The 241,023-nt window shown below is 48.8% G+C and overlaps 5 protein-coding genes and 1 long non-coding RNA gene across 17 annotated transcripts; 2 read left to right on the forward strand and 4 right to left on the reverse strand.

Annotated features, from left to right (window-relative positions):
- Positions 1 to 72,576: 72,576 nt before the first annotated feature.
- On the reverse strand, positions 72,577 to 80,195 carry LOC122463880. Its single transcript, XR_006287586.1, has 3 exons — positions 79,950 to 80,195; positions 78,606 to 78,840; positions 72,577 to 75,423 (listed from the first exon to the last, which is right to left on the reverse strand). It is a non-coding gene; the product is annotated as an uncharacterized LOC122463880 (long non-coding RNA).
- An 18,956-nt stretch (positions 80,196 to 99,151) lies between these two features.
- On the reverse strand, positions 99,152 to 113,561 carry DOK2 (docking protein 2). The gene is made up of 5 exons (XM_007066309.4): positions 113,004 to 113,561; positions 108,029 to 108,325; positions 107,368 to 107,464; positions 101,288 to 101,469; positions 99,152 to 100,533 (listed from the first exon to the last, which is right to left on the reverse strand). Exons 1-5 carry the CDS (start codon positions 113,064 to 113,066, stop codon positions 99,589 to 99,591), a joined length of 1,584 nt encoding a protein of 527 aa, XP_007066371.2. The 5' UTR covers positions 113,067 to 113,561; the 3' UTR covers positions 99,152 to 99,588.
- Positions 113,562 to 117,434: 3,873 nt separating this feature from the next.
- LOC102936908 (kazal-type serine protease inhibitor domain-containing protein 1-like) lies at positions 117,435 to 124,190 on the reverse strand. 2 transcript variants are annotated; one of them, XM_043536323.1, is made up of 3 exons: positions 123,410 to 124,190; positions 121,556 to 121,716; positions 117,435 to 120,291 (listed from the first exon to the last, which is right to left on the reverse strand). In XM_043536323.1, exons 1-3 carry the CDS (start codon positions 123,540 to 123,542, stop codon positions 120,256 to 120,258), a joined length of 330 nt encoding a protein of 109 aa, XP_043392258.1. In that variant the 5' UTR covers positions 123,543 to 124,190; the 3' UTR covers positions 117,435 to 120,255. The 2 variants fall into 2 exon arrangements, with proteins under 2 accessions (XP_043392258.1, XP_043392257.1); XM_043536322.1 differs by lacking the exon at positions 117,435 to 120,291 and having other exon boundaries at positions 121,110 to 121,716.
- Positions 124,191 to 129,636: 5,446 nt separating this feature from the next.
- On the forward strand, positions 129,637 to 206,208 carry XPO7 (exportin 7). 5 transcript variants are annotated; one of them, XM_037886434.2, is made up of 29 exons: positions 129,641 to 129,790; positions 134,624 to 134,792; positions 160,764 to 160,910; positions 163,020 to 163,113; positions 166,067 to 166,233; positions 169,490 to 169,582; positions 173,581 to 173,685; positions 176,089 to 176,254; positions 177,292 to 177,365; positions 179,459 to 179,578; positions 180,750 to 180,896; positions 182,173 to 182,345; positions 182,974 to 183,167; positions 184,284 to 184,389; positions 185,722 to 185,857; positions 187,289 to 187,362; positions 188,463 to 188,543; positions 189,525 to 189,588; positions 190,896 to 191,004; positions 191,489 to 191,595; positions 192,086 to 192,174; positions 193,110 to 193,217; positions 196,164 to 196,246; positions 196,951 to 197,165; positions 198,968 to 199,106; positions 200,640 to 200,800; positions 202,997 to 203,095; positions 203,469 to 203,596; positions 204,626 to 206,208. In XM_037886434.2, exons 1-29 carry the CDS (start codon positions 129,759 to 129,761, stop codon positions 204,717 to 204,719), a joined length of 3,474 nt encoding a protein of 1,157 aa, XP_037742362.1. In that variant the 5' UTR covers positions 129,641 to 129,758; the 3' UTR covers positions 204,720 to 206,208. The 5 variants fall into 5 exon arrangements, with proteins under 5 accessions (XP_043392493.1, XP_043392492.1, XP_037742364.1 ...); XM_037886435.2 differs by having other exon boundaries at positions 129,642 to 129,790; positions 169,490 to 169,555; XM_043536557.1 differs by lacking the exon at positions 134,624 to 134,792 and having other exon boundaries at positions 129,639 to 129,790.
- A 715-nt stretch (positions 206,209 to 206,923) lies between these two features.
- Positions 206,924 to 213,297, reverse strand: PBDC1 (polysaccharide biosynthesis domain containing 1). Of its 2 annotated transcripts, XM_043536565.1 has the most exons (7): positions 213,160 to 213,297; positions 211,256 to 211,321; positions 209,908 to 209,967; positions 208,519 to 208,659; positions 207,617 to 207,728; positions 207,167 to 207,275; positions 206,924 to 207,132 (listed from the first exon to the last, which is right to left on the reverse strand). In XM_043536565.1, the coding sequence occupies exons 1-7, from the start codon at positions 213,223 to 213,225 to the stop codon at positions 207,108 to 207,110; spliced, it is 579 nt and encodes a 192-aa protein (XP_043392500.1). In that variant the 5' UTR covers positions 213,226 to 213,297; the 3' UTR covers positions 206,924 to 207,107. The 2 variants fall into 2 exon arrangements, with proteins under 2 accessions (XP_043392500.1, XP_007066369.3); XM_007066307.4 differs by having other exon boundaries at positions 206,924 to 207,275; positions 213,160 to 213,295.
- Positions 207,625 to 224,301, forward strand: NPM2 (nucleophosmin/nucleoplasmin 2). 6 transcript variants are annotated; one of them, XM_043536559.1, is made up of 12 exons: positions 207,625 to 207,636; positions 215,455 to 215,459; positions 215,720 to 215,770; positions 217,270 to 217,348; positions 218,708 to 218,793; positions 219,787 to 219,906; positions 220,709 to 220,802; positions 221,427 to 221,560; positions 222,314 to 222,342; positions 222,840 to 222,876; positions 223,509 to 223,580; positions 224,214 to 224,301. In XM_043536559.1, the coding sequence occupies exons 4-11, from the start codon at positions 217,285 to 217,287 to the stop codon at positions 223,551 to 223,553; spliced, it is 609 nt and encodes a 202-aa protein (XP_043392494.1). In that variant the 5' UTR covers positions 207,625 to 207,636; positions 215,455 to 215,459; positions 215,720 to 215,770; positions 217,270 to 217,284; the 3' UTR covers positions 223,554 to 223,580; positions 224,214 to 224,301. The 6 variants fall into 6 exon arrangements, with proteins under 6 accessions (XP_043392494.1, XP_043392495.1, XP_043392496.1 ...); XM_043536560.1 differs by lacking the exon at positions 215,455 to 215,459 and having other exon boundaries at positions 215,710 to 215,770; XM_043536561.1 differs by lacking the exons at positions 207,625 to 207,636; positions 215,455 to 215,459 and having other exon boundaries at positions 215,710 to 215,770; positions 217,265 to 217,348.
- Positions 224,302 to 241,023: the final 16,722 nt, after the last annotated feature.

Genomic DNA, 241,023 nt, shown 5'->3' on the forward strand with positions numbered 1-241,023 from the left:
CTGGCCACATGTGCCTCTCTAACAGGGTTTACTCACCAGTAGAGCGCCTCCTCCTGGCTGCTTTGGGAATAACAGCATCTAGGTCCAACATCCCTCTCTTGATGGTTGCTCACACTACACCCTCTCTGTCCAGGACTCAGTACTACTTCTTCATGACTTGACCCTCCAGCCAGATCACGGTAAAGTCCTCCCTTTCTGGGGTATCAGAGTCCCACCTGATTAGCTAGCCTCATCTGCTCCTGACTGTCTTAAAGTCCAGTACTAGGTCCTGTGCCACTTTCCTAGCAGCTGGCAGGGGAACCCAGGCCTACCGCCTTCTCCTGGTCCCAGTCCAGGGACCCTATGTCTCACAGTTATGGTCTCTTTGCTCCCAGACCCTGTTGCTATTTCCCACCTTTCTCCTTTATTGTCTACCCCCTAGATTTACCAGCCCAAACACCCTCTTCCCAGGGAGTAACTACAGACTACTTCCCCTGTAGCCTTCTTCTAGTCTCAGCTTGCTGGCTTTATACAAGATCAGCCTTCCCCTGCCCAACTGGTCTTCATCTTCAGTCAGCCTTTCAATCCCCTCCCCCCCCCCCCCCCCCCCCCCCCGCCAGCTCTCCCCAAGGTGCAGCCTATCAGGTGAATTGACTCACTCAACCTGCTCTGTCTTGTGTGGGCTGGACACCCCCATCACAGTATCCCATCCCCTTCTAGTGGGCATGGCACTATAGGATAACAGCCTGCTATAGCTACTAGGTAATGGAATTACTCCTTTAGCACAAGTTCTAGAGAGATCTGTTGTGAAGGAGCAGATCCTAGTTCAACCCTTGCAGTCATGGTGGGGGCCTTATACTCTCACTGTCTCCTACAGGTTCCTTAACTCTTGCTACCCCAATGGCAATTTCAAGCCTTGCTCGTTCAGTGGAAGGGGAGAACAGAGGGAAGGGAAAGGGGGGGAGGGTTGCAGGTGGTACCTGCACATAGCTGTGCCAATCAACATTTCAGCAAATAACCTTCTCCCCACACTCAGCCTATGATCAGACTTTTAAGGCCCCTTTTAGATGTCTAAAGCCATTTTCTGATCCCCTGCCATGAGCTGCCCCACAGGTCCACAGCAATATCCCCGAATCCCTTGATTATCTTTATTGCCTCTAGCTTCCTCCCAAAGGCTTCTCTGCCACGTCAGCAGGAATATTTATATCATCCCTTTCTGTGGGCACAATATCTTGCCTGGCTGATATTAGCAGCCTGTTTCCCCCTGGCTTCATGTTACCTATCATTTTGGTCTCTTCCTTGTCTAGCTGGGCAAGTCCAATCTCCATCCCTTTTCCTGCTTAAACTAGATTTAAGAGTCCAGTAATATCATCACCCCCCTCCTGGCCCCCTCTCCTCGCAGTTACAAAGCACAGCATCTAGCTGGTCTCCACTGCGTGAAGCAGGGCAATATTCTCTCTGACAGATGAGGGCACCCTCATAATATGCTGACCCTTTGGTGGGGCTTTTCACATCAGGCTCTCAGAGTGCTTTCTGAGCAATTATTTATACCTACCATCTGAGTGATGTGAATGCCTGTGTTAGATGTGGGGACACTGAGGCTCAGAGAGGTGAAGTGACTTGCCCTAGGCCACACAGTGAGACAGCAGCAGAGCTCAGTATAGAACCCAGGTGTCCTGATTCCCAGGAGCCAGTTCTAACAACCAGACCACACTCCCCTCCCAGAGCTAGACAAAAAATCCAGAACTCCTGGCTCCCAGTCTCCTGCTCAGTCACACGTCTCCCTCAGACTTAGGAACAGAATCTCAACTCTAGCCCCTAGACAGTAATGACCCCCATCCAGCCTCCCTCATCAGGCACAGCTAGTCCAGAAGCTGGACCAGCCACAGCATGCCCCCCCTGCTCTTTCACTTAGAAACCTAGTGCTCCTTTCCATCCCTTTGGATGCCCCTTCCAGCATCTCCTGATCAGACTTGGGGTATATCCGCACCTGGCACTGGCCTGCTTGATGTTGGAGTCCTGCAGTTGCCACACAGACCAAGTTCTTAGGAGCCACAAATCCTTTGATCTGACTAATTCTGCAATGGCTGGGAAGTGCCCTTTCCTCCCCAGTAACTAACACTGGGGTGTCACTGCACAGAACGGGCTGCCGTGACCTCCCCTGGCCAGGTCCAGCATGGGGGTGTGCTTGCTCAGGTCAGGAGCCAGCACTGACCTCATGCTCCTCCGCAGCAGGCTATCCATTCAGGAGTGCTGCTGGACAGAGACAACAGCAGGAGCGGCTGTGGGGAGCCTGGCAGGAGCATCTGGAAGGGCCAGGGGGAGCAGCAGAGGTGACGGGGAGAGGTTGCAGAGCCAGAGAGATGGTGACCCAGATTAGTGGCTCTAGCCATCTGCTTTTCCCTTGCCTGTGATTTACCGCTTTCATTTTCCTTGGCAGTGGGAGCTGAGCTTAATTAAAGATATTTTTATGTGCATTAATAATGTTTGCAGTTATGCAAGCTAAAACAGTGGGGTGAAGGAAATCAGAACCAGTGCTTCAGGGTAGAAGTTCATCATCTGTGGAGGAATTCTTCTTCCCCAGCCCCCATGCGTGGCATCACACAATTGTTCAGGTGCTCCATGGGGAGAGAGGGGCTTTGCCTTCCTCTGCAGCCCCAGAGACGGGATCGGATGCAGGGTTGGCTGGACGGATGGCCTGAGGTGTTATGGCCTGTGTGAGGCCAGGTCTTTGTTCCACACCAGGAGTGCACGGTGATGGGGAGGGGAGAGCACACTCCGCTCAGGTGAGAAGGCAGACAAAGGGGAGAGAGGCCAAGAGCGCTGCAGGAGCAGCTTGCTGTGAAGGGGAGTGAGATTAAACCAGGCATGGAGAGCAAGATTGTGGCTTGAAGAATGCACCTCCATTTCAGTGTAAGGACACCCCTTCCAGCCCCACAAGCTCCTTTGGCATCGCCTAGGGAGAGCTTCATCCGGAGCCAGAACAGAGCAAAGCACCGGTCCTCCATGTCACACCTGCGGCAAGAGCCGATCCTGCCTCTGCTCTCATCCGGAGGAGATTGCAGTCAAGTCTCACTGTCTCACCCCGGAAGCAGGCCTCTGCTATGCAACAGCAGGGCCTGGCCTAGCCAGCTGTGCCAGGCACGCCTAGCCAGCTGTGCCAGGCACTCCCAGCCAGTGCTTACAGTAGATTGAAACAGGATGGGAGAGCGCCGATAGCATCAGCCCAGCAGGACAGATAGCTGTGGGGGAGCGATGCTCATCCCAGCCAGAGAGGAGAGCAGGAACCTCCCTTCTGCTTTTAAGGAAGGGGGGAAATGCACTCCCCCCGTCCCTACTTTACCTCCAGTCCCCACCACATTCCCAAATTACTACCCCCTCCTGAGATTGCTTCTCTAAGTAATGGGACACAGGGGGTGTCACTTCTCCTCCCTCTGACTGCCTCTGGCTCAGAAAACACCATGGGAGGGGTCGTCACCTGCCCCCACCCCCGCTGCAGGTGTAACCCGGCCGCATGAGCCGGCAGCCCCCTGTATTTCTCAGAAGGTTTGGATCTAATTTAAACCCTGTTAGTGCTGGATTCCCTGTGCACTGGGGCAGGTTGGGTTACAGAGCTCCTCGCCATACCAAATCCAATGAGGCAGCTGGGATTTAATGAAGGCAATAAATCCAGACACACAATAACCCGTGTGTGCTACATGCTCCCAGGTGGGGCCCTGGTGCTACATCCTCAGCTGGTGTAAATTGGCATAGCTCCACTGGAGCCAATGGGGCTACTACAGCTGAGGATGCACCGTCCCTTGCCCTTCATGCTTCAGGGCTTAGACCAACTTGTAATTGATGGGGGTTAGGAAATAACTTTCCTTATGGACAGGTTATCCCATAACTGCGCATTGCACTTTCTTCACAATTAGCAGATGCCGACGACCCCTGTCAGAGACAGGATCATTGACTAAATGCACCCCCTAGTCTGATCCAGTCTGGCAAAGCTTATGTTTCTTTGGAGGGGAAATGCAAGCAGAAACTCTCCCATTCTGAGAGCTCATTTGGTTCTTCATTAGAGATGGGCCCAGATCTGAACACCTTCTGCCTTTGGCATGGCTGGAAGCCTCACACAGCCATTCTTTGACGGGCAGAAACAAAGCCTTGGATCCATTTCCACCAGCCCAATCTTGGGGTAATTGAGATCTGCGCATCCAACGCTGTTATTACTTTCCATCAGATTCACCCTGTGGGGTGCGCCCCTCATTAGCTCTTCTCTCTGGACAGAGGGCTGGGGCAGCCTCTCAGTTACACTGGGGTAGAACAGGAGTAACCCAGAGCAAAGGAGCCTTGTATTGAGCTCTTCCGTCCATGTTTTCCCCGGGAAAGAACAAGGCAGAAATCTCCCATTTCCATCAGCACCAAGCGGCTCATAGATCCAAATGCTGCAGAACTTTGGGGACATGTACTTTGCAGCTCAGGGATATCCTAATAGAACCAAACCCCCTTCACTTCCAAACTCATGGGGCAGAAACCAAGCTCCAGATCAAGCCCGTCTTTCATTGTCATTCATCCCTAGTGTCTCTGAGAAACTTGACTGAAAAACTGGGTGACAGTAATAACAACAACGGGGAGGAACCTCTCTCGGATGCAGATGCTGCAGTATCAGAGGCAAGATTCCCCTAGGCAAGCCATTTCAAGCAGAACAAACACTTCCGTCTTCCAGGAGCCCCATTGTCTCGCAGACATAATGCAAAAAGAGTTCATTCGTTTTTTATTTAAGGTACAAATATTAATAATAAGTGGCATTGGAGGCTTGGAAACACTGCAGCCTCGGGCGATGTCCTCGCTCACACACCACACACCCGCTCATGTACTGTCCGTGCACACAGGGGAAGTGAGATGCACACTTAGCGTTAAAAGTCACCGCATAGGAAAAAAGCAAAGCTAGCCTCCGCCCACAGAGGATTCAGTAGCCTCTGTCCAACTAGCAGGATTAGCCCATTTTTTCTAGGTTGCTTCAGAATGGCAACGCTCCAAATTCCTGAATAAATAGGGCACGCCGGAACGCCTGACTCACAGAATGATCAGCTGCCAAGCCTATGGGTCTGGATAGTGAAACATCTGTAAGAGATGGGCACCGGCTAGAAAAAGTAAAGGGGTGATAAGGGTGAGCCCCAGAGCTTTAGGGGCACCTGGCATTGGCCACTGTCAGAAGACAGGTTTCAGAGTAGCAGCAGTGTTAGTCTGTATCCCCAAAAAGAAAAGGAGGACTTGTGGCACCTTAGAGACTAACAAATTTATTTGAGCATGAGCTTTCGTGAGCTACAGCTCACTTCATTGGATGCAACTGTAGCTCACCAAAGCTTATGCTCAAATAAATTTGTTAGTCTCTAAGGTGCCACAAGTCCTCCTGTTCTTTTTGTCTGAAGACAGGTTACTCGGCTAGATGGATCTTTGGTCTGACCTTGTCTGGCGTTCTTCTGTTCTTGGGATCTGGCTTTAGAACCACACCTAGCAAACCCACGGGGACAGCTGTGCCTCAAAATGAGAAGCAGGGGACTGATCCAAAGTCCACGGAGATCAGGAAGAGTCTTTGCATTGACTCCAGTGGGTTTAGATCGGGGCCTAGTTACACACACACTAAAGACGCTATTAGAAACGATCAGCCAGTCTCTGCTGTACCAGAGGGGCCAGTCAAGGGAATGTGAGGCTGCTCCTGCTTTGGAGATCCTTATGAGAGCATGCGCTGTAAAGTCTGTGCTATAAAGGCACTGCAATGGCTGCTCCCACATGGAGCTACTCCAGAAATTCCCCAAGATAACTGTACTTAGCAACTTCCCTTCCACCTTCCAGCTGGTGATCTCAAAGTGTTTGGCTGCAAGCCCTCCGGGAGGGCAGTCAGCATCATTATGCTCATTTTAGAAATGGGAAACTGAGGCACTGAGCGATTACAGGCCAGGTGCTTAGCTGGTCCAATTGACTTCAATGGAGCAATACCCATTCACACCATGGGGGGGGATCAGGCCTCCTGATTCCAACAGAGCAGCACTGATTTACACCAGCTGGGAATCTGGCCCTTAATCTCTCTGTGCCTCAGTTTTCCCAATTTGGTTGCCTGGCCTAAGATCCTCTGGGCCTGAATTTCAGAGGGGCCGAGCACCCATAGGTCACTATGGCTTCAATTGAAGATGGTAGCGCTCAGCACCTCTGCCAGTCAGGCCCCAGCCATACTCAGCTTGGCACCCACATACTGAAGGACCCCAAAGGAATGGACCCTGTCTGCATGGGGGTGAAACCCAGAACAGCTAGTGCTGGGGCAAAGACTGTTCAGTCCCTAGGAGGTGGGTAAATCAAGTGTCTTTCATTCTAGTCCCTGCCTGCTGTGACGGCTCTCCAAGACGGATAGACTGAGCACTTCATTGCAGAGTACTCTGAATGACCACGAAGCCATTGATATCACCCAGCAGCCAACCAGGTCAAAGTCTATTAACTGGTGCCGTAAATCTATCTTCTCCCCATTAAGCCCATCCCTAGAAGGGAATATGCGGCTTCATCTCAGGCTGCCTGCCACAGTCCCATGCTTCGGCAGCTCCCTCTCCTTCCAAGCTTCCCCAAATGTGACAGTATTTCATCCGCTCTGCCACTCGAGGGGCAATAATGCAAAGCATCTTCGAGCTGCCTCCTTTGTATCAGGCTAAGTAATTCACGTCAACAGACAGCCACTGTCCTCCACAGCAGGATCCCTGCTCATCCAGGCAGCCACTCCGTCTCCGACCTGCTGAGCTAAGCAAATAGCTGGAGCCCCCCATCGATGGCTGATGACATCCCATGAATTTCAGCACTACCTGGATCAGCTGAGTCCACAGCTGAATTTAGTGCTTGAGAGATCAAGGGACTATAATATTGGCTAGAGTAAGGCCCAGGGGACACAAGAGCAGTGCCAGCTTTTCCCACGTAGCTCTGATACGCCTCAGTTCTGACCTGCCGTCCCCCTGCTACTAGTGACCTCTCGAGGTCCCTTCCAGCTCGACATTTCTAGGATTCTGTTATTCCAGTTCCCTATGCACAATATACATCCATTTCTGACAATGCCTTGCAACCCTGACCTGCAGCCCCCCTGCTGCTCCACTCCTGAGCTCCCCGCACACCTCTCTGACAACGTCCCTCAAGCCTGCTCTGCAGCCCTGCTGGCTACCCCAGCCCGGGGCTCACACATCAGCTCATTTCCTAGTACCTGGGGCTGGCTGAGCTGCGCTCTAGTCTCTTCTGCTGCAACCCCTGCAGCGATGTGTCAGAGGGTTCAATGTGTTGCTTTGTTTCAGAGCTGTATCACCCCCCTGTCCGTACGCTAATCACCAAGAGCTGGAGCTGCCCATCCTGGCTCTGGCAGCCCTGCACTTAGGGCAAAGTGTGAGACATCTCCCCCATGCCAGGCCACGGAACAAGCCCCTCAGCCGTTACCTCATGGGCCAGCTTGCTGTGGGCGTCAGGGCAAAAGGGCATGTGGGTCAAGTGCTTTCAGTCTTCCAGGTCAGGTTAACAAGCACCAGGGGATGGTCTGGAGAGCATACTAACGAAGAAGCTGATCTGACTGCTGAGGAGAGTTATTGCTGGACGCTGAGATCTCCAGTCAGCCTTTTCCTCACACGCTGTGAACAACACAGGGTCCCCAAGGCATTTCCTCTCCTGGCGGGGGACGGCTCAGAGACATGCTGCTGAACTGTCCCCATCAGTGCAGGCTATGGTTCCCCAGGTGCGGGCTGTGAGCCATCAGCACCAGCGAAAGCAGGGCTCTTTCCTGGAGCTCTGTTGGGCAGTGTCTAGGCACCACTCGGTTTCTGAGATCTCTCAGGCACGGGCTCTGTTTGCTTGGGTCTTACTCGGGGTGGGGTGGGGGAACCCATAAGGACGGAGCATTAAAGACATAAACCAATATCTTCTCCCAACACCAAGCAGTAAGAGGAGCGGGGTGCATGGAATTTGACTTTCCAAACCAAGAATGAAGACCCACTAGAAAGACATATATGCTCATATTGTCTTCAGTGGCTCCAAACCCCAGGGCACATCAGGAAAGAGAGAGAGCACATGCAAAAAACAGGCCAGTTTTCAAACAGAGAGACTGTGGCAGGAGTGAGACCTAGTGGTTAGAGCAGATTATTCGTCAGGACACCTGGGTTGTATGCTGAACTCTAGGAGGGAGCAAGGACTAGCAGTTAGATCCAAGGGGCTGGAAATCAGGACTCCTCTGTTTTATTCTGAACTAAGAAAGACACAATGTGTCTCATGGACAATATTAATGGCAGTGTCATTTTCAGGCTGTGAGGCTGCATTCTGTTGGGCAATGACAGGCCGACGTGCACAACGAAAAGCAGGCTGCCCTCTCTAGGGCTTTGTCTCCCTCCCGCTACTCTCTTCACCCACTGATCAACACACCCAGCCCTGTGCCCATTCAGCATGAGCGGAGCACCCCCTGGGAGGGCACTAGCTCTTTAAGGACACAGTATCTTCAACTAAAACTTCCTGGCTGACAGGTTCCTGGGCCTCTTCTGTAAGTGTGCAATGCTTGCTTGGAGTGATTCCCCCAGGGACCCTGGTAACTCCAGACTCCTTTGTTGTCTCCCCCCCACACACACACACTCCCCCCTCCATTCAGCCTCCCACAATTGTGTACAGAACCCAGGAGTCCTGGCTCCCAATCCCCCTATTCTAACCCCTGGACAAACACTCCCTCCTAAAGGTCTGAATAGAACCTAGGAGCCCTAACCAGTCAACCACACTCCCCTCCCACAGTTGCAGATGGGACAGAGTCCGCAATCAGGATTAAGGGCTGCCTCATGCTGGGGACTGTAGAAGCACATAAGAAGACACAGTCCCTGCCCCAAAGGGTGAGCAGAGAGGGACAGAATCAGGTCTATACAACACCCTCTCCATAGAGGTACATTCAAGCATAAGAGGGTCAGTCTGTGCATCGGTAAGGGTCCGGACCAAACTCTTGGGTCCAGACCTCTCCTACACATGTGGCTGGCTTGCTCCTTGTTCAAACCTCATGGACAATGGGGGAGAGCGTTCAGTTACAAAGCTTCAGCTAGCAAGAGAGAGAGAGAAAAAAAAAGACAGACAAAAATATTACAAGCCCATGGAGCTGCTGAGCTGAGCGTTCCAGGAGCAATGCATTAAAGACTGGAGTTGGCCAAGGAATAAATCAGCCTAGCAAACACTAATCTCCCCTCTCAAGGGGGTGCAGGGCGTGTACCCACCACGGTGCTTCACTGTTGCCTTCAGAAGTCAGCAGCCCCCACTGTCCCCAGGGCCCCAGCCATCCCCTCCTTCGCCCCTGCCTCCCTGCGCTGCCTTCATCTCCTATCTAAAGCCAAGCACTCAAGAGGATGGTGGATTAGATTAGAAAAGCCAGAGCCGGCAGAGACAAATTGGAAGTGCCCAGCTCCGAAGGCAGGCTGTCCCCCGGCTCCTTCGGCGCATACTAAATCTTCATTTAGCCAGCCGCCCACGCCAATTAACTCGGGGCCTCTAGTTAGAGGCTTGGCATTGATTGGCTTGTCCCCCAGGAGCCTGAGCAGCAATCATGGGCCTGTGTCCAATTCCATTGCTCCCTGCTCGGAAGCCGGGAGAGTGGAGGCTGGGAAGAGATTTGGGCAGGGGGGGTGTCAAGCTGGGGTTCTCCAGACAGTGGTGCGGGAAAAGACCAGGCTATGAAGGAAACCTGAGGTGGGAAGCAAAACTTCATCCCATTCATCTCTCTCCATTTTCACCTCTGGTTGCCTTTTCCATGACACCAAAGGGCACAATTATATGCGGACCCTGGCTGCCTGCCCAGGACACCTCCCCACTCCATTGCATTTGCCAGCCCAGCCTATTAGAAGGGGACGCAGAAGGGCAGAAATTCAGAATTTTTAAAGCGACCGTGTGCTTCTAAAACCCTGCAATGCTGTTCTGCTGCTGGCTATTTTTCTCGTTTCAGGGCTTTAAACAGAACACACTGTACACCTCGAGATCCCCTCTCTACATACCCAAGGATATCACATGCATGGGATCCTTTGGCTCACATCTACAACCCTTCAGCTATAACTCAGACAGAGCAGCTCTCACAACGCCATGTTCATTTGCTCATAGAGTTTAAAGCCAGAAGAGACCATTCTGGTCATCTAGTCTGCCCTCCTGCACAGCACAGGCCAGAGAATCATAGAAATGGAGGGCTGGAAGGGCCTGGAGAAGAATTTCACCCAGTGATTCCTGCATCTAGCCCCTCACTTCTGGCTCAGCTAAAGAATTTCTCTTAGAAAGTGATATCCAACCTCAACGTAAAGATGCCAAGTGATGGATCCACAACCCTTGGTATAAGTTGCTCCAATGATTAATTGTCCTCACTGTTAAAAATGTACACCTTATTTCCAGTCTGGCTTCAGCTCATTCTGCCTCTGCTACATTAAAGAGCTCTTCTATTACCTGAAATCTCCTTTTCGATATAGGTATGTCTAGACAGCGATCAGGTCACCTCCTAACCTTCTGATGGATAAACTGAATAGATTGAGCTTCTCTAGTCTCACACAGTAAGGCTGGTTTTCCAGACCTCAGATCATTCTTGTAGCTCTTACCTGAGCCACTCTTCCCATTACCATGTCTTCAGTTCAGTGGAAGAAAACAGGGCATGCTCCAGAAGGTTCCTTGGACAGTAGGATCCAGTGTAGTACGCTGTCTAAGTGCACTGTGTCTGCGGCGTAGGGGCTGACCCACAAAGAGGACAACAACCTGCTACTGTTAAGTAGTAATGGAGTTATTCTTTTAGCTCAGTGATAGAAGCCCATCTCTTTAATGCTGAAAGTGCCAGGTTCAATCCCCGCTGATGATCCTAGAAGCAGATTGTTACACAAGCTGAGTGTGTTTGATTGCATCTCTTTGTGATGCTATTTGCGGTTACCCAAGATGTCTGGGGTGAATCGCTATCCCTTGTTCACACCAGGGAAACACTTGCTGGCAATGTAGGTGTTCTGCTCCAGGCTCTGTGAGCCTCACTCTTTCCCAATGGAAGCTAGAAGTTTACACAATCCACTTTGTTACACACCAGTGCCCAATCCCCTATCTTCTGGGCACCTGCAGTGTACACCGATCTGCTGCTTCTGTGGAAGCAGTGCACCTCAGGCAAATGATTTCACCTCACTTCAATACTCTCCTTAGCACAAGGCACTTAGACAGGTTCATAGTAAAACCAAAATGAAGTTTATTTAACAGAGCTTGAGGTAAAGGTTCAATATAACCAAGTATAAGGATTTGGAAATGTAAGATGCAAATCTATAGCCTATACTTACTAACAAGTGACTTTCCTATCCAATAAGTTATTTCATACCCAAGGTTAGTCCTTGCAGCCCAAGTCCAGTCCAAAGAGCTGGGACCCACTTTTCATGAGACATCCCAGCTGACAGTCTTCTCCTGTAATGCATATCTCCATGTCCTCTTTTTTCTCTTAGACAGTTGCAGACTATTGTCCTTCGACCCAGGGGTCCCTTGTTCAGAGAGTTTTCTTAAGGTTCTTTGTCTTTGCAAATGCTGAAGCCTGCAGCTGTCAGGTAAAAACAGATTGGCTCATTCGAGAGATGTCCATTGTTCTCATGTCGATTGGGTCACCCCCTTCAGGGGACAGGTTTCACTCCCATAGCTCTAAAATTGTTTCTCATACAAACATCACACCATAGCCACAACCATCAGCTAGTTCTTGGCTTTCGGCAGAGACAGGCGACACACTTCGATGAAACACTGAGAAGACAGTTGGACAGAGGGGTAATGGGCCTGCCTGTGTCACACTCTTCTGCTACCAAAGGTTACATGCAGATCCCATCCTCTGTGAAGGGGACCACTGTGTGATTATTACCAACATAATTCTCCTGCGAGACTGAAGAGTTTCTGGACCTGGTTGTGAAATAAAAATAAAGGTTTAATGTGTGGCTAGTGCAAGATATTAGGTAAAGCAAAGGTCAGGAGAAAAGAATGGTCTCATTTTGCTAGGTATGGCCTTCTGCACATGCATTGAGAGCGGCTCCCGGTTCCGGTCTCCCTCTGGGGACACCCAAATCTGGGCAAATCAAAGCCAACACAAACTAAGGGCCTGATCCAATTTCCACTCAGTGGAGAGGTTCCCAGGCAGCACTCTCACTGAAGTCAGGCACTCTGCCTGGGTATGGAGATCAGCATATGCCCCATTTAAAATAACTTCAAGCTCTCCAGGTGAATGACATGTCAGATTATGTCAAAATGACCACGGAAGCTGACATTCGAGCCTTGTCCTTCCACCTGGGGTGACACAGATACCCCAAGGGAGAGATATTTGATAGTGGTATGACTGGTGTGGAGGAAGTACATAAGGAAGTGTCATTTACTTCTTCTCTTAACACAAGGAGTCACACCAAATGAAATGAATAGGCAGCAGGTTTAAAACAAACAAAAGGAAGTATTTCTTCACACAACGCCCAGTCAGTCTGTGGAACTCTTGGCCAGAGGATGTTGTGAAGGCCAAGACTGTAACAGAATTAAAAAAAGAATTAAAGAATTAAATAAAAAAAAAAAGAGCTAGATAAATTCATGGAGGATAGGTCCCATCAATAGCTATTAGCCAGGGTGAGCAGGGATGGTGTCCCTAGCCTCTGTTTGCCAGAAGCTGGAGTGGGTGACAGGGGACGCATCACTTGATGACCTGCTCCGTTCATTCCCTCTGAGGCACCTGGCACTGGCCACTGTCGGAAGACAGGATCCTGGGCTAGATGGACCTGTGGTGTGACCCAGTGTAGCCGTTCTCTCTATTCTGCAAAAAAAAAAAAAAAAAAAAAAAAAAAAAAGAGGCTACTATGTAGGATGGATGGAGGGATCGATCTACATTTGTTAGGCAATCCCAAGATCTTCCAGCGGCCATTCCACATCCATGCTATTAGCCATAGTGTTGCACCTATGTTTATACAAGGAGGGGCCTAGAAGACACGTCAGAGCAGGTTCAGTTCCCCAGTGCTACATGTGTGCACGAATGTTGTCAGTCAGCAAGGAAGGGTGTGGGCTGAGCTGAGCTCTGCTGGGAGGGCAGGCTGCAGGGAGAAGCAGCTGTAAATGTGGATCCAATTGGCTTGCTCTGGGTAATATTTCCTGATTATTTCACTGCAGCATGCTGAGGCTGCGGAGTAATCGAATTAGGCAAATATTATGGGGAAGAAAATGGGCAGATAAGTAGCTTAAAGTGATCAAAATGACCTGAAGGTAGCCGTGCAAATGGTCTGTATAATATCTTGTAATAACCCTGTCCAGGCAGCTGCTCGGAGGCTGGATTCCAGTAACAAGGTGTCGGATTAGAATAACTGTCTGCAGGAGGCTAGAGAAGAGGCTGCAAAAATTAGGATGGAGCGGCTCCCCAAGGAGGGAAGGCACGCTGGGCCAGGAGGGAAGGCCTCGCAGAACATGAGGGAGAGGAGCTTGATGATTCTGGGGCATAGCTCCAGTCAGTCCTTGGTCTGTACTTTTCCCACATGGTTTTTATTCTTCATGTTTCCCGTGCACGTTCTGGACTCACTCCCCAGCCGGCAGGTCCTTACAGCCCTGCAGGTGGCTCAGCTGAGAATCCTTGCCTTAGTCCAAAGGGAAAGGGCCATCTCAACCTGTAAACCGCTTATATGGCTCACTTAATACAAAGGCAGAATTGCCAGAGCTGGTGCTGGAGCCTTCTCCTCTGCAGCTGCCGCCTCCCACTCTGTCTCCACCTCAGTGACTCACCGTCCCCTTTTCCAATCACCTCAGCGCGCATCTCTTTAATTTCCTTATTGCCTCTTAATTCCTTTGTCCCTCTGCGTCTTTCAAGCTCTGTTGGATAGCGCTGTTCTGATCACCCTGGCAGAGACTCTGCAGTGTAGGACAAAAGGGAGTGGGGAAGAGATATCAGGGAACTGGCTATGGCTTCCCAATTCCTTCCAAGCCCCAGTCCCAGCACAGCTTAGAGCAGCCTCAGGCTGCTCTAACCTATTCCATCTGGCACTGGTCCCCTTGACAGGAGATATGGCCTGAAGCTTTTTACCAGCTCTCTCTGGGGATGAGTGTCTAAGAGCCAGGGAATGTCCCACATTCTGCAGGAAACGAGGGTGGGCAGCATAACCTGCACATGCGGGAAGAGAAGCACCCCTGTCCCAGAGGGCAAGTCACTATTAACTCCAACGGGCCATGCTGCTCTCACAACTGCTTGTGGCCGGCTGGCTGCATCATGAAAAGGCCTGTCCTCTGCCCCTCACCGCCACCTTCTCCTCTGCCACCTCGCAGCTCTGCTGCTCTCCTGCCGTCTCCATGGGCGCACGAGAGAGACTCAGACTGGACAGAAGACACTTCATTCCCTTCTCTGAACAAGCCGGATAAATCACTGGGACAAAGACTCAGACAAGGGCAGGCGGGATCGATATGGGACAGCACAGTTACAGAGCCAGGAGAAAACACGAAACATACACAATAGCTGGGAGGGACGGGGAGACTGACATCGGCAGAGCTGGGGAGGGGAAGCCCCAGAGTTCATGCTGTGGGGCATCAGCAGAACTATCGGAGCTGGGACAGCCCAGGGTTGGGACAGCATCGGGGGGGGGCAGTGGATCAGAATTGAGGTGCATCAGCAGAGCTGTGTGGGTGGCCGGAGCCCAGGGTTGGGATAGAAAGGATGGTGCTGGGGCAGGATTGAGGTACGTCTGCAAAAATGGGAAAGGGAGCCCAGTCCTCAAATAGCAGGGAAGCCATGGGGCATGACTGAAAGGCACCAGCAGAGCTTTGCATGGTAGGGAACCCTGGACTGGAATAACTGGAGGGGCTGCAGCCCAAGATGAAGGGATCTTCGGAAGAGCTCTGGTGGGAAGCCCAGGAAAGGAAGAGGCTGGTGGTGGGAACTGCAGGGCTGTACATAAGGATGTTATAGATGTAGAGGAGAGCAGCCCAAAGACCAGTCTCAGTCGACTCTGAATAAGGCTGTCCCCCAATTCCAGGGTGAACTCAGGGCTGTCTGTTTAAAATGCACATGCATCCTTTTCCACCCTGCCTGTCCCTTTCGACAGGGCAGGGAGCTGGGGGAAGGGAAAGGGATACGATAAAAATAATTCTTCTCCAGGCATTGACCAATGAAACAAGATTGAGCTGTCAATCTGGCTGTATTTCCCCTGGGAGGCTGACAGCATTAACGCCTTAGCAGGCTGAGGAAAGTGAAACCTCTTTGGGACACCAGCAATTGCCAGTGGAAATAAAGGGTATTTTCAAAACATTGCAAGAGATCAAGAGAAAACCACCCTGCCATTCCCTCCCTTGCACCCCAACCCCCCCCCCCCCCCCCGCAACTCAGTACAGCTGGGGAAGGGCAAGCAGAGGGCCCTGTAGCTGTACAGGGGAGTGGTAGCAGTTCTGCGTGGAAGTCATTATACTACACACAGAACTGGTCGAGAACTTTCCCATCAGAAAACGCTAATTTGTTGACATCAGAACTGTCCAAGAAAGAAGATCAGATCTGACAAGTTTCCCGTTTCAAAAACATTTTGAAACAAGAGTTTTGAAATTGCCAATACACCCCATTTTCACATGTTGAAAATAAACTTATATGGGCCAAAATGACTTTTTGTTTTGAAATTTAAGTTCATTTATAGTTTTTTTAAAATCTCAAAATTTTTCAAAGGTCAACATTGAAATAAAATGTTTCAAAATTATCTAAAGACACATTTTGCCTGACCCCCATCTGAATGTTTTCTTTTTTGGACTTTCAGTTCGCAAAAATTTTTCAGGATTTCAACCTGATTCAGGACAGGAAGACTATATCCTGCCCAGCTCTAACAACAAAGTTTTCTGTCATCCATCCACTGTGGGTTCCTCCATGACACATAATGTAGCAAGAACCAGGAATCTGAAGTGGCTCCAGCCACTGTTATGATTATTGTAACTAGATTAGGACCGTCTTGTTCTAGGTGCTGTATGTATACATCACAAGATACAATCCCTTCCCCGAAAAGCTAATATATGATTAGACGAGAGAAAAGGGAAATATCTTAAAGGTTTACTTCTGTATTTGGCAATGGTGTGACCACTACATGAGAATGATTAAAGGACTGGAAAACCTGCCTTACCACGATTGAGCTCCTGGAGTCCATCTACTTAGCATAACAGAGAAAAGGTTAAGGGGTGACTTGATCACAGTCTGTAAGTACCTACATGAGGAACAAATATTTGATAATGGATTCTTCAGTCTAGCAGAGGAAGATATAATCAGGGCTGACGGCTAGAAGTTGAAACTAGATAAATTTAGACTAGAATAAGGTGTGAGTTTTTAACAGTGAGAATAATTAACCGCGTACCAACTTACCAAGGGTTGTGGTGGATCCTCCATCACTGGCAATATTTAAATCAAGACTGGGATGTTTTCCTAGAGGATCTGCTCTAGTTCAAACAGGAATTAATTCAGGAACGACCTATGATCTGGGTTACACAAGAGGTCAGACTAGATGATCCCAATGGTCCTTTCTGGCTTTAAAACCTATCATTATTTTACAAACGGAGCACCAAGACACAAAATCTGTGGCAGAGCCAGGAACTGACCCAGATATCTTGAGTTCCAGCCTCTTAAATCATGAGCCCATATTAGCCTCAACAACCCCACTGCCAGGACACACATCATAGATGTTCCGATTTCAGAACAGCTAGGCCTATCCTGCCAGGGCAGCATGCCACCCTTGGGTGGCCAGTGACAATCTTCACAGAGATCAGGGCATGCGTCCTGCAGCCCAAGCCGTGGATGCTGGGTGAGCAGACCTTTCTCGCTGCATGGAATAGTGGCCTAGGTGATGGTAAACGAGGATGAGTCTTGTAGCTAGTTGGAAGCTGTGGGTGAAATGACTGAGCACCCTAGGTGCCCTTCCAGTATCAACAGGTAACCCACCTCCTACCCAAAAACACAAGGAGGGTGGTATTTAACGCCTGCAAAAACTCAGCCCAGAGGGAGCTGCCCTGAAGTGTGGCGTCATTCAGAGAGAGCAAGGAGGGGATGCCAAAGAGGAGGTTAATAAAGTGGGCATTGGCGAAGAGAAGAGTTGCTCATCTGTACCCAGGGGCTCTCTCCCCCTTTGCTGGTGGCTCCTTGTCCTTTCCCCTGCCCTCCCACTCCAAAGATGAGGCACATGGCATTCTCTGGCATTCTGGCACACCAACGATTCCAGGTCGCAGTTGCTCATACAGCTGCAGGCAGTGCTCATCTTTCTGGGAGAGGGAGAGTAGAAGGGGAAGGGGTGGGCAAGAAGAAGAGAGCGAGCGCACGCAGGGGCAGCTAGTATCTGCAGACTCAGATTCACCCGATACCGTTCCAGTTTGTCCAATCTAAAGAGGAGATGGGGGAGAGAGGCAGGGAATGAATGAGAGAGGCAGCAGGCAGGTGTGACTGGGCAGCATCAGGGCCCACCTGCACCTTGAAACTCAGAGTCATCCGGAGAAGGGTGTGTCAAGGAGAGGAGCATTCGAAGGTGGATCCCAGCACCATCCCCGGATGGACTGCCAGCTAACAGAGCTGTGGCAGGGGGCAGTCGGGACTGACCACTACCTCCCGCAGTGGGAATTTAACACCGCTGCTGACCTCAGCAAGCCATGCAGAGCCAGTCCTCTTTGCTCAGAGCTCTGGGTGACTCGTAGCAGACCTCTGGTAGTTTCCAGGCACAGGAGAGGGGAGACCGGTCTCTTATCACAGGGTCACATTGTTAGACTTCTAACCCACTCAGAGCTAACCTCTGCCCCGCCTGGGATGCCTTTGGGTAATGAGGCTGCTTCCTGCGCCGAGGCTGTGAGCAGACAGCTTGCACAGCATGGGGAATTTGCTTTTACTTCAGACCTCAGGCTGACCCCAGGCCTTGGCAATTTATTCCTTCTTCCTCATCTACTTTTTGAGCAGAGAGAGTAAAGGAAATCTAAGTTTGCTGCAGCTGGACCAGCACCTCTCACCTTCTATCCAAGCCAACAACTGCTCCAGAGGCCTGCCATCCTATTCCCTTACGAGGAAGAGGATATTGAAATGTATGTGACATTCAAGAAAGGGTTAATGTGCAGTGCGAAACGGAGTCCCACCCTCTGGGTGAGATCAGCCAATAAGAGCCTGCTCTGATGAGGTAATACTTGTAACATGATACCCTGCAGGGGTTTCTGTGCAACCAGAATGAATAAGTTCATGGAGGATAGGTCCATCAATGGCTATTAGCCAAGATGGTCAGGGATGCAACCGCATGCTCTGGGTGTCCCTACACCTCTGACTGTGAGAAGCTGGGAGTGGATGACAGGAGATGGATTACTCGATAACTGCCCTGTTCTGTTCATTCCCTCTGGGGCACCTGGCATTGGCCACTGTCGGAAGATAGGATTCTGGGCTGGATGGACCATTGGTCTGACCCAGTCTGGCTGCTCTTACATTCTTAGGATTCTTGTGCTCCCACCATGTGCACTGAACTCAATGGAATTAATTGTGTGTGCTCATCATGGTCTGGTGCCTTAACTATAAGACCATCCCTTTCTTGAGTCAGGATGCAACAATCACGTATTAACGTTCCATGTAAAACATAAAGCCATGCCACCTGTGAGTCACTACTTGCATCTCCTTGGGCTTTTCACAGCATCTATCATCCCACACTCACCCTGCTTGGTTGGTAAGTTGTCAGTGTCTGACTTGGTCTGGCCTTGGAACATCCTCTTGCCTTTTCTTGGGTGCCTGTAACTGATGGAGCAGAGCCATCCTGCCAGCTGTGAGCTGGCAGGATCGTATCAAGAGGTAAATCCACCAGGAATTTGGCAGAACAGCTGCTTAGCTGATTGCCCTGTCTCTACCAGGCTTGCAGACATTCAGCAGCCTAGAGCTTTCAGTGCATCGTGCTGGCCATGGCGCAGTGTTGGAGGGGAGTCTGACACTGCCACCAGCTAACAAATGAAAAGCAAATAATTTTTAATGCTCTCTCTCATTCCTTGAGGAGGCCCCTGATTGTTCCTGGGAGGAAGCCTTCAGTTCTCAGAAGCCATTCTCTTTCACGCATCAGAGAGGAGCACCACATCTCCTGGGTGCTTCAGCCCAGACTCACTTTCTTCTTCATTCTATTTTATTAATAAGCAGACACAATCTGGTGCCTCCAAGACACTCACTGTCATTCCCGCAAAAAGTCATTCCCCTCTCACGGTATGTTCATCTCTTGGTCCCTTCAAGAGGCTATTTTCTTTCTTTTTTCAGAGACATGCAAACAGCTCACCTCCAATAACGATTGCCTGAGTTTCATCTCCTTCTCCACTCATGGCAGGGCTGGGAGCAGACCAAGGGCTGCCTCAAAAGGATGTGTTATTGAACGGAGTTTGTTTTCCACCACTTGGATTGATCACAAAGGGTTCACTGCAAGCACTCAATGTTCACAACACCAGCTGAGTTGCTGGATTGCAATTGGTCATACTAGTCACATGGTCTCCTTTCGGTTGTCCGATTGGATTAAGGTAACTTCTTTTGCCATTGCTTGAGTATGTAAAATTGCTTTCTCCTGTGTGTTGCTATTCCTTTCCTTGAGGATCTACTCTAGTCACTGCTTGCTCCTTCCACCAAAGCTGACTCAGCAAAACAAGGAATTAGCAGTATTTGAGTCATGCCCCTACTCACCCAACTCTGCAAATGCAGTTCTTTACTGTGGCACTCCCTGTTCCGTGCAAAAAGCGACTGCAGGAGGAAAGGCAGCACCACAGTTCAGGGCAACTGCATCTGTATTTCCCCCTCTGTGCTCCAGCAAGGGCAACCATGCTAGGGTTCTGGTTCCTCAGCTATCATCTCTCTTGGGTGGAGACACGCACCTCTCTCTTTCTCCTGGCGAGCGTACTTCCAGGCTACACAGTTCCCTGACTATACGGTGTTATTCCTGGCAAAAGACAGTCTGCTTTGCCTCACTCCTCAGGGATGGTAAACAATGTAACATCACAGTTAAGTTACCACACTGCTCTTTCTACGCAAGCATTTAGTCTTACAGTACAAGAATTGCAGAAAAAGCATATCAAAAACCAATAGAAGAATCTGTAGACACGGTCATACGCTTACCAGAGATCACCCCAACTCCAGAAAGAGATCTGACTAGTGAACAGTTCTTCAACCCTGTGATCCTAAGTACCCCTGCATTCACACCCAACACACTATTGTAATAATTGTAGAATTGTACAATGATCTTCATAAAAATATGCCTTGTGAGTCTCATTTGAAGACTAATAACTAACCCCCCACCAGTCTGGATCGCACCCCAAAGTGCTGTCACAAACCCCCTCCCGGGGTTTTCCTCTGGTTAGAAGTTTATAAGAGCCTTAGCTCAGAATATGAACCCTTGGTCTTATGGGGCCTCAGTTGGCCAAAGTCCTTCCAACATTTCCTTAAGGATTGCAGACCCTTGGACCAAAGGTCCTGTCCATTTCCTGGATCAGAACAAAGACCCTGAATCAGTTTAAACTCAGGCTATTTATCGAAAAGTCCTTTCTTTGACTGCTGGTCTCTAGAGAATCCAGTTTGTGCCGGTATATGTGGTGCCTTCATGAGGTGGGACCTCTTTGGAGGTGTTACAACTTGAGTGAATGTGCCTAGTCATCCCTGTGCAATACCCAGTGTACAGTCTAGACTAATCAGTAGCTCTGTCAGCAGCATGTGGGGTGTTGACACAGGGGTACATTCTGTCACAATCCCACACTGTTCTTAGTTCCTGGAGGGCTGTGGTCAGTCTCCCCCACAGAACAACATACAGTCCCTGGCCCGCAGTGACACACAAGCTTAATACAGTAAGATCTGCCAAAGATATTGCAGGAAAGTGCCATGTCTGCCACAGGGAGAAAGAGACACGCCACGCAAGACTCTCCAGACAACATCAGATCCAGCTCCAGTATCAGGGCCAGGGAATTGGGCCCTGGGCATTTAGCAGAGTTAGATTGGTCTAGGGAGTCGCTGACTCAAGAGGGATTCAGCTCATACACCTCCCCAGCTGGTAAGTTTGAGAGCCCAGAACATTATAAGACTGGGCAAGTTTACTGTAGGAGTCAGGGAGGGAGTGGGCGGAGAAGGAAATTAAAGCAACCTAGTGGCATCCTAATGTCATTAGACGGCTGATTACGTTTGGATATTGCCTTTCAGCTCCCCCATTCTTAAGTTAATGCCTTTAAATCAGCTCAGTTCAATTGCTGCCATCCACTTCCAGACTGGTGCTCTGCAGAGGGCATTCCAGCCAAGGGCTTTAATTTCCGAAGTCTGGCTCATGGAAATCCAGGTGTATTAGGTCTCTACATGTGCATCCCCTTCATTCTACACTGCCAAGAGTCCCTGTGCTTGCTGTTCTGGCAGTAAATTTTAGTCCAGGATTCTCCCCTTCACCCCAGACTTTCACTGATCCAAACCCTCCTACGTACAGGCATGTGACAGTCAAAAATAGAGCTGGCCAGGAAATTGTTTTCCAGCCGCATGAGAATTTGAGATTTTGAACATTCTCCTCATCTCTAATCAGAACAAAGAGTCAAAATCCCAAAAAATTTTGCAAACTAAAAATAAAAAAAAACGACAATTTGGATTGGGTCAGTTGAACCATTTAATTTCCATCATGATGTTTAGTTTAGATTTCAACTTTTTTTATTATATATATGTTTTCACTATAAATTAACATAAAATTTCAAAACAATGTTATTTCAATCCAAAAAATGAACTTTTCATTTCAAAAATGGAACAATTTTAAAACTGGTTTTCCAAAATTTTTTCAAAACAGAAATTGGTTGAAACTGACCCCTTCCCGTGAAAAGGGTCAGTTTTGTTAAATCAGCATTTTCTGACCAAAGAACATTTTGTCAAAACCTTCCTGATCAGCTCTCAAAAACCCAATTTTCTGCCTATAAATGGTTTCAACTGTTCTTGTCTACTAGCCATTGACTCAAGCCTTTGCTCTGCTTGCAAGCCCCTCCATGCTGTTTCCTACACCACCCCCAAAACATGGGGCAAACTCCCCATCAAAATTCTTGAAACTGCCACCTTATCTTCTTTAAACCCTTGCTTAAAACCTACCTCTGCTGCAATGTCTATGAATCACTCCCATCTCTCATTGGTCAGGTAAGTGATGAGCTGCAACTTCTGCTTTTCCACTAAACTCTGTTCATTTAGTTGTAATCTAATCCTTCCAACCCACTCCTGCCCTCATTTGCGTGTCTGACATTTTGGTCATAAGCTCTCTAGGACAGGGTCTGCCTACTTTGTTATGTGTCTGTACACCACCTCGCACCATGGAGCCCTGATCCTTCATTGCACTTCCTATGTGCAGCAATCTTAACAATAACAAATAGCCATCCAAAAATAAAGTCATTTTGTGCAACTGAATTTATTTCCCTTCAAGAAAAAGAGAGTGCCCAAAAAAAAACCCAACAAAAAACCATAAATCAAATATAGTCTGTGATGTTTGGGAAAGAAGCTCTTGAAGGAAATTGACTTTGACATTCTAATAAATGTCAATTTCAGACAGGGGCTAAGTTTGAAGATGAATCCTCAAACTTTAATTGGAGACATGATGCTCCCATTACCCAGGACAGAAATCCTGCCTCCCTGCTTCAGATATTGCTATTGATAAAATTATTCTTTTATGCCTCTAATTGATTAGAATGTCGCCGTGCCTGGTAGAATTTGTTCAAGGAGATTGAGATGAGGCTTCTGAGTTAACCTGAGACAACGACACAGTCAGGGGAACGTGCTGAGACTGAGGTTTGCTTGTGGAGGGGCACAGCTCTTGCGAAACTGAGGGCAGGCGGAGAAGAGTAGGGACTACAGATGGGGAGGCAGGGGAGAGATGGGGTGTTTAGAGGCTTAATTTCAAACCCCAATTTCTGCTGGCTAAGAGCTCCTGAGGTGGTCTAGCACAGACGATGTGTGAGAAAACCGGAGGCGTGGGTTTGTGTATTTGGGTGTGAGATCATGTGGGGGGGAGCGTGCATGGGAAGTGGGGTATGTTGTGCCACATTTACCAAGGGGCTCCAAGAAGCCCCACACCAATGCCTTTTCCTTCCGCCTCCCCTCTAACACAAGATATGCAAGCACCTCCCCATCCACTCAAATGGCCCATCCTCACAAATATGGAGCCCCTGGCCTCCTCCAGGCTCCCCCTTTCCTAGCACCTCCCCATGCAAGTCTAACTTCCAATGGCACAACGTATACTTAAAGAACTCAAGGCCTGCATGTCCTCCATCCACTGTCCCTCAGGCAGCTGGGGCTGGGGGAGGTGCTGCACATTGGAGCCCGGGAGATGGGTCTGCAAGGCGGAGCCACCAGCGCACCTCAGGAACCCTTTGAACATCACAGCCAAACACCAGGCAGCCCGGGCCACCTGACAAGCGCTAGCAGCTACTTTGGGGGGTTCTCTTACTCTCAGCCATTGAAATTTTAATTAGAGCCGTCTGTTTTCTTGGCCAGGGAGGCTGAGACTGCCAGGAAGATGCAGTGATGAGCAGGGGGAGGGAAAGGGGCATCACAAAATTAGCTGATAGGCATCTCCCTACCTGCTTTTAAATATCCCACTGGATTTAGCAGACAGATTTCAGAGCCTCTCACCGAGAGCTGACAAGGCCTTGACAACACTGGCAAGCAGCGATTAGCTCCGCTAGGCTGGGGAAGGGGGCACTTTCTGGAGGTGCCCTCACAGTGGCCCTTTAGCGTGCCTGCCATCTACCATGCAACATAGCACAGCTTCCAGTTCCCCCTGGGTGCAATGGGTGGGGAGTTTCTATTTTCCTGGCTCAGCCCAGCCCTGGGATATCAGTGGGGCTGCCTTCCTGCCTGCTCTGTTCCCCCAGGCCCAGCTCAGCCCTGCTCCCCCATCAGTGTAGCTCACCCTTGTTCTGCACCATGATGGGGGCTCTCCACTCCCCCGCCTCCCCCCTCTGCTACATTCCCCCAGCTCAGCCCTGCAGGGTTAATTCCCTCCTGATACACAGGATGGGGAACATGGACTTGCCCATCAGAGCTGCCTGGACAGCAGAATGCAGCCTCTGGAAGCTGAGTGGAGAGTGATTACTTGTCTGCTCTGATGGACTGTTTTAAGGTGTATGTTTACACCAAGAAACCTGCCCAGCTCCCTTGGGAGCCCTATGAGGCCCTTTGAACTCACAACCTCAAACTCCAAGGTTATTTCCACATGGCCTCACTTCCTAAATCATCTTGCTGATTTCAGGAAAGGGTTCCTATGGGGCTAACGAGCAGCATGACAGCTCTGGGTCCACACCAGCTCAGTCTCTAGAAATGTCCAGATAGATTATTTCACTGGTGTTTTTATTCATGAACAAGCTGGTCTACAGAGCATCCGCTGGAAGGGGACCTGCCTCTCAACTCAGTGCTAGGACTCCCCTCTGCTTAGCATTACATCAGACACACGTACATCAGGCCACCTCACAGAAAAATTCCAGCAGCAGCAGTTTGACTGGAACTTATCACTTGCATTATTGTAACACCTTCAGACCCCAAATGAGATCAGGTCTCCACCATGCCAGGTGCTGTACAGACACAGTGAGAGATGGTCCCTGCCCCAGGAGCTCAGTCTTAGGGCCCAATTCTGCAAAAAAAAAAAAAAAAACACCACAAAAAACAAAAAAACAAAAACCACACACATGCACCTGCTTCCTATGAAGTCAAGGGGACCACTCGTACAGTGCGTAAGTCTTTGCCAGATCAGGGCGTAAATAGACATGGACCAATTAATTGGTGATTAGAGGCTTGTTTACACACAAAAGTGTTATGGCTGTGACTAGACCTGGCTAGTTATACCAGTACATGGCCTGGAGAGCAGATGCAGTCATATTGTTAGAAGGGGGCCTTATACTGGTAGAGCTATTCCTGTACAGAAAGAGGAATAAGCTATACTGGTGTAAGGCACCTTTACACTAGTAGAACTAGGACTATACTGGGCTTATCCCAATACAATATTACTAATTAAAAAAAAAATCTCACTTCTAACCAAAATAGTTAGACCAAGATAAAAGCTTTTTGTGGCTCAGGCCTAAGATTAAGAGACTTGCCGAAGGCCACATAGGGAACATGTGGCAGAGCCAGGAACTGAATCCAGAGCACCCAAGTTCTGGGCCTTAGCCATGAGACAATCTCTGCCCCTTTGCCACAGGGCACTGAACACTTACTGCACTGCTCATCCAGCTAATCTCTAGGCATTTCTAGGACACCCTTGTGGATAACTGACATAGGTGGGGCTGTCCCAGCTTTGCTTCTACAGGTAAGATACCCAGGGCATTATGTGGCTGATCCACTGTAGTGCTGAGCTCCCACTAATCCCACAAGTGAGGGTGCTTGGCACCTTGCAGATTCAAGTGAATACTAGACAAAGGAGCAGAGAAGGGCTAAAAGTGCCAGCAGTTTATGTCTTGCATTAGGTCAGCCAGTCAGCTGGAAGTGCTGGTGCAGCCAATGCCCCTTCCCCTCTCTCACTGGCAGTGTCCTGACAACAAATAAGAACATGGGAATTGGTGCCAACTTTCATCCAGAGGGTCCTGGGTCCCAGTGCCCAGCACTGCCATTGGGGAATCTCAGAAAAAAGGTTTTAACAAATACAATCCCTTTCTTCTCCCCCTTTCTGAAAACAGGAAAGAAGAAACCCCAGCCAGACACAAGTCGGAGAGGCCACCCATCTTGCTAGCTGTGCTAGGCATTAGGAGGGGAAAATGGGCATTATTACTGCTGGCTAATGGTCCATATTTTGTTTACACTTCCCACTTTCTCCTCTAATAGCTGCTCCTGGGCTCCCTGTCATTTTTTTCCTTTCACTGCTATTGCTGGCAATTACTCCAGAGTATTTGCATTTAATGATAAAGCCAGGGCACTGCTTGCTGGGCATTTTGAATAGATGTCACAAGACTGGAGCACTAATAGAAATGCTGCTCCCTGTATCGGGCAGAGCGAGTGAGGGAAGAGACAAGGGAAAAAAGGAGGGAGGGAGAGAAGACAGTGCCGCAGAACAGAGAGACAGAATCCCCTGCACCCTAGTTCACCCCTTTGCAGCTGCTACTTTGCCCCGATCGGTTTTCTGGCTGCTTGGATGATCCCTCTCCTTCACTCCACTGCATTCTGCCCCTCTGTGTCTGTTGAGCAGCTTCTTCCCTTCCCCTGCGAGAGGATGCTGAGTGAGTGCAGGGGAACAGAGCAGCAGGGTGAGAAACCAGCCCTGAGAATCAGCTGTGCTGAGGATCAAGCCAGTCAAGTAATGGAAGGAGCGTTCGGACAAGCAGGGCTGGTGTTAGTCATGAGTGGGTCAGTGATCCCCAAAGATCCTGTGACACTGGGACCCTTGGTTTCCCCCCCTCTGACGCTTCCCAGAGTACCCAGGGCTGTGAGGCACCTCGCCACCACCTGCCCTTATTGGGAAGGCTCCTGGTCTGTGCCTGCTGGGGGTCAGCTCCCTAACCCCACCAGCTACTGGTAACACAAGTGCTCCCCTCTCAGCCCAACTAGGCTCTGCTGTCCCTCTGCAGGTCAGCAACAGGCACACTCCAACCATTGAGCCCCACCACTCATCCCCCAGGAGTGTCCAGCCCCTGCTCTGCTGGACTCTCACAGCATTCACAGAATAGAGCACACCAGCTCCCCACAGAATAGAGCACACCAGCTTACCAGTTTCACCTCAGGATCACTGCTCTGCTTAACAAACAGTGCTCAAGTGAGTCAGGTTATTTAACAAAGAACAGAGATCCGAGAAGGAGCAAGGAGAATTAATGGATATGAATAGTTACAGTGACAACAAAACACCACATTTCCTAGTGCCTAAACTTACTTAAGTTACAGTCATGTCACAGAGAAAAGCTCACCCAAATTCCTTCCTTACAGACGGGCTCTTGGCTCATCCAAATTTCTTCCAGGGTATCACAGCCAGGATCAGCTATGATCTTCCATTCATGAGACAAACCATGTGGTCCTTTTGCCTCCTATACAGAAGGATACCCCATGTCTCTCTGCAACCCCACATATATCAGCTCAGTCTGATCTTTATTCAGAAATGCCCTTTCCCCTGTCTGATTGTTCATCCCTGGGGCCTCCCTCTTTTGTATTAGCCTGCAATCTTTTGTATTAGCATCTGGCTCTACATACAGATTGGCTTACCTGGTGTGAGACACCATGCACAATACACACTTGACCAGGCAAAGGAGATAACTGTCTCCTATCCCCTGTCTCAGACTGTCCAAGGCTAGTCACCTCCCGGTGAGCTGCTTTGAACTTCTAGGCTTTAAGACCATAATTGACAGTATAAATACAATATTACCCGTACATACATTTCACAAGGGCTGAGTTGACCAGGGTGCAGCAGTCTGTTGATAGAGACATTACATGGCACTCTTTGTCACACTATTATGTAGACATCAGACCCAGTGGTCCCTGTAAATTTACCCCTTCAGCCCTCTGCTAGTTGGCATTAAGGCAGCCCTGGGTCAAACCCAACCCCCCTTACAACACACTCGATTGCAGAGCACAAGGCTGATTCCCTGTGTGGCTCAGATAGGGATACCCCAGCCAAAATTGACTCCCTCTTCCAATCCAACAGACTCTGGATTGAGGCTGGATTTCTGGAGCTCTCTTCAGCCTCTTTGCCTGCTGTTATGGAATCACTTTCCAGCTGTAGGGTGATAACATCTGCTGCCAATCCCACCCAGGGCTGGCCCTATCAGGCATGGCCTGGGGGCTGTTTGCTGCAGGGTCACACCTCTCAAGGAAGAGCACAGCTTCTGGGGACAAAATGTGCTTGCATAACCTGCCCCTTGCCCAGTTTGGAGAGGATGCATGGTTCAGTGAACAGGCCTTTCCCAGGACGCTTGGGTTCCATCCCCAGCTCTGCCACCATCTTGTTGAGTGCCTCAGTTCAACTCCCCCATGCCTCAGTTTCCCCCTCTGTAAAACAGGGCTAATGATACATCCTCCCTTTGGGAATCTATAGATAAACAGTTCCTATGTAAGTGCTAGGTATCCTTAGCCTCTGTAGTTTGTCTTGCCAGAGAAAGGTCCCTGTGCCCTCTATGATGACTAGGAGACACTCTCCCCTGAAGGACTGCACAGCACTTTGTGCAAACAGCACCAAAAACAAGCAAAATGAGATTTTGCTGCAAAGCAACGCACCAGAGAAGCAAAGATCCATCCATCTGCAACCGGAACCAGGTCCTCTGCTGTGTGGGGAGAGCCACCCCTCTTGCTTAACAGATGTTCGGCGCTTTCGAGCGCTGCCTTGATCTCCACTAGCTCACCTGGCTCTTTATCTGCAGCCGGCTCATTGCCTCCATGTGGGGAACTCAGGTGAAACTTCATTAACAAGTGCAGAAGTAAGGAGGCGGCCTGTCTCAGATCCCTCTGCCCCCTGCCTGCTCTGGGCCCAGAGGCTCAGACAAGACAGCATGTGCAATTAGCCAGAGGCGGCTGACAGTGGGGCCCTTCACTCAGGGCTGCTGTGACCCCACATGGTCCCTCTGCATCCAGAAACCAGGCTCATTCAGACCATGATACACATGTGCAGCGGGAGATGCATGGCCGGGTGTGGCATCCGAACACAGACGCACGTCACACATTTGCCATTCTCAGCCGCACTGTCTCCCTGTTCCAGTTCAGCTCCCAGAGCACTCAAGGCAAATAGACTCACTGGCCTGCTAGGCCATTCAGTTAATCTCCCGGGGGCCAACGCCAGCTTGTTTGGTCTCATCTAATCTGTTGCTCCAAAACGCCTGTCAGCACAGAGCATCTAGGTACTGCACTGCTATTGTTAGCAGTCCTACAGTAGGAAGTAGGGCCACAGCCAGGCTCAGGGCCCTTTGTGCTCCAGGAATAGCCAGTGACAGTTCCTGCCCCCGAAGAGTTTACACTCTAAATAGACAATGGAAGGATTATTTTGCCCTGTTGTACAGAAGGGGAACTGAGGCACAAGAGATTAAGTGACTTGCCCAAGGTCACACAGGGAGTCTGGGGTAGAGCCAGGAATTAAAACCAGGTCTCCTGAATGCCAGCCCAGCATTTTAGGCACCACACCATCCTGCCTCCTCTTTTCTACTTTGCATTTTCTAGCGTTTTGCCAAGTCTGTTTCGTCAAGTGTCCTATAGAGGGCTCCCACTGCTTCCCTGGGGAGATGATTCACCGTCAGCTGCCCAGCAAACAAATGTGGGTTTGCTGAGCCATGTTCCGAGTTGCAACCATTCTCAAAGATACAAATCCAGTTCCCGGGGGCAAATCCTAATGTCAGTGTGGTCAGGGCAGAACTGCCTGTAACCGCATCGCAGTCGGGATTCCCCCCATGCAAGTAACTGATAATTCACTACACGAAGGGACAGTGCAGTCCCCACCCATGCCTCTTCTCCTTACCAAGAGTGGGGACAGAAAGGTAACAGGCTGCTCGTTGTGCTGCTTCAGGTACGTCATCTAAACACCCTGTGCCAGACCCCCAGCTGCAGTAAATGCACTGACACTGATGTCACACCAGAGAAGTAGGCTTTGTTGGGCTACTGGGTCATTGCCATTGGCAACTGTGGGAATAGGTCCACATTTGGTGATGAAACACCATTGGATCACCTTGGCTCAGTGCCCCCAAAGCCACCTTTCTTGGTCACAGAATCATGTGCCCTTACCCTGGTCAACTACTTTGGAGGGTCATGCCCAGAAGGTCTAGCAGCGATGGGGCCCCAGCCTCCCCTGCACTAGGACAGAGCCAAGCAGGAGACTCGCCAATAAGGTGAATGACTATTGGCGACATTTTCTGAAAGGAGAAGTGAAACTCCTGGGCAATGGAAAGGCAGAAGCTCGGGGAGCTGATCAGTAACTGATTTTTAGTGGGTGCTCACAGGCTTGAAAGCCAAAAGAGAGACTGGACTCTACTCACCCCAACTCTGGCAATGCACTGGAACAGCATCTGGAATTCATCCACTCAGCTCTGACCCAGTCCTTGGAGAACACCACCACCTTTGTGTGCTACTGAGAACACACGAAGAGGCAGCAAATCCCACCACGTATGCTCAGATTATCTGGGGGCTTGGGTGAGGTGTCCAAATTCAGGGGAGACGTACTGTCAATTTCACCTCCAGCAGAGCCAGCTCTTAATGCCGCTCTGCGAGCAGTTGCTCCAGGTGAGGAACCCAGGGGTCCCAGCTGTCTTTCCAGCAGGGCAGTGCTCATTATTAATTATTTGTTATTAATTAGTGTATGAGGTGCTCTGGCTTCATTGGCACCAGCTTGTCTGGGGAAAATGAGTACATTGCTCTAAACTGAAATAATCTAATGCTTAGGTAGTGTTTGAAATAATTACATAGCAACTAGGTGAGCTCAGATTTCCTAAAGCTCTTTTGTTCACCCAAGTGCATAATCCCAAATGTACCGAGTAATAGATATGGCAAACACGTACACGTGCACGCACACAAACATGGTCTCCTTGTCATCCAGATACACACACAGACGTCACTCAAATGCCCTCCAGAAAACACATACAAATGCCCTCACAGCAGCATACTCACCCCTACACGGACACCCTCGTGCATGTACACACCCCCAAGCGTAGGGAGATACTTCACACACGGATATAGGCTTGCTCGTACTGCACCAGACATTTTCACACACAGGTGAATACCCGCATGTGCGCACACCTCAATACTCACTTGCACACATATGTACACCCTTCCACACTCTGGCACGTATGCCCTGTGCCATACAGATACCTCAGACACCTGCACAAACCTTCTTCCGCAGACATCGACATGTGCATGTGCACTCATCCACGTACACACAGACCACCCAAACACACTACAGCTTTTACACAAATACTCATGCATATGCACAAATACACACAAACCCTTCATCACACACATCCTCTATGTATACACACCCCTCCTCACACACAAGCCTGACATCATACACATCCCCACATGCACACACAAATTCTTGTGCACACAAGCACACCCCCTTCCATACCTGCCAGGAGAACTCTGACCACCAGCTGAGCCATCTGTCTGTTAGTAAAGTGAAGCCGTGCTCTCCTCACCTTCCCTTCCTGCTCCTTCTCCTCATGCTCCTTTTTCAGGCTCAGTTTTCCTTTCCCTCCTTTTAAAGGGCTAGGAGCCAGGCCCTTGCTGCCGGATACGCTGAGTGGTGCACCCTGACACCCTGTCCAGCGGTGACCTTGCCAAGGAGCTGGGCCTTATGTGAGCAAGCATTCCGCATGGTGCCTGTAGTGTACACACTAGTGGTTGTTTGCAGGGAAGGAGGTGTTGGGGGTGCACGCTCAACTGCTCTGGCTGCCTTTGGTCTGTCTTTCTGTCCCTCTTCTCTGCTTGCTCTGGAAACCCAGGTAGATCGGTTTCAAATCCCTAGGGCCCAAGAGTCAGCCTAAGCTCCCCCCGCCCCCTGCTCTTTAAGGGGAGAAAACCTCAGGGCAATGCTCAAGACACTCGCTTTGCATCACCCCTCACAGATGCAGAGACAGCCTGAACCAGGAGGCCAGCTTGAGGCAGGGAGAGGCTGACTTTCATCTGGAGACTGAAGAGACCTTGGGACCTTTGCCCTTGACATTCATGCAGTAGGAATGTTCCCAGCCCAGCCTGTCAGGCTTTCAGCTAATGCATTAGCCTGGGATTTGGGAGCCCTGGAGTCAAGTCCTGTGTTCTGCAACCTGTGTTAACTTGGGCAAGTTGCTTAGAAATCAGCATAAGTTAGGAGCCTAAATGCCTTTGAGGGTCTATCCTCAGTTCCCACTGCCCTCCCTCTCTGGGGTATTGTGAGGATAGATGCATTAAAGATTGTGAGGTGCCAAGATGCTATGGCAATGTGGGGCGGTGCAGGGGGGCTATACCTATCACAAATAGGAAGAGGGTCAGGGAACCCAATGCAAAGTGGGGTTTCAGTGCTGACACTGGGGGAGATCAAGGGCAGAGGGCCAGATCCTCAGCTGGTGTAAATCAGCATAACTCCATTGTTGTTATATGGAAGTTTGCACTAGCTTAGCATCTAGCTCCGACTCCTTATCAGTGATCATTAGTTACACAGAGCTGCAGCTGTACACGAAGCTTGGCAGCAGATACATCAGGCGAAATCCTTGTCCTGCAGAGCTCAGGGTAAAGGCATCAGCAGGCACAATACAGGTTACCAAAAGTGACAGCTGGGCATCTGCGCTGCTGGGCCTTGGAGAAGGAAGGGTGGCGGAGGTCTCCGGAATATTCTGTGTTTCATACTTTGAACCTCTGAGCTACCCCCTTCAAAGGAAGGGAGGAAGGAAGGAAAGGGAATTCTGTTCTGTCTCCACAGAGGCAGAAGTTTCTGAAAAGCGCCAGAATTAATTTCTGGAACCACCCTAGAGATGTTTTATTTCTACTCCAATATGAATCCAGCCAGTAGACTTGTCACATGGCCTTACACTAACCAAAGAGGAAGCATGGTCTAGTGGTTAGACAAGGGCTCTGGGAATCAGGACACTGGAGTTCTATATCCCGCTGTGGAAAGGTTTAGGGGTTAGAGCAGAGGGCTGGATGCCTGGGTCCTACTCCCTTCTCAGGAAGGGAATATGAGCTAGTGGTTAGAGAAGACTGGGGGTCAGGATGCTTGGGGTGTATTCCCATTTAACTCACTGCTTGACTTCATGCAAGTTACTCCCTCAGTCAGTGCCTCAATTTCCCCAGCTAGAATCTGGGGCTAGTGATCCTCACCTCCCATTCATTCATGTTTACAAAGTGCTTTGAGATCCTGGGATGAAGAGGGCTAAACAAAAAACCAAGGATGATCGGTATTCACGTTTGGATCTTTCTGTGGTACTCATCAGCATCAAGGACTGAGAAGTCTAATGGGAGTACCACAATGTGACAAGCAATTCACCTGCTGGAGTCTGGTGTGTGTGACATTGTCCCGGGATGGGATACCCTCTGCAACACGACTCCACCCCTTCCCTCCCACAGGTACCGCCTCTGCCCCAGCTTCCCAGTCAGAGGCCAGATCTCAGCCACCACCTGCTCCCACAAGTAACAAGTTGTTCTCACCTCACCCTTGGAATCTTGAAGGCAGCTAGTGGCACGCTTGGTATTCCGAGAGCAGAGCTCACACAGAAGAAAAATTGATCCTGCTGGATCAGGGAGGATGAAATTCTCCACAGCCGCTGCCTTCTTAGCAAGAGATGGGAAATAATTCAGAAATCACTGGCTAGCCCCTTACGCGCCCTTGAAGACTCATCCCCAGCAGCTGTGGCACGGGAATCACGCTGACTGGCTAGGATGCCGGGAGGAGGATTAACAGATCCCTGTCCGTTAAGGTTGATAACGCTGAGCTTGTTACTTGGAGGTAAAGAGCCCTTACCAGGGGCACTGGAACAATGGGTACAGTGGGGGTGCTGAGACCCATTGACCCAAACTGTAAACGCTGTATATGATGGGAACCACTTCAAGCCAGGGGGTGCAGTAGCACCCCCAGCACTCCTAGTTCCAGCACCTATGGCCCTTGTAGGCCCCAGCTCCAGAGAACCTCCGATACCCGAGTTGGGGGGAGCATGGCTGTGGGGGGCATCCAGAGAAGAGGGGAGGTGGGGAAAGATGCCCAGCAAATAGGAATGCAGCTGATTAGAGTCTAGGGAAACTAGACGGAACCACTGACTGATCAGCTGAGTTCTCTGGCTAGGTTAGTGAGCAGAACTTTTCTGCCTGCTTTTCAGGCCATGCACTGAGTAGGAAATAGCATCCTTGCAGCAAGCAGGCTTCGCTGCGCTGGCATGGCCCATGGTTTGTTGCAATCTACCATTACATTAACCCCTGCTCAATATGTTAAGCTAAACCAACGGGGCTGTTTCCAAGTGCAGACCAGGCTCAGGGACAGAGAGCAGGGAGCTGGAAGGTGAGGGTTAGGTAAGTTCCCAGAGTAGAAATACTTCCCAGAGCTTTGTATAACTGTGAAGCATTAACATGCTTTTGCCTCTGGCATCCTGGGCAATGTAGCCAAGGTCATCAACAGGTATGAGTTTGCTAGGGCTCAGTCCATTCCTTTGCACACTAGCTAGGATTGTCAAAGGAGCCTGAAAGTTCAGTGCCCAGATCCCAGTGAACTTCAGTGTGATGTGAGCACCCGTGACAGGGTTGGGACTCACCGTGGCGCCTTCCGCTGGCACATCTGGGAATTAGCTCTGTCCGTTGCAGGGCACCCTCCATCGGTGGTGTCCCATCCATCTCTCACCCTGCTGGCATCTGAACCCGCATTGCTCCTCGCTCAGCAGCATCCTCTTCAGGACACTGCCCTCCCGCAGTGCCCCCAAGTCCACACTCGCCCCCTTCCAGGGGGGGGTGAACAGCAGTCTTCCCGGTTCGCTCCTGCCGCAGCAGCCAACCACAACCCCTCGAGTCTCGCCCCTCTGTTCAAGGGCCGGTTGCAGTCTGTCACGGCCACCCTTCCACAGCCAGGTGCTGTGCAAGGAGGAAGTGGGGGACCCAGGCCCACCCACTGCTCTGGGTCCCAACCCAGGGACCCTCTAGCAGCAGCCTCCCTGCCCTCCTTCTCTCCCCTTGTCTAACTGTCCCTGGGCCACTTCTCCTCCGGCCCTTCCTATCAGGGCCCACAGTCTGGCAGGTATTGAGCCAGAGCCCTTCTGTGCTCCCCCAAGCCTGCCCAGCACAGCTCCATCCAACACCTGGGACAGACTACCTGCGCCCTTCCTGGACAGCCTTTATATAGGGCCTAGCCTAGCCCTGATTGGCTGGCTGTAATACCAGCCCTGACTGGCTCTCTAACAGGCCCTCCCTGATTGGCTGCCGCCTTGCGCAGCCCCTCTGCCCTGCTGTAGCCCAATCTGGCATGGGGGTGGGGCACTGCCCCACCACAGCGCCTAAGTGCCTTTGAACATCCCAGCCTCTGGGCTCTGTCAGTTCCCGTTGCTAGTCGAGTTGTGTCATGGGGACCCAGGGCCGGAGTCGCAGGGGTTGCTGCAGGGCAGGACTGAGGTGCATCAGCACAGCTTGGGGTGGGGAGCCACTGCAGGAGTAGCAGAGGGTTCTGCAAGCTGGGACTGAGGTGCGTGGGCAGAGCCGCAGCTGGGGGGTCCAGAAGTGAAATAGCCTTGGCAGCTGCAGGACAGCTTGGGGTGCTGCAGGCCACAACTGAGGTGCATCAGCAGAGACAGCTAGGGGACTCCAGGACTGGAATAGCAGGACAAGACCGGGGTGCATGGACAGAGCTTCTGGAATAGCTTGCGCAGCGCTTGCCCGGGATGTGCCCAACTCTGATCAGCAGTATCCAGTGTTCATGAAGACTAACACGAGGCAATTCCCATACATGAAAAACTTCATTAGGTTGAATACACCTAACAGTAACTTAAGGGTAAAAATCCTTCTGAGAACACTGCTGTTAGGAGAATAATACCCACTATAAGGGGAGGAAATTCGAAGTTAAACTCACAATAAACTCAAACATTTGGAAGAAAGAAACAGCCTCTAGATAAATCCAAGACACCTCATTTTAATTGTCTGCCACTTTCCATTCTCTGGCTAGTGTCTGGCAAAAAGAATGTTAGACACATTTTCTAACTGACGAGCAATGCTTGTCTTAATTCACAAATAGCTTCTCTGACTAATTGCAACATAGATGGAAAATTTCTCCTTTCCCCATTGGCAAGACATGTAGAGAGTGCGGTCACATTGTGACCTCTATTTTCGCAAGGAAAAAGGCTAGAGATATAAGGCCACATTTACAAAGGTATTTAGGTACCTAAAGATGCAGATAGCTGCTTAGTGGGATTGACGAAAGCACCTAAACCAGTTACATACCTAATTCTCATTGAAGCCAACAAGAGTTAGGCACCTAATTTGCTTAAACCTGTTTGTAAATGCCACTAAGTCCTTTCCGCGGTCTTTAGCTTTCTAAATACATCAGGCACTAAACTGTAAGTTGGTCCTGGGTCCAGCCAGCTGAACAACTGCACCAACATGACCCTCGTGTGGACAGCAGAACTGGTCAAAAACTAGTTGATGAAAAATGGCTCTTTGACCAAAATGAAAATTGTCATGGAAAACTGTTCATTTTGGTTGAAATGTTTTAGCTTTCAGCAAAAACCCAAGGAACCAAAAATTGATTTTATTTGGGGGTGGGGAGAGGGATTAGTGTTTTCTGTACAAAAGTTTGGGGGTTGGTTTTCAAAACATGGTTACTTTTTGAACTGAACACCAAAAGTTTTTACCAAAGATCATTTGTAAACATTTTTTTTTAAAATTGGTATGGTTTGGTTTTGAATTGTTCTATTGTTGAAAAAAAAAGTCAAGGGAAAGAAAAATAAAATTCCCCACCAAAAATTAGCTGGCATTTTTTCGACTGGCTTTAGCAGACAGTCAAACCTGCTAAAAGCCATAATTTGCTCTGGTTCAACTTCCCTTGGCTTCAATCAGTGCAGCCTTAACTGTGGAGTTGCTACCATCACTCCATAGGGTCTGTTAATGCTTCCTGGAGTTTGGGAGGTGTATCTATGTACCTGCAATTGCTTTGAGTTTTGTTCACAATATATGAGGCGGATCTACTGCAGTTTGATGGCATATTATGCCTTCCATCAATAGTCCCCTTGAGCCAAAGAAGCTCTGCTTTCATTTTAGATGCTCCAATAGGTGACCCACATTTCAAAAGAGCTCAGGACAATGGGTGCTGTTGGGTGCTGCTGAGCAGTTTGGAAAATTTAGCCCTGATTGTGAGCGCTGAGCCTTTGAAAATCGGGCCCTGGGCTCCTTTGGTATAGTCGGCCCATGGAGGAGAATGAGCACTTCCATGGTCTTTAATGGACTGGACAGAAGACTATTGTCACGACTAGCTAGCTCAGCACTAAAATAATCAGGCGAATCAGCCAAGCATCTATCCCACCTTCTTCAGATCCCACCAGCCTGGGGCCAGCCAGCTCTGTAGTCATCAAATGCAGCATGACCTTGCGCTTGGCAAGCTGAAAGGGGATGTGAGTTCCTTCCAGGCCCAGCCCCCTCGCGGCACCCCCAAACAAAGCTCCCCATTTAGCAAGCTCGGACTGGAATGATAGGCACTGGGCTCATAGCAGCAGGACATGGACACTGCGCTTGGGGTGACACCCAGTGACGTGCTCAGAAGGAAAAGATTAACCTCGGAGCTCCTTCTCAGAGCACTGGCAACTCCAGCTGTCCAGAGAAATCAGGGCTGGCTCCTGGAAGACCTACATCAGATCTGAGCAGATCTTTTTGCTGGAGGACACGTTCATGCAGGAGTAACAAGAATCCCCATGCAAACAACTGGGCATGGCGGACAGGGACCTTAAGGCAGCTTTTGACTTTGTAACTGGAAACACGGACTCCCTCCTCTCCAGGGGATGGGTGTCCCAGGCTGTCTCTTTAGATTGATTCGGGCTGTTCTTTCACCAGCACAACACAAGGGCCGGGTGAGCGCGAGGGTGAGTGAGTGTGTGGGGGTGGCGTATGTAGAGGAATGGGGGTGAAAGTACATGTGCATAAATCTGTGTGTTTCACTGAATATATGCACATGTTCATACATCAGTGGGTGTGCCCGTGAGTCTGGGCATCTACGTTAGCGTGTGTGTGTGTGTTAGAGTCAGTGTGGGCTGGGGGAATCCAGGAGTGCATGCATGTATGCAAACATGGGGGGTGTCTGGGTGTGCCGGGGGAGTGCTGAGTGTGGGCATAGACAGGAGTGAGTGTGTACGGGAAAGCAAGCGAGGGGTGTAATGTTTGTGTGTAGGTGGGGGGACACATGTGAAACTGAGTGCTAGGGGGTTCGTGTGTGAGTGTGTAAAAGCGTGAATGAGGGGCATGGCTTCGTGTGGGGCATTGTGTGAGCGTGTGGACACGTATGAAGGCTTATGTCTGATGGGGGGGTTGTGAGTGTGGGGAGACAGCTTGTGTGATGCTGGGGATACACACGCACACATCTGCGAGCTGAATTTGAACAAACAGGCTAAGCACTTTCCCAAACACACTGGTGGGGCAGGGGGAAAAAGAGCTGAAGACAGATAGGCTCCGTCAGAGAATGACGACTTGCAAACTCCAGCCCAGCCCCTTTAACTGCCTAACACCAGCAGGACCCCAACAGGACCAGCTGATAAGCAGAAGCAGAACTCCACTTATTTATACGTATTCAACGACGGAATCCAAAGGCTAGCGTGATGGATGGGGGTGGCTGGCAGCAGGCAGGAGACACCTTACCAGCTGTCAGAGCAAAGAGCCCTCTTGCGCATTACAAACAGTTACAGCTTGTCTGTACAACCACTGGCCCGAGTTTGCCTCCCCAGCCCAACGCCTATGCCTCCTCGCCCCGCACCCACCACCGAAAGATGGGAACAGGCACTGCCATGGCACTGAGGGTAGAAGGCGGCGGCGGGGCTGAGGAGACTCCTGCACCCTGGACATACTCCAGGCTGTAATAATCTTTCCATGTGACTCAGAGCAGCTGAGAGTAGGCAAGGCACATCAGGCAATCAGGCACCACATCGCACCAAGCCAGAGGGTCAGGGCAGGGCTGAGCTGAACAACACGGCGATGGAGAAATAATAAATCACAACAGGGAAAGGGAGAAAGGAGATGCTTGCTGAGCAGCAGTGGAGAACCAGTGAGGTGGAGGCTGCAGAGGAGAAGGCTCATGCCCCAACCAATTAGCAGCAACAGTGTCCTTGGGTTAAAACAGACTCTTCGCCCACACAGGGTCACTGGAGGCAGGGGAAGAGCCAGCACAATCTCAGGCAGCATTTTAACAGTTCAGAAGTGTTTTATTGCAATTGCCCTCAGATCAGCCAATATGTGTATCCTCGCATACATATACATGGGGGCTAGGTCATCAGTGGATGTCCATCGGTGTAGCTCCATTGACTTCAGTTCACACCAGCTCAGGATCTGGCCCATATAGCAAATTTGTGCATTTTACTAAACATGTTTCAGTGGTGGGAATCAGTGGCCTCTCGACTGCAAAAGTTTCCCAGGGTCACATCAGTTCGAATTAGAAGAGGAAGCTTGGCACAGGACAGGAAGGAGGGTCCCTGTGGTTCAGGTATGGGGCTAGGACGCAGAAGAACTGGGGTCAGTTTCCAGCTCTGTCACTGACCCTTCATGTAATGTGGATAAGTCTCTGTGCCTCAGTTTCCCTCTGTAAAATGAGGATAATAATCCTGCTTTTCTCCCACATTTTTGTCTCATCTACGTAGACTGTAAAATCTTCTGGGCAGGGACTGTCTCTTCCTATGTATGTACAACACCTCCTAGCGCAACGGGGCCCCGATCTCAGCTGTGGCCTATAGGTGCTTGCAAATAATAATAGACCCCCAAAAGTGTTCCCTCATTCCCCATCTAGGCTCCATGTCACTCGCTCTGCCATCCCTCTCTCTCATAAGAACATAAGAACGGCCACACTGGGCCAAACCAAAGGTCCGTCCAGCCCTGTATCCTGTCTGCCGACAGTGGCCAATGCCAGGTGCCCCAGAGGGAGTGAACCGAACAGGTCATCATCAAGTGATCCATCCCCTGTAGCCCATTCCCAGCCTCTGACAAACAGAGGCTCCTCCTCGCATGCAATTCTTCTCTCGCATTTGCCTGAACCACCCGCTCCCCTTGTCTCCCATCTTTAGGGTAGTTTTTGCAGGATCTGTCGGTGCCGCCTTAGCCCTGAGTTACACGAACCCTTCCCAGGAATCCTGCAACTGATTGTTTAAGGTTCATTCCAATGCCAGGCAGCTACCAAAAGCCCCGCGTTGCCCTCTGATCCCTTCTCTTTCATGTTTAGAAGAAAGAGCTGGGGCAGCAGGTGGGTCGGGGTGTTACTTCTGCTCAGCTTTGGTAAAGGCCTGAGATTCGCACAAAGACTCCCAGAGTCAAGATCTCCCGTTTCCTCCCTTAAGGCAGCAACAGCACCACCACTTGGTCACCTCTGGGGCCTTCCGGCCACGGCTCTCCGAGCCCGCCACGGAACTGAGCCCCGCCACGAGAGCCAGGTGACAGTTTTCACGTGAAATGAGTTTTTTTTTTTCTTCAGTGAAAAATGCAGATTCAGCAACACTGAAATGTTTTGTGAATTCATGCCAGTGTCAGCAAACTGGGTCAGCCACAAAAGTAAAACAAAAAATTAACACACTTGGGGCGGCAGGGAAACGAAACATTGCCATTTCTTAGCTTGAAATGACTTTTTGTGTCAAAATTGCCTTTCACTGTATTTTTAACAAATCAAAAATGTTCAAAATCTAAATGAAATGTTTCATTTTGCCCCAAATTAATTCTTTTTCCAACTGTTTGATTCACCAGAGATTTCAAATAATTTTGTTTTCATTTCAACCTGAAACAGGAAATGGGACTGAGGTTCTAGGCTACTGTCCTAATCTGGACCATCCTTCGTCTCTTTCTCCAGTCTACTGACCTATCCACTAAACCATCCTTTCTAATCCCCTTGGTAGCTAATCAACCTACCTGTCTATCATCTCTCCATCTACTTATTTGCCAACTTACCCATCGGCCTACCTATTTCTAACACGCCTTTTGCCATAGCAACAGAATGGCAAGGAAATGCAAAGCAATGGGAGAGTCAGCGCTCCTTGTGGCCGACACCACGTCCCGAGGGAAGGGAAGAGGAGATGAAGGAAGGTGGAGAGGAGTGAACAGGGAAGGAGAACTTTAAAAGTTCCTCAATAACCAGAGACAGAATGAGGCAAGAAACCAAAAGGAGAGGACATGTTCAAGGGCAAACACATCCCAGCATCTGGAACAGATACTCTCAGAAACACAAATGCAGCAACAGTACATAAAAAGAGGGTGTGTGTGCCCATACACCTCTCTTTCTTTCATGTGGGTGGAAAGATATGCTTTGAGGGCAGGCAGCAGCTCCCAGGCGAAGTGGAAAGCCTGATGCTTCTCCTTGCAGCTCTGCCATTTGGCCACAAAGTGGGATGAAGGGACCTGAGTTCAGAGAGGCTGTGGAAGCCAGGCAGCACAGAAAGGCTGACTCCTTTCGCTCTCTCTGTCTCACATGCCGTCATGGAAAAGGCCTATAGAATGTCACAGAAAATGGTCTCCCTGCCATATGGGTTTGGAGGCATCCTATAGAACTTAATGAACCATCCTTTCCTTGCTAATCAAATTCTACAAGATGGTCCAAGCAATCTGTAGACAGGGGCTCACCTCTCGACTGAAATACATCTGGTCTGATTCTCAGAGATACTCAGGTCACTTTACACCACTCCGGCTGTGTAAAAAGGCCTTAAAATGAGCATAAAGTACATCAACAGTCACCTTCAGTCCCCCTTTACGCTGCCAGTGTGGGGTGAAGTGGCCTTAGCATCCATGAGACTATGCCCATAGGATTTCTAATGCACCCTCTTGGTTTCATCCCTGTTACATTTTATGGGGATTTCCCATATGGGGCTTGCTCTCTATTTCAGAAAGGCAGGGACTAGACAGAGTTAAAAGAGTTGTCAAAGGCTAAGGCCAGAAGGAACTGGTGCCACCGTCTAGAAGCACCTCCTGCATAGGGCAGGTTCTGGCATGCCATCCGCTTTGCGTGGGCAATTTAGGGAGCTGTAATTGCAGTTGGATCTACCACAGAGTCTGAAGGGGATGTTCCTCAGGGGGACTAGCTCATTCTCCCCTCGGCAAGGACAACAACTGAGCCACAGAACAGGAAACGTGCATTCTCTGTTTAAAGCCAGAGAGGCTGGCAGGCTCAGGAAGTCGCTGGAAGAGGCAGTAGCAGAGTGGCCTGCCCCTTTAAGGGCCAGAGGCAGCGACAGAGGCACAGGTGTTCCCTATAAAGAGTCTGGCTGTGATTAAGGAGAGGGAATCAGGAGCAGCAGGGATGTCCCTGAGAGGGGAGGTAGTTGGAGGGCTGGACAGCTTGCAGAGGTGGGCCCAACATTTGTCCTTTTTTGCCATGCATCACCCAGCCTCCCTCCCCATTGTGGCCCTGTCCACGGTACTGAACGATGAAGCTGGGCCAAGCCCTGTTCCAGACCCAGGCTTTATTTCATGCAACTCTCTCCAGCCATAGGTTCTATTCCCATCTGTTTTCAAGACACCCAACAGTGCTGGGTCACCCAGTCCACGTCAGATATTCCACGGTTGTAACAATACACGGATTCAAGCCCGCACCTCTACCTGGGAGACTTGGGAGATCTTAGAAGAGCTGTTTTCCCCAGAACCATGCACTGTTAAGGCCACAGTTCTGATGGCTCAGCAGATGAAGAGCCCTTCTCCCCCAACACACTGGGGAACTAGCAGAGAGACCTGCTGCTGCAAATAAAATAGCATCCAAGCTCAGAATCAGGAGAGGAGGGGAGGGTGTAGCGATGCACAGGTGGACGGGTATGGCCGTGTGTACACTTGGGGAGGGGAGCTGGGGGAGACGCATGGGTGGACAGGTGAGGCTTAGGGGCAGGGGTACAGAGAGAGAGAGCAGAAGTGGAAGGCATGGCAGCCATCTATCTTCCCACGTTTAGCATGCACTAAGTTTCAGAGGGAAGAACAGCTCATGTTGGTGACAGGTTTATGCAAGATGAGTTATATAAGCCGCGCAGAACCGGAGACAGCAGCAATGAGAGGCTTGTGAAATCTTGCACTGATCTGTGTCGGTGCCCTAATCACAGGCGACACCTGGGCTCTGCGGCTGGTTTGAGATGATAATATTAATGTGAGTAAGCATCAAGCAGAGGACGTGCGTTTCAAAGGGGGGATTACACTCCTCCTGGCAAAAAGGAAACAGCCCTAATCTTTGCTTTGCCACTTTGTGGAGGATCCTGGGGGTTGTGTAGGGAAAGCCCTGCAGAAGTGGCTTCAGGTGGCTTGTTGTTTGTGCAGCAGTGGCCTGGAAGTAGTCAGCACCGTACATGCACCCGTGTGTGCATGAACAAGGCTATACGCATACGTACCCAAGCAGGAACACATTTCCATACATCTGCACACGTGAGCCCATTTGTACATGCATGCACACATAAACAGACTTCTGTACCCACACACACACACACACGAATATGCATCTCCATATACACATGCACATACACTGATGAACACAAGCATACATTTACACACCCTCATACACATGTGCACACAGGCTCATGAACACATCCATATACGTACACGTGACTATATATTCTCACAGGCCTGCATGAACACATCTATTCCCATACACAGCCTCTGACTTACATAGATGTTGATACACACACGTATGAATACATCTATATGGACACACAGCCACCCAGAAAGGCCCCTCCACACTCACTCAATCACATCTGTATGTACGCACCCATCCATGCACTTAGACACTCATGAACATGAACCCATAAACCCCCACCTCAAACTACCCCTATACATCGATTCACAGCTACACCGCATGGTGGTGAAGACCGAGTGATAGATGCAAGCACAAACACACCCCTACACTCTCAGGCACACATCTATACACACACACACACACACACACACAGAGCTGAAAGCTGCTCTAAATTCCAGTCAAGCACCAATGGGGGTAGAGGGGGAAATCTGTCCTCAGAATAATTAAAGCAAACAGCTGACTTTGAGGGTCCCATTGCCTGCTGCTCTTTTATCCCAGTCCCTGATTTCTTTCATTTCACCTCCCCTAACCTACCCTCATTCTACTTCTCAGGCAATGCCCAAGAAAACCACAGTCCCCAGCACACTGGCCTTGGAACAGTGATGCAAAGCTGGCTCCCTCTGGGGTCAGACAGGTCAGGGCCTGGTGGAGACTTGAGCTGCAAAGAAAGACTGTGGGATTGAAACTTCCTTTATAATTCAGGCAGCTCGCTCCTTTCTCTGGGAGCGGCTGCCAACCCAGAGTTTATTCGCGTGCAATCTGTTCTCAGCTGGGACGCTGGGGAAGGGGGAAGCCAGCAGATACAAACAAACAACCGTAAGGGCTGGGATGCTGCAGATCAGGAGGCAGGTTTGCATCGCCGGGAGGGGAGGGAGATAGCAGGGGCTGAGAGAGAGAAAAGAAAACACCACTTGCTCAGATGAAAAACAGCTCTTTGAGGTCACATTTTTCTTATTTATTCCTCCCCGCATGGCTCACAGCCAATGCTCAACCGCTGGCGCTTCTGGCCCAGGTGGATTCCATAGGAAAGTCACCCCACCGCCGTGACAATTCTGGCCTTGACATGCTGCCCCACTCGAAGAAAGGAGGAAAAATCAGAGGAGAACCAGTTATTATTAACACATATATTCCAGTAGTGTCGAGAGGCCTTGGTCAGGCCAGGATCTCCTTGTGCTAGGCGCTTGTCACTGGGTGACTGGCACTTTAAGGGGATGTATCAGCTGAGACTGATCAGCTAGGTATCACACGATTCTAACAGCCAGCAAGTAGACCAGATAGGGAGAAAGATGCAGGGAATAGGAAGATGCGGGGGGCACTCCATGGGTAAATCTATACTGCAAGACCTACGGCATGGCCGGGGTTGGCCCGGGTCAGCTGACTCAGACTCGTGGGACTCAGGCTGTGGGGCTAAAAAATGGTAGGGTAGATGTTCGGGCTGGGGCTGGAGCCCCTGCCCAGGCCCTGCAACCCCGCAAGGAGGGAGGGTTTCAGAGCCCAGTCTCCAGCCCAAGCCTGAATATTTACACCACAATTAAATAGCCTCTTAGTCCGAGCCCCTCGAGCGACAGCCGCGGGCACCTAATTGCAGCCTAGGCATACCCTTTGAGCCTTGGGGAAGTTACTGGGGGTCTCCGGGTCAAGTCAGAGGGAGAAGATTTGCAGCCCTTCCTGGGCTGAGGTGACAGTGCTGTGCAAACATGTAGTAAATGACTGATCCTGCCCCCAAAAGCTCAGTCTGTCTCCCCTTGTTCCAATCTATGCACTGCCCACTGCTCTTCAATTAACTGATTTCCCCTGGCTGGCACTTTGAGTCCCCATTCACACCTGTGAAGAGTGGCTGTGAAATGCTGCCATTCTGATCTGGCAGGGCTTGATGCACAGGTGCAAGTGAAAAGCAGGAGAGAAGCCGGTCCTTCCACTGCTTGGGCCAGCCGACAAAATGTGGGCATTGCTACAGTACTTCAAGGCACCCTGCACCAACATGACACTGAACAGCCCAGCAGGGCCCACAGGAGCACTTCCAAATGTGCCTTTGTTAGCAAGCACATGTGCTGTTGAGTTATAACGTCCCCTGGAGAAACAGACACAGAGTGGTATCTGCCATGCACATCACACACCCCCGCCACTTCAGAGCAGTCTGCAGCCCGTAGGTTTCAGCCTTGCCCTCAGGAGGCATGAGATGCGGTCCCCGGGTGTTGGCATTTCTGTAAGCCATAGCAATGAAAGGCCCAGGGAAGAAAAATCACATGGAGAGGTTCCCTGGCCACAAGTAGGAAGGGTCTGCTGTGCAGAGGCCAGAGAGAGCACTGCAGACAGAAGAGGTTAGAAGAGACTAAGGAAAGTGCTTCCCTGCAGGGTGGGCATGCGGGCGTGTTTGGGATCAATAACCCAGGAGGTAGAGAGTGCATTGACTATGAAATTTGCTGATGACAATAAGCTGGGGGAAGCATTGAGGGAGCAGCCAGCACAAAGGAGAAAGGGTCATAAAATTCAGGCAGAGCCAGCACAGGAGGTGGGTAAGAGGCAGTGGATAATGGGACTTTGGGGGACAGAAAATAGACGATGGCTGCAGTAATGCTCAGTAGGCTACAGCATGTTCCGAAGGGCTTGAGGGGAGAGCTGGGAGAAAGGCACTTAGTGGCTAGGACAGGCAATCAAATCCTTGGTAATGGATATGAAAATAGAGAGAAGGGACGCCAGCCCTTTATGAGAGGCCAGAGAATGCGACCCCGCTGGGGATGCTAGCCAGGGATCAGACGCACTACTGGTTTTCTGGGAAAGAGAAGTCACAGAGGGAGCTTATCATGGAAATGAGCATGTCCTTCTATAGCCCTTATATCCTGTAGGATCCCAAGGGGCTGTATGGATCAAGGGCCAATTCAAAGCTGGCCTAAGCCCACTGAATCCTACTGGTTGTATCTCTACGGGGATCACAGCAGAAATCCCGCAGTGAAAATAGCTGCCTCTGGGACCGGAGATGGCAACTGTTTAACTGCTGCCCTGTATTTGGTTGAAACTGCAGGAGCAAGGGGGGTTAAGGAAGCAGAAAGTGTTGCCCAGTAGCAAATTCAGAGGGGACTAAAGAGGAGAATTATTTGAGATGATGTCAATCGAACACGACAGAAGGGTTAGGTTCTTAAGCCATAGAAGGGCTGTGTGTCTGTATGGGGACGGGATGGTATTCAGATAGTAGTATACAGCCAGCTGTGGACACTGACTCTATTTTCAAAGAGAGACATCAGATCAGATCTGATTCTAAACAGAACTGAGACCCATCAAAAACCCAGTGCCATAACAGGCTCTAATCCTAAAGATTCAGAAAGGGACTGGATAGTTATGTGGTATCAGGGGTATCCAGTTATCATAACTAGTGACACTGAACATGTTGGAAGGGATATTAAACCTTGGGCTTCAAGGCCAAGCTGATCTCCGACTATTAGAGATCAGGAGAATTATGTGGGGGCAGATTGTGCCTCATCGACTATTGCAGGGTTCTTACACCTTCCTCTGATACATCTGGTGCTGGGTGCTGACAGAGACAAGATCCTGGGATAGGTGGTCACTGGGTCTCACCCAGTCTGGCAAGTCCTATGTTGCTAACTGCCCTCCCTTGTTGGCGATCAGAGACCCAGGACTGAATGGAGACCGACTGCCTCTCTCGCCCCTGTAGGTGTTCTCTCTAGGTCAGGGTGGGAGCAGCGTGTGTGGGGGAAGCTTGCCCTGGTGCTGCCTGGATAGAGGTCTGCAATCTGCAGGGCTGTCAATACAGCCCTGCTCTCAGGCATAAAGTTCACACACACCAGCAGCAGCCTTTGTCAACAGCACAGTCTCCCCCAGGGGTAACCAGGAACCGGAGACAGGTGTGCAGCCCTTGAGCGGGTTCGGTGCCTCCCGCACGCTGCTAGAATCACAGCCATCCCGCTGATTAGGGGCATCATGCACTCGGAAGCCTCCTAATCTCCTGCACTGCATTCAAGCTCATTCTCCCCATCTGCGACGCGCGCTCAGGTTTATGCTAATCCCGCCCGCCAGCCGCTCTGTCGGTGTGTACAGAGGGATTGTGTGTCAGACGCACCGAGGATCATTCAAGCGACGGCAAGGAGAGCAGCCACCAGGTGTGAGCAACAGGCTTAGTGCCACCCGGCTCCGCTGATCCCCTGAGGAGGAGAAGGAGCACGCAGGAAACCCACCTCTGCTCTCACGGCACATGGCGAGATCTACAAACGTGGGTGGAGACGGAGGCTAGCACGAACACCTCAGGGCCCAAACTCGCGGCAGCTGTGATGTTTCTGGAGAAAAACAAATGCAGCCAGAATCCCCCACCCCTCCAGTGAGGCCACCCCCTGCCCAGGGCTGAGGGACTCAGCAAAAGATGGGCCGTGTTTCTGATGTCTCACAGGGTCCCTCTAGGGAAGCATCATTCTCTATTACCCAGAATCCCCTGGGCCTTGCCCAGCCCCAGCATTGCATTCTCTGTTACCCAGAAGTCCTCAAGTTCCTACCCAGCCCAAAGCCACGTTCTCAGTTTGTACAGCACCTAGTACGGTAGGGTCCTGGTCAGTGACTAGTGTTCCTGGGTGCTATGGTAATACAATAATAATTAACAGCACCCAGAATCCAACTGGGCCCTTTTGGCACCAGCACCATACTCTGTTACCCAGAATCCCCTCGGCCCTCGCTCAGCTCCAGCCCCATATCCTCTGTTACACACAAGAACTATCTGATGTCTCCTAGGCCCCGCTATATACAGAGGGAGGAGATGGGATGCTGAAAGCAGAGAGAGCAAGAACTGCATTTATATCATCCCTGGCCTGCCCTGCAGGCTGCTGTATCTGCCATGGTCCCCTGGGCACTTGGGATCTCACCCCACAGTTCGGCCTCAGGAACCGCTGTGTAAATCCAGAAAGCAGCTTAAGAACGACAGTGCCAGGGCTCCAGATTCATCTCCCTGGGGTCAAGGGCAGGGGGGAGGGAGACTGAGCAAAAGTCACTTGAACGATAATTGCACGTAGTGTTGGCAGAGGAGAGTTTGAAGTGGTCCCTGAATCTCGCCAGCAATCACTTAGCAAAAGCAACCCAGTTGGACATGATCCGGCAGGGCACAAGACAATGGTGTGTATGTGAGGGGTGGAAACATCATGTGGGGGGAGGGGAGGGAACGGCAGACCACGAGCCAGAGCCACTGCTGGTGTAAATTAGCCTTGCTCCACTGAAATCTCTGGGCCCTATCTGAGAGGAAAGGTGGGGCAGAGTCACACAGGGCCTTAGGAAGGAGAGTTTCCATTTCCTATGTCAGGAACAGAAGAACCAAGGGAGGGATGTAGAGGGGACAGGGATGTGGTTTGAGCTATAGGCAGTTGCATTTTGAATGGACAGGAGGGAAGCAGGATGGAAGGTGTCAGGGCAGCAAGAACAGACGGTCCCCAGGGATGCTCCAGCTACAATGTTGCACACAGCACAGGCAGAAGGGGCCCCTGAGGGCTACAAGGGGTCAGAAGCCATTGATAGGTTAGTACTTAGCCATGCTTAGATGCAACCCTAGAGCCCAAAAGGTCAAGCCAGCCCTGTTCCACTCCATAAATCCAGCAGAGTGCTTGCTAAGAGGACAGTTTTGCTTCACCTCCATTATTACTTCCTTACGCATAAATACACTGTATTGATAAAGCCATGAATCAAACTTCCCGACTGGGTCAGCAGGAAAAAGGAACTGCTGTCAGCTCTCATTCTGAGCAGGGGCCCAGGCATTAGCGCTCCAGCATGGGCTCTTAAAGGGACAGGCTGATGCCGCCCCACTCTGATTACAAGGGACTTTTTGTCCCTCTCTCAGCCCATTCTCCCTCCCCCTCTTGCCTCAGGAGCCAATCCCTTTTCCATACCCCCAATTCCATCCCCCTCCTACTCCTTTTCCCTTCACCCCTTATTCCCTCTCTCCCTTTTCTCCATCTCAATCCTCTCACTCCACCGCATCTCCCCCTCCCTCTCCCACCCCATTACCGTCTCCCCCACATGTCCCTTCTTGCCTCATTTCCCCTCCTCGCCCCCCTTTCACCCATTGTCAGAGCAGTTCTCAGTGTCCGTCACCCTCCCCAGTGCAGAGACCTTCCCCTACCATCTCAGGCCTTCATCATTCAGGGGCTCATTCAAACGCGCTATCCTCTCCGGTCAGATTCCTCTGGGAGACAGCACATGGGTTAAAAAGGTCACTAGGGCTGCCACAGACTCAGCCTCCCCTCCCACCCGCAGCTCACTGTCCATCGCCTCCCGAATTAGCTTGGCACACTGACATTCTCCCTCTTTCAGTGCACTGCCCAGTGAAATAAAGGTAAAAAAATCACCGCACTGACACAGCGGGGGGAAACTCCAATGCGCCGGGGGGCAAGTTCTGGGAGTAGGGGGGGGAAATGGAGGTGACATGAGTGATTACCCCATTAAAGCTGGGAAAGGGGAGGGATTCTTACCCAGTGGAGCCAGGCCCTGATTGGAATCTCCACGTTTTGCACATTCCCCTGCAGCCCTCAGGCTGCTCTGCAGGGAAGGATTTCACGCCTACATTGAATTTTCTGATTCCCTGCTTGCCCTGCTCTCTCCATCCCTCCCAATGCTCCGTACCCAAGATGGTATCATCCTGCTCGGAAAGCCGTGTCTGGCGCATGTCCCCTCCCTGACCTCTTGGATTCAATGGGTTTTATTAGCAGAAAAAGCAAATTATTGCCTGGTGAAACCAAGGGAATTTGAAACCTTCTTCAGCCACAGCACTGAGGCAATGGATAAGCTCCCCCAGCACCACTCCCATGGCACACCAGAGCAGAGCATGGTGGGGATTGCAGGACTGAAATAGCAGGGGTGGAGATTCAAAAGCTGTGCCAGAGGATCCCAGCACTGAGTACATCAGTTTGAAATTCAGGTGAATTGCTAGAGCTGGGGGTCCCAGGACTGAAGTAGCAGGGACGGGGGGAATTGAGGGGGTGAGAACAGAGTTGTGCAAAGGGGAGCCCAGGGCTGGAATAGCAGGGAGGGCTGCCGGCTGAGACGGAAGGACTTTTGCAGAGTTGTTTGAGTGGAGTCTCAGGGGACCCGCAGGGTGAGACTGAGAGGCACTGCTAGAGCGCGTTGGGGGACCCAGGAGTGAAGTAGCGAGAGTGTCGCAGGTGAGGCGTCAGAGGCGTTGGCAAAGGTAGGGTACAAGCACGGAAGTAGCAGGCAGAGCGCTAGACCAGGATTGAAATGCATTAGTAGTACCAGGGGTCGGGGAAGCTAAAACAGTGCTTGCATAAAGTACTAAATTCACTGACGAATGTATAGAGAAAGGAATATATTGATTGTTCCCTGTCTGCTGGGAAAGAAACAGGCATTTGGCCACCCCGCATAAGGCCAGGTAGAAACATATGAGCTAGCCCTTCCACTGCAGAGGCTGACCAGCACCATGTCACCAGGTGACCAGCTCTGTCCATCAGTTAGTCCACATGAACTCTCACTCACCTAATGTGATTCCAGCTTGACTGGGTTGTGAGAACTGGTCGCTGGAGGGACATCTACACTGCATTAAAAGGCCAGCAGCATGGGTGCAGCTGGCCTGGGTCAGCTGACTCAGGCTCACGAGGCTCCTGCTGCAGGGCTATAAAACCGCAGCATAAATATTTGGGCTGGGGCTGGAGCCTGGGCTCTGAGACCCCATGAGGGGGGTGGGTCTCAGAGCCTGGACTCCAGCCTGAGCCCGCACATCTACACTGCAGTTCTATAGCCCTTCAACCCAGCCCTGGGAGCCCAAGTCAGCTGACCCAAGCTCTGAGACTCAGTGCCACAGGTTTTTTATTGCAGTGTAGACATACCCTAGGGAGTCAGGAGCCCTGGCTTCTAACCCATGACTCTGCCACTGATGCACTGCATAACCTTGGGCAACCCCCTTCCCAGGCTGCAGTTTCCCCATTTGTGCAAGGATTTGATACCGCCCCACTTTGTTAAAAGGTTTTTGGGATACTTGGTTGATAGTGGAATGTGCCAAGTGATACTAGCACTGGACTCCCCACCACTCCTGCTTCCCAGGGGATGTTGTTGAGTCCTGGGCTCCCGTCACTCTGCGTTCCACTGCTGTTTGGATGCCCCTTGCCTCCCTCCAGCTGCTGTTGATTAGGAATCAGGATGCGTTCACACTTTCCGCCAGCTGCTACCTCTACAGTACGGTGCATTACTCGCTCTGATTGATTATTCTTTGGCCTTTTTTTCCTCCCCCTTTTTTTGCCTCCATGATGGAGTGGCCAATTTCCCCCAGAACTCCACGCTGCACTCTCTGGCTCCTGTTCTCCTTGGCGGGTCATGACCATTAATACTGAGGGATTCACAGGCTGGAAACGAAAGCGAGGGAGAGAGATGAGCAGCTAATGATGAGTGCAAATTCAAAACACAAACCAAGCGGCGCTTCTACCCTCCCCCGCTTGACAATGACACGCTGTGAGTATGTCCAAAACCAGACAGCATGCAGACAGAGCAGAGCAGTGCTGGATTTATCTATTCCTGGAGCATTGTGGCTGCTGGGGCTGAGGGAAGTTATGAATTGTACTATGGAGACAAGTTTCATTATAATTATTTGGATTACAGTAGCGCCCGGGGAACTCATCCAAGATCAGGGCCCCATTCTTCTAGGCACTGCACAGATATAGAGCAAAAGATGGTCCCTGCCCCAAAGAGCTTCTAAAGAGACAAAGGAAGGGCAATTGAGGCACAGAGCAGGACAGTGACTTGCCAAACTAATGAAAGATTGTTTGGATTGCTGTAACGATATCTATCTATATATATGGATCAGTAATTGGATTGCCCATCAAACGAGATTGGAGCCTTGGAACTGTAACTGAAGAAGCATGCTAACTTCAAAAGCAGGGGTCATTGTGTTCAATGATGGAAAATCCACAGACCCAGTCTGCGTTTAGTCAACAGAGGAAAAACCCGTGCTGTGATGGAGACACTAGCCAGGTTGGTTTCTGGGGAAGACAAGAAGCTACAAGAGTGGATCCAGGAAGCGATCCTGTATCCCTGAACTGTTTTGGATTCTAACAGGGTGGAATACTGAATAAATGGACAGAGATCCCCAGAATTACACTAGGTAACCTTGAGGAACTTTTGGAAATAAAGCAGATTACTACACCTCTCAACACTTTGCATTTACAAACTTGGACTTATTTGGAAATGTATTTTATCTGCTTTAACCTCTCAATAACTCATTTCTTTTTCTTAGCTAATAAACCTTTAGTTAGTTTACTAGAGAAATTTGCTTCAGCGTTCTCTTTGATGAGGTCCAGAGTATCAATTTGACCTGGGGTAAGTGACCAATCCTTTGGGACTAGAAGTAACCCAATGCGAGATGATTTTTTTGGCTTAATAACCTTTCATCACAAAATCCAGTTTGTCTGGGTGGCAAGATTGGCTGGAGAGCCTAAGGGGACTGTTTGTAAAACTAACATAATGATCCAGGGGTGCACATGTGTTACTGGCATGGTGAGATCTAATTATAGAACATACCACCAGTCTGGGGTGCCTGCCCTGTTTTCTGACAGTCTGCCCTGAGATTGGCACTCTCAGTTGTGAGCTATTCTAGACAGTGCAACACACCCGAATTAGAAAACTCTTTTGCTGCTCTTCCTAAAATCTATTTACATGCTTATCTGGCCCCCAACACTGTATTATCTGACCACCTCACACTCTGTGAGGTATTTATCTCCCCCACACCCCGTGACGCCAGGCAGGGGTATTCTCCCCATTTTACATATGGAAAACTGAGGCCCAGATCCACAAAAGGACAGAGGCTCCTAACTTCCGTTGACTTACCTCAATAACTCACCCAGGGTGGTGGAGCAGGGAATCGAACCAGGTTTGCTGTGTCCCAGGCAAGCACCAAGCCACTGGGCCATCCTTCCTCACCTTGGCAGCTGAGCCCCTAAGATCACCACAAGGGACCCCAGGGACCTGGGAGAACACACACCTCTGCCCATAGCAGTTGCCTTTACACCTTACACACCACCTCACTTCAGAAGCAAGGCCCAAACCTGCCCCATAACTGGCTCCCTGACCTGCCATCTCCTACCAGCTTAGTCTATGGGTCTCCTCCCTTCTCCTGACCCTAGGAAATTGAGTGATGGTGGAAGATGCAGAAAGTGCCGTCTATACAGGACCGCAGTGAACAAATGATTAAAGAATCACTCCTGAGGACAATGTAGCTCTGGGCAAGGACTGTTACGAAGCCAGGCTGTGGACAGCCCCCTTATTGCTCTACCCCAAACCCACACCGCTCTCCCGGCTCTGAGCCATCCCCTCGATCATCTCTGAGGTTCACCTTTGTGAGGAGAGGAAGCGGGGAATTTATGGCAGGAGAGCCAGCTGCTGGGGGAAAGGGCTCCCCCACTGCAATCTTTTAAACAGCGGTAACCGCTTCTGCTATCTTTTAATGCACCACTATTTCTTCGAGATTACGCTCAGTTGCTGCTCACCCCATTATCACTCAAATGTATTTTTTATGGGACTGCAACAAAGACAGGTCATTCCCATCACGGGGCGGTGGCAGCATGGGCCCTGCCCACAGCCCCTGGAATCCAGAGTCTGTCAAGGAGGTGTGAAGTCATGGGAGAGGAAGCAAGGGGACCAGCCAACAGAACAGCCTTTCAGCAAAAATCCGCGAAGGGAAATCATGAGTTCTACGGGGGAGCCAAGCAATTCTGGGTCATTGCTGACCCAAAGCCTTCTGCTTCCCCCCACCCCCAACATCTGTCTAGGTTCTTCTGTGGCACACCACCATGGTCTGCCTCCAACTTCTCCTTTTCCTCTCACATTCATTCCTCTTCTCTCTTTTTCCGGTCTTGTTCTTTCATCGTCACCTCTCTGCCTCTCCCTCATCTCCAGTGCCCCGTTCTCTCTCTTCTCATTCTGCCCTTGCAGTCGGAAGTTCTGCCTTTCCTTCTCTCACTCCTTCCTTCCCACCCCTCCTCTCTCTTTCTCTCTCATTCATGCTCCGTCTCTTCTCTTTCAGTTCCCCACTCTCTCTGACCCTTCTTCCCTTACTCTTTCATCTCCTCTCCCTCTCTCTGCCATTGGCCCTCTCGAGCACTTTCATAACTCCACCCAGGCACCACCGGAGGGGACAGCAGGAGGCCCTATGCATGCTGCCAGTGCCATCTTGTCTCTCTTCCCTTGTGACATGGGCTATGGTCCTTACAGCCAGCCACCTGCGCAGCTCCTTTCGCTAGTAATGCAATAGGGCCCGGTGCAAGCTTTCTCCGCTGACATGTCCCACCCCACTTCCCACAGCAGGCTGGAAGCAGACATGCTCTTGGTTGTTTCCATCCTTGCGGATGCTTGTCCCCCTCTTCGAAAGACAGAAGCAGACAGAGAAAAGCAGGGAGTGCTATGGGTCAAAACTAAGATGGGGGGCAGCCAGGACAGGACTGCAGGGAGTTAGGACAGGGGCGTGTTTGGCAGAGTCATGCATCTGAAGGGCTGCAACTGGAATAACAAGGGGCGTGATATGGCAGGATGGAGGTGCATGTGGGAACCCAGGGCTGGAGGAGAAGGGGTGGAGCTACAGAGGGGGCATTTGCAGAGTTGCTTCCAAGGGGCCAGGACTGGAATAACAGGCTGGAACTGAGGGGCATGAGGAGAAGGGGTGTGGGAAGACCAGTACTGGGATAGCAGGGGGTGCCCCGGAGCAGGATTGTGGGGCACAAGCAGAGAAGTCAAGGGGAAGTTTGTACAGCACCAGCCTGGCTCTAGCCCACACTATCCATCCTTATATTCAGCTGGAAAGATGGGAGGGGCCCTGACAAGACAAAAATCACATCTGCCACTTACCCCTGTGACTTGGGCACATTGATTCACCTGGCCCCTGCCCAGCTGGAGCGGAAGGAAAGAGGTGGCTGGAAGGGCAGAATGGGTTATGATCATGGCCTGTGTCCCCTCCTGTGGATCATGGCAGAAGGGTCTGCTGGGGAAGAGGCCTGTGACAGGGGATTCCATTATCTCTGGAGACAGCTCCCGGTCCCTCTCTCCAGCCAGCATGATGGAGCTACAAGAAAACGCACCAGGGAAACAAAAGATAAAAAGCAGCCACAGCAGCAAGGGCTAAATAAAGACACGTGGCTCTGCAGATTTACCAGGCTGCTAGGGGAGCAATCGGCAGTCAGAATTGCCTGGCTCAACGATGACAAAGGGAGAGGACTGCAGACAGGTACTGGCTGGGCGCTCATCTGCCTGTCACACAGGGAAGGAGTTGAGTCTATTAGTGCCGGGGTGTTTTGCACTGTGTCTCTGGCCACGTCAGCACGTGTGCAATGGCGGGGAGGGGAAGGAGAGCGTTGGGCGAGTTTATTCCCCACCGAGCATCAATCGAGCGCTTGTCTGAGGCATCTCCCAGCGCCAAAACAAGACAAGTGCCTTTGATCTGAAATCAATGGAGGGTGGCATGTCTGAGGTGACGGATCATCACTCAGGGACTTGCCTCGTCATGGGTCACAGGAGAGAAGCATCCTTCTCTCCCCTGCCCTGACAGTCGGCACTGGCAAATGGCTTCCCAGCCCCATCCCGGGGGAAAGCGACAGGGTTACAGGATCTGGTGCTTATCCGCGAGGGGCAGAGGTGGCTTTGAAAAGGAAATGCAGTGCCAGTGAGAAGTGCCCTGGAGAGGGAAGCCTTTGTTCGGTGAAGGACAGCACCAGGGCCTGTTCTCCCTTCCCTGCTCCACCAACATGCCTCGCTCACCCTGGGGACCCCTGAGACCTGGGTTTCTGGTCCCTGCTCCGCCACAGCCTCCCGGCAGGACCTTTCTCAGCCCTGTACCTTACTCCTCATCCGGGGATAACAACGCTTCCCAGGGGGTGGCGGACGTGATTGTGAGGGGCTCAGATACATGGGCTGAGAGGGGAGTTAGTTCAGCGCCCACGGCCCAGCCAGTCCGCAGTCTCTCTGCTGATGCTGCTGGCAACGTAAGCCAGTTAGTGCCAATTATGCTGGGGGGTTTTGTGGCACGGGATCCTGTCCGAGGGGAGCTAGACTGAGGCCTGCTTAACAGGATTAAAAACAAAGGACTGGGCAGTTATATGGATAACAAGAACAGCCAGGGTTACAGCAGTAAGGGTTTAAAAAACCTGCGAGACAGAACCTTCAGGGAGGCAGCTGGCCGATATTGGTGGAGCTGTGCTGAATTACTCCAGCTGAAGACCTGACTCTGTGGATGGGGTATAACCCTCATGCTTCACGATAGGTGCCAGCCACTAAGGGGAGCTAGGAAGAAACTTCCCCAATGGGCAGGTTATCCTACCACTGCTTCTGCACCTTCCTCTGAAGCAGCTGGCACTGGCCCTGCTGGAGACATGACTAGAGGGACATCTACTCGGACCCAGTGTGGCACTCCCCTTGCCCAGCATTAGTGTCCATCACACCAGGCCCCATTGTGCTGGGTGGCATACAGACAACCAACAAGGACATGGCTGAATAGCTTAGAATCTACACACACACGGCAGGCAGCAATCAGCAGACAAGGTTCCATCGGTCCACCCCACACAGGCCAAGCAGTTACAGGATGGTGGCTGGATCCCCTTGCAGGTTGCTCTCCTACCAGCACAGGTCACAGCGGACATGGCTGCATCCTCGTACAGATCCCCACCTTCCACAGATCTCAGCCACCCACCAAGCAGGACTACAGGTGCTTTACCGCTCCGGCCAGCAGGCCAAGACCTTGCACAGCCCTGATAGCGACTACTCCTGCCCAGTACCAACCTGGGTTGGATTCATGCGAGCAACCTAGAAGCTAGGGGTCCTATGTTTCAATTGCACTCCCTGACACCCCCCCCCCCGAAGCTATCCCCGCCCCCATGCTTTGAGCATTTGTCAAGGAGAAGCCCCATCTCTTCAGACCTCGCTCACCCACTTGAGGCAAAACATGACATTTTTTGCACAGAAAATAGACAGTCATGGTCACAGATTTTAATTAAAAATTAACCGTTGCCAGCGACTCCTGGACAAAATTAAGTCACCAGGTATCAGCTCTGCTGACAGGGACTGTAATTAAGAGCTGGATATTCCTCCTCCTGCAGCCCCCACCTGGACCCTGGCAGAAAGCAAAAGTTCTCTGTGGAATGTTAATGCCCCCACCAGAGCAGCTGGGACCCACAGCCTGAGGGAATCAAATACCGGGCACAGGTTCATGTGCTAAACCCAAGTAGTTACCTGTGGAAGTTTACAAGATCCCAGCATCTCTCTGGGACACGCACTGGGCAGCTGTTGCAGGAATACAGTACCTGGAGGATCTTTATGCTGGTAGAGTATCTTCACCTACTTCAGTCTTGCATTCGTGGTCATTTCAACTCAAGGGCATCACTAAGGGGGTTTGAATAGCTCAGATGAACACTCTCCCCCTATTCAGGCACCTTGAGGGCTTATCAAACCAAGGGCATTCAAACCCATGTCACAGAGAAGGCAAGGGACTTGCCCGACAGCACAGCTGGAGATATCACTTATCACAGACTATCAGGGTTGGAGGGGACCTCAGGAGGTCATCTAGTCCCACCCCCTGCTCAAAGCAGGACCAATCCCCAGCTAAATCATCCCAGCCAGGGCTTTGTCAAGCCTGACCTTAAAAACCTCAAAGGAAGGAGATTCCACCACCTCCCTAGGTAACCCATTCCAGTGTTTCACCACCCTCCTAGTGAAAAAGTTTTTCCTAATATCCAACCTAAACCTCCACACTGCAACTTGAGACCATTACTCCTCGTTCTGTCATCTGCCACCATGGAGAACAGTCTAGAGCCATCCTCTTTGGAACCCCCTTTCAGGTAGCTGAAGACAGCTATCAAATCCCCCCCCTCCTTCATTCTTCTCTTATCAGACTAAATAATCCTAGTTCCCTCAGCCTCTTCTCGTAAGTCATGTGCCCCAGCCCCCTGAATCATTTTTGTTGCCCTCTGCTGGACTCTCTTCAATTTTTCCACATCCTTCAAGGAGACTTAGGTCTCCTGACTCCTAATCCAATGCCTGAGCTCCTGGACCACACGGCAACCCACCTGCACTGTCTCACCCATGGCCAGAGCTGTGTTGGAGGGGCTCAGGAAATGGGGAGCCGAGGGCTAGAATGGCGGGGGTAGCAGGTCAGGAGTTAGCACAGATGGCTTGTGGGGAGGGGGTTGTCCAGGACTGGAATAGCGGTCAAGGGCATGTTTGAAGACACCAGCAGCTTGAGAGGATTGTTTGAACCACACCTCCCACAGTAGAGTAGCCCTACTGGAGTTGGGATCGCAATTATGACAGCCGTCCCACCAACCGCCTAATCCCAATTCCTAGGGATTCATTAATTCAGCTGGGCCTGGAGGCCAGCTCTTCCCACTTGGCATGGTTTGGGGCAGCAGTGGATCATTGCTGCTGGACAGAGGCCAGCCCATTTCCCCAATCCTGTCCTATCGCCCACAGTACCACGAGTCAGCCTGGAAAGGTGCGGGCTTTGCTTCTTGTGGGAAGTTCCCCTCAGCCTGGAAATGTCGGCGCGCACAATCCCATGACTTACTGCCAGAGCCTGCCTCTCCGTATCTTCACCCTCATGCACATGGGGCCCTGACACAGGGCTCAGTTAGCAACTGTTCCCTTCATTACACCAGCTAGAATGTCAAAGACCAACCAAGCCGCCTAAAGGGCAGCGCCTGCTGCTGCAACCCTGGCTTTTTGCTTCTCTGAAACCCCAGCACAACTGACAGCTTGGACAATGGGAATCGCGGGTGAAATGAAGCCGAGGCTAAAAAGAGTTTGATGCATCTGCACCGGGCCACTATCCCCGGGGAAAAGGTTAAATAGAGAGAGAAGGGGCAGATGGCATCCATGAGTGTTTAGCAGGGCCAGTGAGGGAGGGAGCAATGGCAAGTCTGTGAGAGACTCCCGAGCCTCGACAGCGGCCACCTTATAGAAAAGCCTTACAGAATTTAATAGAGACCCAGTCCCTCTCTAGAGATCTTTGGATCATCCTAGACACGTGAATAAAGAATCCTACCACTGCTCTAGATTTCTATAGGCTGCTCCAACAGAACCCCTATGGACAGGATCTCATTCTCGTCTGAGTTCTCCAGGATTTGCGAGTTATTTCTGTAGCTTTTGACACAGGAGCTGCGTCTTCCCACATGGTTGTGCAATGCCTAGCAGAACGGGGCCCCAGCTGCCACCACAACACAGCCTAATAAATCTAGAACCTTATCACGTTTATGTAGGACTCCGTTGGTTCCCATCTTACTACACTCCCTGAGACTTTCCCATAAGGGTCTAGCCTTGATGTACAAATAGCTCTTACACCTATGCTGGGAAGCCTCATCATGAAACCACAATGCCAGTGTCAGCTGAAACCCCTTATTAAGTAGCATGCCCCCACTACAGTAATTACTCCTATTTATAGCCAAGTATTTGCAGCTCACCCTCGATAAAACTACAGTCTACTCCACCTCCCTGTTACAGTCACTGAACGGAGAACAGCTGCTCGTTATACCCCCACAAAGATTCACTGGCCCTGATTTGAGCCACGTGGTTTAAACAGGCTCAAGAATTTCCTCTCCCCCTCCCCAGACTTTCCCCGACTTCATCGTAGGCTAAAACATGCGGCATTCTTGTGATGATGCTGCCAGGCCACACAGCGTTGTGATCACAACCACTCCACATGCGAGGGGTTCGAAAGCAGGGCTTGGGGCCGGCCTGTGCAAGAGGCTGCCTTGTCTTGGGATTAAAGAACGAGGGAGCCTGGGTTCAGTTCCCAGCTCTGCCACTGACTCCCTGGGTGACCTTGGGCAAGTCACTTTGAGTGGGGATTTTGGAAAAGCTCAGGTGAAGCACAACTCCACTCCCAGGGAAAGCCTCGAAAATTCCACCCTTAATCTCTGAGCTCCCATCTCTAAAACGGGGATAATGCGGCCTCCTCTATCTAGGCTGTAAATGTGAGTGCCGGGGACTGTCCCTTGTCACGCGTTCTTACAGCACCCAGGGGGGATGTCTGTGCCCAGATCTGAATTCCCCCAAAGCAGCCCATCCCTGCAAGCGTGAGAGTCAGCGACCGACATTACAAACAGTAGCAGTCTGGTATCTGCAATGGCTCAGTGCATCAAGAAGGATGCTCTGTGGGTAGCTGGACCCATCACCCAAAGACATGGATACAGTTTTCAGCCTACACACCAGCCATTTGGGAAGCAATGGCAGCATTTGAAAGAGGAAACAGCTTCTGGCCATATTAACACCCATCCACGTCATTTGAATTGTTAAGGAAACAGAGAGGCACTTTGGGCTCCTGGCTTTTCCGTAACTGTGCATGCGAAAGTGCTTGCAAATGGCTCAGGCCCACACAACCCCCCTGGCCGCAGCCAGAGCAAGGAGGAAAATCCCTTGCATTCTCTTTGCACAATCAGCCCAGTCCTGAAATAAAAGGGAACAAAGACGGAATGATCCTGCTCAAACACAACTTCACTGGGGAGTAACAATGCCCTGGAGTCACTGGGAGCCTTGCCTGAGCGGTGACTGGCTGAGGAGCTCAAGCTTTTACCCTTAGGCTATAAAATTCTTGGGTCAAGAAGATCTTCCCTTCTTATTTGTCTGTGAATTATGGTGCACCGCAACGGCGCCCTGCACATAATCCTGTAGCTTCAGTTAGTGGCATGTCCTTCATAGGAAGGGTGTCTTCAAAATACTGACAGACTTAATGTGTGGAAAGATTGAAAAAGGCAAAGGAATTGCCGAGAGAGAGAGAGGGATTCATAGCTATCAGCACCGCCACCTCACTGACCTCCTCCAATTCCCTTCCTAAAACTCCTTTGCTGGGATGCCTGCAAGAACCCTGACAATGGTTACGCAGCTGGTGTGCTGGGACCATTGCCCATTATGCTGACCTGTACTGTCTCATTCTATCTAGGGTAACTATCTGGCCTTCCTCACGGTAGTATCTGAGCCCCTCACCGGCTTTAAAGCGTGTATCCTCACAACCCCCCTGTGCGGTAGGGCTGTGCTACTGTCCCCTTTCAACAGGCACAGACAGACGAAATGACTTTCCCAAGCTCACACCGGAGGCCTCTAGTAAAGCCCAGCATTGAACCCAGGTTGCCCGAGTCCCATACAGCATCTGAACACTGGACCGCCCTTCCTTTGCATCATTTCCTTCCTGCTCCCCCATCTGTCTGTAGCCTTCTGTTGCCACTTGGTCTTTGACCACCCGCTCTGTAGGGACCATCCGTTGTTCTCTTTGTACAGCTCTTAGCACAATGGGGGCCTGGTCCGTGCTGCAGGCTCCGAGGCCCTACTGCAATACAAATAACAAACAACAACAACTGCAGATGCCAGAACTTAGATCTGGATTTCAAAACCACCCCCCCACCCCCCCACCCCCCAGGAGACAGGGATGTTTGGATCAGGCTCATCTCTCATTCTCAGACGAGATTTGGAAAAAGTTTGAGGTGGAAGAGTGGGTTGGTTCAGTCAGTTGGAACTGTAGAGAAGGCTCTTGCACCAGCCATGGGAAGATCACATATGTGTAGGTGGCATGTGCAAAGGCAGCAAGTGGATGGAACAAAGGGACAGCAGCCGCCCCAGGAATAGCATTCATTGGAAGGGCAGGGACTAATCGTCTAGCTCTTTTGCACAAGCTCACGGAAGGCATAAACAAGATGCTCACAGATTGTGCAATCATGGGCTAATCAGGAGAGCCCCCACTCCACTAATCAGTCTCTGTGATTGCCCTTTCGCCTTGCCAGGAAGCGTGATGGGGAGAGACAGCTGCTGCTGCCACTCTACCTCCCTGCAGTTCTCACGTAGCCACCTGTGTGCAGCGGCAGTCAGATGCTGGTTTCTCCGCGGGATTTGAACCCAGGACCGGGAAGAAGGAATCAACTGTTTAAGCAATTGCTGGTTCAAGGTCAGAGAGGTGATGCTGATTGTGAAAGCCCGCAAACTTCCCTCCACCCCAGACAGGCTCGAATCTCATTCCACCGCTCAGCTTGGGAACTGTGTAGCTGGCACATTGCTGGGGATATTTATAGCTGGATGGGACACAGCAGTAGAATGTGTGCCTTGGGAGGCAGCCCTACATTGGCCCCAGAGAGAGGGACTGGATGTTCTTCTGGGTCCTTTCTATCCCATACGCCTCCAATTCTTAGAGGCACCCATGCACCCACATTCCAACGCAGAGATCCACCCTAGCACAGACAGCCACAAAAAACAGAACATCCTCCTACACAGCGGTCATCTGCTCCCTAAATTATGGGACAACTCAGGCCATGTGTGTGTCACAACATGGCTGAGCCATCAAGAACCAGGCAGAGACCAGACTCGCGTTGCCAGTCGCCCTACCAGGACTGGAAGAACCCAGAGGTGAGCAAATGTCCGGAGCAGTCACCATTTGCTATCCCAGTCCCATCCCCTCCCGGCTGCAGTTTGGATGCCTCCGCTGATGGGAGTCAATGCACTTTACCTGATTTCAGCGACTCTAGCCTGCCTATCTCCCCAATCACTTGTTGATGCATGAGAAGAACATTAGTGCAAGTGCTTTTCTTTTTTAATATAAATATGTGATCATTGCCTATTATGCCAAGCGAGCTGAAAACCCTGCACAATAATTACAACTAATTGCTCCTCCTCTCTGGAAAGTGTCTCTCTCCCGTCTGATGGCTGGAGACAGTTTCTCTGATGATACCCAATTGCCAATCTATTCAGACTGACGTTTTGACAGTGCCCGCAAAATCAAAAATAGACAAGATAAAGACCAGAGACCTGCTCTCCCCTCCCCTCCCCTCCCACTGAGATACATACTCCACATCTGATACTGCAGCGGCCATAGCCACTTCGGAGACATTCAAGAGGTTGCCGTTGGTGTTCCTGTACCTGCTGGTGCCGAGAGTCCTTGCCTCATGCACACAGCCCACACCTCAGGATGGGGTCATCAGAGGTGAAGCCTTAGGGCAGGGACTCTCTCATTGTGCACAGTAGGGCCCCAGTGTCAGCAGGGGGGTCTAGATTCTACCACTGCTTCTTTTCCCCTGTTCCGTCCATACAGGGTGGAGACTGAGCGGCCAATAGCAAGACACAAGACTCCCCTGAGACCCCGCACACACTCCAGTCTGAGCTACAGGAGAGACTGGCAATAAGCTGAAGGCACGTGCTGGGCAGCATTGTCCAGGAGGCAGCATCACCTAATCGTCTGAGAACAATGCAGGGCATCGGGGACTCCTGAGTTCTAGTCCTGCTGCTTAACACTGATGCCAAGTGGCTTTGCCTCAGTTTCCCTATCTAGAGTATGGAAATGATCTTTACCTACCTCACAGGGAGAATTAAATGGCTGAAATGCTAAGTGGCTACTGAAATGGGACTGGGATTCTGAAGGCCTGGTTTTTATTCCAGGCTCTGCCATATAACCTTGGGCAAGTCAATGCTCTGTGCCTCAGTTTCCCCATCTGTAAAAGATAGGGAGTGTTGCCCACCAACCTCACTGTGGGAGAAGAGGAGTTGTGTGGTGAGACTGGAGTAATTAGTGTTTGTAAAACTCTGAGAACCCCAGTTAAAGGCACCACCGAAGTAGTAATGATTTAGGCAATAGCCATCATTTCCAAGAGCAGCTCCCACCCGGGTAGGTGAAGAGAAGCACATGCTTCTGAGCCCAAGGGGAGGTGCTCCTGTTAGCCCCCCAACAAGAAGCAAACCCCTTTATGAGAGCATCTCCTCACAGAGGCACTTTGGGATACTCATGAAGCATCAGTTCTCGAACCTCCCCCAGCCCCAGTCGCTCCCTTGCTAAAAGCTAATAGGAAAAGGGAGATTAAAGATTTCTCATCATTTTTCCTGGAAGAAAAAACCCAAACACTTCAGAGAATTGCAGCATTTCCTGACCGTACCTAAAGCATTCTCCTGAGCCAGCTGGCTGGTAGCCTGCTTCTAGCTCAGAGCTGTCCGTCGGTGCACACAGAACCCTTTCCAGAGGGCGCAGAAATCCAGTTCTGGTTCTTTTCTTTCCAGGATCCACACCCAAAGGCCTTGCCTTCGGGGCATGGATGTCAGTTCCAGTCCTTCTGCCCGGTCCTAAGTTCAGGGCAGAAATCCACTGATGAAATGGCTGACCTGGTTGCAGTTAAAATGCACACCCTTTTGCACACTCACGCACGTTCCCTTGCCCACTGATCACCAAGGCTTTCTTTTCCCTTGTATGTACTACTGACCAAGAAGGGGAAAATGCAGTGCACGTGCACCAGGGATGAAGTCTTTGGAGTAACACCTGTGACCAAGTTGATGCTACGAGTTGCATGTCACTCCCAGCTCTGAGCCATCCCTTCATACTAGCTGCAGACCCCAGCACTTCCCCAAATTCTCCCTCCCCACCCTCCAGCACACGGGTTCACTTAGCCAGTTTGCCTAGACTTCCTCCAAACCCTGGTCACATCCCCTCCGATGCTGACTGAAGCAGCAAAAAAACAACCCTCAGTCTGATTTACTGGGTTATCCAAGTGGGATTAATGAAAGGTGGTGGCTGGTCCTATTTCCCTATCAAGAATCTTCCATGGCCTTTATCCATGTAATATCTGAGCACCCCACAATCTTTCTAGTGTACTTCTCTATTATCCCCATTGTACACATAGAAAACTGAGGCACAGAGAGGCTAAGGGATTTACCCAAGTTCACACAGGGAGTCAGTGGCAGAGACAATACTCAAGCCCTGATTTCCTGAGTCCCAGTCCACTTACTAGACCACCCCTTCAATCTGGAAGTAGTGGTTTGGGTGCGGGGGACACAGAGGGATGGATGAAAGGTAACAAAGGCAAAGACACCTGCGTCTTGTAGCAATTCCTCTAGCACATGACAGTGGATTCCCACCTCCTTCAGGAGCAAGAAATGGTGGGTCTCTGTCAGCTACACAATACGGTGTCTTGTCTTTGTAAATAATACTTGGAATCTCTCTCGTGACTTCCATCCAAGCATCTCAGAGAGATGTGTATGGTTAAGGCACAAGACTGAGTCTGAAGGCCTGGATTCTATTCCCACAGTCCTGCCGTGCGTCCTGCGAAAGCCCTGAAGGGCCAGATTTTCCAAAGAGCTCCACACCCAGGACCTCGCAAGCTGAAGCCAATGGGGTTTCATGGGGCATAAATAAATGCAGGATTGGGCCCTGAGCCTCTCTGTGTCTCTACTTCCTCACCCGTACAACGGGGCCACTGAATTCAGCAGGACATTCATGAAGCTCGATTCACTATTTGCAAAGTGCTTTGAGATCCTCAGATGGAAGGGGTTGGAGAAGAGCCGACCATCAGCACTTAGATTCTAGAGTGATGGGCCCTCTGGAAAAAACCTAAGATCAATAATGGGACTGGTTCAACCTCACAATACGCCTGTGACTTAAGTGTCCCTGTGGGGAAACTGAGGCACAAGGCGCATCAGTGCCTTGCCTCCAAGGTTCCACAGCAAGTCAGTGGCAGAGGCAGAATTGACCTCAGGGGTCACGCTGTGCTAACCACTAGAACCCACGGCTCACACTGCTACACCAGGGCCCATTCCCATCACTGCCGGGAGGTCCCTTGCTGCCATGGAAAAGACCCAGGTCTGATTTTTCACTCGCTGCCTGAGAGATCTGAGAGCACGTCTAAGGGGGAATTTACTGGGGGGAGGGATAGCTCAGTGGTTTGAGCATTGGCCTGCTAAACCCAGGGTTGTGAGTTCAATCCTTGAGGGGGCCATTTAGGGATCTGGGGCAAAAATTGGGGATTGGTCCTGCTTTGAGCAGGGGGTTGGACTAGATGACCTCCTGAGGTCCCTTCCAAGCCTGATATTCTATGATTCTATGGCACAACCTTTCCCCTGGAAGGTGGGGGAGCCACGCATTGCTCTACAGTGACCCCTGCCATCAGGATCCCCACACACTGCTGCTCAACAAGAGTCCATCCCAGCCCTGGGGATGTTGCCGGGGAACTCATAGTGATCCCATAAAGCCAGCAAGAAACCCAGCCCACTGCCTCCCTTGCCCTTAGCAAATTGCACCAGGAGAGGAACAGATTCTTACCAGGCAAGTTTGAGCAGCCCTTGCAATGGCATAGCAGGGCCCTTCCACCACTCACGCGTCTCACTGCATCTCCGCTCCCCTCTTCCTCCTGTCCCTGCCCTCCAGTCCCCTGCAAGAGCTCCCTGATTAGGCTGCAGCATGATGCATTAATCATTCCCATTGCATGTTGAGCCATCTGGCTGATATTGGCCCTCCTGCCACACCACAGAGGATTGTTAACACAAAGCATATGCTTTGTTAGAAATTAATAATAATTTTAGGCTCTCACCAGCTGCTGGTAATTGGCTCCCCTTTCACACAGATAACTAAGAGCAGCAGGGTGGAAACTCAGCCTCTTCCTGGCTCCCTTTCTAATGAGATGAGTGCGCAGCCCTGGGAAGGAGGCCGTTCTATAGAGGGAAGTATGATAGAGGCAGGGTAATAGGTTTTTAATAACTGTATACATGCATCCAGCGCGCCGACGGGCGAGAGGAGCAGGGTGACGGGAGAAGCTTGCAGGCCGGCAGTGTGCAGGGGAATTTTAATACTGAATTAATATATCTGCTTCCACCACCCCTAGCCCATGTTTATCTGCTCGGCTGCCACCTATAGAGAGAGGAGAGTCCAGGGGAGCAGCAGCAGAAGGGATGGGAAGATAAATGGCATGGACGCAGGTTTAAAATCCCCAATTGTTTTTGAAAGGATACAGGGCAGATTCCGTGTCTGCTAGTTGTCAGGGACAACTTTCTCCCCACCTTTCTCCCAAACCTCTACGTGCAAAGCATTAATACCAGCAGCATTGCACAGGGGGCTATACACAGGGGCAGCTGGTGGTTCAGGAGACACGTGCATTGCTCTGCAACCTCTCTAGGAGTTCAGTGAAAGCCTGAATCGCGGCTGAGATCTCCCCCTCCGCACGTGGCAAACCCTGACATGAGCCTGTGCTTGCTGAATAGCCAGGTTTGGTCCTATTTGTGCTGGCTCAGAGGCTCCATTTCGCAAAGGGTGACCCGCAAAGTGCAAAGGTTACCTTTATTCCCATTGCGTTGCAAGATCCGCCTTTGCTTAGCCCTGCCAGCACTTGTAAACGCAATTCCCCTTTTGTATGCACGGTTGTCTGTTTCACATGTGCGAAAAGGCCCACTCACCAGTACAAACACAGCCTTTCCAGGCACCATTCTGGCAGCATCTGAGAGCGCTGATCCATCACAGTACGGTTAAAAACTGAATACAGGAAAAAATCAGCTCCTCCTTTTACTCCCTGCCCCTGTCAAGTCCTGAGCCCATGGATCCATGTTGCTACTGCAAGAATCAAAAAGCCTGATTCTCCCCTCACACCAGCGTAAATCTGGAGTAGCCCCATTGAAGAGAATAACAGTGGTGTAGAACCAGCGAGAAGAGGAGAATCACACAACGACCCCAGTGCCAACCTGCCACATCCCACTCAGCTAAAAGGGACAGCTCCCTTAGTTGTAATTGACTTTAAGGGAAAGGCTTTAAGGAGTGAGGATTTTGCTGCCCCTCTCACAATGAGGCACTCAAAGTCTCATTCGTACTGATTTGGAAATCACCCTGGTATCAACTGCCATGGCTTGACAGTCCTGCTGACATCACAGTGACGGATGCATTCGAAATAACTAGCTAGATAGCTAGACCCACACGCAGCTGGGGCACACCCATCATTTCACGCCATTGCTTTGGTTACTTGCATTATCATTAAAGGAAACACAGAACCGTGATTGGGGTCGGAAATGGACCCGTTTTAGAAGACTCATTTACGATGTAATTACTGCTGTCAGATGAACACTGAGGATATATTTTTACTTTTCCTGGCTTACACATCATGGTCTAGGCAGGTGGGTGTAAATGGAGGCTGTTAGAGATATTTATATTCCATTGCTGACAAGTTCTGAACACGGGGGAACTATACACTGTATTATTTTTGTAAAAACAGTGCACATTGAGCAAATGGAAACATACCCAGCGTATCTGCCGCAACAGAGCCACCCACGAGCCAGGTTTTCAAAAGAGCTCAGGCTGCCTTTTAGGCACCTCAAGGAGGGCCAGTGTTCCCAGTGGGTTCAGCACCCACCATTATGTCCCAGCAGCGCTCTACCCCGGTATAGCTGTAAACAGTTACTGGGTAACCGTGCCAATAGATGGTGCTCAAAAATAGATAGCGTCGTTTCTGTGGTCTGCAGGACCAACCAAAAGCAGGTTGTAAATGGCTCTCTCTGGAGGCTCTTTACCTCGATTCTTAACTATGCGCAGAAGCCTTTTGAAAAGCTGGCCAGATGTTTCTGAGTGGCACGGAGAGATGCTGACATTTAGACGGTTGGGGATTACCTCTTCAGGACACCTGGATTTTGCACAATAATCGCACTCGTTTAGCTCCTTGCTTCCACGACACTCTAGTGTACAAAATTTTCACAGCACCCTACGGAATCCCTTACACTCCCATTTCACAGATGGAGAAACTGAGACACAGAGGAGCTGACTTGACCAAGGATCATGAACAGAACCCAGGGACCCTGACTCCTGAACTTCATCTCTAACAGATATGACACTGTTTCCCCGAGCCTGCTTAGCAGAGATTACAGAATAAGCCTCCCATGCCATGCAAGCAAGATAGCTCTGGGGGCAGCCTCTTTTAAAATTGTACCACAAGGATCCATCCTGGACTGGCAGGGGTGGTGGGCTAGTGGGCCTCTTCCCTCTCTGATTTGTGTGTGTCTGGAGCCATCTGTGCTAGGCTGGGGTGCTGAGCTCACTGAAGAACCATTCCGTCAAAGGAGCCTCCGGCGAAGGGTAGCTTTGCTGGCACCAGCACCGTGCATTTGAGAGAGTTTTGCTGCAGTTCACACTCCCGGGGATAAGTCAATGTCAGCGGCTCGTGCTGGCTCTTCCTTTAGCATTGCACTCTCAGTTTATCACTCAGCCGCCAACACTCACGCACACTGGGTGAAAACTTGATAGCGTTTCATCCTGGGAGCAGAACAGGAAGCAAAACCCCATCTGGGAGGACAGTGACCTTCAGAGACAGCCCAGGAGTAGGGGGCTCTGGGACCCCAGCGTCTTACCCACAGAGGCCACGAAGCCAATGGGAATCAGTGACGTCCATGGGAGACAAGGGGGCTAATGTCCTGGATAAGGATTTCAGGACTGGGCCTAGTGTTTCTTTGTCACTTGCTCCAGGAGAAGCATGACATTGCCTTTGGCATCGCTAGTTTGCAAAGACATGGGTGAAGCCACAAGCAATGCCTGGACTTTTCCGTGTCTCCCAAGCCAACAGCATGAACGGGGTTGGGCAGGAGGCAGGACAGCTTCAGATGGTATAAAAATATCTTGGCCAAAACTGGGATCTTCTGCAAAGTAAGAGAATCACAGAAATCAAGAGAATGGAGAAGATCTTGGAGGGATCTAATCAATGTAGGATTGATCTTCACAGTGTGTTCCCTACGGGTTCGTCCAGTCCAGAGTCGAACAGACCTCACAGCAAATCTTTCCTGTTATTCAAGCCTACGTTTTCCTCCACTTAATTCCATCCCATTATGGTGGGTTATACCCAGGAGGCCAACCCTGTACAATCCCCTCCTTGTTGGTGTATACACCACTCTAAATGCTTGTAGGCGGTTATTGTATTTCCCCCCTTCGTCATCATTAGGGTCAGGCTTATACCTTTAATGGTATTTCCATAATGAAAGTGTAGGAGGTTTGTGCAATATCCAGAGAGCTGAAATACTCTCCCGGGCTCCATCCAGTGCTGCTTTAATACAGCTTATTGTTATTTGATCCTTCGTCAAATATTCAGCCCGAGAACAACTCAAAAGAAATTCCAGACTAACAGATCGGTGAAATATGGAAACAATTAGCTGAGAACTCCCATTATCCCCAAATGATGTTAAATCAGGGCAAGACCACCGACACTGCAGTCAATCGCCATTCCTGCGCCCTCTTATGCTTAAGATGTACTGGACCAGAACCAGGAAGAACGTGGCTTCTTGGAACGGGTGTAACATACTGCAGACCAAAATTCTGCTTTCCTTCCTCGGGCACATATTCCCACTGACTGCAGTGAGAGTAAGGCAAGCAAGATGCGCCTCTCATTCTGAGCATTTCGTTGAGGTCCCCCTACAGATTCTTGCATTCCTAGGGCAGACTGCGCTCTCGGTTACGCCTGGAGGAACCCCACTGAAGTCAGTAGAGCTATCTCAGATCTACAATAGTGCAACAGAGATCCGAGTCTGGCCCCTGCCTTGCAGCGATGCTGTGCACTGTCAGGGAGCTGGGGTTCTGATCTCTGACATGGCTGCAAGTAAGGAATAGCTTTGGCAAATCCCGGGGAGCCACAGCAGCGTAAGACAGGGTGTGCGTGAAGGCAGAAGCAAGCTCACAGTGCGTTCCACCCTCAAAGGTGGCTGCAATTCAGCAGTGAGTAAAGCAATCCCTTTATCTATTGCAGACTGTAAGCCTTGAAGAGTTTCGGTCTGTTCAGGTATGTTATTGCTTTTCATTATCCCCACCTCAGGCTTCTGAAGAAGAGGAGCCTAAGACACAAGCTCAGATTCTGCTTTTACACTGGCGCCAGCCTGGAGCGACTCCACTAGAAACATACGGTAATAAATGACGGGTTCCCCCACTGGGTCACACTGGGAACATTTAGCAGATTCCCTGGGAAAAAAGAATAGCTGATTCCTAGTATTTTTCCTTCCTTTCTCGTCTTGTTGAAAGATAAAAATGTGTTTTTTCAGCTTGAGCTGCTCTGCCACTCCAAGCCAATAGAGAAAGCACGGGGGGAAACTTGCAGTAGACAGGGTCAGAGTCCAAATGGACAACAGTCTCTGCCAACGGGGCTGGAGGGTCTTTTCCTTGAAACAAACCTCGGGAAGAGGAGCAAAAGGACAGGCGTGAAGCAGCAGCTGCCGGTAGGACACCAGAGGATGGTTTGGAAATGGAAGAGTATGGAATCACTCAGGGATATTCACGAGCACACCAGTAGCCAGGGAAGCGGAGGCCTGCGTCAGGCAGGGTTGCCAACTCTTGCAATTTTATCTCACCATACTTGGTACTTTTCTTAAAGTCACGTGATTGCATGAAACTGTCTGCCCCCAAAAGGAGGTTTATAGCCCTTTACGATCATGGGAGCAGTATGTCTCCATGGCATCAGGGAGCGAGCCTCCCACCCCAGGCCCACAGACTCGTGCTAGCCGGGCTTGTGTCGGCCTGCGAAAAATAGCTGCGGAGACACGGTGGCTCAGGCTGGAGCTCAGGGGCTCAAGCCGAGGCGGGGCATACGCTGGAGCGCGCAGCTCCATCCAGAGCCGCACCTTCTACACAGGTTTCAGAGTAGCAGCCGTGTTAGTCTGTATCCGCAAAAAGAGCAGGAGGACTTGGGGCACCTTAGAGACTAACCAGTTTATTTGAGCATAAGCTTTCGTGATGAAGTGAGCTGTAGCTCACGAAAGCTTATGCTCAAATAAATGGGTTAGTCTCTAAGGTGCCACAAGTCCTCCTTTTCTTTTTGCAAATACAGACTAACACGGCTGCTACTCTGAAACCCCTTTACGGCATCACCATTGGAGCAAATGCCCCAAGACACCAAAATCACGAATCCTTCTTGAAAATCTTGGCCTTAGCTCTGATAACTTGGGGGTTCAGGATGCAGCTAGTCATTCAGTCCTTGCAGGTTTTTGGGAGCTGAAGATTAGGCCACAGAGTCATCAGGAAGGTAATTTCCCCATCGACCGCAATGAATACTTTACACTTCTTGAGCGCCCTCCAAGGATCTCAGAGCAATTTGCAGGCGTTAACTAATTACATTTCACACACTCCCTGGGAGGATGGGAAGGGACCACATCGCCCACTGCTGAGGTGGAGCACAGCAGCTGTTTAACAGAGCACAGCAACACTGCAGGGGAAGAAGCAAAGAAGAATCCCATATCCCATTAAAACTGCAGGGGGAAAATTTGAGTCGCAGTATAACCCTCCTCAGTGGAATCTGGCCAGGACAAGAGCACTAACGCCACCTCTGGTTTATGTCTCTCATGAAAAGGGAACAATTCCACCCCACCCACCCCCACAGAACACCATGCTGGGGGAACTAATTCGATACTGGCCCAGAGAACAGATCTTAAATAGGTTCCTAGTCACATCCTTGCTAAGTTCTAACCCTGCTTAGCTAATAGGAGCTGCTAGGACTCACAGCACATCTTCAGGGATCAGACGCATCTGAACTAGATTGTAAGGGCTGAGCAGTATCATCCTTTGCACCCAGCCCAGCACCCGACAAGTAAGCTACAAATGAAAAACAAAACTTCCCTGCACATTTTTCGACTTATACATCAAAGCATGGGGGGTGGGGGAGGGACTGTAGTCTTCCCACAGCGTGATTGGCCTGTGGGACTTGCTAACCACAAGATATCATTGAGGCTAAGAGCTTGGTAGGACTGAAGAAAGGATTAAATGCTTGTAAGGATAATAAGATCACCTGCAACTACATCATTGGTGATACACATTTATAAAGGACATAAACCTTCCTGCTTCAGGGCAAGAGGCAGCCACTGACTGGCAGAGGTCAGAAAGAAATTGCCCCTCTGGCCAGGTTATTCCAGAACTGTCTATTAGGTGAGGTTTCTTCACGATTCGTCTGAAGCAGCTGGGGCTGGCCACTCTCAGAGACAGGATTCTGGATTAGATGGAGTCCTGCTCTGATCCAGTCTGGTAGCTCCTATGTCTGTGTGCTTGTGTACCTCTAACCAGGGCTTGGGAGAGGAGCTCATTCCTGCATTTGGGTGCAACTCCTTGTTTTAGCTGACCTGCTTGTAGCAAGCGTGGAGGGATTTCCTAACTTCTTCCAGAATCAATGCATATGGCAAAAGGCATCTTAGCAACAGCAACCAGACTTGTTTCTTTAACCCCAATACCGCTGGATGTCTCGCACCACTAATTCCCTTTGCTTGTGCCCTTCATACAGAGGGATGTGGCACCGGATCCCCTGGTTATCCCCCGCCCTGCTGCAGCCTCGCTGATTAACAACCGTTCTATTTCCAGTGCTGACCTCACTCCCCTTAATTGATTCCCAAAGAGCTGATTGCATGGATTACCAGCTATCCACATATCAATCAGAGCACTACTTAATGTTCTCTCATCAGTCCTGGGCCCCGATCTTATCCGACTTCAGCTCCACTGATTGGTAACCGTGGGGCTCCGGCAATCAGGAGGTATAGATCTTCAGGAGAGCAGAGCTCCTTTCACATTGTCAGAGGAATGTCGGTCTCCCTTTCCAGGGGAGAGCAGGAGGTTATGAATTGGGGAGAGCATTCTAAGGGGTGCTGTAAAGCTTCCTTTACCCTTGCCAATCACTACGGTACAGTCTGCCTACATGGCTCAGAAACACCTGGTGGAAGGGAAGAAAGATGGGAGGGAAAGCGACACCAGGAAGAATCAATCTGGCCATCTAGCAGAGTCTGCCAAGGCCACCTGTCTCAGGATCGCAAGGTCTGCCAAGCCATCGCAAGTCATCCTGCTGGCAAGTTGCTGGGAAGAGGATGGGATTCTCAGGAGCCCACATGCTTCTTAAAGGGATACAGCCAGCCCAAGCTGGGACCTTCCCTTGTCTCCTGCTGTGAAAATACAGTGACCCAGAGGCAGGGCCCACCATCCCTATCTGAGTTGCAGCAGGGCTGGGGATAACTCCAGAGTGACCAGGACCATTCCTTTTAAATTACAGGTGCAAAGAGAGCTGTTAGCTCCCATCTAATCTAGTCCAGGCCCCATCTCCTGGAGGGCCAGCGCAGGATTGTTAGCTCCGACCAGTTTCAAATGATCTAAAGGATGAGTCTGCCACCTCATTTCTTGTACACTAACATCTAGCTACCCCAATCAAGGTCAGGATCCTGCTGTGACACATAGCACGAGATGGTCCTGCCCCAAAGAGCTCACAGTGTAACTAGACAAGACAAAGGATTATTAGCCCCACTCTACAGATAGGAAACTGAGGAACAGAGATGAGAAGAGTCTTGCTTAAGGTCAAACAGGGAATAGCATCCAGGTCTGCTAAGTCCTTCCCCCGTGTCTTATCCACTCAGTTTTACCCTCTAGAAATGTCTGTAATGCAAACTATGCTACTCCTTGGAGAAACAATGCAGATGAATTTCCAAGCCCAGCCAGCTCCTCACCTCAGGCACCCATCTAAAGAGCGAGCAAAGACCCCTAATGAGCTATGGCAGCAGATGAGAGAGAGTGAAGAACTCTCCATCCGCAGGATGAATAGCGGATGCTGGGGAAGGTGCCTACATTACCCTACGTCCCCAAGTCTTTACAGCAGCTGCCCCCAGATAAATAGGTGTTTGTCAGGGACGGAATAATCACACCTCCCAGAGGCTGCTAAGTGACTGGAGGAGGCTGAGGGATCAATGAGGGATGAAGGAAATATGGCTGAGGACGCAGCCTCCTTTCCAAGGAAACACTTGTCTGGTTTTTTTTATGGACCTTTGGTAATTGCCAATTAATTTAACCGAAGCCGCTGTAAAGCAGGGATAGGAAATCAGGAAGCACCTGCGCAGGAGGCTGAGCCCTGGATTAGCATGTTGTGGAAGCTTAGACTGGGCACTGCCAGTCTGGTTGGCAGGAGACTGGCTCTGCCCGGGAAGGAGAATTCACCCCATACAGAGGGGCAGCATGAGGACCGTGCTCCATTTCCTACCCCCAAGAGCTTCAGAGGGACGTACAAGATGCATGGGCCTGGTGCAAGGGGCATCTCGCCAGGAGAGAGCTCTGCAGCCCCCTGGAACGTGGGGAAATGCCCGGTCGGCACGTCCAAAGTTTTGCTTTTGTGGTTAGTCTCAGAACTGGTGCCATCATTAACTCTCACCCCAAGCAGCACCTCGCTCCCACTCCAGTGGGAGAGGGAAACCCCTCAGAGAAAGAGCCGTAGGCCACACAGAGACGTCAGGTATACTGTTATTTAGACAGACTCCAGTCTGCCTCATCCCAGCACACCTTCTTCCATCCCATCACCCCTCCTCCTTCCATCCCATCACCCCTCAGACCACCACATCAGTCCATCTCCACGCTGTCCCTTTTCCTGTCTTCCCATCCATCCTGTTACTTCTCCATATTTTTCTGGGCTCATAAGTGGCCTCCCTCAGGAGGCAGTCCTCTAGCAAACAGCACTTGGTGGCCCAGGGAGGTACAGAGAGGTCAAGGCGCCAGCTTTTCGCTTCAGAGAGGCCCAGTGTCAAACATGATCAGCTTCATGAACCTCTCCACAGCAGGGGAGGCCCACTTCACAAAGCCTGGACCCAATGTGCCACAATGAGCAGTTCCTGGGCGAAGCTCCAGTAGCACCCCGACATCCTGCTGATGGGTGGTCTAGAAATAAACAAGAAAAACAGACTGGATAGAAAGAAGAGCTGGGTGAGGGGGACTGCAGGCTGGGACAGAGGGGCCTCAGCAGAGCGGGAAGGGTGAAGACCGATTGCCCAGGATTTGCGTGCACCAAAGGAGCTGTCTGGGAGGAGCCCAGTGTTAGAGAAAACTTATTCCTTCACTCTCCCACTTCCCTGGTCCTTCTCGCATGAACAAAGAGCAACAATGTCCAAAGGTGCAAACAATTCAATGTTTATTGGGGTGAACTTCCAGCAAGCTTAAATCCAAGTTCCTTTTTCCTTATTTTCCAATCCCAAACTTACTTCCTGTTTGCCCCTAATTTATATAGTAATATTCTTAGCTATACCTTAACAAATCATTCTACTGAAATTTAACTAACCAATCCTAACATATTGTAACATGATTAGCTAACCAATTGTATCCCACCACCGTAATTAGTTTACACCCAGCAAAATTAATTATACAGCAGACAGAAACAATCACAGAACCAGGCAGAGACCATGCCAATAAACAATAGCAAAGTGGGAACTCTAATGACAAAACAATACAGAAGTGAGGATTTCACAACTACATCTATAAAGACATAAGGGTTTCCCAGCTGTGTCTATTGATAAGTGAGGTCTGCTGTAGCTCACGAAAGCTTATGCTCAAATAAATTGGTTAGTCTCTAAGGTGCCACAAGTACTCCTTTTCTTTTTGCGAATTCAGACTAACACGGCTGTTACTCTGCAACCTGTCTTACCAGACAGAAAACTATCAACCTAAATTTCCTTTTACATCTTCTAGGCTCTTCCCTTTCTCTGGAGGCGATAGATGGGATCACCTTCAGGCGATAGATGGGATCACCTTCCTAACAGCCCCTGATTGACTAGTTTGAAATGTGAGGAGGTGACCGGTCGCTTCCCAGCTTATGGCTGCCTCTGCTGCTTAGCCAAAGGCCTTAGCCTAAGAACAGGGCCTCAGACTGTCACAGTGAGAGAAGGCCCATCCACAGATTCTCTCTCATATACCTCTATTACTAGCTAAATGATAAACATATACCTACATTCTTAGAGTCTAGGCCTTTACAGACAGGCCTGAATATCTATATCCTAACACCCAGAATTAAAGTAGCTGCAGGATTGAGGTTGATCAGCAGCTACACATGGGAGGCACTGGGCCGGATTGGCCGGAAGTGCCACAAATCCAGAAGGTGAGCCATGCTCCAAGCCCTATGGCAGGCCACGGCTTGGGCACCGAGCCTGGGCATTTGCTGAATGGCAGAACTCCCATGCAGGCCTCCCCGGAGCACCGGGAGCTGCTGTGCCTTCCCGAACAAGGCTGTGATTGAGCTGCTGCCCTCGCCTTCCCGAGCGCCATCATCAGCACTGAATCCCAACAGGAACTCATTAAGACGTATCTATTAAAGGGTGCAGCAAGCAGAAAATGCCTCCCCCCAGGTTTCCCGGCCCCAAAGAGCTGCCTCTAATAGGTTTGTGTGTTGCTGTCAGACAGTTTGTCAGAGCACAGATGAGTTTGCTTGGGCTTCACAGGCTGCTGGGGGGCGGGGAGTTGCTGTATATCACAAGAGCTACTGCACGGTAGCCTCATGGGCTCTTTGATCCATCCCCGCTCTACTCCCGCTCGTTCACTGACTCTGCCACTCCCCTTCCTCCTGTCTCTCTTCTCCTGTCTCTCATTCATTCCTTCTCCCCGCCCCCAGATCTCTCTTCCTCCATCTGCCACCCTTGGTTGCCCGTTCCCCTGCTCATGCTGACAGCATGGTCCCCCGGGAGAGGGAAGGGGCCAGCAAGATGGAAGCGCACACATGTGTGTTCCTCAGGGCCTGTTCCCACTGCAGGATGAAGCCAATGACTGGTTTCCTGCAGCAGAAGAGCCCAGGCCCTGGAGTGCATCATGGCTAGGAATCCTTCGGGAGAGTTCAATACCAAGTCACTTGGATACAAATATAGGAGCTTCCCTAGAGTGCTGCGTCTTCTGATCGGCATCTAGGACTGGGTCCTTAGGAACAGGGAAGCTGTCTACTTCCCTCTTATATGGGATGCATGTTAGAAGTCAGGGAGAAGGCCCTACACTGAGATGAATGGGGCTACAGGAACTTGCTAAGGGGTAAGTTTAACATAGGGCTGCTCTGGCGGTTTGGGTGCTAGTCTGGGCTGTAGGAGCTCTGGGATAAAGTCCCTGTTCTACTGCAAACATCCTATGTGACTACCCTGAGGGGTGCCAGATGAGTGACGTAGGTAGATAGCTTGTAGGGAGTAATATCTGAGAGGGGTGCTCTCTCTTCTTTCTTTGGTGGGGTTGCACTAGGGGTGAATTTGGTGCTTAAGGGAGTCTAAGAAATGCTTGTGCCACCATAACTTCTATCCAGATACTTTCTGAGCAGGTGCTATTAAAAGGCCCTTGCACTTACCAAACACAGGCCCTCTTCAACGTTGCCCTGATTTCCCTTCACACTAGCTGACCTCGTGCAAAGGGACCATGGGGCAGGCATTGCCCCGCCCCACCCCACCCCCAGGGATACCCCTACTGCAGCAGGGCAGCTATGCTCAGGCCCACAGCTGGCTCTGCAGCACCCCCAGGTCCAGGACATACCCGAGTGGGCTCAGCGCTGTCCTCACCACCACAGACCCTGAGTAGGGGAGGCAAAGCTACCTCCCCTCTGAAGGCAGCCATGGGGTTGAGCAGATGGGGTACTAGCCTGAGAGTCAAAAGACCTGGGTTCTATTGGTGGATCTGCTCTTGTTCTGTGTGACCCTGCACAAGGCGCTTCCCCTCCATGTCCTTCGATGGACAATGCTAGAGATACGCGAATGATTGCCATTAGAACCACCAATGCTTTGGAGCTTTTCCACCCTTCCCTTCCCCCAGGAGAGTAGGAGGGATTCTTTCCAGGCCAGAGCCCTCTTGCAAGATTCCCAGCACTTCCCCAATTAGCAGAGTCTGGGCTGGGCTGGGCTGGTGCTAGGAGCTGGGCTTGCCCCATACAGACCTTACAGAGGGCAGAGAGGAGGAAGCCAAGTTGCAGAGCCCCAGGGTTTAGCAGGGAAGCGCACAGGTGGCATACGTTTTTGTTGTCAGTTTCTCCTGTTCACCCCCACCCCCACCCCCACGCCAAACTGGTGGAAAGGACGCGATCATGGGGCAGAATGCAGAGTGCCTACCTGCAGAGGCTTCCCCTTGAGATCCCTCGGTTACACTTGGATAAGCTTCCCAGGAGCAAACCTTGTTCCACAGAACCAGCTCTGCTCTCACCGGAGTCCCCGGGGTGAAGGGAGATGAGGGCAGGTCCCAAAAGCTGCGGACACCACTCAAAGTACAGGCCTCCTGGGTTCTACTCCAGATTGTGCTTCTAACTTGGAGCAGTTGCACTGCTGCTCATTGCCTCGGTTTCCCCATCTGTAAAAGGAAAGGATCATGACACTTGCGCAGCCCCTGGGGATGGTGTGAAACTTGACTTGTGCGTGAAGCACTTGACGATCCATTGAGGGAAGGGCACAGAGAAGGGGCGGCACTGGCATTTGTCACTTCCAGCCCCAGTGGAGAGCCCCTTCTCTGTGCCCTTTGCAGGTCAGCCATTGCAGGTCAGCATAGAGAAGCCCCTTCTCTCTGGAGAAGCCCCTTCTCTCTGGTGCTGACCTGCAATGGGCTCAGAGTGCATCTCTGGGAGGAGGTGTCATAGACTCAGTTTAAGGCCAGAAGGGACCAGCTTGTCTGATCTCCTGTAGATCACAGGCCATTCAATTTCACGCATTTACCCCTGTACCGAGACCAATAATGTGTGTTTGGTTACAGCAGCTCTCCACAAAAGCACCGAGTCTTGATATGAAGACAAGATCTGGATAATCCACCAGCTCCCTCGGTAGCTTGTCCCAATGGCTCATCATCCTCACTGTTAAAAATGTGTGCCTTGCTTCCAGTTGGAACGTGGCTGGCTTTAGCCTCCAGCCATTGATTTCTGTTCTGCCTTACTCTGCTCCATTAAAGAGCCCTACGAAAGCTGCTATTTTCTTCCCAGGAAGGTACTTGCGCACTGTAATCAAGTCACCAGTCAATCTTCCTTTGGATAGGCTATACAGATCAAGCTCTTTGAGTCTCTCACTCTATGGCATTTTCTCCAGCCCTCGAATCATTCCATGGCTCTTTCCTGCACCTTCTCCAATTTTTCAACATCCCTTTGAAAACATGGACACCACAATTCCAGTCTCGGTCTCACCAGTGCTGTATATGGATGCAAAATGACCTCCCTCCTGCTATCCGCTCCTCCTCTCTTTATACATCCAAGACCTGCATCAGCCCTTTTTGCTGTAGCATCGCATTGGATGCTCATTTAGTTGCTAGTCCACTATGACCCCTGGATCCTTTCCAGACTCACTGCTTCCCAGTATACAGTCCCCAGAGCTGTAGGTATGGCCTGTGTTTCTTGTTCCGAGATGTGCTGTTCTGCTTTGCATATGTCGCTATTAAAACACAGTTTGTATGACAGCCCTGTCCTAATCATTACTTACCGCTTCACGCGGTCTGCACATCTTATCAGCAGCAATTTTATGTTTACTTCCAGATCATTGAAGAAAATGTCGCATGACCTCTGGTCTGGTCTCAATCCCTGGGGCAGCCCAGGGCTATCCAGATAACCTGGGCTGGATTTCTGTGCCCACCTGAAATGGGCTTAGGTTGCCAGAGGAGAACCTGGACTGGATGGGTGTAGGGGAAGCATGATATCTGGAAGAAAGCTACTGATCAGCAGATCCACCAACCAGTTCTCCCCTCCCAGTGGGTTAATGTGCACCAGAAGAGAACAATTAACCTCAGATGCTGCACCTGGAGGGGAGCCAGGGCTAGAGAGGGCCTAATAGCCAATAAAGCCCAGCTGTGGGATAGAACTAGGCTCTTATGAGAAAGGAAATGCAGGGAGAGCTCTGCAATGATTCTGAAGCTGCAAAGGGAGTTGGCTAGGGACAAGGAGGATATCCAGGGGGAGAGTAAGCCCTGGGGAGTGGGCAAGAGACTGAGAAGGGTGAAGTAGCCATGGGGAACAGAGGAACTTCCAGCAGTAAACCAGAGACAGGCCAGGGGACAGAGAGGTGGGATGGGGGGAGCCCAGGGAAATAGCAACATGGACTGGGAATGAGCACACCTAGGTTGCTAGTCCGAGGGTCCTGGGGCTGGAACCCAGAGCAACTCCTGGGAAAGTGGGCCTGGAGATACGGAGTGGAAGGCTGTCTGAGACAGCACTGGACAGCTTGTCTGGTGTGGCTTTGTCACCCTGGAAGGTGGGGATTGCTATCTAGTGACCTGGGCAGAGGGCTGGGTCATGAAGAGGGAGTACCCCGAGCCCCAGAGAGAGGAGGAGGGAGACCCACAGCATGAGCCACCGCCGGAGAGGAGCGCTGTGGGGTGAGAGCTTAGCCCCAAGGAGGCAACCAGCAGTGGGTGGACCCCTTCACACCCACTCTCAGTCTGGTGCATGTCTTGCCCTCTGTCCCTTCCACCTGGGAAGGGAGGGGGCTTTAGGGGCAGCCTGCAATGGGACCCAAAGAGAGAATCCAGGCCCTTCCACTTAGGTCACGTTTCTGAATGGTGTGCTCCTCTTTCCCCCCATGACATAAATTGTGTGGTATTTTAGGGGCTTGTCATTTAGCACCTATAATGCTTCCTTGGTAACAGCATTACGGCCTCCGTGGCAGGCCGCTAAGGCAGTTTGCAGCTGCACCATGGCGCCTAGGATTCGGCCGCCGGGCGGGGCGCATGCAGTAAAGGAGGAGATTCCTAATGCGAGGAGACAGTAATGAAAAGAGTGGCTGCCATGATGAGGTAGCTGGACTGCCAGAGGGGAAGGGGAACGTGCTAATACCTAGCCCCTCGTGCCTGGCAGGTGACAGGGAGACGACAGCTCCCAGTGCTTTCTCAAAGCCTCCTGCCCAGGGCATGTTGCCTGAGGAACCACTTCTCCCCCAAACCCCATCCTGAGGACTTGGCCCTCTTGCTGCCTCCTAGCACCATGCCCTGCTCCCCCAGCTCAGCCCTGGCCTGCAACATTACAGGAGACCCCCTGCCCTGTGCTTTCCACGTTACAGGAGTGCTGTGCAGGGATGCTGCTGGCTGCACTGTGTCCTTGTCCTACCATACTGCACAATAGGAAGGAATAACATCAGCAGAGCCCCTGGGGATTCGTCCACCGAAGGGACGTTCCTCCGTGTTTGTTTACTGCCCTCTGCCTTGAGGGCCCTTGCCAAAGGAAGTGACCCTTACAGCTTAGAACAAATCTCTATTTTGATTAGCTGAGCTCCTAAATGATTTATAATCAGCATAATACAATAACAGAGAACTCCCTAATCAGATTAAGCCTCTCTGCTCTGTCTGGGGCTTGGGTTTTAATCTCTTCCTTTTCTCTGCCATTGATTTTATATTCAGGTTCCCATTCCCTCCCAGCCCCTTGCTGAGGCCTCAATTAAACAGCTCTCTGGCCAGCAGGTACCCCCTACCTGGCTTTATCCCTTGCACTGCATGGGAGCGGGCCAGATGCTAACCTGGAGTTTAATTGAGTGGTGAAGGTGGCTCCGGTTGCTTCCTACCAGCTGAAGCAGCAATGCACTGAAATATAAACCTTCTTGCTTCAGATCATAAGGCAACCTCGAACTGAGGGGTTGGAAGGGAACTTCCCCTGATTTGCAGTCCCCCGCTATCCCCTCGTAGCCCCTGCCTCCCCGCACTCTGCCAGTGCATTGTAATCCTCGCCCACAGCCTCACTACTATCCAGACCTGGGTCCCCCACACCCACTACAGCATCCCTTGCCCTTCTTTCTATGTAACCCATGTAAAGTCACAGCAACAAGGGATGAGGTTCTGCAGGGACTAAAACCTGGGTCGACAGGCTGGCCAACCCTTTCACACTGCTACATGGCAGCCACGATGGGGCCTTCTGCGTTATCACACGGATAAGCATCACCGGAAGTACCGCCTTGGAAGGCTGGACTGACAGCTTCCCTTGTGGCCCCTGATTGGTCCAGGTGCCCTATTTAAGCCCAGGAGGAGTTCCAGAAAATGTCTATGCAACAAGGTGGATTACCCTGCCAGCTGTAGTGATGGGCCTGCCTCTTCGCTCACTCTAAGACCTCTGACTGTTGGCTCTGACTCCTTGTTCCTGACTCCGGCTCTGACCTTCAGTGCTGTTCCTGGCTGCCACTGCTCTGACAATTAGGCATGACTTTTCCATGGCTCAGTTGTGGCACAAGGTCTCTTTTCAGGCATGTGCACATCTGGCTGGCCTGTTAGCATTATTATTATTATTTATTTATTTGCGCTATTGTAGTGTCCAGGGCCCCGTTGTGTTAAGCACTGAACACAGAACAAATATATGGTCTCTGCCCCAAAGAACTTGCAAGCTAAGATGAGACATTGGGTGGATACAGACAGACAGGGGAGTCCACGCAAACAAAGAGACAATATTAGTCAGCGTGATATGCAGCGGCATGTGTGCATCTGCACGTGTAGCTAATTTATTATTCAAAACATATGCAAATTTCTTCAGACACTTCCCACACCCTCTCCCTCTTGGAGAAATTTACCCCAAGACAAGGCAGTAGCACAAGACCCCTATGCATGGCTGAAACCCTACTTATACACTCTGCCGGAATCTAAGCAGTTCATAGGTCCTGCCCTGGCTCCTCCACAAGGGCTGGGGGAGGTGGAGGAATCTCACCATCTGGGAATTTATCGCAATCAGCTTGCTGTGAATATTTAAAATGTGGACTGCCGTGTTGGTTAGTTGCATGTCACATGGCATCTTTTTTTCTGTCCTCCGACTGGAGGATTTAGGTAGCTAAGCAACAGCATGCAAATAGTGAATTTTGAATAGGACAATCGAATGAACAAATTTGCTTTGGGTGAATTCAAAATTTGCTTTGGGTGAATATCGAGGGCTTAAAATGTGCTGTTCAGGAGGATTCTATCCACGAATGCCCAAGGACTTGCACATTTGGTGACTTCTTGAGGTCCCTTCAACCCTTACATATGTATGATTCTATATAATTACTGTCTGTTCTACGGGTTTTATCCTGCCGCCTATCACAGTGGTATCTGAGCACCTTCCATGTAAAATCAGGCGTAACAGCAATGTCCCTAGTCAAGTTTGTTGACCTTTTAGCACTTCCCCCTTTTTGGGGGTAGAAATACCTCTGCTTGGGGTATTTTTTGTGGTTTGGTTGAATGGTTTATTATAAACTTCAGTGGGTTTATTAAATGTATTTGTTGTTTGGGAGTGAGGGTGGGGGGTAGATGGTGAGGGTGTTTGGGAGTGAGGGTGGGGGGTGTCAGTGGGGTGAATTGCTACGGTGGAAAGCTTTTCCAAAGAGGAAGGTTTCAATTCAAACAAATAGCTGGAGAACTTGTTCTCCACCATTTATGCAGATGCTCTTGGGTGACATGGAAAATTTGCCCTTCCCTGGGGACCCTGATTCCTGCATCAGGACCTACACTTGGGCCTGACTTCCAGTTACACTAAGGCTCTCAGGTAGAAATGGTGCCTTGAGGGTCCCTCCGGCCATTGTAGAGCCCTGAAGTTGCTTCAGCTAGCACTGAGATCCCAGCAAACGGCAGAATGTGGCGACGGCAAAGGTAATTTACAGCTCTGCTCCCCACTCCCCACCCCTTTACCCTCCATCCCTGCCCCAAGCAGAAGCACAGAATCACTGGGACTCAGATCCTTCATTTCTTATTTATTCTAGGGCCACTCCCAAAGAGGAGATTAGAGTGACAGGGAGTATCAATGCAATCAGCTGTTGACAGATCCCACAGAGCAACTATAGAAACAGTGAGCTGGGCCCATCGCCCGGGGAACTAGCGCTGACAGCTATCTCTTTGTGGCATAAATATACGGCTTTCACTCTGGCTCAGTCATGCTCTTAAATAATTAAGCCAAGGAGTTGTGACTTAAGCATGAAATACTTTTTTATAACAAAGAAGCCGTGCAGCTGGTTTTAAGTTGGGACTTTGCTTGGGCGGATTACACAGGAGCTACGCTTGCAGACAATATTTTGCTCGCTTTCTTTGGGGGGAAGAGAACAACTTATGCATCAACCACACAGGTGGGGCGGAGGCTGGGGGAAATGGAATCACAGCACTGTTTAATCTATATTGTATACAGATATGCTATCCACATGTGCTCACTCATACGTAGCTTGTACAAGCATGGAGCTTAGAACCCCAGTCTCCAGATTCCCACTTCTGAGCTCTAGTCCCAGCTCTGCCACCGAGCTGCTGTGTGACCTTGGGCTTCTCTTTTCCCCTCAAACCCTTCTGTCTTGTCTACATAGATTGTAAGCTCTTTGGAGCAGGAGCTGCCCCTTACAGCACCCACCATAGCAGACCACTGACTTTACCTGGGCCCTCAAGGTATCACTGTAACATAAGAAGAAAGTTTGTAGCTGTGGCCCCAAGTTGGTAGAGCTCACTGCAGGATCAGGCCGCACGTGACAATTTGCATAGCCGGGTGCTAAACCTTTCCAGTCCTTCACCTGGACTCGATCCACCAATCCATTTCCCTTTTTCTAACACTCCAAACCCAGAAGCAGCTTCAGACACCTGCCTTTTTTCCTTCTTTTTCCCACCCACCAGAGCAAACTTTTTCCTCTTCCTTCAAGTTGTGGAATTTTCCCAAAAGAACATTACCCTGACCTGAACCTTAGAGCAGGTAAGAAAAGGATTTTCCACCTTAGCATCCCCTCGCCTGGACCACCCACCCCATCTCCATAAGCTTCAGTCCCAGACCGGTGACAGTTTTCCTCGGCACACAAATGCCCTGGCTTTGACGTCTTCGGGTCAAACCCTGAAGTCAGTTTGCACCACCAGAGGATCTGATCTTTGAGATATCAGGGCTAAAGACAGGAGTCCTATCCCGATGGAAAAGAAAGATTCCCAGCTCCCAGTGGGATCCAGCTTCTAGCCCTGGGGGGGGACTCAAGATAAGACTATAAAACGGTGACATATTTAGGAACTGAAAAGCAAAGGACATAACTGACGGGTCTAATTAGCAGCTTCTCCTCCGGCCCCTATTTCCACCTCAAAATTGTCAGCATCCCGTCTGTCTTGCAATAAGAGCACACATGGTCAGGAAAGTTCCATCTCTGTCTATCACTTTGCGAGAGGGGACTGGATCCAGGAGCAAAATCCAGGAGTGAGTCCAGGCCCCAGTTCCTATTTTGGGACAGCAGAGGCACTGGATATGGGAGTCTCTGGGCTGCATTCCTGTCGGAAATCACAGGCCTTGGTAAAACGTCACCTGTGGTTGACCTAACGCAGCTGGACTCCTCCCACATCAGGTTCTGTACAAAGAGTTTAAATCGGGTTTTTTTTAAATTGCTGGTTTGTCCACTCTGCTTTTTTTCCCCCTGAACCCGGCCAAGGGGACATCCGACTTTGCTGGCATAGAGGGTGCTGGAGGACATGAGGTGACCATCTGGGGAGATGTGCACGGGGAAGATGACATGGCTCAGAGGCCTGGAGACTCCCTGCTTTCTCCTGCATGGCTAATGCTGCCGGCAGAGGACAATCAATGGGCCTTCTCTCTCTGAGGCACTCAGCCAATTCCTGCAAGGGCACCCTGACCTGTTCTGCTCTGCTCTCCTCTGCTCTGCAGGGATGCTGTAGCCAGCACAGCTGACGAGACCACAACTGGCTGCCAGGCTGTAGTTTCCTTCCGACAGGCAGACTGGCAGCTGGACATGTAGGCTTGTCTCAGAACGTGCTTCAGGGTCTAACCCATTTCCCTGCTGCCGGGCCACCAGGGCACCCGCCGCTGTGTCCTCTAGCCACAGGAGATGGCGCCAAGCAACAGGAAAGATAAGAGCGTTGTAGGTCTCCTGCTGCATGTCACAGTAAGCTCTCCGCACCAGGGGCTGTCTGTGTTCTGCGTGTGCGCGTGTCTAGCACAACAGGGTCCCGATCCCAGTCAGGCGCTCCTAGGAGCTACCGCCGTGCAAATACATAATAATAATAATTTATTCCAAAGCAGGCAGCCTCTCCCATCACTCAGTGCCTAACTTGTAGCCTCTATTGTTATTGCTGTACTGGTCCCATCCAGACCATGGCCAGTGCCCCTCAATCCTGGTCCGCAGCCCACCCTGCCATTCCAACCCTTGGCCCCTACACAACTCTGATGACTAAATCAAACCTGGCTTGTTGCCCCCCCCTCATATTCCACACCCAGCACCCACATATATACACACCGCCAGCTCTCCCTATGGATTTGTGACAAACAGCGGGGCGGGAGGGCATGCAGGCATATCCATGTAAGTGGAACAAATGAGCATGTGAGTGTGAAAAGGTCTGTGTGTGGCAATTATGGGTATGTCAGGGTGTGGCGAGTGTGCGAGCACTTGGAGAAGGTGTGGGACTGAGTGTACAAGGTGTGAGCAGATGTGCAAAATTGGCTAAGCAAGCAAAAGCCAAGATTCCATCCAGCTCCGTGTAGTTACCGCTGCTCTGTTTGATTAGTGGATTCCCACTGGCTCTGTTAATAGCCTAGCTGGCATTGTACAAATCTCATTAGGCCCACAGGATCTGTATGGCTTTGGACCAAGCAAAGTCCGGAAGGTGTTTCCATTTCTTTTGTTAATGAAGAAAAACAACAGTGGAAACTCTCAGAGGAGAAGCGCAGTTTGTACATTACACTTGCCAGGAATACGCTGGGGAGAGACGACAAGCCCGTGAGATGGGCAAAGAGAGGGCTGTGCTAATAGCAATTAATAATAAATAGCCATCATAATTAATACAAAGTGATAATAGAATATACTTGGGAGATTAATTAATTACTGATTAATGGTTAATAGCACAACAGCATCACCATCCCTGCCGCCTAGTCTTACAAACTGAGGGTCATTCCTGTTGTTAATTTGTACTGCAGGGACCCCGGATGCTGTTGTGGTAGGTGCCATACCAACACAGAACAAAGATAGTCCCTGCCCCAAGGAGCTTACACTACAAGACAACCAATGGACTGGGGTGGCATTGTTCCACATGGAAAGCAGTGGCCACAGCACCCCAGTTGCCTAACCATTGTCTTCCTTTTCCAGTGAAGCTGCCCACAAGGAAGTTAGTTATGAGGGTGACAGCAGACGGACTTCACAATTGAGCTGTCTCTCTGTTAGCAAACAGACTGAGCCCAGCCACTCAGTCTACACGGGTCACCTGCTCTCAGTTTTCACTCCCAGCCTGCTGCTGGATTTGAACAGGTGACTGCCCTTCCCCAGACCCTCCACACCACCATGCTGGTTTTTTCCTATGGCTTGCTGGAGCCAGGATCTCCCCTTGCTTCGCATCCCACCACCTGCTATCCCTGGGTGAGAGAGCAGAGCTCTTGCTTTATAACCCAAATAATATGTCTTCTGGCCAGGACTCCGCAGGCAGAACCAATGTGGTAATTAACACAGATTATTCCTTGTCGCCATAGAAACAGGACCATGGCGGGGGAGAGTGCGTCAGAAGAAAGAGCACTTCCAAAATTCAGGCCCCGGCCCCTCCTCAGCCTTGACACAAGCACCCCTGATGACTCTAAGCCGCCTTCCCAAAATGATGAGAGCCTGGTCGCCGTGTCTCCTGTTGCCGAGTGACTCACGGAACACGAAGGCTGTATGGAGCATCTGTGTTATTCTGCGGTGCTTAGACACCACAGTGACAGGGCATCTTGGAGATACCTTAGACGGCTAGATGGCCTAATTGATAGGTGCTAGATGGCAGGGAGATATATACTTTGCTTAGAGCTGGGGACTGCGACGTAGGGCCTCAGGGTTCTACCCTAGCACAGAGGCTGATTCCATGTGTAAACTTGGCTGAGATTTCTTTTACTTAGGTTGTAAGCTCTGGGTAAGGAACTGTCTTCTTGTTTGGTTTGCACAGCACCTAGCACAATGGTGTCCTGGTCCCAACTGGGGTGCCTAGGTGCTATTGCACTGCAAATAATAAATCATCCACTAATAGGCTGGTTTGAAAATGCTGGCTGCAGCCTCTTTGCCTCAGTTTCTCCATCTGTAAACTGGGGGCAGCTGTAGAGACCAAGTGCTTTGAGAGTCCTCAAGGCACACTACTAGAGAAGGACAAAGGATGATCACTCTCTGCCTCTGCTAAGGCTCCCTGGTACATGTCAAGCATTTAACCTGCCCATGGGGGATCCTAGGCAGGAGAAATTAGAGATAGCATCTGTTTATTCTGTTGCCAATGTCTGAGTTAAGGAGCCTAATTGCCATTGTCTGTGAGTTTGTTAGTGCATTAATCCACAAGGTGAATTATTCCATCCAGCAGATGCTGCATCACTTAAGTGAAGTCCACATCTGGGGTGAAATCCTGACCCCATTGAAATCAGTGGGAGATTTGCCTTTGACTCCATGGGGCACAGAGTGGAACTAAAGTGGCAGAGTCTAAGTCAGTTTTAAATTCCCTTCCCTGCGTTCTGATCGCTAACAACAGCTGACATACTACCCCTGGCAGAAAGAGTTTGATTCTCCTCTTGCTTTCGCCACATTTTCACCTTGCACCTCGCAGAGTCCTTTACACCGGTGAAAAATGACTGTCAAGTCCTGATCTACCAATGGTGGAGTTTCATATCTGCTGCACACTGGTGTAAATTACTGCCCTGTACGCAAGGCAGTGGAGAATTAGGCCCATTGATTTCAGTGGAGTTATGCTGGTGTAAACCAGGGTTAAGTGGGAGCAAAATCTGGCCCATACGTCTAAATTTACTCTTCATCGGTGACCCTGCAGTTTGTTCCGAGGGGCCAATGCAGCTAGAAGTGTCAGTTTGACTCCCAGTTCTCTGACACCAGCCTGTTAGGATTGTTGGGGTTTCCCACACAGCAGGGGAAGGCCTCTAAATCCTGTAAAAAAGTTCTGTTTTCATTGCCCCCTTTACAGCCCCCACCCAAACATTTCTCTGATTATTAGCCTGGATACAACTTTTCCTTTAAATAAAATAAAACTGGGGTCTAAACTAACCATACTCCTACAGCCCTGTACACATTCAGACATTAACCCAGTGAACCCTCACAACCCTTATAGCTCTGTCTAGACTAGAAGTGTGACTGTGTTTTGATTGATTGCTGGTGAACTCTAGTTCCAAAGGACCTTCGTAAATGCGGAGTTAGACATTCCACAAAGATTAGCTCCTGCACGCACAAGTCACAGAGCATCTAGACTAGCATTTACAATCACGCAGCTAACTCGAGTTAGCCACCAATTAACTGGAGTTACGGGAGGACCCCAGAACCCAGTCTAGACAAACCTAGGTGCTGCAGTAAAGAGGATAGCAGATAATTGGCAGGTGGAGAAACAGAGGCACAATGGGGGTTCGGGGATGTGCCTAAGGTACCACAGCAAATGGGGGGCAGGGAGTAGTACTCGAGCTCCTGGGCATATTTCCCCAGACCAAGCTGCTTCTCGACCTGTGTGGCAGGATCATAATTAATGAGCGGTGTCCCCATGCAGAGCGAGAGAGTGACACATGCCTCTCGTGCTACTGCAGCTAAAACTCACACTGAGTCCCTGGCAATCCGTAGGCAGCTGCTCCACCAGCTGAGTCAAAAAGGCAAGGAGGAGCTGGTCTCAACTGGATGTCGTTCTCTGCGCAACTCGCACGTACCACAAAGGGCGCAGGGGCTTGATCGCATTCTCTGGGCGCACCCGGACCAAAGGAAGCACGGACTAGCCTCCTTCTGGCTGGCGAGCCTGGCACTTGCTGGCTCCACCCTGCAGCTGGCAAGAGAACTTGAGGGGACAAAGTGCTGGGCACTGACCTGTTCTGGGGATGAGCTCTTGGGGGTACGCATATTGGATGGTGGATGGGGTGTAAACTCCTGCCATGGGAATGTGCTGAGCTGCATGGAGAAGAAGCAGTGGAAGAATTATCACAGAGAAACGGGCATGCGTGTTGGACTGAACACGGTATCTTCTCCGTGCTCTGTGCTGCTCCTGTCTGTGTGTGTGGTAGGGTCTTCTCTATCCACTGGCTACAAGGGAAAGGCCTCATTCATACCAACCCCAGCCTGCTCTCCGCTCCTCCTATCTCTGTGGGGACCTTTTATGCCCCACGGGTCCCTCAGTGCCTGCTGCATGTATGGGAGGAAGCCCTGGCTGCTCTCCAGTCCCTTCCATAACCCATCGTTATTTTTGAGTATTTAGTAATATGAATATTCTCCATATCCCTATAAAAGACCAAGAAAGGGGGCCCTCTTCTGCAGAAGGAAACCAGGCCAACCTGGAGGGGTTGGAGAGGACTTCCAGGCAACAAGATCCTGTTGCCTGCAGAGAAAGCCTGACCTCAGGCAACTTATTACTCTTCCCCAGTTCCCCTGCATGCATCCTTGAGGCCAGATTTGCAAGAGCTCAGCTCCTACTTAGGCACCAAACCGGGTGGCCAGATTTTCACAAGAGTCCAGCACGTTGGGTGCAGGTTGAGCACTGACCTCTTTGAACATTTGATCCGAAGTGTCACATTGGAAGCTGCTGGGTGCAGGTTGGAAAAGTTGGCCTTTGTTTTGATACCTAAACAGGAGCCGGACTCCTTTGAAACTCTGGCCCTTAATAAAAATCAAGAAGGTGCATTTCCCTGTTCTGATCTGGCCAGAGCCACCCAGGTTTCTGCTCCACAAGAGCATGATTGCTGGGGCTATATTTGTTTTCCAGCCCATTCGATCCAGCTGTGGATAGATTGATATGAAGCTTTAATCAGTGTAATACATAAAGCACTTAATTTGCCTTATTAAAACTCTGCACTCTGGATTCTCAGGATCTCGGAAATTAACTTGAGCACCTCAAAGTTTATTTGATTGAAAGAGATTATAAATAATTCATGCCTTTTTTAAAGTCCTGGCTAGGGGATGGGGAAGGGTTCCCCCAAGGATATGCATTTCGGTTTCATTACTACCCACTGGCTGATATCGACTTTGGCGGATTCTTGTGATTCACTGGCTGGGCTCCCTTTAATTATTGTTGACTGAGCCCACTTGCTTATGAGGCAGCGTGGTCTAGCAGTTGGAATGGAACGATGGGCATCAAAAGCGATTGAAGGCTCTGACACCAAACACGCTGTGGGCACATCCCTTGTCCATCTCTGTGCCTTCGGTTACTCTTGCGGGCACCAGATCAGGATTCAGGAGACTGGGGTTCCATTTCCTGCTCTGCTACAGACTTCCTGCATCACCGGGGGCAAGTCACTGCATCTCTCTGGGCCTCCATTTCCCCATCTGTAGAGCAGGGGTGATAATCCATCCTTTGTCACCTTTACAGTGTGAGCTCTCGGGGGGCAGGGCTGTCTCTCTGTGTCTGTACCACACCTAGCACAATGGGGCCCTGATCTTCCCTGAGACCTCTAAGTGCTAATGGAATACAAATAATTTTTTAAATGTTTCTCCTCTCTGTGCCTCAGCTTTCCCCCAAGTCAAATGGGGATAATGTTACTCAGCCTCCTTCGTGAAGTATTTTGAGATCCACCACTGAGTGCCAAGCATGATTAATTACTCCCTCCCCTCTGGGAGAAGGCACCAGCTGCTCAGAGACTCAACTTCAGATCTTCTCTGCTCGGAAGATACCGGTTCCTACCGTTCTCCAAACTCCATGGCTACTGTCCTTCCTCATCTCCTCTTTCCACTTTGGGTTTTTCAACCCAAGCGGCCACAACAGTAAAAATGCTGCAACTCAGCCAGCCTGACTCACTGGGTCCCTGACACAGTGTAGGCCAAGGAGATTCTCTGATTCTATGATTCTAATGGACTCCGTAGGGCTGGACAAAGTATTGAGTGATCAGCATTCAGCACCACGGCCAGCTCACAGAGACTGCAGCCTCTACCTGAGGGTGATGATACTGAATTTCCTTGTGTGGTGGGGGTCAAGAAGAATCACTCATTAGTGTCTGGAAAGCCTTTGTGATCCTCAGATGGAAGGAGCTATAGAAATACAATGAATTATTACTCACCTACCAGGTCTTGGCTCCTCCATGTCCTGTCCTTATAGAGAATAGTCTTGGTTGATAGAAGCTGGTAGTTGAACTTCTCCAAGCCAGCCGAGCCTCTCACTCTTTCATCCAGTCGTACCACCATACAGGAGCGATCCTGCTAGATAATGGGCCAAAAATCCCTTTAGAAAGCTAAGGTGGCCGTCAGAGGCTGAAAGGGGGAGACTGCCCCCTAGAGTCCATTGGCGGGAACTTCAGGCCCTACACATGGGATCCTGCTGTTTCTATTATGATGAGAAATTGAATTTGGAACTGGTGGGGAGAGATAAGAAAATGTGTAACAAAGGTGCGGAGAGTGAATGTGAGCACTCGGAGCCCAGGGAACAGAATGGAAAGTTAGGGACCTGCTGATTTCTATAATTTCACCAAATAAACAAAAGAACCTTTGAGTGGGGATAAGTGGCGGTAAATGGGCATGCTGCTGTGAGGGGCAGCAGGCAGCGTGAAGAGCTGGGGTCAGGGGTCTCGAGTGAAGAGGGAAGGGACTGAGGACACAGCTTCCCTAGTTCTTTGGAGACCTCAAAGGAGGAACATCAGTGAAACCCACTGAATGCATCCGATGAAGTGAGCTGTAGCTCATGAAAGCTTGTGCTCAAATAAATCTGTTAGTCTCTAAGGTGCCACAAGTCCTCCTTTTCTTTTGCTTTAACCTCTGAGGATCTGGGCCTGAGCTCCCCAGGAAGGGACTATCTCTTACCATCTTCGTGTTCAGCCCTGGGACAATGGGACCCAAATCTTAGATGAGGCTTCCAGGTGCTGCTGCCACACAACCAATGACGAAGGCTGAATCCCCTTTGCCAGCTCCAGGGCAATCCCAGTTCAGATCATTTTCCCTGACATGAATGGCTTCTGGCTACCACTCTAGTCCGAGATGAGATTAGAGACAGACCATGAAGCAAACCCAAGCATGTTACTGCTCCTTTAATTGGTTAAAAACAAAAGCCACCCCCCACCCCCAAAAAATTTTCAACTTGAATGTAAAGAAAAAAAATTGTTTTCCCCAAAGCCCCTTGAAGTTGTGGCACTTGGATGGAGGCAGGGTCTCCTGCTGCGCTGCTCATCCACCTGTGAAGCAAGCCACGACAATAACCATGACAATAAAGCAGAGGGTTTCATTTATAATTCAGAGGCAGGTGGAAAGTGGTTTAAAAAAAACCGGCTGAGACAGTAAAAATTGTGGCTCTTTATGCGAATGTGCTCGCAACAAGAGGTCTCCATGTAACGAGCGTGACCTTCAGCAGAACCGGTATCCCCAGCCGCCATCACGGGCCCCGTTAGAGGCATCTGCTCATGAGAACAGACCCATTTCCAACCAGCATGTTAAAAATACTCTGCTGTGATCTCTCGGGGCCTGACCTGAAAGCCCTTGAAGTCAAAGGGGAAAAAAAGATGAAGTCAATGAAGCAATGCTGATTTACACCAACTGAGGATGGGGCCTCTAATGCAGAGGTAGTGTGGCCCAATGGCTAGGGCTGGTAATTCAGAGAGCCTGATTCATATTCCTCACTTTGCCACTGACCTGCTGCATGACCTTGGGCCAGTCACTTGAACCAAGATCCTCAAAGGTATTTAAGCACTTAACTCCTGCTGATTTCAGTGGGAGTTCGCTGCCTAAATTCCAGTGTGGGTCTGGGCCATCCTGTCTCTCTGCTTTTATTTCCTCCTCCACTTTTTGTCTGTTTAGATTGCAAGCTCTTCATGGACTGGCTCTTGCTATGTGTATGTACAGCATCTAGCGCAATGGAGCCCTGATCCCAGCTGGTGCCTCTGGGCATGACTGGAATAGAAAGCATAACAGTGGGAGTCTTTCAATAGACTTTGGATCAAACAGGCCCTTAGTCAAATGATATAGAAAGCTAATGTTGTTTGCAGTGGCGTTGTAGCCATGTTGGTTCCAGGAAATGAGAGAGACAAGGTAGGTGAGGTAATATCTTCTCCAGACCTGCAGAAGAGCTCTGTGTAAGCTCAAAAGTTTGTCCCTTCCACCAGCAGAAGTTGGTCCAATAAAAGATATTACCTCCCCCACCTTGTCTCTTTCATACAAGCTTTTGGTGTCCCTAGCCTCTGTTTGCCAGAAGCTGGGAATGGGCGACAGGGGATGGATCACTTGTTGATTCCCTGTTCTGTTCATTCCCTCTGAGGCACCTGACATTGGCCACTGTCGGAAAGACAGGATCCTGGGCTAGATGGACCTTTGGTCTGACCCAGTCTGGCCGTTCTTATGTTCTAAATCTTTTTGGGCTGAGCTAAGCATTGACTATGGTAAGGAGATGAGAAAGAGCTGTAGGGTAGAAATACCCCAGAGGGAGAGGAGTTATTTAGGGCCAGGGGGAAGGAAGGAGAATGTTATTAGGGGCCATGGGAGAGGGAAAAGTTAGACTGACTATCCGGGAAAACCTCTTGCCCATGAGATCAGCTGTGATAACTGAGCCTACAAATTTGCACTAATTGTGAGCTCAGTGGGTGAAAAGTGAGTGAAAGTTCATGGAATGTCACAACAACCTAGAGTGACAAATGTTGATGGGGAAAGTTGCAAAGCGAGACAGAGTGAATTAGTCCAAACAAAAAGGCCTCCTGCTATAATTCAAGGACAGTGTTGCTCAGATCATCCCTGGTAAACGAGAACCGTGTGAGACCGAAAATCAGTGTTTTGGAAGAAAGACCTATTGGTGGTGGACAAAATAATGAGACGATGGCTGTTCCACCCACTATTCCCTTCTGGGGTTCTTAAACTTTTTGGGTGGGGGGGAATACAGAACAGCAGACGGAGGCTACTGCTACACTGGGTGAAGGGGAAGGAGTGAGCTTCACCATCCTGGCTGCTACCCCCACTGTCTCCTGGGACCCTGCACCTTCTTCATCCTAATCCTGAGAGATTTCCTGACCAGATCAGGCCAGAGAGAGGGATCCAGATGACATCTCCACCTCCACTAGCTCCAGCTAAAACCTGAGCACCCCCTGGGAGGACTGGACACTTATCGTCTTTGATACCATCTAAGAGATTGTCAAACAACGGGTAGGGGGGTTTCTTTCTAAAAACTCTCTCCGGCTACAGAGGAAGTTAAAATGTTGTTAAAATGAAAGCCTGATTCATTTCAAATGCTCTCGCTTTGCAATGCATGCTTCATTCATTTCCAATGCTTTCACTCTTTCCCTTCTTTTCTACCTCTTTAATAAAAGATTGATGTGATGCTTAATGGTGTGTTTGCCATTGTGCTAAGCAGGCCAAGGTCTCTCTATACAAAACGCTGAAACCTTTTTAAAAACTGTTTAATGTTGGGCAGTGAGTGGGTTATGTTAACACCTTTGGCTCTTTGAGCCCATATATTCCACCTAAATTAAGACAACAGATCTCTCAGGCTGTGGGGTCTTCTTCCCAAGAAAGGTACTTAAAGCTAGAACATACTGTAGGGGTCACAGGGAGATGGACTGGGTGATCATTCTATCTAACCCAGGGGTTCTCAAAGCCGGCCCGCCGCTTGTTCAGGGAAAGCCCCTGGCGGGCCGGACCGGTTTGTTTACCTGCCGCGTCCGCAGGTTCGGCCGATCGCGGCTCCCAGTGGCCGCGGTTCGCCGCTCCAGGCCAATGGGGGCTGCGGGAAGGGCGGCCAGCACGTCCCTTGGCCCGCGCCACTTCCCGCAGCCCCCATTGGCCAGGCACAGCAAACCGCGGCCAGTGGGAGCCGCGATCGGCCAAACCTGCGGACGCGGCAGGTAAACAAACTGGTTCGGGCCGTCAGGGGCTTTCCCTGAACAAGCGGCGGGCCGGCTTTGAGAACCACTGATCTAACCTATGCTAGGTATTTGTAAAGGCCTCTAAATGCCGCTTGGATAGGCAGATCTTAATGGTCTCTCCCTTTGCTGACCTACCGTGAAACAATGAGTACTAGTGATGTCAATGGAGCTGAACTGATTTACACCAGCTGAGGATCTGGCCTCACTAATGTAATGGTTGGGTTTGTTCCCATAGAAAACTGGAGTTACACCAGTCCCACTTCAGCCCAAGAGAGAGAGTGACCCTGTGGACTGAGAGGTGGGAACTCCTGCCTTTGAAGGCTCTGCCCCTGAGTCAGTGTCTGACCATGGGCAAGCCATGGCTCGTCTCTGTGCCTCAGTTTCCCCATCAGTATAATGGAGATAATAAAACTGACCTTGGTCCCAGATTGAGGGTGAATTAGTTAAGGTATGTGCAGTGCAAAGTGCTACACACATTCCGAATACCATTTGTGCATTTTTCTAACAGTATCTGTAAACTGCACAAGAGCTGGACTCCCCAGATGCCTGTGCCCCCTGGCCTGCAGCCAGCCGGGCTGAAGCACATCACAAAACCTTGGAAAGGGAAGGTTTGGTTGAATAATGGATCAAAACAGACAAACAAACCAAAACTTTAGTAGGAAAAAACAAAAAGAAAATTGTAAAGGATCAGAAAACAAAGCTGAATTAAAAACACAAACAATGGAGTGTAAATAGGAAGGCAGGTGTCCCCCGGGAGCACACAATGCAATCAGCTCTGAGCGCTGTTGACTTAAAAACCATTGTTTTGTCATTAATTTATTTGGGGGAGGGGGAGGCAGCAACTGTGCTTAGCTCAGAAGGGGTGCAGATGGGAGCTTAAGGTAATGGGCTGGAGAGGGGTCTGGGGGTCAGGACTCCTGGGTTCCATTTCGACTTTGGGGAGGAGAGATTGAGGTCTAGTGGTTAGAGCAGGGAGTGTCTGGGAGTCAGAACTCCTGGGTGCCAGTCCCAGCTCTGAGAGCAGTGTGTTGTCTAGTGGTCAGAGCTTCCAGGTCAGTGATGAAACCTCACTCTTCAGCAACGTTTCGTTAACTCTTTGGTTGCTGGTACACACCCAGCTCCCAATAAAAATGAGCATGTGTGTGCTATACAGAGAGACCACAGGCTCCAGTGGGTGGAAGACTCTAATAAGGCTGGGGAGCTTTTCTGTTGACGCACCCTGTTAGCAGGTGTTAGAAACCTGCACAATCGTGCTGTGTCACGGTGCCAGGCGCACCTTGTTACTTCCACCAGTATAGAGGAGAGTGGGTGTGACCTTCTGCTCAGAGCATACCAGGGTAAGATGCAGTGAGGTCCTGCAGGGACCTATAGGACTAGCTGGGCTTGAGGGGACATCTCTGTGCAAGGTTTATGTTGGGTTGCAATTTGAGATCGCCATAAAGCCAAACCCTGGAAGTGGGCACATCTGACCTTAGCCAGGGTGTGACATCTCTGTCTGGTTGCTTGGCATTGGCAGGTCTCAGATGGAGCTTTTGGGGAAAATCAGCAGTGTCTGGGTACATTCCTGCTCCCTTTCTGTTTGTTTCCTGGCAAGCTCCCATTCCCTTGCTCTCTTCTGGTCCCCCCCGCCCCCATAGGGCCCTGCACTAGACGAGGTTTTCACCCCTCGGTCCTACTTCTGTCTCTATCACAGTTTCCCCCTACTGATCAGCCTGTTATGGAGACGGGGTCAGACCCGGGGCTCTAGCCTGCAGCAGGCCATCTCCACTGCCCACATCCCAGGCCTTGGGTCACACCTGCACTGAGCTGCATTGGCTGCTGACCACTAATGCTCTTCTCACCCACAGACCCATCACCATTGACCCGTGCTGCCCCTTTAAACGGAACAGAAATATCCATTCCAATCAGGTTTCACGGATCCCCCCCCCCTTTCTTTTCTCGTGTATGTTCTTTTTCAGAACCTCATGTTTAATCATGTTATCCGAAACCCTGCTGCAGAGGGAGTTTCAGCCTGGTTCCCCTTCCCAATGGCGCTAGAGCATCGTACCATGGGCCAACACTGCCCTCCAGCGGGAGAGAAGCAGGATGGCTGCCCACAGGCTGCCACTCAGAAATAAACCAACAGTTTAGAAGCTCCTGGCCGAGGTGGGTTGAAGACGGAGGGATCAGCACCAAAGCCGGTGCAGGTTTGCTTTGCCTGGCTCTCCCCTTTCAGAGGCAGTGAGGCAGTGGACTGTGGGCATGCACCCTCCAGGGAGTGGGGCAGTGGGAATGCACCCCCGGGGCAGCTGGCTATTGGGTGCACAGTTGTAATGTCACAGGTGAATTATGCCTTGCACCACCTGGGCCGACGACCCGCCAGAGCAGCCCTACTGCTGCCACTGGATCTGCCCCCTCCCCAGCTGTCAGTGAACTGGCAGAGTGGGCCCAGCTGGCCCCACCTGAGTCAGGGTCCCAGCCCAGCTGCCCTGCCTGTGTCAATGGCAGGTGTGAGATCTGCTCTTGAAATTGCTCCACAGAGACCAATATCACACCTGCCCCTCTCCAGCTTGGCCAGTGTCACCCGTGGGCTATCCTGCCCGAGCCACTGTCTCAGCTTGATGTCCCACTTCTTCGGCCAATGTCACACCTGAATCTCCTGCTTGGCCCTACGCTTTCATCTCCTCCCGTGAGCTCACTAGGACACAACACAGGTCACAGGAAGATGGGATCAGGTGTGCTGGGGGAGGGGAGGGAATGTTCATAGATTCACAAGGGCCCCTTAGATCATCTCTGAGCTCTGCGATACCACAGGCCATTACATTTCACCCAGTTATCCCTGTATTGATCCCCCTAACTCGTGTTGGACTAAAGCATAGCTTCCAGAACGGCATCCAGTCTGGATCTGATGGCAGGAAGAAACAGAGGATCCACCCTGGTAATGCTGGGCCAGAGAAACTGATGTAATGGGGAAAGAAGCCGTATGCAACTCCAGCAGCCGGTTTAAATGCCGTTTTTAATAGAGATGCCCAGGAATATCTTCTCAGGAGTGGAGAGTAACCCAGGCCCTTTGGGGCAGCATTATTAGTACTATATATATAAACTGCCATCACCGTACTGAGTGCCGTACGCAATATACAGCAATGCATGACCCTTGCCCTAAATCTATACAGTCTAGGCTAGGGGAGAGGGCACTTGGATTCTATCATGCCCCCCTGCTGGACAGCCAGGCCCGAACAGGCTTTCAGTCACTAGTGAGATGAGTTCGACAGACTCAGCTTTTACCCTAAGGGACAGCTGAAGAGAAAAGGCTCTTGGAAATGTCCACGCCGGCCATCTCTGGGGCTAGAGAGATGGCGCAACCCGGGGCCAAGTGGAATGGCAGCACAGAAAGTCCTTTCTCTTGTTCTCTCTCCTCTTCCCTTTCCTCCCTTTTACTGCACATTCTTCTTCTTGTTCATGAACCTCAGGGCCACATTGTCATATTCGGTTTCCCCAATCCAGTCGCCCCCTTGCCCAGAGAGCGAGTTCAGGGTGGGCATGACCATCTTGGGCACAGAGTAGTCATCCCGCTGGGGGTTGTAGGGGTACTCGTGACCCACTGGGTCCTCTGCAGTGGCCTGCAGCTTCCAGGCCTCCCCTTTGACCTCCTCGGGCTCATCGTACACAGTGTGGGCAGACAGGCCCTCAGGCTCATCATAAATGTGCTCTGGCTTGGTCTGAGTGGGTGGCTGTCTCCGCTTCCTCATGCCCGCTTCATCGATGCTGTCATACAGCGGGTACGGGACCTCTGGCTCCACAAAGCCGCAGAGAAAGCTGCCAAACTCTGTGGCCATCAGGGACTTGGCGATGGTGTCGAAGGGCACAGCATATTCGGACTCAGGTGTCTCTTTTGCCTGAGCCGCCACCTTCCTGGCCGGCTGCAGGCTCTTGGCTCTGTCCTGCGGGTTCAGTCGGAGGGAGTCACGTGGCTCCGCATAGGGCAACTCGCAGTCAGCAGGGGAGATGAAGCTGCTTGTGGGCTCCCCGGACAGGGGGAAGCTGGCGGTGGGCTTCACTGATTTGCCTTTGGCTGGCTTCCCCTCCAAGCTGGACTCCAGGGAGAGGCATTTGGTGCTGGCCCTGTGGTGCAGCAGGGACCCTCCAGTTGAGACCCTCCCCTCACCATCCCTGGGTCGGCTCACGGTCCTAACAGGAACGGGAACCCTGACGGCATCGTCAGCAGGGCCGACCCACCGTGGCTCATCTGCCCCAAGGCCCCTCTGCACGTTGATGGCTGACTCAATGACCTGGAAGATCTCGTTGCCCTGCGTGGTCTCAAACTCAAAGTTGCCTTCTCCAGAGGCGCATCTTCGACCGGCCTCGAAGGAGAAGGTCACCTGGCAGGGGTGCAAAGCCAAGCAGAGTCATATCCCCAGCACTGTGTGGGTACAGCAGCCCCCGCCACATTGAGGATAACAACATACTACAGCTGCCAACTAACTCTCCTTGCTCTCACGTGCGGAATCCCTGTGCTAGGGATCTGAAGGCTCTAGGATCACACCCAGCTGATGACTCATACTGAGGGCCATTATACCTACTCCCTACAGGGCAGTATTTGTGCCCCATGGATAATTTTCTCACCTGGCTATCTGAGGTATTTGTTCCCAAGAAAACTCTCCTTGCCTGCCTTGACGCGACCTATGCAAGAGGGACAAGGGTGTCCTGACACAAAAGGGGGCTCAGTCTCCCTGCAGGAGCTCTGGCTTGTGCAAGGGTGATGTCACAGCTACTGCAGTCCCTGCCTCCCCCCAGCAGGATAGTACACATGTTTTATCTTGGAGAAGCTCACAAACTACCCCACTTTTAGCAGGGTGCTGTCTGTGGGGGGAGCTTCCAGCTCCCAGTAGGTGAGGCTCTAGTGAGCCGGGCAGGAGCACAGGCTGTAAGAAGCGCTCACCTCCCAGTTACTGGCAGAAGGGGCTACAACAAATGGCATGTGAGTGCCAGCTGACAGCTACTCCAGGCCCAGCCATTCTGACAGGAGTACGCTTGACTTTTAACAGACTTCCTGCTTAGCTTCCTGATCTGATAGCCCCCATCCCCACCCTGCACCTCAAAGGAGCTGTTCCCTCCCTCTGGGTCTGTGATTACCTTATCACGTCCAAATCTCCGCAGGAACTTATAAGGCCAGGTATAGCGCACGCTCCCCGTCTGCAGGTCCTGAAGCTCCAGGGCCTCATCCTCAGCTCGGAGGATGAAGCTGCCCCAGAGGTGGCAGCGCTCAGAGGCCTCCGTGACCCTCACTGTCACTTGGAACTCCTTAGTGGCCGCGGCTGCAAAGGAACATGTGCTAGAGGTGATCCTGCTGGCCATGCTGCAGCTCTCGGCCCTTCCGTACGGCACCTCGTGAATTTTGCATGAATACACGAGCTCCCCAGGTCCCCCTCACACTGTCAGCCCTGCTGCTGGGAGCCTGCGGCTCAACAGCACATACCCAGGCAGGCCTGTCGTCTGTTAATGTAGCAACGCAGAGGTGGGGGGAGTGCAGCTACCACCAGGCCTGGCTGTGTCCTACATAACCAGTGTGGAGCAGGACATGCCACAGACAGAGCTGCTGGGCTCTCACCTGATGAGAGGGAACCAGCATGGCCCACGTCCATATAGGCCAGTGGCACCATCATCCACTGGTTAGACTGGGGATGATGTCATGTGGATTGGTAGGTGGCTTACCCCACAGGGGGTGGAGGGCAGGTGAGAGGCTGAAGACCAGGGAATCTCCAGCCTTCTTGAGAGCTGATGGGTATTAGTGAGGTGCTGCCAGGAGCTGCCCTCAGACTGAGGGAGGCTTTCGGACCCATTCCTCTGCCTCTGGCTCATCCCCGGGGCTCCTCAAAACACTCCTAAAAGGCAAATGCTTTTCCCTTGGGATGCACAGCAGAAATGTCCCAGAAACATCCTTCCCCGCCCCGCCAGGGGGGAGGCCCAGAGAACCCCCAAAGCCCCTGGATTCCCCTGCAAGATCTTCACATGCAGAGTCACACGTGCGCTCCCCGTCCCAGACGCAGGCTCACGGCCGCACACAGACAGACACGCTAATGCAGACAGCCTCTCTCGCACATAAACCCACTTCCCCCATTTCAAGCCGCCCAAGCTGAACGCTATAGTGCACTCGCCTATCAGCTCCCTGCAGTTTGCTTGCCTGGCAGCACTGCTCTGCCCCACGGCTGTGGATTGGAGACAGGACTGGCATTTCAGTGGGAGATCAGCTGACTCGATTCCTCATTTCCTGTAGCACCCAGGACCCTGGGATGTTGGTAAAGGGCTTTCCAAGAGCCCTTTGTTAAAAGATCAACAGTGCATCAGTGAGGGGATGTGCCCCCAGTCGGAGAAGCAGGCCTGCTATCTCTGAACTCCCCCATGCAGCACGCCCACGGACGTAAATTCCCCTCTCTGCCCCCTGCTGCCCCCACTTCTCCCCAGCCCCGCAGTGTGACACAGCTGGCACAATGCAAGGTGAACTTTCCTCGAGATGAGCCCACCACATCCTTCCTGTTCCTGTCAGGGCTCCCTCAGCTCAGCAAGTGGGGCCGAGAGATGCAAATGCTCCCGCTGCCACGCCGCATCCCCCTCCTGCTCGGCGCAGGTGCTGTAACACCCGCGAGGCCTCACCGGGGCCCTCGTGTCCCCCAGCTCTGCCGGAGGCGGAACATGGAGCGTGTCACGTCAGCCGCCTTAAAAGGCCACGGGGCTGGGATCTGCAAGGGCTGTGCCCAGCCCTGCGCTCACCGAGAGCTTCCGGCAGCCACCGTGGGAGCCAAACTCTGATCCAAACGCACCTCAGATTCACACTGTGCTATCAGCCACGCAACGTAGCCACATGGATGGCAGACTTCCAAAAAGCCCACGGTGCTGTGATAAGGGGTGAGGGTAACTCAGGAAAGGACGCTCCCTCTGGGTCAGTGCCCTATGCCCTTGTGTGATGACAGGGGGTGCCATGTGGCAGAGAACAATGTAGGTGACAAAGCAGAGGGCACTCTCCCCTTGCAGTCAGTTGTGAGCTGGCCAATCTGTCTGGACCGCACTCAACACCTGAGCATAGGATCTGCTAGAGAGGAGGAGGGCGGATTCTCCCCTCCCCCTGGCGCTTTGTGCCATCATTCACAGCTGGGCACAGTGGGTGCCACCCTGGAATCCTCCACTCACGCCAGAGCTCGCATTTGGCACTCACTTTGCCCGAGTGTAAATGACTCCACCCGGTGAAAGGCAGAGGAGAAGCAGACCCATCCTCCATCTTTCAGAGGAACACAAACCCCAGGTCCTGAGCCCAGGGTACTTCCCCCAAGAACAGGGATGTTCTAACCCAGTGTCCTGTCCAAATTCCAGCTTGGCCAATTATATCCTCCATCTCCCTACGTGCTCCCTACACTTTCAACTGGATCCTGCTTCTTCTCCCCTTCCTGTCCTAAGCTGCCGGGTCGGGTTCCTGGGCCTCTATTTACCAGCTGTCAGGTTCCACCCTGGAGGCAGGAGCATTTCAGAGGGGAGTCAAGCGGGTCTTAGGTGAGCGGTTTGCAAAGAGCTTTGTGAGGGAAATCCTAGGCATGATATTTATTCTTATTACCAGGCCAGCTCCACACTGAGAATGGAGGTCAGCCTCTCCCCAGAGCCATGTCAGATGCTGGCAGCCTTGGGACACGACTTGCGCCCCCACTCCATATTAAACAGCCCTCTGTAGCCAGGGCACGGTCCTGACAGGTGCATTCAAAAGCAACCCAGCAGGCTACAGATCTCCCCCCAGCCCTGCCAAACAAGCAAGACCATTCCCACTTCCCTAGCACCCCACTTGCCCCGAGTTCAGCTCAGGGCAGGCCTCTCTCCTGCAGTAGTTTGCCAAGTGCTATGTAGCCCAGCACAATCTCCCTGTGGCTTATCCGCTCCCTGCAACGTGGCCCTTGGCCCTCTCTGAGAGAGGGAGGTGAGTGTGTTGCCTTCTCACGGGCTGATAGCATAGCAGAGGGACAGGCTATCCCATTCTCCTTTAGAGGGTGGATAAAAAGCAGTGACTCACCATCTGAAGAAACCTGAGACAGGCACAGGCTGGAGATGAGATCAAGGGAGAGGTGCAGGCTGGATCAAGACACTGGGCCAGACTCACCCCTGAATTTACATCAGTCATGGATTTGGCCCTTTGCTCTCAATTCTCTGCCAATGCTGCTGTTTAATCCAGCAGACAAAAGGCGTGTGTGTGTGTGAGAGAGAGAGAGAGAAAAAGAGAGAGAGTGACTGTGCTTGCTCACACGTGCGTGCATAAATGTGTGTGCCCATGCAAGTGAGTTTGTGTGTGCGTTTGTATGTGCGAATCCCAAAGTATTTATTTCCAGGTGGGAAGGTGTACAAATGTGCAACTGTGTGCATACACACAAGCATGTGAGTTAGCAAGTGTGCTTGGCATGCCTCTAGGTTCAGCCTGTAAGCCAAGACATGAGCAATGTCCTGGAGTGGGGGTGATTTTCCTTTGCCAGCCCACCCTATGGGTCCCTGTAAGGCAGGGACTGTGCTCTGGGAGGATTAGTCTCTGCTCCTTCCCCAGCAGCCCCTGGGGCCCTTCCACTTCCCTGAAAGGATCCCAGGTCCATTACTCAGGCTGCCTTTGACCTGGAGAGGTTGCTACGTTGATGATTGAGCAGGATGTTTGCAATAGGCTGACGTCTGTGGGTCGGTTGGTAAACTGAGCCCGAGCCAAGTGTGTGTGACACTCCTGCTGTGTTTGTGGGCACCGGCTCTGTCGGGTCCCCACATGCCTTCCAGCAGCACTCAAGAGATGGAGGCAGAGGGAGACAGTGCCCCTTCTGGCCACTGCATTTCACCCCTTTCCCTATATAAACATTCCCATTCAGAACACTTTGCCCTCAGACAGGCCCTTTCCTCTGAGGATCCCCGAGCTCTGTGCAGTGCTGACTCAGTCACATTACCCTCATTGCTCAGATGTGGAAAGTGAGGCACAGAGAAGTGACTGATCCAAGGTCACCCTGCAAGCCAGCGGCATAGCCAGAGCCTCAATTTCCCTTTTTATGTGGCTGCCAGCTGTCTCGTTCCCCCACCCCACGCTCCTCTCCCTTCACTTAAACCACCTAGCCCAGCTGCGCTACTTGGCACGCAGGGTTGAGAGCCTGTTCCCATGGCCTCGAGGGAGTGGGCACATGGGCTCTGTGCCTTCAGTCACTCCTCAGACCAGGAGTGCAGGGCTGAGGGGGTCTCATGGGAAATGGTGCAAGATCGACAAGGGTTCTAAGCGCTCTGGACAGTTGCGAGCGGCCGGTTATCAGCACAAAGCACAGTTCTACCAAACCACAAAGCAGGAAGCGCACAAGGGCTATTTATGAAGCTGATTTTCCATCACACTTCTTGCAAAGAGCAGGGCTGCGCTGTTGAGGCAGCCATGTTCCGATTCAAAATTAGCAGCATCGCTTAACTGGAGCGTGGGCTAAGGCTCCAGGTTTAATCTTTAACTTAGCGCAGTGGGGTCCTGGTGTGCGACTAGGGCTCCTAAGCACTAAGGCAACACAAATAATAAGAGCCAAGTGAATACTGACAAGGTCCTCCTCTGAGCTCACCATTAGACTCCCTTCCTTCCTACCTGGTTACAGTTTCCCTGGCCCGGGTAAATCCTGGGACTGTGTTCTGAGAACCATGCTACGGATTCTCTGAACATGGTTGTAATGTGGCTTCGAATGTGGACACAACCCTGATGTGCTGCAACTAGGTCTGCAACAGTTTCAGGTGCGTTCCCAGTTCGCTGAAGGGCACTTGGGCCCAGAGGCTGGCTGCAGGCTTCTGGTGTCTAATGAAGTTCCCCCAAGTGAAGAGTGTCACAAGCAAAAGCTTGATGCCCAAGGGAAGGGGGTGAAGAAGGAGGCAGAAACAGGTTAGGAGACCCCAGAGAACAAGGGTCTCCCAAGAGACCAAACACATCACAGGGAGTGAGACTTGGGAAGCATTGTTATATTAAGCCTCATCATTATGTCGATTTGCCGCTTTGTTACAAGCCAGTGGCATGTTGGTGGTAACGTGAATGAGGTGATCGCTGATGGTCCCTGGATCACTCGGCTGCTGGTTCTAGCCCCCATTGGGTCAGCTACTCAAGCAGCAGGAAGTTGATACTCCCTGAGAGCTGGTCAGCAGTGGATTCTACTTAGAAATGGGACCTGGTGGGTTTGAAGGGCAAAATGCACCAAAGTGTGCACTGGGGGGCAAGTCTAGATGCCAATAGCCTGGGAACCGAGGGATTAATGCGGCGCGATGCAATTGAGTCTGGCAGTATGCCGGGGAAAGCAAGGAACAAAGATGCATACAGCTGCCAAACTGGGGCTGTTGGCAAGAGATAATAGGCTTCAAGGGGCTGATCCAAAGCTCTTAGAAATCAATGAGAATCTTTCTATTGACTTCAATGGGCTTTGGCTCAAGGCCCCAGGGCTCTGGGATATTAAGCTTCCGTCTGAGTGTCCCCCAAAGCAAGTACGGAGCTGGCAGGCAAAGGAGAGGGCATGTCTCTCTTTGCAAAGATGAAGCATGGTCCTACATTTCCCAGCAGCCCCAGCGAGAGCTATCGAGAGGTCTGCTCTTCTGTAAGCGCCCAGCAGGGCTCTGGGATCACAGCTGAGTCACACTTGACAGTGGTTTCGGGTTCCGCCAGGGCAAGGTGTTATTACTCCATCCACCCTCCCACACCCCTCCCCACCCCTTCCCTCACTTCCTCTCAGAAAGAAGAAAATAAACCACTTGAATCACTCTGCTGGGGGGTTCATCTCTGCTGTGCCCTGCCTCTGCCCCTGCTGTGCCCACTCCACTCATCCGGCTGGCTGGCTGGCTTTCGCCACACATTGCCTGTCTCTCTGCGGACATACATATTCATCCTTATACCCACACCATGCACATTCAATGATCGGTCTATCCAATTTCTCTCTCTCTCTCTCTCTCACACACACACACGCACGCACGCACACCCCCCCCCCCCCAATGCTGCATCTATTTACCTGCATGTTCACAGTGGCTCTGTCCATGTCTCTAGGTGTCTCATCTCCTAGCCTGTGGGTTCTATGGAGTTGAACAGACAGGTCCAGTCTCCGGTGCCTGCTGACCCAGCACCTTCTGCCAGAACTAGTTGCACTTCCAACACACACACGCACACGTACACACACACGCAGAGCCAGGGTCTCTCGTTCCCACCCTACCTTTGGCCCTGGAGCTGTACAGAGAGTTCTCCTCCATGGATAGCGAGATCGGGTGGCTGTCCTTGCCCACTGCTGCCTTCCGTTCATCCCTGCTCCTCTGGAACCCACAGGGAAGAGCAATGGGTGAGTTTGGGGCAGCCCAGGTCTAGCCACGCAGATTTGGGCCCCTGTGGTGTCTCCTCCCCAGCACTGAGATCCAGATGCCAGAGCTGATGGAGAGGGCATCCCCCTTCTTGCAACCTCATCTCCCAGTGCCTGGGGCTCTTTGTTGAGCTGCCAAGGCTCCTCCCGCTCCCCAGACCAACAGGGGCTTGGAGACCCTGTGAAGGACACAGGGGACACCAGAGCTGGCCTGAGAGAGCACCCTGAGGACTCTGAGCAACACCTCAGCGAAGGCCAAAGCTCAGTACTAATGGGCAAAGCTGGGCCATCCATTCTCCCTGGCCCCCTCCAACACCCACCTCCATGGAAACCCCAGCTCTTGGAGCTCCTGATCTCCCCGGGGCCCCCTGTTCCCTAGATCCTTGGTGCCCTAGCTTTCCAAGTCCCCCACCCACTGAACACCTCCCTCCAGATCCTTGGCATCCTCCTCACTCCTAAGGACCCCTCTACATGCCCCTATCGCTCCCCACCACCACAGAGAGCACGCTGCCACTCTCACCGCAAAGGCCAGATCGCAGAGGGTGAGGACCCAGCTGGCCACTTCGGTGCTTTCAGCTGCCAGCAGGTAGCGCTTGTCCGTGGTCTCCAGGATGAAAGGGACAGTCTCCTTGGGGCTGCTGGTGTCCCCATTAGCCTCAGCCACATGCACACAGTTACTCAACTTGATGAGCTTCTTGCCACTCTCAGCCTTCTTGGGCTTCTCGGAAGTGGGAGGCCCGGAGCCCTCGAAGAGCTCCAGGTGGGCGCAGGAGCAGGAGCTCTCCTGGTACAGCATTGCCCAGAACTTCCTCCATTTCTGACCAGGGGGAAGGAAGCCAAAGGAACAGAAACATGGGGGTGTTAGTCAACTCCGCCTTTGGGTTCCTAGGAAGTTTCACTTCCTGACTCTCATGCTCTAGCCCAAGGCTGCAATGTCTGGGCTGGAAATGGTCTCCCGGGGACAGCTGGTTTGTTTTACATGAAAAACTAAAGCTATTTGCACATCTTTATGGCAAAAAAACAGCTGTGTTTTTACATCAAGACAGACTTGCGCCATGGACTATTTTCACTGCAATAAGAGGTGTGTTTGCATTGATAGCTGGCTCGATGCAAACCCTAGGGGAGACAAGCCCCCCACAGTTCATGCCTTGGTGCGACTACTGGAGTTTAACCGTGTATCCACATACCAGGGTTTAAGCTCACCTAGCCACTTCACAGTAAAAACCACAGTGCCTTCTCTCCACTAGGGTTTACCAATGCAAACACACCTCTTATTGCAGGGATGACATGATCCATGTCTCCACCCTGGAGTGTTGTTTTAAAAAGGACCACGAGGGTAACAATTTCAAAAACACCTGTGCCTTAGGAGTCCAACTCCACTGCAAATCAACAGGATCTGGGCTCCTTTAGATCCAGATCCTCAAAATCATTTAGACACTTAACTCCTGCTCTGTGCCCTAGAGGCTTCTGAAAATTTTCCCTTAAGTGTTTACTTTTAATTAGCTCCTGTAAACATCCCAGACAACCCACAAAGGCACTGAGGCTCAGGGTGCATCTACACTGCTCGTGGCAGTGAGCCTCCCAGCCCTTGTTGACAGATTTGGGCTTGCGCACTTCACACTATCACACTAAAAATACCTAGGTCGAGGCTGCAGAAGTCTGAAGCCTAGGGAGGGGGGTTGGCTGCAGAGCCCAAGCTCCAGCCCAAGCCACAACTTCAAAGTGCTGTCTTCTGTCTACACAGCTATTTTTAGCACTGAACCACAAGCCCTGCGAGCCTGAGTCTGTTGACCTGGGCTTGAGGGCTCGCTTCGGTGGGTGGCTGCTGGCTGTGTAGATGTGCCTCAAAGGGCTGGTCTAAACACACACACGCTGGACAAGAAACACCAACACTGATTTTCATTCAGACCTTTCATTATGTTGGTGCAGGTTACGTTCACTTGAACAGCCAGAGGCTCCACAAAGTCTACTAGAGACTTCACTAGTGCTCTTGATTTTATGTGGAAGGAGCTCAGATACTGCAGTGATAGGCAGCAGGATAAAAATGATAGATAGATAGATAGATAGATAGATAGATAGATAGATAGATAGATAGATACTCTTAACCTGGACTCAGAGCGGCTATACAGATATCTATGTATACATGCCCTGAAATGGCTCTGTCAGAAATACTGTTGCCAAGTTGACCAGCTGAGCTGCTGCCAAGACAGCAGTTTCACCTCGCAAATGATGTCTTTGTGGCAGCTTCTTCGCTTAGGGGCCAATTGATGCCTAAGTGTATGATCTAAAGGTTCCTGAAGTGAAATGGACTCTTGCCATTGACTACCGTGGGCTTTGGATCAGGCCCTAGACTGTTTCCGATTCTGCAAAAGCAGGCAGACGTCACTGCATCAGGGACAGACTTGCGTCATGTTTTTGAAGCTAGCTCGACAACCAGAACAGCTAGAGACTTCCTTTGTGTTACAGAATGAAAGTTTAGATTCTGGAGAATAAGTAGGCAGAAGGAAATACGGTCCAGTTTACCTCCCCACTCTGCACCAGCTGAATCAAAGCCCTTGCTTTAACGGAGGAGAACCTGACCTTTCCGTGTACATGGCTCGAGAGTGGTGTCAAGGGCAATCTACAACCTGCATATGCCGTGCACCAAACAGCTTCCCCATCTGCCCGCACTGATCTCCGCAGTGTGGCCACAGGCTATTTGGTTGGGTTAAACTTTCATCGGGGAACAGCTGCCACAGGTCAAAGATGCTGGTTATCTGGTGTCCTGCCTGCTCTCCTCTAATGCGTTACAACACGCACCCATCTTCCTTGGGAGCGGAGGGGAGGCCAGGACGCTCTGTCTAGCCCAGCATTGGGAGTGGGGGGCGTTTCGCTGGGTGGGCAGTGAGCTACTGACAGTGACAGAAATAGCAAGGGCTGCAAACATTCATTTGGTTATCTGCTAAGAGGATATGCTCCATCTGCGCTCAAGGCCTGTGAGCCAGGCTCTCGCACACAGATCACACATGAGGCACTGACATTTGCAGACGGGGGTGGAGGAGTGTTTACTATTCAATTTCACATGTACGTCTAGCGCTGGTGAATGGAATCTGCTGCTTAGCCACGAAACTGAAGCCACAGCTAGGCAACCTTCCCCACCCTGGCCTAGAGCTGTTGCCAATTTTGGCTGGACGTATTCCTGGAGGTTTCATTACATGACATAATCTTTAATTAAAGATTCATCTTTAATTCCTGGAGACAGTCCTGGAGGGCTGGCAACACTAGGGAGCCACTTGGAAATAGCAGAGGAACTCCAGCCCCCTTTAGGCTGCCCACTGCCAGAGGGCTAGTCAGCACCATGCTTGTTTTTTGCAATGCAGACTCTTGAGGGCAGGGATCTGGACTGAGATCCTCCCTCCCTGGTGCCTGCAGGCAGCACACAGAAATGCCTTTTGGTTACCACCAGCACTGGCTACGTTGATCAGCTGACCGACAGGAGAAAGAGCCTGTTTCTGTGAACAACCCCTTGAGTCCTCCTGTCTCTGAATGTGGTACAGAGGCCTGACTCCCTTCTCCTTCACACTGGGGTAAATCAGGAGTAACTCAGTAGTTACACCAGTGCAAGAAAAAGGGGAAGCTGAGGTTTCTAACCGTGCTGCAAATGTGCGATTCCAAAGAAAAGGTCTGGGGGAAACAATCACCTCTCGCTGTTCACCGTGGGCTAGACACTCAGCTGAGCTTAGGCCAATTGACATCCACTGATGATCTGGCCTATGTCTTTCTTTGAAAGCTAGACCTGGCCCCAGGAGCCAATGCCTGCACCCAGTTCTGAACTTCCCAGAGTCTAGGGGGATGTTGGACCCAGGAGTCCAGTTAGGGTCCATCTCTATTAACAGTGCACCTCCTGCATCCCAGGACTCATGCCCAGGTATCTAAGGATACGTCTACCCTGCAATAAAAGACTACGGCATGACTGCAGCTGGCTCAGGTCAGCAGACTCGGGCTGCAGGGCTCAGACTTCAGAGCTACAAAATTGCAGTATTGAGTTTCCTGTGCGACCCTATGGCGGGTAGGGTCTCAGACCTTGAGCTCCAGCCCAAGCCCAGATGTGGACACTGCTTTTAGCCCCACAAGTCCAAGTCAGCTGACCGCAGCTCTGAGACTCAGTGCAGTGGGGGGTGGGGGTGGCGGGGTTTACGGCAGTGTGCACATACCTTTGGGGGGTCTCCCCGGGGATGTGCACAGGGAAATCATTGTGAGTTTCCCCTGACAGCTCAGCTCCCGCAGGAGATGGCAGGCAGTGCTCTGGGGTTTGAACTCCCATTTTGGTCTGGCTGCAGGATTTCCAGAGGAACCTTTCCACAAACTAATATGCACTGCAAGCAGGTGAAAGCTAGCGGTGCAGACTTCTGCTTTCAGGGGAGTTCTTTGCAACCTGAGCCCCGCCGGGATCCTTGCAACTGGATCATCTTGAGACCTGCCCAGAAGTACGAAAGCTCCTAAAATGCTGCACAGAAGCAGGGGAACAGAGCCAGGGTCAGGGGAGATCTGAGAGGGGGGTGCCCCGGCAGCAGAGAAAGTGGGTGTGAGCAGGGATGCTGAGCACAGGGGAGGTCCTGTGACACCGTAGATCAGAACTGAGCTGAGGAAGCAGGGGTCTCCTGCAACGCAGGAGCAAGCGGGGAGCGCGGTGTTGGGGCGGGGGAACTCCTGCTGCAGTTGCAAAACAGCGGTGTTGTTTTTTTAAAGCCCAGCCCATGTTTATGCCAATCACTGTGAGGCCCCTGGCAAGTTGCCTATGTCAGTGCCGTGAAGGCAAATCCCTGCTGCCCTCCCCTTCCCCATCCCCAGAGTAGATTGTCCCCGTCTCTGTACTGTGAGTCTCAGGCCCTATCTGCCTTGAGCCATGGGACAACAAGTCAGAGACTTCAGCTTCTGCCTACGCTCTCGTCTGGAGGGATGTGACTCATTCCTGGGAGTCACTGGGCATGATGAGGGCTTCCTACAAGAGGGAGGAAGTTCTGGTGAGCTGCAGCTTGTGCCCAGTTGAGTCACCAGGGCAGCAGATGGGTAGCAGAAGGGGGGATGCTGGAGGGGCGCGTCACAGTAGGTTCAGTGGGGTGAAACTGGGCAAGAGACTGTTTAGGCAGAACATCCAGGGGGTTCTTAATGGGGCGGAGAGTGTGAAGCGGGGCCTCGTCTCCCCAGAGAGTCCCATGCGTGGGGCATTTAAACCCCTAGGAAACCAGTCTGGCTCTGTGACCCTACTGCCGTTCCCAGCCCGGGTACAGCACAGCGACAGGGCCCCGCCAGGGATGAGGGGCCAGCCCTGCAAACTGTCCCACTTTGCAATAAGGCAAGATGGCGAATTAGAGGCACAGAGGCAGGCGCTGTCTGAGTCCAGGATGGAGGAAGCCCAGAGCCCAGGCAGCACATGGGAGTCCCCAGCCAAGAGCAGCTAGAAGCTTCAGTAAGCAGCCTCCAGCCCTGGCAAAGATGCCCAGGTCGGTCCTTACCTTCCCGAAGGTTTGCTGCTGCTGGAGGTACAGTAACCCCTGTTTCACAACCACCTCGTCCATCTTCTAGCAAGGAGCATCCTCTCGCTCTGCCCCGCTGTCACACGCACTTTTCTGTCCGGGCCCTCCCCTCTATCTCCCTCGATCTTTCACACCTCCCACCTCTCACCCATGCTTAACACCTCTCCCTCAACTGGCCCACTCCCCACTTCTAGGTCCGGCTCCCGGCCCTTCAGTTTAACTCTTTCCCGCCGCAGACGCCCGCCCGCTTCTGCCTTCAGGGTTGGGTTTGCTCCCTATCTCACTTCATGAGCATGTGACGTGTGGTCGGGGTTTGTTTTTTTTTTTTTCCTAAACATATACGTTTCACACTTCAGCTTCCTGTATTTGCGATCTTACCAGAAAGGGCAGCTACAGACGCTGTTGTTGAGTGCTGCTGTGTCCACAGACAGACTGCATGCTAACACACTGACATACATTCAGACTGTACACACAAACACAGAGATACACACACTGACAAGGGAGACTGTACACACTGACACCAGAAGACACACACACACTGAGGTTGTATACACTGACACACAGAAGCACACACTGATACATCGTGGCTGTACATATTGACACACAGAGATACACACACTGACACACACACACACTGCACGCAGAGACACACACACTCACACACCGAGGCTGTATGCGTTGACACACAGGGGCTCACACACACTGACACACAGAGATACACACACTGACACCCAGAGACTGAAAACACTGACACACAGGGACACACACATTGTCACACTGAGGCTGTACGCACTGACACACAGAGATGCTTACACACATACCGATTGTACTCCCTCATCCACAGGCTGTACATGCACACACATGCACAAATTGTACACACAGACGCTCTTGAGTCTTTCGCTCTTTACACCACCACAACAATCTGAAGACACCCCAGGGGGCTTAGCTGGATCCCAGATAGCTGTATTTACTAACTATACACAAACACACCAGGCCTAGCAACACAGTATGGGTTACAACAGCACCACGACACTGGTTGATTTCTGGCAGTTTCTGAAATACAGAGCTCAGTGAGCATCGCTAGAGGGCTCACAAACTATTTAAAGGAATACTACCCAATTCCTACACACTCCACAAAGACACCAATTATACACTTTTGTTTTGACTTTATTATCACCCTCCTTCTATTCAGAAAAGGCACAGGCAACGGGTCAGAACCCGCTCCTCCCACCCAACTCCACTATTCTTGGACAGACTCTGGGCTCTTGTCGTACCACTCTATATCCCAACATGCCCTGGGATCTGCAGGCCCATCTGGATTAGAGAGGGGCTCATTTGAAGCCAGAAGGTTTGTTTAATCCATTCTAAAGTCAGGGTCCAGCTGCCCCAGGTACATTCAGTTTGTGAGAAGCCCCAAATCACAGAGGTGTGGGGCTCTTGGGGGATGGGTTTTCTGGGGATTTGTGCTCTCTCTCTCTTTCTCGCTCTCTCTGTTGCTTGCATTGGCTCTCTGCACCTGCTTCATGCTTTACTTATGAGCTTTAAAGAAACAGCCACCTTGTCCCTGATGCCAGCACCTCAGAGCAGGTAAATGAGGTGGTTCCAGGGAAATGGGGCAACAGGCGGTCATGCAAAGCAGGAGAAAGCAAATGTCCTGGCGCCAAGAGACACTGGCTTCACTGCCTGGGGGCTGGACGCCTGTCTTTAACCACAGAGCAGGGCCAGTCGAGCAGTGGCAGGCTCAGCTCCTGCGCCTGCTGGCAGCGTAACCTGTCTTTGATATTGAGGGACAGTGGAAACAGGTCGCTTACATTTGATGCAATGGAACGTGATTTAACTTGGCGCTGTGTGCTACTGCTTTGGGCTTCCCGGGCTCACACAGTGTGGGTGAGGGGATCCCACACCCTCAGACAATGGGGCTGGGACACACTCGTTACAAGAGAGAACCTAGGGGAGAAAGTGCACACATTAACTCACTGCATGGCTTCCCTGCCCCCTGCTGGCAATCGGGGCTGGCTTGGCCCCTCTGGAGAAGTAAGGGAGGGTCTGAGCGGAAGCAGGTGGCATGTGCTTTGCATGAACTAGGCACCCTTTCTACCTGCAAGTGTAAGTCTACATCTGTTGGAGCACCCTCCAGTGGCCATTTCATCCCCCCTTGTTCTCTATGTGACCGGCAATAATAATAATAATAATAATGGCAGTCTCTTGTATTTGAGTATGCCTGCGCCTGGAAATCAGTTTCCACCTGTAGGGTTCAGGAAACGCGTCAAGGCAAGTCAGTGTCTACGTTCCCTCCTGCTGTCGGGCACGATGGAGCGATGACATTCTGTTGCACATTCTGCTTGTTTCGTAGCAGAGTACCAAGCTCGCCTGCCATGGCCCGTATCCTCCTAGGTCATAAAGTCCAGCCTGGCAGACTGTATGATGCTCCTTGTAGCAGTGTTTTGGGTAGCCAGTCTTCTTACTGCCTTTTTCAAATGCACTGCATGGAACTTTCTTAGGCAGTCGATTGTTCCAACCTAAGTCATTTTCCTCCGTGCTAGCATGGCTGCCAGCCATAGTACTTCATTGCTGGTGATTTTGTCGGGCCATTTGATTCCCATTATGATGCAGAGGTGGTGTTGTGGCAGGCAGTTACGGTTTTGGATACGGCGACAATAAAGGGGACAGGTCTCTAACGAGACTGACAATAATGCTGGATTATGTTATATAGCATCTTTCACCCGTAAGTAACACATTGCAAACAAGATGTCCAAGAATCACTTGGCCCACCCCCCTCCCACTGAAACACAGCCACCCCTGGGGCAGGAGGCAGCAGCTGTGTAGCAGCAACATGGCATCATTACACAGCAATTTAGGACAGCAAGTGAAGAAGAATCCCAAACCCAGTTGAACCGCCAGGGGATTTAAGGAGGCAGAATAGAATAACAGATTTGGCCAGGACACCAGGGTTAATGCAAAAGGCCAGATTGTGATTTCAGTTACACCAGTGTAAATCTGGAATGGCTCCATCGACTTCGGTGGAGCTATTCTGTATTTGCCCTGGTGTAACTGGGATCAAAGTCTGGCTCCGTGACTCTTAGGGAAAGTGCCATGGGATCTTTAACAGCCGTGACTGCTCAGGACTTCCATCTGAAGATGCCCCAATGATTATTCCATGCAGCCCCCATGCACACAGCTTTGTTTCTGCAAACAAATTCCAGAGGCGCTATATTTTACAGGGACAAGAAAACTGACACTGAAATAACTCCGCTTGGAGACAGCATGCTGAGGGCACTTTGGTTTATTTAGAGAGATGCTCAGAGATGCTTTTTCTCTTTCCATTGTTTCATTGGTATGTCGAGCAGCCTATGAATAGGATCCATACTTCACCAGATGGCTCGTCCAGACATATCAGAGCCCTGACATTCCAGGTGTCTGTGGACTATCCGACCTGCATCCCTTCCCTGGCATATTGAGAATCCTAGGAATATCCAAGCAGAATCTCCCCATGTTGGGCATCTGGGGGACTGAAGATTTGAAGATTAGCAGATTACACAGCCAGATGCTATCTGAGCTGTGTGCTTTTGCTGGCAGAGTGGGCTCATCCCTTGTCATTGCATTGGCACATTAGGCATATGGTGAATGTATCTGGTTCCGTGTTGCTTCAGCCACACTGGGGGCATCTGTAATATTTCTGAGCCACATTGATTCTCTGGGAGCATCGGAAGCTGGGAAGTGGTCCACATTCCCTCAGCATCTGGATGGATACCCAGGGACTATCAGACCGGAACCACCTCATCAGTGTATTGATAAATCCCAAGAATATCTGATCTATACTCCCTTCAGTGGGACACAGGGCATTCTGATGGGATTAGTCCCTATTTGCAAGTGGATGCCAAGCTGCTGGGGTTAATATCTCTTTAACTCCAGCAGCCTGTCCCAGTGCAAGCCAAGGGAAGGGGTGCTGGACGAGGAATGTTATCGCCATCTTGGCAGCTCCTTTGCATCACCCTTATTGTTACAGTATAAGGCATGTAGCCACTTTCAGCCAAGCAGGCAGCCTGAATACTGAACATTCCAATTTGCTATCTGCCGGGGTGGAGGGAAGGATTTGCACTGGGGACCTCATGCTTCTTTGGCGTATTTCATTTTAACTTGAAATCACAGATCGGGCTGCAGGATGAGAGACCACCACCATCAGGCCTGAATCCCCAAGCTCAGTTCCAGAACCAGATATGAATCTGAGCTTTCCCCAAATCTGGGGACATGTGAATCCTGTGGCCCCATGGGGTCCATTGCAGCCTTCAGATCCAGATCCATACACAAATGTCTCTAACGTTTGGGCAGGTTTGGCTCAAGGGTAGCTGTTTGGGCCCATTTCTAGTTAAGATAAATGAAATTAAACAGATTGTATTTTATTATTTCAATCACTTTATTGCTAATAATAATTATAATAATTTTTGCTTGATGGTAGAGACCACAATGTCCTCGGTGCTGTCCACACCTACAGAAAAATATAATCCCTGCTGAAATGGGGCACTGGCACTTGAAGGTCATGTGAAAGGCCAGTTACTCTGTTCCAGGTGTTTGGAATAACAGAAGTAGCCACTGGGTGAGAGGAAAAGGGTGGGAGGGGGAAAGTAAGTGGCCATCCCAGACCACTGTCCCTTTAAGCCCAGCTGTGGGTCACACACAACTGCTCCTGTCCTGCCTGAGAGGTCCCGAATTGGGATGAAGGGCTGGGGAAAGAGGAGATGGCACCTGGGATGGGGAAGTGTTAGCCAGAGATTCCAATGAGTTCAGATCAGTGCAAGGGTCTTTGCAATGGACATTTCAGATCTGGGGCTCTTTGGGGGGTACCAAGCTGTAACTCACACTAACACACCCTCTTCCCCAAGAACGTGGAAGGGGCCATGATTGCCCACGAAGTACCTGTGTGGGAGCACCTTGTGCTAGTCCTAATATTATACAGGGGATTTACTGCAAAGACCTTTGGCAAGCGAGCATTCACATGCTCTCGCAGTTAGAGCAGAGAACTGGAACCCAGGACTCCTGGGTTCATAGAAGAGACCTACGCAGGATTCTTCCCTACTGCCTGTTTTCTAGAGTTTAGTCCTAAATGTCCCAAGTGATGGAGCTCCCAGACCACCTGACGGATCTCACCATCAGGAAGGCTGTCCTGATATTCCCTTTCCTAGTACCATTACTTGCATTCCAAGCTCTTTGTGGCAGGGGCTGTCTCTTTGCTATATATTTGTACAGCGCCTAGCACAAAGGGGCTGTGGGCTCTCAGGCTACTGCAATACAAATAATAACTGTGATCCCGTTCCTCCTAGTTAATCCCCTGCATCCCCATAAATAACCCTCCTCCTTTCTGGGAGTTCACAGCCTTCCAATATTGTCAGGCTGTTACCATGTCCCCTTTCAGTGATTGCTTAGCTAAACCAGATGGATTTAGCTCTTTTAATCTTTGCTTACCTCCTTGATCATCCTTGTCATTCTTCTCTGAACTCCTTCCAGTCTGTCGATGTGCGTCTGGGAACGTGGTGCCCAGAACTGAACACAATATTCCAGATGTGGTTACCCTGGAGACATCAGACGCCAGAACTTTCAGTAAGTCTCAGCATCCACAGCTGGGTCCAGGTTTTCAGAAGACCTTCAGCACCTGCTTAAGCACCTAATTAAAGGGCAAGCTTCTCTGACAATGAAACCTGGCCCACAGAGAGGGATTATTGCCTCTCTGCTCATGACTGCATGACCTTGGGCAAGTCACTTTTTTGCCCTCCCTATAACTCAGTTTCCCCATCTGTAAAATGAAGATAATGATGTGCTCCTGTGAGGCTGAATCAGCTGATGTTTGCAAACATAGAAGGCAAAGTGTTATCGTTGCAAGAAACCACAGGAGATCACATTCCACCACCAGCTGGACATAACTAGGAATGAAATTATTTGGAATCATTTAAAATATACATGAGACCCAGGCTCTTCTCTACCCGGAAACAGGCTGTTATTTATACCCTCGCTGCAGATAGGATATAAACTGTTACAGGTCTCATAGGAAGCATCTTTCACAGCTAATCATTTTCTTTCTTTGAGTGCTTGCAAACCAGATATAGCCTCCTTTCAACTAGGTGCTCCACTCTCCAGTCTCCACTCTCCACTCTCCCTCGCTCCCACCCCCATCCCTTCGACCCTCTGCATCCTCTGGCAAGAGGAGCGCCCAGGCTGCATTGGGATCCTGCATCTGCTGGGACAGGCTTGGGTACAGTCCTGCTTCTGATGCACTGCAGGGGGGTGCAGAGAACCTGTGCTCCTCCCTAAGGTTCCCCCGAAATGCATCCAGCTCCAATCTTCTCCTCCTGGCTAGGTTAGAGGGAAATCATGCCAACTGTGCTCCCCAGCACTGCACACACATCATTTTTCTTTCCCCTACAACTCAGCCCTTACCACCCCTGGAGCACTGTAGGATCTTTACAACTGTAACCTCAGCAGCACCCCCCTGTTCCCCAGCGGAATGTGGGGCGTTAAAATGCAGGCCCTGAGTGACATTTACCTGGGTACCGAAGATGAGAGAAAGCCTGTGCTTCTCTTTAGCATAGCCCTCGTGCTGGCCCTTTGCACAGCAGGGACTAAGTGGGACTGAAGTGATGCCCAGGCTTTGTGCTAGCCCCTCTTCACTCCTCTATGGAAGGGTTATGAGTGTGAACGCCCGATCCTCCCTTCCTGTGAGAGCACCACATTGCGCAGTAGCGAGCCAGAGCTCTCCAGAGGACAGGTGGTTACTGCAGCGTTCAGTAGCAGTAAGGCCATCTAGTCAATGTCCATTTGGCTCCTTCAGTAGAACGGCCCCTTTGACCCCTTGGAACACCACTGCCTGAATGAAGGGTATGGGGTTAGAGCATGCTAGGTAGGGGCACTTCCTAACCCTCAAGAGTCCATTCACCCATTCCCCAGGCAAGCCAGTGGCAGGAGAGTCAGCTTCAGAGCTTCTTGCCCATATCCTAATGTCCCTCATGAGAGACCTGGCCCATGGCTGTTAGGATCACAGAATCCAGGGCATCTTAGCACCAGCCAGAGGAAGCCGGAAAAGCCCTGCCCTTCAGGCTCATCTGCTTCCCCTCTCCTGTCGTTGCCCATTCTGATTTCTGCAGCAGGGTTGGTCAGCCGTGGGGAGGGATGGCACCACGTTAGTAATATTCACAGTAATCCTCCTCTTCCTTGCTGGCTGTGGGAGCCTCTTCTCCTGGGTTCACTGGGGAGCTAAACAGGGCAGGGGGAGCAGCTTCTGCAGCAGGACACAGAGGGCGGGAGGGCGGGATAAAGGAAAGGGAGAGGCAGGATCAGTGAGAGGGATAAGAGAAGCCCAGCTGGGCTCTGTAGCAATTGTTCCAGTTTCTGTCCCTGCCCATAGTTTAGCATCTTGGGAGGGTGTTTCTGACCCAGGCCTTTCCCCACTGAATGCCACGCAGCAGACATGAGACTGGCCTCTGCCTCTGGCTCACAGGGGAACTCTGCAGACTGTCTGCACGTGGGCTGGCACACCCTGAATCTCTCTCTCCCTCCACCTCTCTTTCTCTGGAATGGGTGGGACAGGGACCCAGCCTCAGATCTTATCATTTCACCTCAGTTTCCCCTAAAAATGGGGACAGACCCAAGGATTTCATTGCAAAAGGCCTCCTTTCCTCCCTCCCAACCTCCCTTTCTCCCTCTTTCTGTCCCCCTTCCCTTCATCCCCAATTGCCTTCATCTCCCTTCCCCCTCCTCCTTTCTCCTGGTGTCTACCCCTCCCTTCTCCAGCAACTCTGCCAGTGTAACACAGTGTTTTCCAGTGAATATATCAAATCTCCAGACTGAATCCCGTCTGATGGTTACATGGATGCAACTCAGTTGAAGTCAGCAGGGCTGCACGGGTGTAACTGAGGGCAGCCTAAACCTGCCCTGGCATATGAAGCCGTGACAACCAACATTTCATTGCAGCCAGGGCTGCCTTTGATTCTTTGGGTCAAGGATGGAGTTTGGGCCGTTCAGGAGGCCTCATACTGAGAGCGCGAGACTGTTTCTTTCGTCTCTTGTTTCCTTGCACACACACAGAGAGGGCAGGGATACAGGGCACTTGCACTGGCGACAAGAAGAGTAGCTTTGGCAGTGGCATTGCCCAGCTTGTTGTGTGCAGTGCAGAAGTAGGTGCCTCCATCCGCCTTCCTCACCCCTTCAATCTGCAGCCAGCTGGACAGCTCGTATTTCAAAGGGCCACCGCTGGACTGAGAGCAGGAAGAGAATTAGGGCAAATGAGTCCCACGGTCGATCACCAAGCTGGGCCATTCAGGAAAATGCACACACCCTAAGGACCTCCAGATCTCACTGAGCATGGAGGAGACTCACCGAGATGGAGATAAGTGTGTGATGCACCTGGGCAGAGGTGCATGTCAGGGTCACTCACCATGGCCGTGCTGATTTGGGATCATTCACCTGTATTTAGCTGCCTCCACCTGGGTGGAGCGAAGCTGGGGGACCCCTTGCCTAGGCGGAGCTGTGATGGTGTCACTCACTTGGATGGAGATGTGAGGATCATCTCCAGGTAGAGCGAATTCTTCTTCATCCTTCCTCCATTCCACGAGGGCCATGGGGTAGGCAAAGACCTCACACATGAAGATCACATCATAGCCAGACACATTCACCTGGTCTTGGGGATGGTGCTTGATCTGGGGAACTGCACAGAATCCAGACAAAAGGCCGAGGATTTTAGAAGCTCAGGAGGTCAGAACCTAACCCTCTTCTATCACCAGACAGAAATGAACCTCCCCTAACCAGAATCATAAAGGCTGCTGCAGGGAGCATGGCAGAGATTTAAACAATGAAAGCATCTTATTCAGCAGCAGTTATTCCTATCCTATCTAGCCACTCCCTCTGCCAGGTCAGTCTACATGGGTAGGAGATAACACAAGTCACCTTATATTGTAATGAGTGCAGCAATGAACCACGTCTGCTGCCTGATCCCAGCCCACCTTATCAGAGGAAACAGACAATGTGAGAAATACACTGAATTGTTGATTTTAGGTGTCATTGATGGGTCTGAGCCACAGAGTTCAGATTCGGATCCACGTTGGAGTTTCCCAGAAATCTGGGAGCGATCAAATCTTCAGTTTGGCTTTTGGCCCATCTCTAGCCATTAATAATAATCACTACCATTAGCTTGCATTTCTCTAGAGCTCTTCGTCCTAAAGGATCCCTGTGCTACACACAACTCTTACACACAGGAGTAGCCTCAGGGAAGTCAGTGGGAAAATTTGCATGAGTAAGGGCTACAGTTCGTGTGAGTAAGGGTTGAGCGATTGGGCCTTCTGTCCCTAACCTCCACATATGATATATACAATACTTATAAAGAAAAGGCGTACTTGTGGCACCCTTTTCTTTTTGCGAATACAGACTAACACGGCTGCTACTCTGAAACCACACAATACGTATGGAACAAATACACATGTGGCACATACATAACCACATTTTAACGTGCCATATCCCCACCTGGGGTAAATCATTACCGCTCCATTGACTTATCTCAGCTGAGGATTTGACCCCATGTACTTATGTGTTCTCTACTTATGGTACACCCAGATATACACAGTACATACATTCACATATGGTACATACATATAGTACTAATACAATATACCTATGGTACATGCACATATACAATAACATGGTACATAAGACGCTGTGTACATATATCCATATGGTACTTGCATACAATATATATATACAAACAATACATATGGGACATATATAGGGTACACAGACGTGGTACATACATAAATCATAACTGCAGTGCAGCTATCTGTGGATGGGGTGGTAAATGGATGTGTTCGATGTACATGTACACAGGCACCTGAATATTCTCTCTGCCCAAACTCCTTTCATTATAAATCAGCACCGGAAGGAATCCGGCTCTGGCTTTTAAGGCACACCTGGGAGGGGGTTGGGGGGCTCGCTCACAGGGGAGCCCAGTGCACAAGGAAACCCAGTTTGCAGGACAGCTCTGAAAGCCCTTTAGGACACTCAAGTCCCCTGACCTCTTGTGCGGATTGATCAAGGAAGGAGGTGCAAGGGTTTGCTGGCAGAAGGAGAGATTGAGAGGCTCCACCTGCTCAATAACAGCCTTGCTGAGAGGCCCAGAATGCTAAAGACATCCCTGAAAGGCCCTTCCAGCCATCCAAGCTGTCCAATGATAGACGCTTGGCCGATGGAATCTGGCCATGGCTTGGAGGATTAGATACCTCCTGTGCCATTCTTCACCTCACCCCGGGTATGCTGGAAAAGTGACTGCATCCCTCGTCTATCCCTGGGCCACCTTCCCCTCCCGGTCTCTCCCCAAGCAGCAGAGGGCAAACAAGGAGGCGGACCGTTACCTGCTTGGCAGGGCCCATCACTTGTGATGCTGAGGTTCCACCTGTCTCTCTCATGCACGGCCTCCTGGAACTTGCAGATGTTCTGGTAGGTGATGTGATTGGAGCCACACATGGCCCTCTGGGACCTGCACATGCATTGCAGCTCGGGGATCCCCCCATAGCCTAGCCCCTGGATGTCCAGCTGGCACTCCAGGTTCTCCCCGCACCGACCATAGAAGGTGTCACTGCCATCCAGGTCGCAGGGCTGCCCCTTGGCATTCCCACACTCCAGGCAGCCGCCGCAGTGGTCACGCACCAAGCCGGCTGGGCAGGCTGTGGCTCTGGGGCACAGCTCTGGCACACACTGGCACTGCCCTTCCGCCTCCTCTTCTGCTCACGTGAATCCGTAGGGATGTGGCAAGCAGGAGGCTCCATGGAAGGACCAAGCCAGACCCATCACCAGCAGCAGCAACATCCTCCAGACTTTCTCTGGGAGCCTCTTCTTCCCTGCAAGGAACAGGGCATCACATCTCCTCTGACCCACTTGGCGGCGTGAGGTGGGTGCAGATAGAGCCCCACGTCCAGATCCTCTGCTTTCCACTCAGAACCAAACACTAATAACTCCAGCAGCATGAGCTGCCCTCCTCTCCCCGCCCTCTTCTCACACCCCTGTGGCAGGCAGGCTCTGGTTTCAATCAACGGCCAGGACAGAGCAAGAGGAAAGAGGATGTCTTTGGAGGGATCCAATCCAGCCCTGGCTAGGCTCCTCCGGAGACCATCTGTGTCCCACAGATGCTTCCTATTAAGAGTTATATTGCAAAGGGAGATAAATGCAAAAGAAGCTTGCCTTGTCTTTGTAGCTGGCTGGATGGGTTTGTGAGGAGGAAGCACGTGGAGAGGCCTGCTTTCTCCTCGGTCTCTCCTCCTCTCCCGTACTTTGCATTTATCTTTTTGCTCTTTCATCCTCACTTTTATCCTGTCATCCTCTTTATCGATATATGGCAATAAAAGCTATAGATAGATAAAGCTCCTTGTAGAGTTTGTCTGGGTTTTTTAGCCATCCTATAGATTTCTATAGCAGGGACAGAATTCGCTATTCAGTCCTAGCGGAGGGATTCACCTATAGAAAGGTGATCTATTCAGTTCTATAGGGCTTTTCCCTAAGGGTTGTCTGTAAGGGTGCGCCTACCCTTGGAGCTGGGGGCGAAATTCCCAGCCTAAGGAGACATGCGCATGCTAGCTCTGATTCAGCTAGCACACTGAAAAGAGAGTGTAGCCAACGGGGGATGATTGGCGGAATGGGCTAGCTGCCCCAAGTACGTGCCTGTGGGCTGGGCTGGGGATGTACTTGGGGCAGCTAAGCCATCCTGCCGCCCATGCTGCCATGGCTACACTGTGTTTTTAGCGTTCTAGCTGGATGAGAGCTCACACAAGCGAATCGCACCCCCAGCACCAAGTGTAGCCAGACCCTAAAAGGATTGCCGCATTCTCCTGTGAGCTCCCAAACCTGACAAGTCTGCTACCTGTCTCATTCTGGTATAAATCAGGAACGGTGCCATTGGGAGCAAGGGAGTTACACTGGTGTAAGGGAGATCAGACTAGGCCTCAGCTCTTGCATTAGTGACAGAGGAGTGTGGTTGGTGAAGTATTGGGGTATTTTAAAGGAGCAGTGGGGTTTTCTTTTTCTGTCTCCTCCCTTTATCTTTCCTCCTCTCACCCCTCTTCTCTTTCCTTCGGATCCCTTCCCTCTCCCTCACACTCCCTATAGCCTGATTGTGATTCACTACCACACTGATTAGTACCTTACTCCATAAGCAGTGTCACTGGCTCCATAGGGGCTATTCCTGGCACAAGGTATTATTCTCTGTGCATAAGGGCAACCTGGTTCCTTTCTTTTCTCCAACCTCCCTTCCTCATTGATTCTTCCTTTCTCAGCTGTCCCTACTTTGCTGAGATCTCCCCCTGCCCCAGGAGACTCCACAGTCCATCTTGTCTTCGCAGATGCTAAGCCCAAGGTTGATCCATTGTATGCAGCTGCAGACCGATCCTGGGCTTTCCACCTCCAAACACAATCCCTGCAGGAAAGGGAGAAAAATCCTCCCTCCGCTTGTATTGATCTCTGCTGATCAGTTGTGCAGGTGGCACCCTCAGAGATAGCAGGTGTGACTGTGACAGCTTGCCTGACAGAGTCTAACAAGCAGCTGTTCTTCCTTTCCCGGAGGCAGCACTGTGTGTTCAGCCCCTGGCCTCCATTCTAGCTTTTGTATGGAATGGGACTTGATAATTGAGGCCAGACTCCTTCCTGCTGAGCTGCTCAGGTCAGAGGGGAAATTTACTTGCCCTTCACTTTGCTTTGACTTTCCCAGATTCCTTTTCAAGTTCCTGCTGGCCCCAGATGATGGTCATTTGGGCAGTATGAGTGATCATAGAGCTCTTGCAAGAAGGAAAGACAGCTGGATGTGGGGATGCTCTGTTCTTTGGAGAATTTTCCAGGAAGAAAGTGTAGGGAAAGGAGATAAAAAATTGGTGGAAGGGAACTACTCTCTCTGTCAGTTGAGTTAAGGATTGTAGGCACAGGCAGGCTGGGAGGTACAGAATTTAAAAGTGCTGAGATCTTTCAACGCTGGCGGGCTATGTTCAGAGCTAGGAAGACTTCTGGGGCTGGCAAGAATGCAAACGGTCAGAGTTTCTTGTTAGGGGTACCACAGACCGCATGTCAGATCTACAAACTCTGATGATCAAAGTCTTCATTTCACCTTCGCCCACGTACACCATATACCTATGCTCACTGCTTCCAAGCTCCCATTCTGCCCACGCATGCCCCTGTAAACTTGACATGAGACAGAAAAGAGATACCAAGAAGGAAATTAAAATAGAGACGCAACTACTGCTGTCTACCTGCAGAGTGCCTGCCGCAATGGGTCTATAAATGCCATGCAATGAAGAACAAATACAAAGCATTTCAAACCTAAAAAAAAAACAGCCAGGCACATAAAGCACATGGCCACATAGCAAAATCATGCCACAGCCCAGCAACAAAAGGACTGACGTTCAACTCATTAGAGGGAGGGCGAAACGGAAAAGGGAGGAGATGCACTTATGAAAGTGGCATAAAACAAAGAAGGGGTGAAAGACTGATCCTTTGCTGTACCTCTGAGTTGTGTATATGGCATCTGGATACTGTGTTGATGGGCTAGGAAGATAGATAGATCGATAGATAGATAGACAGATAAATAGTTAGGTAGATAGATAGCTGAATAATCTGTTCCCAGGATAAGAGACTAGGATTTGTTTTGTTTGCCTTTTGCTTTAAAAATCTGAGACTTAGCTAAAGCTGCATGCGGCTGAGTTGCGGGCTACAGGGCCATAGTATAGGGTAAAGCCAACATTTCCAGTAGTGGCCTCTGATCCGGAATGCCCAACCTGAGATACCTCCTGGACTTCCAGTCCTGGACTCCAGTTCTGATGAGTGCCAACAGCTCTGACTCAAATGATTGTGGGGTGTAAATGCCCAGCTCCCCTACAGCTCAGACCCAAGATGTCTCGGATTAGGCACCCAAAATTAATCACCTAAAATTAGAGGCTCCGTGTGAAAATCTGGCTGCAAGCAGCCACTCTCCAACATCTTCCCTGAGCTCCTTTTCCCAGTGAGTCCTGTGCTGACACCATGGACTTCTGCACTCTTGAACATGGTCGCCTGGAAGTTCCCGATGTTAAATCATTTATCAGGAGCCATATAATTCTCTATCTATTGTTGCATCTTGGTTACTGCATGAGACAATGCATCTCTTCAAAAGTACAAAGGTTGGTTTAAAAGTAATATAATATATATATATATAGCAATAACCCAAATACGATTAATAAATTTAACAATACAATTTAGATATTAGCAGCCAAGCATTCATCACTCATTAAAAGTTATACAGTGAGTTAGTTGTGGAAAGCAACTATATGAATGAGTGAAGATTGTCCGGCAGTAATTGAGAAATTAGGATAGGTTGTCCATTAGAAAATACAATCCATCCAGGAATTATTTCCATCCACCACTATCATCTGTTCCTTCCCCAGGTGAGAATGTTGACTGAATAATACAAACATCTTGCATCATAGCCGATATTCAATCGGGAACCATGAGGGGGCACCAAAGTTTGCATCATCCCTGTCTGTGGAGTCATGATTTGGTTGAAACTAGCGAATGTGTGTATGTTGGGGAAAGGGGAAATGGGGAGGAGAATAGGGCAAATTAAAAAGTAAAAATCCCCTTTTTTTCCATGCATGCAGTCTCTGGTGCTGACAAGAATCCTGAAACGCTTGGCATGGTAATGCCATGTGCTTAATTGAATAGACATAGAGATGGTGTCAGCCAGGCTCGGCTCACAACCAGCATGGCAGAGTCTCTTGGATTTATAGTGACTTCATAAACAAAACAGCCAGCTGATCACAGCTGATTTTAGGTAGAGGAACGGTGCTAAGGGGTGTAGATGTATGGTACTATATAAATAAACAGCAACCAACAAAACGACAATAATAATAGAGATTTTTCCATATAAACCAATATGCAGTTTGGATTGGAAATTGCCAGTCACAATTAAGATGTCTCATCAGAGCTGTGTATAGCCCCAGGACAGAAAAAACAGCTGGGTCCTGCAAGTCAGGGTAGAGGAGCAATGTCGTGCTGGATAGCAAGGGGGAGAGGAGTTGTACTGTAGGGCTTGGTAAAGTGCATTAAACAAACTGGGGTAAGAAGGACTGGAATGGTGGGAGGGGAGGTACAGATCAGGGCACAAATACCTCAGTGTTGCTGAGTGAAGGGCCAAGGGAAGAGAATAGTACATAGGTGAGGACTAAGGTACATTACAAGAGCTGTGTATGTGAGGAGGGTGTCTCAGCACTGGGTTGGGGGGGCAGTGCAGTGCATGGTCAGATACTGTGGTATGGCAGTGCCCCAGAAACACACACCTGATGGGGAGTGCAGGACACAGCCAGATGCAGTACCAGGGCAGTGCCCCCAGCACGGGGCTAGTTGGGGATGCAATGCACTGTCAGATGCAGTAGAAGGGCAGTGCCCGGCCACAATGCAGGCAGGGGAAGGGGCATGACAGGGCCAGGTGCAGTAGCAGGGCAGTGCCCCCAGCACAGGGCTAGCTGGGGGTGCAGTGCATGGTCAGATGCAATGATAGGACAGTGCCCCCAGCACGGGGCTACTGGGGGATACAGTGAACAGTCAGATGCAGTGGTAGGCCAGTGCCTGGGCACAAGGCAGGCAGGGGAAGGGGCAGGGCAGTGCCCCCAGCACAGGGCTAGCTGGGGGTGCAGTGCACAGTCAGATGCAGTGGAAGGACAGTGCCCCCAGCACAGGGCTAGCTGGGGTGCAGTGCACGGTCAGATGCAGTGCAAGGGCAGTGCTCCCAGCACAGGGCTAGCTGGGGGTGCAGTGCACGGTCAGATGCAATGATAGGACAGTGCCCCCAGCACGGGGCTACTTGGGGATGCAGTGCACAGTCAGATGCAGTGGTAGGCCAGTGCCTGGGCACAAGGCAGGCAGGGGAAGGGGCAGGGCAGTGCCCCCAGCACAGGGCTAGCTGGGGGTGCAGTGTACAGTCAGATGCAGTGGAAGAACAGTGCCCCCAGCACAGGGCTAGCTGGGGGTGCAGTGCACAGTCAGATGCAGTGAAAGGACAGTGCCCCCAGCACAGGGCTAGTTGGGGATGCAGTGCACAGTCAGATGCAGTAGAAGGGCAGTGCCCCAGCACAGGGCTAGTTGGGATGCAGTGCATGGTCAGATGCAGTGAAGGGCAGTGCCCCCAGCACGGGGCTACTGGGGGATGCAGTGCACGGTCAGATGCAGTGAAGGCCAGTGCCCCCAGCACAGGACTACTGGGGGATGCAGTGCATGGTCAGATGCAATAGAAGGGCAGTGCCTCGGCACAAGGCAGGCAGAGGAAAGGGCAGGACAGGGCCAGGTGCAATGGAAGGACATTGCCCCCAGCACAGGGCTAGCTGGGGGTGCAGTGCACGGCCAGATGCAGTGGCAGGACAGTGCCCCCGGCCCGGGGCAAGCGGAGGATACAGGGCAGGCTGCCCCTTTGGCTCACAGCCCGGTCCCGGCCTGTTGCTCCGGCGCTGCCTTTGCAGTGCGCGGCCCCTTTAAGAGCCATGTAAACAAAGCCTAGTCCCCCCCCCGCGCCGGCTCCGCTCCTCTCTGAGCCGCCGACGTTCCTGCGTCGCTTACGCCGCCGCAGCGGCTGCGCCATTCTCTAAACCCCGCCGCCCCAGCGCTGGCGGCGGGGTCCAGTACGCAAAGTGCGGGAGCGGGAAGGTGCAGCGCGCAGGCGCGGCGGCCCGGCCGCGGGGGGGAGGAGAGAGGAGCATGAATGGAGCAAAATGGCGGATCATGTGCAGGTGAGGGGAGAGCGCGCGCGGGGCGGGGGGCGCGCGAGGGGGCCGCCGGCGGGGCGGCCCTGGCGAGCTGCTGGGGCTGAGGGGCCCGGGGAGGCGGGGGCTGCACGGCAGCGGGCACCTCCCGGGGGGTGGCTCGGATCTGGGGGCGCGGGGCCCCGCTGCGGGCGGAGGGGCCCCCCCACCCCGAGGCGCGGCGCCCCCCAGCCTGAGGCGGCGGTGCCAGCGCCCCCAGCCTGGCTTACGGGCTGCCCAGGAGACTGAGCACCTCCCCCCCCCCCTCCCCAGGCCCGGGCCGCCTCCTGCTAGGGCAGCTCCCCCCTCTGGTAAAGGGGAGGGGGCCGCTTCCCCCCCTTCCCCCGGGCTGGGGCACCTGGAAGTCAAGGGGGGCATGGACCCCCCCCCCCCCCGACACTGAGCGTTGCTCGAGCATTGATTGCCCCCCCCACGCACGCACACACACCCACCCCCACACACGTGCCCTGTGCAGGCTGGTGGGAGCCAGGAGTGAGGCCTTGCAGACCAAGGGTACCGGGCGCTGCGGGAGCATAAGTGCACAGACTGCACCCCCCGGCAGCAGCTGGTGAGGGGCCCGGGCTGCATTATGTTCCCTGCATGCAGCCTCCGCTCGCTGTTTGGTTTCCCAGGTGCCAGCCGTTAGCAGCAGCCCAAGGGCGGTGGGCAACAGGCCGCGGTGGGCAGCAGCCTCGGAGGGAGCCTGTCACCAGCAACGCTGGTGGGCGAGAAGGGGAATTTGGGGCACGGTTGCCCAGGATTGGAGCCCTCAATCTGCCATCAGCTGCCGCAACTGGGCACTTTGCTCCAGGAAATAATGCCTGAAAGCACTCTAGAGTCAGCGTTAGCTAGAGTAGCTGGTCACTCTTAGTGTCAGAGGGCTTTGAAGTCTTCCTGGGTTATTTTATAGGCAGAGAAGACTGGAAACTTTTTCCTGTACTCTGCTAAGCCCTTCTGGTGTTCACCCTCTTTCTGGTTAAAAGTAGTAAGGGTCTGCCAACCCCAAAGTGAGAACAGCTAAGGGAGCTTCAAAATGGACATGGCAGAAGTCTTGGCTTTGGGTCTGACACCATGGCCTGGATTATTGGTCTCCCATAAAATGTCTGCTGATATGAAGTTCATATGGTTTGAAAATGAGGTGATAAATACATGTTAGTCGGATTTTGGGCCTTATTGCCAGGAACCATGGGGTGAAATTAAGATAGGTAAAATGTAACTTGAATATCAGAAAGAAACTTTCTGCCTTTGGTATACACCATATGGTGGCATAGTCTCACAAGGGAAGCAGTGGAAATACCTTCATTTGTATGTTGTATAGATCGGATGAGTCTCTGAGATGTGTCAGCAGTGGAGAACAATGGCCAGGGTTGGAGGAGGTGACCTAATAGTTAACTTTCCATCTTGAACTTCAGTGATACTTTATTGAAGAGCATAGCAGTGACTGGTGGTGGTAGTGTTAACTAACAGTTCAAGGTTTTTTTAACTAGATGGTATTGGTGATCTTTTTCTGAAGGCTTTCAAAGCAAGCTTTAAAGTGGCTATTAAACATTTTATTAAGAGATATTAAGAGATAAGAGAGGTAAACAACTATTGCCTATGACTAATTACACCATAAGGTATTAAAAATGAAAGCTTCAAAATTCCATTTCACAAGATGTGTGTTCTTCAGTTTTGTAATTTCTCTGTGCTTGGACATCTTCAAATCAATGTTTGGTCAGTTTCACGTTTATGTAAGAGTCAGTTTCTTTTTCAGGGTCTTTCTTTTGCTTTGGTTATATTTCAAACAGTGAATGGGAACTGGTTTTTATTTAAAAACAACTGTTTGTTGGATTCAAAATAAAAGTTTGTAGAGATACGTTTAGAGATTTTACAAAATTTAATCTCCACAAACTTTTATTTTGAATCCAACAAGCAGTTGTTTTTAAATAAACAGTTCCCATTCACTGTTTGAAATATAAACAAAGCAAAAGAGAGACCCTGAAAAAGAAACTGACTCTTACATAAAACTGACAAGTCAAACAGTGAATGGAAACTGTTTATTTAAAAACAACTGTTTGTTGGATTCAAAATAAGTTTGTGAAGATGGATTTAGAGATCTTACAAAATTTAACCTCTGAGCCAAGTCTAAGCTGATAGTGCCCTGTTATCAATTTACACAGCCACACTTTCATGAAGGTTTCAGAGTAGCAGCCATGTTGGTCTGTATTTGCAAAAAGAAAAGGAGTACTTGTGGCACCTTAGAGACTAACAAATTTATTTGAGCATAAGCTTTCGTGAGCTCCGATGAAGTGAGCTGTAGCTCACGAAAGCTTATGCTCAAATAAATTTGTTAGTCTCTCAGGTGCCACAAGTACTCCTTTACTTTCATGAAGAACATTGTAAAGGACTTGCCCTAGAATTAGAAATATTGTAGCACAAATGGTAGAATGGAGGAAATAATGTTTTCCCATAATAGTGATTGAATTTGTGATTATATGCATATTAGAGTTAAAAAAAAAAGTTTTGATAGTTACTTATTCGTGTAACTTTTAAATAAATATATTCTGCATCTGGTACCTCAGTGAACCACAAGGGTGAGTAGTTTATTAACTCAGAATGTAACCCATGTAATTCTCAGGTTGACTAGTGGGGTTGAAATAATCTTATCAAATCCAGCCTAGATAATCTGTTGGGGATTGCTGTGTTACTAAACAATTTACATGCCATAACGATACTGGAGAATGGCTGTATTCTTTGGTTTGTCATTAGTGACATATCAGCTTCGCAATTTAACCTGTGACTTTACGGATAGACCACAGAATCTGGTGACACAGTATCTCTTGCTGTTCTTGTCATTTTAAAACAGGCTTTTTCTTTTTTAAATATTGGGTCAAGCAAATGGAATTGGGGCCGGAAGAACCTAATTAATATTGCTAGCTTCAAATGCACTAGTTAAACTTTAACACAAGAAGCTTGAAGATGTTCCACTCCAATGGAGATTTATTTGCAAGTACTGTTAACCTGTCACCAAACTACAGGAGACTTATCAGAAGGCATAAGTGCAACTCTTTACTACTAGTGCTAATGGACAAGTTACATATCTGTAACTGGATGATTTTTTTTTTTCATGTTTTGTGTGTGTCTTTATTTTGCTTTGGGGCAAAAAAGTATAGCTACCTCTGAAGAGGCTCTTCCTTCAAAGCTGCCTCAGGATTTCTAGTTTTTTCTGGCTGGGGGAAAATCACTGATTAGATGAGTGGATTCAATTCCTGTTTGTTATAGTGCTTTTTAAAAAAAACAAAAAAAACCCCCAACACACTATTTCTAATGCTGATCCAGTTGTTTGGATATTTTGTGAGTAGGCTGTGTGAGCTCTGTTATAAACTATGCTTGTTTAAAAGACTGGAACACCCTTGATACAGGAAGACATTGAATATAAGTTTGGATTAGTGAGACCATTTTCTTTGTAGCATATAACTTGAGACTTGATTCTGTTTTGGATAATAGAGTGTTTCAGATAACTGATATATGGATGATATAGTATAGAAGACTAGCAGCAGAGAGGCCATATTTTGTCAAACTTCCAGTCCAGTTGTTAAATATTGACTCCCCAGAGTTTCTGTCATTAGAACTTGCATGTTAATACTTAACAAAGTGCAAAAGTGTAGATTTATTTATAATTATGAGTTATTGAGTTTACAATATGATGCAAGTTGATGAAAGTGGAAGCAGAGTTGAGTTCTTTGAGACCACAGCTGAAGGACTGTAGCATCATGTTCTGTAGGTTTTTTTTTAAAAATGGAACTCTGTGAATGTAGAAAATGCCACTTCTTTTCTGTCTGCAATCCACATAGTCAAAGCCAGTTGAGATAGTTTTCTGCTGGACAGCTCTTCAGGATTACTGTGCAGGGTCTAGGAATGAAAAGGACTGTAATAATGGTACAGTAGCAGAGAATTCTGTATCGTGTGTGGCTGTGGAAAGCTGTGCAGTCTTAGAGGACTGGTATAGATGCTCTTCCCTTCCTGCCTTCGATTGAGTTAATGTTTCTACCTGCTCTTTTCAGTCTGCAAGTGTCATTCCAACTCCAATATATGCGATGGAAACAGGAGATGAAGAGATATCATTAGAAATAACTTTGTGGGGAAAGTAGTGATGAGTCTTGTTTCTTTTTCCTTAGAAACAGATTTGCTGTATTTCTCTTTTTTAGATCTGGGATCTGATGTCCTATTGTAATCTAAAATGGGTAAATTTATTGGGAGATACCTGATGAGTTAGAATATGCCTTTTGGGGAAATGTTGATGTAGGCAAGGGTAACAACTGCTTCTCTGGCTTTGTGTACTGAGTTGTACCTGAAGAGTCCCCTGGACCTGAAGATAAGACCTAATTACATCAGTGAAAAATCATTGCCTCACTTTATCAGTGATCATATTATCTTTACGTGCTCTGGGTAACCCGACTTGTAGGTTTATAGTGCAAGATCTTTTGCTCTTGAAATGTAACAGGTCAGGTTCTATAGGGGTAGCTTCATAGGCACAGTAAGTGGTCTGTCTCTTACTGTGATAGATAGAACAGAGAACTTAACTGACCGCTTGCATATGAAAAACCTGGGGTCAAGTGATATGGGCAAAAGTAAAGGGATGTTAGCCATCTGATTGTAACTTCTAATTAAACTGGCAGCAGTTAATTCAAATCAGCAAACTTCCAGACTTGGAAGAAGCCTATATTTGTGCTGTAAGATGGATTCAGATGTGGAGCTAGGTCCTTGAAGTGCATTGGTGGGAAGCAAATGAAGAGGCAGGATGAAATACTTTCATTGTAAATTAATGCCCTCTCACCTCAGAGCTGTTGTATTGGGAAAATGTGATGGAGACCTTCTGATAACATCTGTCGTTTGGATGAATGGAGGCGCAGAGTTAAGAAGGGAAAACTTGAGACTGAAATCAAGAAAAATGACTGTTTCCCATAAAAATATGGCATATAGTGCGCACAACCTGAAGTATGAAATTGGAGTGAGTATTTTAAAAAAACACCTGTGTCCATGCATGCTAATAGCCTCTTATGTGTGATTCTTAAAGTACTGCCTATTGTATTTTTTAATGAATGTCTTGCAGGGCCAATCCCCTGGCACTCTCAAACCCTAATAGCTCCTGAAATTTGTTAGTGTATTTCTGTATTCCAAAAGGACGTTGTCTTGGATCAAACACAAAATCATTTGGCTCTGGGACACATTTTGCCCCAAAGGAAACTAGGAGACTAGATGTGTATTTCCTATTTGCTATCTGTATAACTTCATGTTTGCTTGGTAAAAGAATCGCAATTTAGCCCACTGCCCAACTATAATTTTGCTTAAATACTGGTGGGGTTTTTTCTGTGTGTTTATAGTCCATGCTTTTACCTTCAGCGTGTCATTGGGCTGTCTGACCGCTCTTGTGAAGGACTTATCCCAGAATAGTCTGAGATCTGCTCAAGAACCAGGGGAAAAATACACAAGCAACTTAAAATAGTGTTACCACCTTTTCTTCTGGAAATTAGATTTTTATTTTACTGTCCAGCCACTGAGCAACAGAATTACTGGATAACTTTGTGACAAGTGGATCAGAGTGGCATTTTAAATGGAACCCAAGAATTCATGGATTTAGGTACATAACTTGTTGGTGCTGTGATTGTCATTATTTCAATGTCAAAATTCTGAAAGTAAAACAAGGGGAAGCTTAAGCTCCAGCTCCTTTTGAGCTTGGGGGACCAAATCACTAGCAATTGGTTAGCTGTTTCCATTCTACCTCTTAGCCTGCTCGGGTGGCTTGTTTTATAGAATGTGCTACTCTCCTAGGAAGCAGGTAAAACACCTTTTGTAAGAGACAGCGGATCTCAGAGGCACTATATATAAAGGCATGTACTCACTCTATGCTCTGTTCAGATGATTATGTCATGAAACAGTTATCTCTGAAAGGAGAGTGGAGGAAAATGTGTTGGCTGCTTCAAGTTTTTCACACTCATTAGTAACGTGTTGAGAAGAGAGGAATTTGGTGAAATCCTCTCCCCACCAAAATCAGTGGGAGATTATACCATTGATTTCAATGGGTTCAGAATCTTGCCCTCAGTTCCTAGGTAGGAATACAGTCTATAATTCATCTAAAGATTTCAAAGCACTTTATAGAATTAAGTCTTGCCTCCTCCCTGTGACATTGAGACCCATATTACAGAGGAAAAAAGGCATAGTGGAGTCAAATGTAAAGGTCATGCAATGAGTGAGTGTCAGAGCTGAGACTAGGGCTGTGTCTACACTGCCACTTTCAGCACTAAAACTTTAGTCGTCCAGGGGTGTGAAAAAAGAGAGCTCTTCCCCGGCAATAAAGCGTGTCTACGCTGCCCGTGTCACAGCACTGCTGCAGCTGCGCTGTAATGTGAGCAGTGTAGACATATCCTAGAACTCAAGAGTCTGAACTCCTAGCCCCCTGTTCTAACAGACTGTTGCCTCCAATATCCAACACTAACACAATTAGGGAAGTATTAAAAGAACACTGAACCCTCTGTAATACAGCAAATCACTTCGTTTACTGTTCATGTTGTCCTGTTGCCCTTGGTTTTGGGCAGTGTGTCACTATGAACTGCAGTTGGTCTAATGCTCAGACCAATTATAGCAAAGTACAAAAAAGTCCTGTTTTTACTGGCAGATTTAAGAGGTAAAATGTAGCTTGTTTTGATTCAGCTGTGTGATTCAAGGAGACACTTATAAATCATCTGTGATGCTCTTTGAGACGGAATCGTTCGTGTGACTTAGTTGCCTGCATTTCCTTTTTCAGCTCTATAGAAGGGAATACTTAACCTTAGAGCTTTGAATTTGGCCGTGTAAGTTGTGGGCAGGGGCTGTTCAATCCTCCAAACGCAGCTTAGCCAGTACAAGTCTATAGCATCTATACAGTTCTCACTGTACCTCAAGCTTGACCTCCAACAGGCTCTCTGCGTTTTCCCCATGCCATCTAACTGTGGCACTGTTAGATTTTTCTATTTGTCTAAATTACATCATGGTTTTGTGCTATGAGGGAAATGATTCCTGAAGAATTGCATAATTGTGACCCAAATCAGACTTAAATAAGATCTTTAGAGGAGCTGCAGCCTAGCAGGGCCATTGCATAAAGTACTAAGTGAATCCAGCAAATGTGGCTGTCCAGTGCAACCATAAATATGTGCTCCCTGTACTAGCATTCACTGAAACATACAAAGTGAACCCATATACTATAATGGTGCCACATAAATGGTTATGGTAGTACCTACTGCATTCTGAGGTTTGGTTGTGTTGAATGGACATTTAATGTGCAATTACAGGTGCTTTCTGGCTACGTTTTTGTTTGCTAATGCTCACCATGTTCTTGATTGCCTACTGGGGTTAAGCGAGCTTGTTATGGAGAAAATATTACTTATAATATTTTGACATTAGGAGTTGGAGTATAGTACAAGGATAACTCCACCTGCTGTGTCTGTTGGCTTGTATTATTCTGAGTGCATGTGGTACTCATGGAGGAATTCTGCATCACTGCGCATGTGCAGAATTCATGGCCCCCCGCAGACTTCTTTGCTTCCTCACAGAAAAATGACTTCTGGCAGGGAAGCAAAAGGAAGCCACAGGAGTGGTCATGCACCCTTCCCCAGCAGTGCAGGCAGGTCAGTTTGGGTGCCCAGAGCAGCCAGACATAAATCTCTGGCAGGGGGGCGCTGGGCAGTCGTGAGTGCGTGTGAGAGAGAGATTGTCCCTCTTGCTCGCTATTGTGGCATGTTTGGTGTGGAGGGGCAGGACTTTGGGGTGTTTCTGAGGAGGTAGGCATGGGGCAGGCTCTGTCCCCTCAGGCAGAGCAGAATGTAGCAGTCTGCCTACTTAGTGAATTGTTCCCATTGTTCTTAGTGAATTCCCCCAGGAGTATAAAACAGGTGTAAAAATATTAAGGCTCCTTTACATTGCCAGAGTGGTGTAAAGGAGCCTTATTGTAAAGAGCAGTGTGGCTTTATAAATACTTATGGTGCTTCAGTGATTAGAACTGGTCTACATTTTTTAACTGAAAAAAATTCCTATCAAAATGTGTTCCATGAACTGTTTGCTACTCACCTTTCTGGAGATGGTCAGTACTCAACATAAATTGTGAGTTTGAGTCCCCAGCCTCACTTGCTTTTTGGTCGTGTATCATGTAACAAGGAGCGTATGGCTGCATATATTTGTAGACTAATAACTAGAAGTAAAGGATCAATACTAGCTGCATTACTATTAGATAGAGGGGAGTTGGGGATTTCCTCCAATGCTCCCCAATCCCATTCTCAATCCACTGTAATTGAAACCAGTGTGATTATATTGCTTTATTTTGACAAATAAAATATGCATAATTTTAAAATACTGTACGCAGAATTTTTAATTTTTGGCGCAAAATTCTCCCAGGAGTAATATGGTGAGAGATCCTCAGATTTGCATGAAGGTAGGTGATAGATAAGAATTCTGCTTGTTGTTTCTTCCCACCCCACTTAAGTGTACACTAGTTCCTAGAACTTTTGGTGAAAGGTAGTTAGTAACCACCCACTTAGAAAGCATCTCTGCTAAGGTCAAGACTGCACCTTGATATGGAAGCAAACATAATATCTGAAGTCTGTTCTGTGCTCCCTATAACTAATATGGTAATTTTGTGAAATATTGTGGGGCAGTGTTTGTCCCTTCGTTATCAGAACCAGGGCATCAGCCTCACATTCAAATAATCTGTTTCAAAACATGAATCTTTCACATGAATTGACAGTGAACTTGATTTTGGGTGAAGTTGAACATCCTCAAGTCCCATTGTCCCCAGTGGGAACTGAAGGTGCCCAGCACCTTGTTGGAGGCATTCAGTACCTTTCAGGATTGGGCCCAACACAATCTTTTTTTCCTATGGTAGATTTTGAAAGCCAAAAGCATTTTGGGAAGTAAAGGTAGGGTTCTGAATCTGCTCTTTAAGGCACTCAGACCCTTCACTGTGCTGTGATGGCGTATATAGAAGGGGTATAGTGAATGTACCTGTTCAGTTACTTATCTTTTTTTTTTCTAATCCGTTACTACGTTCTAGAAAAATGAGTTGATGTCACAATGTAAAAAGTGGGCTTGAGGACCATTCACATAACAGAGCTCACAGATTCCAATCCATTAGCCAAGCACCGCAAAACAGAAAACATGCTTTAGGGCTAATTGAAAGTTTCAGAATTTTGGAGTGCACTTGCCAGTGACAAGATTGGGGGTCGTCTGCACTGCAATACAACACCCATGGCTGGCCCAGGTCAGCTGACTTGTACTTGGGGGCTATAAAGTGGCAGCGTAGATGGTCGGGCTGGAGCCCAGGCGCTGAGACATCCACAAGGAGGGAAGGCCCCAGAACTCTAATCCTCGAGAGCCAGAGCATCTACACTGCAGTTTTATGCCATGTAGCCTAAGCCCTTTGAGCCTGGGTCAGCTGGTCTGGGCCAGCTGTGGGTTTTTCACTGCAGTGTAAGCATACCCTGTTAGACACAGTGGGTATCTTGTTACCTGTCACTGGTCTGGGTTGCATTACATCAGCTGCAAACCTGGCTAACTACAGCTGGGCATGGAATGAAGTGCACTGCTTCACATCACTTTTTGTATCAAGAATGCAACACTTGTTTTACATCACAGCTTTCTGTTGACACTGTTCCATTTTAATGAGTGTTCTGTTGTGTGCCCGCATAATACTCTGGGTGCAGAGTTCCAGAGAAAAGAAGACTTACCCTGGGTGTGGCATACATCTAAACCCACAGCCACCTTGTAGTGATACAAGCCATAAACCCGTCTTTTCCAAAGCCCAGGGATGGGATGGTATTTACCAGAGGTGATTTTTGCCAGGTAAAAAGGTTTTTTTTTACTGCCCCAGGATAATCTAGTTAGTCCCATGTTTTAAAAACTTTGTTAATGCACTCCACGTTACATTTAACTTTAGTTACCATATTCAAATTGTGGATGTTATACTAATATATGTAACTATAATACTGAGCATCGGAATGTCTGTTTTGGTTCAGTATTTTCTCAAGTAAGTTATACGTGTCATGATTCATTTCATTTTTCAATATTATATAAACCAGTGGTTCTTAAACTTTTGTACTGGTAACCCTTTCACATAGCAAGCCTCTGAGTATGACACCCTCCCCCCCCCCCCAAATTAAAAACAATTGTTTTATATATCTAACACCATTATAAATGCTGGATGCAAAGTGGGGTTTGGGGTGTAGGCTGACAGCTCGTGACCTCCTCCCCCACTCCACCGAGTAATAACCTTGCGACCTCCCCCCCTCCCCCGAGGGTTCCCGACCCCCAGTTTGAGAACCTCTGATATAAACGTCAAACAACATAATACGGAGTTGTAGGCTTTGAAGCACTAAGCAATCGGGATCATGCAGAGTTGCAGACTTCCAGTCCAGGTCCATTTGGCCACGCAGGATTCTGCCGCAGAAGACCAACTTTGATGTAGCAGATGGACCAAGCCTATTCCTCAGTTTTGAATGGAAGTATGTGAAGTTTGAAAAGATTCATTCTGTGCTTGCTGAACTTGCTAGATACTGATGTGATTATTTTTCCCAGTTTTCCTGTTTAAACAGGTACTTACCAGTGCCCTGTCCTAAACTAGTCTTTCCTGCGAAATTGCCAAACCTACCAAAGTCACCCACGTATGGGGTCGTAACTACACCGGTGCCCAACAAATCCATCGTATGAGTGGATAAATTCATAAAAATATCTTATTCAGGAACATAAATGTATCCTTTTAATAATTTACTGTAGGTATCAGTGGACCACACGCTTTCACTTGTTAGTAAGATCACTATAAAAACAGCAGACACCATTTTCCTATTAGTGAAATGCTGCCACTTCAGAGCCATCTCTTAATACCTCCATCCTTTTCATCTCTTGCCAGTAAAATGAGCTCTTCATCCGTATACCTTCTACACTGTGCTTTCAGACCTGTGAAGGATTTATTTTTCTCCTGCAGTAGAATTTTCTGCACTTAATGCATGGTTCTCAAATATACCTCTTTACTGGTCTATCCAGTAACCTGTCACTTTGAATTAATAGTTTTGTTTTCTATGTTCACATTAGGTAGAAGTGAAGTGTTATTTCTGTATCCTCCAAGTGTTTGGCTTAATTTCTTATTTGAAGGCTCTGTGGTTTTGTATCATTAGCTGAGTGTGTTTATGAACTTGGTGACTGCAGGAGTTATAGTCCAAGGATGTTGTACTTGAGTACACTGCTAAAGAAATATCAGTAGAGGATAATGTTCTAAAGTGCCTCTAGTTAAATCAGTAAGTTAAAGATAAGTTTGCAAACTTTGCTGAGCTTCTGCAGTTTTATGGATGAAGAGATACAGCAGTCTTATAGAGGCTTTACACTGAGGTACCTCCAGGGTGTTCACTAGTTATGGAACTCAGCACACATCTCAGGGGTGGATTTTTTTGTTTTTTTTAAAATCGGGATGAGAGCAGCTCTGCGTCCCTAAGGAATCTGCATAGTGCATGGCTCGGGCTTGTCAATGCAGAGTGCTTGATTTAAATTTTGGTTTCTTTGTAATGTGTTCCCATTTAGGTAAAATATTACATCTGTAGTGTGTTGAATGTCTGGAACATACTGTCAATCACCAATATCAATGGCTGTGAAATGTGTAGCAGGGGAAGACCCTGTGCACTTTTGATTGTTGCACCTGCAGGCTGGCTTTTGTTTGCACGGCTAAAGCCCCAAATGTTGAGTCCATAGCTCTTGTTAGTTGAGGGGGAAATATCCAGGAATTTGAAAGTCAGCTTGTTTCTTCGTGGCAGCAAGCGTTACTAGTACTGGTAGTTGACTCATCTTATTTTCCCGTTGCAAATACCAAAGCCCAATGAAATTCCTCGTCTTCCACTCCTATCTGTGTCCCAAACACAGTGGGAGAGTTTACAAAACTGTTTCCCCCTCTTTATAACAAAATGCAAGTCTGTATGGGAAAATGGATCTGTGACTTTAGAAGCAGTTCACTATTATAAGACTTCTGGCGAGGTTTACAAAATACGTCTTATTTAGTTAAAAACTAACTGAAGAGTAGGATTTTGGAACTGTGGTATTCTCAAATGAAGCACTCCAGGGATTATTTTGCCAGTTTACCGATCAGAATATTGTCTTCCCTAACTCTTGATTTGTTTGGGGCACTGTGTAAGTGTGTAGTTTCAACCCATGTCAACCAAGATAACCCCTTATTTCACAGCTGCTCCTTGTGCTTGCAAATGTATGGTGATGATTCTGTCCAAGCCTCTGATGTGTTAACGAATCTATGGTTAAGAGACCTCAAGAAGTGAAGAACTACAATGAGCGTTTGCCATATTTGCCCAATTTTGAGTTCTGAAAACAAAGGTTACACATCAACTTCCAGCCCTGCCACTCAAGGTGTCTAAAAACCAAACTTATTTTCTATAGTGCTTTTCACAGCTAGATGTCTCAGGAATAGATTTCTTTTTAATAGGAAAATCTAAAAAGCGTTTCCAACCCTTTTACAAATTTGTGTACTAAATATTGGTAGTACCTGTGTAGAAGTAGCCTCTGTGCTTAGGAAGGTCTTGTGAGTAGGGCCCTACCAAATTCACAGCCATGAAAAACACGTCACGGACCATGAAATCTGGTCTTTTGTGTGCTTTTACCCTATGCTATACAGATTTCACAGGGGAGACCAGCATTTCTCAAATTGAGGGTCCTGACCCAAAAGGGAGTTGCAGGGGGGGTCACCAGGTTATTTTAGGGGGGTCACGATATTGCCACCCTTACTTCTGCGCTGCCCTCAGAGCTGGGCAGCTGGAGAGCGGCTGCTGTTGGCCAGGCGCCCAGCTCTGAAGGCAGCACCCCCAGCAGCAGCAGCGCAGAAGTAAGAGTGGCAATACCGTACCAGGCCATCCTTCCTTCTGCGCTGCTGCTGGTGGTGGCTCTGTCTTCAGAGCTGGGCTCCCGGCCAGCAGCTGCCACTCTCCAGCCGCCCAGCTCTGAAGGCAGCGCCCCACCAGCAGCACAACTCCCTTTTGGGTCAGGACCCCTAAAATTACAACACCTTGACATTTCAGATTTAAATAGCTGAAATCATGAAATTTACTAATTTTAAAATCCTATGACTGTGAAATTGACCAAAATGGACAGTGAATTTGATAGGGCCCTAATCATGAGTAGCCTGGATCTTAGCACCTGATTTACTGAAATAGGGAACATTTACTTGGATTACATAGGATTGTATTCCCTGTTCCCATAAAACACTATGGGGTTATTAACTTGTGGTTAAACAGACATCAGAACCTGTAAAAAGGAGTTTGACTTGTCCAGATGATGGCATCTTTCATCTGATCACCCTATACTGTTATATCCAGCAAAGCTGTTTCCCTCCTGCATGAACAAGTGATGCTCACAATGGCTGCACTGCTTGCCTTGTGACAGTTCAGTTGGAAATGGTGGCTGACCTTCATCAAATGTAGTGGGCAAGAATACGGAGGAAGTGCTAACTTTTACAGGAATTAATTGGTTAAAATCAATTTTATCGAATAAGGTAGTGTCTCACTTTCATGTAAAAGATTTCTTAAAGTGGAGAAAATAACAGGAGACCCTGGACAAACATCATTCTTGTGAAGGAGCTTACTACTGTCTGAACATCTAAGTGCCTTGCAATAAGGTATATTTTTAATATCAATTATTTGGATTGATAATCTAAATCTTAGTTAACTATCTGCAAGAGCCAAGACTTGCTTTATGTAAAACTTTTAGCCAGATTAAGCTCCTAGTCTATATAAGAGCAACTAAGAATTGTGCACATTATACATTGTTCTCTTGCTTCATAAGTTTCTGAAACAGAGGATAAGTTGCAAGGGCTTCTTTTCCTCTTATGCATAGAGCCTTGCACGGTTATAAAACTTGTACCCATATAGGGTCTGCAACCTGCAAACATGGTCTGCGGATGTGGATATAAAGCGGCTATCCGCAGATTTGCAGGGCTCTACTTATGCAATGGGTCAGGTTACTGCTCCATTAAAGCACTATGATTTGAGTCAAGCTTGCAGAGTCTCTTCTGTGTGTGTTTGGATCTTGCTATTTCTAAGTGTTTCACAAAACTGCAAACCCAGAACACAACAGGCTGAAATACATGTTGTTTCCAGCTGGTCAGACAGAACTGGAAGTCGGTTGATCTGCTCCTTCACAGGAGAGTTTCTTTATCCATTTCATTCTGTGGGACTAAATGGGCCTCTGCCCTGCCTCTTTTTCTTTTTCTAATTCATTGTTTGCAGTTGCAGTTTGCTACATATGTAAGTGCCACGAGCATAACCATCACATACTCACCGAAGGCATGCTTTTATATTACTAAACTAGGCACATTATTATCATTCCTCCTTTTAATACCCTGTAACAAACTGTCGTCCTTATTTGGGTGGGGGGAGGAGAGCTGAGCCTCAGTGAAATTATGCTGCGATATTTGTTTGCATCTGAGTAGGTTATTGACTAGTTTCTACTGTTGCATGTCAGCAGTTTCACCTCCTACTTAAACTCTCTCATTCTTGTTCTTTAAATTATAAACTCCCTGGGGCAGGAATTGCCTCTGTTTATGAACAATATAGAGTGTTGAGTACCTTTTTGGTCCTAAAGAAGTAATAAACTTTGGTAGCTCATTTATGGTAGGTGTCGGTGAGGAAGGACAGTTTTTGCAGCATGTCTAAAACTAGATATGTACCTTTTGTAGGTTTTTATGAGTGATCTGCCCTGGAAACGCTACACATTTTACCACTTGTGTGCACAGCACAATCCCGTGCTAAATCAGAAATGATGCCACAAAGCATTGTTGGATTCCCAAGTCGGAATTTGCCGCTCTGGGTCAGCAAGTGCTGGGAGTTTTGTAACAGGTGCCTCGAGTTGTTCTACAGAACCAGAGTAGGAGTGGCTGTCAAGGTTCCTTCCCGACTCTGAACTCTAGGGTACAGATGTGGGCACTTGTATGAAAGACCCCCTAAGCTTATTCTTACCAGCTTAGGTTAAACGCTGCCACCACCAAAGTGTCTAACAATAATAACAGGGGAGGTGCCCACTTGGAAACATCTCCCCCCCCCCCCCCCCCCCGCCCAAAAATATGCCCCTAAGCACTACACCTTCTTTCCTGGGGAAGGCTTGATAAAAATCCTCACCAATTTGCGTAGGTGAACGCAGACCCAAACCCTTGGATCTTAAGAACAATGAAAAAGCAATCAGGTTCTTAAAAGATAATTTTAATTAAAGAAAAGTAAAAGAATCACCTCTGTAAAATCAGGATGGTAAATACCTTACAGGGTAATCAGATTCAAAACAGAGAGAATCCCTCTAGGCAAAACCTTAAGTTACAAAAAGACACAAAAACAGGAATATACATTCCATTCAGCACAACTTATTTTATCAGCCATTTAAACAAAACAGAATTTAACGCATATCTAACTAGATTGCTTACTAACTTTTTACAGGAGTTCTGACCTGCATTCCTGCTCTGGTCCCTGCAAAAGCATCACACAGACAGAGAGAACCCTTGTTTCTCCGCCCAGGCCCCAGCTTTGAAAGTATCTTGTCTCCTTATTGGTCATTTTGGTCAGGTGCCAGCGAGGTTATCTTAGCTTCTTAACCCTTTACAGGTGAAAGGGTTTTTCCTCTGGCCAGGAGGGATTTTAAAGGTATTTACCCTTCCCTTTATATTTATGACAGTGGCATTGCTAGACTCTAAAAGAAATCCCATCCAGCCTACCTTGGTTAGAAGAATGTTTGCTGTAGGGGAGAAAATGAGGAATTTTTATTGACTCCCTGAAAGATGCAAGGAGATCGCTATGGATACTATTGCAGTAAATAATTGTGACGTGCTAGAAGTGCATAAATAGTAGGGCTGTCAAGCGATTTAAAAAAATCACGATTAATTGCGCTCTTAATAATAGAATATCATTTATTATTTTTGGATGTTTTCTACATTTTCAAATATATTGATTTCAATTACAACACCATACAAAGTATATAGTGCTCATTTTATATTTTTTATTACAAATATTTTCACAGTAAACAAAAGAAATAGTATTTTTCAACTCATCTAATACAAGTACTGTAGTGCAATCTCTTTATCATGAAAGTTGAGCTTACAAATGTAGGCTCTAAAGTTTTACATTGTTTTATTTTTGAATGCAGTTTTTTTTGGTACATAATTCTACAAGTCCATTCAATCCTTCAGCCAGTTGCTCAGACAAACAAGTTTTGTTACAATTTGCAGGAGATAATGTTTCCCGCTTCTTGCTGACAGTGTCACCTGATAGTGAGAATAGGAGTTGGCATGGCACTGTTGTATCCGGCCTCACAAGATATTTACGTGCCAGATGCGCTGAAGATTCATATGTCCCTTCATGCTTCAGCCAGCATTCCAGAGGTGCCAAATGCAGCATACATTTCCTCAATTATCTGAAACAGGAACTATCAGCATGGCTAAGTCAGACTCCATTGAACTAAACTTGCTTAAAGCTTATTGCAGCCCTTGTATGCAAAGAGTGTTTCTTAAGCAACCATGTAATATAGGATCAATTCCACAGCCATTTCCTGAAGCCTCCTTTTTCAGTAGCTGTTTTGTTGGGGTTATTTATCATTTGAAGATCACACACTCTGGAAACTGTATTGACGTAAAATTTGCTTAGGGCTAAAACTATGCAGTTGTAAGCAGATGCCTTTCCCTAACCGTTCTCAAGCAAAGTTCACACACTATAGGATCAAAAGCTCATTCCCTTCCTTGGAGTTTGGCTTATTAACAAAGAGAGAAAGAAACCAATAACAAGGAGTCTGGTGGCACTTTAAAGACTACCATATTTATTTGGCCATAAGCTTTCATGGCTAAAAAACCCACTTGTTCAGATGAACACAGAGTTCATCCTAGGCCTTCAAAGGTTTGGTGTTTCCTACCACAGGAATGTTCAGCCCACACTCTAGATCTCCTGTAGAACTCCTCACTTAATCTTGTTAAGATAATGAGCCCCGTGCCTCAGTCAGTCAACAGTATCCCCTTAGCTATTTCCCAACAAGATCCCCACCTGCTAACAGGATGGGGTGTTTCAAAAAAGGGCTTGACTACACTTACATTTTATAGCGTTCTAACTTGCTGGCTCAGGGGGGTGAAAAATCACCCCCCTGAGCACAGCAAGTCAGAGCGCTTTAAAGCGCTCCTGTGAACAGGCTCTGAGCGCTGGGAGCCATGCTCGGAGCTAATCCCCTCATGGATGTGGATTACCAGGAGTGCTGGGAGAGTTCTCTTGCGACCACACTCGCACTTCAAAGCACTGCCATGGGAGCACTCCCGTGACAGTGCTTTGAAGTTTCCAGTGTAGCCATGCCCTATGAGCATGTTATAGTGATCTTGGCCCAAGAAAAAACTTCCATATCCATTTTCAGGGAGGGAAATGTATCTGCTCATCTGTTTCTCAAGTTTGTTGGTTTCATGTGTTTTTCTTCCTCAGCGAGAAGAGTTATACGACAGATGGAATGATGTCTTTGAATCAAGAAATTTGCTATTTCAGACAGTGCCATGGTGTGTTGCACTTGTGTAATACCTTTCATCAGAGGATCTCAAAGCATTTTGCGGCCCTGATGGGGGACCCTGGCAGTTAAAATTCAACACTTAAATTTTATTTAGCTTAATGGGAGCACAGGAGGGTAGAGGAAAAAATGTTCTTTTATCTTTGCATATTTTTAAGGTTTTAGGTGTACAAACAGACTTGTTAAAATTGTATGACTTGTACAGAATCCTGCATGGCTTCTGTTTATATCAGGGTGATGAGCTAATAAGGAATAGATACCGTCAAATGGGGGATGGGGCTATAGTCAACTTTCTTTACAGCTGTTTCTGCTCTGAGTCTATTCTTCTTTAGATGTAGGTCAGGACTGAGGAGTGTGAATAGCTACTGACTCAACACAGTATTGTTAAATTTCACTTATGAGTCTTAGAATAATCAGTTTCACCCCACATTTAGAAAATACCGTCCATGCAACATGGAAATTCTTCAGCATGCATCCAGTGTGTTCAATAAAATGTTTGTTTACAAATAAATTGTAATCCTGACCATTTGTATGCGGCAAAGATAACAGGAAGACTAGGGGAGAAAAACTTAAAAGATGATTTTCTAGAAAATGGAAATGCTTAAGAATTTAATCAGAGAAACTGAGCGTGCAGAATTGTTAGCAAGTGTGTATGTGATAGTGGTTTGCTTTTTCATCTAGTGTCCTATGTTGTCATGAGGTGTGGTTATATGAAAAATTCACTCCTAGATCAGAGACGTTTAAACATGAGGTTATAACAAATACTCCATCTAAGAAATTACTGACGTTTCAGGCTGTCTTATGGCCTTACTTAACACAGTGTGAAATGCAAGAGAAATTTGACATTTTACCACTTTTACATAGGATACTTTAGGCCTCTAAGAGTGTTTACAACAGAGTATTTTACACTAATGTATTAGGATTTTAATATTAACATGCTGGGAGTGCTAAATAACTTTGGGAACAATCCTGCATTGGCAGGGGAGAGAGTTGATGACCTCCTCACTACTTTGAGTGACTCAGTTTCTCTCTTCTTTGTGTCCAAATTGGCAACCTAAGTTGCTGTGACACTGTGGCAAAGTGGTGTGTTGCTGAGTAGAAGTGTCATCTAGTGGCAAGAACAGAACATCAGCAGCCAGGATTGCTGGATGCTCTTCCATTTGACACTGTCAGTTAACTGTTCTGCTTCTGTTACCATACATGTTAAACGGATAGTTTCCGATCTCAAGTGTGTTTAGTGTTTATAAAGAGCATTTCTTGAATGAAAGGTGTGATGGACATAAGTGTGGTTTGTAACTTTTTGGCATCCTCTCTTTTGGGTCCCCTTCACTTAGGTGCCTTCCACTCGTTTTAGTTCTGTTTGTGTTTAACTTTTAGAACTCAACTAGCATTTGAATACTTTGCTGTCTCACGCTTTAGCCCTTATCTACTATATACAGGGTTCCTGCTCTACATAATCGCTATACTACATGGTATTTTTATCTTGGTAAAAACAGTAGATCTTGCCTAGTCTCTGAAGTTTAAATAATTCCCACCTATTTTTTACTCCTAACAGCAGATCATGTGACATCCAGAAAAGTAGTCACTGCTAGAGGAAAGCTAGTCTAATTTTTCTCTTAGTCTCTGCTGGAGGAGGGGAGAAGAAACTCCTGTATTCTGTCACTGCAATTTTGGTAGAGTATGCTGAAGGCTTAGCTTTGCAAACTTGGAATATAGCATCAGTACAGTTGAAGTGTTCTGCGTATTAATGGAATAGGTGATCTAGTTAAGGCATGCAAGGAGAGAAATATCCATCAGTGAGGATCTCTCTAAAATAGCACCTAAAAGATTTTTATCAGAGAAAGTCATCTGATTGGATTACACAGTTTGTACTGTAAATGTTTTCTGGCTGCTGAGGACATTCAATTAAAAAATATTGCCATTCATGGACTGAATCTGACACATACAAGGAAATCCCAAGTTCAGCCATCCACTCCATCCTTCAGTTGCCCTGTTGTCCTCTGGTGTTTCTATATATGTGCCTTAAAAGATTCCCTTACAAGATGTCCCTTCTGCACCTGGATACTTTGGGCAAGCTAAGGGAGTGTCGGGCTAATTTTAACGTGAGGCATGTCTACATGGGGACACTCAAAGTTAAGATGAATTAACTAAAGATGTGAAGCTAATGTGCACTAAACCCCCATGTGGAGGTTGTCGTTTGGAAGTAAAGTGACCTTAGTCTGGTTTAGTTTAATACAATTTAACCAATGTGCATTAAATTGACAGTTAAATCACTTTGCACGGACACACTCAGGAAAGTTAGACAAGCCCTGAGACTTAATGGCAGTGTCTTCTAATGTTGTATACTGTATATGATGATAAACCTCGACAGTAACATTATGACTCAAAATTAAAATAAAGCTCTCCAGAGGAATGGGCAGGAATTCTTTCAGTGTTGTTTGAATCTGGTGCTTGTGAAAGTAGTGAATTGATGATGCTCCTAAGATCATAGGCATAGGAAAGTCAAGCACATGCTTACATGCTTTTCTGAATGGGGGCCGTTGGGAATAGAGGCTGTGCAAGCTTCCCATCCCCCACACAACTTTCTCATGCACCTCCTGTTTCTCCTGAGTAGATTGCTAATTCCTCTGCATTGTTCCAAATTGCACTCTGAATTTATAGATAATGCACCTATTGCCCCTCAGAGGCTAAAACAACTTCACATTGTGGCTTATGCTACAGTTCGAACCTAGGCTTCCAAAGTGGGAAGGAAGGCTTGTGTGTTTAAATGGCATGACAGTGTGTTAACTTTCATCCCCAAAGAGGACAGTTTTTTGCGGACTCTTTTGGGGTTGGATAGTGGTAATAATTCTGCCTGTTGATTGAGTTTTAAGTTAATCAAATCTTCATCTTTCTTTGCTATGTTCACCTCTGCTTTACGTTTGTTATACATCACAACACATGCTCAGGAATTGTAGAGTGATTATGGGTGTGTCTCCACTAAAACTGGAAGGTGCAATTCCCAGTTCACTTAGACATAATCACACAAGCTCGATCTGTGGTTAGTGTGCTAGCTCTGAAGTGTAGCTACCCTGAATATAGTCCTAGGGTCTCAGATGGGATCATACTCAGGCAGCTAGCCCCTTACACCATACAGCAACCGTTCTGTTTTTAGTGCACTACCTGGATCAGAGCAAAGGCAGGTGTGTCTGCTTGAGCTGGAACTCAGACCTTCCATCTCCATTGTAGACCTACCCAAAATCTTTTCCCTCTCGGCTCCAGCTGGCCTACATTTCTACCTGCTAAAGCAGTGAACAGTCACTAAAAACAGGAATTTCAGTACTGCTGCCTGCAATGTTGGTGGTAGTAATAGCTAGTCAGGCTAAACAAAACAACAGCTTATTCTTTAATTAAAGGGACATCGGCAGCCCAACATGAAACTTTCCTCAAAAGGTCAAGATCATGGAGGTCCTGATTCCTTATCTTCTTTTCTTCTTTTTTGTTGCTGAGAAACTTTTTAAAGAATGAAAACAGATGGAATAACCATGATTTTTCTCAACCACTCATGTACGTTTGTTTTGGTTCTGAAGCAGTTAACTAACAAACCTTATTCTGAGTGCTAGGCTAACGCTGACCGAGTTTTGTGTACAAACAAGGATGATTTGTCATGACAAGTGGAAAATGGTGTTAAACAAAAGGAGCCAAGTTTATTTCAACAAAGTTCAGAACGCTGGAGGAGAAGAATCAATATTTGCCAGAAGACAGAGAGGCCATTTATTAGGAGGGAAATGTTATATCCAGGCCTCTAACAAAATATTAAAGAATGGACAGTAGTGTGAAACTATATACAGTTGGTTGTCAATCCTTTTTTTTTTTTAAGTGTATCCTTTTGTTTTTAATTTTGGAAATAGAATATTAGGTCAATGTTTAATAGTTCGTATACAGGTTCATATTCAGATTGTGTACATTGTCATAGCTCTATTGAAGCCAATGGAGCTATGCTGACTTCAGTAGCTGAGAATCGGGTCCATTGTCGTTGTGTATTAAGATCTTGCAGAAAATCTAAGACACGAAAATGAGTTAAACCTCGCTAGGGATATAAAAGGCAATAAGAAGATGTTCTTTAAATACATTAGGAGCCAGAGAAAGATGAAGGAAAGTGTAGGTCCTCTACTTAGCGGCAAAGAGGAGCTAATAACTGGTGACATCAAGAACGTTGAGGTGTTTAATACCTATTTTGCTTCAGCCTTCGCTAAAAAGGTTAATGGTGATTAGATGCTCGACACAGTTAATATTAACAACTCGGGAAGGAACGCAAGCCAAAATAGGGAAAGAACCACTTAAAGAATACTTACATAAGTTAGATGTATTCAAATCAGCAGGGCCTGATGAAATTCATCCTCAGGTATTTGAGAGCAAGCTGAATCTAATTCAGAACCATTAGCAATTATCTTTGAGAACTCTTGGAGGTCGGTTGAGGTCCCAGAGACTGAAGAAGGGCAAACATACTACCTAACTTTAAAAAGGGGAACAAAGAGGACCTGGGAATTATAGACCAGTCAGCCTAACTTGGATACCTGGAAAAATACTGCAACAAATTATTAAACAATCAATTTGTAAGCACCTGGCGGATACTAGGGTTAAAAGGAATAGTTAGCATGGCTTTGTCAAGAACAAATCATGCCAAACCAACCTAATTTTCTTCTTTGACAGGGAAGTAGTAGATATATCACATCTTGATTTTTAGTAAGGCTTTAGGCATAGTCCCACATGATGATGATATAAGCAAAGTAGGGAAATGTAGTCTAGATGAAATTATTATAAGATGGAATCAGAAATGGTTGAAAGACCTTACTCAGAGTAGTTATCAATGGCTCGCTGTCAAACAGGGAGGATGTATCTAGAGGGACCTGCAGGGGTCAATCCTGGATCCAGTACTAGTTGATATTTTCATTAATGACTTGGGTAATGGAGTAGAGCATATAAAGTTTATAGAGCTTATAAAATTTGCAGATGACGCCAAGATGGGTGGGGTTGCAAGCACTTTGGAGGACAGGATTCAAATTCAAAACAACCTTGAGAAACTGGAGAATTGGTCTGAAATCGCAAAGATGAAATTCAATAGACAAGTGCAAAGTACTTCATTTAGGAAGGAAAAATCAAATGCACAACTACAGAATGGGGAATAATTGGCTTACGTGGTAGTACTGCTGAAAAAGATCTAAGGTTTATAGTGGATCACAAATTGAATGAGTAGGCAATACGATGCAGCTGCGAAAAAAGCAAATATCATTCTGGGATGTATTAACAGGAGAGTTGTATGTAAGACACAGCAATTGTCCCTCTCTACTTGGCACTGGAGAGGCCTCAGCTGGACTAATGTATCTAATTCTGGGCACTGCATTTCAGGAAAGATGTGGACAAATTGGAGAGTCTAGAGGAGAATAAGAAAAATGATAGAAGGTTTAGAAAACCTGACCTAGGAGGAAAGATTTGGGGGAAGGAGGGGGCATGTTTAATCTTGAGAAACTAAGACTGACAAGGGACCTAGTAGCAGTCTTCAAATATGTTAAGGACTGTTATAAAGAGGACTGAGAGCAATTGTTCTCTGTCTTCTGAAGGTAGGACAAGAAGTAATGGGCTTAATCTGCAGCAAGGGGGAGATTTGAGGTTAGATATTAGGAAAAACTTCCTTAACTATAAGGATAGCTTAAGCTCTGGAATAGGCTTTCAAGGGAGGTTGTAGAATCCCCATCAGTTGAGTTTTTCGAATACAGGTTGGACAAACACCTGTCAGGGATAGTCCCTTTAGAATGTCTTGTTGATGCCACTTTCTAACGCTGTGGATTCAGAGAAGGATGTCTTGCATTTTAGGCCAAAGAGGAATCCATGGTTAAATGTCCTCTGACTTCCCTGTTTTTAATTTAGTTACATCTTTAATCTGTTCTGCTTTCAGACTTCGTCAGTAAGGGAGGAAAATGTGATATCAGCACAGAAATGTCTCAAATCTGAGGGATTAAAATTATTTGTTTATGGAGCTGAAGTGTAAATGCTAACTTTAAACTGTAACTTGAGCCTTGTTTGAGGAGCTCAAGCCTTGGGGTTTTCAGATTTTGTTTTATTTTTATCAATGTATCCCAGACTGATAAAGCAGTTTTCTGTATAAACTATTAGTTGGTAAAAAGTTTACAGGTAGTTGTCTGTCTAAAACTCACTAGTGGCTAATATGCTACAGGCCCTAGTGTAAGAGGTCTCTGGCCAGAACTTCACAACCAACCCCAACATTGTGTGCTGCTTTTCCTGCTCTCCGGGCAGTTTGCCTGAATTATAGAGGGTTGTTACTAGTAGTGATATCCTAATGGCTTATTAGTCGACCATTTCAACAACAGAGCATCAAAAATTTCTCTTGTGACAGTTGTATGGCAGTGCTCTATTTGTGCAAGAGAACATGTCTACCTGTACTCTATTGTGATAGCTATCACAGTATAGCCAATGGTGTCTCAGCTAACATTTAATTTTGCATTGCAATCTATTCTCTCCAAAACATGTTAGGTGAGTAATACGGTGGTCATTTTCCAAATGAGTAAACTAAGGCACAAAGATTGAGGTTCACTTACGATTCACCACTGCAAACCTAGAATGCAGCACAAGGGCTGTTGAGAGAGTCCATTTATTCATGTAATTACTTTACCAGTGTGAGGGCATAAATATCCATCAGTGAAACTCGTCTTAAATTAGTCAATAAGATTTTCATCGAAGAGAATGATCTCATTGGTGTACTGCCTTCTGTGGATGTTTTCTTGGTGTTTGAGTGGATTAACAATAAAACTACTATTCAGGCATTGCTTCTAACTGACAAATGCAAGGAAATGCCAAATAAAAGCATCCCCTTCATCCTTCACTTTCCCTGTTCTGCAGTGGTTATTTTGGTGCACATTAACGTATAATATCTAATCCAATACCTGGATATGTTGAAGTAAGTTACAGGTGATCTATGAAGCAGAAAAAAATTGGTTGCTTTATGATGTCTATATGCAATAGGCTATCTCTTCAAAATCTGGGGGGAAGCAAGGTTTTGGGGCTGCCTAGACACAAGGCAAGCTGCGCTTTAGATCCCTTTTAGATCCTCTCCAGTGCACCCCTTTGACAGATTTCACTATCTTCACCTCTCTCTCTGGGTGGAACCCTGAAGTCCTCCCATTCCTAGACTGGGTCTCTGAGCTGCAGTCCCGTGTTTACCAACTTTACATCAGGTCCATCCAGCACCTGTTTGGCGCCTGTAAGCCCTTTCCCTCTGGGAGCTTGGGACTAGCAACCGATTAAAGTGACTCTCACGGCTTCTTCAAAGACAAGTATTTATTTACCCAAGGATACACAGCAGAGAGATGGGTTAAAGCAAAGACTTGTGCATGTATTTCCTCTTACCTAAACCTTAATCTTTTCTTGCAAGCTTTGGTAAGCTCTACTCACCCGTTACTTTCATCTCTAGCTGAGGATAGTCAGTTTGCTTGCTGCAGTTTCTCTGTCAGCACCCCACCCCCAGGCAGCTACTGACAATCAGTATCTGCATCCTTGTTTCAGGTTGTCTTTTTAACTGTAGTCTCTTTTTCCATCTTACATTTTCAGCATTGGTAACCCTTAACTCTGCCTGTCGTCTGGAAAATAGCATCTTCCCACTTTCTGGCCCAGCCATTGTTGTCTTAACTCCCTTGTAGTTGTTTACCATTGGTGTCTTATTTCATTATTTAGGTTCCTGCTTTGTTCTGCCTAACTGCCTCCTTTGACTTAGATGAGTGCAGAGAGACAGGCAAATATCAGCGGTAAACTGAAGTACATAGGGGATTCTTAATAAATAACTGAGCCATCTCCCTCATTCTCCACAGGGTGTTTTTGTTTAGTGTTTTAGAAACTCTTATCCTGTCTTGGCTGGAAGACTATGGTGTTTGCAGAGCCGATGTAAATGATAGCACAAAAGGCAAGACTGAAAATTGAACTGTTAAGAGGGAAATGATTTTTAATGAGGTTAAAACTCTTTGCTGGATTGTATATGGTAACACCTATTTTAACTTCATTGACTTAGTAACACACTGAATAAAGGAAGCCTGTGTTTAAAGACTGAACATCTGTTCCCCTAAAATTAAGATATTAATTCAAAAAATAAACCTCTTTTCTTACTCCCACTGGGCCTCCAACAAAACTAGGCAAGACCAGACTCTCTATTCCTGATGCTTCTAAATTTGAAAGAACATGTAACTTTCAGATCTGCCTCATTCATCATAAAAAAACAAAAGCACTCACCAAGAGTGTAATTCTGTCTCCATGGAAGTCGCTGGCAAAACTCTTACTGATTTTAATGGGGCTAGAATTTCACCCCAGATTTTTACATCCTTGGCAAGAGTCCCATTTAAGGATAAGTGGCAGCCTAATGACTTTCATTCCATTTAAATGAGACCTTTCACTTAACAGTAATGTTTTCTAATGTATGCTTTCTGTGGTGATGGACCCCTAAACAACGTTACTATGACTTATAAGTAAATAAAACCACATTTGGAATTTGCCATTGCAGGGACCTCAAGAATTGGTGCAGCTCCATCTCTTCTGTTCTCTGCCTATGGCACATGATAGTTTAGTCTTCTAAGGGCTGCAGTACTTTGGTCTAATTTCAGTGGTTGGGTTTCGTGGGATGGGGAGGTGAGGGTGGCCTGTCCTCTAAAGGAGGTCAGACTAGGTATAGTGTACACGAACCCTGACTAACTTGGTGCTTGTGAAAGAGGCCTATTGAGAGTGCTCTCAAAGGCAAGGCATAGTATGAACAAGAGCTTTGCAAGCTCTCCCCGTACAGCTCTAGTGAGGCACTGTAATATTACCCTGCAGCATCTGCAGCTACTTCATTGCTAGATTTCTTGTGAGCCAAGATTTCTGATTCTTCTGCATTGTTCCAAAGTGCGCTGTGGATTTAGCGATATGAGACTAAAATGATCTAACTCATTACACTTGTAACTTTCACCACTACCTGAACCCAGGCTTCCAAAGTGGGAAGAAGGACGTGTGTGTTAATCCCCAGTGTAATATCCTTTCATGTTTGCCCCCAGAAAGGAGAGGTTATTACTGGCCTACTTTGGTTTGAACATCAGTGGTATGAGTGTCCTGCCTAAAATCCTGCACCGCAATAAGCTAGTTTTGCTGTTATACTTCAGTGCTGTGGACATTAATTATTTATAAAGCAATTCATGGAAATAAGTGAACATCTTCAAGAATGACACATTCCCAATGAGCCTTCGATTGCTTAATTGGTACATTATTTTTTCCATTGGGATATACCAGTTGGATTGTACTGTAATAAAGCTGACTTCATTGCCACTTACCTTATCTTTTATTGCAATATGTTCTCACTGAGCTCAGCAGTCCTCATTTTAAACTCTGTGCCAATATATCCTTGGCTTCTCATTTGGTGAGATGCTGGGATTTGTGATTCTCTTGTTCAGTAGACCCTTGGGCAGAAAGAACTGTGTCTGGAGTTAAACCTCTTGAACTGATAGGTTTGGGTATGAGGTTAAAAAGAGCTACTTAAAACTTGAAAGCAAAGTAGATTTCAAAATACTTTCTGGGATTTGATTAGTGGAAATTTTCCTCTTGATTATTTGAGACAATGTGAAACTGATCTCTGAGGCCGCGTGAGAGTGTGCCTGTGAAGGGAGCCAGCGTTCTCCTACCAGATCAGAGCAGCCTCAAATCTTAATCTTGATCTGAGACATGGGAGTGAGGTAAGCAATTTTTACAGCAGACATAGCATTGCACATGCCCATGTGTTTGACAGCACAGTGGCAGCTTTTGTTTCAAGGAAACTAAACTTAGACCGTTAAACGAAACTACAACCTTTTGCTCAACAACAGGTAATGAACAGTGTTCTTGTTTTGTGTTTTTGTTTTTTAAACAAAAGGTCATCACTTACAAATACAAACTGAAGTCAGTGTAGATAGGGCTAATGTATATTAGACAAGTTACACCAATAGAATTAAATGGATTTAAAATTAATTTTAACTCCACCAATGCAAACCTCTACAGATGCACTTAAATCAGTTTAAACCTTCCTTAAGATAAATCATTATAAATTGGTAAATGTAGTGAATTAAGCTAAATCAATTTAAGTGAGGCTTAAACCAGTTTAAGTACTTGAATGTTAGGGGTATGCATTGATATTTTTTTTTAAAATTCATTTAGTCACACCAGTGCAACTTTTCTAAAGTGCAACTTTTCTAAAGTAGACCAGCTCATAGACTTAAATTCTCAAGAATGAAGCTGATCTGAGACAAAATCCTCCAACAAACAAGTGTGTCCCCACCTTTGCATTACATTGCAGGGTAACCGCAATAAACATAGGGGTGGAAGAGAAATTAGATTCTCCAGAAATTTGAAATAATAATATAAATAGTCAGGGACCACCTTCACAGGGAAACTGTATTGAAATATACATCCCATATGAGCTCTAGATAGCTTTTACTTCAATTAAAATAGTCTAAGAATTTATCAAAATAATCTCCTCTGGAACCAGAGATAAAATCAAACTCATAACACCCCACTTCACCCACAAATGTCAGCTGTTGTCATGTCTTTCGTTCCACAGAAACCTGAGTAAATGGACGGGACTTGCACAGATGTAATCCATTTTGGATTATGGGATGGAGGGAGGAGGAATAAATTCTGAAACTTGAGTAATTGAGGGCCTTTCATAGAGACTATCTTACTGGCAACTGTTTCTTAAATAGAGGAGGGGGTACTCCAGTTGAAGTGAGCTGTAGCTCACGAAAGCTTATGCTCAAATAAATTGGTTAGTCTCTAAGGTGCCACAAGTACTCCTTTTCTTTCTGCTGACCTCAGTCTGTGTCAGTATTGAATGGGAAGGGAGGGTCTCTCCAGCAAGCAGGTCTCAAGCCAGATAGGGCTGTCATAGATCAAAACCAAGACCTTAAACGAACCATGCAGCTCACAGATTCATTGCTTACCAGTAGCCATATGGGTTGGGAGGGGGAGGAGTTACGCTGCCAAAGGCTATATAAATATACTTGGAATAACACACTAGGTTTTCCTTCTCAAGCATTCAGCCTTTTTTACTGATCCCATCTCATCTCTTACCCCTCAAGAAGTTCTTTCTCTCTTCCCCTAGCCTATTCAGTTCCTCCCCTGATAAAACATCTTTGTAATGCAGTGTTCTGTGTTCCTGATCTTTCAGCCCCAGGCACAAATGCTTGAACTTAAGGGAGGAAAACAAGTTGAAAATTTAATATTAGAAATTCTTTGGTAGCAAATAAATTAATGTTTATGAAGCACAGAATGCTTCCAGTCTTACTCTGGAGGAGGAGGACATGTATGGTAGAGGGGAAGCTGTGCTAATAATCTGTACTTTTAAATAACTTCAGCGTAATTCTAAGGACCTTCTTAGTAGAGAGGTTTTAGTGTGTGCAGAGAGTAGTTTATTCTGAGAGCAAAGACCAAAGCTTAGAGGCAAGAATGACAGTAAAGATTAGGGGGATAGGAGGGTACCTTCAGGAGTATGTTCAGTCTGGCAGGCTGTCGTGGCAGCAATACATGATGCTATTACACGGTAGCCACCTGTTCAACAAGACACCTAATTACTCCTGCTCCCTGGCCAGTAGTGAATTGGGTATAATGGAAAGCTTGTTGTGTGTAGTCTGAAAGCAGAGGAAGCAGCAAAAATGATTATGAATGTGCTCCTGGTATAGCTATGATTTGGAACTACGTTAGTGATTCTCCTGGAGGAAGCTCTGTAACTTGTTATATCTTGAAAGGCTGATGTGATGGGAGCATCGGTAACTGAAGGAATTGGTGACAGGTTTCAGAGTGGTAACCATGTTAGTCTGTGTACACCAAAAAAAAACAAACCACGAGGAGTGCTTGTGGCACATTAGAGACTAACAAATTTATTTGGCTATAAAGCTTTTGTGGGCTAAAACCCACTTCATCAGATGCATGCAGTGGAAAATACAGTAGGAAGATGTATAACACAGAGAACATAAAAAAAAATGGGTGTTGCCATACCAACTGTAACGAAACTAATCAATTAAGGTGGGCTATTTTCTGCAGGAGGAAAAAAAACTTTTTTAGTGATAATCTGGAGGGCCCATTTCAAACAGTTGACAAGAAGGTGTGAGTAATAATAGGGGAAAAATTAGCATGGGGAAGTAGTTTTTACTTCGTGTAATGACCCGTCCACTCTCAGTCTTTATTCAAGCCTAATAACTGGTGTCCAGTTTGCAAATTAGTTCCAATTCTGCAGTTTCTCGTTGGAGTCTGTTTTTGCAGGGTTTTTTTTGTTAGAGAATTGCGACTTTTAGGTCTGAAATTCAGTAACCAGGGAGGTTGAAGTGTTCTCAGACTGGTTTTTGAATGTTATAATTCTTGACGTCTGATTTGTGTCCATTCATTCTTTTGCATAGAGATTGTCCGGTTTGGCCAATGTACATGGCAGAGGGGTATTGCTGGCACATGATGGCATATATCACTTTGGTAGATGTGCAGGTGAACGAGCCTTTTATGGTGTCCCGTGGTGATACAGGCTTCTTTACTTTTCAAGGAATATTGCAGAATTGGTTCAGATTGCCCCTCTTTCTTCGCCCCTCAAAAAATCCGTATCCTACTTTTATTATTATAATAGAGGAACATAGATGTGCATGGTGATTGCATAACTCCCTCTATAAAAAGATCTGACTTACAAGCTAATGGCTTTAGCCTCTTGGTAACCCTGCATCGTAGGTAAGTGTTATAGCCCCATTTTACAGGTGAGGAAACTAGGACTCTGATCCTGTCCTTGCTTGGTGGGCAGACCCCGTTGAAGTCAGTGGGGTTCCATGCAGGCATATGACTCCATATGCACGGAGCTTTCTGTGGGATTGGGACGAGAGATACAAAGATGTGACTTATTAAAGCTCACTCAAGAGGCATGTGGTAGAGTTGGGAATACAACCCAGGCTCCTGACCATACTCAGTACATTAAGAAAAAGGCCATGCTCTGGATAAAAGTTGAACTCATGGGAGTGAGTGGCAGAGCATTGGAATTTGCTCTCTTGCAAAATGCTAAGGAAGGGTAGGGAGATGGTGCAAGACACGTTCTTAGGCAGGGTGTCTAGCAGGATATCTGTGACTCTTGCGGGGGGGATTTCTCATGTGCCCATCAAGCAGCAATTGTTTTGTGCCTAATTCAGGTGAAGATGGCCATGAAACGTCTAAAAAAGTAGCATACGCTGAAAAGCCAGGTATGATTTCAACATACTCATTCCTTAAAACGTATGAGAGAGGTTGCATGGCCGAGTCGCTCCCTAACAAACCTGTAAAAAGAAATATTATTGTTTTAACTGATTTTTTTTTTCTTCACCCCCCTGTGGTCATTCCATTACAGAGCCTAGCCCAGCTCGAGAACCTGTGCAAGCAGCTGTACGAAACTACAGACACCGCAACGCGGCTCCAGGCAGAAAAAGCCTTGGTCGAGTTCACCAACAGCCCCGACTGTCTGAGCAAGTGCCAGCTCCTCCTTGAAAGAGGAAGTGTACGTAGAAAATAATAATAATCAGATTCAAACGAACTGGCATTCAAATTTTGGCATTTTGGGTGAATGCTCTGAATGAAACAGGGAGCACATTAGGTTCTGCATACCCAGTAAGCTGGAACGTGTAATATTCACGAACGTCTTCTGCATACCAGACTTAAACCTTCCGTTGGTCCTGCATTTTCTATTGGTTTAGAAAAAATTGGAGTGTACCCACTAAGAGGTTTCCCTTTTGAGGAATCCTGCTTAGATCCTAAAGCACATCTAATCCACAAAGATAAGTATGCTTAAACACAGTTATGAAATGTGGTCCAGACTTGATATAGTGTAGTTGTTAGTTGTTGGGTGGGTTGTGGGGAGATGAAGTGTGGAAGGGGTTATTGTGAGTGGGAACACAAAGTAGGACTCTATAACCATGCTAGGAAACATTGTGTGAATTTGGGCTAAAGTGTCACTAACGCTTCTAGCAAGAGAGCTACTGTTGCACGATCATTCCAGTTTTGTCCGTGCGTCTGTTTATAGTGTGAATCACATGGAAAAGAACCTGTCTTTTGATAGATGGGTTCTTGATTAATCTTATGGGCCAACCCATTATGCAGCCTGATCTAAGAATACAACGTTAACTCTGAAAGGCAAATTTTCATATTTCCACTGCTTTAGGAGTTCTAAAATAGCTTGGAAGATGTGATCAAAGATTAAAATCCCAGCATGAGATCTGAGACTCAGATGGGATTAAAACAGCCGTTTGCTTTGGGCCATTTTATCTTACTACTAAGAATCTCTTAAAGCAAAGGTTAGCCTCTCCAATAATGTCCTCAAAGCAATCTAGCAACAATTTCAACCAGAGGAAATAACCATTTTTATCTTTACAGTATTTTTTTTCCCCTTCTAAGTGGTCACTTGATTCATTTTGTGGCAGGATAAATTATGCTTAAAATTGCTTGGTCACAGGACCTTTTGAGGCTTGACTTATGGCCCAATGTGCATTCAGCCCTTCGAGTCTATTAGATCAGTGCCTTGCTCACAAAAAATCAGGAAACATTAGCCATCCTGTCTCAAAGGATCAAGGAACCAGAATGAGATGGGGCACTGTGCAGTGTAGTCCCAGCTGAACACAAGAGCTGAATTATTTATCTCTTTGTATTGTAAGTTTTTTGTGTGTGGACTCCTTAATTTCTTTGGAATAAAAAATAAATTAATCTCTGGGTTTCAAATTGCATTTGTGTTGACCATGGAGGAACCAGCAACTAGCACAGGGAAAAAAGGAGGGGTCAGTTTTAATGGGAAGTCTCTATATTACTTTGAACATAACCCGTTTTGTATCTGTAGTCTGTGTCAGATTGCCATTTTGTAAAGCTGATGCACAAATTGGATGATCTGACTCACTTACATTAAACTGTCTTTGGGCATATTATTATAAATGGGTTTCTGGTCTCTTGGATTCTTGGAATAGGTTACAGAGGCAAATCCTTTTTATAGTACTGGGTATTATTTAACACAAGAAACACTTGCAATTACACTGCCCGCAATTCATAGAATCTCATACAGCCTAGGATTTCTGATGGTTCACTCACATTATCTGTATCCTATTCCCTAGATTAAATTAGTAATGTCCATTGGTCCGAGTGCTATTCTGTATGATATATAAATAAAATATGAAGGGGGAGGGAAAACTAACCTGTTTTGTAGTCAAGTGGAAGAGTTTGAAGTGTTCGTGTAAAATCTAGGACTGAGCGGGCGGTAACACTCGCCTGCAGCATATTGCTATCGGCACTTGTTCCTTCCTGCTTGCCATCATTCTCTCCACCCTTATGTGGGGGCACACAGGTGGGGGGCATGTTATGCTGCTGCTGCTGTCACCCGGTTAGCTTTTGCCTCCTAGATGTTCTTTTTAAAATATTTTGGATAAACTTGGTGTATACAGAAACAAGGAACTAAGACAGTCAAGAGCATTTAGACTTGTTAACTGAGCTAATATTGAAGCCCAAGTTTTCAGAGACCTGAAAGTTATTGGGTTAACGTAGTGCACAACCACCTTGTCTTCTGCTGTGGCCTCTTTTGTACTGAAACTTACATTAAACCGCTGCTTGTTGTGTCGTTTCTTTACAGTCCTCCTACTCCCAATTATTGGCAGCTACATGCCTTACAAAACTTGTGTCACGAACAAACAACCCTCTGCCATTGGAACAGCGAATAGACATTCGTAAGTAGAAGTCTTTCTTTTCTCTAGCCAAGCCATTGGCATAGCAAGCAAATACTATGGATAATGACTAATTAACAGTACCACATTGTGACAGACAGTCTTTCTGCGAGCTACTAAGATTTATGGACATTGGTAGCCTCAAACGTATAGTGAAAAGGCAACTTTGCTGTCAGATAATCTTTTCCTAGCCCAGAGACTACTGGGTTTGAATGCCAGATAGGAGTTATCCAGGTCCAAAGTAATCACAGATGTGTGGCCTTATGAATGAACAAATTTTAAGATAGTAACTCAATTCTCTATAAATTAGGCTATTCATCTCCTAATTCCTTCTCTTCCCTACTTGTTCCTTATAGCAAGCGGTATCTTAATGAATCCAGTTATTAGGAAAGGTGGTTATTTTGTATTTGCCCTTTTTTGTTCTTCTACTTCGTCCAGGGCTGGGGGCGGGGGGGGGGGGATTTCTTTCTGTTCATTGTCTCCCAAGACATTGGAGACAGATACTGGCTAAAGTCTGCTTTTTGCCTGTGACCCAGTACAGGGATAACTTTCCTGTTTTCTTGTCTGTACGAAATTGCATTGAACTGAGACTGGTGAGCTTCGCAGCTCTGCTGCTATCAAAGGAGCTCAGCCACAGCTCTGATCCTAGTCAGCGCTAAAGAGTGGGCCAAGGTGGAAAGCAACTTGGAAAACCTAGAATTCTAGTAATCCAAGGCTGAAAGTAAACCCCGATTGTGACCGCAGATTACTGTATGTTCTGTCTTTCCAGACAGTGATCTGTGCTAAGGAGTGATAGAGCAGGTCTGATTGCACTGATGCACTTCTTTTAGGGAAGGAAGGCAAAATGAATAGGACACTTGGGCAGTCTCTTCCAAGGATATAGACTCATAAACATTAACATCAGAAGGGACTATCATGATCATGTAGTCTGACCTCTTGCACGTTGCAGGCCACAGAACATCACCCACCTACTCCTGTAATAGACCATAACCTCTGGCTGAGTTACCGAAGTCCTCAGATCATGATTAAAAGACTTCCAATTGGAGAGAATTCACCATTTACACTAGTTTAAACCTGCAAGTGATGCATGCCCCATGCAGGAGAGGAAGGCAAAAAACAAAGGGTGTCTGCCAATCTGTTTAGGGGGAAAATTCCCTCCCAATGCCAAATATAGCAATCGGACCCTGAACACGTGTGCAAGCCCCACCGGACAGAGAATGGCAGATATGGTTTCAGAATTGAGAATGCTTTGTGGGACTCCACTTGTCACTTGCAGTAGTTCCTGTGAGAGAGTCATTCTGATGGGATGAGGTAGAAGCCTATCTCTGACTAGAGTCTTATTGGGAGAGTAACTATGGTATCTCCTTTTCTTTGTGTGGTTGTGACCGTAGGGAATCTTCTTTGCCCAACTGGCAAAGGGTTTACTGTTCTGTAACAGCATCTCTTATCAGGCCTTACAAACTTTCTACTCCTAACACACTGCTTTCATAGTATGTGTGAGGTGTAAAATGGAAGCTTATGTCATATGGATCCTCATAATAGTTATGTGATGTATGCCCGGGTGATATTTAAAAAGTTGTTTGTATGTACATACTGAAAATGTTTTAGAATCTGTCTCCCAGGAACGGTTGGCAAGCGGGTTTTGCCAGACAAGAGAAGTGGAATCACCTACCTCATTTGTTTATATGTAATTCAAACGTTGTAAAGTCCAGCACAAAAGACGCCCCATTTACACATGAGAATCAACAGGAAAAACAGATCAAGGGGGAATGCGAAATAAACTTGGGTGGGTGGGGGGAAGACACTTTGGCGCCAGCACACCAGGAAGGAAACCACATGCAGTCTTTCTGACTCTGGGGTATAAGAGAGAGGCACAAGGATCCCTCTTTTATCTTGCACTTGAGCGAGTGCCCTGCAGTGCAGTTGTATCAAAGAAAACAGGATCTCAACCAACCTTGGTTGAAATGCTGCAAGAAAGGCCATAGGTGAGAAATTGCTCTAGACAAGTTCAGCCTGTTAAAGTTTAGTCTTAGCCTAGTGCAAGCATTTCATACTTTTCTTTTACTTGTAACCCGTTGTTTTTGTTATCTGTGCAAACTGTGCCTTAAATCTTTCCCTTTGTTAATAAACTTACATTTGTTTTTACTATACATAGATTACAGTGCTGTTATGTTAGAGCTGATACTCAGCTGAATCAAACAAGCTAGTGTGTATGTACTGCTCACTTGGGAGTAGTGAACCTTTTAATTACTGTGAGTGTCCGGTGAGAGGGATGTTTTCAGGGTGGTTCGTGGCCTGGGGTGCACCTATTATTTACCTGCAAGGCTGAGTAAGGGCTTGCAGAGCCCTGAGAAGTGTGTGAGAGTGGCTGAAGGACTGACACCCAGCTACCACACACAAGACTCTGCCACGCTGGATGCAGGAGTGGGATAGCAAGGTGACTTGCAGTCTGGGGTGCCTGAGAAAGCATGTCATCGGTGCTTTACCAAGCCAGAGTTAGTCAGCTTCTCCTTTCTTACTGGACAACGGAATGCCCTGATGTTGGGGGAGCCTGTCCTGAGGGAAAGGTCCTTCAACCTTTCAGCAGTTCTTGCCAGATGTGTTCTTACAAAAGACTGAATTCCTCTTGTAATACAAAATAACACACTTTTGGGTGGGAAGAAACTGTTCTACATGAATACCCACCCACAATTTCATATCTCTAGAACCTCCAGACCCTTGGTGTATTGTATTGTGACTAGTCTGTCAAAGAAGACCTGAAATAAAAGGTCAGTTATGGTTGTCTGGATACCATAACTGCATTTACATGCTTTCAACATGGTGATTTGTTTCCTGTGTTTCGGTGTAAGCTTTATAAAGATATTTTTCCTAATGCAGATTCACAACCTTATGTTCAGCTTAACAGTCTCTTTGTCTAGGAATTTCCTTATTTTTATTCTTCTTTTTTGTCTTGCAGGGAACTATGTGCTCAACTACCTTGCCACCAGGCCAAAGTTGGCAACTTTTGTAACGCAAGCACTAATTCAGTTATATGCCAGGATCACAAAGTTGGGCTGGTTTGACTGTCAGAAGGATGAATATGTCTTCAGAAATGTGATCACAGATGTCACAAGGTTTTTACAGGTCAGCGACATCTTTAAAAATAAAGTGGGGCGGGGAGGGAACCAAAAACCTGGTGTGATCGGAGTGTTCTTGTTGTGCATGAGTTGCCATATAATGCTCTGAGAACCAGGGCAAGTGTGTAGCTATTTTTCCACTTCCACTGCATTAGCTGTTGCTACTCAAGAGCTCTAGTATGTATGGCCTGTCAAAGTTGATAAATCTAAAAATCAACCTGTCTTGATAACTGTCCCATATGAGATTGTAAGCCCTTCAGGATAGGGACTGTCATTTTGATTTCTGTAAAGTGCCTGGCACTCATGGTGTGCTATGTGACAGGGTCGGGCCAGATGGCTACAGGAGAGTAAGAGAAGGCAGATATATTAGCCCCAGGTTAAGTAGGTCCCTTTTCCCTGGGTAAGGTAACAGGGAAGGTTCCAGAACAATCAGGAACCTTCTGGAGACAATTAAGACAGGCTGATTAGAACACCTGCAGCCAATCAAGAAGCTGCTAGAATCAATTAAGGCAGGCTAATCAGGTCACTTCAGTTTGTGGTGCGCAGGTAAGGAGCTGGGAGCAAGAGGCGCTAGGAGCTGAGAGTGAGAACGCAGACTGTTGGAGGACTGAGGTGTAGAAGCATCATCAGACACCAGGAGGAAGGTCCTATGGTGAGGATAAAGAAGGTGTTGGGAGGAGGTCATGGGGAAGTAGCATAGGGAGTTGTAGCTGTCACACAGCTGTTCCAGGAGGCACTCTAGACAGCTGCATTCCACAGGGCCCTGGGCTGGAACCCAGAGTAGAGGGTGGGTCCAGGTCCCCCCCCCTCCTCGCCCCCCCCCCCCCCCCCCCCCCCCCCAAATCCCAACTCCTGGTCAGACACAGGAGGGGTCGACCTGGACTGTGGGTTCATGAAAACGACCAAACTGAGGGCTGTTGTGAAGCTCCAAGGCGAGCAAATCCGCCAATAAGCGCAAGACCCACCAAAGGTAGAGGAGGAACTTTGTCACAACTATAAGTATTTAAATAATGTGGCAGAACTTTAGGATTCCAAGTATGTAATTCCTCTGTCAAAGCCCCAAATCCAAATGATTCATCCAAAATGAAAAGCAGGATGACTACCCATTAAACTGGGGATATGTGCACCTCACCTCACTTGCAGCTGCGTTACTGCGAGTGTGACAAATTGCCTGGTTTGTTTAAATACCAATCTTTTATATTAAGCCAGGACCATCAGGGCCTTCAATTTTGAATTTGGACCCTTTAGTATGGGAAAACTATCAGTTAATCAGTTTGGGTGTATCTGGTTTTTTTTAGGTCATTAATTTTGGCTGTACCAACCTTGAGATCCTTTAAAATTCAACAGGGAGGAGAGGGGGTTATTTTTCATGTTCTGCCTGGGATTTCCTGGCAACCATCAGAGTAGTACTGCTAAGAAAAGAGACTAAGCGTGGGGGAACCTCTCATTGCTCTGGCTGGCCGACATAGCTTCAGTGAAGAAGTGGAAAAAGACTGACTACAACTCATTGGCTGCAGAGTGCAAGATATGAGTTGGTGTGTGACAAAGGAAGGTTTTAAAAGTATGTGTGATGTGGGACGGTTGGTTTTAGAAGATCGTGGCTTGACATATCTGTAGAAACATCCCATCCCATGATTATTAGCAAATATTTACACTGGGGTCTCAGGGTGCTATTGCAATCGTAATCAGAGAGCCATTGGGCTAGAAGCTGTATAAACATGGTCAAAAGACAGTCCCTGCCCACAAGAGCTTAGCTTTACAGGCAGAAGATTGAATTTTTTCAGCAGTCCCAAACTGTGGGACTCTCTTCCAGACGAGGCTAGCATGGCATAAAATTGCACTGTTCTCGCAACGCTCTCAATGCTGACTTTTTTTCTCCAATTGAACATTTTGAACAATCCAACTTCCACAAGGAAGTAGTAGTAAATAATCCCAGAGTCCATGGCTGTAGTGGGAGAAGAGGAAAGGAACTAGAGTGGGACTCTTATATTGTGATGGTGGGATTTATTTATTTGGATAGACAGTAGAATAGTATGATGAGTGTGAGGATCGTAAAATTTAAGAAGTGATATCTAGAAAATATTACAATGCCGAAGTGTTACACCTTTCCATAAACGGCTCAAACGATTTCTAGCTTTTTGAGACAATCCTGTTGCTTTTCTCTCAACTCCATCTCCTAAGGCATGTTGAAGACTGTATTTGGTTATCGGTCGTGAGTTCAGCAAAGATTCCTGGCTATACAGCCGCATAGTATCATGTTAATGCTTGAGACCATTGTTCAAAACAGAGGCCTATGATTGTAGCCTCTTCCCCACCAAGTCTGCAGTGTGTTTGGGCTCCTGCAAAGGGGATGAACTTAGTCTCGGATGAGAGAAGAAATTGGGACAGTTAGTGCAGGCGGGAGCTGGGGAACCCCAAAAGTGGAGCTGGGGAACCCCATCCAGTTACAGGAAGGGAACTCCTTGTGGCAAAAGAAGAGACCAGGGTAGCTCTTGTATGTGAAGTTAGTTGGTATGTAAAGTCTCCTTCCCAGTGAGCAGGTGTTTTGTATCAAGACTGCCAATGTGTCAGTCTATAAAAGAGAAGCCAAAGACTGTAAGGGCTGTGGAGAATGAACTCCCTTGACTGCTAGAGGTGGGGCCTCATTGTCAGGAGTGAGATATTGATTGGGTGGTGGTTGGGGAAATTTTAATTGCCACTTCTCATGCTGCAGGAGTTCTGTGGCTCTAAGACTTCAGTTTTCAGTGCTGTCAGTTGGCAGCTTTCACGATAGCTAAGGTCTCAGTCCTGCAAAGATTTATGCACTTACTTAACTTTACCATTGATTTCAGTGGAACTAAATACTTGAAAGTAAGCACATATGTAAATCTTTGAAGAATCAGGGGTAAGTAGGCACCAAAAATGTGATTTAGAATAGATAGATAGATGAGCCATTAAATAACATGTGTATTTTTGTTTGAGCACTCCATAGAAATTGTTAGCTGCTGAGAAGTCTGGCAAACATATCAAATTGTAAATAATATGAATTTTTTTTTAAATGCATCTAAGTATAGAACTCCTGGGTTTTTAAACACATTGTGCTTGAACATTTTCCAATCACTGTTCTACGAGGACATTGCATACCTAGCCAAATGTATCTTATTTACAGTGTGCAAGTACTTCCTTCTGCATGGCAGAAGGACTTCAGAATTACAGTGAAAACTGGCAAGAACAACCTGACACTGCTAATTCCTTCTCTTCTTCCCTCCAATCTCTCTCATCAGGATAGCGTAGAACACTGCATCATAGGAGTGACAATTCTGTCTCAGCTAACGAATGAAATTAATCAAGTAAGTGCTACAGCCTTCTTCAGTGAAGTAAGTGTCCAATTTTCTCATTTGTATTGTTCTGCTGTGTGTGTGTGTGTTTGTGTGCTGATTTTTATTTTTTTGCTATCATGCGCTTTTGCGGTAAGATATTGATATTTCTTCTGATCTAAGGATTTCTTTGCCATCTCCTGCTCTTAGCATCTCATCTTCTCCAGTACCTGGATGTAATGCTCTATGATAAAAATGAAGCAACACTAAAATAGCAAATGGGTTCCTGCCCAGTACAATCTTGCCTGTAAGGATAAAGCCCCATAGCATGAATTAGCAAAGCATCATTAGCATCTTTTGTCCTCCATTCCTATGCATTTTTTTAACTTTGTGCATTCTCATTTTTAAAAAAATTCACAACCCTTTTTGCATTGTCAATCAGTCCAATAACTTCTTCATGGGGATATAAATATAGAGTATAAACATAACAAATCTGGTAAATATTTTGAGTTCCTTTCCGAATACATAGCATGTTGCATGTTCAGTGTGCCTTACAAATACCAAGTGATCCTATTTCACACACTTCTGGTTTTGTTTTGGGGTTGTTTTTTGGGCGGGGAGGAGGGAGGGACTGACAGGGCAAAAAGGGACACAGAGGATAAGTAACTTGACTAAGTCTACATTTGAATCAGTGGCATAAGCAGGACTAGGATTCTGGAGTTCTTGTCTTTCAGTCCCATGGTCCGATTTCTGCTAGATCTTGCTTCCTCTCTGGTATTTATTTGAAAAGCTGGGGACTAGAGCCATTAATTGGTCAAATCTAAGCATGAAGGAAATAATCATACACTCCTAAAGCCCAATTTATTTTCTAGCTGTGACTCCTTCAGACAGATTTTACTAGTGCATGTCAGACTGCCACCAGTCACCCCAAGGAGCAGTTTTCCGTGGGGACCCTTCTAGTTTAGATGAGAGAGATTATCTAGACTTTTGCTGAGAGGACCAATACTAATTAGTTTTGTTTTAGCCTTTTAAATTCTCATTAATATGGACATTAACTTTGCTTTTGCTAATACATGTGCAAACACTTGAAAACAACCCAGGCTTTGAAACTGAGAAATTCTACCATGGTGTTGAATAACTTAATTAAAAATGATTGTTTGCAGTCTGTTAAGTACAGGCAATATAGGCCAGAAATTTCCCATTTTGGTGTCTAAAGCTGTGCAAAGCACCCACCGCTCTCACTGAAGTCAGTGAAGTTCAGCTTCTCTAAAAATCGGGACACTTTTTTTGTTTAGGAGCCTGCAAGCTCCCACCCTGCTCTGAACAGAATCTATTCCCACCCATTGTGTTTAGTCCAAATTTACCTCACTTCTTGGGATTTGGCTTCATTGGTTACTCAGACAACAAAGTAACTGTAAACTTATGGCGGGACTTTCTCCTCCGCCTTGGATGCTTCTACAGTTTCCCTGCAGGAGACCTCTCTGCCTCAGACCTTTGTTCCCTGTGCCCAGAGAACCACTCCCACCTTCCTAATAACAAGGGCAAAAATAACAAGCCAGCAAGACACAGTGAATCAGTATATATTGATCAGCATCTCCCTGCAGGGTTCTAACACCTAACAGGAGAGGGGATCAACAAAAAAGTTCTGTCACCAGTTGTTTCCTAAACCCATATTTAAATCCCTAGCTGTAGGCAACAGAGCTAGAAAATTTTGGCCATAATTCATGAATCTCTTGTTTAAATATGTAAGAATAATTCTACCACAAAATACTATCTAAATACACTTTGAGTTAAAGACACCTTCCTGAAATTGCCACCACTTGCATTGCTAAAAGCACGCTCACTTGCAAGCAGTCACTGTGTTGGTATGTGGCAAATACAGTGGATGGTGATTTATTTGGGGTTTCATAACTATATAAATTTCAGATTCATTACCATGTAACTTGTATGGGTCCTTTTTCTTAAAGTGAATTTGTGGTAACTTTTTTATATATAAAAATATCTACACTAATCTAGCATTTTTTTTTTTGTCCCAAAGATCTGTACAAACAATACATGTACTGAAATATTGCCTTCTCTAGTATAGGGAGAGGATTAGCCAACAACTGGCTTGTAGCATGTGGCACAACACTGGAGAGCTGGGAAACTTACCAGCAACAGTGAAGCAAATCCTGACTCTTACAAAAAGTGCATGAGATCAGCAATGGGCATGCAGAGAATACAGGATGCCTGTTTTCCAGACCTCCTCTAATAGATAACTGATAGGAGAGAGATGAGAGGAATATCCGTTTAGTGGTTAGGGTGCTACCCTGGGACAGGGAGAGGTAGGTTCAATTCTCTCCTCTTCCACAAACTGTGCGCGCCCTTGGGCAGGTGACTGTCTCTCTGTGCCTCCATGCCCCATCTGCACAATGGGGATAATGGCACTGCCCTGCCTCATGAGGGTGTTGTGAGGATAAATACAATAAAGGTTGTGAGGTGCTTGTATCCTACACTAACGGGGGCTGTATAAGATGGAAGGTGATCAGTAGTGTATATGAATGAGGGTAACAAGCAGTAGTCTGGTTTCAGAGTAACAGCCGTGTTAGTCTGTATTCGCAAAAAGAAAAGGAGTACTTGTGGCACCTTAGAGACTAACCAATTTATTTGAGCATAAGCTTTCGTGAGCTACAGCTCACTTCATCGGATGCATACTGTGGAAAGTATAGAAGATCTTATTATATACACACACAAAGCATGAAAAAATACCTCCTCCCACCCCACTTTCCTGCTGGTAATAGCTTATCTAAAGTGACCACTCTCCTTACATTGTGTATGATAATCAAGGTGGGCCATTTCCAGCACAAATCCAGGGTTTAACAAGAACATCTGGGGGGGGGGGTAGGAAAAAACAAGGGGAAATAGGCTACCTTGCATAATGACTAAGCCACTCCCAGTCTCTATTCAAGCTTAAGTTAATTGTATCCAATTTGTTAATGAAACTCTGAATGGAGAGGAGATTTCAGGTTAAGTATGTGTCTATGTAGGCATTTAAGCCTTCTTTCCCCATGTACCATGAGTGATTGTAAGGGTGGGGGAAGAACATTTTACTTGCACACCAAAAAGTGATTCACCATGGGCCTCTGGGGGAATAGATCATTTATTTTAATGCAGCTTTGCAATATTCAGAATTTAAAAAAATCTCTGGTGCTAATACTGTAGTTTACTGTATTATATTCAGTGTTTAGAGCACATTTCTCAAATTAATATGTGCTTGTGGTATCCTATATCGAGCAACATCCACTTACTACTTCTCCTAACACACATGGCATACTTAATTGTCGTACAGCTACAGGTCCTGTACGTGAGTTTAAAAACAAACATGGCCAGATCCAAAGTGGCACCAATGCAAAGGGCTTCTTGTAACTTTCTGTTCATCCATGTATCTTGTCATTTGGCTCTCCCTGTGACTGTGATTGGCTGGTGATAGAGGACTCTGCATCTGGCCAGCATTTTCATAGATGGGAGTGGAAAGAGTAAGGGGCCATCAGGAATAATTTAGTGGATCTAGTTTAAGTAGGTCAAGAACTGTTCCCCAAACTAGATATTGGGGATTTCTGGAAAATTTTACCGACATTCCATTTTCAAAAATGATTTAGACATTAACAATTAAATTGTTTTTGAAAATGGACTTTAGCCTCCTAAGTCACTTAGGTGCTGTTGAAAATTTTATCCTTAATCCTGCTTTAAAACCAGCTCAAGTAAACTTGGTTTTTGCTTGAGATGAAACTGTGTGTTTAAGCATTTTCGGAACATTGTTCTCACTTAGTACCCTAGACAGGTAATATAGTTTTATTAGCAGTTCAATAAAAAGTTAATGGCAGTACAGGAACCATTATTTTATGTTAATAGACTGTAATACAATTGGAGAACGTCCCTTCAGTTTAATCAACTGATGCAATGCAATTATGGGGGAGGAATGCCCTGGTGTGCCACTAATGTTTTATTAATAACATTCCTGTGAATTCTACTTGCCTTCCTATAAACTAGTCCTAAAAGTTGCTTGTGTCTCTACCCAGGCGGACACCACCCATCCCCTGACCAAGCACAGGAAAATAGCCTCTTCGTTCCGAGACTCGTCTTTATTTGATATCTTCACGCTTTCGTGTAACTTACTGAAACAGGTAGGGAGACTGCAGTTCTGGTCAAATCCCTGTATCAAACTTAGGAGTAAACGCCTTCCTGCTGTAACTTCATTGAAACTAGTCCTTTCTTTCTAGATGTGGCAGTTTTCCACACACCTGCCTTTAGGGAGATTTTCAGATTAGATTCCTACCTTTCATTTCATAACATCTCTGTACTGCAGAAGTGCTTAGCTGTTCGTTTACAGGCAAGGTCATAGAACAGCCTGATTTTCCTACTAGGTAAGTCAGGCTCTGATTAAGGTTTTGTGTATTCACTTCGTTCAATACAAACCGAAGATAGAAATGTCATGACCTTTTTAAAATTTTCAAATGAAAACCCCTCGGATGGCTTATTTTCCCCCATTCCATACCAGGATAGCTATTCCTGTATAAAGCACTGTTATAGTGATATAATTGCGTTCCCACAAGAGGAATCGTACCACTTTTACTATACCGGTATAATTAAAGCAGGAACAACATTCTAATATAGACATGGCCCTTGTCTGGATTGTTAGGTCTTGCAAAAATTCCTTTGTGCTGCTGAGCAGCTGTACAAAAGGAAGGTTAATGGCCCTGCCACCTTTCCCAGACTATGCAGTGTGAAGGGAGCCTTGAATTAGTGGTTTCCCAGGTATAAAGTGAAGAAGGAAAAGGTACGTGTAGTTTGATGTGAATTCTAGAGGCAGATGTCCAAGGCAAGTGCTTTTTGGAATAGGGCATCAGTGGTTTACCAAAGGTTTTTCTGCAAGAGACAGTTGCCTTAGGCAGTTTGTTACCACCTCTATTCAAGAACATAGCAATTGTGTATATTTTTGTAAGAAAAGAAATTACACTGATAAAATCCTGACTCCACACCTGGCTTCTGTTCCAAATAAGAAATGCATCTACAGGGTCCCAAGATCCATTCAAAGTGGCAACATCCCGTTGGACCGTAATCACAACTAGTGTTGTGCCAGTGTGTGAAAATTGGGAAATAACACTGAATAGAAATAGCGTGAAATTCACCAGTTTAGTTTTACCCTTTAAACTGAGTGAAGTATTAAAGTAAACAAACTGCATAAAGGGTGAAAACCAAGTTTCACTTGGAAAAACCTTTCAGACTGAATAATCTCTAGTTCTGCTAGTCATACAGGTAAAGAGTTTGGGTTTAACAAGATTTGTTTATCTTGCCTTTATCCTTTTTAATGTTACCATGGATTCATAACTAAAACTAAAATATTACCTAGAAAACTCTTGTATGTGACATATGCCTGCATGATTTATTTGTGATTTGTCCCTCAAGATGAAATGAAACTTGGAGGCTTGAATGACATGACTCATTGGGGATACAGCCTCCAGTTTTATGTGTCTTTACCTCTAAGTCATCCCGCTTTTGTTTCCCTGGATGCCCCCATGCCCCAATTTTAAGGACAAATTGTGATGTTTTCTTTTATCCTATTTAATGTCCTTATTTTCCTGTGACTAATGCCCGTTACCCCAGTTATTCCTTTATCTGTTTGGCAGCTTGCACAAGCTTCTGTGTATAAAACCAGATGTTTCCAGGGTGATCCTCCAATGACTCTAGTTGTTTTCCCTTGGAGGGAGCAAGGGATTGGGCTGCTAGGAGCTAATGATTATGTCTATATCACTGTCATAAAACAGTGCAATTAGGCAGTCATTGAAGAACAATGCCATCTAGTAGACATTCTGGAGTGGCTGTGGCAGACAATTCCAACTATCAGTGAAACAGTATAGTGGGTCCCATTGCAACTGACCAGATCAGTTTGTGGCAGATTTAGGGTAGAAGAAGTTTAGTTTCTCTATGAAAAGCATAGAGCAAATGTGCAAAGCACAGGCCTTCTAGTTTGTCCCCAGACTCCAGACCTATGTGCTGCTATAAAACAGCTATGAGCTGAGCTAGCACCATGAACCCACTAATCACCTTGTGTTGCTTCAGAATCCTTGTATCTAGTCCCAGAGCTCTGAATCTGGAGTAGGGTTTATCCAGATTGTTTGTGCAACATAGTGAATGCGCTTGTTTCCCTACCGGAGAGTGTGATGGAGTAACAGGAGCCTCTGCTGATAAATGCATGTCAACCAGATAGTGTGTTTCCTGTGTTCTACCCAACTGAGAATTTCCTAATCTGATAGATCTTCCAGAATAATTACTGGCCGGCAAGCATTGTTGCTGAGTGAAAACGAAGCACTGTCCACCCTTTTTATGTAAGGACTAAAAAGCCAAATACAGATTCTTTGTTGTAAAAGTATGGGGCACCAGGGATATTTAGGGTGTTGTCTGAGGTGGTGTCTCCACCTTGACATGAAGGTGGCATGTGATACCTACGAATGTCCCCACCTGTTGAAGTGCAATTGTGCTCCTGGCTCAGCCACCGCATTGTTCTTTTTATCCACTGTGTTCTGTAGGCTTCAGGGAAGAACCTGAACTTGAATGATGAAAGCCAGCACGGCCTGCTCATGCAGCTACTCAAGCTCACACACAATTGCCTGAACTTCGATTTCATTGGCACATCAACAGACGAGTCCTCAGATGATCTCTGCACAGTGCAGATTCCAACCAGTTGGAGATCAGGTAATGCTCCAGGGGGGAAGAGGAAGCAGGCGTACCTTCTTCAGTGTGCCAAATGGCTGGCCAAGGCTCTGTCTACAGCAGTGCTACTCAAAGTGGTGGTCCGCGAGCCATCAGCTGCCAGTCTGCGCGCACACTGGGGGGAAAAATGCCGATCCCCCACATCAGATAGCTTGAGAACCACTGGTCTACAGTATATAAATAGACCTATGTGTCAGGAAACCAGGTGTACAGCCCTGTTGTCCACTAACCTGATTACAGATGTGATTCTTTTTGCTAGTAAAGGCTGGTCCGAAAGCACACAAGCACCCTTCCTCCTGGCCCTTCAATGCTATGCTATGTGAACTTCAGAAATCACAAATTTGGCTTGTGTGGACCGCTCAATTTTTTTTTCAGTACACTTCTCGTAGAAGGGAAGAAAAGAAGCCAGAAAGGAGCCCTGTCAGTTCTGAAATCAAGAGCTTCTCTCATGCCACTCACTTTAAAAATGGGATTCCCTGACTAGACAATTGTCAAGACAATGTTGCACTACTTGGCAGTACTTCTGCACTTGTCACTTAAGGATATAACGGTTGTACTGCGTCACACCAATGGTCTATCTAGCCTAGCATCCTGTCTCTGAGAGTGGCTAGTGCCAGATGCTTCAGAAGGAATTAAAACAACAGGGCCACTTTGAGTGATACGTGCCCTGTCATCCAGTCCCAGCTTCTGGCAGGGGCAGGGCTTAGGGACACCTGGAGCAGTGTCCATTCTTGACCTCCTCCTGGTCCTTAGCAGTCATTCTGCAGTCACAGATTGCTTCCTTTAAATGCCCTGCTCTTTCTCTAGCTTAATGTGTATTCTGGAAGAGGAGGCTCTGGAGTATAGCACTATAAGTCTTTGAAAACATTTCCATAATGTAATCTCTTCTAGCATAAAGAATGTGCATGCTTTTGTAGTTTTGGGCAGACAAGCATAAAAGTGTCTTTGTAAGCAAAGTACTCCACAGAATGCAATAATGCAGATGTCCACAGTAAGGTGCTCCTTTCTGTCTGTTTCAGCATTCTTGGATTCCTCGACCCTACAGTTGTTTTTTGACCTGTATCATTCCATTCCTCCATCGTTTTCACCTCTGGTGAGTTCAGAGTTCATGGTTCTTATGACCCCTAATATCAGAAAGCATTTACAGCACAGGGAGAGCCATATCTAAGGACTTCATTGGTATATGAGCCTGAGATATTGGCCTTTTGATTAAAATGATGTAAAATATGTTCAGAACAGTTGCTTATTTTGATAATATAGTATTATCCCATAAAGACCAAAGGGCAGCTGTGCCAAGCTCTTTAGTGTTGATAGTTTTGGTACCTCCAGGGGTTTTTGGAGTGGATTAAGAAGCAGTCCTCATTTGTATGAAATACTGCTACTCTGCCCTTCTTTTGCCCCTTCCATTTGAGAATCTCAAAGTGCTGTAAGTGAATGAAGCCTCCCAACTGCCCGTGAGGGAGCTAGGTGATGGTATGACCATTTTGTAGCTGGGGAAAGCTACTCGGAGAGTTGAAATGATTTGCCCAAAATCACACAGCAAGTCTGCGGCAAAGCTGGAGGTAGAAGCCAAGAGCCTGACCCCTAGTCCCATTCTCTCTCCACTGGACAAGACTGTTTCACCACATGGTGAAAGGGTCAATAGCATCAGCCCAAGTAACGGAGTCACGTGATTGGATGTTTTCTTTTAAAATACTGTCTGCCAACCAGCAACCAGGTGATCCAATAACGGAGTGAGCCAGTGCATGGAGTTGCTCACTCTGTGGCTGGACTCAATGTGCGTAAAGCATTCAAATTTAGGAAACCTCTCTTATGCTGGCCAGTCAGCAAGAGTCACACCCAAAGATGTTTCTCAGTTGGAAGTTGCTCTGATCTGTGTGCGTCTGTGGTATGGTAGGAAGCAGAATCTGCAAATGCCCTTCAGGTGCTGTTCAGGGAGAAGCCCAGCAAAGCATTAAACATCTTTGCTGCAGAAATCTTAAAAATTGGCTATCACCAGTGCTGGTCATTACAGGCAAAGAAAGGAAGGAAGGGGAGAAACTTGCATAGTTTCCCTATTGGTAGATTGTTTCCCTTAAAAGCACTAAATATTTCAGCATGGGGTAAAACTGGACCAGTTGCTTATATAGGCACTTAAATACTGTGGGCTAAATATTTTTGCTAGTTAACATAGACACATGCTGCAATGGAAAGACTTCTTAACTGGCTGGAAAGGGGAGGATCTTTCTTCAAAAGGATGTTTCTAGGAGAGGTAGGACAGAGCTGGTCACTTCATTATATAGTGCTAGCCAAGCCTGAGATTTAAGCCTCAAATATTCGAGAGAGTTAAAGAACAAGTGTCACTGTTAAGCAGAAATCTAAAACAATTAAGCCAGTAATTGCTCTGAGCTTTGATCATTAAAAGTGTGAGCAAGCAAGAACCAGAGGGGCTTTAACAGCAGAGCAGGTAGCTATTCGGCTGGTTGGGGGAATCGGGGCTTGCCTCAGTGCAAAGAGTCTCTAATTAATTTGCTTCTAATGTTCCTGAAGTTCATAATACCATTCAGTAGTGTAGTAATGGATTCATTTGCATAACTGCATCCTTGAAATCTGCCTTCAGCTTAAATGTAATAGAGGCTGAGATGGGAGTGCTTTAACTTAAATGTGCATCTTGCCATTCTTCCTTCTCTCATATTTTCCCTAGACCATGTTAAACTCTTGTACCTGCCAGTATTTTTCAAGTCAGCCTTTGTTTACATACAATAGCAGATGACACGAGTCAGATAAGAGGGCACAACCTGCATTTTTGTTTTCACCATTTGGGGAAATCCTTTTTCTCTGTCACCACATGACAACACAGTGGAGACTGTAACATAGTAATGGAGTTTAAGGCTTGAAGGGCCTTCCTAAAGCTGGGTGTTCATTGAGCCATGAAGCTGGAGAGATGATCCCTATATAATATAGTCTCTTAATCCCTCCTGCTTGTTTCCACTGGATTTCTCCTATTTTTCTCTTTTCATAGAGGGAATGTTTGGAGGTGGTTTCGTTTTAAAACCACCCTTTGAACTATAGCAGCTGAGTTTGATTGCTAAGGAGTATCGTGAACACTTGAATGAACTACTCTCTCTGGAAAGGGAAGCAACTCCTCAAACTATTCCCTTCAGTCTGAATAAAATCTTTCCACTCTATTCCTTTTGCTTCCTTTAGGTCTTGTCCTGCTTAGTCCAGATAGCTTCTGTCCGCAGATCCCTTTTTAACAATGCAGAGAGAGCAAAGTTCCTGTCTCATCTCGTTGATGGCGTTAAACGAATACTGGAAAACCCCCAGGTGAGCATATCAGAAGCCAGGTATGTCTTAGTGCTCTTTCTCTACTGCATTTGCCACATTTGTTTCCAAAAACTACTCTTCTGTCAGGGGACCCTCTTTCAACCTGGCACTCCAGTATTCACCACTGTCATGTAATTAGGATATGTTTTGTACAAAGTATGCCTTGTGAGGTATCATTCTAAAAGTCTTGATCTGAAAGACATTAATATCTCATTGGATTGCATGTACCCCAGTTCCACCCTGGGGGGAACCCGTCACACGCCCATTACAAAAAAAATATAGAGGAAGATGATGGGAGATCAGAGAAGAGCAACTAAAATGTTTGTTGAACTAAATATGTATAGTTCATTTAAGTGGGAGACTAAAGGTAAAGGAGAGAATAATGGTCAGAGGTGAAGGTTTAAAAAGTGTAAACCCCAAGGATGGAAGAGAATTGTTTAGTGTAGTATGTAGGGCTAGAACCAGACAAAGCGGGATGAAATTTAGGCTAAATATATGGTAAACTTCACAGCACTGATATCAATAAGGCTTGGGAGACTAATGGTGGGGTTTACTCTGCTGCAGAACAGAGAAGTGAGACTTTCACTGGACAAAACTGCTGAAAATATGCTTATGGGAACAATCTTACACTGGCCAAGGAAGAAAGACTAGATGATTTTAATGTCTGTCGTCTTTAACTTCTTTCCTCTAGTCTCCTGCTCCCAATCACTTAAATATCACTTACCTGTGTTGCAAGAAGCTAACCTTTCCTTTTATCGAGAATGATACTTGAGTCTTGTGGTTTAAACCTTGTGTGGTTTGCCACTGTGAATTAAGTGTGTTACAGGCTGGTGTTTTGGGTGCCAGACATTAGACATGTTCCAAGGCCTGCCATAAACGGTAGGGTTTTGTTTTAGCTGGTGATATGTACTATGTGGCTTTGAGAGATCATACTTTGCACTTGCATGTAAGGATTTCCAAGCAATGTAGAGGTGGGCAAGCCCTACCCCTTTTTTAGAAATGGGGGAGCTGAGGCACGGAGTGATAAAATAACTTGCCAAATCACGCAGTGAGTCAGTGGTAGAGTTGGGAATAAAAACCAGGTCTCCAAACTCCCATTCCTATGCTCAAAAACGCTAGACAGTGCTACCTGTCTCATGATTTGACATACTGTTTGTTCTTCCTCCCCAAGAGTTTGTCAGACCCAAACAATTACCATGAGTTCTGCAGGTTGCTGGCTCGATTAAAAAGTAACTATCAACTGGGAGAGCTGGTGAAGGTGGAAAACTACCCTGAGGTCATCCGACTTATTGCCAACTTCACCGTGACCAGCCTACAGGTGGGAACTCATTGCATTTGGCCTTGTTGGCACTTCTCAAAGTGGAGGAGTTCCCCTCCTTGCATTTACTTTGCAGTGGCTATGCCAATTTGTCAGGCCCAATGGCAACAAGACTGCAGCATCCGCACAGGCTTTGTAACAGGAGAGTCTGGCCGTGCAATATTGAGCATACCATGAACTCTGGCTGCAAAACCCATGAGGGGAGGGTTGTAGTTACAGCTCTGGAGTTTTTCCCATGTCCAATCAGTAGCAACTGCTGAGTCAGGGTTATTTTAGTGTAATGTATCAACCCATTATTAAAATGTAGTGTAGAGGGTGGTTCTACTGCTAATACCATCAATATCACGCAGAGGTTCCCTCTGTGTTTTCTGCTGCTGTGCAGCATACAACTACATCTCTGTACAAAATAAAATGGTATTTTAAAAATTCTTCCATGGTAACTACTGCAAACTGGTAGGCTTGATCTGCAGACAATTGGGGGGTGTGTAGCTTTTAGAAATATCAAATGTTGTTATGATTTGTGAATTCAGGGGAATTTCAGTATTGCCTTTATGTAATGTAAATGTCAATAACTATGCGTATTACTGTGCAGCTGTGTAACTTCCCTTTAGGACAGAATTGGTTTTCTTATGTAGGAGTCCAGCAGCAGTGGCTGGACCAGGCCACCAAAATGATTTCAAGAAAAACCTGTTTTAACCCAGGTCTCCAGAATTGAAAGTCTAGTGCAGCAGTTTGACAGTCCTCCTCTTGGGGCTTTCCCTGAGCTGTGGAAGGTGTGTACCACTGAAGGGACTGAGCATAGGGAGCCACGATAGAGATGGAGCTCAGCAGATGATGACTCTTGCACTGCCAGTATCCTAGCAGTACCAGTGCATGTTTTCCTCACTACACTCCAATGCTAAGATGAATGAGGCGAGAAAGCAACAAGACGGGTGCTAGGATTGAGGGAGGGCACCCCAAGGTTCCCTATCTAACCCTGCAAGCTTGTATTTACAGACCTGCACTGGGAGCTGAAGGCTTCAGCTCGGCTAAATCACATGAAAGTTATTTTGGAGTATCTCTGGCTTTTTTGCTGAACAGTTCTCTTCCTTAGGCACTCCTGGAATTTGGATGCTGACTTAAATTCAGTGCTATATAGGAAAATGAAGCATTAAAGCATCCTGTAAAGCCTCTGAATAGCTGCTCTCCCACTGGCAAGCCGCTCAAGACAAATGTGACATTCTGCACGATCCTAAATTCACTGGCTTTCTTCCTTTCTCTATCTTGGTACTTGTAGCACTGGGAGTTTGCACCGAACAGCGTACATTATCTGCTAAGCCTTTGGCAGCGGCTGGCAGCATCAGTGCCATATGTTAAAGCCACAGAGCCTCATATGCTAGAAACATACACTCCAGAGGTCACGAAAGCTTACATCACGTCCAGGCTGGAGTCTGTGCACATCATACTGAGGTAAGGGAAGCCTAGAGATACGTGAACAGTTCTACCACAGTGCCTGAAGCACATAAGGGAAAATCTTGCAGGGGTCTTTGGCTTTAGATGTATAGGCAAATAGAGTATTGACTCTGGCCCCAGGATGTTTTGCTTTGGTTGTCAATGGAGTGTCTCAGGAGAGATGTCAGAATCAGATGTGCCGTCCTTGTATATTGTAGTATATTTTAATTACAGTTAATTTATTAGATGAAAGAAACTAAAGCACAAGGACAACCAGATGCCTCAATACTTGGCATTTCTTAAACAGGTAAAGTGCTGTGTTCTAAAGCCCTGGACAAATATTGTCTTAAGCCTGCAATAAGAACTTACTCATTGCAGGTTGTAATGGCCCTTCCAATTCTATTAGTTAGTTCTGTGCCCATAAAACAAGAGGACACTATTGATGATCACTTGGTTGTATTACGTCAGTCTGTGTAATGCTCCACCATGACAACTACCAGAGGCAAAGGTTCAGGTGATGATCAGATTTTAAAAATAGCCATATGCCTAGGAGAGGGGTCTTCCATGATGGAAATAAGCTTGTGTTGTGGGTTAGGCTAGCACTGGTATTAAAGTTCCTTTATAATGCTGTTTTCTCCCCATGCAGAGATGGGTTGGAAGATCCACTAGACGACACTGGCCTTGTGCAACAGCAGTTAGATCAGCTGTCCACCATTGGTCGGTGTGAGTATGAAAAGACCTGTGCTCTCCTCGTACAGCTCTTTGACCAGTCGGCCCAGACTTTCCAGGAGCTGCTACAGAGCGCCACTGCCAGCCCCATGGACATCGCAGTGCAGGAAGGTGAGTGCACTCCCAAGAACAGTGGCCAGGGAGCCCTGATCAGTTTGCCCCTTCCAAAAAAAAACAAAAACCTACAACTCCAAAAGCCCATTTTCCTAATAGAATCATATCAGGAGAGATCCAGTCCTACAAGCAGTCCCTTGAGGATATGGGCATGTGGCTTGGGGCATTCAGCCTGGTCTATGCACAGATTTTGTACAGGTATAATGATTTCAGTTAGAGGGGTGGGTTTTTTACCTATTATAGTTACACAGATATAACCCCACGTCCCATTTGGGAAAAAGTTACTCCAGTAAAAATGTATCCACACTGGGCGGGCCTTGGGCTGCTTTACTATGCTGCTTTACTATACTGCTGTAATTAAATCATTACCACTTCAGATGATTAGGACTTGAGTATCTGTCATATCAGCCTTGTGAGCTTTCAGAGAATAAGTGCTCCTCTTTGAGCATACAATAATGTTTCCAAAAGTCTACAGACTCTGGTCTTGTATTAAAGGAATTTCCTGGGGTGAGGGTAATCTTATGTTGTGAGCACACTGCCGCTAGAAATGATGCTCTGAAGCAATCAGACTACAGTTCTGATCCTGCAAATTGTACATAATTTCCACTACGTGGAAAAACAAGTAATACTGGCGTAACTTTAGGCAGTAGCTTAGCTGCGGGGGGAGCGGGGCAGCGACCACTCCCCCGCCGAGCACAAGTGGTGCCTTTTTAAACTTTTGGCGCCTTTTCAAATTTTACTCACCTGGCGGCGCTCTGGGTCTTCGGCGGCACTTCTGCGTCAGGTCCTTCACTCGCTTCGGTTTTCGGTGGCGGGGGAGGGGTCCTTCAGTGTTGCCGAAGACTGGAGCGAGTGAAGGACCCGATGCAGAAGTGCCGCTGAAGACCCGGAGCGCTGGCGTGTGAGCATAAGTGGGTGGCGCCTTTTTATCTCCGCTCCCCCTGTTTTCTCCACCTGGCTACGCCACTGATCAGAGGACTAAAATATGCTCTTTTAAGAAATCGTTCTTCATGAACCCTGGCTTTACCAGAGAAAAACCCAAAGAATCCCTTTTTCTCTCTCTACCATGGGGCCTGTGAAGTGTTTGTTTCTGATGTCATCTGTTGGCTTCAGGGCGCCTGACATGGCTCGTTTATATCATCGGGGCAGTGATTGGTGGCAGGGTTTCATTCGCCAGCACAGATGAGCAGGATGCGATGGACGGCGAATTGGTTTGTCGGTAGGAATGTTGAATGCTTTCTAGCTGCGCTATGTTCCATTCTTGTGGCTGCATGGTAGTAATTCTCCTTGGGGCTTTAAGTGTTCTCCCTTCCCTCTTCTCTTCTTGCTAAAAATAACTAGATGGAATTGGCCCTCGAACAAAGACATTGATAGCACTGGCTAGACCCACTGAGCAAACTTCTGTTGGGATTTGTCTAAACCTGGATGTCTGCAGAGGTGTTTGGCAAGGGAGCCAAATAAACATGGGGGACAGTATGTAAGGGTGGAATTTTTCCTATTTTTTAAATGCCCGCTGCAGAGTAGAACCCAGTGCATTTCAGAACTGTAAGCCTTCTGTTAGCGCAGTTGCTGATCTGTTTGGTATAGGTAATTAATATGCAGTTTATGACTCTTAAACAACCCTAAGCTGAGCGAAATTCCGTGTGGAACATAAGCGAATTCTGCTTCTCTTGGATCAAGAGGACTGAATCTGAGAATTTATGGACGTTGGCTGTGTGATAACTGTTGTTAATGAGGAACTGTAAATCGAGCACTAGCTTCTCCTGCGGTTGGTGCATTACTGGAGGGAAGATATGAGACCTCAACCATTTTGAGCTGCCCTCTGTTTATATTATACACAAGAGACTTTCTCAATTAGTCTGTTTGCTTTGATCTTTTCTCTCCCTATTAGTTTTGGGACACCTTCCAAAAAAGAGTTGTCCTGTGCTTTCCCCCCCACCATGGGTTTATAACCTCAGTCAGTGAAAACCTTTCTTACCCCAATAGATCCTTCATGGGCATTATCCACAAGCCCTACGTGGCTACAACAAAAATCAGTGGGGGATGGAGGTGCCCACTTAAATGCCTCTTCAGTCTTGTAATGAGAGCTGGAGGCTTCTGCTCAGGGGGTATCTTGGAGAACATACTGAACCTTGGCATTTGATAAGCTCTGTAGGGGGTGAAAATTCCCCTCTGTGTGGAGGGCAGGCACCAAGGCCTGTGTCTCCTCTCCTTTTCCCCTCTCCACCCCCTGCCCGTATCTTAAGTGGGACTTAAGTGGTGCATAGGCCTTCTGCTGGCTCCTCCGCATAAGGGAGCGGGGGGGGGGCTTGACTCTTGGTCGTCTACTTTAGTTTAAGGTAATGTCATTCCTGTGTTTTGATCACTCTTGGCCCACCATGCCACCTCCTAGAGAGCAAAAAGGGGTTCTCAGCCATACGCAGATTCGAAATGATACCAGCTTTCTGAAATCACTTTTCTGCTCACCCTTGTCAGTCTTCAGGCAGGCTGGTATTTCTTGTCCTCCTAGAGTGGTTGGTAGCTCTGTTGCTTCTTCTTTCCCTCCCTTCAGGGTATTGCAGTTGATGAACCTGACAGACTCTCGCCTGGCACAGGCTGGGAACGAGAAACTGGAGCTTGCCATGCTGAGCTTCTTTGAGCAGTTCCGAAAGATCTACATTGGAGACCAGGTGCAGAAATCCTCCAAGGTAATTCCCTCTACCATGCAGCCTTGAGGCATAGCTGGCTACCATAATGTCTTCACATCTTTTGGCATATGAGCTGCTAGACCTTAATCTGCTCTTGTCTTGTAAGAAAAAGCTTATTAGAAGCCCCCATCCTTCCTGCCTTCTACATACCCAGTCTTACAATGATAGCTTCAGCAGTGCAGCTTTGGCGCTAAGATAATGTCTGATTAGGGCACTAACCTAGGACTTAGGAGACCTGGGTTCATATCCCTGCTCCACCACAGGCTTCCTGTGTGACCTTAGGCAAGTCACTTAGCTTCTCTGTACCTCAGTTCCCCATCTGTACAATGGGAGTTAATAGCCCTGCCCTACTTCACAGGGGTGACATGGGGGGGAAAATGCATTAGGATCTGAGTGCCTCAAAGTGTTTAGGGTAATGGGGGGCCATATAAGTATCTGAGAGGTGTTAGGGCTGGGGTAGGGTTCAGATACTTGGTTAAAACCTACTGGAATTTTTTCCAGACATTCTGAAAAACCCCTAGCCTTTGCACTGATTTGAAACATGGTACGTTGGCTGCCTAAAAGGGCAGTTTTTGCAGACAAGGAAGGGTTTATGGAAGTGGGCCTTTCTCACTTTTTCTGCTATGTGTTCTCTCACAAGATACACTGGAAGTTAACGTTGGTGTACTTGGAGCTTAAAGTAGCCCAGGAAAAGGGAGTTGAGAGAAACTATGCCATTTTTATTCCAAAAATTGACTCTCAGCCATTCTGATGGCGATACTGAATTATGAGCTCAGGGACACGGATTAAAGCACCAGGGTGACACTCTTGCTTCTGAAGGTGCAGAGGGCTTAGGAGTGTTTGAGAGTGGGGCTAGATCACAGGGGTATGAGTGCAGAGTTCACTGCTTCTTTGTACTCATTGCTGTCAGTAGAGAAACCGCGTTAGTATTGCAGCTATTGGAATCCCCCTTCTCAGAAAGAGACTGCCCAGATTTTGTATACAGCATCTGTAGCTGCTGTGAGCCTGGCTGGGGATAAACTTTGCTAGAATGAAAAGGAGGATTGAAAAATCTTACAGGTCAACAACATTTTCTTCTCTTGTTTGACCTGTTACCCCACGTAGCATATCGGTCTGAGTAAGAATGTGAGTGCCTCGGGGCAGGAACCTTCTCTTGGTGGTCTTGAAAAGCATGAACTAGACAGATCCCTGGGTCAGTGCTGCATGGAGCGGGGAAGAAAATGAATAAGAGCTATCGTGTCTCTTCATAAATGTGGGTCGTGGATCAAATGCTCTCCATGCTTAACTGCTCGGAGGCCCTAGTTCTCAGGGAAATGAAATAGCTATTTTTAAACTCAGGCTGCATCCCCAGTAGAGTCCCAGCCTCTTACAGCAAAAGTATCACTAATTCCATTGGCTTCTTTTTAACTTGCGTTGCTCTTTTCCTTCCAGCTATACCGCCGTCTCTCTGAGGTCCTGGGATTGAATGACGAGACCATGGTCCTGAGTGTCTTCATAGGGAAAATGTAAGTATTTCTGCTTGCAGTCATCAGGGATCCCAGGGTTCACTTGAAAGTGTAACTGGGACAACTTCAATGTAAGACAGTGTTGTTCAGACTGAGAAAGTAATCTCTGGCTATTCGAGAGAATTATAGGCTCTGGCCAGGGGCTTAGGTCCTGTGCAGCATCCAGGATTATTTATCAGTCATGGAATCTAGCCTAGGCCATGGAGACACACAAATGTAATACCCTGCCAGCTACACCAGGATGATGGATTCTCATTCCAGTGCCCACTTAATCCGCTGTCTGACATCATTGTTCCACGGAGCAGTCTCAGCTTTCGTGCGCTGCCACACCATTATTGCCAATCACAAGCCAAGAAAGCACTGTGGGGAAGGGGACTGCTCTCTCAAAGGTGTTCTTTTCAAATAGCAGAACTCAGTACAAAAGTAGTGCCAGTACCATTCTAAAAACTCTTCCACTTTAGTAGACTGCTCCCTACTTGACTAGTTGCTTGGAAGCTGCCTCCAGATTGAACATGTCAATTGGGTTTTGTCGTGTCTTTTTGGCAGTCACCATTAGAATTTTCACCACTTCAGTAGCTCCAAGGCTGAAGCCCAGTGCCGTGCGCCTGGATGCACATGGCCACCGGCTTTCCACACATCCTTTTTGCCTTGGTGTGCATGGTGCCTGTCCACTCTTGCGCACCTGAGCTGCACATCCACAAGGGGTTAAATGGCTCTCCTGGAAGAAGCAAGGGCTACTAGAATTCTGCAGCTGACAGTGGATGGTGCAGGTGCAGAATTGCATACGTCTGCATGTTGTCACTGCCGCAGAATTCTCTTACCCTTGCTGCAGAAATCAGCCCTGGAGTGCCACAGAGTTCCAAGGGCCTGGGTATGGGCCAGTGTAGCTTGGGACCCAAGTAGTGAAGATTATCTGAAGGATAATTTTCTAGTCAACCAAATGTAAGTACAGTAATTTTATACCAATATTTTGTGGCTTGTGATGTCTGTGACTTTTTGGAGGGTGGAGATGGTATTGGGTGACATTTGGAAAGTTTCACCTTGCAACAAAAGAAATCCAAGCCGTCCCTCTGACCTGTTCTTATTCTCCTCTCCTGTAGCATCACCAACTTGAAGTATTGGGGTCGATGCGAACCTATCACCTCGAAGACGCTGCAGCTTCTCAATGACCTCTCCATTGGATATCCTTTTCTGTAGAGAGCCCTGGGTGTGTAGAACACACTTATATGGTGGAATTTGGGGAGCACTACACCAGTGTGTTATGATGAAATGGGAGCATTTTGCATAAGTCCATTAGTTCTTGCCATCCACTGAGCTAATCTCAGTGCATCTTTAATGGATGCTCCGGTAGGTCTGTCAATTCACTAGGAATTTCCTAGAGCTGGAGAGAGACATCTCCAAACACAAATTCCAGCCACATAATATTGGGCATGACTTTATCATCATCCACTCTCCCAGTTGTTGGCTGTGTCTCCATGTGAATTTGGCTTATCTTTTTAAAAACAAACAAACAAAAAAACCCTCTTCTCCCCCCTCCCCCCGCCCCGCTCCCCAATTTGCAGTCTCCCATATCCCCCAAACATCTGAGTAGCCAAGAGAGCATAGACATTTGGTACCCTTTTCACCCTGGTTGCAACGAATCCCAATAGATGGCTGAAGTATTGTAGGCTTTGTAGCCATGGATCAGGGCTACTTCATAGCTTATTGCCCACAGCGTGCATTTGTGTGCTGCTGCCATGTCAAAGAGCATAGTACAGGTTGGGGGTCACGTCTTCCTTCCAAAATAAGATAAAAATGGAGTCTGCAGGAGGGTGAAATGTGCAGCTTCCCCTTTCAAAGCAGAGTCGATCCCAGAGCATTCCAGAACTTGTAGTGCACGATCGCAGGCTCCGCACACACGCTTACTGCGTGGAAGGCTCGTGTGCTGTAGATTTACACCCCAGCTTGCTGCGCACCAGCCGTTTGTACAGACGAGTCCTTGGTAACAGGGTTTGGTCAGGAAAAATTTGTGGTTGAGAAGAGAAACCATTCACAAGCCAGAAAGCCCGACGTAGAACTTGTACGTCCTCTGGAAAGTGTTCCCTTGCATGTGCTGTGCAGGCACTTGGAACCGTCCAGTGACTGGCTGGTTCTGCTTGCTGTTTCCTTAACACCCTTTCCACATACAGTAGTGTTAGGAAATTGGTGAAACTGAGCGCAGTACAGTTCATGCTGAACAATCACACGGTAAGTCTTTCATTCCCTTCCAGCCTCCCTCCGGTAACAAACCCTCACATGCAAGGTGCGTGCATGCGGGCTAAAGCGAGAACCAGTCCTGTGTGTGTTCACACGCAGACATGCTTCTGAAGCGTAACTGTAAGTCTCCCAAATACTTGCTTCATAGGAGAAGGCTGTTTTTATGATTTATGATCTCTCTTCTCTTTGCCTCTTTCCAAAGCCTGCACTTTAATTCTGATGTCCTGGATTTATATAGTCATATAAAAGCTTCCTGCTTCTTTGCAAATGTAATACAGGACACTCTCTCTCACTCAGTCACTCCCCTCACTGAAATGCAGCCAACTCTGGGGAGGAATGTATGGCATTGTGATGCACTGCTACAACCTAAAGGCAGAAAGTGAAGAACGCTGTATCCAGTTGGAACTACTTTGGGAATTCAGGGAAATGAAATGTAATAGCATTCTAGTATTCTGGTCACATCCTATCTACTAGACACTCCTACCTTTGGGGAAAAGGGCCAAGGGATGTTTAGCTGCCACAGACGCCAGGACCTCAGACTTAACTGGTCTGCCAATAGGCGGTCCTCCAGCAGTGCGGTATGTTCTCATACTGTTCTGGGGTGTGACTCAAAGATCACTTTCAGAATCAACACCAGTTATAACAGCACTCAAGTGTTTTCCTTGGAGGTTGCCTGTACTTGTGCAGGTCCTGGATCTGGTCCTCTACTGGAAATTAATAAGTAATATTGCATTAAATTGTTTTCCTGGCTTTTGTGGGGAGGAAATATCAACAACAGGTGCTTGGATATGGTGATGACTCCTAGAAGTACCTGTACGATAGACCGATCTAATGATTGGATCAATGGCCCGGAAATCAGGACTCCTGGGTCTGTCACCTACAGGCTATGTGACCTTGGGCAACTCTCCTAACCTCTTACCATCCCTGTCTTACACAGCGGGAAATTCATGTCCCTCATTGGAGGTGTAGCAAGATTTAATTGTTTATATAGCACTTCAGAATCCTCAGACTAAAGGTAAAGGGCCAAGTATCCTTGCCAAAGAACATGTGTTAATGTTATCTCTGTAATACAAGCAGCACTAGGGAGAGTGGCCCTCTAGTGGCTTATTCTTTGAGGTTAGCCGCAGAAGTAAAGTGGTTAGCAAAGTTAAACAGAGTGGTTCAGTCCTGCCAAGGCCCTTGAAAGAACAGAGTATGAGTCAAAACAATCAGGGGCCCCTAAATGCCCACGAACCTGTAATATATAAGCCTTGTTGTAAACCTGCCACTCACTGTTAACTTTGCTTTTTCATTGACAGAGTGAGCACTTTTCTTTCCTGGGTATTAACAATCAGTCCAACCTGACCGACATGAGATGTCGGACTACTTTCTACACTGCACTTGGGCGCCTCCTCATGGTGGACTTAGGTACTGCAACCCATTTTCATAGACCTGAGAGGAATGGGGAAATTGAGTTGCTATCTTGTACACAGAGCTCTTAAATGCTCTAATCCCCTTGACTGTGGAAGGTGATGGCTTAGCCAGTAAAAGCTACTGGAAATAGCAGAAGCCCCACCAGGAAGGGAGAGAAGTCTTGAGAGGGGGAGGGATTGCTGTGATAGTCTGTACTAGCAGGAGAGAGATGCAGGCCACTAATATTTAGGGCCAAGTTTTCCTTCACAAGCTGACTCTTACAGGCAAACCCACATGCAGTCTTAATTCCGCAAAGTTCTCTCTGCATCCCTCGTCTTTTCTCCCTGTTAAGGATTGATAAAGGCACCATCTTTATCAAGAGGAACACAGGCTCCCTAAAATTAGCGCGCTCAATGCCTGTCTCTCACCTGCACACACACTGCTGTGAGAAGTGGAGTCTGGGTGGAAGGTGTCAGTTTCCTCTTTGCTTCTCTTTCAGGGGAAGATGAGGATCAGTATGAACAGTTCATGCTGCCCCTCACCGCTGCATTCGAGGCTGTGGCACAGATGTTCAGCACAAACACTTTCAATGAACAAGAAGCAAAAGTAAGTCCAAATTGAGCAAGACAAACTTTTTAGTTACTCAGTGCCTTGGGACTTTGCATCCATTCTTTTTCCAATGGGGGCCTTGTCATCCATGACTTAATCAAAACTTCCTTTTTAGTACTTTACTCCCAAACTTTGGGAGGTGGTAGACAAGGTCGGGGAGACCCAGATCTCTTAGAGACAGTGTAAATGATTGCAAGAAGGGATCCAGGCATTTGGGAAAGGGAGGTGTCTCATTCACCCAGAGTAGCTCAGACACCGTGCGTGGCTTTAACCAGTGACACCCCTTAGTACTCTCTCTGCCTTGGCTTAACTTGAGTGCATTCCTGTTGCTTAAGAAGGAGGAGTGTCCAATTTTTGAGACTGGAGGCCACCCAAGAAACACCCCATTGCTCTTGGTTGGAAGGGCGGTGGGCTAGTGGAGGCCGGGAGAGGGAAATGTCAGGAAGTATGTCACTCAACATGTAATGTCTCTCCCTTCCCAATTCAGAGGACTTTGGTCGGCCTTGTGAGAGACCTGAGGGGAATAGCTTTTGCCTTCAATGCCAAGACCAGCTTTATGATGCTCTTTGAGTGGATGTATCCTCACCCTAAAATCCCACTGGCCACAACAGCACTAAAGACATTAGAATCGAGGGATCCGTGGTTCAGGGCTGTTGCTCCCAAAACCATAGGGCTAGACGGGACCGTAAGGGTCATCTAGTGAGTCCCTGCCAAGACAGTTAATTGTATATTCAGTTAACTCTTTGTTTGTAGTTCTCCTCTTTACAGTCAAGAGAATTTGCAGCTCCTGGTGCATCTCTCTCAAGCTTTAAGAAAAAACTCCTTTTGGGAGCCCTGCCTGTGGTTTCATATTACATTCTGCCACAAAGGAGACTAGAAATCAGTTCTAAGGCTTAGGGTTGAATTCCAAATGGGTCTAAAGGCTTTAGGCATCCAGATTCCCCTGGCTTTTAATGGGAGTTAGACACTCAGCTCCTTTAGGCTCCTCTGAAAATGCCATCCTACATCTCTTGCTCCTTAGGGCTGTCAGTAGTTGGGAAGTAGCCTGTTCACCTTGGTGAGCCCCAAATAAAGCTGATCAAGAAGCAACACCTGTGGACTCCAGGTGTTGTCTGGAGTCTTCTGCCTGGTGGAGGCCACATGCCCGTAACATGGGGCAGGCTGCTTGGAAAAGGTGAACATAAACTGATCGTGGTTGGCTTTGGCAGCAGTGGATGCAGGCACAGAGATACCCCATTATCTCCCTTTGCCCCGAGATATTTCAGTTATTGTACTGTGTAGATAAATATTACCAGCCAAACGGTGGTTTAAATGGAAACAAGTGACTCTGTTCTCCAGGAGACTAAGCCCCGGCCAGCACCATTGGCTATGTTGAGTGCCCAGAGAAAGGCCAGGAGCAAGAGAGCCTCTCTCCAAAGGCTGGAGCAGGGCAAGACCTTTGACCTGAGTTTAAACTGCTGACCTTTTCTTCATAATTGAAACAACAAAGTTCCTTAGCTTCTGAGTTGCAGCTATCCGTCCTACATGCCAATTCTACAGCGGGCGATTGAATTGTGGTACCACGACCCAGCCTGCACTACACCTGTGCTCAAACTGATGGCAGAATTGGTGCATAACAGGTACGAGACTCCAACATCTGAAAGCAAATGGGAATTCCTGTCTCTTCACTGTCACCCATTAGTTTGAGGCTTGACCATGTTCTCTGCTGCCCAGCCATGTCTCTTCCATTTCCCTCTGTTTGTGCTTTGCAAGTTGCCAGCAGAAAAAGCAGCCGCCCTCTCAGTAGGGAAGCAAATATAATAGTTGACCTATTAATCCTGCCTCATGACCCAGTTAAACCAAAGAGCTGTCTTTCTGTAAGCTTGTAACGGAAGAGAATGTGTGGAGAGACTAGATCAGAAACCAGTGTTTGTTGGAGTACCTGTTTCTGGGGCCTATCGCAGTAACATCTGAGAAATTTACATTAATTTAAAAACATGCAGTTAAAATGAGTGGTGCTCCATCTGGTGGTCAGATGACCAGTGGTTCTTTTTGCTAGCAGATAGATATATCTCTGCCACCGTTCAGATAATTTAGAAGCTGCCTAACATGTGAGTGAAAGACTGCCAAACTTTTATCTCTGGAGTACTGCCAGGTGAACAGAACTCTGTACGCGAGAGCAATGCTAAGCGTTGTTATAGCCATGCAAGAAGGAAACTAGACTTGAACAGAGAAAGGGGCTTTATTGCTCTTGAGGATCCATATTGTCGTGCTGTTGACCAAAGACAAAAGATATATTTGTGAAAGGACAAACCCTCATAGACTTTAAGACCAGAAGGGACCATCACGATCATCTAGTGACCTCCTGCACATTGCAGGCTACAAAACCCTGCCCACTGACTCGTACAGTAGGCCCATAACCTCTGGCTGAGTTACTGAAGTCCTCAAACCTATTGAATCTCCCCCTTATTTGTTGAGGTGTAAGTTAGGAAAAAGATTCCCGTGCTACACGTCAAGTTGAAAACGTATTCACCTGAAAGGAAGCAAACTATCTAATTGCCAAGCGCGTACGTCACAGTATGGATAGGCGATAGTCCCAGCACTGCCAGACCTTGCTACCACGCTGTTCCTTGGGTTGCGGTGTACAGTAACGGAGCAGTTATTGCTGAGGTGGGATTTCTGGCATGTGTGATCTTAATATTCTTAAACCATGTGACGCACTGGCCTTTTTTTTTTTTTTTTTTTTTTTTTTTTTTTTTTGGAGACAGCAGCTCTCTTGTCTCCATCTCTGAGCTGTCTGGCTTAGATAGTGCCATTATTATTACCAGACTGGGGCAACTGCTTCTGACCTCCCACAAATGGCTCTAAGCTAGGGGTGGGCAAACTTTTTGGCCCGAGGACCACATCGGGGTTGCAAAACAGTATGGAGGGCTGGGTAGGGAAGGCTGTGCCTCCACAAACAGCCTGGCCCCTGCCCCCTATCCACCCCCTGACTGCCCCCCTTAGAACCCCTGACCCGTCCAACCCCCCCTGCTCCTTGTCCCCTGACTGCCCCCTCCTAGGACCTTCTGCCCCCCGGGACATCCCGCCCTGACCCCATCTGTCCCCCCAGGACCCCACCCCCTATCCAACCCCCCCTTGCTCCCTGTCCGTCCCCCCTCCTGGGACCCCACCCCCATCCAACTCCCCCTGTCTCCTGACTTCCCCCCGGGACCTCCTGCCCTTTATTCAATCCCCCCCAACCCTTTACCGTGCCGCTCAGATCAGCAGGACAAGCTCATTGGAAAGCCTGGGAGGTGGGTGGGTGCAAGCCGCATTGCCTGCGTGGCGGTGTGGCTCCAGGGGAGGGGCCGGGGCTAGCCTCCTGGGTCGGGAGCTCAGCAGCCGTAGTTTGCCCACCTCTGGTGGTGCCCAGAACCCCCCCGCCCCCAGCAAACTCCACACACACACCTGCCTTTGGGTGGGGGAGGGAGTCTGGGGTTCAGGCGATTCGGTTGCACGAGGGGGTGGGGATGCAGGCTCTGAAAGGTAGTTTGAGTGCAGAAGGGGTGAGAGGTCAGGCTCTGGGAGGGAGTTTGGGTGCGAGGGGTCGGGCTCTGGGAGGGAGTTGGGTGGGGGACGGATTCTGGGGTGCAGGCTCTGGGGTGGAGTTTGCCCCAGCCCAGAGCCTGCACCCAGGGGAGTGGGGTGCAGGAGGGGTGCAGGCTCTGGGAGGGAGTTTGGGTGCAGAAGGGGTGAGAGGCCTGGCTCTTGGAGGGAGTTTGGGTGGGGGAGGGGGTCTGGAGTGCAGGCTCTGGGAACGCGTTTGGGTGCTGGGTGCAGGCTCTGGGCAGGGGGCGGGGGTGCAGGAGGGGGTGGCTGTGCAGGCTCTGGGAGGGAGTTTGGGGACAAAAGTAGGTGCAGGGGAGGAGTGGGAGTGCAAGAGGGAGTTGGGGAGGAGGTGCGGGGTGCAGGATGGGGGTGCAGGAGGAAGTCAGGGGTGCAGGCTCTGGGAGGGAGTTTGGGGATGAGGGTGCAGGAGGAAATTTGGGGGCCGAAGGGTGTGTTTGCGGAGGGGGTGAGGGGTGCAGGCTCTGGAAGTGGGGGGGGGGGTTCGATGCTTACCTGGGGCACCCCCTACGGCAGAGGCTCCTAGGCGGGGCAGACCTGGGGGGGTCTCCTCATGCTGCTGTCTCCAGGCACTGCCCCTGCAGCTTCCCATTGGCTGCAAGGGCGTTTGGGGCGAGGGCAGCGCGCAGCGGCACAACCCCCTCACACTGGCTGCAAAGACCTGCCAGCAGCTGCCTGGAATGAGCATGCAGGAAGCCGCTCAGCCATGCTGCGGCTGAGCCTATGCTGTTTTGAATCGTCCAGAGGCACCAGGTGGGGCCGGGGGAAGAGGTGGGAAACTTTGCTGGAGCCGGGCCCCGGGACAGGAATATTCCTGGTGCCTGGGCACCACGGGCCCATAGAACTCGCCGCCCATGCTCTGCTCTAAGCACAAGGATGCCACAATATAGATCAGCAGAGCAGATGATCACTCCTTTCTCCTTCACACACCTGTGTGAGCAGCTGTGTATTTACTTCTGTTCTGTTCTGCCTTCTAGGTCCCAAAGGTTGCAGTTCGATGTGTCCTCACCAAATGGCATCCTGCTTTTCCGGGAGACTAGTAAAATGATAACTACATATGGTGAGTCCCCAGCTTCTGCCCTGACTTAGCTCCTGATTGCTGGTCACTTGGTGAGCAGGGACTAGTGCCCTTGTCAGTGCTGCCTGGGGTTTTGAGGAGACTGGGGTGAGATGCAGGGTGAAGTAACTTGCCAAGTTCTTACTGGCCTTGCTTGTATAAAGGGGGAGGATTCTCTCCAGGGCCTGATGCAGACAGGCAGGGGTGAGAGCTTAGGGATTTTCGCATGGGATTGAGAAAAGGAGAGGGTAGCTCATGGCTCTTCTGGTAGAGGCCAAGCAGCAGCTGTGCTGAGCTCCACATGAGCAAATGCCTTTCTGTATGGAGTTGGTAGTTACTTGGGGACTGGATCCTACTACTAAGGGAAGCCATTAACACCGCCCTGTTCCCATCAGCAAAGCCATACGCTTGCATTCAGCCAGGCGGACCAATTCTCTCACGATCTCCAACAGCGTGATGTGTAGGTAAAGAGCCATGCTACTAACCAGTTCCTTTTGGGACATGTCACCTCATAGGACAGGACAAGTGGTTGCTATAAGCCTTGCTCATGAAACTGGCCCAGAGTTTCAGCACCAAGTGTCCATGTTCTCCATGGTCACTCAGACAGCTTTGCTGCTTTTTCCCCAGTCTTCTCGGGGGGAGCAACGCTCTGAGATGAGGGCTGGAAGCGGTGCTGGGATACTGAGTCTCCTTCTGTGCTTGTGCAGGAAATCGTATCCTAACACTAGGGGAGGTCCCAAAGGATCAAGTCTATGCCTTGAAGCTCAAGGGGATTTCCATCTGCTTCTCTATGCTGAAGGCTGCACTAAGTGGCAGCTACGTCAACTTTGGTGTCTTCCGTCTGTATGGGGACGACGCACTCGACAATGCCTTGCAAACCTTTATTAAGCTCTTGCTCTCCATCCCGCACAGTGATCTTCTGGTAAGCCAACACACCTGTGATTAACCACTAGATCTCATCTAATCACAAGCTATGTGCCAACTGCAGAGCCCATTCCCTGTGTGCTGATTCCAGCTGACACCCATACCTGTGTCGCCGACTTAGCTAGGATGTTGATGCTACTTCTGCTGGAACATCTGCTTTTCTCTCTCCAAAGGGCAATTGTAGGTCATGTTCAGTGCTTCATGCCCAAAGGCCCACACAATTAGATATACCAAACTGAGCAATGAAAACTCCGTGACTTCAATATAGCACCAGTGTGTGTGTGTTCCTGTGAAGTAATTCATGAGTGTCTTGCTGCTTAGAAAGCTATGCCTCACTCTGACAAACAGGAGTTGTACTTGTCCTGTCCCCTTCCCATATGCTGCTGCTTGCAGTAATGTATTTGGAGACCAGAGTTACAAACCTAGCTAGACTGTAGTAAGGGAGACATTGGACCTTTGGTGTTCACCAAAGGGATTTCCTAATGCTAATTAGCATTAATACTGAGCCCCAGAGTTGCTGAGCTTGAAAGAGGGCAGCTACATCCTTCTAGGCAGTCTTCCCCTCTTCCAAATGTGTCTAGTTTCCCTCGCATCTTCCCCAGCTCCAGCCAACCCTGCCAGGTCCCAGGACACACCACGATCTCCCTCTGCTCCTGAAAAGCAGGCAGTGCAGCCTTGTATGGGCTGAGACAAGTGCAGGGGATTCTGAGGGGCTGGTATCCATTGCATATCCTCTGTGTGTTATACAGCGGAGCCGCTCAGACTCCAAGTTGCAGTAAGATCTGCCTTGAAGCCCTATTAAAAGGGCGAAGAGTGCAGGATGGGCAATTAAACCGTGGCTTTTGAAGGAATATTGGAACTGTACAGATGAGTGAGCTTGTGCCTTTCCCACGGGGCCCTGCCTACCTGGGATTCTGGGCGAGATGGAACGACTGCATATTCAGCACAGTCTGCTGCATGCCCAGAGTCCTGTCTGAAAACAGCCCCATTCCTCCTAACCCACCCCATTTCCCTAGGGCTTGTGCGTTACGCTGCAGCTTATCTCTTCCCTCCTCTCACCGGGGGCATTGGCAAGTCTCTGTAGAGCAGTGACCTAAATAATCCCTCCCTTCTCTGAAAAACACTTCATGCAAATGGAGACTTTTCCTTACCTTCAGAGGCTGTTGGCAGAGCTCTCGGCACATCAGCAATCAGAACACAGTCTTGTTAGAGGCCAGCCCGACATCTGTCTTCTATACAAGCCTGGAGTACAGTATTCTCTGCCCACTGCCTGCCTGTGCTGACATGCTTGGCCAGAATCTCTGCAGGGTTGGTGAGAGTTTGCATGATTATCCAGGCCTGTGTGCTCACTAGACTTCCTACCACAGCAGAACCTGACCCTAGTGACCCCACATGGGGTTCTTTGTCTGATAGGTTGCCACTGACACATCAAAGTAGAAGGCTGCATGTCCAGCACTGGAGTTAGCTGACTAAGCCACAAGCCAAAAACTGGATGGAAAAGATATTCCAGTTTTACACCAATGAAGGAAACGTGGCTGGATACTGTTGTGTGACACTAAGCACATAAACGGGATGAGCTAAAAAATGTAAATGTAGCACACACAAGTTGTCCGTGGGGAATGTTTTCATAAGCGCTTAGTCAAGTAGACTCTCTCAATGAGCAACTTCCAATTGGTTGAAAAGTGGGTTGAAAGGGATGTGATTAGACTTGCTCTGCAGGAAGTCCTGTGCTTGATTCTAAATTAACCGTTAGACCCTAAAGTCTCTTCCCTCTTTCTCTCTCTCTTTCTCTCTCTGCAGGATTACCCCAAACTCAGCCAGTCATACTATTCCTTACTGGAAGTTCTTACCCAGGACCACATGAACTTTATAGCCAGTCTAGAGCCCCATGTAATCATGTATATTCTTTCTTCCATTTCAGAAGGTCTGACTGCACTAGGTAACCATCTATATTCTTTTGGGGGTACATACAACGGGCTCTTTTGGGAATGAGGAGAAGATTAAGGATTTTGGTTTAAATTAGCATAAATTTAAACCATTAACAAACTAGAGCGAAGAACTATTTATGATGCAGATTGGGAGGGAGTTTGTTCAATTTTCATGGCACGCCACCTTTGTATATGATAGTACCTAGAGGCCACCAGAGATGGCTGCTCCAGCCTTGCACTGTACGTACGTATGTGTGTGTGACACACACACACACACGACAGTCACTGCCCTAAGGAACTAAATTTAAATAGACAAGAGATTAGAGAGTTTGTTTTGTCCCCATTTTAGAGTGGGGGAACTAAGGCACAGAGGTTGTGATTTACCTCGTAGAGCCAGGAATTGAACCCAGTGTCCTAGACCAATGCCATAACCAGGGAAGAAGAGAGACACGTGGTCTATAAAGATGGCTGAAATGAGTCCATGGAGGAGCAAACAAGGAGGACAACTTTGAACTCTACTGTGCATGGCAATCCTCCCTAAATTAATGCCCCATATGGAAGGGGAATTCTGTTTAATCTCTTAAATAGAGCAGTGGGTAACGTAATAGAAAAATCTAGCAGTGAAAAATGGAGATCTGCAGATGAACAGGCTGAGTGTTAGTTTAGCTCAGTGGGTATTCCTGGTGCTCTACACCCAATATAGTCCCCAATAACTTGTGACCTCAGGACCCTACCCAGCCAACACACATGGGCAGGAATAGCGCTTCCTGCAACAAGTTTCCCATTACCGGCCCTATGGTCAGACCTAACATGACATGTGGTGATGACGGACAGGGAGGGGTGCGGCAGGGGTAGGGAGGACATCAGTAAGATCATGTGGTAACTTCGGAAAGTCAGATGCATGTCTTGGTGTCTGGTTTTATATTGCTAGCGGTGACTGTACCAACAGTTATCTTCGTTACATCCTTTCGAAGTACTTTGTTGCGGGCCCAACAAAAATGACCCCTGCACCAGTGGTGTCTGTTCCCTCCAAATGAGTCTCTTAAAGGGAAAGAGCTGCTTGCGTACAACAGCGGTAGTTTTAATGTGCTGCTTAGTTGGCCTAAAAAGGCACGGCAGTTCCCCCAAGCCAAACTGTGACAGCAGGCAGCTGAGAGCATCACCTGCTAGACATCTGCTGGTTACATGACAAACTGGGGAGCCGTGCTGAGTTATCCTAGCTAGGTGCACACACGGGTGGACGCTTACGCCTTCCCGTGTCCTGCACACGTGAACAGGGCACAGTGAGCTAATGCAGGGTACCATATTGCTTCACCTCCAGTTACTGTGGGCTTGGACACTGGAGAATCATTAGTGTGTCAACTTGGCTGCTGCTGGCTGGCTTAGGATAAATTTGTGCTACTTGGGTAGGCCTCAGAGGGGAGGAGGACTGGCCAGGTGGTGATGGGCTTGTTAGTGATGGGCCTGGGGTCTTTCCCAGCTGTGTCTCATGGAGGGAAATGCTCGTCTTGTCCCACTCTCTTCCCTTTTTCTTATCCTCATAGACACCATGGTTTGCACGGGCTGCTGTTCCTGTTTGGACCACATTGTCACGTATCTCTTCAAGCAGCTGTCCCGCAGCACCAAGAAGAGGACCACTCCCCTGACCCAGGAGAGTGATCGGTTCCTGCACATCATGCAGCAGCACCCAGAAATGATTCAACAGGTAAAGAGGAAAGGGACCAGTAAAGGGGAGATGCTGCTTCTTGCAGTGTGCTGTCGCCATCTGGTGGCCACATAAGTGGTGATGCTGAACTCTCATCTGTGCTTTTCATCTTCTCTCACAGTTGCTAATCCTCAGCCCCCAGCACTGCTCCCCCCCCAACTCTATAGCTGAAGTCCAGAGGGGCTAAGCGACTTGCCTGAAGCCAGCCGGGGTTGGTGTAATCTTAAGAATCAGCAGGTTGTGCCTTCCCACCATGCGTTGGATGCACTGTTTTTAAACTTAAATTTGAAAGAAATAGCCAAAACCTTCTAAACTTTTTAAATATAATTTTAAAAATACCCCAAAAGGTATAGCCTGTGTTGTGGAACTTACTGATAGCTAGTAAAGCTGAAACCAGAAAAATATCTGCCAGCAGTGAGCATGTAATCTCCTTACACTATATTTTAACACAAGAGCCAATTCAAAAGAGGTTAGAAAGCTTCAGGAGGCTATATAAGTGTTCTCAACAGAACAGAAACAGCACAATCCTGCTGCTTAATGAGGGAATGACCAGGTTCTCCCCGTAAGGATCAACACTCTGCCTTGAGCCTTTCACTCTCTCTACTCAAGCTGTTTATTACCTTGTACAGCAAACACTACCTTGGTGCCATTATGCCTGGAGTTCATAATCACCTCTGCGGGATACATTTAATAATCTGGTTTTATTCCTGCAGTCTGTCATCTTCCTCTTACCGCTCTTCCCAGAACCCATGGTGAACACAGAACTGGCCAGTTTCCTTTCCTCTTTGCTGGTCGTGATTATAGATTGTAAGATCTGTAATATGAGTTGTAAAACCAGTCCAATAGTTGTTTTCCTTGCCTGAATCAGTCCCAGCTCACTTGTAGGCTGACTTCAGCACTTGCTGTCAAACACTTTTTTTCCCTTCCTCTGTCATTCAGTTAATCTGCCAGGTGAATTGCTGCATATCTGTTGGGATGGTGGGTCTGCCCCTTTTCCACCAGTGATTCCATTACTGGAATCTCTTCATTCACCCCTTTTGGTGAAACACTTGTCCCTCGTGTGCCCCTTCCCCCCCACCAACACATGCTTACTTCCATACTGCCACACCCAGTGATGGCACACTGCATTCCCCTGTGGGCATCCGGCACCTCTCAAGTTAGACAAGAGCTCGACTTCAAGGAGGATCAGAAATCATTGTGCTGCTCTCATGCTGCCCCCTCCTGGCAGATCTGGTTGAAAAAAGAAGCGGGCTTTGTGTTTGATTAGAGCAGTGGTTCTCAGACTTTTGTACTGGGGACTCCTTTCACACAGTGAGCCTCTGAGTGTGACCCCCCCCCCCCCTTTATAAATTAAAAACACTTTTTTATATATTTAACACCATTATAAATGCTGAAGGCAAAGCAGGGTTTAGGATGGAAGCTGACAGTTCGCAGCCCCCCATGTAATAATCTTGTGACCCCCCTGAGGGGTCCCGACCCTCAAGGTTCGAGGAAGTTGCTACAACATGAACTGGAGCCTTAGTCTGCTACAGGAAGAGACTGGAAACTGCTTGTGTGAACCAACAATGTTAAGATCTTGTGTTTACCTTTGAACTAGTTCTGACTTGGCCTGGCAGACCATGAAGGGGAAGACAGTGTGAAGTGGCTTTCCAATGGATTGAAGAGCATGCTCACCTGCATGCACTCCATTTCAGTTCCCGTATGCATCTAGTTTGAGGTGGTTCCCAGACAGGGATCTCTTCTGCTTTGGGACAATACAGGGAGTTTCTGCCATGGAGCCCCAAAATGGCTTTCAGCTGCTGCACACATTCCTACATAGGAGTTCATTGTAATCTATTGGGAGCATCCATGGGCTCTCATGATGCTAATGCCTACCACAGCATGATAGCATTGCAGGCTTAAGAGGCAACCCGCTGAGGCTCAAATAGGGGACATGTCACTAGTCCAGGAAGCTCTGTGCAGAGTGGGGTTAATCTCTATAGCCTCAACATCTGGGGTCAGCTTCTGACCTCCCTTTACAGTAATGAAAGAGACGACCCAGCACTGGTGGGGGACAGAGGTAAACCTGGGTTTCAAATAAGGGTCACCTGAGAAGCGAGTTTGCGATGGGATGGTAAATACTGACACATGCTCCCAGGGCAAGAGGTGGGTTTGAGGGAACAGCCTAACTCTGTGGACCTCCCTCTATCTTTCCAGATGTTGTCAACGGTGTTGAATATCATCATCTTCGAGGACTGCAGGAATCAGTGGTCCATGTCTCGGCCTCTGCTGGGCTTGATATTGCTCAATGAAAAGGTAGGCAGGATTAAGCTGACTTTAATCAGGAGCGATCCAAGGACTTGAGCCCATCCTGGTATCCTACAAATGAACACGGGGTACTCAGGCAGAGCTGGGGTGTGGGGAGCCAGGACTGGTGTGGCTGTGTGCAGTGCAGAGCAGGAGTACAATGCTCTGGCAGGACTGTGGATTGACAAGGAAGCTTGCATGCACCATGCTTAATTCTAAGTCCTATGGGCTGCTCATTTTCTCAAGTCCTAGAATCCATCCAAAATACACAATGCGCTCTCTGCCTGCCCTTGCCCAAATGAGATGAGCTGAAGCCAGCACTGATGCTGCCGTTCAGCACTCTCCTCTGAAGGCTGATCTTCCTTCTTTTCTCTCCTCCCAGTATTTCTCTGATTTACGGAACAGTATAGTGAACAGCCAGCCCCCTGAGAAGCAACAGGCGATGCACCTCTGTTTTGAGAACCTCATGGAAGGCATTGAACGCAACCTGCTAACCAAGAATAGAGACAGGTCAGTATGGGAAAAATCCCTTGGCAAAGAACCTGGTTCATGACCAAGCAGTGCGGCTGACAGCTCCCCACAAAGGGTGGCACTGCACAGTTAGTGAACCTGCTCCATGTGGCAAGGCCCCCAGAACACCATGGGAAATGGCTAGGCTCCATGGACACATCAGGCTTTTGTGCACAGACAGTGGGGTGATCATGCCTTGGGCAGTTCTTGCCTTCTGGGGGCCAAGTGCTACATGGCTCATCTTGTGGGAGTAAACTCTTAAATTCCTTGGTGTAACACCAGCTCCCAGGTTCTAAAAACCTGAGCACCTGCCCAGGAGCTCTATGGAGCTACGGTGGGTCAGACACATTGCGTATCTGTTAGAATTGTTCCAAAAGTAGTAGCTCAAAGGCAAATTGGCTTCCCAGTGTTGAGGTGAAGGAATAATGGAGCTGTCACTGGCTCCCCTCCTACAAGCTGCAGTGTTCCCCCTGCATCTCACATGCAGAAAGCAGGGGTGCAGGATCTGAACCTGTGCATCTGCTCAGTGGGATGGGAGTAGGGGCTAAGGGCTGCTGGCCCTTCTCTTGTCCCTGGTTCCAACTGGCAGGCAGAAAAGCAGGCCCCTCTTTGTGAGCACTGCTGATTAGATACCCGTGCATCGTGCCCTGGTGTGGAGGGAATGGCTGGGTAGTTGCAGGTTACATTATCACACTGGCTGATGTGTTCATTACTCCTCTGCTGCCTTCCCACTATTCACTGAAACTTGCAGGGCCAACACACCCTGACCAGATACCCCTCAGTGGCAAAAATGCAGTCATATAGCCCAAGGCCTTCTGCAGTAGCCTGTAGCTACTCTCCTGCTTCATGCATGAACAGACACTACAGATCCCAGCATGCACTGCTCCATCTTTGTCCCAAAATTAGCATTATAGGCTGGGAGTTGGAGCCTCCTGGCTCCAGCTATGTTTTAAAGGGGAGAGCAAGTGTCATCTAGCCGTTGTAAGTGCTGGCCCCCTGCTCTAACATGCTGGTCTGTGTTCTCTGTAGGTTCACTCAGAACCTGTCTGCGTTCCGACGAGAGGTAAACGACTCTATGAAGAACTCCACCTATGGCGTGAACAGCAACGACATGATGAGCTGACACCTTCCCCTGACTCCACCTGTACAGAGCAGCATCTCTTTGGCCTGGACCAGAGGGGTTAACGTTTCCGATGGAAAGATAAGAGGGCGTTTCTGATCCCTACTCTTCCCTAGGGTTGGACTGCACTCCATGTCCAAGGGAGGAGGGAACAGGAGCAGTGTTAAAGCTCACCAGGGCAGGGTGCTTCTGTTTCCTTGGGAGGGGGTGGGGGGCATAGCCCAGGGGTGAGAATCCAGCATCTCCCTACCAGAATGTCTGGGTGGAACCCTAGCACTCTGCTGCAGCCTGCCTTGTATAAACATGTACATTTTTTCATAACATTTTGAACAAGGTTTATATTGACTCAGTTTAAAAAAAAAAAGTATGATTGAAATTTTTACAGAGTCTAGTGCACCAATGCTGAAGTGAGGATTGTGTATGTGAGTGAGGAAGGTGTGTCTCATGCTGGCCTGAAGCTTTCTTGGGCAAGGGGGTGTGAAAGTGCAGAGATATATTTAGTGACAAGTGTAGAGAGAAGCAAAAAAGTAAAATTCCAAATGTATATTTTTTCTTATAAGCCCCTTTAAATCACAACTTCCTGTTACTGTTTCCCCCTTGTTATTAGGAACTCTAAGCCATGCTGTATGATCATCCAGCTGTGCTAGCCCATGGGTGTCTCCCCTCTACCCTGTGTAACAGATACTGTCCAGTTGTCATTCAGCTTCGGGCCCTTGCCACTCAATGTGTGAGTGCAGCAAGTTCTCCTTTTTTGGATTGGGATGCTTCTCCCCCTGCCTATTCCCAGAAGCCCCACTACACTTTTTCCTTTTAATTGTAAATTGTCCTTTTGTTTCCCATTCTGTAAAGCTGGAAGTGCAGGTGGAATAAGAACCCTCTAAAGGTTGAGCTTGTCCATAGTACTTGTAAAAAATCACAGGCCCCACAGAGCTGCCTTTTTGTTAAGACACAAGTGGCGCTCCCCCTGAGCAAAAGAACTGCATTGTCTTCCCTTGAGGTAGTGCACGTGTATATTTATATATAGTGCACTCCTGAATGTATGACACAGCCAAGAACATAGGATTTGTGTTGAATCTACCACCGTGGTGGTGGGTTCTTAATAACAAGGTCTGCATAGCATGAAGTACCTAACATCCCCCTTAAAACAAATCCATTTTTCTAAATCCCTATATTAAATGTTTTGGATATAAAATTTACTTACAGAAGAAAGTTAAGGGGGGGGGGGGGATGGGAAAACCTGTTTGCCTTGTACTTTTCCACTATTGTTGCTGCTAGTTGTGTGCATCTCTAGCTCAGCTCTAACCCCCGGACACTGTCCTTAGGTTTTATTTCAATTTCTCTTCCCTGACACCACCCACTTTTTTTTGTTCTTTCCTCTGGCGATTGTGTGTTGGGTCCTTTTCTGTGTGAGCAGATTGCTGGTTGACTTGTAAGGGTGTTTGCTGCATACAGTGTAAGCATTGTGACTGCAAATAAACTTCAATGGTTTCTACTGAGCTGTGTCTTTTTAGATCACCACCTCCACTCTCCTGGAAGGGAGAGAATGACTGTCTCCCTCCTAGGGATGGAGGTATTTTAACAGCAAAACTAAACCAATAGATGGCAATCTGTTAGATGGAGCAGGGACTTAAGCCCCAGGCTGCCACAGCCATTATACAATACACAACCTTCTGTTGCCAATCCCAGGAGGGGAGTGTTCCACATCAAGTCAACAGTGGGCCTGGTACCTGGTCTTCAATCTGTGAAACCTACCCTTTGTGCCTGAAACTCATTCAGGCACTTGGCTGTCATTAGCTTTAACAGCATCTACTAGAGATGAAGGTAAGAGCTCAATAAAAATTTGTCAAAGAAAAGGAGTACTTGTGGCACCTTAGAGACTAACCAATTTATTTGAGCGTGAGCTACAGCTCCCTTCATCGGATGAGCTGTAGCTCACATAAATTGGTTAGTCTCTAAGGTGCCACAAGTACTCCTTTTCTTTTTGCGAATACAGACTAACACGGCTGTTACTCTGAAACCTGTCAAATTTGTCAGTATTTTATCCTGTAAAATAGTTTGCATTTACATAGTCTCTCCCCTGAGGGAGAGAGTCCAGGATCATTTGCTCTGCTAGATTCCAACACTGCTTTCATGAACTCAGGTCAAATTTAAGACCAATTACAGCTCTAGCTTTCTACCACCTCCTGTAGCAGGAATTAAGCCATTACAGCACAGTAACATTTATTTACAGGGTGCTTAGTAGTTAACATAGCAGAAATGCTGCCATAAGAGCACCGCAGACAAATTCTCACATTGAAGCCCAAGTCTTGTTTGTTCTTTCTCCCTCCCCTGGGTAAGAGTCCACTTTATATGACTGCTCCTGGCACCAGGGAATCTTCCTCCTCACCTTTCCTATCCATCTCCATGTGTGGCTAGTAAAGTATTTCCATCCCTGTCCTCATGCAGATAGTCCTCTCTCTACAGCAACAGACTTTATTTCTGTGGCATGGCTGTAAACAACATTGTTATAGCCCTCTCTGTTACGAGCTGTTTCAATAGCAAAGAACTGGATCCTGGTGACTGAAACAAAGAAAAAAAATCTGTTTACAGCAGGTTAAGACCTATTTACCTAACAGACCCCAGCATCCACAAAGCAGAGACTTACTCGAACATAAGCTTTATTCACACCACCCTGCACAGCATTGCCATGTAGGCTGCCCTGGGCAAGAGACACCAGGGGTCTGGAAGCCCTGTGAGCTAGGATTTCCCAGCTCTACAGCAGGGACTGTGGAAGCAGCCAGAGATCCTGATCCAGCCAAATGCTCTGGGGGCTGGCAAGCTCCCTGGCACAGAGCAAGCCTCAATGTCTACACTGCCCAGGTCTGAGAAGAGGAGGAGGGTGTACACAGGTACTTACTTACCAAATATTGTGTTCTCTTCCGTGTAGTCCTTAGTACAGTCCAGACGGAGCAGGGTGCCATAGTTGAAGTCTTCAACTACCCCATCAAACTGCATACAGAAGGGGCGCCATTTCTGGAGAGAGCAAAGATAACTTTCAGCCTTCTTTCTAGAACTGTCCTCATCTCCCTACAATGGCCTAGGGAGCTCCACTGTTGGGACAAGACCACTGGATTCAGCTAGAGTGAGCAGAGGCCAGAATCACTGCAGGGTTTCCTAGACATCCTGCCCAAGGTTTCTCCAAGGAGCTGGTGCTCAGGAATAACTTCCACACTTCCTCAATAAGAAAAGGAGGACTTGTGGCACCTTAGAGACTAACATTTATTTGAGCATAAGCTTTCGTGAGCTACAGCTCACTTCATCGGATGCATACAGTGGAAAATACAGTGGGGAGATTTATATACAAAGGAGAACATGAAACAATGAATAGCACTGGCTAGGGCTGGATTGTGGGGGGCTTCAGTTTGGGAAAGTCTCTCTGAACAGTGCAATGCCAGCAACCCCAGGTTGGAGCGAGAGATCTGTAGGTACAAATCTAGTACACAACAGGGTACTAACAGAGGAGCCTCAGGGTAGCAGGGAGCACTTGTGCAAGAGAATAGCAAGCATGTTGCTTGCACTACATGGCAGCCAGAGTTTTTCCTCTAATCTCCATTCCCCTTTCACAGCAGCCGGAAAGCACCTTAGCTTTTGTTTTACTCTTGAGTTGAATACCACTATCCAGTTCCCCTCTGGCTAGACAAATGCTCTCCTCCCCAGAGAGAGGGACTTCCCCCTCACAACCACTCAGAGCCAGAAGCTCACCAGCATCATGGACAGTTTGAGTCCCAAAGGGTGACGTTACACATACATATAAAGCACTGACCGCTTTGGCTGCTTCCGATTTGAGCTCCTCTGGGTCAAGCACATCGATCTTGAGGTCACCAAAGCTTTTCCTAAACCCAGCATAGATCTGGTCATCAACTTTTGTAAGTTTCAGGAACTTGGGGTCAACAGAGGAAATAAGCTATAAGGGAAACAGATTAAATGAGACAAGACAAGCAGCAGGGGGGTGGGTCACTAGAGCATTTATGCTGAATGGGAGGAAAAATATATAGGGCTTTCAAACACAGTGGTAACCCAGTTACCACTCCCTCCCTATCTCAAAGCAGGTGCTACCTGCTCTTATAGAGCCAGATTTTAACAAAAGCCCTTCACTCAACAACCTGAGCTCCTCTGACAATCTGGCCTCGGTACAGGGCGCTCTTCCAAAGTCTGGCCCAGAGTGTCTATCACTTACAGCTGACTACCCCTCAGGTCTCTGCCCCAGGTAGTCACATCTCTCGGTGGTTCACTTTCTCAGACTGGGCCCTGGGCTGCAGTCCCCCACCTGATTACCTCAGCAGGCCTGACTTAGGGCCAGACCCTGCAATTCTGTTCCCTCCAGGAACAGTAACAGTGATGTCCAGCAACCAAGCAGCTTTCTTCAGCACAGAAGCATTTCAGAGCAAACTGCTGGGAGCTAAAGCGGGAAGCACTGCAAATGGTACAAGTGACTTTAAAACAATCAGCAGTCTATGTTCAGCCTGATGCTGAGACTTACCGTCCCCCGGAGCTGGGGAAGGCGCAAGCTTCATCTGACCTGGACCTGTCCATGTTAGAGCTGACTGACCACTTTCCCCTGCTTTAGGCACTGGCACTGTGATCTTACCCAGTCCTTTGATCACTCCTTTTTAAAGAACCCATCACTTTAACCCTTCCCTCTGCAGTGCTCAGCACTAGCCAACTTCGGTTTGGAATCTGTCCTGTAATTTCCCCAACCCAGTATTTGTTAGGTTGCTTTCCTCACAGCCTCCTTATTAGATCAATATATTCATAAGGGAAAAATCTTACAAGCCAATACATAGTCACATTCACAAAATTACCACACCTCAGTCTTCATTTCCAGTACCCACAGAAAAGAGAACTCATTGGCTAGAAGCAAAGTGGCTTCTGGTGTCTACAGCACTCCTTGCTATTCCAGCCCTGGGCTCCCCACACATAGCTGTGCCAAAGCCCCTCAATCCTGACCTTGAGCCCCCTTCTGCTATTTTAGTCCGAGGCCTCTCTCTGGAGAGACTGTGAAATACGCCAGTCAGGTAGTGGCTTATTACAAGGATAATATCCGTGGGTTATTTTTATTAAAAGAAAAAGCCCAAGAAGCATGCTAGTCCCATCTCAGCCCCACTGTCATATCTATTTATGCTAGAAGGCCAGCAATTTCCCGTGGACTTACATTAAAATAGACTTCAGCGTGCTGATACGCTTTCATGGCCCAGATCATTTCTATGTTGGGCTGCAGAGAAAGAGAGAAAAAGCTGTGACATCACCTTACATGCTGACCTGGCTCTGTGTCCAGCACCTTCCCTTACCTAAGCATTTGTGACAGTTTTTGTAACACAGATAGGGCTTAGGTTTCCCCTATGATTTCCTGTCTATGTTCTTTTCCACTTCCTGTCTCAAACAGGGGAAGGCTTGTTGAGCATATGAAGAAAGCTGCAAGAGTAGCATCAGTCTGAGGAGATACAATTTGAGGGCTGCTTTTATGCTAAAGTGCCTTATCAATTTAAGATGCAATTCAAACTACACATCAATTACACTTTCTCACCACTGAAATGCAACCATGGAACTAGGGTGACCAGAGAGCAAATGTTAAAAATCAGGACAGGGAATGAGGGGTAATAGGAGCCTATATAAGAAAAAGACCCCAAAATCAGGATTGTCCCTATAAAATCGGGACATCTGGTCACCCTGCATGGAACGTGGAAGTACGGTAGTTGTACAGGATTGCCAAACAGACAGGAAGTGGAAAAGAACACAGACAAATGAAACCGTAGGGGATACCTAAGCCCTATCTACATGACAAAAATCAAATGTTTACACGTTTCAGCGCAAATCATGTCTGAACATGTTTTTCCCCCCTTGCCTACAGGGACGACGTTATAACTGGGTTAGAGAACAATGTTATAAGCAGACACACCTAGGCTAGAACATATTTCCCTAACATGGGTAGCAGTTTTTTCTTGTCCACCCAGGCAAGAATAAGCTACTTTATACCAGGTTTTAGCCATCTCCATGTTTCACAACCATATTTCAACATGATTAAATTTGTAGTGGAGGCAGACTGTAGTTATTCATGTTAGAGTTTAGATGGGACAAATAACACAGGGGGATGGGATCTGGTGTGAATACAGCACTGGTGAGAAGTGCCCATTTGACAGCTTTGGAGACTGAAATACTGTGCATATCCAAACGGGCACTGACAGGGCAAGTGTCCCCGTCTACCCACCAAATGCACTGCCAAGCTATGGGATCTTTAGCAATCACAAGTGATTCTTTGTATTCATCTGAGATAGCATCAAACACAAGGACTGGGAAGTTTAAAAAACCTGGAGCACACGCTTTCAGGCAACAGCTTGGAACAACTCGGAGGTCAAATACCCCTGAGGTCTCAGTTTCATGATGTAACAACTACACATCAATGAACGTAGAACTCAGTGCTGCTCCTATTCAGCACCTTTCTTGGCCCTGCAGAAAGACGGCCCTCTTGGCCCCTCACCAGTGCCCTCTCTGGGGATACTCACATCATTGCCATAGGCTTCAGCTGGCGGGGACAATGCATGGGCTGCTGCCACAGCTTCACCGGCTCCCTGCACGTGAAACAAAGAGAGATGACTGCTGTTACAGCCACAACTGGAACCACACCAAGAAATAAAGAGAACGTGGGGTGGGTTTAAGTTGTATTGAAACAAATAAGCACAACCAAATGGCGAATCTGTATCCCGAAGGAGTCAAACAAGCATCATCAGGGTGCAGAAGACTGTACAGAATCCTTGCTCTGAAGAGTTTATAATTCACAAAGGAGGGGGAAAGGGCCTAACATAAAAGCAAACGGCAGTTGTACAGGGCATGCACTCCTTTTACTCCTCACTGCAAAGAGCAGTCCCCGTCCCCCGAGACCCACACATACGTGCAAAGCTAGTCTATGCCTGGATGACGTCCAGAGGGAGGGGGGGCAGATGGAGGTACACATTATGCTCTCCCTTCTAGTGCCTAAGGGGTTACAGGGCACTGTGGGGCTCCGGCCCAGTTAGACACAATGAAAATTCATCTACAGAGCAAAAACAGGGATGTGACATAAGGATAGCGCCCGAAGAGACAACTCCCCCCTCGGTGCTCCTGTGAGGCAACAAACTCCCCGTTCTGCCCTTCAAAGGTTCTATCCCCCCATAAAGCCTTTGTTTCACCATGAACCCTACTTACAAGGGCTCTGCAGCCCCATGCGCCCCTACAACCAGGACTGTGTCCCCCTCCTTTCAAGGGCTTCATAATCACCAGGACTCTAAATCCATCCCCAGGGCTTCTCCCCCACTTAGCATCTGCAACCCGCCCCCTCCTCACACACACACTTTAAACTTCCCCCAACCCCGCCCGGAGCTCGACCCCCCACATCATCGAACCAGATCCCCCCCCCGGAGCTCGACCCCCCCATCAAACCTGCCCCCCATCACCAAACCCCCCCCCCCGCAGAGCTCGACCCCCCCCCCCCCCGCCATCAGCAAACCTTCCCCCTCCCCCCCCCGGGGCTCGACTCCCCCCCCCCCCGCCATCAGCAAACCTTCTCCCTCCCGCCCCCGGAGCTCGACTTCCCCCCCCCCCCGCCATCACCAAACCTTCCCCTCCCCCCCCCCGCCATCAGCAAACCTTCCCCCTACCCCCCCCCCGGAGCTCGACTTCCCCCCCCCCCCGCCATCACCAAACCTTCCCCCTCCCCCCCCCCCGCCATCAGCAAACCTTCCCCCTACCCCCCCCCGGAGCTCGACTCCCCCCCCCCGCCATCAGCAAACCTTCCCCCCCCCCCCCCCCGGAGCTCGACCCCCCCCCCCCCCGCCATCACCAAACCTTCCCCCTCCCCCCCCCCCCCGCCATCAGCAAACCTTCCCCTACCCCCCCCCGGAGCTCGACTCCCCCCCCCCGCCATCAGCAAACCTTCCCCCTCCCCCCCCGGAGCTCGACCCCCCCCCCCGCCATCAGCAAACCTTCCCCCTCCCCCCCCCCCGGAGCTCAACTCCCCCCCCATCAGCAAACCTTCCCCCTCCCCCTCCCGGAGCTCGACTCCCCCCCCCCATCAGCAAACCTTCCCCCCCCCCCCCCGGAGCTCGACTCCCCCCCCCCGCCATCAGCAAACCTTCCCCCTCCCCCCCCGGAGCTCGACCCCCCCCCGCCATCAGCAAACCTTCCCCCTCCCCCCCCCCCGAGCTCAACTCCCCCCCCATCAGCAAACCTTCCCCCTCCCCCTCCCGGAGCTCGACTCCCCCCCCCCATCAGCAAACCTTCCCCCTCCCCCCCCGGAGCTCGACCCCCCCCCCCCCCCCATCAGCAAACCTTCCCCCTCCCGGAGCTCGACTCCCCCCCCCCCCATCAGCAAACCCTCCCCCCCCGGAGCTAGATTCCCCCCCCCGGCGCTCTCGGACCCGCTTCTCCTCACCCGGGTTCCCAGGCGGGCCCCTGCAGCGGCCATGCTGCCTGTGACCTGTGACCTCTGACCCTCCATCGTCCCCCTTCCGCCCCAGCGGAAGCTGCCCGGCCAGGGTGGTCACTGAGCATGCGCACAGCCGCGCTCGGAGGCGTGGAAGCGTGGCGGGGAAGGGCGCATGCGCAGGGGGGGTGGTGCCTAACGCGCTTCTTGCTGGGCAGATGCCTGCGTGGTATTGCGGCGCCCCCTGGCTCCCTCTGGCGGCAGCTCCGGCGCATCACAGCCTGGGGCCCCCAGCCCTGTCCCGAGGACCCCAAGGTCCCAGTCCTGCCCACATCCCAGGAACCTCCCCCCAGGACACCAGGGTCCCTCTCCCACCTTAATAAGAATAATAGCATGCAGCTGGTGGGGAGCATTTTCCAGCAGTCAGGCTCAGAGCACTTTACAAAGGAGGGCGGTCCCATTATCCCCATTTTACAGATAGAGAAACTGAGGCAAAGAGCTGAGAAATGGACTGGCCCAAAGTTACCCAGCAGCAGAGGCTGGTCTAGAACTTGTCTCTCTTAAATCCTAAGCCAGTGCACTAGCCACAGCACCTCTTCAAACCTACCTTGCTTTCTATCCCCTTACTTCTGATCCCCAAACACTGGCCTGTATCAGGTGGGCTACGCCTGACTCTCAGTACCTGCAGTTGTATTAATTGCAGTTGCTTCCTTTGACTTGCAGAAGGCAATCACGCATCCGCGAGCAGGGTTCTCTCAGACACACATACCGGTAAATTACAAAGCCGGTATTTCTTCCCTAATGTGGCTGGGCCTTTTGCAAAGTACAGAGCCATTTGCTGTCAAAATTCAGGCCCAAATTCCACAGTCTTCTCCATTTTTATGGGAGAAGAATATTCCCTTGGGTTGAAATGTCTAACCCACCCACTCTGCTGCTGAGAACTAACCAAAAGGAAGCATAGCAAAGGATCCCCCCAGCAGGGCTTAATTTGTGCCAGTCCATGCCAAGGCTGAGCCCCGGCACCTCTAAACCTTGGTAGTTCGTAGCCCCGGCACCTCGGCTTGCCGCATCAGTTATGAAAGAAAAAAAAATTGCTTAAACTCCAGCATCTCTTTCATTACAAATTAAGCACTGCCCAACAGCCATTGTTTTTGTGAGACCTACAAAAATCAAGTATGTCATAATTCCCATGCAATCTCTGTAACCACACTATACAAAGCTATGCTGGTTCTGTACAAGCAATTTCCATACCAAGCCCTATTCCTAGGCAGGGTGACCATATGTCCTGTTTTGGCTGGGACAGTCCCCTTTTTAAGCCCTGTTCTAGGCGTCCCCCATAGGGGGGCGTGGAAGAACATTCAGGGGGGTCTTGGGAGAGCGGCACCATGGTGGGGTCCCCTGGGGCCAGCCCCGTGTGGGGGTGGAGGGAGAAGGGGATGGGGAGTCCCTCAGGCCAGCCAGTCACATTTCACTTGGGGAAATATAGTCACCCTATTCCTAGGGCTTTGCTCAGTTCAACAGTGTAGCTCCCATAAGGTGCTGTTTTGACCAAACTCTTGGACACAATTATTATTATTACTATGTGTTGTTTGGTGCCATTCAATAAAAATAAAAACAGCCCCTGACTCAGTGAGTTTACAATCTCAGTATTATTGTCACCTGTTAAAAGAAAAGGAGTACTTGTGGCACCTTAGAGACTAACCAATTTATTTGAGCATAAGCTTTCGTGAGCTACAGCTCAAATAAATTGGTTAGTCTCTAAGGTGCCACAAGTACTCCTTTTCTTTTTGCGAATACAGACTAACACGGCTGTTACTCTGAAACCTGTCACCTGTTAGTGGTTTTACAGGGGGGCTTAGGGGCTCCAAACCCAGACCATTATGCTTGCAGCTGTATACATACAAGTATGAACCAGCTCCTGCCCCAAAGAGCTCAAAGTCCAAATAAACACGACAGACAACTGGTAGGAGAGACAAAAAGTGACTTACCTAAACTCACACAGCACCACAGTCAGGATTAGAACTCAAGTCTTCTAGTCCAACATCATAACTAGTGGACTACAAAGGTTACACCGCTGCAAACAGCCTAGAGTCCCTCCGACTTCGGCATAGCTGATTCTGGGCTCATTTTCTAAATGAGGAAAGAAGTGACTTACTGGCCTGGATCTTGCAACCTTCTCCACACAAACAGACTCTCGCTCACATGAAGATCAGCTGACAGGACTGAGGCCTTGACTGATTTCTATACATTCCCTTCTCGTGGGAGACCTGGGATTTTGATCAGTGGGTTTCTTTCGCTCATTAGTATCTGTGACGCATTTGCAACATGAAAAGTGCTGTGGACGTGCTAGATGCTAATGACCAAGATTTGATTTCCACGGTTGCATTCGGCCAGGGTGAGCTTGTGGAACTTTCTCTCTTTGGAGGGAAAGGGCTGTTCCTCCTTAAGGCCACATTTCAGCTTCTAGCAACAAGACTGAGGCTGATTGGGTGAAGTATTCACCCCACTCACCTGATCTGACTTTATAAGCAGCTTGAGGGGATAGGTCTCTGTTTGCAGGGGGTGCTAGTGCCAGTCCTTTAGCAGACTGTTTTATGTTGTGTGAGTGAGGTGGCGCTCGGTAAGTGAGTTATCAAATACAAATGTTAGCAAACACTTATTTTTCCTGTAAAGCTTCCTCTGGCAGTTAGCAAGGTCTATGTCCTTGGGAGAGATGTAACCTGAGGGTACTGTATTGTGTGTCCTAAATGTCTCCTGGAAGCAGAGATTTGCTGTCCTCTTATGTGTGGCTAGTGCTCAGGATGTCGTGGTAGGATTGCTGTAGGAACTCAAAGGGATTAGGCTCACAACACTGTGATGTTTGGAGAGGGTATCCCCTAGCAATAACCAGGGACACAACAGTGATGCTATGAAACTGTATCTTGCCAGTGCTGGGGGAAAGCAGGGCTCTGATTTCATTGGACCAGCAGAGTAACTCCCTCTTAGCAAGCAATGAAAGAGATGAGTATCTTGCTATATCTCAGTGGCTGTGATAAATGCAGGCCAGGGTGAGCAGTCTTGTTGAAGTCAATAGCAATGCTCTTGACGTTAAGGATCTGACTTCTCGGGCTGCTGAGGAGCACCCTCAACTCTGCTTGAAAGCCATCTGCTCTATAGTTGCTTGGCACCACTTACAATCGGACCCTGCGTGTTTGGGATTGGACCCTTTGTTGCTCTTGTTTTACTCTGCTAATAAACAATGGCTACTACAGTTTGTCGTGATCCTGCCACAAAGAATTGCTGGTGCCCTGGCTAAACGCCAAATGTGTTTAAGTGTCCAGTTCTGGTGTTAAAAAGGTGCATACAGAGATTTTGCTCAATTTAATAAAATCACTAGAAACGACATGGGTGTAATGATGCTCACTCTGTAATATGGTAACACCCTGTTAAACAGAGATCTGGTGATTCTATCGTTGGATTATGTCTCTCTAAACAAAAGTTCACTTTTACAATGATTGTTTTTGTTTCTGATAGTTACCTGGCAAGGATTTGTAAACTTTTTTAAACTTCCAAAATAAATGGGGGGAGGGGTTGTTGGAAAAACTAGAAATGGTGCAGAAAAGAGCCATACTGATTTGAGGGCTGGAAAATGTCTCTTGTGCTCTTTGAGTCTCTCAATCTCTTTAGTTTATCAAAATGAAGATTGAGCGGTAACTTGATTAGTGTTTAAGTAATGTCATGGGGAGAAAATACGAGGTCCTCAGAGTCTATAATCCTGTGGAGAAAGGCATAACAAGACCCAATGACTGGAAGCTGAAGCCAGAAAAATTCCGGTTGGAAACAAGGCACAAATGAACAGTGAGGGTATTAACCATTGGGGAAAAACTGTGATGGGAATGGTATATTCTTCAGATCCAGACAGAATTTAGTGAAACCCAAATTATTGAGTTCAATACTGGGGAAACTGGGTAAAAACTGAATGGCCTGTATGATACAGGGGGTCAGACCAAAAGATCTAATGTTTCTTTCTGGCCTAAACTCTGTGGAAAACTTAAATCCTATATCAGTGGGGCTCTTGCAAAGTTTTCTAGCCTAGTAAAGACTACACTCTGAGTAATGTCTTCTTCCTTCCCATCAAAGCAAATCCTAGGAACCATGGCTCTTAACAGTAGTGCCAACAGCAACAGTAAATCTGAGAAGCCAGTGTCTCTAATCTGGGGTAAGAACCTGTCTCTCATGACTGTTTCTGAGGATATAATTGCTGTGTATACTGTGACTAGGAGCCATGAATGCAGCTGAAATACGTTTCCATTGACTTGTCCTGCCTCCCATCTGCTTGTTTGTGTGTCCACCTGTTGCATCTTGTTGCCTAGACCAGTGGTTCTCAACCAGGGGTATACGCGGAGGTCTTCCAGGTGGTACATCAACTCATCTAGATATTTGGCTGGTTTTACAACAGGCTTCGTAGAAAGCACTAGCAAAGTCCATACAAATTAAAATATACAGACAATGACTTTATACTGTTCTATATACTATACACTGCAATGTAAGTACAATATTTAATTCCAATCAATTTATGTTTAATTATATGGTAAAAATGAGAAAGTCAGCAATTTCTCAGTACTAGTGTGCTGGGACACTTTTGTATTGTTACGTTTGATTTTGTAAGCAAGTAGTTTTTAAGTGAGGTGAAACTTAGGGTAGGCAAAACAAAGCAAAGGCCTGAAAGGGTACAGTAGTCTGGAAAGGTTGAGAACCACTGGTCTAGACTACAAATGCAGAAGGGCAGGGAGGACCCTATGTCTTCCTGTACAGTGCCTAGCACAACAGGGCCTGACTACGGCCTCTGTGCTACTGCAATATAAGCTGTAATAACTAGGTGGCTTTGGGCTATTTCGGGGAGTGTCTTGCATGACTCCCCTGACAACCACAGCCCTCGGCTGAAATGAAACCACACTTCCAAGGGGCGGTGAGTCTCTGCCTCTCGGTGACCAACCAAGTAACTGGAATCCTTGAGAACCTGCCCCTCTGGAGGCATGCTCCAGTGGTAGGTATCTGGAGAGCGTGCTCCTCTGGAGATGAGGATGTGCTTAGCTTGTTGTGCTTAGCATCAGGACAGCCATCTGCCTGAAAATCATCTCCGTACCGTCTCCTCTTTAGTCTCTGAGTTGAGCAGTCAAATTACTTCTTACCGCCTTAAACGACCATCCGATTCTCCTTCTCCCACCATAATCTCTTAGGAAGTGAACTCTTCCCCTGTGTCTTACGCATCTCTTGGCTCCAGTTGGTCAATACCTGTGGCCGCTCCATGGGACAGTGTTCTGGCTCTAATATCAACCTGCCTGACAGGAGCAAGAAGCAGAGGGATGCTTTGGGGAGCCAAACTCCTGCCTCTAGTTTGGGGCACTTATGTATTAGCGGCTTCTCTCCTGTCTCTTCTCCTACCCCTTACCAAAAAGGAGGTGTGATAGAAGCACCGTCTCCGACACTTCCGCCTAGACGTGACTCAGCCCTATCTCCGCTGAGAATGGGGCGGGTGGTGGGCGGAGCGGACCTGATGGGGCCTCTGCCTTCACAGGATGTGAACTAAACCATGAGACGCAAACCTATACGTTCAAGATCCCAGACGAATGGAAGTATGAGCAGCAGCTGGCCCTGCGGACCGTGAGTACCTGGCCTGCCCTTGCCCGTAGAGGGTTATCGGGCAGGGTGTGGATGCTGGTGTTTGAAGTGGGTAGCTGAGCACAGGCTCAGCAAGAGCAAAAAGCTGGAAGCTAATATAAGGACATGGAGCGGAACAGAAGACTCCTAATCTAGGTACCATGATGTTCAGATACGACCAGTCCCACTCCTGGAACCATCTGGCATGCAAACCTTGCAGGGACAGAAGAGAACGGCCTCATTATTCCCTTGCCTGGGGCAGTGCACTCATTCATGCTTGTGGACGCTACTAGTCCGATAGCACCTGTACCATGGGTCTCTGCCTGGCAATTCAAAGGCCACTGCCACCAGGCCAGCCTGCCCAAGTCCATTCAGTGCAACCAGTTCCTACAAGGCTGGCCTGCTCCAGCCATAGAAAGGAGGGGCATGGTTTGCAGAGGCGTATCTATGCTCTGTGTCCCACTGTCTGCTCCTGTGTTCATGTCCACAAGGGCTGCCGTGGAAGAGCAGCCTGTGCTGGGTGACTCCTCCCTGGGTTGAAGATAGGCCTTAATTCTCCCACTCCTGATCTCTGCCAGGGTAAATGGCTGCCCTGATCAGTCTGTCGAGGAAGCCCACTCGCCCTTGGGCCTGGCAGAAAGTGTGCTGGAGCTCTAATGAGCAGTGGCAGCGTCTTCCTTGTTGGCTTATAGGTTTTAGTAAGGTTGCCACCTCTGAGACCCAAAATACCAAGACACCACCTGCGCTCATAAAACTGGACAGCTGGCAGGGTGTAAGGAGCACCCTCCCAGATTTCCTGGGACAGCAACCCCAGGGGGATGGTCCTGAGAACCTGCATGGGGCCAACCCTAGGCTAGAGCCCTATAGGCTTGTCTGCAACCCTCCTTCCCAGGTCTGGAGTTTGGCGGGGGGAGAAGTCTAGAGTTGGTGCCTTCAGGGATGTTGCTGGAGTTCTGCCACTAAAGGGGTGCTGATGACTCATGCTTTCACCCAAAGATCTGCCTAGGAGAAAAAGCTAAAGATGAGTTCAATGTTGTGGAGATTGTACCCGCCGAGGACAGCCAGGACACCACGCCTGTGCCCCTAGCAACTCTGAAACCTTCAGTACTGCCAATGGTGAGTGCCCACTCATCAGTCTCTTCAAGGACTCTGGTGGGGGGACGACACTGAACTGGGGTTAGCTCTGATCAAGCATAAAGCCCAACCAGAGATGGGCCTGAACAAAAACACAAGATCTGAATGGCTTGTGGACAGAACCCTGCAGCTTGGCTCAGCTCACTAGAAAAGGCCGGACTTGGAGCAAACCCAGATGTTGCCCTGGGCAGTGGACAGGTTGAAATAGCAAAGGGAGGCTTGATGTGGCAACAGCCATTTCGAGAGGGGAAAAATGCATGAGCTGAAGGCTGAGTGCACCCTCTCAGCCTTTGGCCCCTGGCAAAATAAGCGTGCCTTCACGTCCCCTTCCTCCTGAAGACCTGCTCTCAGATCCTGTCGGGCCTCAAAGCACACCTGCTTTCCAGGTATAGCTTCTAATTGAGTCTGCAGCATAACCTGTTATCAGCCAGACACTGCTGCTTCCCTGCTGGCCGGTGAGTCAGCAATACATGATGACTTTCCCAGCTAACAGCCCTTCTAGGCAGTTCAATCCTTGCCCTGAAGAGCTTACAAAGACCATCACTGGGGAGATGGTAGCTTTCCCAACAGGCCAGGACACTGAAAATCCAGCACTGATAATGCTCAGCCGTGCATAAACCAAGTCCTGTGTTGTCTCTAAATTAACTAGCCCTAGTCTCTCCTAGGAGGGGAAAAGCATAGGGGAACCTACCGGCAGGCTAGGGCACTTGTGTCTGTGGGCAGTGCAGGAGGATGAGGGGGAAAGCTGAAGGCCCATATAACCTGCGACCTTAATCTCTTCCAGGCCACCATGGTGGGGGTTGAGCTGACTCCTCCTGTCACCTTCAGGCTGAGAGCTGGCTCTGGCCCAGTCTACATCACCGGACAACATGTTACATGTAAGCGAACGGCGCAAGGTGGGAAGAGGGGATCTGAGCCTGGTGTAAATGTAATGCAATGCCCATTGGCTCCAATGGGAGCTGCACTTGAGGGATCTACTCTGCCCCCTAGAGGATGTCCAAGGTCTACCCCAGGGCCAGTGCCTATTTTGGCCCCCTTGGGAATTCAGTGACTTTCCACCATCTCCAGACACGGGAAGGGCACAACATCCCACTGTCGGAGCAGGGGCACTGCATGCCTCTTAACCACAGGTTCTCTTCCCTCTGCCCTACCCTTTCCTCTAGGCAGGATGGCTGGCAGGTGTGCTCTGGGGATAGTGGCTACTTCTAAAGACTCCCACTCCTACCAAGAAGCCACTAACCCTCAGCGACACATCCAGGTCACTTGAGTTGTGCGGCAACCTAAGTTCGCAACAGGGCCAAAATTGGCTCAAGTTAGCGTCAGGACTCCCTCCCCTTGGAATGGGGAGCACTTCTGCCACAACTGACTGCGGCTTCTCGGGCTTGCTCTAACAGGGCCCCAAATAAAACCAAGTGTGTGAGTCCCCCAATACGGGCAGCAGCGTGTATAGCTGCTCTAAGGGTGTGTGAACAGCTCTGAGCCAAGGCTGCTCTGCTTTGCAGTGGTACCAGATCTCTCCTGGGATGAGGAGGAGGAGGAAGAGGAGGAAGTGGCAGAGGAAGAAGAATCTCGGGAGGATTCTCCCCCCAAAGCCATCAAGCATCCAGCTTCCAACAAGCAGGGTAGCATTGCCAAGGTACTGCAGGAACCGTCAAGCTAGGAGCAACCACTGTCGGTCACATAGCCCAATTCCTCCCTGGTGGCACCACTAATTCCTTGGTGAACCTGTTGGTTCTGAATCTGTCCCTGGGTATGGAGGTGACCAGGGAGAGAGTAGAGTGAACTCGTCTCCTGGGCCTAGCGGAATCTTGCTGGCTCACCCAGTGAACCCTGAGAAGTGGCTGATGTTCTGCTGGAGGTGATCTCTCCAGCATGAGACTCCTGAGTGCTTGTGGCCACTGAAGACTGTATTCCTGTCCCCAAGAGTCCTGGGGGTATTAGTGTAGCTACTATATGTAATGTTCTGCTCCCTAACCTCTCCTTCCCGCACCCCCACCGTCAAATGAACACCCCATCCTTCAATGCTGCTGCCCTAACCTGTTGCATAGTATTGCTGAGGGTTTAATAGCTCTGCTGTAGCCCAGAGGTGGCTGCATTTCAGTGGTGGGCATATAGCTTCCAAGTCCCTGCTATCTCTGGAATGTATTATATGGTGCTTGGACCCCTCCCTTCACCTGGGAAAGTCCCACATAGATGGACAGTTTTCTTGCTGCTACAGCTAATCTATGCCTGTGCAATAACCCATTTTCCTGCTGTAGGGACAAGTTACACAATTCTTCCTACTCTAGAGAATTATGCTCGGGCAGTTCAAAAGAACATCCTCTCTCCACCTGTCATTTAGACCTTGTGCTAGCCTCGTCAAATTTAACTCAATCTTTCTTCTTCCCAGAAGAAGAAGATGGAGAAAGAGGAAGAGAAGTGAGTATAATCAATGGTGCGGGAGACAGTCAGATTCTGGATAGCACCCTCTAGATGAGATGGTGGGGATACCGCCTGACCGATCTCTGGCACAGGTAGAAGCTAAGGATCTCGTGGCAAGAGGGGACTAGAATTCCATAGGCCAGGAAACAGTGACATTGACTAACCTCCAGGTCTATGGGAGATAACAGCCTTTTGGCTAGTCCCGACAGTGCTGCACGGGTACCGAACTCTGGTAAATAGCAAAGGGATAACTGTCCTGTGAACTGCTATGGGAAATCCCAGAGGAATGCTGGCATGCCCTTATCCCCATCACACGTGCCCAAAGCCATCTGTTAGGGTTAAGTAGCTTCATGCTAAAACCTAAACACTAACAGCTGGATTGTCCCAGGGAGAGGCAGAAGCTCAGTACCTGTAGGTAGATCTGTGAACTTCTGGCATGAGTTTCCAGGAGTGAATCTAATCTCAACGCTTCTCTTCCCTTCTCTTCTGAACAGCAGTGTTCCTTCTGATGATGATGTCCTTCCCAGCAAGGTAAGAAGCCAAGCAGTGATCTCTGTGCCCCTTGGGACAAATGGAGGGAGAAACATGAATAGCATTAATACTGGCTTGAGAAATGTTTCGCTGTGGAAGTCTCTTCTGAAGCAAAGGTGGCTTTTAAAGCTGTCCCTCTGCTCTGCATGGGGCTCGTGTTTCCATTTCATCTGTGGCTGCTTTATCTCTGCTTTGCTGGTTGACTAGTATTAGTCAAAGGTTAAAAAGTCACTCCGCAAATGACTCAGTCTATCTAAATCACGTGCTTAAAAAATGAGTACCAAATATTCTAGCAGCTGGTGGGTGCCTGTCACATGCCACTATCTGCTTCTAATTAGCTGACAAACCCTGAAATAGGGCAGACAGTCAAACATAAAACACGACCCTGGCAGGAAAAATAACTAACAGGCATATGGATAACTAAACCTGGGCTTAGATCTGCACGCTCGCGAATTAGCTCTTGCGGTCCAGTTCCAATGTCTAATCACTTGCCATGTGCTGTTGTGGGAGCAATGCAGAGTAGTTCTGCATTAACACCTTGGCCTAGTGAGTAGGTGCCATGGAATCGGGGGGTGCCTAGCCACTGGCCCGTGCTACTCTAAAGCCATAGCCTCGCTTCGTTCCCTTTGCAGGGAAGAGGAGCTGGCAGAGGGAGAAAGCCGGCAGTGAAGAAATAGACTGATCTGCAGCGAGGCGTCTACGAGGTAAGGCTGTTCTGCAAACCCCAGGCTGGCTGAGTTGAGCAAGCCACCAAGATGAGGCTTTGCTACGGAGGTGAGAGCTGATGGCTGTACTGCCACGGAGAGACCAATATCGTGTCCCAAGTTCCCCAGGCATGCAGAGGTTAGAGGACCCATAACCATCTGGATGCACCATTGTCCTCTCTTGGGGCAAATGCTGGAGGCCCCTGCTACAGCTAGTGGTGCTGTGTGGGAAAAGGGCTAATCAAATGCCACCTAATTGGGGAAGGGTATTTAGGGAGAGGACTAAGGATTACAACACAACAGGATAATACACAAGGTAGAATCCTTCAGGCAGGAAGCTACTGGCATAGTATCTAGCTGCCAGCAAAATGGTCTAGCAGCCTATGCATGGAGCTTAAAGGTAGGACTCCCAGGCTCTGACTTACTGTGTCGTTCACTGCTCTGAAGCTACCCAAATGTCCCTACTGTGCACTGGCTCTGAACCAACTGGAATCGATCTGTGGGTCAAGGTAACTTTGTGGGAGGCACAAACTAGTGACTTGTCTCCAGAGAACTCATCTGGCACAGAAGTGCTCCAGGACTTTGCCCTCATACCATGCTATGATCTGACTTCTGTTTCCCCTTGCCTTCTAGGGCCTAGTACGGAAGAGACCAGAGATTTTTTTGGTGCTGTTTTCTGTAAATGTCGTTAGAAAAAAAATAAAGGGCCTTTTATTTTGCACCCTGGGTTTCACTTTCTTAAGCCTGGAAGAAGGTGGGGCACCTCTGGACACAGCAAGAGCCTCCAAGGAGCCAAAGCCAGAATTTCAGGATGGACTCAGGCCCCACAACTAGCATCAGATTTTCCTCCTTCAGCAGCTTCAAATTCTAGCCATAGTCTAGTCTTGGCTGCACACCTTGGATCCGTCCATGTTCCACTATCTCCCCATAGCCTGGGATTTGCAGGCATAGTTGGTAAGAGGTTTTCAGACACAATGACAGCAAGGTGAGGCCTTAATGCTTCAGCTGCAGGTCATCTACCAAACCAGCAACAGCAGTGGGTGTTCTGCTGTCGGGACAATTGCCCAGCTTGTATTGGGTCACGTGATGAGAATACCTAAGACTTCCCCCTTCAAATCAAGTGGAGGGGCATGACCTGCGTGAACAACAGCAGGTCAGTGTAAGACACCTTGAACACCCAGTAGAAACTGCCGATTAGCCATTGCCAGCTCTCCTGCTGCATGCTCCAAAAGCCCGAGCTAAATCTTCTAGACCCTTCCTCTTCAGGATGAGAAATAGCTTCCAGCCTCCTGGGCTGGAGTCCTGACCTGCAAAGCAGCTTGATCAGCTGTGGCAAAAGGCTGCTCTGCTGGAGTGAAGGCCCAGTAGCCCAAGAGGCCGCTCTCTCCCGCAGCGTAGTACTGCTCTGGTGCTGTAGAGGACAGCACCGCAAAAGGAAAGAGCTCAGCAGCAGAGGTTTGCGGGGGGGGCTCCCAGCTCTCTGTGGAGCATGGAATGCAGTTTCATGGGCGAATGAACATCTGCCAGCTCTTTCCGAGCCCAGTGAGACTGGGACGGCATCTCTGGCTGTGCAGGGATGCTGGCTAAGTGAGCGGCTGTATATCTCTCTCGTTTTCCATGGAGAGATCCCATCTGCTTTGGTAACAATGCGTAGCCTCAAACTCACTCCGGTTCTGATCCTGAACCAGCTCATGGCAGGGAGCCAGCCTTTTCCTCAGGGGTGCTGAGAGCCATTAAACCAAACTGCAAATCCTGCATATGATGGAAACCACTTCAAGCCAGGGGGGCAGCAGTACCCCCCCCAGCACCCCTCGTTCCAGCACCTATGCTTGTTCAGAAATGTCACCCTACCCTGCCAGGCTAGAGCCCCAGAGATGGCACTGGTCTCTGCTCAGGTGGTAACTGGAGGCTGCTAGGGCAGACTCCCCTCTCTCCCCTAGTCTGCCAGCTTCCTTCTACCCCCGGGAGCCAGCTCAGACTATTAATAACCTAGATTTTCTTGCCTGTATCTTTGTCAAGACCTGGGGCAGCATCTGTTACAGCCATAGACTGAGGTCAGTGTGGGGTATGCCAGCCTTTCCCATGGGCTGTCAGTCTGTGCAGCTAGGAAGTACGACACCTAGAACAGGGAACATGGCAGTGAGGAGACAGGGCAGCCTCTGCTGCTTGGCAGGCACCAGAGGCCAGTCTGTGCCCAGGGCTGTGGGGCTGCACTGGCAGCCAGCAGACATGACCTACCTGGGAGCGGTACAAAGGGAAGGGACTGCAGAGTGAGCAATGTGCACATGGGGCTATGCTGGCTGGGTGCCATCTGCCTAATGCAAGGGCTTCTCCTACCAGGGATGGGGACCCCCCACGAGAGGGCAGCCTGCCCCTCAGCCATCCCTGGCCTACTTCTGATCCCACGGGGCTGTGCACAAACCTCCCCGCTCAGCCTGACTGAGCCCCCTTGCTGTCCTGCATGGAATGTGCAGCAGAAGCGCTGTGGGGAAGGGGCTGTCTAAAAGGTGGTCTCTGCCTAGCTGCTCCTGCAGTAGTTGGTCTCCCCCCTCCCCCCCTGCACTGCATCTGCAGGAGGGGAGCTAAATAGGGGCCACTTAACATGTGAGCTGGGGTCTGACTGCTGAGAGCCTGATGGAGGTGGTGACAGGTTTAGTGCTGGGGGGTGGGGAGCAGGAACAGAGGCTTCGGATACCAAATCCAACTGCTGCTCTGCTGGCCAGGCTCCCAATTTGTCCAGGGCTATAAAAACTCTGCAGTCCCAGAGACGGATGGCCACGGATGCTGGGTGGTCTTCAGCTTGCAGTGCTGGGCCACCCCATCTCTGCCTGGAGCCGGGGCCTGGGGGTGCTGCTGTGTCACAAAGTGAGAGTAAGGGGCAAGGGCTCACTGAGCTCTCCACTTCCCTTCAGAGGCCTTTGTTGGGGATGGCTACTCTCCACTAAGACCCCATGGCACCCACTTCCAGAGGCGGGGTCAGCTGAGTGGGGCACGGCCTGGAGTCTGGGCTCTGACACCCAACCGCCTCACAGGGCCTCCAACCCAAGCCCAAACGTCTGCACGCCCATATTCTAGTACCACATCCCAAGACTGAGCCGGGCTGTCTCTTAGCATAGTGCAGACGGACCCGTAGTGTCCCCGCAGGCCTGACTTACAGCCACCACTGCTCTTCTGCTGCTGGCTCCTATGGCCCCAAGCCTGACCCCCACTCTCCGCTCCATCTCTGCCCCTCCCAGCAGGGGAGTGGAGCTATCTGACCATTGAAAATAGGCAGTGAAGAATCCACTGCCCCTGCCTAGAATCACCTGTGACTTTGGCTGGAACAGCTAGGTCACGCTCCAACTCTTGGCCAAGGTGCCATGGGATCTTTAATAAGCAAGATTGGCCAGGGTCTTGTTTTGATAACCCCAGCTAGTACCTCCAGCAGCACCAGGCCCCCTGTGCCAGCTGGGGCATCATGTGCTCCCCTAATTACCAGGTCACCCACAGAGGCAAATCCATCTGCTCCATTTAAGGGACGCAGTAAAGTAGGTTCCTGGCTCTAGGAGTGCAGGGCTGGTCACCCAGAATGGCCACCGTATCTGCCTTCTATTCTAAACAGACCTGACAGCCCCTTCCTACCAACTCCAAAGCCATGCCAGGACAAACTTGTATGCTACAGAGGCGGAACTGACGCGTAACACAGTGAGGGTCTCCTGCAGGGTAACCAGAACCCAGGAGTCCTGCCTTCTGCTTTGGGTACAAGACCATCCAACCCAGATATTAAGCTCCCCTCCCAAGCTTTTCCAAACTTTTACCCTACCGTCCTTGGCCAAAATGTCCCTTGCTGCCCCTTTCCTGTGTGTGGCTTGGCTGTGATGCTGCACCCCAGATGCAGTTGCATTTCAGTGAAGGAGCCTTTTATTGGTGCAGTTTGTGAAGTGCTTTGGAATAGCTGGCACCCCTTACACTGTAAAACATTCATCTTCATTGCCATTAGCAGTGGTGCCAGCACAGATCACCCCCACAATGCTCTGGAGTTTCTCCCTGAAGCAGTAGATGCCCCTCTCTTAAATGCTCATACCCTAGCAGACAGCTCAAAAATCCCTATAGGAGAACCCCCATCACCCTCTCCTCCCCCCAAAACACACACACACACACACACAGTCTGTCCACAGAGTAACAAGTGTGGCTGTGAATAGGAGACAATAGAGGATTACCAAGCAGCAGGAGAGACAATTATAACCCATTGGCCTGGCCTTGGTCTGGAGTTAGCAGGTATTTGTGGCAGGTCTGCCACCCCTCGGAGCATAGTGGGAGACTGCTGTGCTGCGAGATTGGCTCCAAGAGGGGAGCAAAACCTTCTACAAAGGCCAGCTTTAATTCTCTTCCAGGTGTGTGGCAGGGAGCCTGGACCTGGGGGAGGGGGGTGAGCCAAAAGGGATTGCTGCTATCCCTGGGGAGTGGAGGGGGGTGAGTGGTGGAGGGAGGGGGAGAGAGAGAAAATGAATGAGAGGGATAGGGGTGCAGAAGGGAACATCTGATCAGCTGTGTACTACACACACACACACAAAATGTACCCCCCTTTAGCCCCAGGCATTGCCATGAGGGAAAACACAGACTCAGCCCATCATTCTCCCTGGGGAGATGAAACTGAGGAAAGATGGAGTAGCAGAGAAAAGCATGCCAGCAACAAGATCTCCCAGGCTGCAGAGCCAGCCTCCTGGGAAAGGCTGGGATCCCCATCCCTGGGAACCCACAAAGCTATACTGCGTGGAGAATGCACTGGAGAGGATGCGCCTGCCCTGGCTTCTGGGAGAGAAAGAGACGAGATGGGGCTTGATGGGGCTCTTCCCTCTCCACAGTCTGATCCCAGCAGATCTTGCTGTTTAATACTCATCCCTGGTCTCATCGCTCTCCCTGGCCTGAAATGGGTGGCTACTTAAATCACTAAGACAGAGGGCACCTGCATCCCCTATTCAGGACGTTCCTTATGGGAGAAACCGAGGCAGTGTTGTTTAGACTGGGCAATAGAAGCCAGGTCCAGCATGGGCCGGGGAGAGGGGACAGTTTGAACTAAAGCATATTCTTCCCACCTCTGCTGAAGTGCCAAGGCTTTGGGCAACGGTCCATGAGCCAGAAGATGGGGAGCTAGACAGAGTGGCAGGGCAGGGTGGTCATCTCTTGGGATGGCCCTCCACCCTGGACTGCAGGGACAATCATGAACTTGATGTGGCCCTCCTGCTCCCCGCTGGCCCCTGGCAGCAGCCCCAAAGTATCTGGGGGACTGGCGCAGCATAGGGATGCCACAGCAGGGCTGTTACCACATGGTCCTGGGGGATAAAACCTACACAGTGGCAGCACCCTGTATGGGTACCTCTTCCCCTGCACTGCGAGCTCCTTTCAGCAGGGGAGCTGATGTGTCAGCAGGCCCCTGTTAAACCAGGAGATGTCCCAGCATGGCCCATCCAAGTATGAGCCCTGGGTGGCATGTTCTCGGGACCCTGTTCCCCGCTGGCATTGCCCTGCTGTTAATGATCTACTTTGGCCCCAGCATGCAAGGGGAAATCAAAGGCTGGAAGTGGAGGGGCTGTGTGAAGGGCTCGGCCCCTGTGAAGATGGAGCCCACCTGTCGGGGGCTGAAGTCACACATCCAGCAGCCGACAAATGGGGACGCCATAAACACTGGAAGCGTGAAGCCACCATCGGGTAGCTGCCGGCCAGACCGCGTTGCAGGGTGAATCACAGCAGCTGCCCACACAGGTCCAGTGCCCAGCTTCACTGCAGCGAGGGCCTCCTGGTTACTCAGGAAGGCAAAATCCTCATGGGGGACCCCACAGAGACTGAGCTATTCCCTGAAACCGCTCCTCAGAGCACAGAGCCTGGAGACTTTCAAGAGGAGAGGCGGCTGGAGAAATGAGGGCTACAGCAGCAGCTCTGTCTCCAATAGGTCACAAGAGGAGCCCAGGAGCGGTAACCAGGCTGGAATGCTCCTGCTCCAGGCGTCATCGTGGGATGCTGCTGGATGGTTGGCTTGGGCAGGGCAGGGCTGTAGGGAAGTTAACTCTGCCTGACAACCACGAGGTCCCTTCCTGTAGCAGGCAGCCTCTCCGGGCAGCCTCAGAAGCTGAAGGAAGCTGAGCCCCTCATTGCTGCAGGGCTGCCTGTGATCCAGTTCCTTGTGGCAGCTACAGGCCCACGTGGGGCTGTGATGTGCCGAGAGATCCCCTCCCTCTCGCAGCCGGGCACGGTGGCTCTCCGCAGGCCATCACTGCAGAAGGTTTTGATAGGAGGCACGGCCCCCCATAGGCTCTCATCTCCCCGCACAGCCCGCTTCCACAAACAGGCCCCTCCTCGCTGTGCTCTCCAGCAGGTCGATGGCTGCTGGCCATGTGTTGAGCCCACCGCACCTTGGACATGCCCCCACCACAGGGAGGGACTGCCCCTCCCTCCCTGCGCGATGAGAACAGAGAAGCCCACAGGATGAAGAAGGGAGACACAGGACCTGTCCATCAGGGTGTAGGGAGCCCTGCAGGCTGTGCCCAGTGCCAAAGGTCTGTGCAGAGAGCCCCGGGGCTCCCCAAAGGCTCAGCACTGGGGGTGCTGGAGCTGAAGAGTAATCCCAGAGACTGGCCTGTAGGGAACAAAGCCTTTATTAGAAAGGCTGCCCCACTCTATTGAGCTTAGTGGTGGCCTGGAGACCACAGGAGGAGATGGTGAGGGATCTCTTGTTTGATCTGTTTGACCTCAATTGTACGCAAGGCCTGAGAACAAAATTTTGAAAGAAAGCGCCGTTAAGGACGTAGAGGTAAATGGTAATTGGGATAAAATACAACATGATTTTACAAAAGGTAGATCATGCCAGACCAACAGGATCTCTTTCTTTGAGAAGACAGACAAAGGAAATGAAGTAGATCCAATCTACCTTGATTTCAGTAAGGTACGTAATAGAGTTCCACATGGGAAATTATTAGTTACATTGGAGAAGATGGGGATTAAGATGAGAAGTGAAAGGTGGATAAGGAATTAGTTAAAGGGGAGACTATAAGAAGTCATACTGAAAGTTGAACTGTCAGGCTGGAGGAAGGTTACTAGTGGAGTTCCTCAGGGACTGGACTTGGAATCAGTCTTATTTAACATTTTCATTAATGACCTTGGCACGAAAAGTGGGAGTGTGCTAATAAAATTTGTGGATGACACAAAATTAGGAGGTATTGCCAATATGGAGGAGGACCGGGAGATCATACAGGAAGATTTGGACGACCTTGAAAACTGTAGTAATAGAAATGGGATGAAATTTAATAGTGCAAAGTACAAGCTCATGCACTTCAGGACTAACAACAAGAATTTTGCTATAAAATGAGAACTTAACAGTTAGAAACAACAGAGGAGGAGAAAGACCTGGGTGTATTGGTCGATCACAGGATGACTATGAGATGCCAACGTGATGTGGCTGAGGAAAATCCTAATGCAGTCCTGGGATGCATGAGGCGAAGTAGTTCCAGCAGAGACAGGGAAGTGTTATTACCATTATACAGGCACTAGTGAGAGCCCTCATATGGAATACTGTGTGCAAGTCTGGTCTTCTGTGTTTAATAAATTTAGACTGGAACAGGTGCAGAGAAGGTATACTAGGATGATCAGAGGGATGGAGAACCTACCTTAGGAGAGGAGACTTAAGGAGCTTGGCTTCTTTAACCTAACAAAATGAAGGCTGAATGGAGATATGACTGCTCTCTATAAATACAGCACAGGGATAAACACCAGGATGGGAGAGGTAAAGGCCAATGTTGACACAAGAACAAATGGATATAACTGGCCATCAGTAAGTTTAGGCTTGAAATTAGATAAGAGTGAAGTTCTGGAGCACCCTTCCCAGGGGAATAATGGGGGGAAACAGTCTAACTTGTTTCAAGATTGAACTTGATAAGTTTCTGGGGGGGCGGGGTTTATAATGAGGTGTCCTACAATGGCACATGGCCCATCCATGACAGCTATCTCCAACAGCTGGAGATGGGACACTAGATGGGGAGGGCTCTGAGTTACTACAGGGAATTCTTGCCCAGGTGTCTGGCTGGTAGGTCTCACCCACAAGCTCAGGGTCTAACTGTTGTTTATGGCCAGGAAGGAATTTTTCCCCAGATCAGGTTGGCAGAGACCCTGGGTTTTTTTGCCTTCCTCTGCAGCATGGGGCATGAGTCACTTGCAGGTTTAAACTAGTGTAAATGGTGGATTCTCTGTAACTTGACATCTTTAAATCAAAATTTGAGGACTTCAGTAATGCAGCCAGAGATTATGGGTGGGTGAGGTTCTGTGGCCTGTGATGTGCAGGAGGTCAGTCTAGATGACCATGATGGTCCCTTCTGGCCTTGAAGTCTATGATTCCACTTTTGGTCGTATTGAGCAATTCAGTCCTTGGTTCGCTCCTTTGATTCGTCGCATTGAGAATTTTGGCCCTGGGCTCTCCCCTTTGATTGGTTGCATTAAACAGCCCTTGGCTCGCTCCTCTGGTTGCGTTGAGAGGGTCCATGCTCTGCCCTTTAACTCCCTCTGGCCGTTGTTATCAGCCCAGCTGACTCGTGCATGCTGGCCTCCCCCTGCACTGCCCGGCAAGCAAGTCAGCCGCCGATAAGGGCCCCCACGTGCCCAGAGGATCCACACGAACGGCAGCCTTGAGCAGCAACTCCCCCAGCCCTGCCTATCTCTCTGAGGTTTCATCAGCAAGATGAGCGTCAGCCTGCAGGCACAATCTCACCCAGCTCTTTATTGCCCACCTCCAGTTTGCTTCTTGGCTGTACAGCTCTGGAGGATGGCTCTGAGCCAGTGTCTCCAGAGACTGACAGGGATAATGCTGCCTGCATGTGCAGCACCAGATCCAGCCCCCTGAGCCCTGCTTCATGGCAAGGAGCCCCCAGCTACTCTGGAGGGGCTCTGCTATGGGGACCCCAGAGAGACCTCTCTGAGCTACCATCAGCCCAGATGGAGACCCTGTGCAGCGAGCAGGCTAGAAGACAAACAGCAGAGGCAGAAACATACATGCCTCTACATACATGGAGCACAGGGCTTCATGTCACTTCTGGCCTAACAGCAGAGGTGATGGCACAGACCACGAGGTGGTCATCGAATACCGGGTCAGGTGTCCTATGAACCGAGAGGGCATCACACGCCCACATAGAGCATCGTGTGATCACATAACAAGCACGTGACTGGACCACTAGACCATCGTGGGACCATGGAGCATCGAGTAGCAGGATGTGTCGGAAGACATACCACCGTGATCAGCACGCCCTGACAGCCACTGAGCCACGTGAGATATGATTGCACAGGCTCTGAGTGACCACTTGGGGACGTGTCACTCATGCTACCAGTCCAGAGGACCACGTGTCCTCTCAGCCAAGGACCGAGCACGGGACATCATGGGACCATGCCACGCTGAACCATTCACCTGTGCAACCAACTGGACATGGGACTGCATATGGGCCCTTGTGATCATGCAGCACCGTACCACTCACTCTGTCACACACCGTGACATGTGATTACACATAGGAGATCATGTGATCACTGCGTACTCTGCCAACTAAGAGGACATGTGACCTCTCTGAAACCCCCTCTCCTTTAGGAAGTCGTTCCAGGTAGTTTCCCCAGCTGGGGGTTCCCTCCTCCAGACCGCGCTGGTGCTCCCCTGCCAGCCGTGGCTACATGGCAACCTTAGGCCCCCACAAGCATGTTCACATCAGTCGTGCTGGGTTACGTGGCCGCTGGTTATCATGGGCAGGGACACAGCAGCCCCTTTGATGGCTGCTCCTGACTGGGTGCAGATAAGTTCATCCCCGCCTCTGTTGAGACACACTCAGCCCCTGCAGAGAATGCCAACTGCTTCTGGGAAAGGGGCCTCCCAAGTGAAGAGCAGGGGTCCGCTGCCTCCCATGTCCGACACAGTAAACAGAGCTGCCTCCTTATCTTATTGACCTTGGCATTCCAGCATCCCAGCCCACCTCAACCTCAGAGCAGGCCCTCTGCCCCTCCTATGGGTAAGTCCCATTCACTGCCCATTCGCCATGGATGCAGACAGACAAGGGGAAGAATGAGGGGCCAGGCAGGGCAGGGGAGGGGAACTGGAAGGGAGTGCAAAGGGGAGTACATTTCACTGCCTGTGAGGACTCTGGCAGTCATGCTAAAGGGCTTAGCCATCCCCAGCATCTCTTCCTGGCACAGTGGGGAGTCCGACTGAGAGTGGGGACAGGGCAAGCCGTGAGCTCAGGGCAGCGGCAACACGGCTGGGGGACAATGTCCCTGTGGAGGCCGGCATGTCTGAGCATCCTGCATCGTCCGGACAGATGGACACACAAGCCTCAAGGACACATCAGCAAACACTGGACGTGGAAACAAATGGTGAGGACAGAAGCTGATAGTACTCGTACGTTGGCCCTTCCTCCATCCCTTTGCTGTGTCCATCTGTCCCTCCTGCCCTGGGACTCTTTCTCTCTTTCTCACTCATTTCCTATTTTTCCTTGGTTTCTCTCTCTCTGTCTCCAGATCTCATGCATCAGCAATTGTTGTCTGAGAGGGGGAGAGAGGATAAACAGGGACTCCTGCCACACCCCTCCCTGGCTGAGCCCTCCTGCGATCCATCCTTGCTCCTTGGCTTGAAAGCTCCATCCACAGGCATGCCAAGGGCCCTTCTCATCAGCATCCACAATCCTGCCGTCACCTCTGCTCCCCTCCTGGCTGGAGGGCTGGTTCCCCAGCTGGCTGCTTTCCCCTCTCTGCCCCATGCCTTCCCTGGAGGACCCCTGGAAGCCAGTAGTGATGATGACAGGACCACTTGATGGTGCCAGGGACTTTGTTTACAATCATCAGCTATACAAACACATTGTTTCTGTGCAAGAAGCTACCAGGCTAAGGTGTGGGGGGGCCGGGGATAGTGGACTGGGGAGAGCCCCTTCCCCCTCCCTGCTCATCAGCCAGGAGCTGTTGACATCTGTTTTCATTGGGGATGCTTTGATGCCGGCTGTTCTTGATTGAAGGCAAACAGAGCCCTGGAGGCGAGTGAGGACAGGTTTCCAATCCTCGGGGGCTCCGGTGTCGTCTCGGCACAGCCATCAATAATGGTCCGAGGGGCCTCAGCTTCATCCTGGCCCTTGCAGGGGGCTCCAGCTCCTACAGACAGCTATTTGTGCTTTGTTGGAAAGACCCAAGTACCCAGACGGGCTTGCTGACTGAACGGTAACGCTGCAGGGGCAGGCAAGGGACACATGTATGTGGGATCAGAGCAGGGGGCACATCTAGGCCAGTGTAGCCCCCTTCCTGTCATGCCAAATCAGATTCCTGGCCCATCGAGCCCAGAATCTCCACTGACCAAGGGTCCATCTACTCCACCATCCCTTCTCTGACAGCGGCCAACGCTGGATACTACAAAGGAGAGCGTAACACCCCCATCCTATGCCAAACTGTGCTCCATGCATGGCACCCTGGGCAGGCATTTCTTACTGACCTCAGCTGGTGCCAGCTATCTGCTGAATGACCTTAAGTGCCCAGATACCATGGGGATGGGCTTCGTGTAAGAATCTACATGGGCTTTTGATGTCTTAGGTTCCCCCCTCATAGAATGGGGAGGGGTATCACCCTTTCCTCCTTGATTGATGCTGCAATTCTCAGGTGGAAGAGCCCATTAGTATTGTCATGACAGTATTCAGCAATATAATTATGGTTATGTGCTGAGCTTGGCATGTGGCGGGTGTCTGCATGGAGGCAGAGGCAGGCTAAGAGCCATTTCCAACTTAACCTTCAGAGTCTCCGGAGCTCCTGACCTTAAAGGCTCTTTGGCACCCGAATGCACCCAAGCCAGGTTCCCTGGGCTTCCAATCATCCCACTACAGCCTCTCACTGCTTCTTTTCCTCCAGAGAGACCCACTGCCCTCTCTGCAGTGCAACTGCTCAAGCCAGGAGCTCAGAGATGGGGGAAGCTGTGGGGACATTTAGCCTGGACCCTGCCAGCAGCCCCTTTAAATCAATGCTGCATGAGGAGTACGTTGGGGGTCAAATGGGCCCCTCAGTTTGCCTCCAGGCTCTGCCATGCTCCCACATGTGTGACTCAGCCAGTGGGGATGTCTAGAGTTACTGGCCCCTTCTGCTCAGAAGGGACACTGGCTCTGGGGTTACTAGAAGGGAAACTGTCCAAAAAGGGTCAGACTTCTGAAGGAAGAGGCAGCAGGAAATCAAGTGCATTCCATCCTCTTGCAGGGAAAGGCGCCGGTGTGTGTACAACTGTATTGCGTACATCCCGTCACGTGTGCAAACGTACGTTCAACAGGAGATCATGGATCTCATCCGCCATTCAAACCAGGATCCAAAGTGTCAGTTGTGGGAGGTCCTGGGGGAGATGTTCCTGACCCACTCATGTGAATCCTGAAAGCCATGGTTCTGGGTAACAGTAGATGGGAGGCAACTGCTTTGTGGCTGTTACTTGTGCCCCAGCACTGTCCAGCTGGAGGTTAAAGGTTCTGAAACTCTGAAGCGCATTCCAGTGATAAAAGTGATGATAAAATCCTTTGTGCCTTTATGGCTCCCTCCATCTGAGCATCTCAACGCACTTTGCAAATACTATTGAAATGACCCCTCGAGTGGTAGGTCAGGATCAGCATCCCCATTTTACAGATGGGGAAACTGAGGCACAGAGCATGGAAGGGACTTGCTCAAGGGTCCACAGAGAGTCAGTGGCAGAGCCAGAAAGCCTGAATACCAGTCCCCTGCTGTGACCACTAGACAATACTCCCTCCTAAAGACATGAACAGAGTCCAGGCGTTCTGTCTCCCAGTCCCCTGCTCTTACCTCAGCATCCATTCCTCCTTCCCTGGATTTCCAGATGACGTTTTCCCCCTGGGAGCGAGGGGGAGACACAGCTATGTCTACCACTTTGCCCTTTCCCCAGGGTCCCTATATGGGCCACTTTTTCCCCTTCCTTGTCCTAGTCCATCCCATACAGCTGATGTGCACATCAGGGAGGGTTGGGGCGGGGGCGTGGAGAAGTTGATCCCCGATAAGCTGCTGCCAGCCAGTTCCCTAGGTGATATTAGCACCTCTTCCCAGTGTAATCATCGCATGAGACAAAGCATTCCCATAGGAGAAGCCTAGGGAAAGAGGAAGCCATGGGAGCTGGCGCTCCCCCATTACACACACAAGCCAGAGGGAAGATCAACACTTTTGTTTATTTGAAGCTGCATTTTGTGGTTTGGGGGAACTTCCTGAATGGGGGAGGTGAGAAAGCTTAATTTGCATCGTTAGCACCAAATGACATCTTCCCCCCAATACTAAAACTTCAAAAGGGGGAGGGGGTCTCCATGCTCCCAGCCCTGCTCCGCTGGGCTCCTCCATCATGGGGGTGGGGAGGGGGGCAAAAAGAACCCAAGAAAATCCTATGCCCCTCACTAGCCCTTTCCACCCAGGGAACCATTATATGGCCTGTTCTGCACTGCAGGTTTCAGACACTGATGTTCAGGTACCCACATGACTGCCCTAATATAAACCCCTAGGGGAGTAAGGGAAACCTGGGGAGGCAGTGTTACCTAGTGGATAGCGCACTGCATTAGCACTCGGGAGACCTGGGTTCTATACCCAGCTCAGTCACTAGTGAATGACCTTAAGCAGGTCACTTTCCCCCTCTTCGTGCCTCAGTTTCCCCACCTCTAAATGAGGCTAATGATACTGACCTTCTTTGTAAAGTGCTTGAGATCTACTGATGAAAAGAGCTAGGAATTATTATTTGCAACTGCACTGTTTATCCCTGCTTGAAACCAGGAAAAGCTGCGTGGGTTCAGATCGGGGTTTAGGGCAGCGTTGCCTGTCTACACTAGGGGTTAGGAAGTGCGGCACAGCCCCACTGTCGACAAGGCCTACATTAGTATCTTCTATAGGGTTCTTATAAGGAGCGAAGTATCATCACCTCCATTTTGCACATGGGGAAACTAAGGTACAGAGTGTGAAAGTGACTAATTATTACCTATATTACAGCAATGCCAAAAAGCCCTGATCAGGGCCCATTGTGCTCAGGGCTGTAGCAGCATACAGGAAGGAAAGGTCCCTGGCCCAAAGACCTGAGACCCCATTAGAAGCAATACAGGTGATGAGCAATAGAGGCTTGTCTGCATACAAAATGTCCTGGTGCTTGGGAAGAATGGAGTTAGGTGACATAAGACAACGTGATTTGTCCTGGACTGCGCTCAGCAAGCTCTTCCCAGTCCTGTTCAGATGTGATCTGATTCAGCAGAACGGACAAGTTGCGGGAGGCCAGAAAGGGAGCATGGGGAACAGTGAGAGTCACCCAAGTCGCACAGAACCCAATCTCCTTCTTTGGCCACCAGCCCCCCACATCAGCGGCTGGCTGCTTTGCATGAGCACCTATTTCTGGGATAGGGTAGGTCACCTTTGAAGTACACAATAATACAGTCGTTTCTGTAGTACCTTTCATGCCAAAGCGCTTAGTAAACTGAGGGCAGGTCCACCAGTGAAACGGAGCCACCTCTGGGGCGAAAGGCAGCAGCCGTTTAACGGTGCACAGTAACACTATGCAGCACTTTGAGACGTAATAAGGGGCATTATCTAGATAACCGTCAAAGGTATTTATAAGGCACTTATCACCTTCGTAGCCAAGCGCTGAAGCAAATGGACCATGAAGAGATGCAAGCCCTCAGTCTTCTGATGTGAAGTCAGATACCAGATCCATTAGGCCACATGGTCACACAGCATCCTGGGGGGTATTTTATGCCTTCCTCTGAAGTATCTGTTATTGGTCACTGCGGGAAATTGAAAGGGAAGGTGTGGAGCTGTTAGTACGGGACTGACTGTGCCCATGAGCGGTTGTCATGCCAGCATGGAAGTGACTATGCTAACGCATTGCGTTAAGCATCTGATGTTTCCAGAGGCCCAAGCAGACTCCAAATGAGCTGAGCGCTCATGCAATTGATTAAAAAGTGTTGCGGTTTCTTTCCTGACAAGGCTGACTCTGTGTGGAGTGCTTACCAAGCCTAGGTGGACCATTGCTCCGGTTCGGGGTGGCCTATCGCTACCAGTGCTCCAGAAGGGGTATATTTGGTCATAAAGGACAAAAGTTAGGGTGCTAGGGAAGCCAATCACACTTTATAATCAGGACACTCCAACGGCAATATAATTATAGTGCAGTCACAGGGTGGTTATGCTTTGCGGTACTTAATTCATGTAGCTAGAAAGTTCATTACATGACTGGGAATGACAACAGTGCATAATTAATGTACATGGATTCTGATAGTATATATGAATTAGAGGAGTAATAATAAGTAACTCAGCCATGAAGATTGCCTTTCAGTGTGCAATTATCATGAAGTCACATAACTGGAAGGTTAAGTTGCAGTGTAACCCTCCTGTAATTGTAATAATATTAGAAAGGGTGACTGAGATATCTGGCTCTAAAGCAACCCATGGTTAGAAAGGCCCAGGTTTGCTTTAGAGATACATTTCTCACACAGTGGCTACAATGAATACAGCGGCTTCTGACCAAGGATACAAAAGCAGTCACCAAATATTACCCAATGAAGCCTCATAGTCCTCCTGTGTGGTAGGTCCGTATCGTATCCCCATTTAAGAGTACCAAAGCACAGGGAGATGAAGGGCCTTGCCTGAGGTCTTGCAGTGAGTCAATTGCAGAGCAGCTAGGCATGGCACTCAGAAGAGTTCTGACTTGCAACCCTCTGCTCTTACCACTACACACGCTCCGTCCTGGAGCTAGCTATGAACCCAGGAGCCCTGGGTCCCAGTCTCGTGATCTGCTGTCAGAGACTCTCCCTTCTGGAGATGGCCATAGAACCAAGGAGCCATGACTCCCAGAACTGAGTGCCAACCACTGGAAATAACCTTGCAGGCCAGTGCATGTGGTTGATGTGTAGCTGAACTGGGGGCACTGAGTGTGATTGGGGGTTCACTGTAGAGACCGAGTTCTGAGTTGAATGGGGTGCAGCTGCTCCTCCCTGAGACTTTCAGAGCTGGAGGTGGTCTAGTCTAAAGGGGTGTTTCAGTTCCAGTCACAGTCCTGGATTTGAGCTCCTTTTATGGGAGCTTTTGTAGCTCTGAGCTCCCTCCTGGGCCCCTTTCAGCACTGCCCAAGTGTGCAAAACCCCAGACCAGCACCTGGGCTCAGTAGCGAGGGCAGGGAGCATTTAGAGGGAGACAACCGAATTCCAGTGGCAGAGGGCCTGGGCAGGCGCTGGCTTGGTTTCCCAGATTGTCCCCCCTTCCGCTATGATCTCTGCTTCCAGAACGCGCCGCTTACACCAGCCATGCAATAACAGCTCAGTGCCTCCACCCCTCGCCTCCACTTTCCAGGGGAGCGGAGAGTGTCTGTGGCCGGGGGCTGAGCGGGGGCAGCAAGGACTCCCAGGGAGGGAGTGTGGAGAGAAGGGAGTACACCTTTCCCTTGCCAGGCGAACACAGTTGCTTGATTCTCAAAATAAATGGCAGGCGGCCACCGAGTTGGACTGGGGCAGTGATACCAAATGGACACACTGTATCAAACCCCATTGCCTCTGGAGAACGCTGCTCCGGACACAGATAAACAAAGTATTGGCTATTGGCCCACATCCGTCTGCTGTCAGCCTCCTCCCCGTGTAGGTTTTTTGCCTGACTTCTACTGAGAGGTACCAGGGCTCCTCTTTGGGCGAGTTCCCAAGGTCACCGGTAGTTGGGAGCATGTTGGGCCACTAGCTAGAGCTGCAAGCTAGCCCATCACCTCCCACTGCACGGAACCAGGGAAGCTGCGACCCCCTCTGCAGTGGGTTTCTAGCCATTCATCTGAGCAAGGGGAGGCACAAACCTCCTGGGGCATCACTACATGCAGGCTGGGAGGGGAGTAACTGCGTTCTTTCCCCCCCAAGACATAAGTCACCAGCCACCTGATGCTATTGTATGATGCTGGCCAAAAAGCCCCCCTTGCCCCCAGCTCTCACATGCCGCGCCCCAGCTGAGGTGCTGAACTCCAGCGCTTGTGGCTTTCCTGCGCAGATGCCCCCACGCTGTAAGTTAAAAGCACAGGTAGCCCCTACCACAGGTGCATACCCCTCCTCTGCCAGGTGTGTGCAGCTGGGAGTGGGGGATTGGATGAGTCAATCACCCTCTCGCCACTTCCGTTAATTCAGGTTGGTTTCTCCAACTGGGGGACACAACAAGCCACTCTGCCAAGCTGCCTCCCCCACCCCCTTTCTCCTCCCTCACAGGCTCCTGCTAGGTAAGGTTCCTCCTTCCTTCTCCAGCTGCTGAATGACTTGCAGGGAAGCCAGAAGGGAAGGTTCTGCCCCTGTCTGCAGAGACTCTTCCAAGCTTTCAGGGCTGACACTTGTGAAGGGGCTAGCAATAGCCTGCAAGCAAGTCCCTGCTCCCTCATGTAATCTCTCTGTTGGATCCAAGCTTGGAATTTACTGGAGCCTGAGCCTCTCAAGTG

The sequence above is a fragment of the Chelonia mydas genome, chromosome 26 (assembly GCF_015237465.2).
Source record: "Chelonia mydas isolate rCheMyd1 chromosome 26, rCheMyd1.pri.v2, whole genome shotgun sequence".
Classification (NCBI taxonomy): Eukaryota; Metazoa; Chordata; order Testudines; family Cheloniidae; genus Chelonia; species Chelonia mydas.

Excerpts from the sequence above, each read along its gene's own strand:
- XPO7 (XM_037886434.2), top strand. The coding sequence starts at position 129,759 with ATGAATGGAGCAAAATGGCGGATCATGTGCAG. Across the intron at positions 163,114-166,066 it reads GGAACAGCGAATAGACATTC|GGAACTATGTGCTCAACTAC; the intron begins GTAAGTAGAAGT and ends TTTGTCTTGCAG. Across the intron at positions 187,363-188,462 it reads AGTGTCTTCATAGGGAAAAT|CATCACCAACTTGAAGTATT; the intron begins GTAAGTATTTCT and ends CCTCTCCTGTAG.
- LOC102936908 (XM_043536322.1), bottom strand. The coding sequence starts at position 123,542 with ATGTGCAGGTCCCAGAGGGCCATGTGTGGCTCCAATCACATCACCTAC. Across the intron at positions 121,717-123,409 it reads TGATGGGCCCTGCCAAGCAG|TTCCCCAGATCAAGCACCAT; the intron begins GTAACGGTCCGC and ends GATTCTGTGCAG.
- NPM2 (XM_043536559.1), top strand. The coding sequence starts at position 217,285 with ATGGCTCTTAACAGTAGTGCCAACAGCAACAGTAAATCTGAGAAGCCA. Across the intron at positions 221,561-222,313 it reads AGCAGGGTAGCATTGCCAAG|AAGAAGAAGATGGAGAAAGA; the intron begins GTACTGCAGGAA and ends TCTTCTTCCCAG. Across the intron at positions 222,877-223,508 it reads ATGATGTCCTTCCCAGCAAG|GGAAGAGGAGCTGGCAGAGG; the intron begins GTAAGAAGCCAA and ends TTCCCTTTGCAG.
- DOK2 (XM_007066309.4), bottom strand. The coding sequence starts at position 113,066 with ATGGACGAGGTGGTTGTGAAACAGGGGTTACTGTACCTCCAGCAGCAG. Across the intron at positions 107,465-108,028 it reads TCTGCGATCTGGCCTTTGCG|AGGAGCAGGGATGAACGGAA; the intron begins GTGAGAGTGGCA and ends TGTGGGTTCCAG. Across the intron at positions 100,534-101,287 it reads GGAGATTTGGACGTGATAAG|GTGACCTTCTCCTTCGAGGC; the intron begins GTAATCACAGAC and ends CACCCCTGCCAG.
- PBDC1 (XM_043536565.1), bottom strand. The coding sequence starts at position 213,225 with ATGGAGGGTCAGAGGTCACAGGTCACAGGCAGCATGGCCGCTGCAGGG. Across the intron at positions 209,968-211,255 it reads CTGAAGCCTATGGCAATGAT|CCCAACATAGAAATGATCTG; the intron begins GTGAGTATCCCC and ends CTTTCTCTGCAG. Across the intron at positions 207,133-207,166 it reads TCTGTTGCTGTAGAGAGAGG|ACTAGCCACACATGGAGATG; the intron begins ACTATCTGCATG and ends TGGAAATACTTT.